The following is a 288358-nucleotide window of genomic DNA, read 5'->3' as shown; positions in this document are numbered from 1 at the left end:
ACATACATACAGTACATATACATGACACACACGTACATGGCACATACATACAGTACATGTACATGGCACACACATACATACAGTACATGTACATGGCACACACGTATATGACACACACACGTACATGGTACACACACGTACATGGCACACACGTACATGGCACACACATACATACAATACATGTACATGGAGCACACACATACATATAGTACATGTACATGGCACACACACGTACATGACACATACATACAGTACATGTACATGGCACACACACGTACATGGCACACACACGTACATGACACACATACATACAGTACATGTACATGGCACACGCGTACATGGCACATACATACAGTACATGTACATGGCACACATACATACAGTACATGTACATTGCACACACGTACATGACACACACACGTACATGGCCTACACGTACATTGCACACACATACATACAGTACATGGAGCACATACATACATACATTACATGTACATGGCACACACACGTACATGGCACACATGTACATGACACATACATACAGTGCATGCACATGGTGCACACACGTACATGGCACACATGTACATGACATATACATACAGTACATGTACATGGCACACACACGTACATGGCACACACACATACATACAGTACATGTACATGGCACACACATACATGGCACACATGTACATGGCACACACACGTACATGGCACACATGTACATGACACATACATACAGTGCATGCACATGGTGCACACACATACATGGCACACATGTACATGACATATACATACAGTACATGTACATGGCAGACACACGTACATGGCGCACATACATACATACAGTACATGTACATGGCACACACGTACATCGCACACATGTACATGGCACACACATGTATATGGCACACATGTACATGGCACATACATACAGTACATGTACATAGCACACACATACATACAGTACATGGAACACACACATATATGGAACACACGTAAATGGAACACACACGTAAATGGCACACACATGTACATACATGGCACACACTTAGGCTGGTTTCAGACTTGCATTCTTGGGTGCTGCAGATGGCAGCGTACTTCCTTCTTGTTTCCTCCGTGAAGCTCCGCCTACTGCCGGCTGCTTCCAGAGTTTCCCTGAGCACCTATCTTTAACATTGGGTACGCAGGGATATGTATTGTATGCGGATGTGTCCGTATGCAACGATTTGAGGTGTGCGGCACCCGCACAGAAACGCAACATTTTGGTGTGTTTCTCAGACGATATACACATACAATCATAGCATGCTGCAATTTCACTCGCACGTCAAATATGCCCGAGAAAAAAAATACGGTGATGTGAGCTTCCCCATAGATTAACACTGGTCCGAGTGCTATGTGATGTTTTCTCGCATAGCACGCGTCCGTATTCCACGCTAGCGTGACCCCGGCCTTAATTGCGGGTATTTAATTGCAGGTAATTTATTTAGTGTAGTATCTAAAAATGAGTGGAAAATTGCTGACATATTTTATTATTGTTTTTTCTGCTGATATACAGACTTATGGTTACTAGTAGTTTCTTGCGGAGTTCAATAATTCTCATTACTAACGTTCGTTTTTAGTAAAGTTTCTGAATTTAAGTGGAAAATTACTATAGTATTTATTTACTACAGCTGCTGATATATAGAATTACGGTTATTGGTAGTTAGCTGCGGGTGTTCCGTAATTGACTTTAGTTATGTTCGTTTTGTAGATTGTTTTAGTGTAGCTCCTGAATGTTAGTGGAAAATTACTGTAGTAATTATTTTACTACAGCTTCTTTTCTACTAGATAGAGTAATAGTGGCATTGCACATTTTATATTTCATTACATTTTCATATTCTCAGTTTTATTTTTTTACCTTTTCCTCTTTTTGTTCATCTATCCTTTTCTTCTTCTCTGTTCTAATCCAATAGATAACGTATGCATCAAACACACTAAATAAAACTTGGTGATGCAATGCATGTGGAAAATACTATTTACACAGTACTCCAGTGAAAAAGAAAATATATAAAATGGCCTGATCATCCCAAAGGCTGTATTCAGTCAAGGAGGTATACTCTTTTCTTGCGTTAGACACCAAGAGTGATGGAAAGTAAGCCACATTTCTCTATTTTCCCCCTCTTCTCCCTCCTCCAGTGAGAATGAACCCCACTCACTTGCCCCAGGGCTACAGATGAGACAATACCCATGCCCCTTGTAGATCCTAACCCCTGAAGATTATGAGTCTCAGATTCCTGATTTGCCAGATCAGGAATCCAATTTGACACTGCCGGCCTCACAGAAATTGACTATTTCAAAGTCTTTATTTTTGATCATCTCATTAATCTCATGGTGGCCCAGAAAAAATTATATGCTCAACAATTTCTTACCCAAAACTCCACTTCATCATTTTCTCATTGGGACTCCCGTAGATACAGTAGAAATGATGAGAGTTTGGGGTCTTGTGCTACACATGGGGATAGTGAAGAAGCCGAGACTTTGGCAGCATGAGAGTGCTGATGTTTTATATAACACTCCAGTTTTCCACATGGCGATGACCAGGGTCATATTTGCCACTCGGCACCCGAGGGCAGGTGCGTACGGCGACAGGTTGCGGGGGCAGAACCACAATGAAGGAAGATTAAAAAAAAATATTTATTATTTTCTTTTAATTTCCCTCTTTCTTTTACCTCTGCTGGACTGAGTCGGAAACCGCCATCTTTATTTTTGTGGAGGTGGGAGGTGGTGCATGGGCAGAGAATCACGATCAGTTCCCTGCCCAGACGGAAGAAGGTAAATGATAGAGGTGAAGAACCGGAGATGACGTGATGTCGTCATGCCCATGTGACTTATGAGCGGAGCCATGCAACAGCTTGCAAGTGAAGTGTTTTCCCAGGCAGAAAGCAGCAGAAGAGACTAGGCTCTAGTGACAGGTATTTAGGGAACAGGAGAACATGGGTGGGAGTGCATATGGTGGTGCAGGCTACCTGAGGGATACGAATAGGGGTAGAGGGTACATATGGGATGTAGGCTATATGTGGGGGTACAAGTGTGTGGTGCAGGATCTATATGGGGTACCTTTGGAAGGGTACATATGGGGGTGTACGCTATATGGGCAGCACAGTGGCTCAGTGCAACTTCTCATGAAAGAACCAAAAGAGTCTGCACCATTTGAACACCTGCAGTGCTGCCGTTCATATCCCTATGCGAGCTGCAGCCGGCAGACATCCTGAAGCCTTCGGGTGCTCATCCAGAGCCACAACAGTCCTCCAATATCAAATATAGACAAACGAATGGCACTCACCAGGCTAGTTTTTCAGACTTTATTGCAGCAACTTCTGCGGGAGAATGGGAACAGGGGTGCGTGAATGACGACGATCGTTTGCTTCAACTGCGCTTCAACGGGTCACACAAGCAAAGGGAAATGACGGGGGATTAAAAACCAGTGTGAAGGTAAGCTCCCCCTGATTTCCCTATTACACAAGACAAAACAATGAATTTCTCAAATAATCACACATTAAAAAGAGTATTATACACATTGTTAAAATTAAAAACAATAAGCCCAAGTAGAAACTCTTTTTCCAAAAACAGATCTTTGAGAATGACGGACATGTAATAATAATAATCTTCATTTTTATATAGCGCTAACATATTCCGCAGCGCTTTACAGTTTGCACACGTTATCGTCGCTGTCCCCGATGGGGCTCCCAATCTAGAATCCCTATGAGTATGTCTTTGGAATGTGGGAGGAAACCGGAGTGCCCAGAGGAAAGGAGGGATAGGACGCATCGCTGGACAGTTAAGTATAATTATAATGTTTATTATTAATTTTCTGCCTTTTTTAACAGCCCTAACTGGACCCGAACTCTAACATGGGTTTCCCATGGAAACCCCTGTTCGGGACCGTGTGTCGGTGCGGTACCGAACTTTACAGTTCGGGTTCGCCCATCCCTAGTTATCACTAATCCCAAGAACGGGACTTTGGAGAGCCCCATCTGAATGGAATGGTAGCTGGACTTGACAACCACAGCTCCACTTATTTTCTATTGGATTGCCAGAAATGGCCAAATAAATATAGCTCTCCTATAGAGAATGATTGGAGCGGCGTGGAAGTTCAGTAAGTGAACCAGTGCACGTGATATATGGAGCAGAAATAAGTCAAAAGTCTGTTTTTTTTATCTTATTGTAAAATTAGATTTGTGCCCTATGGCAGATATTCTTGGACACTTCCAGCCTTAGAGAATATTACTTTTTGAACTAAGGAGCCAACTATGATCGACAGTTTGGTAAAGTTTATTGAAACGCACAATGTGCATAAGTGAGATCACAGAGAAGGCAGAACCTGGAATGTCACATTTTAGGAAATGCATATGTGACGCCCAAGAGACCGGGGTACCCAGCACCGGACCAATGGGGTCTGTCTCTTGAGGGGGATGTCACGGGTGGCTTGACCCGGTGCTGTGGCCTCAGGCAATGCACAGTGTAAGGGGTATCGTGAGGGGACAGGCACTTACTTGATCAGCAGCAGGTTCTCCCAGCGGTGACGATCCCGATCCTGGATAGATGGTTATTGTCCAAATGAAAGACTGAGGCACTGAAACGTTTAACCAGTTTACTTCAACATAAAGGGATTTACAACCAGTCCTGTCACCGGAGTCTGTATGGGAACTCTGAGTTACTTTGACCCTGCCGGGGTCTTCGCCTCTTATTGTGCGCAATTTCTGTGTGGCCCTGCTGCTGTATGTGAACTGGCTGCCGGCCCAATCTGTCCCCTCCGGGTCCTGGTTTGACGGGCAACCCGAGTCCTTTTATCGGCTTACCCCCTCCGGGAGTACCGTTGAACTCTGTGTCTGTTGCTGCGTCCGGCCCTAGTGAAGCTGATATCACCTCACGTTTTTCCGGTTGCTGTATTATATATAATGAATACAGCCACGGATCCGGTATCCGTCTTTGCGCCTGTTCTGGGTAGTGATTAATGCTACCCGGTTCTCACAATGTCCCTTTTCTTTGTCCCTCTTCTCCTCAGGCCGGTGATTTGGGCCTGGTAACAGTCACAGGGCTGTTAGAAATTCAGCTGTATGACCTCTCACTATCAGCTCCTTAGCCCAACTGCCATTTCTTCTCTCAGACCAGAATGGATTAAGGGGAGTCTCTGGAGCTCCCCCTTCTGGCTGGAGGTGGTAGTGCAGTTTTGCTATTTTAGTATTTGTGTTTAGTGTCAGTAACTATTTTTGTGGCAAATACCCCTAGGGGTGCCACACATACAACTGACTGCAATATTACTTACTAACTTCTAGAAAAATAAATACACCATAGTGTAACACTCGTTCAATACTAATTGATACCTAATGAGTTCATTGGACCATGAGGGACCCACCCTAACACCATATAAAAATGTGCATAAATATCAATTTTCTTGTCATTCTTGTTGTTATCATTGCACATACAGGAGATATAACCAATACAGTTTTGTGATTAACCCATAAAATGTATACTCTTGTGACAAGTGATTGGCTTAGTGCGCAAATATAATGGGTTTGCCTACTGTTGGTGTAAAGTTGCTCTGTCAGTGGAAGGCTGGCAGCTCTTAATCAGGCTTCCAGGTTTCCACAGAGAGACTTTGCACAAGCCACTTATCTAGCAGATTCTAGTGGAAACTTACATTTACCTTTATTGATCTGGACGTATGAGGGGTGCTCAGGGCTGCATCCACGGAGTAGCTGTTGACTGGTGAAGCGGACTGGCAGAGAATAGTGAGAATGTCAGGTCAGAGCCAGGAGGTCAAAGTAATGAACAAAATTGAGAGACAGTTGGGCAGTTAATACACAAGCTCAGGTTAATAATAATAATAATATTTTTATTTATATAGCACCAACATATTATGCAGCGCTTTACAAGTTGCACACATTATCATCGCTGTCCCCTCTGGGGTTCACAATCTAAATTCCCTATCAGTATGTCTTTGGAATGTGGGAGGAAACCGGAGTACCCAGAGGAAACCCACACAAACATGGGGAGAACATACAAACTACCATACTTGCAGATGTTGTCCTGCAGTGCTAACCACTGAGCCACCATGCCGCCCATAGGTCAAGGCTGGGAATAAACAGGCTGAGGCAGAAGCAGACATGAGCCAAAGTAAGTACTGTAATTGGCAGCCAGAGACTACTTTGGATTTAAATAGGGAGAAGAATAGGAAGAAGCATACCCGCCTATGGGTCCAGGCAGAGATACAGTTACACTGATAATTATCCCTCTGCTGCAAAGCACAGATGAACTGGAGGAAGTACAGCAAGTTCTAGATAGGTTAAGCTCAAGCACCCTGCTGTTATCCAGCAGCATCCACAGTATCAGTGTGCGATACTGGACACCAAAGGCAGCGATAGAAAGAGCTTGTTCAGACACGGATGTTATAGTTGCATTTTTGTGACCTATTGTAACAAAACTTTGACCCTCCAGTTTACTCAGGTACTGTGGATGGCTGGCCCACCTGTGCACCAATGTCATGCCAGAGTTAATCAACTTTAGTGTTAGAAAATGGCATTAAGGCTAAGTGTACTCTACAGCTGTGCACTCAGGTGAAGGTATATGCCTGATTGCTTCAGGGCTTGCTGAGTGAGCCAGAAATCACAACTCAATGTAAGTCTGAGAGACAGAACAAAGCTCTCATAGACTTAGAGAAGAGACAGATGGCTATAAAACTCGGACAAGGATCGCAACATAATGCTCTCCCAACCCAAGCATGTCCGCTGCATAGAAATACATGCTGTAATGCTTGGGTCTCCCTTATACTGAGAGTTTGTGATCATTACCTTTGACTTCCATTCAGTCAGAAGTTGCGGTCACAAGATGTTGGATCGGAAGCAGAGCAGCACTGGGAATAGCTAAATAGTGAAAATAATAGTAGGGTCAGGAATCTTACATTAGTGGCAGTAGTGTAGTTACTGGGGGGCAGTCGCCTCAGGCTCCACGCTCTGAGGGGGCCCTCCCGGAGCTGCACTACTGTAGTTGTATCAGCGTGCACAGAGCGTCCATACAGTTACATTCTGTGGCAGAGCAGGGAGAATTGGTCTCCCTACTCTATGAGGTCCTTGAGCAGGTGGGGAAGCTCGATGCCAGCAGTGTACCCCCCACCCATCATCGCAAGAGCAACTGTATCAGCTGCATGCCGATACAGCTGACTGCATTAATGAGAGAGGGAGTGCTATGCTCCCTCTCCCATCATCCCCCTCTAAGGGTCTGATGTCACTGATGCAAACACTGACAGGAGATCATGATAACGTTACTACTCGGCGCTTGCTGTACAGAGTCTGCCTATGGTGGCTGCCTTATACTATACAGAGTCTACCTATGGGGGCTGCCTTATACTATACAGAGTCTGCCTATGGGGGCTCCCTTATACTATAGAGTCTGCCTATGGGTAGTACATTATACATTATACTATAGTGTCTGCCTATGGGGCTGCATTATACAATATAGAATCTGCCTATGAGGAATGCATTATACAACATAGAGTCTGCCTATACGGAGTACATTATACTAAATAGAGGCCTATGGGAATGCATTATACAATATAGAGTCTGCCTATGGGGAGTACATTATGCCTATAAGGAGTGCATTATACTATATGGAGACCTATGAGGAATGCATTATATTATATGGAGGCATATGGGGAGTGCATTATACTATATGGAGGCCTATGGGGAGTGCATTATACTATATTGAGGACTATCTGGTGCATTATACTATATGGTGGCTATCTAGGGGGCCATCATACAGTGTGGAGATTACAGTGAGGGGACCACCATACAGTGTTGGAGCCATCAAACAGTTTTGGGGGCTACTAAGGGGTCAGTATAGTGTGTGGGTGGTAATATACAGTAAGGGGGCATTGTACTGTGTATAAGAGAGCATCATACTGTGTATAGGGGAGCTGTACAGGGGCGGAGACTCAGGACATTATTAAATGTAAATTGGACACTTATTGTTATAGGGGAACTCAGGTTACTGTGACTATCAAAGGGGCTCACAGAGGGCATTATTACTTTCTAGGGGCAAAATGTGGTCACTGTTTTCTAGGGCACTTGCACCCGGCATTACTATATTATAGAGGGTTGCTTTAGAATTTAGATGGCACAGCGAACCACACAGCAGGAGCAGATTAATAGGGACACATATGGCAGCAGCAGCAGCAGCTCAGCAGGATAAGGAGTTTGTGCTGGTTGGGAATAGATGGAGACGATGCTGAAAATATGAGAAGTGAAATATGTCTTTGTTGTAATCTCTGCAGCCGAGTCCTGGCTGGTAGAAGTTGTCATGTCGGTCTGGGCCACATAGAAAAGATGTGAAAAGTGAACGATTCCATCAGAAAGAACATCCTCTGTAAGTCACCATCTGTATCTGTGCTGTGATCTCTTATATGTTCTGTAGGACTGGTATCTACCACTGACCATATAATGGTAATATCCATATTGCTCTTTATATAGAGATTATCTTAAGTAACAGTGCGGTCATCTGTTGAGGTTCTCCTCCACTATTAGGGTACGTCACCCAGTTATAATCAAGGTTACCTGGTTAGGGGCCCACTCAGAAGCTTTGCTCCCCCTGAACCAAAACCCTAGCTACGCCTCGGATTAGTGGCATCACTCCAACACTGCAATAATAAAAATGCTGGTGCGGCGATTTAACAAGAGATGTTTCTATAAGAGAAGACAAGAAAAAAGTGATGCAGACTGCAGTACTGTAGAGTTAAAAAATACTGTGACTGGAAAATAAAATCTGAGACCTTAGTATTATAACAGAATGATAAATATGATAAGTAAAATAAATACGGTGATGATTGATGTCTTTGGTACATAGTTCAGTGAATATTTGAACTGTGATATCCCAGGTTACTGAGTCGAGGATATTCTGAAATCCCTGAATTATGTGACTTATTTATTTGATATTGTAACTTGACAATTAGTTAATATGTGCACTAAAGCATGTACGTGGTAATATCGAAAGAATGTTACGCAACAGTCATCTGTTTTCAATTGTATCACTGTGTTCCTCAGAAACATCTCCAGCAAAGGAAAAAACATAATGTCTATTGCAGGCATGTGGCAATAAACACAGGAAATTAAAATCATACCTGACTTTAGTTTGTTCTTGGACTGGCACACGGTAAAGACGCAAATGACACATTCTTAACTACAAAGAATACCAAAGTCATCTTCTCCCCATATGGAATGGAATATTTCATGATATTCACGTATTTTTATCTTTAATGTCTGCGTACATCCACTATGATGCAGATGCACTTCAACCTCTAAATGAGTTTTAGTATGGTCATCTGAACACAGCCTTAGGGTATTTTTCCATGTTCAGGAAACGCTGCGTGTTTGACGCTGCGTAGAGCCGCAGCGTCAAACACGCATGGTCCAGATGATACAGTATGCTGGAGGTGATTTCATGAAATCCGGTCTCCACTATGTGGTAAAACATGCAGGCGGCAGACACGCATAAACTGACATGCGGCGCGTCTTTTCAGAACGCAGCATGTCTGTTTACAAAGCGGCGACGCTCCGTCGCGCCGTAAATTTACCATTAACTATCATTAGATGCGATAAAATCGCATCTAATGATTAGTCACATGCGTAGAAACTGCGTAACCACAGCTTACTACGCATGTCTGCCGGCTCACCTGTCCTGCCGCCGAAAGTCCCTCGTCCACTGCAGTTCTCGCGATAACTTATGTTATCGCGAAAACTGCTGTGCACGTGACCGGGAGTTATCTCCGGTCACTAGTGTGGTTCTCGCAAACAGCTGATCAGCTGTTTTTGAGAACGCTGTAGTGTAGGTGATCGCCGGAGAGTTATCTCTGGCGATCATCTACCGGCTCTGCTACATCTAGATGTCAGGCATCCAGATGTAGCAGAGCCGGATTCGTCTACACTGTGTGCACATAAAACACACAACATACACCATACAGCATGCAACATGCGACGACGTGCAACATGCGACATGCTACACGCGACAACATGCAACAACAAGCAACATGCGACAACATGCAATATGCGACAACATGCGACAACATGCGACTTGCAACATCTGACAACATTCGACATGCAACATGCGACAACATGCAACATGCGACAACATGCAACATGCGACTACATGCAACATGTGACGGCATGCGACAACATGCGGCATGCAATAACATGTGACATGCAACATGCAGCGACATGCAACATGCTACAACATGCAACATGCGACAACATGCGACATGCAACATGCGGCGACATGCGACGACATACACCATGCACCATACAACATGCAACATACACCATACAACACATACATACAGTACATACATACAGACATACAGCACATACAACATAGAGTACATACTCACCATCACTTGTCACTTTAATCCCCAAAGCCATTGTCACCTGTAAAAAATATTAAAATAATAAACAAACACTATACTTCCTGATCCACAAAAAGCCAATTAAAACGAGTGTCCCACGACGATCTCCCGTGGAGAGCAGCAGCATCAGCTGATGCGACCGCTCTCCAGGGGCTCCAGGAATACAATGAAGGACGGTATCCTTCCGCACTGTATTCCTCCACCACTGTAAAAAATAGTCCCTAGTCTCACTTGTCTTTATTTTGTTTTTTAAGTCTTTCACTAATCCAGGATTAATAATGGATAGGCGTCTTATTGACGCCTCTCCATTATTAACCCGGCTTAATGTCACCTTACAATAGCAAGGTGACATTAACCCCCTATTACCCCATATCCCACCGCTACACAGGAGTGGGAAGAGAGGGGCTAAGTGCCAGAATTGGTGCGCTGGTATTTATAGCCGGGGGGGCAATAACCATGGCCCCTCTCTAGGCTATGAATATCAGCCCGCAGCTGTCTGCGTAGCCTTTCTGGCTATAAAATATAAGGGGACCCCACGTCTTTTTTTGGGGGGTCCCCCCTATCTTTATAGCCAGTAAAGGCTATGCAGACAGCTGCGGGCTGATATTCATAGCCTAGAGAGGGGCCATGGTTATTGCCCCCTTCCCAGGCTACAAATATTGGCCCCCGGCTGTTGGCTTTCCCCCACTGGCGCAGAAAATTTCACGGGAGCCAACGCCATTTTTTTCCCATTTTTTTTTTATTAAACGTTCATTCATAAACATCGGCCTTGCTATTACATATCTACTAGATGGTGGCCCGATTTTAATGCATCGGGTAATCTAGAATATGTATGTAGTTTATTTACGAAGTGGTGTTTAAATCCCACTGCAATATCGCTGATTGGTCGCGGGCGGCTGGCGTGACCAATCAGCGAAGCGGGATTTCCGTTACAGACAAACAGACCCTTAGACGATTATATATATACACTAGATGGTGGCTCGATTCTAACGCATTGGTATTCTAGAATATGTATGTACGTACGTCCCTGTGAGTGGGGGTTAAATTCCGCGCCAATATCGCTGATTGGTTGCGGCCGGCCGCGTAGCATATAGCACAGCTACGTAGTATATAGCACAGCGATGTAGTATATAGCATAGCCCACGTAGTATATAACACAGCCACGTAGTATATAGCACAGCCAACACAATAGATAGCGCAGCCACTTAGAATATAGCAGCCACGTAGTATATAGCCAGCCATGTAGTATATAGCACAGCGATGTAGTATATAACACAGCCCACATAGTATATAACACAGCCCACGTAGTATATAACACAGCCCACGCAGTAGATAGCACAGCCACGTAGTATATAGCACAGCCACATAGTATATAGCACAGCAATGTAGTATATAACACAACCCACATAGTATATAGCACAGCCCATGCAGTATATAGCAGCCACATAGTATATAGCACAGCCATGTAGTATATAGCACAGCAATGTAGTATATAGCACAGCCCACGCAGTAGATAGCACAGTCCACGCAGTAGATAGCACAGCCCACGCAGTAGATAGCACAGCTCACGTAGTATATAGCACAGCCCACGTAGTATATAACACAGCCACGTAGTATATAGCACAGCCAATGCAGTAGATAGCACAGCCACGTAGTATATAGCAGCCACGTAGTAAATAACACAGACCACAAAAAGAATTAAAATAAAAAATAGTTATATACTCACCTTCCGTCGTCCACAGAAGCTGTCCCACTCCTCGCGATGCGGCCGGCAGCTTCCTTTCTCAGAGATGCATTGCGAAATTACCCAGATGACTTAGCGGCCTTTGCCAGAGACCGCTATGTCATCTGTGTAATTTCGCAATGCATCTCTGGGAACGGAAGCTGCCGAGAGCATCAGGAGGAGCAGGAAAGCTGTGGAGGCGACGGAAGGTCAGAATAGCATTATTTTTTATTTTTTTTATTACTTTTACCATTATTTATTTTTACTATTGATGCTGCATAGCCAGCATCAATAGTAAAAAAGTTGGTCCGGGATGGGGAGTAGGGAGGAGTCAATTCGCGGCCGGACTGCCGGCCACGACCAATCAGCGACCCGGGATTTCTGTTACAGACAGAAAGACAGACAGACAAACAGACGGAAGTACCCCTTAGATGATTATATAGATAGATGGATAATCTATCTATAGATATATTTATAGATAGATATATCTATAGATACATAGATATACTAAACATCGAGCTTGGTATTATCTATCTATCGTATCTATCTATTATCTATCTATCTATCATCTATCTATTATCTATCGATATATCTATCTAGCTATCTATAGATATATCTATTATATAGATATATAATTGTAGATAGATAATAGATACGATAGCTACGATAGATAGATTCCATATGTATCATCTATCTATTATCTATTATCTATCGATCTATCTGTTATCTATCATCTATCTGTCTGTGTGTGTAAACATTATTCTTCAATGGAGTATGTAAATGAAGAGGTTGGACAAGAAATTACATCACCCTTTTTTTCTTGGTATATCTTTATTGAGCTTACAAAAACACACACAAATCCACATGAAAAAAAAGCGTCAAAAAATGCATGAAAAACGCGTCAAAAACGCATTTAAAAAACGCATGAAAAACGCAGGTGACCTGCCAGTGACCCCAGGTGCAGATTTGGTGCAGATTTTACCTTCCTCAAATCCTGATCAAATCCTGATGCAATCCTGAACGTGGACACATACCCTAAAGGTGCAGTCAGCCGGCCGCATGGACGACAATCACAGCGCAGTGCGGCTCTCCTGACCCGAGCGTGATAGCTGCATCAAAATACATGCTGTCACGCGCGGGTAAGGAAAATCGCCAGCCAATTTGAGCATTACGATGCAGTCGCAGTCTGTGTTTTATGGCTGTCTGACTGCGCCCTAAACGTGATAAAAAAATGTGATGTAAACTGAAATGCTACCAATAAACATTTCAGCAAAAAATAAATCCCCACTCAGGTCCATCATCTGTCCACAGAAAAAAGGAGATTTCCACATTACTGGTAGCACAAAGGTCATATAACATGCAGTGAAATTTGAACTGGCAAAACCAAATGTCCCCATCCCTGCTGAGCCCCACAATGTGCCTAAACTGGAGTTAGCGTCCACATATTTGGCATTATTGAAGTAGGGAGAACCCACTTAACAATTTACGTGGTGCGTATCTCTAGAAGCACAAGCTGGGCACAATGTTTTGGCACCAACCTGGCATATTTGCAATTTTCATTCTGCAACATAAAGTGCTTTTTTTCTTCTAGAAATGTAATTAGATGAACTCATTGAGGGGTCACTGTTCTTTTTCAGCTGTTTTGGTATTTTAGAGGCTCTGCAAATAGCGCCCACAAACAGTTCTAGAAAATTCAGCATTCTAAAAGGAAAAAAGTGAGATGGCGCTCCTTCCTTCTGAGCTCTGCACAGTAGTTTCCAATGACATGTGGGGGATCGCTACATTTGGAAGGAATTGTGTAACAAATTTTGGAGTCCTAGCAAGTCTTAGAAAAGAAGGAGCACCATTTGGCTTTTGGAGTACAGATGTATGAATAGATTGTCGGCGTATTTGCAGGGACTCTGAGGTTCCAAATCAGCAAAAAGAAATCATACATATATGACCCCGCTATAAATGCTAATATGCTCATGAAGGAATTCATCTTGGGGTGTAGTGATTACTTTTGAATAAAAATAGAATGAACCTCTTCATTTTTCCTGAATAATTTTTGCTTAATTTGTATTAAAAAATTCCCAAGTTTGAGAGGTACATTGTGGAGGGTGGACAGAAGTCCACTGGGACTCCCACTAATCATGTGAAGAGAGCCGTGACATACCCCATCAGAAGCGAGCTAGCCACTGCTCCATTCATTCTCTATGAGACTGACAGAAAAAGCCAGGGGCTGTATTTAGCTATCTCTTTGGCCTCCTTGACATATCCATGTTTCAAGCACATCTGGCATCCGTTTTTTTTGTGGACTCCATGTACCCATTATGGTGCACATGGGCACATGTCTATGGTCCATGAAAACACGTACACCACACTGATGTCCGTGTTTAACATTGCAAAGTATAGGGGAAGCTATGTAATTTTTTTTCCACTATCCATACCAGAAAAACACTGTTGACACACTGAACCAAAACACTGACAGCACCGGTACCATTTGTGTGGCTTTTCACATACATGTTTTAATGCGGATGTGTGAAGGAGGCCTTCATATGCATGATCACCTATCTATTCCAAAAAGGCATTTTAGAGCAAAGTTCTAGGGATTGGTTTGGTTTCCAGTCTGATTCCACTGGCCAGAAAGCTGACGGACAAAGACAGAAAAGGGCCCCTTTGCAAGAACAATATATGGGCCCCCTTACATCTTGGGCCCTTGTGCAGCCACACGGGCTGCACCAATAATATGTCCACCACTCTATAAATGAATATATATATATATATATATATATATATATATATATATATATATATATATATATATGTACTCAGTGTCATTTTTGCTATAGGCCACAAGTCTGGAAACTACATAAGCAAAACTTCCCACATTTTCATCTACAGTATAGTAGAGCACAAGCGCTGGCAAATCCTTTCCTAAATGGCTGATACTGCCCAGTCTTTAGATTTTTTGGCATTTTGAATAATATAGTACTTCTATTTCCTCTTTGAAATCCTGGGTGTAATACTTAAAAATATTACTTGAAAGATATCTATTAAATAACTGAGAAATCTGGATCCAGATCACAAAAATATCTGCAGAAAAATATTTTGGAAAGAGATCAGTTTGATTGAGTCAAGTAAAACACATAATATGTATAGAGTGGTAAGATGAATAAATCCAGCTGCATAAAAGCTTCTACATATTTGAAATACCACCGCACTAGGAAAAACACAGTTGCTCATGCTGGGAATCAGTTTGGAAATCCTGCAACAACTACATTATTGGAGCTACGTTTTGGGAATGAAACACAAAAAGCAGGACAGTGACTACCACCTACAGTCATGAGAAAAACAAAGTACACCCTATGGATTCTATCATTTTATGTATCAGGACTAGTGATGAGCGAGTGTACTCATTGCTCGGGTGGTCTCCGAGTATTTATGACAGCTCGGAGATTTAGTTTTCCTTGCAGCAGCTGAATGATTTGCGACTACTAGACTGTTTGATTACATGTGGGAATTCCTTAGCAACCGGGCAATCCCCACATGTACTCAGTCTGGCTACTAGCTGTAAATCATTCAGCTGAGGTGATGAAAACTTAATCTCCGAACACTAACAAATAATCGGAGGTCACCCGAGCAACGAGTACACTCGCTCATCACTAATCAGGACATAATAAAAAAAATCTGGTTCTCAGAAAGTCTTGAAAATAGGTAAATACAACCTCGGATGAACAACAATATTTGACAAATTACACTGTCATTATTTTTTTTTTTAACAAAAACTAAAACTAGGTTAAAATGCAGAAGCAATGAGGAAAAAATTAAGTACACCTCATGAATCAGTAGCTTGTAGACCACTTTTAGCAGCAATAGCTTGAAGTAATCATTTTGTGTATGACAATATCAGTCTCTCACATCGTTCTGAAAGAATTTTTACCAACTCTTCTTTGCTTAGCTAAGGTCTTTGAGGTTTATGAGCATTGGTTTATCCACAGCTCTCTAACAATCCCACCACATTATTTCACTTGTGTTCAGGTCTAAAATTTGATTACGTCATCATTAGCAACACATTGAATTATTTTTCAGCCATTTTTATGTAAATTTGCTGGTGTGCTTCGGATCATTGTTGTGTTGCATGACCCAGTTTTGGACAATCTTCAGCTATTGGACAGATGGCCTTATATTTACCTCTAGAACACTTTGTTTTACAGAGGAGTTAATAGTCGCCTCAATGACTGCAAGGTGTCCATGACTGACGTCTGCGAAACAAGCCTAGATCATCCTCCACCACAATGCTGAGCAATTGGTATGAGGGGTTTGTGTGAATAGGCTGTGTTTGTGTATTTACATACTATGTCTTATTCAGGTACATACACTCCTGTAAAAGTGCTAAAAAAAAGCTAAAAAGAACATTTTTATGTAAATAACAGGTGCTGTTCATGTTTTCAGTATTTTGAGTGTTAGGGCGAGCAGAACGCACCTAGTATATATAGGTAGCTACAAGGTGCCTACGCAGCCCGGGGTCCACCGTGCAGGAACACCTGCTGCAAAGTAATGGCGGATAGACTGTAAGCTCACACGTGGGTTAAGCTTCACCCCGTGTGAACTGGAAGCGATCTCTGTTACCTCACAGAGACGTGCTGTACACAAACTATTACCAAACTGAGACCAGATGCAAAGCCAATGGCTAATTACCCCCACTGATGCTAGCTGCCTGCCTGAGTGTACAGCCCCAGAACTAAATAGACTCACACCACATATGATTGAGTGGTAGAGTATCCACTGGCATTAGCCAAACATATTTGATACTAGCACATGGCCGTGCGGCCATGCAAACCTAGTTGCAGCTCTTGAGAACCTTCCTGGAGGACCAATAGGAGCCGCTACAGGACCTGAGCATGTGACCCCCGACCTCCAATGAGAGGTCCTCCCATGGGAATGCTCAGTATGTGAAAAGCAGGACTTAGTCCCAGAAAAGCCTGCTCGCCGCTGACCTGTGCTGGCTACAGAAGCAGTGCCTGGAAAGGCAGCAGTAACTATCCACACAGTATCAGGCTGAGCCAGACACTGGGACCGATGTCTCCACTGAGTAGGCTCCACTGCAGCTGGAAGAGAATGGGAGACCGCAGCAGACATGGTTCGAGATTCCCTTTGTGCAGCGGTGGGAACTCGACACCTAACATTAAGCTTCTTTTAACCTCTTTAGGTTTCCAAAGATTCAAAGTGTTTAAACAAAGTGAATTGGTTATTTTTTTAGGTGGCTTTCAATTGGCAACCACCTAAAAATAGTCAAATCACTCGCCAGTTTATACAAGACAAGTAAAAAAAACACCAGTTGCCTAAGACATTGCAAAATGCATTCAGAAGATTAACAAAATGACGACAAAATAGACAGTTCAGGACAAAAGAGTCTAACGTATCCTTCAGTGTTTCACTCCTGAAAAACTTTGCAGATTTGCACTCTGCAAAAGATGTCATGCTTATATATCCTTTGGTTTTCACCAAGCATGGCACAAGCCATTATGGCCACACATTTCAATTTTAGTCTTCTCTGTCAAAAGAATATTGTTCAAAAACTCTTGAAGTTTGTTCAGATGCAATTCAGGAAACTGTAGTCATGATGCCATGTTCCTATCAGAAAAAAGAGTATTTCTCCTGGCAACCCTTGGAAACAAGACATACTTGTATAGTCTTTTTATTAATGAACTTGAATATTTAACATTTATCTTTTGAGTGTAGGTCAAATTATGCAATATTTCTGAGTATTGCACAATCTGATCTTGGGGTGAATTTGTTGACAATTTGACAAAGAATAAGGCTTACAGTTGTGTGAAAAAGAGTTTGCCCCCTTCCTGATTTCCTATTCTTTTGCACGTTTGTCACACTTAAATGTTTCAGATCACCAAACAAATTTAAATACTAAACAAAGATAGCACAAGTAAACAGAAAATGCAGTTTTTAAATTAATATCTTTTATTATTAAGGAAAAAAGAAATCCAAAGCTACAGAGCCCTGTATGAAAAAGTGATTGCCCCCTTAAAACATAAATTAACTGTGGTTTATCACATCATAGGGAAGCTGAGTTCAAATTCCATAGCCTCACACAGGCCTGAAAGCGTAATCAGGTCTCAGTCCAGGGTCAAAATTCCAAGGTCAGAGTGCATCAAGGCAGAAGGGGTAATACAAACAAGTAATCAAAAGGCAAATCCAAGGTGTGGCAACAAAAGATCAGAAGATCTGAGTTCAGAGCACATATGAAACACAAGACAGAGCTGAAAGCTATGACTGGCAGAGGTCTAGCACTGACAGCTTAGCTAAATAGCTGGGTAATCACTAAAAACATGGAACACCTGAAGGAAGATCAGCACCACCCAGTCTCAGATTGGACAGCTGAGCTGTCTGTCAAAATAACAACAGCTCAGCATGCCCCTGCACTAGATTGGATGACTGAACTGTCAATCAAAATATCAACAGTCCAGCACTCCCTTGCAATAGATACTGGATGACTGATTTGGCACTCATCAAAATGACAACTTAGCACAACCAATGTCAGAATTACGTTTTTTTGGTCGCTGCAACATTGCATTAAAATGCAGTAACAGGCTATCAAAAGATCATATCTCCACCAAAATGGTATCATTAAAAACATCAGCTCATCATGCAAAAATAAAGCCCTCACCCAGCCCCAGATTATGAAAAATGGAGACTCTACTGGTCTCGGAATATGGCAACTTTTCTTTTTACAAATTTTTGATTTTTTTCACCACTTAAATTAAAAAGAACCTAGACATGTTTGGTGTCTGTGAACTCGTAATGACCTGGAGAATCATAATAGCAGGTCAGTTTTAGCATTCATTGAACATGGTAACAAAAAATTCAAAATACATTTGTGGAATTGCACTTTTTTTGCAATTTCACCGCACTTGGATTTTTTTTCCCATTTTCTAGTGCATGATATGGAAAAAACAATGGTACCTTTCAAAACTGCAACTCGTCTCGCAAAAAACAAGCCTTCACATGGCCGTATTGACCAAAACATAAAAAAGTTATGGCTGTGGGAAGATGGGGAACCAAAATTGGAAGCGCAAAAGCGGAAATACCCTTTGTCCTTAAGGGGTTAATGGCTTCGAAGACACAAAACTGGGCCTTGGTATTGAATCTGAGACTAGGCTTGCAATTTGCATGTGGCTGTGGGCAGCAGAATGTCTCCTGTAGATCACCAACTTTTAGTGCTTCTTCCTGCTTGTCTGCAGCTTCTAGTGACTCGAGTTCTGTCAGCTACCTGTCTTCATGTCTGCTGGACCTCTTCTCTGAGTCCGCCTGCAGTTTTTAGGACATCTTCCTGGCTGTTTGCATCCGTGGTTGCTGACTCTCACGTTATTCCGAAGTGCTATCTGCTACCTACCTTTGGTTTCCTGCACCCCACTTGCTAACCTGTGATTTCCTGATGTCCTCCACCTGCCTGCGTTTCCCTGCACTGCACCTGCTTGCCTGCGGTTTCCTCACGTCCTCTGCCTGTCTGCGGTTTCCTGCACTCCACCTGCTTGTTGGTATTTTCCTGATATCCTCCGCCTGCCTGCATTTTCCAGCATTCCACCTGTCTACCTACGCTTTCCAGTCCCTATACTAACCAATCTGCGGCATCGATGCTCGTGACCCATGTGCCCACCTGGACCTTGAGCTTTTAGAATTATAATACACTTGAAGAACACACTTGTTGGTATAGTAGGCTTGATGCTTATCACAGTACACTTCCAATTCTGAGCATCACTTACCAGAAATCAAGGACAATGAAGTGATCTTTAAATCCACCATTAGCTAGGTTGCACTCAAAGTGTTGCTTTGTCCTATTCTTCATTCCCACTGTGGGTTTCTAAAAGACTGCCCCTACCAAAGCTTGTCTATCCAAAAAGCTCCTCTTTATGATCTCCATTCTATTCTCTTCTACCAGTATTGTGGCATAGCACTCATTGTCACAACATACACAAACACATTAACTTTGGGACCAGTCAAAGCCCCCACTGGCACTTTCTTCTTCAATTTGGTAGGCAGATAAAGATGTCTGTTAATGCCAACTGACTCTGGTTGTGAACGGCCATGCCACTTTCTTCAGCAGCTAGCCAGTCTCCCACACCCATGACAAAAAGATACACATACCAAATGGGGTCACAGCACAACACAGCATATCTTACAATATGATTACATAATTACAGAATGAAATGTTTTAAAAGTAGTAAAACACAGTAGGGGAAATGTGAGGTGCACCTCAAACCTTCCCCCACCCGTCTTAAAAACCTAACATTTTGATCTGCAAATAAAAAAATATACAAAAATCTGTATTCAGATATTCAGATTTTACCAGTGAATTGAGAGAGAAATATATTTCCAGAAAGAGAAAAATTCAGAATTCTCTAATAATATACTGTATACTACAAAATAGCTTATTTTCATTTGTACTATTGATTCCTTCATTAAAAATTAAAATGACGGTCACTTTTTAAACTACAGACCTGGATCTTTGAGATAGGACCCAAATATTTGCCAGAATGAAGCTGAAGAATTGAGCTTTATGTTACAATGTATAAGCAAAATACAACATACTACAATCTGCTAATTAATTTATAAATTAATTTCAGTTGTTATAACACCTGTATAAATGGTGAATCCTTTTAACAAAGGTTGGTATTAATGAAAGGACAAATAAGCAGAAGTCATATCTGTATCTGTAGCTGCATGGCATAGATGAGATGGATTTTCATTGTACTATCACTTCAAAGAGCTTGGGAGGTATGGCCATAAAATAAGAAAACTCAAGATAATTCCCAATAATTCGATTTATCTATCAAACTGAAACATCAATGAAATATACAATAATTTGTCAGCCCTTTTGTATCAAATTAACTTTGATGTCAAGATGCCCAAGCAACTTAAATGGCAGTTCTGAACAAGCATAAAATTGGCCATGCATGGTTTGATTGTCTGACAACTATTTCTCCCAACGCTTCCATGCAGATAGATGCTCGCTGAGTGTCAGTGAGTTTCCAATAGGGAGGGGAGAGTAGGATGCAGTGTAAGAAGGAGAACCAGGCCGCGGGTACCTGTCCCATGCCAGGTCCGGAACCGTCAGGGCTGTTTACTCTGGTGTCCGGGGGAAAGATTAAGGGACCAGACCAATCCTTGTAGGCGGAAGAAGGGGGTGTGGTTTAGGGTATACAGCCTCAGTACACGTGGACATGGAGATTTGGTGGGAACAGGCAGCACGCAGGAGGGAGAAGTGAGTGCTCTGATCCGCGAGTATCAGTATAGCGCAGGCCCACGCCCGAGCACAGCCGCTGACAGAGACTTTGAGGAGAGATGTGCAGTGTGCCCATTGGTCACCCTGAAGCAAGGTGCCAAAAGCTCTGGGCCCGTGAATACTGTGCGCACCGCATAAGAGAGACTGGGTGCAGGCCCGCCATCTGCACCTCGATTCCCCAGTGTATATTTGCCAGACTACGATGAGCTCAGACAGAACAGTGGCCCACGCATTCCTGGCCACATCAATCTATGAACTAAGGGCTCAGCGGAAGGTACCGGAGACCAACCGCTGCCACCAGAAGACGGATCATCGTTGCCTTCAGGACCTCATCGGACAAGCGCCGGTCCAGCCATTGTGGGCGCCATCATCATTAAACAGAACCTGTCATCAGGTTTAACCAATATAAAGTAGGGCCAGTACCTATAAGGCATCTTTTACAATATTCCAGTAAGCTGTATGTAAGTCCCTGTTTCCTTTTGCATAGCACAAAAAAATACCATTTTATATACCCCATATGATGCGGTCCAGTCCGAATGGTGTTGCTGGTCTTGATGCAGCGCCTACTGTGTGTGAGCTGCAGGCCGCACCAGACATCCTTCTCCTGCTGCTTGCCTTGCATTTTCTCCTGCACTGAAGACCGTAGCTACAGTTTGATGAGCAGGATTTTCATAGTTTAGTGTAGCCCACTGCATAGACTTCAGGCGGTCTGTGTTTTGTGTTATAAGCAAGAATTGCTAATAGAGTTATTCAGAAAAATGATTATATAGTCCGGTACTATAATAATTTTTTTGTGAAATTGCAGGTATGTTTTAAGATAGAAATACAAAATTAGCCAAATTTGAAAACCTTGAATGAGATTCAGGCAGACAGGCATATATACGGTAACTTTACCTGTACAATTATAGTCGCCTATACATTTTCTTATAACAGAAGAGTGAGTTAGAAAAACTAGACCTGAGAACTGGCAAAGAAGATGGGAATCTCATTGCAGAGATACCCTGCAATATATCTACTTGCCTGTGTTCCTATTACCTAATGACTCAAATTTTACCATTGTCCCGTACTGACACCTCCTGGTCTCCCATTTGTCTCTGTATTTCCTGTTCAGAAATTACATCCTGACTCAGACATGAAGCTGCTGCAGCCAATCACTGGCTGTAGCAGCAGGTCATCAGCCACTTTTCCTCCTTGCCTCCTGAACTCATTACTTATTCTTAGTTCACTGCTACAGTGTCTTCAGTCAGAAAGATTTATAGCTCAGGTCATAGATAGTAACAATAGAAGTCTATGAAGAGGGAAAAGGAAGAGAAGAGAAAGAGGCACAGAGACACTGCTGCAGCTTCTAGTAAGTTTTATATTACATCACAACCCTACACTAGATAGATAGGGGAGCAGGATCTACTGTTTTCTTAACGTGCTGTGTATGGAAGGCATCATAGAAACAGTGTAACAACAAGTCCTGACTCGTCCTAGAGCCTGTTGCTCACCTAGATTGACAGATCTCTCTCTATATACACATAAGGAGAGACTTGTCAATTTAGGGGAATGGGTTGAGGAGAAGCCGGTGATGACATTCCTTTGTGAATAGACATGCTACTCATCTCGTATGGTATGTTAAATTATTTTTTCTCTGAAATGTAAAACATGCATGCCTGTAATAAAAGGTCTCAATCTCATACTGCCTGTGGTTCAGACATTATGAATCAGCTGACTGGTAATATGGTGGCTCAGTGATTAGCAGTGTAGCTTTCAGAGCTGGAGTCCAGGGTTCAAATCCCACCAAGGACAACACCTGCAAGGAATTTATATGTTCTCCACATGTTTGTGTGGATTTCCTCTGGGTACTCCGATTTTCTCCCACACTATAAAGACATATTGATATGGAATTTAGATTGTGAGCCCCAATTGGGACAGTGATGATAATGTTCAAAAGCATGATTCATTTTTTTATTATGTCCTTGAATAATAAGTCCATCTCTGATAACCGAGCTTTCAACATTGGACGTCGTCCTCGGAGCGACCGTACCAGATGTTGAACAAATATTGTTCCTCCCACCGTGCAACAAAAAGAATAGCTAAAGAAAGGGAGAATTTCAACACTATTGGGGCAAATATAATATCAATAATTTTTAAACAAGTTTTTTGAGGCTTATCTAGCAAATAAATGTACCCAAGAATATGTAATACCCCATGCATGAGCAATATAATACCGATACATTTTGAACATGTTTTTGAGGGATATATACCAACAAAATGTACCCAAGAAGATGTAATACCCTATGCATAAGCCATGGGCTTCATGTCACCAGACAATACAAAGGTGACATTAACTCCACAAATATGAACCCCACTTACTACCGCCACAAGTGGGAAGAGATGGGCAAAGTGCCAGAATTGGCACATCTAATAGATTTGCTTTTTCCGGGCAGCTGCAGGCTGCTAGTTTTAGGCTGAGGGGACAATATCCTTGGCCCCTTACCGGCCTGAGAATACCAGCCCCCAGCGGTCTGCTTTACCTTGGCTGGTTGTACAAAAATGGGGGTGACTCCATGCTGTTTTCTTTTAAATAATTTTTTTAAATAAAATAGTATGGGGACCCATCTATTCTTGATAACCAACCTTGCTAAAGCTGACAGTTGAGGATTGCAGCCCACAGCTGTCTGTTTTCACTGGCTGTTTTTAAAAAAAACAATGGAACTCACACTGTTTCTTTCTTTTAAAAATAATTTAATTAGAGCGCAGGTGCCAGCTGATGAATACTCCCATCTTGCTGTTATTAGCGGCAGCAGGCGTAGGCTGATAGGATTAATATTCTGATCAGCTGATGCCAGTGACCTCTGATCGCAGCTACGGGCTCATGCTGTCATTTGACAGTGTGGGAACCGCGGCTGTTTGACCAGCAATATTGATTTCGCCTCCGATCAGATGCAGCGTTCGCTGTACTGTCATTCACATAACAGAGTGGCAAACAATGGATTTTCGGGCCTCCCATTCAAGTGAATCAGGTTCGGGTACTGTTTTGGTACCCGAATGCAAACTTTTTTTTAACTGTTCAGCTTAACCACCGCCAAACATCTGGTGGTCCACCCATCACTATCATGCACACATTGAGTATTTTTGACATGCACATTTGGTGCAGAAAATAATCTATCAATTCTGTTCTTGGATGGTAGAAAGGAACACCCTATCCCAATTTCAGCTTCTGAGAAAATGTCTTTTTTAGCACTTCATTAAAACTGACTTCCAGTTACAACATGGAGTCCGCTAAAGTGGTTAATGTACTATTTTAAAAAAATCTAATAATTTCTTTATAATTTCCCTGAAGAATTTCACACACTTGAATGTATTAATCCAGAACTTTTCTAATCAGTTTGGGTCAGACTGCAAGGACTTTCACTGATCCTTAGAATGAACTAGAGAAAAACTTAGAAGGGGTTGCTACAGTACTAAATTTGATTTGCAGCCCCTTCATTCACAGGATGTTAGCCCCCAAATGTCAGACCCCCACTGAACAGGTAGTGAAGGTATATACAAGAAACATAGCATTTGAACTATAGTTGAAACCAGAAGTTTACATACACTATATAAAAAGACACCTATGCATGCTTTTCTCAATATCTGACATGAATAAACCTTTCCCGTTTTAGGCCAACTTGGATTACCGTAACTATTAACATTTGCAAAATGCCAGAATAATGAGAGAGAATGTTTTATGGCATTTTTATTACTTCCTGCAAAGTCAAAGATTTACATACACTAAGATTACTGTGCCTTTAAACAATTCTGGAATGCCCATATGATGATGTCATGTGTTTGGAAGCTTCTGATTTTGGGGCAACATCTGAATTAATTAGAGACACACCTGTCGATGCATTTTAATGCACACCTGAAACACACTGCTTCTTTGTGTAGCATCATGGGAAAGTCTAAAGAAATCAGCCAAGATATCAGGAAGAGAATTGTGGACTTGCACAAGTCTGGCTCATCCTTGGGTACAATTTCAAGATACCTGAAGGTGCCTCGTTCATCTGTACAGTTGAACAAATACCTTAATTTTTGGAGACATGTCATATGGTCTCATGAAACAAAAATTGAACTTTTTGGGCATAATGAAGATCGTTACATTAGGAGGAAAAAGAGAGAAGTTTGGAAGCCTAAGAACACCATCCCAACTATGAAACATGGGGGTGGCAGCATCATGTTGTGGGGTTGTTTTCGCTGCAGGAGGGACTGGTGTATGTCACAAAATAGATGGCATCATAAGAAAAGAAGATTATGTGGCAATACTGAAGCAACATCTCAAGATATCAGCCAGGAAGCTAAATGGGTTTTCCAAATGGACAATGACCCCAAGCATACTGCCAAAATGGTAACAAAGAGGCTTAAGGATAAAAAAGTCAGTGTTTTGTATGGCCATCACAAAGCAACGCTGAGAAGGCAGGTGCGAGCAAGGTGACCTACAAAACTGGATCAGTTGCACCAGTTTTGTCAGGAGGAATGGGCCAAATTCCAACCAAATATTGTGAGAAGCTTGTGGAAAGATATCCCAAACATTTGACCCAAGTCATTCAGTTTAATGGCAATGGTACCAAATACTTATGAAATGTATGTAAACTTTTGACTTTGCAATAAGTAATAAAAGTGCCTTAAAACATTCTTTCTCTCATTATTCTGGCATTTGGCAAATATTAATAATTATGGTAATCCCAATTTATCTAAAACCGGAAAGGTTTATTCTGACCATGTCAGATATTGAGAAAAACATGCATATGTGCCTTTTTATATAGTGTATGTAAACTTCTGTTTTCAACTGTATATACAGTATTTAGACACAGTAGACAAAGTGTTGCAAAATTGACCAAGCATATGTGTGTTTTTTCATTTTCGAAAACTATATTAACGAGAGTTCAGTGGTTGCTGTCTTCCTTTCTATAGTAGATTTGCAATAGCAGTTTAAGAATGAATTCAAGATGTTCTCTACTCTACTTCTCTTTAACACAAACCAGGAGATGCTAGATTCAGCAACTGAGCTAAAAACAAGGCAAGATGAATAATTCTGTCATAACTACCTTTTGGCATTACAGAATGCTGTAGATAAGCCCCTGATGCCGGAGGTCTTAGCTCACCATCGATTTTGGGGGTGAGAGGTTCCCTTTAACTCTCAAAGATAGCGCTGTGGTAAATTTACTAATATAAATGATCTTTCTATGAGCTAACTAAGCACGGCACTTAAGGCTACTTTCACACATCAAGTTTTTTGCATCAGGCACAATCCGGCGAATGTTGGAAAAAGTGGATCAGGCGCAGATTGTGAAAAACTGATGCAATGGATCAATTTTTTCGATGGATCCGACTAGCATATATAGATTATTGGATAAAAAAAATTTGGAACATGCTCTGTTTAAAAAAACAGAATCTGGCTCCGGAATCCATCATTTTCCGGATCCGGCACCTTCCATCTCCCATAGACTTCCATTCTAGCAAACAGCTGGAAGCGCCGGAGACAAAAAACATTGCTATGGACATTTTTTCAAGAAACCAGAAACGGCAGATTTGCCGAATCCGGCGAAAACCGGACAAAACGCAAGGTCATCAGGTGCAATCCGGCACGAATACAAGTCTATGGGAAAAAAACGGATCCGGCGGCAACATTCGCTGGTTCCGTTTTTTTGAAAATTAGCTGGATTGAGCCTGACACAAAAAAACGGATGTGTGAAAGTAGCCTTACTGATATGCTGACCGACGCTACGCATAATTAAATTTGTATGCATGTTCACCTATACAGAAAACAATCCCCTGTGGGAAGTATTTGGATAATTGTGCATTGATGTCTGTCTTTTTGTTATATAAAAAAAATAATATTGTTGGCATCTTTTTGATAATTAAATAAAATGTTAACTTCTTTAAACCTATTACTCCCTTTTCTCTTGTTTCAAATGCCATGCTTTGGAGTGGTTTTATATATGTGACTGGTTAGCTCCCATCTGGTGCACGATTCCACTAATCAGTATGCTTCTGTTTTTTTTGTTTCCCGTGTAAATTTTGTAGTAGTGTTAATTCTTTGGAGTTGCTTAATGTGAAGGGAAATCTTAAGACATTTTGGCCAATTGTCTGCTTCAAAATTTCTGAGAAGTTTGGGGAAGGCCCTTTTCTCTTCTAGCAAAACTGAATTGACCCACAGGGCCCTGACCTCAACCTCCATAAAAAATCTATGCGATGAACTAGAATAGAGACTATATGCTAGGCCTTCTCATCCAACATCAGTGTTTGATCTATCAAATGCTATCCTGTATAAATGGGCAAATACAGGTCCTTCTCAAAAAATTAGCATATAGTGTTAAATTTCATTATTTACCATAATGTAATGATTACAATTAAACTTTCATATATTATAGATTCATTATCCACCAACTGAAATTTGTCAGGTCTTTTATTGTTTTAATACTGATGATTTTGGCATACAACTCCTGATAACCCAAAAAACCTGTCTCAATAAATTAGCATATTTCACCCATCCAATCAAATAAAAGTGTTTTTTAATAACAAACAAAAAAACCCAACAAATAATAATGTTCAGTTATGCACTCAATACTTGGTCGGGAATCCTTTGGCAGAAATGACTGCTTCAATGCGGCGTGGCATGGAGGCAATCAGCATGTGACACTGCTGAGATGTTATGGAGGCCCAGGATGCTTCAATAGCGGCCTTAAGCTCATCCAGAGTGTTGGGTCTTGCGTCTCTCAACTTTCTCTTCACAATATCCCACAGATTCTCTATGGGGTTCAGGTCAGGAGAGTTGGCAGGCCAATTGAGCACAGTAATACCATGGTCAGTAAACCATTTACCAGTGGTTTTGGCACTGTGAGCAGGTGCCAGGTCGTGCTGAAAAATGAAATCTTCATCTCCATAAAGCATTTCAGCCGATGGAAGCATGAAGTGCTCCAAAATCTCCTGATAGCTAGCTGCATTGACCCTGCCCTTGATGAAACACAGTGGACCAACACCAGCAGCTGACATGGCACCCCACACCATCACTGACTGTGGGTACTTGACACTGGACTTCAGGCATTTTGGCATTTCCTTCTCCCCAGTCTTCCTCCAGACTCTGGCACCTTGATTTCCGAATGACATGCAAAATTTGCTTTCATCAGAAAAAAGTACTTGGGACCACTTAGCAACAGTCCAGTGCTGCTTCTCTGTAGCTCAAAAGTGGCTTTACCTGGGGAATGCGGCACCTGTAGCCCATTTCCTGCACACGCCTGTGCACGGTGGCTCTGGATGTTTCCACACCAGACTCAGTCCACTGCTTCCTCAGGTTCCCCAAGGTCTGGAATCGGTCCTTCTCCACAATCTTCCTCAGGGTCCGGTCTCCTCTTCTCGTTGCACAGCGTTTTCTGCCACATTGTTTCCTTCCAACAGACTTACCATTGAGGTGCCTTGATAAAGCACTCTGGGAACAGCCTATTTGTTGAGAAATTTCTTTCTGGGTCTTACCCTCTTGCTTGAGAGTGTCAATGATGGCCTTCTTGACATCTGTCAGGTCGCTAGTCTTACCCATGATGGGGGTTTTGAGTAATGAACCAGGCAGGGAGTTTATAAAAGCCTCAGGTATCTTTTGCATGTGTTTAGAGTTAATTAGTTGATTCAGAAGATTGGGGTAATAGGTCGTTTAGAGCAGAGGTCCCCAACCGCCGGTCCGCGGACCAGGACCGGGCCGTTGAGGTTTTTCAGCCGGTCCGTGGCGCCGCTGACAGCTAGCTTCGCGGCCCTGCGCCTGGTCAGAGCACGCTCTGTGACAGCTCGCAGCTCCCGGCAGAGAACATTATGCAGGACGAGGGGGCAGCCCTCCTGCGCAGCATGGTGTGTTCCTGATGGGGTGGGGCGGCAGGCTCTCCTCACTGACACGCCCAGTGGTGTATCTAGGGGGGGGGCAGCCGGGGCATTTGCCCCGGGTGCAGCCGGCAGGGAGGGGCGCAGTCGGGCCGCCTCATTCGGCGGTCCGCAGTGTCTCCCCCCGGCGGCTGCATTCTGCCGTCCCCGGTCAGGGAGTCAGCTGTTCTCTGTGCCGACTGTCAAGCTGACAGCCGGCACAGAGAAGCTGCAGAGCGCCGGATCCCAATGTGTGCAGAGGTGGAGGGGAGCCCCTGCAGGGTGGCTGCGGCAGGCAGGGAGAAATCCCCGCAGCTCCGCTGCCCAGCGATCTGTCTTCCTGCTTCCTCTCACACAGACGCGCCGCTGGATGACTGGATGACGTCATCATTCAGCGGCCGGCTGTGTCAGAGGAAGGCAATGAGATGCTGTGGTAGAGTGCGAGGAGAGGTGAGAGGGGTGTGTGAATGTGTGTGTGTGAATGTGTGTGTGAATGTGTGTGTGTGAGAATGTGTGAATGTGTGTGTGTGTGAGAATGTGAATGTGTGTGTGTGAATGTGTGTGTGAGAATGTGTGTGTGTGTGTGTGAGAATGTGTGTGTGAGAATGTGTGTGTGTGTGAATGTGTGTGTGTGTGAATGTGTGTGTGAGAATGTGTGTGTGTGAATGTGTGAATCACATTCTCATTATAAATGTCATAATTACATGATAAGTATGCACTAAGCTCCACCCCTCCATAACTCCACCCCCATATGACCAGAGCCCCACCCCTGCCCCACCCCCACCCCACCGGGCCATGGAAAACTGGTCTTGCTTAAAGCCGGTCCCTGGGGCAAAAAAGGTTGGGGACCTCTGGTTTAGAGAACCTTTTCTTGATATGCTAATTTATTGAGACAGGTTTTTTGGGTTATCAGGAGTTGTATGCCAAAATCATCAGTATTAAAACAATAAAAGACCTGACAAATTTCAGTTGGTGGATAATGAATCTATAATATATGAAAGTTTAATTGTAATCATTACATTATGGTAAATAATGAAATTTAACACTATATGCAAATTTTTTGAGAAGGACCTGTATTCCTACACTCAGTCCAAAATCTTGTAGAATGTCTTCCCAGAAGAATGAACACTCTCTGAGCTGCATATTAATGCCTATGGATTTAGAATGGGATGTCATAAAAGTTCCTGTAAGCCTAACGTTGGTTTGTCCATTAAATTTGTCCAGAGAGTATTACAGTTTCAGCGTAAGTAGACTTCTTCCAAATATAATTTAATTTTCAATGTGCATCTGGAGAATCTGTTAAAATGCTACTTTGTGCATAATATATGTGAAATAACAAATGTGTTATCAACAGTAATCAAAGCAATTAGTTAACACTCATTAAGCAGGTGTAGCACTGAGGACTCTCAACACGGTAAAGTTTTTAATTAATTTTTTTGGAGAGCAAGTCCAGGTGTAGCAGCAATAAACTGATTTTAAATTCTGTTTGCAAATACAATTAGCAAATGTAATTTGATGCATTTTCTTTTATTGCCTCTTTTAAATCCTGCTTTACACATGTTTAAAGAAACGCAAAATGTAAATCCAGAATATCACGTTTTATTCTTTAAGTGATGGTGAATGCAGCATTTAAAATGAATTACTGGTTTATGAAGTTCTAATTGTAACATTTCATCTTTACAACCTCTGAAATACTAAAAAAATAACTAAAGGGAGCTTCCTTTTATATTGGAATTAACAAAAAGGTGCAATCTGACTAGTTGTCTGCTATAGGTGAAATGGAGTAATTTTAGTGTTTGAAGGAAATAACCTTGAAGATGCTAGGCTTTCCTTAAAGAGGTTTTCCGAGACTTAGTTGTACATCTATCTCAGCGATAGGTCATCAAAATGAGATTGGGGGTCTCCTCCATTCAGGTGAAATCTTCCCCAACAACAGCTGGATACAAGCGATGTACTGGAAGTAACAAAGCTACCCCATATATTAGTTAGTGGCCAAGTACTGTAGTTATTTCATATTCACCGGAAGAGGAGCTTAAAGGGAACCTGTCACCTGAATTTGGCGGGACTGGTTTTGGGTCATATGGGCGGAGTTTTCAGGTGTTTGATTCACCCTTTCCTTACCCGCTGGCTGCATGCTGGCTGCAATATTGGATTGAAGTTCATTCTCTGTCCTCCATAGTACACACCTGCACAAGGCAAGATTGCTTTGCACAGGCGTGTACTATGGAGGACAGAGAATGAACTTCAATCCAATATTGCAGCCAGCATGCAGCCAGCGGGTAAGGAAAGGGTGAATCAAACACCTGAAAACTCCGCCCATATGACCCAAAACCAGTCCCGCCAAATTCAGGTGACAGAGTCCCTTTAATAGAGGACCACTGCCAGAGTAGATATCAGATGATCAGCAGAAGTGTTGGGTGTTGGATTCGAAACATTAATGACATATCATGTGTCAAACTGATAGGTGTTGACCCAATGCACCATGGTCTTTACTTAACCCCTTAGCGACAAAGCCAATTTGTTACTTAATGACCAATCCAATTTTTACAATTCTGACCACTGTCAACTTATGAGGTTATAGTTCTAAAATGCTTCAATGGATCCCACTGATTCTGAGATTGTTTTTTCGTGACATTTTGTTCTTCATAATAGTGGTAAAATTTCTTCGATATGACTTGCATTTATTTCTGACAAAAACAGAAAATTGGCAAAAATTTTGAACATTTTGAAATTTTCAAACTTTTATTTTTTGTGCCTTTAAATCAGAGAGTGGTGTCACACAAAATAGTTAATAAATAGCATTTCCCACATGTCTACTTTACATCAGCACAATTTTGGAAACAAAATTTTGTTTTTGTTAGGACATTATAAAAGTTTAAAAGTTGACCAGAGATTTCTCATTTTTTCAACAAAATTTACAAAACCATTTTATTAGGGACCACTTCACATTTCAAGTAAGTTTGGGAGGTCAGTATAACAGAAAATACCCAAAAGTGACACCATTCTAAAAACAATTTCTTCTGAGTACGCCTATACCTCGTATGTGGGGGAAAGCCAATGTTTGGGTGCTTGGCAGGGCTTAAAAAGAGAGGGAGCACCGTTTGACTTTTTGAATGCAAAACTGGCTGGAACTAATTGTAGGCGCCATCTCATGTTTGGAAACCCCTGATGTACCTAATTAGTGGAAACCCCCCAATTCTAACTCCAACCCTAACACAGCCCTATCCCCAACCCTAACCCCAGCACAACCCTAATCCCAACCGTTACCCAACCCTAACCCTAGCTTTAACCCTAGCCCCAACTCTAACCCTAGCTCTAACCCCAACCCTAGCCCTAGCTCAAACCTAACCCTAACGGAAAAATGGAAATAAATACATTTATTTTTTGTATTATTTTTACCTAACTAAGGGGGTGAGATACAGGGGGGTTTGCTTTACTATTTTTTTTTTATTTTGATCACTGTGATAGGGTCTATAGGAGAAATCTATTGTTGCCTGGTGCCGGACGACAGATCTCGGCGGTCGCACTGCGCATGTGCCCGCCATTTTCTTCCCAGAATAAGACGCTGAGGGCCGGAAGACATTACCAGGGGATGCAGGAGGGTCCAAAGACACCAGAGGTACCAGGGGGTAGGAGGACCCCATTTCACGCTCCTCTTATGTGCTAGATCATATCAGAGGAGAGAGAAATAAATAGAAAATCAGACTTTTGTTTTTTCTGCGGTCGCAGTTTTTCTGTGAATAACAGTGATTGCAATACTGGGGTCGGTAAAAACTGACCCGAATCATGTTCTCCGGGGTCTCAGCTACCCCCGTAGCCAAGACCCCGGAGAATTTTCGATGCTAGGGGCGCTATAACCTTATTTCTCAGTGCCATTAAAAATGGCGCTGAGGAATAAGTACCCTTAGCTGCCGCCGTTAAAAGGTGTATCAGCGGTCATTAAGGGACTAACCTACATATAAAAACATTGATCATTATCAGTTGTTTAATATAATTGGTTACTTATACACTTGACTATAATCCAACAAAATCCCTGATTTTGTACAAGTGTACTTCAAATAATTTATGCTGTTTTGAAGGCAAAGGACGGTCACACCAAATATGGATTTAATTAAGATTTCTCTTTAGTTTCACTTTGCATTTTATTGATTGAGAAAAAAACTATTAACACTTCTATTTTTTAAAGCATTCTTACTGAGCAACACATTTTTCACACCTGTCCAAAACTTTTGCACAGTACTATTCTGTCACGATATGGTATGAAATATCATATAAGTAGCTCTCTTGCTCAAGGCTGTGGGCTAACAAGCCCCCCTTCCCTTTCACTCAGCCAAGAGCTGCTTTGCCAATGTACTGGGGGGAGTTTTATGGCCGAAAGGTATTTACGACCAGGTTAGAATCTTCCTCCAGCTGGAACTGGAAAATGGCTCCAAAATTCATGAAAGATTCTTTGTTTGGTTTTTGTACGATATTATGCACAATGTTTACGTTAAGAACACGAAAATATATATTCGTATTCCCACTCGGTGTATCTACCCATCCCTTGAAACTCGGGCTTCTAACTCCATCTGGTAAAGAAGTAGGGATTTCTCTGTAAATATGTATCCCAGATAGGACATATTTGATCTCATTAGAATGCTCACGTTAATCCGAGATGAATGATGGGTTTGTTATGACTCTGACATGTTTTGTAGTGAAGTTATAGAAATCAAAGAAAATAGTTTAAAGTTTACTCAGAATGTAGAGAGAGGAGGGTCTGGATAAGCCAGCCTTTCTGTGATGTCACAGCCTTAAAGTTTTAAGTTTGTGGCAGGCTTCCCCAGCTCAGACTTCTTCTTGACTTCTTGCCTTCTCCTGAAGCCAGCAGCACGTCCAATGAGCTGGGACGTATGGAAAAAACTCCACTAGCCTGGTTGCCTGCCATGCTTTGAACATGTGAGTGTTACATTTTCTCATTTAATCCCTGTTTATTTCATAATTACCCTTGTACATATTTGCAATTGTCTCATTTGTAACATCTTTATAAAATATTTTTGATAAAGCACTGCCTAATTTTTTATGGGATATACTATTATATGTTAGTTCATTCTCCATGCTCTAACAACCGTACCCTAAGTCTCTGGAAGAGAATTACGCTACTGTGTTGGGTTAGCTTCGGACCCGTTTAATCGAAGCTGGTGGCAGCGATAGTGTGCAGACTGTTGAGTGATGCTGTAGCGACTGCGGCGTTGATAATTATTGTTCCTGCCTGAGTGGGAGTAGTTATCGCGTCGCTGCAGCGTGCCCAATAGCTAGTACATAGCAGGCAGCCTTTCTGGCGACTAATTACCCAGGGTGCAGTACCTAATCTGACCTGAGAGTAAGGGGGGCGCCAGAGAGCTGCAGGTTTTAAGTGGAACTGTAAGTGGGATATACATAAATCCCTGCAGTTGGTGGTATATTGAAAGCAGTGGGATACCTAGAATAAGCCCCTGCTGTAAACTAAGAGGTCAATAGCCTTGTGTGTGTTTTCTCATCACATTGTTAGCAGTGGAGGGATAACTAAGATAAGCCCCCCTGCACATGTGATAGCCGTCTGTTGGCCTAAAGTCACCCCAACTTGTGACGTAGGGGTGACGGTCACGGTGTGAATCCTGACAAATTGGTTGCAGCAGTCAGGGGATTCCTGACATATTCATATAGAAAACACAGGATCACACTGTTCACAATAGATGATGGCCACAGCTCACCTTATCCCCTTCCTCCTATAACGACCTCTGCAGCGGGAATGCCTTTAAAAACTTTCCCATTGAAGTCAATGGCATCTATTCATCAAAGCTTTTACTCCAATATTCCAGAATAAAAAGCTTTAAAAACTAATTTTGGTGCAACTTGAAGTTGCGTTAATATTTTGTGAATTTTGAGGTTTTCACACCATTTTTGCCGATCTCCAACAAAATGGGTAGAGCTAGTGTGGGACAGGTGTGTGCTGACTGAATCCTGTCAAATTTCTGGTGAGTTGCAGCACAAATCGTACTCCAGCAGGGACTAAAGTAGGATTTGTCCAGAGGTGCATATGCTATTCATCCAACACTACTGATTCATGAAGGTGTGCACCCCTTTATGAATTTCAAATGTCTAAGGCTGGTTTCACACTTGCGTTTCAAAACGCATGCGTTTTTTAAAAAAAACGCATGGTGAAAAAACGCATGTAAACGTGTGCAAACGCTGCGTTTTTTAGACGCATGCGTTTTTGCATGTGGTGAAAAAAAACACGGCGTTTTGATGCGTTTACATGCATTTTTTAATGCGTTTGCGTTTTTTAAACGCATGCAGATAAATGTGTGACAGCTGCCAATCATCAAAATAAAGTAAAAAACCCACTATAAACAGAAAGAGCTGGGGTTAGGGTTAGGGGTAGGGATCCTAACCCTAACCCTAAAGGGATCCTAACCCTACCCCTAACCCTACCCCTAACCCTACCCTTAAAGGAATTAGGGTTAGGTGAAGGGTTAGGGGTAGGGTTAGGGGTAGGGTTAGGGGTAGAGTTAGGGGTAGGATCCCTTCATCAATTTTATGGTGTGGGGTGGTTTATCAGTGTGTTTTTTTGTTTTTTTTAAAAAACACATGCGTTTTTAACGCATGCAAACGCATGTGGTTAAAAACGCATGCATTTACATAGACAGCAATGCATTTTTTGCCACTAAAAATACTACATGTTGCATTTCTGCAACACAATGCATGCAGGAAAAAACGCATGCGTTGCAAAAACGCGTCAAAACGCATACAAAAAAAGCATGCGTTTTTAATGTTAAATATAGGGGGGAAAAACGCATGCGTTTTTTTGCGTTTTTTACTGCAAAACCCCCCAAAAAAACGCAAATGTGAAACCACCCTTACAAAAGCGCATCTCTTCATCAAGACCGACATGAACAACTCCTGTCTTGATGAATCAGGCCTAATGAGTCTGGGTTTTCCACTGACTACTTTAAATGCAGATTCTGCAAACATTAGAGTCAAGTGTAGCTTTAAACATTGTAGTTCCACTAGTAGGCAAGTGGTTCAAGAAAAACTTTGCAAAAATGACAACAGCCAATCAAATCTTAGTTTTTGTAGTTCTCTTGCGTGTGCCCAAATCAAGTACAAAACCTCCATTTATTCAATTGTCATCTGTCTTCCATAAACAGTAAAACTAAAATAAGTATCCTCTGTATAAATGTATTATTAACTGGATATGGTTCAGACAAAAGAATGGGAAAAATTTGCTGCTGAATGGGTTAAAAAAAGGGGGGAACATAAGTGACTTAATATTTTTAGTTCATCATGTAGATGAAGTGGCATGTTTAGCATTCTTTGTATGGTTACTTTGGGACGGATACTCGCAGGAAGCATTTTCCTGTTCTTCTTTTCAGCAGCTGCAGATAATGAGCCTTTGGTGTTTGGTGCCTTTCTGTCTTATCATATGTTCTCGTGAATAACACAGACACAACTGCAGGAGTTAGCGTGGCCATACTCGGTGGCAAGTAATATGAAGAAATATACAAGAAAAACGTATTTATTGGAAACGTACTGAACAACTTTCATCTAGAATTAAAAATATTTAAATATAAAAATATTAAAAATATATTTTACTGGTCATGATGGGGAAAATAAAAGCAATAAGAAGCTATAACGTAGTATGTCAGGTACTATGAAATTGCATTGCATTGAATAATAATAAGTAAGTTTCATAGCACTTTTTTCTTAGACTCAAGACCTTCTATCTTTTTGCCAAGATGTAGCATGTCAATTCTTTCAGCATTTTTCACCCATTCAAATGGTTAAAAAACACAAGTAAGAATGATGGAAAGGTGCAAGTAAAAAATATGCCAAAAATACATGAATTGTAAGCTGAGTTTTCATGCCAGCACTCTGCTTTTGGTGTAAAAAAAAAGCGCCACAAATTCACATGTGAATATACCCTTAGGCTTCTTATAATTCAGTAGATTCCTAGTTCCTAGACATTGTGTGATTTTGGGATAGCCTATAACAATTAGGCAAGTGATCACAGCAATCCATGTGTCCAAATGAAAGACACCAGCAATCCTCCAGAAAAAGAGTCACACTTTAGAGGGAATCTGTCAGCAGGATTTCTCCTCCTAAACTATTTAAATGTGCTTGCAGCTTTTTCAAAGACAAGTTTAGCAATACCTTTATATGCTCAGTCCGTTCTTTCATCATAATAAGCATTTCAATTGATATGCAATTTGTAGATCTGAAACCTCTGTCACTCCAGCTCTATTCCCTGCCCAGCGCCACCTCCTTCTGCTCGACTGACAGTGTCTATGCTGCGTGGCTTCAGAAAAAGGAGCCTCAGTAAAGTAGAAGGAGGCAGCACTGGGCGGGGAATAGAGCTGGAGTGACTGAGGCATCAGCTCTACAAATAGCTCTTCAGCCACATTTGCATATCAATTAAAATGCTGATTTCTCAGTAATAGAGGAATGGACTGCCCATGTAAACATATTGCCAGATTTGTCTTTGATAGGGCTACATGTGAATATACATTTGAGGATGAAATCCTTCTGGCAGATTCCTTTAAGAGCATCTCTCTGCTTTGGTGAGAAATCCCAGTTTTATTCAATATTCTACATGGTATATAAAAATAGTTGTTTCAATGAAATGGGAGGTCTTCCAGAACAATTCATTTATAGCTGCTTTCTGCTCTTGGATATTACTACTGATGCAACATTGCCTTCACTTTGCTGCTACCGTGGATTCTTAATTTTCTATATATTCCAGATAACTTACCATGCTGTCATGACTCAGTTGTCATGTGACCCAGGACCAGGGGCTCCTTCCCTGTCCCTAACACTAGAGGGCACCCTAGCCCACCCTATTATCTGGGATACTTCTGAAGGTTAAGATATCGGGGCTGCCACCCTTGCCTTATCTCCTGAATCAGCAATCATCTGTTCCTTTCCCCCACCCATAGAAGAGAGGAGCTGCTGTGCAACGCAGTACACCAGCCCGACGAACAAGGCAACACGAACAAGGGGTAACTGAATATACCAGGCATACGTATATTCACTCTAATTTAACCGAGGAATGCATCAGAGAATGGAGGATGGAGAAAAAACAAAATAAGTGAAGTGAAGGAAATTATCACACTTACAAACCCACACAACAGTCACAGATAACTCCTCCAAACTCCTTCTCATAACAAGCATCAAACACCTTTCCCCCAAGCCATGCAGCATAAGCTAGCTCTGACATGTGTTTCAATCAGGACCCAGGTTATATAGGGGATGGGAGCGGCTAACCAAGCTCAGCTGAGAGCTCAGACACCCAGAGCTTCCAACATGGCCGATTAACCCTTCTTCTGCCAAAAGAAATAAACCATTTAAAAAGGAGAAGTGCTTCTTTTCAGCACAGGAGTATGAGCAATCTGACGCTGCTGTCTCCTATCTCCTCTCTGTTGCAGTAACCCCGTGACACATGCCCGTTTGCTAACACCAGAGTTCCACCCACTGCTAATGGCAACACTTCATACAAAGATTTTGCTTTCCATATATTATCTATCTAAACTAAACTCACATTCTGCACTTGTTGAAATAAGGTCCCATTCCAACTACAGAATCATGAATATGCCCATGCATCTCAAGCATAGATTTGCAGTGATGTTTCAATCACTCGGTTCCCATTGTGTAAGAACTGGAATATATCAATAGATAGTCAAACAGATGGTATGCACATGCAGAAAATGAGGCATCATTATCCTCTCTCTTCCAACAGATGTAAATGATTTATGAACTGAGAACAAGAATCAAGATCACGAGGACACAAGTGATAACGGTTAACGTCTGCAGCATTCCTAGAAATCCATTGTAGTCAGTGTAGATCAATCAGAGGGAAAATGGTGACATTAGTGTTTGTCAGACAGGTACTTCATCATTTAGGCTATGTTCACATTGCGTTTAGTACATTCTGTTTAATGGATCCGTTAAACGCATGTACAGAAATGAGCCACATTTGGTGAAAATTTGGATTCATGTTAACGCTTGCGTTAACGCACTTGACTGCGTTATGGCATTTTGATGTCCGTTCGTGAAGCATCCATTTGTCTGCCTTCAGGCACTGTAAATAAAGTTTTTTGGTTTTTTTTGCTCTTTTGTCAGCGTCGGGTGTGGGTGCATACACATTCTCCATTTTGAAAGCATTGAGTGAACTTCTGCTAGCAAGATGTTTGTGTCTGAGCTTGTTAGATTTCGCTTGATACAGTTGCGACTTCGGCAGAGAAGGCGTATTTCCCAAAAGAGATATTGGATCCATGAAGTGAATTTTTTACGGAATACATATGGTGCCTGTCACACCCTGTATGTTCAGCTTCGGGATCATCCCTTTAAATTTCAACCTTATTTTTAGATGTCCATTGAGACCTTTGATGTTCTGCTCTCGCATGTGAAGGATGAGATTCATCATCAGCGCAGCTCTTTCTATGATAGTATTTGTGCGGAGCAACGTTTAGTGGTGACTCTGAGGTAATTATCCTTTTTTTAACTTTGTTCTATTTACAAAGACAGGATGTAATTTATCGTGGAGCATGTCTTATAATTATGTACACTTTGACAATTGTCCGATTCATCTTAACTTGCCTTTATTTTAGTTGTACTTTAAAATCTTAACAATATGTCCATAGTGCTAATTTTTTTTTTTTTTTTGTGATTGCCGACAGATATCTGGCTACCGGAGAATCTTTTGCATCACTGCATTTTCAATTTCGACTGGGGAAATCAAATATTTGCCAACTAGTTCGTGAAACTTGTGATGACATTTGGAACAACTTACAACCACTTGTGCTACCAACCCCGACAACAGAAATGCGGCTAGCAATTTCCAAACATTTTGAGGATGTGGCTAATTTCCCCAATTGTATTGGTGCCGTGGATGGCAAGCACATTCGGATTCAGAAACCAGTGCATAGTGGATCCCTATACTATAACTATAAGAAATACTTTTCCATTGTATTGATGGCTATTGCGGATGCTAGATACCATTTTGTTGCTGTGGATATTGGTGCATATGGACGGACGAACAATTCCAGAGTCTTCAAAGACTCCAACATGGGGAAATGTTTGTACAGCAACAACTTCAACATACCCTCAGCACGACCTCTTCCGGGGACCGAAGGCCCAAGTTTGCCCTATGTTTTAGTTGGGGATGAGGCGTTCCAACTCGGACGCAATCTCAAAAAACCATACTCAAGCCGTAGTCTGAACTACACAAGACGCATGTTTAATTATCGCTTGAGCCAGGCAAGACGTTATGTAGAATGTGCCTTTGGTATTTTGACCTTAAAATGGCGTATCTTACTAACTTGCATGCAACTGCAACCTGAAAATGTGGACCGTGTAGTGAAGGCATGCATCTGTCTGCACAATTTTGTTTCCAGACAGGAACCCCCATAGGGATTAACAAAAACATACACGATTAACTTGGGTACAAAAAAATTTTACACAAACATTTTAAACGCAGTAATCGCCAAAGTTTGGTGATTGTTTAAACATTAGTTACAGACTGTGATATTGCGCGGGCGTATTGTCTGTCCAACTGTATGCTGGACTGCTACATTGCCTTTGCATTTCCATACTCGGTTCACCCTGGCCTCTGTATTGTGGTTTGTATGACAGCATGTCCATGGTTCTTGGTCTCGAGGAAGTGGGTTCCTGAGGGTCCAAAAATTCCTCGACTAGGTCATTAAATCTTTGCCTAAACAATATATTTCTGTGCGGCGGTATGTTTTGGACTACAGGCACATATGACAAAAGCAGGAGCTTCCACTCATTGGCTGCATATACAGATTCACGGGATTGCAATTCCCTAATTTCCCGCCTAAGATCTCTGTGTTCACTGGGACACAGATCCTCTAACCGTTTGAGTCCATCAACAATTATGGCATCGACTTCATCTTTGGGAGATGATCGCTTGCGTCCGCGGTGTGCTTGCAAATGGACACTGACAACAGGAGCCACAGTACTAGTCACCATTGATCGTGGCTCGCTCAGGCCAGACACATCTTCAGTGCCCATCTGCTGACTTGTTTCCTGTTGAGATGGCTCCGGTTCCTCTGCCTCTCGAGGCGCAGAGGTACTGCGTATCGTTCTATATACAAAAATACAAAAAAAAATTATTTATTTAGAGATTTTAATTAAATACTTGTTCGTCTCTCTCACACCGAAGTTTTTTACTTACGAGCGCTGGGACAACGTTTTCTGTAGAAACAACAATTGCTCATAATGAACATAAGGGGTGACACGTTTGCCACCAGATCCACTGGGGTTGTTTTGGCTGCTGCGGAAATCCCGTACAAATCAATCTCTAATGGATCTCCTCCGGGTATGGACAGCATCGGCTTCAAAGAAAAAAAAAATTTTTTGACAGCTTGTAATCTTTACATTTTGCAAGTTAAGTTCAGCAATATACACTAATTTTTTTCTTAGAGGATGCAGACTTATCCAAATATCGTGGGTCCAACTGGCATATTATTTTCTCCCACAACTTCCAGTTTTTAATAATATCGTGGTGGGAGCTGTCACTTTGATCCCATATGGACGGATTCACTTCCACTAGTGTTATAAGTGTCTCGTTCTCTATGTCCAAGGGCTCTTCGTCAACCGCAATGTTCCTTCTTTTTTTGGCGGGCTGCTTGGACTATGTAAACACAAAACGTTATATTAAAATGTATACGTTCATTTTTGGTTGCATAACTTTGTCTCATCGCCAAAACTACATTTTATTTTTAAGGACAATTTATTCAAATTTTTTTCATTTTTAAAACACTTTTAACTTTTTATGAATTATATTGCAATGTTTAATCATTAATTTTTGTTGGTTCTCCTTGTAGGGTTTGGTTTATGTTATGATATGTATGTAGTTTTTTAACCAGGGTTTTAAACGTTGTTATATATATGTTTCTTGTGTTATGTTTGTTTTGTATGTTTGATTTTTTTATAAAAAAAAGGATACAACTAATTAGTATTTTTTTTTTGTCAAAAAGGAACATTTAGCGTGATATTTACCACTTCTAGATGAGGTGAAGACAGACGGCGAGGCTGATTTTTTTTTTTTCCTTTTTCAACCTACGGTGTAGTAAAAAAAAAAAATTACAATTCTTGTATCGATTAATTTATGTGTTAAAGACACAAAATGTGTGGCATGTACCTTTTTTGTCACTTTTGCCAGTTTTTTGGGGGGTGGCCTGGCAGGTTCGGGATCAGAAGATTCCTATTTGCAATAAAAACATGATTACACATGATTACCTCAATACACTGGAGTGACACACAACATTATTGTGGCTTTTTAAATCGAAAGCCTACCGATTGCGATGAGAAGGCTGCAGACATGCTGCTGCTGCTCGATCCCTCACTATCCGACATCTGTGTACAAACAAAATAATACATTTAGTACACATACATCCGACGGCCACTACACACTCAAATGATATATACAGAAAAATATAATACATAGAATTGTACTTACATTGCCTCTGATCACTCGCAAGACACACACACTGTGCTGCTGGCGTTTTCACAATATGTGTTGGCAGAGTATATGCTCCAAAATGGCTGCAATCATATTTCCTGTCACATGACCACATGGACCACCCTCAACGCAATCCAACGTATGGTTTCATTTGGACATTTTGCTTGATTTGCATCTGGCTGCGTCAGCAATAGACTTCAATGGCAGAATTAACGCTTCCGTTACTCTTGCGTTAGCTTGACCGGACCCGAAAACACTGCAGGCCGCGTTCGAAGGTACGTCATAACAAAAACGGAATGTGGCAAACGCATGCCAATTTTGACATGCGTCACAATGCGTCATACAAATGCAACTCTATGGGTGCGTTACAATGTCCGTTACATTGCGTTTTGCCTACTTAAAAACGTGTCCGTTAGATGGACTGCCCTAGCGCAATGTGAACCCAGCCTTACATTTGCCAAAAGCTAGATTAATTTTAGAATAATTTTATCACTAAATATCATGATATTATTTATATTTAATTATTTATATTTTTAATCATTTATTATTTTTATCTGAAGAACTAAAAAAGCATTTCAGCAACACAACCTTTTCCATGAATAAAACATGAATATAAATCCTTTTGGGGCCCATTTATCACTGCTATCCAATAATTTGACAATTAGAACTATGGGGGCATGATGGAGTCAGACGTTCCTTAGTCTTCAAGAACTGCAAGCCTTTTCATGGCTCTGGAGTGTATGACGAGTGGTGTGCACCTCTGTGTGCCATGCCAAAAATCTTACTCTAGTCAGGTACTGGAGTGAGATTTCTGGCACAAGGAGCACCACAGATCATCATGAATTAGACGAGCTGTGGCATTCTGCCCCCCGCTGCTGTTCCACCACAGCTTCTCCCATTTTGGAGGAGTTGGGAGGTACTGGCATGAAAATGTCAAAAGCCACAAAATTTGGGACTAACTCTGAGTTGCATTCAATACCAACCAAACCAAAAACAAAGAATTAAAGACACACTGTAGTGTCATTTTATGTGCGTTTTATCCCTACTCTTTTGAATGGGTGAAAAACGTTCCAAGAACACTAAATGAATTGACATGATGCAGAGAAGAAAAAAAAATGCTTTCGACAAGGAAAAAAGCAAGAGCAGGATATTTCTGAAATATCATTTACTTTGCTGGTACAAGCACTGCATTTTTCTATGGTACAATAAAAATGAGGTAAAAACACAATCTGTGATCAAGCCCTTGTTTGACTTATTTTGTGCCAAAATGTTGGTGCATTTTTGGAGCAAGGTGTTATATGTCAGACTTTGACCCTTTTGATTATACTACACCCTTTTGGGGAACCCAGACCCCCTTTTCCGACTAGGACAAAACTTGTCTTCAAAACATAAAAAATATGCAAGCCATGATGCACAGTTTTTCATGCAAATTGCAACTTAATTTGATTTTCTATTTGATTTGGCTTATTCATTTTGGTCATCGCAATATGATCACCAGTCTACCATCTTTAGCACCAATAAGTAAACATCTGCTTGAAAGTACTGTAAAGCCGAGGTTTTCAATCTGCGATTTTAGGTGTATATTTTGGCTGTATACTGTGGCTTGCAAAACTACAGTGCCTTGCGAAAGTATTCGGCTACCTGGAACTTTTCAACCTTTTCCCAGATATCATGCTTCAAACATAAAGATACCAAATGTAAATTTTTGGTGAAGAATCAACAAGTGGAACACAATTGTGAAATTGAATGAAATGTATTGGCTATTTTAAATTTTTGTGAAAATTCAAAAACTGAAAAGTGGGGCGTGCAATATTATTCGACCCTTTTAACTTAATACTTTGTTGCGCCACCTTTTCCTGTGATTACAGCTGCAAGTCACTTGGGGTATGTCTCTATCAGTTTTGTACATTGAGAGACTGAAATTCTTGCCCATTCTTCCTTGGCAAACAGCTCGAGCTCAGTGAGGTTTGATGGAGATCATTTGTGAACAGCAGTTTTCAGCTCTTTCCACAGATTCTCGATTGGATTGAGGTCTGGACTTTGACTCGGGCATTCTAACACCTGGATATGTTTATTTGTGAACCATTCCATTGTAGATTTTACTTTATGTTTGGGATCATTGTTTGTTGGAAGACAAATCTCCGTCCCAGTCTCAGGTCTCTTGCAGACTCCAACAGGTTTTCTACAAGAATGGTCCTGTATTTGGCTCCATCCATCTTCCCATCAATTTCAACCATCTTCCCTGTCCCTGCTGAAGAAAAGCAGGCCGAAACCATGATGCTGCCACCACCATGTTTGACAGTGGGGATGGTGTGTTCAGGGTGATGAGCTGTGTTGCCTTAACTCCACACATACTCTATCTTTTGGCATTGTTGCCAAAAAGTTCGATTTTGGTTTTATCTGACCAGAGCACCTTCTTCCACATGTTTGGTATGTCTCCCAGGTGGCTTGTTGCAAACTTTAAATAACACTATTTATGGATAGCTTTGAGAAATGGCTTTCTTCTTGCCACTCTTCTATAAAGGCCAGATTTGAGCAGTGTCCAACTGATTGTTGTCCTATGGACAAACTGTCCCACCTCAGCTGTAGATCTCTTCAGTTCATCCAGAGTGATCATGGGCCTCTTGGCTGCATCTCTGATCAGTCTTCTCCTTGTTTGAGATGAAAGTTTAGAGGGACGGCCGGGTCTTGGTAGATTTGCAGTGTTGTGATACTCCTTCCATTTCAATATGATCACTTGCACAGTGCTCCTTGGGATGCTTAAAGTTTTGGAAATCATTTTGTATCCAAATCCGGCTTTAAACTTCTCCACAACTGTATCACGGACCTGCCTGTTGTGTTCCTTGGTCTTCATGATGCTCTCTGTGCTTCAAACAGAACCCTGAGACTATCACAGAGCAGGTACATTTATACGGAGACTTGATTACACACAGGTGGATTGTACTGTATTTATCATCATTAGGCATTTAGGACAACATTGGATCATTCAGAGATCTACAATGAACTTCTGGAGTGAGTTTGCTGCACTGAAAGTAAAGGGGACGAATAATATTGCACGCCCCACTTTTCAGTTTTTGAATTTCAATAAAAATTTAAAATAACCAATAAATTTCGTTCAACTTCACAACTGTGTTCCACTTGTTGTTGATTCTTCACTAAAAATTTACATTTGGTATCTTTATGTTTGAAGCATGCTATATGGGAAAAGTTTGAAAAGTTCTAGGGGGCCGAAATCTTTCGCAAGGCACTGTAGTTACTCACTTGGTTTTTTACCTATTTTGTTACATTACAACTTGTGTTTAAATATTTTTTAGTCTGATTTGTGTGTGATGCATCAGCACTAAAGAGTCTAAGATGGTGGAGTGGAAAAATATAGGCATAAATTACATTTATGGGGATCAAATATTAAAAATTGGCATGTGTATATGTAGTCAACCCTTTTGAGATTAAGCCCCAAAATACTTCTGGCTCAAGCAATTACCTTCATAAGTTACATGCTTAGTGAAAGAAAGTCCAGCTGTGTACAATCTAAGTGTCATATGGTCTGTCAGTACATACACATCTTTTCTGAAAGGCCACAAAGGCCTCACCACCATTGAGCAAGAGGCACCACTAACCAAACAACACCATTAAGACCAAGGAGATCACCAAACAAGTCAGTGACAAAGTTGTTGAGAAGTACAAGTCAGGGTGGGGTTATACATTTTCCCCCCAATCTCTGATGATTCCTTGGAGTACCATCAAATCCATGGTACCACAACAAACCTGCTAAGAAAAGGCTGCCCACCAAAACTCTCAACCCGGACAAGGAGGGCATTAATCAGACAGGCAGTACAGAGCCCAAAATTAACCCTGAAGGAGATGCAAAGTTCCCAAGCAGAGACCGGAGTATTTATCCATAGGACCACAATAAGCCGTACACTCCATGTAGGTGTCCTTAATGGAAGACTAGACAGTAAAAAGCCTTTACTTACACACACAAATTGTAAGGCTTTTTTTAGTTTGCCAAAAGACATCTGGGGGTTTCCCAAAATGTATGGAAAAAGGTGCTGTGGTCAGATGAGACCACAATTGAACTGCTTGGCAAACAAAGTAAACGCTATGTTTAGTGCAAGACCAACACAGCTCATCACCCCAAGAACACCATTCGCACAGTGAAACATGGTGGTGGCAGCACCATACTATAAGGATGTTTTTCGGCAGAAGGGACAGGGAAAATGGTCTGAGTGAAGAGGAAGATGGATGGTGAGAAATACAGGGATATTCTTGAGCAAAATCTGGTTCAGTCTGTCAGTGTTTTGAGACTGGGATGGAGGTTCACCTTCCAACAAGGCAATTAACCAAATCATACTGCTAAAGCAACACTCGAGTGGTTTAAAGGGAACCGGTCACCCCGAAAATCGCGGGTGAGGTCAGCCCACCGGCATCAGGGGCTTATCTACAGCATTCTGTAATGCTGTAGATAAGCCCCCGATGTTACCTGGAAGAGGAGAAAAAGACGTTATATTATACTCACCGAGGGGCGGTCCCGCTGCTGGTCAGGTCGGATGGGTGTCTCTGGTCCGCTGCGGCGCCTCCCATCTTCATTACAAGACATCCTCTTCTGATCTTCAGCCACGGCTCTGGCGCAGGCATACTTTGCCCTGCCCTCTTGAGGGCAGAGGATAGTACTGCAGTGCGCAGGCGCCGCAAAGGTCAGAGGCCCGGCGCCTGCGCACTGCAGTACTTTGTCTGCCCTCAACAGGGCAGAGCAAAGTACGCCTGCGCCGGAGCCGTGGCTGAAGATCAGAAGAGGACGTCTTGTAATGAAGATGGGAAGCGCCGCAGCGGACCGGAGACGCCCATCCGACCTGACCAGCAGCGGGACCGCCCCTGGGTGAGCATAATCTAACATCTTTTTCTCCTCTTCCAGGTAACATCGGGGGCTTATCTACAGCATTACAGAATTAGAACACTGTGCACAGTTCTGGTCTCCGGTGTTTAAGAAAGACATAGCTCACATGGGTTTTTTTTGCCTTCCTCTGGATCAACATGTTAGGTTAGGCTATGGGTTGAACTAGATGGACATATAGTCTTCCTTCAACCTTAATAACTATGTAACTATGTAACTATGTTTTGGAGTGGCCTAATCCAAGCCCAGACCTTAATCAAATTGAGGATCTGTGGTCAGACTTGAAGATTGCTGTTCACCAGAGTTAACCATCTAACTTGAAGGAATTAGAACAGTTTTGCCTTGAGAAATTTGAGAGTCCTCAGTGGTTGACATTTTTTAATGGCTAGCTGAAAAGATGGTAATAAATAGCAAGCTTTCGACACTACTCAGGTCTCTTTATAAGATTCAATACTGTAGTAATCTAATATTGATTCACTAAGTGTTTATAAAATAAAAAATGAAAAAATTAGATGGATGGATTGAGCAGTTTGAACACTGTTGTCCTTAAACAATAGCTATATTCGATAGCGGATCTGTCAACAGAGTTTATAATACAAATTGCATACATTATTTGATGTATCTCTTAGACTTCATGAGATTAGTGTACTTACTTTGAAATTTTATGGCAGAATGGCAGTACAATCTTGATATTAATTGTTAAGGTGAATGAGAAAGCTCATGAGGCCAAGTATATTTAGTTTCTGCCCACCCAGCCTGACTGACAGCTGCAGTTTGTTCTGAGCAATGTGAGATCTCAGCAGCAGGAAAGAAGACAATGAGGAACTGTCAATTGGATAGTTGAGAGGAGATTGAGTTTAATACATTTCTACTATAGTTCATAACTGCATGTAATCTGATCTCCTGATCTACATGTCTTATACTGGTAATGCCCTCTTTCATTTACAATAAGCTCTACAAGCAGACTTTAGGGGAGATCTATGAACGCCCACAGATCTAACAGCCAATTTACATATTAAGAAAATATTAAGAAAATTTAGATTTTTCTGAAATAAGATATCACATAAAATATGTCAATGTATCATTTCATTCAATGTTCCATGACCTGCATGCCGATGTAGACGACTTAGGAGGGTTAACAGATTCCCTGTGAGACAAATATCTCTTTCAAAATGAGTACCTGGCATCTTAGTGACAAATATTAAAACCAACATAGAAACATAGCTGACATAATCCATAGTGTTTGAGTGTTAATTAGAGCTGATCTTCGATATCTCATCTTATGCTCTCTATTTAATAGCCGGTAAGCAATAGTCTGCAGTTCACACTTCAAGCAGGGGTTCAGGTAAGGAAAGAAAACTTGACAGACGCAACATATTTCCTAGTCAGTGTTTATCATATCCAGTCTACCCACAAAGAGCCGCACAATTGGAAGTCTGTGCTAAGAGGCCCAGATCTAGATGTAATGTAGGTCAGGGTTGACATATTTTAGCAGCGTTGTGTGGGAAAGCTTACACAGCATGATCTGCCTGCATGCATGCCTGGCCCTGCTGTCTGCTAGTTTTCTTTAATGTAACTGAAAATGCTGAGAGGGAAGTTGCTGCAAGAAAATGTTTATTTTTACTTCTCTCTTTAAAAAATATGACATATGAATAGGATTAAAGGAAAAGACATTTGATCCCCCACCTTTCCAGAGGTATGTTTTTTCTTTCACTGACAAAGACTTCTGTGACGTAATTTTACCCCCATTTGCTTCCTTTGTTAGAAATATATATATATATATATATATATATATATATATATACACATATACAGTATATATATATATATATATATATATATATATATATACACATATATATATATATATATATACTAGATGGTGGCCCAATTCTAACGCATCGGGCATTCTAGAATATCTATGTATGTATATAGCAGCCACATAGTATATAGCACAGGCCACCTAGTATATAGGAGTACTACGTGGCCTGTGCTATATACTATGTGGCTGCTATAGACATACATACATATTGTAGAGTACCCGATGCGTTAATACAGGCCACGCAGTAAATAACACAGCCCACGTAGTATATAACACAGCCCACGCAGTAAACACAGCCCACGTAGTATATAACACAGCCCACGCAATATATAGCAGCCACTCAGTATATAACACAGCTCACGTAGTATGTAACACAGGCCACGTAGTATATAACACAGGCCATGTAGTATATAACACAGGCCACATAATATATAGCACAGGCCACATAGTATCTAACACTGGCCACATAGTATATAGCACGCAGTATATAACACAGCCCACGTAGTATATTGCAGTGTGTGCACCATATCCCTGTTAAAAAAATAATTAAAATAAAAAAATAGTTATATACTCACCCGCCGGGGTCCAGCGAAACTGTGCCGATGCGCGCATGGCTGCCGCCATCTTTCGTTCCCAGGATGCATTGCGAAATTACCCAGATGACTTAGCGGTCTCGCGAGACCGCTAAGTCTTCTGGGTAATTTCGCAATGCATCTCTGGGAATGGAAGTTGGCGGCAGGCGCGAGCGCATCGTCGGACAACGGAAGGTGAGAATAGCAGGTTTTTGTTTTTTTATTATTTTTAACATTAGATCTTTTTACTATTGTTACTGCATAGGCAGCATCAATAGTAAAAAGTTGGGGACACACAGGGTTAATTGCGTTATTGGGGTGCGTTACCCGTGGCATAACGCGGTCCGTTAACGCTGGCATTAACCCTGTGTGAGCGGTGACTGGACGGGAGTATGGCGCGGGCGCCGCGGCACTGACTGGACGGAAGTAGGGAGGGACTATTTCTCGGCCGGACTGTGCCCATCGCTAATTGGTCGCGGCAGCCAGGACAGGCAGCTGGCGAGACCAATCAGCGACTTGGGATTTTCTTTACAGACAGACGGAAGTGACCCTTAAACAATTATATATTAGACTAGATGGTGGTCCGATTCTAACGCATCGGGCATTCTAGAATATGCATGTCCACGTAGTATATTGCACAGCCCACATAGTATATTGCACAGCCCATGTAGTATATTGCCCAACCACGTACTATATTGCCCAGCCACGTAGTATATTGCCCTGCCACGTAGTATATTGCCCAGTCACGTAGTACAGTATATTGCCCAGTCACGTAGTATATTGCCCAGTGACGTACTATATTCTTGCCCAGCCACGTAGTATATTGCCCAGCCACGTAGTGCATTGCACAGTGACGTAGTATATTGCCCAGCCACGTAGTATATTGCCCAGTCACGTAGTATATTGCCCAGTGACGTAGTATATTGCCCAGTCACGTAGTATATTGCCCAGTCACGTAGTATATTGCCCAGTCACGCAGTATACAGCACAGAGCCACGTAGTATATTGCACAGTGACGTAGTATACAGCACAGAGCCAAGCAGTATATTGCCCAGCCACGAAGTACAGGTCCTTCTCAAAAAATTAGCATATAGTGTTAAATTTCATTATTTACCATAATGTAATGATTACAATTAAACTTTCATATATTATAGATTCATTATCCACCAACTGAAATTTGTCAGGTCTTTTATTGTTTTAATACTGATGATTTTGGCATACAACTCCTGATAACCCAAAAAACCTGTCTCAATAAATTAGCATATCAAGAAAAGGTTCTCTAAACGACCTATTACCCTAATCTTCTGAATCAACTAATTAACTCTAAACACATGCAAAAGATACCTGAGGCTTTTATAAACTCCCTGCCTGGTTCATTACTCAAAACCCCCATCATGGGTAAGACTAGCGACCTGACAGATGTCAAGAAGGCCATCATTGACACCCTCAAGCAAGAGGGTAAGACCCAGAAAGAAATTTCTCAACAAATAGGCTGTTCCCAGAGTGCTGTATCAAGGCACCTCAATGGTAAGTCTGTTGGAAGGAAACAATGTGGCAGAAAACGCTGTACAACGAGAAGAGGAGACCGGACCCTGAGGAAGATTGTGGAGAAGGACCGATTCCAGACCTTGGGGAACCTGAGGAAGCAGTGGACTGAGTCTGGTGTGGAAACATCCAGAGCCACCGTGCACAGGCGTGTGCAGGAAATGGGCTACAGGTGCCGCATTCCCCAGGTAAAGCCACTTTTGAACCATAAACAGCGGCAGAGGTGCCTGACCTGGGCTACAGAGAAGCAGCACTGGACTGTTGCTAAGTGGTCCCAAGTACTTTTTTCTGATGAAAGCAAATTTTGCATGTCATTTGGAAATCAAGGTGCCAGAGTCTGGAGGAAGACTGGGGAGAAGGAAATGCCAAAATGCCTGAAGTCCAGTGTCAAGTACCCACAGTCAGTGATGGTGTGGGGTGCCATGTCAGCTGCTGGTGTTGGTCCACTGTGTTTCATCAAGGGCAGGGTCAATGCAGCTAGCTATCATGAGATTTTGGAGCACTTCATGCTTCCATCGGCTGAAATGCTTTATGGAGATGAAGATTTCATTTTTCAGCACGACCTGGCACCTGCTCACAGTGCCAAAACCACTGGTAAATGGTTTACTGACCATGGTATTACTGTGCTCAATTGGCCTGCCAACTCTCCTGACCTGAACCCCATAGAGAATCTGTGGGATATTGTGAAGAGAAAGTTGAGAGACGCAAGACCCAACACTCTGGATGAGCTTAAGGCCGCTATTGAAGCATCCTGGGCCTCCATAACATCTCAGCAGTGTCACAGGCTGATTGCCTCCATGCCACGCCGCATTGAAGCAGTCATTTCTGCCAAAGGATTCCCGACCAAGTATTGAGTGCATAACTGAACATTATTATTTGATGGTTTCTTTGTTTGTTATTAAAAACACTATTATTTGATTGGATGGGTGAAATATGCTAATTTATTGAGACAGGTTTTTTGGGTTATCAGGAGTTGTATGCCAAAATCATCAGTATTAAAACAATAAAAGACCTGACAAATTTCAGTTGGTGGATAATGAATCTATAATATATGAAAGTTTAATTGTAATCATTACATTATGGTAAATAATGAAATTTAACACTATATGCTAATTTTTTGAGAAGATGCATGTAAAGAAGCTGCGGAGACACCATCACATGTTTCTCGACGCAAGCAGTGAATAGCCAGGCCTTTCCCCGGGAAGGAACAACCACGGGAAGGGCAGCATCCTATGAAGGAAAGCCACCTATGCCAAGCATGGTATCCATCCACAGACAGCTGTTTCGGGGTTTTTGCCCCTCATCAGCTGTCTGTGGATGGATACCATGCTTGGCATAGGTGGCTTTCCTTCATAGGATGCTGCCCTTCCCGTGGTTGTTCCTTCCGGGGGAAAGGCCTGGCTATTCACTGCTTGCGTCGAGAAACATGTGATGGTGTCTCCGCAGCTTCTTTACATGCATCTGCATATTTCCCATAAGGGATGGGGGCAGTGTTCTGGAATCACTGCGTTGAGAAACACGTGATGGTGTCTCCGCAGTGTTGGATGTTTTGGTCTCCCCGAGGCCAATCATCTGTGCCTTTATAGCCTTTTTACTTGGCACTGCTCCTAATAGCCAGATTCCTACTCCACACTGATGAGGGGCAAAAACCCCGAAACAGCTGTCTGTGGATGGATTCCATGCTTGGCATAGGTGGCTTTCCTTCATAGGATGCTGCCCTTCCCGTGGTTGTTCCTTCCCGGGGAAAGGCCTGGCTATTCACTGCTTGCGTCGAGAAACATGTGATGGTGTCTCCGCAGCTTCTTTACATGCATCTGCATATTTCCCATAAGGGATGGGGGCAGTGTTCTGGAATCACTGCGTTGAGAAACACGTGATGGTGTCTCCGCAGTGTTGGATGTTTTGGTCTCCCCGAGGCCAATCATCTGTGCCTTTATAGCCTTTTTACTAGGCACTGCTCCTAATAGCCAGATTCCTACTCCACACTGATGAGGGGCAAAAACCCCGAAACAGCTGTCTGTGGATGGATACCATGCTTGGCATAGGTGGCTTTCCTTCATAGGATGCTGCCCTTCCCGTGGTTGTTCCTTCCCGGGGAAAGGCCTGGCTATTCACTGCTTGCGTCGAGAAACATGTGATGGTGTCTCCGCAGCTTCTTTACATGCATCTGCATATTTCCCATAAGGGATGGGGGCAGTGTTCTGGAATCACTGCGTTGAGAAACACGTGATGGTGTCTCCGCAGTGTTGGATGTTTTGGTCTCCCCGAGGCCAATCATCTGTGCCTTTATAGCCTTTTTACTAGGCACTGCTCCTAATAGCCGGATTCCTACTCCACACTGATGAGGGGCAAAAACCCCGAAACAGCTGTCTGTGGATGGATACCATGCTTGGCATAGGTGGCTTTCCTTCATAGGATGCTGCCCTTCCCGTGGTTGTTCCTTCCCGGGGAAAGGCCTGGCTATTCACTGCTTGCGTCGAGAAACATGTGATGGTGTCTCCGCAGCTTCTTTACATGCATCTGCATATTTCCCATAAGGGATGGGGGCAGTGTTCTGGAATCACTGCGTTGAGAAACACGTGATGGTGTCTCCGCAGTGTTGGATGTTTTGGTCTCCCCGAGGCCAATCATCTGTGCCTTTATAGCCTTTTTACTAGGCACTGCTCCTAATAGCCAGATTCCTACTCCACACTGATGAGGGGCATAAACCCCGAAACAGCTGTCTGTGGATGGATACCATGCTTGGCATAGGTGGCTTTCCTTCATAGGATGCTGCCCTTCCTGTGGTTGTTCCTTCCCGGGGAAAGGCCTGGCTATTCACTGCTTGCGTCGAGAAACATGTGATGGTGTCTCCGCAGCTTCTTTACATGCATCTGCATATTTCCCATAAGGGATGGGGGCAGTGTTCTGGAATCACTGCGTTGAGAAACACGTGATGGTGTCTCCGCAGTGTTGGATGTTTTGGTCTCCCCGAGGCCAATCATCTGTGCCTTTATAGCCTTTTTACTAGGCACTGCTCCTAATAGCCAGATTCCTACTCCACACTGATGAGGGGCAAAAACCCCGAAACAGCTGTCTGTGAATGGATACCATGCTTGGCATAGGTGGCTTTCCTTCATAGGATGCTGCCCTTCCCGTGGCTGTTCCTTCCCGGGGAAAGGCCTGGCTATTCACTGCTTGCGTCGAGAAACATGTGATGGTGTCTCCGCAGCTTCTTTACATGCATCTGCATATTTCCCATAAGGGATGGGGGCAGTGTTCTGGAATCACTGCGTTGAGAAACACGTGATGGTGTCTCCGCAGTGTTGGATGTTTTGGTCTCCCCGAGGCCAATCATCTGTGCCTTTATAGCCTTTTTACTAGGCACTGCTCCTAATAGCCAGATTCCTACTCCACACTGATGAGGGGCAAAAACCCCGAAACAGCTGTCTGTGGATGGATACCATGCTTGGCATAGGTGGCTTTCCTTCATAGGATGCTGCCCTTCCCGTGGTTGTTCCTTCCCGAGGAAAGGCCTGGCTATTCACTGCTTGCGTCGAGAAACATGTGATGGTGTCTCCGCAGCTTCTTTACATGCATCTGCATATTTCCCATAAGGGATGGGGGCAGTGTTCTGGAATCACTGCGTTGAGAAACACGTGATGGTGTCTCCGCAGTGTTGGATGTTTTGGTCTCCCCGAGGCCAATCATCTGTGCCTTTATAGCCTTTTTACTTGGCACTGCTCCTAATAGCCAGATTCCTACTCCACACTGATGAGGGGCAAAACCCCCGAAACAGCTGTCTGTGGATGGATACCATGCTTGGCATAGGTGGCTTTCCTTCATAGGATGCTGCCCTTCCCGTGGTTGTTCCTTCCCGGGGAAAGGCCTGGCTATTCACTGCTTGCGTCGAGAAACATGTGATGGTGTCTCCGCAGCTTCTTTACATGCATCTGCATATTTCCCATAAGGGATGGGGGCAGTGTTCTGCAATCACTGCGTTGAGAAACACGTGATGGTGTCTCCGCAGTGTTGGATGTTTTGGTCTCCCCGAGGCCAATCATCTGTGCCTTTATAGCCTTTTTACTAGGCACTGCTCCTAATAGCCAGATTCCTACTCCACACTGATGAGGGGCAAAAACCCCGAAACAGCTGTCTGTGGATGGATACCATGCTTGGCATAGGTGGCTTTCCTTCATAGGATGCTGCCCTTCCCGTGGTTGTTCCTTCCCGGGGAAAGGCCTGGCTATTCACTGCTTGCGTCGAGAAACATGTGATGGTGTCTCCGCAGCTTTTTTACATGCATCTGCATATTTCCCATAAGGGATGGGGGCAGTGTTCTGGAATCACTGCGTTGAGAAACACGTGATGGTGTCTCCGCAGTGTTGGATGTTTTGGTCTCCCCGAGGCCAATCATCTGTGCCTTTATAGCCTTTTTACTAGGCACTGCTCCTAATAGCCAGATTCCTACTCCACACTGATGAGGGGCAAAAACCCCGAAACAGCTGTCTGTGGATGGATACCATGCTTGGCATAGGTGGCTTTCCTTCATAGGATGCTGCCCTTCCCGTGGTTGTTCCTTCCCGGGGAAAGGCCTGGCTATTCACTGCTTGCGTCGAGAAACATGTGATGGTGTCTCCGCAGCTTCTTTACATGCATCTGCATATTTCCCATTAGGGATGGGGGCAGTGTTCTGGAATCACTGCGTTGAGAAACACGTGATGGTGTCTCCGCAGTGTTGGATGTTTTGGTCTCCCCGAGGCCAATCATCTGTGCCTTTATAGCCTTTTTACTAGGCACTGCTCCTAATAGCCAGATTCCTACTCCACACTGATGAGGGGCAAAAACCCCGAAACAGCTGTCTGTGGATGGATACCATGCTTGGCATAGGTGGCTTTCCTTCATAGGATGCTGCCCTTCCCGTGGTTGTTCCTTCCCGGGGAAAGGCCTGGCTATTCACTGCTTGCGTCGAGAAACATGTGATGGTGTCTCCGCAGCTTCTTTACATGCATCTGCATATTTCCCATAAGGGATGGGGGCAGTGTTCTGGAATCACTGCGTTGAGAAACACGTGATGGTGTCTCCGCAGTGTTGGATGTTTTGGTCTCCCCGAGGCCAATCATCTGTGCCTTTATAATTTTTTGAGAAGGACCTGTATATTGGCCAGTCACGTAGTATATTGTCCAGCTACGTAGTATATTGCCCAGTGACGTAGTATATTGCCCAGCCACATATGTCACAGGTTAAAAAATAAACATATACTCACCTTCTGAGGGAGCCCTTGTAGTCATGTCGCCTGTGTGCGGTGCACTCGGCAGCTTCTGGTCCCAGGGTTGGTAGCACAGGAGCCGTGATGAGGTCGCTGTCACATGACCGTGACGTCATGGCAGGTCCTTGTTGCATACCATCTTTGCCACTGGAACCTGCCGCTTGCATGGAGCGGTTACCGGAGCGTCGCGAGGAGCGGGAAAGGCGGCGGAAAGTGAGTATGTAATGATTTTTTTTTAAATTATTTTTAACATTAGATCCTTTTACTATTGACACTGCATAGGCAACATCAATAGTAAAAACTTGGTCACACAGGGTTAATAGCGGCGGTAACGGAGTGAGTTACCCGCGGCATAACGCGGTCCGTTACCGCTGGCATTAACCCTGTGTGAGCGGTGACTGCGGGGAGTATGGAGTGGGCGCCGGGCATTGACTGCAGGGGAGTAGGGAGGGACTAATTGGACTGTGGCCGTCGCTGATTGGTCGCGGCAGCCATGACAGGCAGCTGGCAAGACCAATCAGCGACTTGGATTCCATGACAGACAGAGGCCACGAGCAATGAATATCCGTGACAGAAGGACAGACAGACAGAAAGACGGAAGTGACCCTTAGACAATTATATAGTAGATATATATATACAGTGGGTCAAAAAACTATTTAGTCAGTCAGCAATAGTGCAAGTTCCACCACTTAAAAAGATGAGAGGCGTCTGTAATTTACATCATAGGTAGACCTCAACTATGGGAGACAAACTGAGAAAAAAAAATCCAGAAAATCACATTGTCTGTTTTTTTAACAATTTATTTGCATATTATGGTGGAAAATAAGTATTTGGTCAGAAACAAACAATCAAGATTTCTGGCTCTCACAGACCTGTAACTTCTTCTTTAAGAGTCTCCTCTTTCCTCCACTCATTACCTGTAGTAATGGCACCTGTTTAAACTTGTTATCAGTATAAAAAGACACCTGTGCACACCCTCAAACAGTCTGACTCCAAACTCCACTATGGTGAAGACCAAAGAGCTGTCAAAGGACACCAGAAACAAAATTGTAGCCCTGCACCAGGCTGGGAAGACTGAATCTGCAATAGCCAACCAGCTTGGAGTGAAGAAATCAACAGTGGGAGCAATAATTAGAAAATGGAAGACATACAAGACCACTGATAATCTCCCTCGATCTGGGGCTCCACGCAAAATCCCACACCGTGGGGTCAGAATGATCACAAGAACGGTGAGCAAAAATCCCAGAACCACGCGGGGGGACCTAGTGAATGAACTGCAGAGAGCTGGGACCAATGTAACAAGGCCTACCATAAGTAACACACTACGCCACCATGGACTCAGATCCTGCAGTGCCAGACGTGTCCCACTGCTTAAGCCAGTACATGTCCGGGCCCGTCTGAAGTTTGCTAGAGAGCATTTGGATGATCCAGAGGAGTTTTGGGAGAATGTCCTATGGTCTGATGAAACCAAACTGGAACTGTTTGGTAGAAACACAACTTGTCTCCAGATCTCAACCCTATAGAAAACCTTTGGAGGGAGTTGAAAGTCCGTGTTGCCAAGTGAAAAGCCAAAAACATCACTGCTCTAGAGGAGATCTGCATGGAGGAATGGGCCAACATACCAACAACAGTGTGTGGCAACCTTGTGAAGACTTACAGAAAACGTTTGACCTCTGTCATTGCCAACAAAGGATATATTACAAAGTATTGAGATGAAATTTTGTTTCTGACCAAATACTTATTTTCCACCATAATATGCAAATAAAATGTAAAAAAAACAGACAATGTGATTTTCTGGATTTTTTTTCTCAGTTTGTCTCCCATAGTTGAGGTCTACCTATGTTTTAAATTACAGACGCCTCTCATCTTTTTAAGTGGTGGAACTTGCACTATTGCTGACTGACTAAATACTTTTTTGCCCCACTGTATATATATATACAGCTCTGGCAAAAATTAAGAGACCACTGCAAAATTTTCAGTTTGTCTGATTTTTCTCTTTATAGGTATATTTTTGAGTAAAATGCAAATTGTTCTTTTATTCTATAAACTACTGACAACATGTCTCCGAAGTTCCAAGCAATACATTTTGTATTTATTTTCTGAAAATCAGAAATGGTCAAAATAGCATAAAAATGCATTTCTTGCAGACCTCAAATAATGCAAAAAAAAAAAAAGTTCATAATCATTTATAAACAATACTATTGTTTTAACTCAGGAAGAGTTCAAAAAATCAATATTTTGTGGAACAACCATGATTTTTAATCACAGCTTTCATGCGTCTTGGCATGCTTTCCACCAGTCTTTCAGCAAGGCTGGAATTGGGCAGGTTAATCTTTGTGACGGATGTATGAATCAAGCCACATACAAGGTTATCCTGGAAAAACATTTCATTCCTTCTGCTCAAGCATTGTTCCCCAACTCTGAGGACTGATATTTCAGCAGGACAATGCGCCATGCCACATCTAGGTCAATCAAGGTGTAGATGAAGGACCACCACATCAAATCCCTGTCATGGCCAGCCCAATCTCCAGACCTGAACCCCACTGAAAACCTCTGGAATGTAATCAAGAGAAAGATGGATACTTAAAAGCCATCAAGCAAAGAAGAACTGCTTAAATATTTGTATCAGGAGTGGCATTAGGTCACCCAAAAGCCGTGTGAAAGATTGGTGGAAAGCATGCCAAGATGCATGAAAGCTGTGATTAAAAATCATGGTTATTTCAGAAAATATTGATTTCTGAACTCTTCCTGAGCTAAAACATTAGTATTGCTGCTTCTAAATGATTATGAACTTGCTTTTTTTGCATTATTTGAGGTCTGCACGCAATGCATTTTTTTGTTATTTTGACCATTTCTGATTTTCAGAAAATACAAAATTTGTTGCTTGGAACTTCAGACATTTGTTGTTAGTAATTTATAGAATAAAAGAACAATTTACATTTTACAATATACCTATAAAGAGAAAAATCAGACAAACTGAAAGTTTTGCAGTGGTCTCTTCGTGTTTTCCAGAGCTGTATATATACACATTATATATATAAACTAGATGGTGGCCCGATTCTAACACATGGGGTATTCTAGAATATGCATGTCCCCGTAGTATATAGCACTGCCACGTAGTATATTGCCCAGCCACGTACTATATTGCCCAGCCACGTAGTATATTGCCCAGCCACGTACTATATTGCCCAACCACGCACTATATTGCCCAGCCACGTAGTATATTGCCCAGCCACGTAGTATACTGCCCAGCTACGTACTATATTGCCCAGCCACGTACTATACTGCCCAGCCACGTAGTATATTGCCCAGCCACGTACTATATTGCCCAGCCAAGTACTATATTGCCCAGTCACATAGTATATTGCCCAGTCACGTAGTATATTGCCCAGTTACATAGTATATTGCCCAGTCACATAGTATATTGCCCAGCCACATAGTATATAGCACAGCCCATGTAGTATATTGCACAGCCCACGTAGTATATTGCCCAGCCACGTTGCACAGCCCACTTAGTATATTGCACAGCCCATGTAGTATATTGCCCAGCCAACATAGTATATAGCAATGTAGGCATCATATCCCTGTTAAAAAAAAAAAGAATTAAAATAAAAAATAGTTATATACTCACCTTCCAGAGCCCCCGGATCCAAGCGAAGCAGTTACCGATGCTCCTCGCGCACTCCGGTCTCAAGAGTGCATTGTGGTCTCGCGAGATGATGACGTAGTAGTCTCGTGAGACCGCTACGTCATCATCTCGCGAGATCGGTTGCATGGAGTGGTCACCGGAGCGTCGCGAGTGGGAAAGGCCTGTTGTGGATCCGAGGGGCTGACGGACGGTGAGTATATAATGATTTTTTTTTTAAATTATTTTTAACATTAGATCTTTTTACTATTGATGCCGCATAGGCAGCATCAATAGTAAAAAAGTTGGTCACGCAGGGTAAATAGCAGCGCTAACCGAGTGCGTTACACCGCGGCGTAGCGTGGTTGGTTAACACTGCCATTAACCCCGTGTGAGCACTGACTGGAGGGAAGTATGGAGCGGCATTGACTGCGGGGAGGAAGGAGCGGCCATGTTGCCGCCGGACTGTGCCCGTCGCTGATTGGTCGTGGCTGTTTTGCCGCGACCAATCAGCAACTTGGATTTCCATGACAGACAGAGGCTGCGACCAATGAATATCCATGACAGACAGAAGGACAGACAGACAGAAAGACGGAAGTGACCCTTAGACAATTATATAGTAGATATACATATATATATTAGATTGTGGCCCGATTCTAACGCATCGGGTATTCTAGAATATGCATGTCCCCGTAGTATATGGACAATGATCATTCCAGAATTCGCGGCAGACTGTGCCCGTCGCTGATTGGTCGAGGCAACCTTTATGACATCATCGTCACCATGGCAACCATTATGACATCTACGTCGATACTGTGCCCGTTGCTGATTGGTCGAGGCATGGCGGCCTCGACCAATCAGAGACACGGGATTTCTACGTCAATACTGTGCCCGTCGCTGATTGGTCGATTCCTGGCAGCCTCGACCAATCAGAGACGCAGGATTTCCAGGACAGACAGACAGAAAGACAGACAGACAGAAAGACAGACGGAAAAATCCTTAGACAATTATATATATAGACTAGATCGTGGCCCGATTCTAACGCATCGGGTATTCTAGAATATATGCATGTCCCCGTAGTATATGGACAATGATGATTCCAGAATTCGCGGCAGACTGTGCCCGTCGCTGATTGGTCAAGGCAACCTTTATGACATCATCGTTGCCATGGCAACCATTATGACATTTACGTCGATACTGTGCCCGTCGCTGAGTCAGAAACGTGAGATGTCTACGTCCTTTATGACATCATCATCGCTGTGCCCGTTGCTGATTGGTCGAGGCCTGGCGGCCTTGACCAATCAGAGACGCAGGATTTCCAGGACAGACAGACAAACAGAAAGACAGACAGACGGAAAAACCCTTAGACAATTATATATATAGATACAGTCATCTATATATATAATTGTCTAAGGGTTTTTCCGTCTGTCTGTCTTTCTTTCTGTCTGTCTTTCTGTCCTGGAAATCCCGCGTCTCTGATTGGTCGAGGCCGCCAGGCCTCGACCAATCAGCGATGGGCACAGCGAAGATGATGTCATAAAGGACGTAGACATCCCGCGTCTGATTGGTCGAGGCCGCCAGGCCTCGACCAATCAGTAACGGGCACAGCGACGATGATGTCATAATGGTTGCCATGGCGACAATGATGTCATAAAGGTTGCCTCGACCAATCAGCGATGGGCACAGCGACGATGATGTCATAATGGTTGCCATGGTGACGATGATGTCATAAATGTTGCCCAGACCAATCAGCGACGGGCACAGTCTGCCGCGAATTCTGGAATCATCATTGTCCATATACTACGGGAACATGCATATTCTAGAATACCCGATGCGTTAGAATCGGGCCACAATCAGCGGTGATGCCCTGTAGACAGATCAACCAGGAAGAGGAAGAGCTGCTCTACTGATGATGAGCAGCTGAATATCTGGCAGGAACGGTCAATTACCACTCAGTGCCAATGCTGAATAGAATAGGAAACTATCTACCAGTTACTTTTTAACTCTCTACAGTTTCTGCAGCATTAATACCACAATATCCAGATTCATGGTGTGACCCAACTAAATGTCAAGTCACTGCGTACTCCTCCATAAACATCTACATGAATACATGAGAAACAATGAGTGTCCCCTTGATAAAGCTAAGCTGGGAAGCGGCGAAACGCGCGTCGGGGACGTACAGAGTGCGGTGCTGCTTGCGGTGAGGATTATTTTCATTTCTTCCTTTGTCTCATCTCCCTTTCCTCCCTTAGCATTGCCCACCGGACACAGCCTCATGGGTTAACAGTGCATTTGCACATAGGGATTCACAGTGTCTTTAGAGGGCAATGTCTTACTGACTTTATGGGATTTATGGTATAGCTAGAGGGAGGTTCTGGCTATTTTTGGAGGGAGACAGGTATTTCCTCACCACTAGTTACCCATATGGCAGGGATATGATGTTATACTTGTAGTCCTGTAGCACTTGCCATATTTTTTGGTGTCTATTTTTCACATTCGTCTATATTGTCTGTATGTTTTTATGTCTTGGGACATGTTTATTGTTTGTATTGGTGTTTAATTAAGACTGTTTTGTACTTTTTAAATCAAACTCCTTTTGTTTCTCATGTATTCAAGTTTATGCAGCAGTTGGGACACTGTGCATATTACAATTGCGGGATAAAGCTGATGCTTTAAAGGAATTGTCCAGTGATAGAAAAGCATGACTGTTTTATTTCAGGAACAGCGCCACCTTTAACTTCTGGTTTTGTCTGGTTTTTACAAATTAGCCCCACTGCTGTGAATGGAGCTTGTTGCAATACCTGCACAGAATCTATGGTCAGGGGTGATGCAAAGATTCTAGACACCCTGTGCCAGATGCAGCAAAGCAGACCCAGAACATAACATAGCCTCCTCCATGTTTCACAGTAGGGACAGTGTTCCTTTCTTGATATGCTTCATTTTTCCTTCTGTGAACATAGAGCTGATGTGCCTTGCCAAAAACTTCCATTTTTGTCTCATCTGTCCATAGGACATTCTCTCAGAAGCTTTGTGGCTTGTCAACATGTAGTTTGGCAAATTCCAGTCTGGCTTTTTTTTGTTTTTTTTTCAAGAATGGTGTACTCTTTGGTCGTCTCCCATGAAGTCCACTTTGGCTCATACAATAACGGATGGTGCGATCTGACACTGATGTTCCTTGAGCTTGAAGTTCACCTTTAATCTGATTGGAAGTTTTTCTGGTACCTTTTGTTACCATTCGTATTATCCGTCTCTTTGATTTATCATCAATTTTCCTACTGCGGCCACTACCAGGGAGGTTGTCTACAGTCCCTTGGATCTTACATTTCTGAATATTATGTGCCACTGTAGTCACATGAACATCAATCTGTTTGGAGATGGTCTTATAACTTTTACATTTAACGTGTTTGTTTATAATTTTCTTTCTAATCTCCTGAGACAACTCTTACCTTCACTTCCACTGGTCCATGGTATAGATTGTGGCCCGATTCTAATGCATCGGGTATTCTAGAATATGCATGTCCCCGTAGTATATGGACAATGATCATTCCAGAATTCGCGGCAGACTGTGCCCGTCGCTGATTGGTCGAGGCAACCTTTATGACATCATCGTCGCCATGGCAACCATTATGACATCTACGTTGATACTGTGCCCGTCGCTGAATCAGAAACGTGGGATTTCTATGTCCTTTATGACATCATCGTCGCTGTGCCCGTTGCTGATTGGTCGAGGCCTAGTGGCCTCGACCAATCAGAGACGCGGGATGTCTACGTCCTTTATGACATCATCGTCGCTGTGCCGGTCGCTGATTGGTCGAGGCCTGGCGGCCTTGACCAATCAGAGACGCGGGATTTCTACGTCGATGCTGTGCCGGTCTCTGATTGGTCGAGGCCTGGCGGCCTCGACCAATCAGAGACGCAGGATTTCCAGGACAGACAGACAGACAGAAAGACAGACAGACGGTCACTATCTTATACTTGTGCCAAAACCAAGGCACGCCCCTTGTGGTGATCTCACTAGGAGGCTGAATACTTCCCTTTTCCAAAGTTATCCATCTCTAGACATATCTCGCCATATGAACCTCGTAGAAGAATAACACAATTATTATGCTCACCATGACATTGGGGTTAATTTAAGTATAAACACGAGTTAGACATATGACCTGCTTAAGCAGCAATCCGTTTCTCCATCCATGCTAGGCACTATGCTTAGAAAACACACCGGTGTGTAGCCCTATTGTCGCACATCCCAAATATATAGCATTCATATCTCTGTCACCACCTCAGGTCGAATTATTCATCATGGATAATTCTCACACAACTTAGAAGATGCATGCCTGCAAATAAAAACATTCCTGAGGGAGGGGGGAAAGAGTGGCTTAGAATTTCACTGTGCTGACATGCAGAGTAAAGAGGGAAAGGTAAGAGAGCCCACAGAGTGTGTCTGCCATAGAGCTTTGTTTTTGTGTCAGCGATAGGCCGTCTGCTAAGGAAGACCCAACATTGGCACTTCAGTAATATGGCCGCCATCACTATCAGAAGCGGCACACTGAGCCTGCAGCCTGGGAACATCGCATCGCCGTCAGCTCGGCCAGTCTAGGTGCTGTGGCCGGACATCCTCGTCTTCCCTCTCTTTGGCAATATCACTTCTGCAGTACAATACAGTCATCTATATATATAATTGTCTAAGGGTTTTTCCGTCTGTCTGTCTTTCTGTCTGTCTGTCTTGGAAATCCCGCGTCTCTGATTGGTCGAGGCCGCGGGTTGATTGGTTGATTCAGCAACGGGCACAGTATCGACGTAGATGTCATAATGGTTGCCATGGCGATGATGATGTCATAAAGGTTGCCTCGACCAATCAGCGACGGGCACAATCTGCCGCGAATTCTGGAATCATCATTGTCCATATACTACGGGCACATGCATATTCTAGAATACCCGATGCGTTAGAATCGGGCCACAATCTAGTGATATATATATACACAGTATATACACACACACACGGTCATGACCAAAAGTGTTGGCATCAATGAAATTGTTCCAAAAAATGAAACATTTCTCCCAATTACAAGTTTTGTTATACGCACGTTTATTTCCTTTGTGTGCATTGGAACAACACAAGAAACTGATAAAAACAAATTGGATGTACTTTCACACAAAATCCCCAAAATAGGCTGGACATAATTGTTGGCACCCTCAACTTAATATTTCATTCCACACCCTTAGGAAGCAATTGATTGCAGTTATTTATCCCAATACCCATGAAAAAGCTTCTTACGTCTCAAATGGAATTTTGGACCACTCTTCTTTAACAAACTGCTCCAGGTCTCTCATATTTGAAGGGTGAATCATCCCAACAGTAAGATCTCTCCACAGGTGTTCAATGGGATTTATATCCATACTCATTGCTGACAAGAGGGCTTTTTTCATCAATTTCTGGGTGCTTCTTGAAGTATGTTTGGGGTCATTGTACTGCTGCGAGACCCATGACCTAGGACACACACCCAGCTTTCTGACACCACATTGTGACCCAAAATTCTTTGGTAATCTTCAGATTTCATGATGCCTTGCACACAGTCAACACATCCAGTGCTAGAGGCAGCAAAACAATTTGAATACAACTTTGAACCTCCAACATATTTGACTGTAGTACTGGTTTCTTTCTTTGCAGGCCTCATTCCGTTTTCAGCCAACAATAGAATGATGTGCTTTACCAAAAAGCTCTTTCTTGGTCTCATCTGTCCAGAATATGCTTTCCCAGAATGATTTTGGCTTACTGACGTACATTTTGGCGTTTTTATGTCTGTGTCAGCAGTGGGACCATCTGTCATAGCGTTTTGTTTACTTCAAATGTCGACAGTTAGTGCTGACACTAATGCACCCTAAGCCTGCAGGACAGCTTAGGTTTCTTTGGAGCTTGATTGTGGCTGTTTATCCACCATGCAGACTAACCTCCGTTGCAACCTTTCATTAATCTTTCACTGCCTTCCACATCCAGGGAGATTAGCTACAGTGCCATGGGTTGTATACTTCATGATTATGTTATGGACCGTGAACAAAGGAACATCAAGATCTCTTAAGATGGACTTATGAGATTCTTTATATTTTTCAACAATTTTGGTTCTCAAGTCCTCAGATAGTTCTCTTCTCTGATTTATGTTCTCCATGCTTAGTGTGGCACACACAAACATGCAAAGCTAAGATTGAGTCAACTTCTCCCTTTTTAGATGGTTTTAGTTGTAATTTTCATATTGCCCACAGCAGTTACTTGCCACAGGTGAGCTTGAACGAGCATCACATGCTTCACACAAAGTTTTTTACCCACAATCTTGGAAAGATCTTGACAATTTTGTCCGGTCCATTTTTGGGGATTTACTGTCAAATTATGTCCAATTTGCCGTTTTTTCTCGTTTTTTTATTTGTTCCAATACTCGCAAAGGAAAGAAACATGTGTATAACAAACATGTAATTGCAATAATTTTCTGGCAGAAAGTGACCAACACTTTCGGCCATTATGTGTGTATATATATATATATATATATACAGTATATATATATATATATATATATATATATATATATATATGTGTGTGTATAGTGTCCGTGTTTGTGTATGTATATTACATTTACAAAGGGCGAAGTAAATGTTGCACACGTCACTCATTTTCTAAGCAAATATATTTCTAAAGATGCTATTGACATGATATTCTCATCAGATGTCAGTAACAATCCATCCAGGCAAAAATATCAAACCATAAATGTCCATAAGTTATGTGTAATAATGAGAAATGACACAGGGAAAAAGTATTGAACACGCTTACTGAAATTTATTTAATACTTGGTATAAAGCCTTTGTTTGTGGGGACAGCTTCAAGATGACTCCGGTATGGAGAAACTAGTAGCATGCATTGCTCACGTGTGATTTTGGTCCATTCTTCCACACAAACACTCTTCAAATCCTGCAGGTTCAGTGAACTCCTTTTATAAATGCTGAGCTTTAGTTCCTTCCATACATTTTCTATTTGTTTCATGTCAGGTGATTGGCAGGGCCATTCTAGGAGCTTTATTTTCTTTCTCTGAAACCAATTGAGTGTTTCCTTGGCTGTGTGTTTGGGATCATTGTCGTCCGGAAATGTCCACCCTCACTACATCTAGAGAAGATAGCGGCCAGTCCTAAGAGTAGTGCACATCCAGCATGTATTACTCCCACACAAGAAAAGTCAGGTTACAGTTTGTATTTACTTATTGGAGCTTGAAAATTATTGAAGTTATATAGATTGAAGCCTAAAACTTAGTTGAAAATTGTCACCACTAACACATGTTAAAAAATTTTTCAACATCAAAGTTCTATTCCATAGCATTTAAAATGTAGCAAACAATGTCATAGTTGCAACTTTTCATTGTTGGAGATGTTTTGTGCATATTATTGTCTAAACGTGATTTACTGCGTGAAACATAAGTCAGACAAAGGGAACTTGGAACTTTTGAACTCTTTAAGATGAAATCACTATGAGGAATTGGTATGATAAAGGAGTGGATTGTTTATTGGAAACTAGAAATAGGATTAATTTTTTTCCAGAGATTGTAGAGGACCGTGGGAGTTGAAGGATAGCATAGAAACATATCTTGTTCAGTTGAGTAAAACATCAGGAATGTGTGAAACCTGCCCAGAAGATAACTTGTGCAAACGCTAGTATGAGAGGAGAATATATAGCTGAAAATATTCTTGGTGGGGCGAATATCAGATAAATATTTACGTGGGCTGATGATTACGGTATGCAGGAACTTGATGCCTAAAAACATGTCAATGCTATTTGTCAAAGAGTCAGTTATGGTGATATAAAAAATGGCGTTAAAAATAGGAACATCAAGTAAGGTCCAGTTCTGTGGAAGAACCAGATTTCTAAACACAGAGGCATGGGAGAATGACCAGACTTGCTTTAACAGACAAAAGTGTATCTGACACAAATGAGAGGTAAAACCAGAATATGTAGAGGAGCATCTTTGAATGGACAGAACATGAATACTTGAATTAAGTCATATCTCATTTTGCTTCACTCCTGGAAACTAAGAAAGCAAAACTGAAGCAATAAGAATGATCAGCAGTGAAGTTCAGATGAAGATTGAAAAATGTTATTCTGATGAACCGTTACTTAGCCATAAAGACAGTATGGAACCACAATAATAGATTGATCCCTAATATCTCATGTTAATACTTAAGGTTCCTGGTATAAAATGTTACAGTATTTGGAATGTTGCCTTGCCACCTTAATATTAGAGATGAGCAAATAATTTCAAGTGGAATTGAATTCTATGAATTTTACAATATTTCGCTTTCAACAAAATGTAGATTTTTTTAAATTTGCTTCCGCTCTGAGTTAACTACATTTTTCTGGAACATAATGGGCCATCAAAACGTTAAAAGAATTTAAAAAAAATTGGTATGCACACCACCACCTGTTCTATGCTCACTGAATCTTCTACTCCATCACCGCTCGTGACACTCACATTGGACTAGATTTCATGGCGTCCAGGAGAGTTCTGCACAGTAGCGCGAGAAGTCACGGTGCATGTCGTGACATCATGACTCTACTAACCTCCTGTGCTTGTGCACAGAACCATCCGAGGCTCCATGACTCATGGAAGTATGGCATAGTGCAGGGGGACCGTAGATTCCAACGTGAGCTACAGGGAATCAGAAGAAATGTTGGTGAATAGTGGATGGAGAGGTGAGTGGAGGGTGAATATAGCGATTTTTCTATTTATTACATATTACACTTTTATTGATACCATTTTGGGATAGATGTGATGTTTTGATCACTTGTTACAGCATTTTTGTGGAACTGCAGGGAACATGAAAACAATTGGGTTACCGTATATACTCGAGTATAAGCCGAGATTTTCAGCCCAAATTTTTGGGCTGAAAGTGCCCCTCTCGGCTTATACTGGAGTCACGGTCTGTGGCAGGGTCGGCGGGTGAGGGGGAGAGGGCGCTGAGGCATACTTACCTAGTCCCGGCGCTCCCCCTGCCCGTCACACTGTCTTCGGGTGCCGCAGCTCTTCCCCTGTACAGCGGTCACGTGGGACCGCTCATTAAACTTATGAATATGGACTCCATAGGGGTGGAGCCGCATATTCATTTCTCTAATCAGCGGTGACCGCTGATAGAGGAAGAAGCTGCGGCACCCGAAGACAGTGTGACGGGAAGGGGGAGCGTCAGGAGCGCCGGGACTAGGTAAGTATGTCATATTTACCTGTCCATGATCCACACGCCGGGCGTCGCTCCATCTTCCCGGCGTCTCTCCGCACTGACTGTGCAGGTCAGAGGGCGTGATGACGCATATAGTGTGCGCGGCGCCCTCTGCCTGAACAGTCAGTGCGGAGAGAAGCCGGAACCGGACGCTGGGAGCTGCAAGCAAGAAAGGCGAGTATGTGGTTTTTTTTTTTTTTTTATTGCAGCAGCAGCAGCAGCGTTATATATCGCACAGATTTATAATGAGCATCTATGGGGCCAAACTGAACTGTGCAGAGCATATAGGGCACAACTTTATAAGGAGCATCTATGGGGCCAAACTGAACGGTGCAGAGCATATAGGGCACAGATTTATGTGGAGCATCTATGGGGCCAAACTGAACGGTGCAGAGCATATATGGGCACAGCTTTATAATGAGCATCTATGGGGCCAAACTGAACGGTGCAGAGCATATATGGCACAGATTTATAAGGAGCATCTATGGGGCCAAACTGAACGGTGCAGAGCATATAGGGCACAGCTTTATAAGGAGCATCTATAGGGCCATAATGAACGGTGCAGAGCATTGTACAGTGGGGCAAAAAAGTATTTAGTCAGTCAGCAATAGTGCAAGTTCCACCACTTAAAAAGATGAGGCGTATGTAATTTACATCATAGGTAGACCTCAACTATGGGAGACAAACTGAGAAAAAAAAATCCAGAAAATCACATTGTCTGTTTTTTTATCATTTTTTTTGCATCATTTTGATGTCACCGCATCTACGTTCTGTGTGTGCTAAGTCTATCTATTTAACCTACATACGTAGGATGATATGCGTAAAATACGCTGCCACACCCTGCCTACGGATGACAAACGGATCAATATTTTGGAAACATTTCTGCGTATTACGCATGTAAAATACGGACCATATTTCCCTAAACTGGGTGTGACTCCGGCCTTAACAACCTCACTGACAGCATGCCAAGGCGTGTAAATGCGTGCATTTCTGCACTTTGCACTCATACTCGATAATTGCTAAATCGAGATGTTATGAAAATATTGTTTACATTTATTTATTAATTTTGTTTTATATACAGTACAGACCAAAAGTTTGGAAACACCTTCTCATTTAAAGATTTTTCTGTATTTTCATGATTATGAAAATTGTACATTTACTCTGGAGGCATCAAAACTATGAATTAACACATGTGGAATTATATACTTAACAAAAAGTGTGAAACAACTGAAATTATGTCTAATATTCTAGGTTCTTCAAAGTAGCCACCTTTTGCTTTGATGACTGTTTTGCACACTCTTGGCATTCTCTTGATGAGCTTCAAGAGGTAAGTGCTTCTGAATAGACTGTTAGAATTTGTATTATGGCAAGAAAAAAGCAGCTAAGTAAAGAAAAACGAGTGGCCATCATTACTTTAAGAAATGAAGTTCAGCCAGTCCGAAAAATTGGGAAAACTATGAAAGTGTCCCCAAGTGCAGTGGCAAAAACCATCAAGCACTACAAAGAAACTGGCTCACATAAGGACCGCCCCTGGAAAGGAAGACCATGAGTCACCTCTGCTTCTGAGGATTGCAGGTTAACAGCAGCTCAGATTAGAGACCAGGTCAATGCCACACACAGTTCTAGCAGCAGACACATCTCTACAACAACTGTTAAGAGGAGACTTTGTGCAGCAGGCCTTCGTGGTAAAATAGCTGCTAGGAAACCACTGCTAAGGACAGGCAACAAGCAGAAGAGACTTGTTTGGGCTAAAGAACACAAGGAATGGACATTAGACCAGTGGAAATCTGTACTTTGGTCTGATGAGTCCAAATTTGAGATCTTTGGTTCCAACCATTGTGTCTTTGTGCGACGCCGAAAAGGTGAACGGATGGACTCTACATGCCTGGTTCCCACCGTGAAGCATGGAGCAGGAGGTGTGATGGTGTGGGGGTGCTTTGCTGGTGAAACTGTTGGGGATTTATTCAAAATTAAAGGTATACTGAACCAGCATGGCTACCACAGCATCTTGCAGCGGCATACTATTCCATCCGGTTTGCGTTTAGTTGGGCCATCATTTATTTTTCAACATGACAATGACCCCAAACACACCTCCAGGCTGTGTAAGGGCTATTTGACCAAGGAGAGTGATGGGGTGCTACGCCAGATGACCTGGCCTCCACAGTCACCAGACCTGAACCCAATCGAGATGGTTAGGGGTGAGCTGGACCGCAGAGTGAAGGCAAAAGGGCCAACAAGTGCAAAGCATCTCTGGGAACTCCTTCAAGATTGTTGGAAGACCATGTCCGGTGACTACCTCTTGAAGATCATCAAGAGAATGCCAAGAGTATGCAAAGCAGTCATCAAAGCAAAAGGTGCCTACTTTGAAGAAGTGTGAATGTACAATTTTCATAGTCATGAAAATACAGAAATTTTTTTAAATGAGAAGGTGTGTCCAAACTTTTGGTTTGTACTGTATATGTACTTTGCTACATAAATAAAGGGAACAGTTAACACAATGTTAAGTCATTCACAGTTCTGTGAAATCAACCTGTCCAGTTATGAAGCAGAATCAATTTCTCCTGCTGTTGTGCAAATGGAACAGACAACAGGTAGATATCATAGGCAATTAGCAAGACAACCCCTATAATTGAGTGGTTCTGCAGGGGGTCATCACAGACCATTTCTCTGTTCTCATCCTTTTTGGCTGTTTTGGTCACTTTTGCATTTTGTCATTGCTCTCACCCCTAGATGTACTGTACAGCAGCATGAGGCCTACAACCCACAGAAGTTGCTCAGGTAGTTCAGCTCATCCAGAATGGTACATCAATGCGAGCTGTGGAAAGAAGGGTAGCTGTGTCTGTCAGCACAGTGTCCAGAGCATGGAGTAGATACCAGGAGACAGGCCAGTACATGGGAACTGTAGGAGGGCAACAACCCAGCAGCAGAGCCCCTACCTCTTTTTTGTGCAAGAAGGAGCAGGAGGAGCAATGCTAAAGCCCTGCAAAATGACCTCTAGCAGGTCACAAATATCCATGTGTCAGCTTAATTTGTAAGAAACAGACTACATGAAGGTTGTAAGAGGGCCCTACTTCCATAAGTGGGTGTTGTGCCTACAGCCCAATACCATACAGGGCGACTGACATTTGAAGAAAACACCAACATCTTCACGGATGAGAGCAAGTTTACACTGAGCACGTGACAGTTTGGAGACACTATAAAGAATGTTCTCCTGCCTATAACATCCTCCGCATGACCAGTTTGGTGGTGGGCCAATAATGGAATGGGGAGGCATTTCTTTGGAGGGCCGCACAGCCCTCCATGTGCTAGCCAGAGGTACCCTGACTGCCTTTAGGTACTGGGATGAGATCCTCAGCGCCATTGTGAGACCATATGCACGTGCAGTGGGCCCTGGGTTCCTTCTGATGCATGACAATGCTAGGCTTCATGTGACTGAAATGTGTCAGAAGTTCCTGCATGATGAAGGCATTGATGCTATGAACTGACCTGTCCATTCCCCAGACCTGATTCCAATTTAGCACATCTTGGACATCATGTCTCAGTCCATCCACCAGTGTCACGTTGCACCATAGACTGTCCAGGAGTTCAATGATGCTTTAATCCAGGTCTGGGAGGAGATCCCTCAGGAGAACATCTGCCGCCTCATTAGGAGCATGCCCAGGCATTGTAGGAAGGGCATACAGGCATGTGGAGGCCACACACACTACTGAGCATCATATCCTTGTCTTGAGGCATTTTCACTGAAGTTGGATAAGCCTGTAATTTGATTTTCCACTTTGATTTTGAGTAGTAATTCAAATCTAGACCGTCATGGAATATTAAATTTGATTTACATTGATTATTTTTATGATTTCTTGTTTTCAATGCATTCCATTATGTAATATACAGTATGTACTGAATAAACATTTGAAACTGGAATATTTAATTCAGTGATATCTAGGATGTGGTATTTTAGTGTTCCCTTTATTTTTTGAGCAGTGCAATGTATACATAAATACACAAACATATACATACACTATGCGTCAGCACACTAAGATTAATGCATATATGAACTCCACTATTGCTAATATAAGTAAAAAATGTGAGGCATTTCGTTAACATGTCTTGATCAAAAAGCGTAAAGCCATCCAAATGCAACAAGGTGACTTCATTTTGGATGGCTTCTGTCCTACTTTCCCATGTGCCCCATTAGCTAGCAATTTTTATCAAAAATCATAAATAATCATGCTAGAATGTAAAATCAAAGAACAAAAGATACATCTAAAATCACATCATTATTTGGTGTGATCAATTCTTTGACTTCAAAACATCAATTCTTCTAAGTACGCCTACACACAATTTTTGAAGTAACTTGGCAGGGAAGTTGTTCCAAACATCTTGGAAACCTAACCACAGATTTCTGTGGATATAGGCTTGTAAAAATCCTTCTGTCTCTTTATGTAATGCCAGAGAGGCTTGATGATCAGGGCTCTGAGGGAATCATATTTCTTGTTCTTTACTCTAAATTTCTTTAAATACATTTATCCAAAAATAAATTAGATAGTGATGTAAAGTTATTTCTGTTTCCTATTCAGTATTTACATGACTTTGTATTCCACTTACTAAAAGCTGCTTTTTGTGCATGTTGTCCCATGTGTTTCAATGTCTCTTCAGTACTACACCTCTCCTATCCCAATTCACATGCTATTGAGGGCTTGGATTCTCTCTTGCTCTTTGCGCTTGATGCCTTCATCATTACCTCTTGATGCATTCATCACTACCACTAACTCTGTGCATTTGACCAGCTCATTGAAAGCAGTGTGTCACTGGAGGGAAAAAAAGAACAAGGAGGCAGCAAACCATTAGATCCTGTGAAATCTGGTTTAGGAAGACACACTGCAAGATGCAGTAATGCCCCATATACAGGATTGACTTCACGAGTGGGGGACAGATTAGCAGGTACTGTGGAAGTAGTGTAACTATGTCATTTATATTTTTATAAAAATTATGACGGTCTTTGCCAGGATGAAACCTTTACTATTTGGTTAACATAGTTGAACCTTCATTTGTTTTTATACTTTCAATCTCTTAGCACTCCACACAGTGTGCTTGATTCTAACACCAAATGATGTAGCCAAGAAGTTTTCTCATTATGTAATGGGGAAAATATAAATTGGCAGCGTTGAGAACAATATAAACAATACAAATTGGAAGAATAGAAGGAAAAAAACAGAAGTAAAGAGAACATTTTATGTTTCTGTCAAGGACAAGAGCCCTATTTTTTTTTAACAGATCACAATTTCCATGATGGAATTGCATAATGAGGTCTGTAGGTAATTATTAGTATTAAGGTAAAACAGAACACAATAAACAAAAATTTAAACCTAAAACCATCACCCTTTACATTTCTCTGGTGTGAAGCCTTAATGTTCTCAGTAATTATTTGGTGTTGATTTCTGAAACCCTGACCCTAAGGAGCACTTCATTCCTTATATTGCAAGTTAATACGTATACAATAATAAACCCCCCCACACATATTTAATAACCGCTGCACATTGCATACCGGCACTAACAAGATACAACCTTCTATAGTATTGTACGGTAAAATGGCATTTGGCATAGTCTCTCTAAAGGCTATAAAAGTTAGTAATTCATAGACAGCTGCCCACTATTTCTTGTTGTGACAGATAGGTCCCTTAATTAAAGGCTTGTCATTCCTCATATTAAATTCAGTTTTGCATCTTCATGCCAAACAATGCTAGTCACATGTCTCTCATGCACGAAGATGAGCAACATACCCCCTTCCACTAATATACCTATCACCTAGAATTTTGACAATTCTATTATTTTCTCTTATCAACTTTTGGGTAACGTAGTCCAATAGGTATATTAATTTATTACAAACATCCTTCAGTGGAAACAGACGTCTTACACTATAAAATGCACATATTTGACTTGCGTGACAAGCACACATAATAAATGAAACATATTAAGATTTCAAAGGACCATGAAGAGTTCATCTGGAGTCTGGACCTTCTCTTAGGGTGTTATCAGAAATTAAGCACATAGTTCTTCCTTTGTTTTTCTTTGTAAAATAGATCGAAATAAGAGAATATCTGGCAATAAATATCTAAAGGTGAATATAAAACATGGAGGAATGTTTCACTATGAGTTCACATCCACTTTAAGACAACTCTTTCTGCATATACTGCTAGGGAAAATACAGTGCCTTGAAAAAGTATTCATACTCCGGGAACTTTTCTAATTTTTTTCACATTACACTCACAAACTTACAATGGGAAAAATAAGTATATGATTGTTAGGTGTCGAGTTCCCGCCGCTGCACAGGGAAAATCTTGAACCATGTCTGCTGCAGTCTCCCATTCTACATAAGCCACAGTGGATCCTGCTCAGCGGAGACGTCGGTCCCAGCATCTCGCTCAGTCTGATACTGTGCAATGGGTTACTGCTGCCTTTCCAGGCTCTGCTTTTTTTTTAACCAATTAACTATTTATTAAGAAGAAAAAGGCAATTAACATGTCAATTGCTTTTGTGGCCAGCACTGTTCAGCGGCGAGCAGGCTTTTCTGGGACTAAGTCCTGCTTTGCACACACTGAGCATGCCCACGGAACGACCTCTCATTGGAGGTCGGGGGTCACATGCTCAGGCCCTGTAGCAGCTCCCATTGGTTCTCCAGGAAGGTCCTGAAGAGCTGCAACTATAAAACGTTTACATGGCCGCACGGCCATGCGCTAGTATTAACCTTAGTTATGAGCTTTGCTACCTTGTGGTCATGGCTGTATGTGGTCAGGGTTGGCTGAAATAAGCCCCTAGAATACCGGCACCTCTGGTGAGGAGTTTTGTGTGTGTGAATTCAGGGCTGGCGTATAGCCACTAGAATTCCGGCTCCACCGGAGAGGAGTTGTTGTGTGCTATGCTGACTGCATGACCACAGTTTGCTTTCGGCTCTATTAGGTTGCTGTGATCCTCTGTGAGGTTAACAGGGCACAGAATTTTCCTACCTTGCGATTCTGTGAAGTAACAGACTTCGCTTATATTGCCATATAGTGCCGCCTTTTGCTAGCAGCAGGTTTCTCTCCTGTGGACCCCGGGTTGCGAACGCATCCATTATTACATATACCGTATATACTCGAGTATAAGCCAACCCGAGTATAAGCTGACCCCCCTAATTTTGCCACAAAAAACTGGGAAAACTTAATGACTCGAGTATAAGCCTAGGATGGGAAATGCAGCAGCTACCGGTAAATGTCAAAAGTAAAAATAGATATCAATAAAAGTAAAATTAATTGAGACATCAGTAGGTTAAGTGTTTTTGAATATCCATATTGAATCAGGAGCCCCATATAATGCTCCATACAGTTTATGATGGGCCCCATAAGATGCTCCATATTAAAATATGCCCCATATAATCCTGCATAAAGGTTAATAATGGCCCCATAAGATGCTCCATAGACACATTTGCCCAATATAATGCTGCACAAATGTTGATTATTGCCCCATAAGATGCTCCATAAAGATATTTGCCACATATAGTGCTGCACAAACCTTGATTATGGCCCTATAAGATGCTCCATACAGACACTTGCCCCATATACCGTACTGCTCCACAAACGTTAATTTTGGTCCCATACAGACACTTGCCCCATATAGTGCTGCACAAACGTTATGGCCCCATATAGTGCTGCACAAATGTTATGGCCCCATATAGTGCTGCACAAACGTTATGGCCCCATATAGTGCTGCACAAACGTTATGGTCCCTTATATTGCTTCACAAACGTTATGGCCCCTTATATTGCTGCACAAACGTTATGGCCCAATATAGTGCTGCACAAACGTTATGGCCCCATATAGTGCTGCACAAATGTTATGGCCCCATATAGTGCTGCACAAATGTTATGGCCCCATATAGTGCTGCACAAATGTTATAGCCCCATATAGTGCTGCACAAACGTTATGGCCCCATAGATGCTGCATACAGACACTTGCCCCATTTGCTGCGATAAAAAAAAAATCACATACTCACCTCTCTGTCGCTCGCTCAGGCCCCGGCACTTTCAATAGTTACCTGCTCCTTGTTCCGATGCAGCTCCATCTTCCGGTGCAGCTCCATCTTCCACCCTGACGTTCAGCAGAGGGCACGCACTAACTACGTCACCGCACCCTCTGACCTGAGCGTCACTGCTGAAGACAGAGCGACGCCCGGAACGTAGGACAGGTGACTATCGCGCAGCGCTCTCCCTCCCCATATACTCACCTGGTCCTGGCGTGGTGCAGTCCCTGGCTTCCGCGATGACGCAGCTTCATCCTGTACTGAGCGGTCACCGTTACTGCTCATTACAGTAATGACAGAGGCGTAGCTAGGGGTTCAGCTCAGGGGGGGCGAGACATCTGAGTGGTCCCCTAACCCCTGATTACAACTACGGTGTGGCACTGTGATTGTGTGTATAAGAACCTCAGCCAATGATCCTCCTGTAACTAAAAAAAATCTCCACAAAGACCAACACTGATATTACCGTCATATTGTGACCATACAGTGGTAGATACCAGTCCAACATAGATCACTGCACAGTTACAGATGGTGACTTACCACTGATGTTCTTTCTGATGGAGTCGTCACTTTTCCTGTCTTTTCCATCTGGCCCAGACTGACATGACAACTTCTTCCAGCCACGACTCGGCTGCAGATATTACAATAAAGACACATTTCACTTCTCATATTCCAGCCCCATCACCATCTATTCCCAACCTGCACAAACTCCTCATCCTGCTGATACCCCAATACTGAACCGCTGCTGCTGTATGTGACCTTATTACTGCCCCTGATACCCCAATACTGAGCCGCTGATGACGTATGTGTCCCTATTACTGCACCTGATACCCCAATACTGAGCCGCTGCTGCCGTATGTGACCCTATTACTGCCCCTGATACCCCAATAGTGAGCCGCTGCTGCCGTATGTATCCCTATTACTGCCCCTGATACCCCAATACTGAGCCTCTGCTGCCGTATGTGACCCTATTACTGCATCTGATACCCCAATACTGAGCCTCTGTTGCCGTATGTGTCCCTATTACTGCACCTGATACCCCAATACTGAGCCTCTGTTGCCGTATGTGTCCCTATTACTGCACCTGATACCCCAATACTGAGCCGCTGCTGCCGTATGTGTCCCTATTACTGCACCTGATACCCCAATAGTGAGCCACTGCTGCCGTATGTGTCCCTATTACTGCCCCTGATATCCCAATACTGAGCCGCTGCTGCCGTATGTGTCCTTATTACTGCACCTGATACCCCAATAGTGAGCCACTGCTGCCGTATGTGTCCCTATTACTGCCCCTGATATCCCAATACTGAGCCACTGCTGCCGTATGTGTCCCTATTACTGCACCTGATACCCCAATACTGAGCCTCTGTTGCCGTATGTGTCCCTATTACTGCACCTGATACCCCAATACTGAGCCGCTGCTGCCGTATGTGTCCCTATTACTGCACCTGATACCCCAATACTGAGCCACTGCTGCTCTATGTGTCCCTATTACTGCACCTGATACCCCAATACTAAGCCTCTGCTGCCGTATGTGACCCTACTACTGCCCCTGATACCACAATACTGAGCCGCTGCTGCTGTATGTGTCCCTATTACTGCCCCTGATACCCCAATAGTGAGCCACTGCTGCCGTATGTGTCCCTATTACTGCACCTGATACCCCAATACTGAGCCTCTGCTGCCGTATGTGACCCTATTACTGCACCTGATACCCCAATACTGAGCCTCTGCTGCCATGTGTCCCTATTACTGCACCTGATACCCCAATACTGAGCCGCCGCTGCCGTATGTGACCCTATTATTGTACCTGATACCCCAATACTGAGCCGCTGCTGCCGTATGTGACCCTATTATTGCACCTGATACACGAATACTGAGCCGCTGTTACCGTATGTGACCCTATTATTGCACCCGATACCCCAATACTGAGCCGCTGTTGCTGTATGTGTCCCTATTACTGCATCTGCTGTGTGGTACAAAAGCATTGTTCCTCATACTGCTTCACATACTAGTAATGCCACCATTGTGCTCTTACATAGTAAAATGTCTATGTGCCTTCACAGTAGCCCCAAACTCTTTACAGCCCCCACACTGGTCCCAACACTGTATAGTGACCCCCACAGTAGCTCCCACACTGTATATACACCCCTACACTGTATGATGGCCCAACAGCAGCCTCCAAACTGTATAACAGCCCTTGCATTATCTCCCACACTGTATAATGACCCCCACAGTAGCTCCCACACTGTATAATGGAACTTGCAATAGCTCCCACTCCTTAGAATCTGGTCACTGCATGTCCCTGTGAGTGGGCTGCTACTTGTACAGCCCTGATATACCGTACTTAACAAAGAGCTAAATAGAAGATGTAGCAATATGTTATATGTTCATGTGGCCTCTAGGGGTCTCACTACTTTAATGTGTGTTCTATATTCTTTGTTTGGAACTTGTTGGATGTTGTTGCACTAGGAATTCATGTAATGGAGGTTGAGACATGATGTGAATAAAGAGCCTGGAGATACTCACAGAGTGTGATTTATGAGAGGATTCATCAAACAGAACATGGTGGCAGCCGGGCACAGAACCTGCAAATTCTTAGAGCTTATATGAGGCTGGAACTGCACAGATCACTGCAACTGTAAGTACAGATTCCCTGACAGTACAGAAAAATGGAGACTGGTCTGAAGCCCCCTCAGAGACTGGATGTCACTTCATGTAATCTGTCCCAGACTTGGAGACATTGGAAGGAAGAGTTTACACTGTATGTGGATCTGACTGTGGGCCCCACTGATGACAAACGGAAAGTAAAGCTGTTTTATTACCTAATTGGGGAAAATGGCAGATAATTAGCCCACACCTTGCTCCCAGACACAGACAACCTCCTCCTAGCAGACATTGTGCAGGCATTTGATAAACACTGTGACCCAAAGAAGAATGAGACAGTGGAAAGATATGTTTTTCACAAGACATCAGGAGGATGGTGAAAATGTGGACAGATATCGGACAGAGCTGAGGAGACTTGCAGAAACAAGGACAAGAATGGTGTGTGGCATAAAGGACAGTCATCTCAAAGAAAGATTACTGAGAGAGGAAGGCATGACTTTAGAGAAATGTATGCAAATCTGCAGGGCTGCTGAGCTCACAAAGCACAGCCTGAAGATGATGGCAGGCACCAGTGAGAATGATGACAAGGTACATGCAGTATCTATGAAAGGAAAGACAGGACCAGACTACCCTATAAACACTGTCCACTGCAAGTATTGTGGGAAAAGACATAAGAGAGACAAAACCAAGTGTCCAGCATATGGGGAAACCTGCAGGTCATGTGGCAAGAAGAATCATTCCTCTGCTGTCTGCAGGCAAGGAAGAGGCAAACAGTACAGACAGCTCCACACTGTGACACCAGACACTGACAGTGCAGAGGACATTACATGGCTACAAATGCAGTCTACAACAGAGAAAGTCAATGTAGTCGGGCAGTCAGTAGTGAAGGATGCCAAGCAGCTTTATGCAACATTCTTGTTGGATGAGAAGCCCATTAGATTTCAGCTGGATTGTGGAGCAAGCTGCAATGTAATTTCATTTGATCTGCTAAACAAACAGGTTTCTATTGAGCCAACTGACAAGGTACTGGTGATGTACAACAAAAGTGTTCTGAAACCAATGGGGACATGTAAGCTAAAAATACGAAACCCATGTAACAGAAAGAGTTATAGAGTTGAATTTACCGTGTTACGGGGTGGTAACCATGTACCATTACTGGGAGTAAAAGCAGTTCAGGCAATGGACTTAATAAAAGTACAGTCTCAGAACATTATGTCTGTTGAAGTTGCCCAGGATATAAAAAATCAAAAACTAAATGGAGAGCACAACTTGGACATGCAGAAAATAAAAGCAGAGTATGCTGATGTATTTACATACATAGTTATTAAGGTTGAAGGAAGAATATATGTCCATCTAGTTCAACCCATAGCCAAACCTAACATGCCCTAACATGTTGATCCAGAGGAAGGCAAAAAAACCCCATGTGGCAAAGAGTAAGCTCCACATTGGGGGAAAAAATTCCTTCCCGACTCCACATACGGCAATCAGACTAGTTCCCTGGATCAACGCCCTATCAAGGAATCTAGTGTATATACCCTGTAACATTATACTTTTCCAGAAAGGTATCCAGTCCCCTCTTAAATTTAAGTAATGAATCACTCATTACAACATCATACGGCAGAGAGTTCCATAGTCTCACTGCTCTTACAGTAAAGAATCCACGTCTGTTATTATGCTTAAACCTTTTTTCCTCCAACCGCAGAGGATGCCCCCTTGTCCCTGTTTCAGGTCTATGATTAAAAAGATCATCAGAAAGGTCTTTGTACTGTCCCCTCATATATTTATACATTAAAATAAGATCACCCCTTAGTCTTCGTTTTTCCAAACTAAATAGCCCCAAGTGTAATAACCTATCTTGGTATTGCAGACCCCCCAGTCCTCTAATAACCTTGGTCGCTCTTCTCTGCACCCGCTCCAGTTCAGCTGTCTTTCTTAAACACCGGAGACCAGAACTGTGCACAGTATTCTAAGTGTGGTCGAACTAGTGACTTGTATAGAGGTAAAATTATATTCTCCTCATGAGCATCTATGCCTCTTTTAATGCATCCCATTATTTTATTTGCCTTTGTAGCCGCTGCCTGACACTGGCCACTGAATTTAAGTTTGTCATCCACCCATACACCCAGGTCTTTTTCATTGACGGTTTTGCCCAGAGTTTTAGAATTAAGCACATAATTATACATCTTATTACTTCTACCCAAGTGCATGACCTTACATTTATCCCCATTAAAGCTCATTTGCCATTTATCAGCCCAAGCTTCTAGTTTACATAAATCATCCTGTAATATAAAATTGTCCTCCTCTGTATTGATTACCCTGCAGAGTTTAGTGTCATCTGCAAATATTGAAATTCTACTCTGAATGCCCCCTACAAGGTCATTAATAAATATGTTAAAAAGAAGAGGGCCCAATACTGACCCCTGTGGTACCCCACTGCTAACCGCTACCCAGTCCGAGTGTGCTCCATTAATAACCACCCTTTGTTTCCTATCCCTGAGCCAGCTCTCAACCCACTTGCACATATTTTCCCCTATCCCCATTATTCTCATTTTATGTATCAACCTTTTGTGTGGCACCGTATCAAAAGCTTTTGAAAAGTCCATATACACTACATCCACTGGGTTCCCTTGGTCCAATCCGGAACTTACCTCTTCATAGAAACTGATCAAATTAGTCTGACATGAACGGTCCCTAGTAAACCCGTGCTGATACTGGGTCATGAGGTTATTTGAAGGTGATGGATGCTTTGAAGGTAAATATAGGCTAGAAATTGACAACACAGTGCAGCCCACCAGATTACCTACAAGAAGAGTGCCTGTAGCTTTAATGCAACCGCTGAAAGTAGAACTGCAAGATCTACAGAGAAGAGGCATGATAGCACCAGTCCATAAGAGCACAGATTGGATCAGCAGTTTGGTCATAGTGCAGAAACCATCGGGCAAGTTAAGAATATGTATTGATCCTAAGCCACTCAACAAGGCGCTGAAACGAAATCATTACCCAATGTCAACATTAGATGATGTTCTACCAGATTTATCAAAGGCTAAAATATTTTCTGTATGTGATGTAAAAAATGGATTCTGGCATGTGGCCCTGACTGAAGATTCAAGTTTATTGACAACATTTTCTTCACCATTTGGACGCTTTAAATGGCTGAAAATGCCCATGGGACTAAAACCTGCTCCAGAGATATTCCAGCAGAAATTGATGCAGGCTTTGGAAGGACTTACTGGAGTGAAGACAATAGCGGATGATATCCTAGTAGTGGGAGAAGGTGAAAATATGGAATCTGCAATCAAGGATCACGATCAGAAGATGATACAATTTTTGGACAGATGCAGAGAAAAAAACATAAAGCTGAATTTGGACAAATTCAAATTGAAAATGACAGAAGTGGCCTATATTGGTCATCGACTGACTTCAACTGGGGTCAAAGTGGATCCTGAAAAGGTGAGAGCAATACAAGATTTGCCTACCCCTACTGATGTTTCTGGAGTACAACGATTTTTGGGCATGGTGAATTATCTCTCAAAATTTTGCAGACATCTGTCAGACATGTGTGAGCCACTGAGACAGCTAACCCACAAAGATGTGTGCTGGGAATGGACAGAAAGCCAGGAGACTGCTTTCCGAGCAGTAAAGAATGCCATTGCAGATACAGCAACCCTAAAGTATTTCGATCCAGATCGAGAAGTGGTGGTACAATGTGATGCTTCGGAAAAAGGCCTTGGAGCCACATTAATGCAGAACAAACAGCCAATTACATTTGCAAGCAGAGCCCTTACAACAACAGAGCAGGGATATGCTCAGATTGAGAAGGAACTACTGGCTGTGGTATTTGGGATGGAGAAGTTTCACCAGTACACCTATGGTCGACGGGTAACAGTGCAGTCGGATCACAAACCATTGGAGAGCATTACAAGGAAACCATTACTAAATGCCCCAAAGAGACTACAGCGCATGCTGTTGCGACTTCAGAAATATGATGTTGACATCGGGTACTGTCCAGGAAGAGACTTACTGATTGCAGATACGCTAAGCAGAGCTTACCTTCCTATCACAAATGATGAGGAGGAAGACATTGAAACCATCAATATGTGCAACTACCTTGCAGTGTCAAAAGAAAAGGTCAAGCAAATCCAGACTTTTACAGAGAAGGATAAAAGTCTCCAGAGTTTAAAGACTGTCATCTTGCAGGGCTGGCCAAAATACAAGCAGCATGCTCCGAGGGAAGTCTCACCATTCTTCCACATAAGAGATGAATTGTCAGTGCAGCAAGGAATCTTAAAGGAGACAGGGCTGTTATACCTGAAGTTTTCAGAAGAGGCATATTGAAGACATTGCACTCTTCTCACTTAGGCATGGAAGGATGCCTACGTCGTGCACGAGAATCAGTTAATTGGCCAGGAATGAATGACCACATAAAAAATTACATAGCACAATGTGAAATATGTGCATCCTGCAATGATAAGCAACCAAAGGAGACATTGCAACCTCATGAAATTCCACATAGGCCTTGGTCAAAAATAGGAACCGACTTGTTCACATGGAATGACAAAGAATACCTGATTACAGTGGACTATTTCTCTAACTTCTGGGAGGTTGATTTGGTGCAGGACACAAGGGCGAGAACAGTGATTAAAAAACTCAAGGCCCATTTTGCCAGGTGTGGCATTCCAGATATCGTTTTCTCTGACAATGCGGCACAGTTTACGTCGGAAGAATTCAAAACTTTCAGTAAGAAATGGGAATTTGAACACCAGACGTCTTCTCCAAGATATCCTCAGAGTAATGGGAAAGCAGAGTCAGCAGTAAAAACGGCCAAAAGACTCATGCAGAAAGCAAACCAGGTGGGTGCTGATGTATATCTGTCTATACTGGATCATAGAAACACACCCACCCAAGGCCTAGACAGCAGTCCGGCACAGAGGCTCATGAGTAGGCGTACAAAGACACTAGTACCAACTGCGTGTCTTCTGTTAGAGCCAAAGCTGCTGGGAAACATCGAAGCTAAATTACAGAAGAATCAAGCTAGGCAAGCTTTCTATTACAATAAATCTGCAAAGGATCTGCCTGAGCTCCAGAGAAATGACAACATTCGGCTGCAGCCAAGCACCACATTTGACAAACACTGGCCAAAGGCAAAGGTTGTCCAGAAACTGGGACCTCGATCTTACGAAATTCTAAAAGACGACGGAAGAAGACTAAGGAGGAATCGAAGATATTTGAGGAAAACGCAAGAAAGAGATGATTCATGGCCTTTTTAACAGTATCCAGACACCCAAGACAACGAGGCAGCAAGTACAAGTCAGTCACCAACAGTGACAGCTGACCATCAGGGTGAGGACTCTGGCCAGAGACAGACAATATCAGAAGAACTACCAGATGTACCAGATGTAGAAAGTGACACATCTTATATTACCAGAGCTGGCAGAATTAGCAAAAAGCCGGCGCACCTCAAAGATTATATCTAACTTACTAGGTTAATTTCTAACTTTGTCATAGTATACATTAGTTTAGTATCTTTTATTGTTCCTCTAGTTAAAAGAGAAAGGATGTAGCAATATGTTATATGTTCATGTGGCCTCTAGGGGTCTCACTACTTTAATGTGTGTCCTATATTCTTTGTTTGGAACTTGTTGGATGTTGTTGCACTAGGAATTCATGTAATGGAGGTTGAGACATGATGTGAATAAAGAGCCTGGAGATACTCACAGAGTGTGATTTATGAGAGGATTCATCAAACAGAACAGAAGAAAATAGAAACAGCCAGTGGGTGTGTATAGAGGCCAGTGTATGGGTATAGCTCCCTGAATATATCCAGGTAACCCTAAAAAAATACTTTTGTCTGGACAAGACTCCAAAGAGGAAAAAGGAAAAGAGGCAACCAGAAGAAAGGGGAAGGTAGAATATTACCAATCTAAAGAAGAAAGTACACCCCCTGGCTCGTCTGCTCCTCTCTTTTTCCCTTCTCCCCCTTTGGGGTCTTGTTGTCTAGACTGAGTATATGTTCAGGGGCCCGCAACCATATGTGATTTTCTATACACACTTACTTGTGATGCTTTTTTCTTCTGGCTGGCTATTTATCATACTGTATAAACTCACCCATAACTTTTTTTTAATAAAAATTTTTTTTAATGGGGTTTTGTGTTTACAACCTTGGATTTACTGATATGAGATCATACAGACACTGGACTGAGATCCTGATCCCGGCTATAGGACTGCATTACATTATATATATATATATATATATATATATATATATATATACATATATCTTCTATAGCAGGGGTCAGGATCCTACCAGTCCAATGTCTGTATGATCTCATATAAGTAAGGCTACTTTCACACTAGCGTCGGTACGGGCCCGTCGCAGTGCGTTGGGCTGCCGTACCATTGCATGCTGTGAAGTAAAAGCACAACGGGGGCAGTGAATGCAGTTTTACAATGCATCCACTGCCGCAAGCAACGTTTTTTTGTCCCGACGAACTGCAAAAACACGTCGCATCCGTTGCACGACGGATGTAACGTGTGGCAATCCGTCGCTAATGAAAGTCTATGGAGAAAAAATGCATCCTGCAGGCAACTTTGCAGGATGCGTTTTTTCTTCAAAACGACGCATTGTGACGTGCGTCGAACGACGCTAGTGTGAAAGTAGCCTAAATGAAAGGTATATATACTGACAAGACTGGTCAGTAATGTGCACTGATAGACGTGACCCCGGCTGCAGGACCCCACAGAGAAGGATATGTTTCTTTCCTATATATAAAAAGGAGACGTGTGTGTGTGTGTGTGTGTGTGTGTGTGTGTGTGTATATATATATATATATATAGGAAAGAGACCTATATCCTCATCTGTGGGGTCCTGCAGCCGGGGTCACGTCTATCAGTGCACATTACTGACCAGTCTTATCTATCTGAGGAACCATTAGATTTATATCAGCTGCTCTGAAGTTTTTTACAGATCGGGTGATGCTTGGGCGATTTGCACTCAAAGTGACCATAATCTACAGTGTCTCAGAGAGTGCAGATACAGCATGTGGCTGGGTCTGATCTGGAGAGAAGCAGCGTCCTGTCACCTCCTCCCTGCACAGTGCAGACACCTCCAGCTGTACAGGCAGAAGTGTGAGCTGTTACTTACAGCACTGTGTTCCCTGTCCTGCTCCTCTCTGGAGGGAAGACCCCGCGCCATGGTCCTGATTTCTCTGCCACAGACACGTTCACTGAGTGTGCAATGTGGGCGTGTCTGCTGGATACAGGTACAGTGTCAGCACTGGGGGGGAGGGGGCATAGCTTCACTGCCTTTCTCCAGCCCCTGCCCGAGGTAGAGCAGGGAGATCTGCTCTACCACGGAGCCAATTAAGTGTAGTGTAGCTCCGGGTGGGCCCCTGTGAGCTGTGGGCCTGGGGCGGCCGCACTCTCTGCCCCCCTGGTAGCTACGCTACTGAGTAATGAATATGCGGCTCCACCTCTATGGGAGATGGAGCCGCATATTCATTACTGTAATGAGCGGTACCATGTGACCGCTCAGTACAGGAAGAATCTGCTGTTGCCGGCGCCGGGGAAGCCAGGGACCTGCAGGGACCACGCCAGGAGCAGGTAAGTATAACTACACAGCCCCCGCTCCCCCTCACCTGCCGACCCCTGGGTATGACTCGAGTATAAGCCTAGAGGGGGACTTTCAGCCCAAAAAAGTGGGCTGAAAATCTCAGCTTATAATCGAGTATATACAGTATATATACTCGGAGCGTTCTGTCAACCGTAACAGTGATACACTGCCGATTTTGCAAGTTTTCCCACCTACAAAGAATGGAAAGGTCTGTAATTTTTATTATAGGTACTGTATACTTCAACTGTGAGAAACAGAATCTAAAAATAAAAACCGGAAAATCACATTGTACGGTATTTTTACATAGTTAAACTGCATTTTATAGGAGGAAATAAGTATTTGATACAATAGAAAAACAATTTAATATTTGGTACAGAAACCTTTGTTTGCAATTACAGAGGTCAGACGTTTCCTGCAGTTCTTGACCAAGTTTGTGCACACTACAGTACGGATTATGGCCCACGTCTCCATACAGATCTTCTCCAGATCTTTCAGGTTTTGGGGCTGTCGCTGGGCAACATGGAGTTTCAGCTCCCTCAAAAGACTTTCTATTGGGTTTATGTCTGGAGACTGGCTAGGCCACTCCAGGACATTGAAATGCTCCTTAGTTTTGCTGTGTGTTTCGGGTCATTGTGATGCTGGAAGACCCAGCCACAACCCATCTTCAATGCTCTGACTGATGGAAGGAGGATGTTAGCCAAAATCTTGCAATATATAACTCCACCCATCCTCCATTCAAAACGGTGCAGTCGTCCTGTCCCCTTTGCAGAAAATCACCCACAAAGTATGATGTTTCCCTCAACATGCTCCACAGTTGGGACAGTGTTCTTGGTGTTGTACTCATCCTTCTTCTTCCTCCAGGCACGGTAAGTGGAGGTGATACCAAAAAGTTATATTTTGAGCTCATCTAACCACAACCTTCTCCATGCTTCCTCTGGATCATCCAGATGGCCATTGTTGAACGTCAAACGGTCCTGGACATGTGCTTGCATGAGCAGAGGGACCTTGTGTGCCCTGCAGGATTTTAATCCATGACTGCGTAGTGTGTTACTAGCGGGAATGTTTCAGACTGTGGTCCTAGACCTCTTCAGGTCATTGACCAGGTGCTCCTGGGTAAGTTCTGGACTGATTCTTGACCTTTCTCAGAATCATCTTTATCCCACGAGTCATCTTCTGTTTCGTCCATCTCCTAATAATTGTGCTAACAGTTGTTGCCTTCTCACCAAGCTGCTTGCCTATTGTCCTGTAGCCCAGCCAAGCCTTGTGCAGGTCTACAATTTTGTCCCTGGTGTCCTTACACAGCTTTTTGGTTTTGGCCATGGTGGAGAGGATGGAGTGTGATACGAGTAACTTATTTCATTTATTTCATGCAATAAAATGCAAATTAATTATGTAAAAATCATACAATGTGGTTTTCTGGATTTTTTTTTAAAGATTCTGTCTCTCACAGTTGAAATGTACCTAAAATAAAAATTACATACCTCTCCATTCTTTGTAAGTGAGAAAACTTGCAAAATTGGAAGAGTATCAAATATTTTTTTTCCCACTGTATGTAGCCTTTGACCATTGTATATAATTTGAAAAAGTTTGTTGCACACATCAGAAAAATATCAGCGTATGCTAGGGAAAGATATGAAAACATTGTGTAGAACAAAAACAGGAAACAACAGTGGGAAAAATCACACAAGAACAAAGCTTTTTGGTATAATTTGTATGTGGTCTCAAGCCTCCACTGGGATGCTACACTGAATTCTATGGTATTATACGTACAATTCCTGGCCCTCGTTTAGTTGCAGGTATCTATTCCATATTATTAGAAGACATACCCAGCAGTATGTTTTCTGTTAAGAAAATGACATTTTTAGTAGATGACTATTCATAGTACAGTGATTTCTTTAATTTTAAGAAAAAGTCGATGTTAAACATTGAATTTCCTCACGTAGAAAATCCGTTTTAATGTTTAATGTGCTTATGTCAGTTGCAAATAGAGCAATCCAACATTTTAATATTAGCAGTAAACCACTATAATAAATTCATGCTTTGCGGTAGCAGGAGAAAATAACTTGAAATTACTTATCCAGGTGTATATTGTATATCGGTGCCACACTAAATTTCTTATAGCTAAAAACTAAAAATATCTCTGCATACTGTCCACTTCAATACATATTGTGAGAAAGGTATGCACTTAGCATGGATTCTACAGCACTTTTTTATCCACAAAAAATAGATCCAATTTCAATGAATTTGTACAATACAAAAATGAGGATAATTGTGAGTAGAATAGCTGGACAAGTTGGAGCCATCATAGTCTGATGGCAAGGAAGATAAGTATAGGAGCACATCTACTGTAGTTTGAGAGGTTGTATAAGCGAATCTAATGCTATGTTTACTCCAGATGAAAAAGAAAACAAAAATAATACAGAAGATGTGCAGAGATGCTTAAAGATTAATACATAATAAAGGTAAAGTTTTAGAAATTCTCTCTCCTGAAATCCATTTTGAATCATACAATAGGATGTTTGTGAGCAGAAAATAGGCATCCAAGGACAGACTTTCCAAAAGCCACCCTGCAAAGCAGATACCAAGATCTAACTAGTGTTCACCTTTCTCACCTTACAGAGATCTGGTCTTTTCTGCAGCCCCTCCATGGCATGTCTGGAAGCTGCGGGTCAGTGGAGCAAGTCTAGGAAATGATACGTACAAGCTGGGTCAGGATCAGAGGGGCCAATTACAAAATCAAAGACATAAATGTGGTTAGGACAGAGCTGGATTCAAGTCCAGGAGGTCAGGCAGTAATGTATGGCAGAGAGTGGTCTGGAAATCCGCTGGGTCAATTCCAGAAGGGCATCCATGGGATAAACAGGAACAAAGCCTGGTCAATAATAGGAATCAATCCAATATATGGTATAGGATATACAATAACTGGAAATGACAGATGGCTGATGGTGATTAAAGAGTTTGTTCGACCCCAAATCCCCCCCCAAAAAAATTTTTTTAAACGAATTTGTGCTGTTTTGTAATATACAATACCCCTTATACATCTTGTTCTTTTATTTCTACCTTTCGTTCCTCCTTAATTTCCCTTCATTCCCTGCACTTAGTTTGTTTACCTGCTGCTCTCCAGACCAGGCAGCTGCCTGTGTTTTTTTTTTAACCTCATAGCCAGAGGTTGCACCATCCAGCTTAAAGGGAACTTGTCACCTGTTTTGGCCACCACATTTCATTGTATAATGCAGTAGATAAGCCCCCGATCTGACCTGCATGTGAAGAAAAATAAGTTTTATTATACTCACCCGGGGGGGCGGTCCCATCCGATGGATGTTGCAGGTCCTTGTCTGGCGCCTCCCAACGTCTTGCAACGCTGTTCTCCTGCTTGCTTCATCGCTCCCGGCATCGCGCTCCTGTGCAGGTGTACTTATATGCCCTGTCAAGGGCAGAGCAAAGTACTGCAGTTCACAGGCACTTGGCCTCTCTGACCTTTCCCGACGCCTGCGCACTGCAGTACTTTGCTCTGCCCTCAACAGGGCAGATAAGTACGCCTGTGCAGGAGCGCGATGCCGGGGAGCAATGAAGCAACAGGAGGGCGGCATCGCAAGAAGATGGGAGGTGCCAGACCCGGACCTGCGACACCCATAGGACCGGACCGCCCCCGGGTGAGTATAATAAAACTTATTTTTCTTCACTTGCAGGTTGGATCGGGGGCTTATCTACAGTATTATAGAATGCTGCAGATAACCCCTGGTAGGCAGTGACCGCATCCTATAGCAGCCAAAACAGCTGACAGGTTCACTTTAACCCCTTCACAACCTTGGACATACTCAGTACGTCTTGGTCGGCTGGTACCTGTTCATACGCATTTGCTGCTAGGTGTCATATCCCGGCACTTTAACCCCTTCACCCCGAAGCCTGTTTTCACCTAAGTGACAGAGCCAATTTTTACAATTCTGACCACTGTCACTTTATGAGGTAATAACTCTGAAACGCTTCAACGGATCCTGGCGATTCTGACATTGTTTTCTCGTGACATATTGTACTTCATGATAGTGGTAAAATTTATTTGATATTACCTTCGTTTATTTGTGAAAAAAACAGAAATTTGGCGAAAATTTTGAAAATTTTGCAATTTTCAAACTTTGAATTTTTATACCCTTGCATTAGAGACTCATATCGCACAAATTAGTTAATAAATAACATTTCCCACATGTCTACTTTACATCAGCAACATTTTGGTACCAATTTTTTTTTTCCTTAGGGAGTTATAAGGGTTAAAAGTTAAACAGCGATTTCTCATTTTTTCAACAACTTTTATAAAACCATTTTTTGTAGGGACCACATCATATTTGAAGTCACTTTGAGAGGCTTATAGGATTTAAAATACCCAAAAGTGACACCATTCTAAAAACTACACCCCCCGAGGTACTCAAAACCACATTCAAGAAGTTTATTAACCCTTCAGGTGCTTCACAGGAATTAACGGAATGTGGAAGGAAAAAAATAACATTTAACTTTTTTTCCACATAATGATCTTTTAGCAACATTTTTTTTATTTTCACAAGGGTAAAAGAAGAAAATGGACCACGAAAGTTGTTGTGCAATTCCTTCTGAATACACAGATACCCCATATGTGGGAGAAAACCACTGTCTGGGCGCACGACAGGGCTCGGAAGGGAAGGAGCGCCGTTTGACTATTTCAAGCCAAAATTGGCTGGAATTGAGATCGGACACCATGTCCCGTTTGGAGAGCCCCTGATGTACCTAAACAGTGGAAAACTGCCACAAGTGACCCCATTTTGGAAACTAGACCCTTCAAGGAACTTACCTAGCTATGTGGTGAGCACATTGAACTCCCAGGTGCTTCACAGAAGTTTAGAACGTAGAGGTGTGAAAATAAAAATTCACATTTTTTCCCCAAAAATGATCTTTTAACAACAATTTTTTTATCTTCACAAGTGTAAAAGGAGAAAATGGACCACTAAAGTTGTTGACCAATTTATCCTGAATACACTGATACCCCATATGTGGGGGAAAACCACTGTTTGGGCACACGGCAGGGCTCGGAAGGGAAGGAGCGCCATTTGACTTTTACAAACCAAAATTTGCTGGAATTGAGATCGGACACCATGTCCCGTTTGGAGAGCCCCTGATGTGCCTAAACAGTGGAAAACTGCCACAAGTGACCCCATTTTGGAAACTAGACCCTTCAAGGAACTTATCTAGCTATGTGGTGAGCACTTTGAACCCCCAGGTGCTTCACAGAAGTTTAGAACGTAGAGGCGTGAAAATAAAAATTCACATTTTTTCCCCAAAAATGATCTTTTAACAACAATTTTTTTATCTTCACAAGTGTAAAAGGAGAAAATGGACCACTAAAGTTGTTGACCAATTTATCCTGAATACACTGATACCCAATATGTGGGGGAAAACCACTGTTTGGGCACACGGCAGGGCTCGGAAGGGAAGGAGCGCCTTTTGACTTTTACAAACCAAAATTGGCTAGAATTGAGATCGGACACCATGTCCCGTTTGGAGAGCCCCTGATGTGCCTAAACAGTGGAAAACCGCCACAAGTGACCCCATTTTGGAAACTAGACCCTTCAAGGAACTTATCTAGCTATGTGGTGAGCACTTTGAACCCCCAGGTGCTTCACAGAAGTTTAGAACGTAGAGGCGTGAAAATAAAAAATTACATTTTTTCCCCAAAAATGATCTTTTAGCAACAATTTATTTTATCTACACAAGTGTAAAAGGAGAAAATGGACCACTAAAGTTGTTGACCAATTTATCCTGAATACACTGATACCCCATATGTGGGGGAAAACCACTGTTTGGGCACACGGCAGGGCTCGGAAGGGAAGGAGCGCCATTTGACTTTTACAAACCAAAATTGGCTGGAATTGAGATCGGACACCATGTCCCGTTTGGAGAGCCCCTGATGTGCCTAAACAGTGGAAAACCGCCACAAGTGACCCCATTTTGGAAACTAGACCCTTCAGGGAACTTATCTAGCTATGTGATGAGCACCGTGAACCTCCAAGTGCCTCACCAAAAATTATAACGATGAGTCGTAAAAAAAAAATAGAACACATTTTTTCCACAAAAATGATCTCTAGCAAGGTTTTTTTTGTTTTCCCAAGGGTTATAGGACAAAATAGAAAGAAAAAAATGTTGTGCAATTTTTCACGAGTACGCCGATACCCCATATGTGGGGAAAAACCACTGTTTGTGCGCATGGCAGAGCTCGGAAGGGAAGGAGCACCATTTGGAATGCAGACTTAGATGGATTGGTCTGCAGGCGTCATGTTGCATTTGCAGAGCCCCTGATGTACCTAAACAGTGGAAATCCTCCACAAGTGACCCCATTTTGAAAACTGGACCTCCCAAGGAATTTATTTAGATATGTGGTGAGCACCGTAAACCTCCAAGTGCCTCACTCCACAAGTGACCCCATTTTGAAAACTGGACCTCCCAAGGAATTTATTTAGATATGTGGTGAGCACCGTAAACCTCCAAGTGCCTCACTCCACAAGTGACACCATTTTGAAAACTGGACCTCCCAAGGAATTTATTTAGATATGTGGTGAGCACCGTAAACCTCCAAGTGCCTCACTCCACAAGTGACACCATTTTGAAAACTGGACCTCCCAAGGAATTTATTTAGATATGTGGTGAGCACCGTAAACCTCCAAGTGCCTCACTCCACAAGTGACACCATTTTGAAAACTGGACCTCCCAAGGAATTTATTTAGATATGTGGTGAGCACCGTAAACCTCCAAGTGCCTCACTCCACAAGTGACACCATTTTGAAAACTGGACCTCCCAAGGAATTTATTTAGATATGTGGTGAGCACCGTAAACCTCCAAGTGCCTCACTCCACAAGTGACACCATTTTGAAACCTGGACCTCCCAAGGAATTTATTTAGATATGTGGTGAGCACCGTAAACCTCCAAGTGCCTCACTCCACAAGTGACACCATTTTGAAAACTGGACCTCCCAAGGAATTTATTTAGATATGTGGTGAGCACCGTAAACCTCCAAGTGCCTCACTCCACAAGTGACCCCATTTTGAAAACTGGACCTCCCAAGGAATTTATTTAGATATGTGGTGAGCACCGTAAACCTCCAAGTGCCTCACTCCACAAGTGACACCATTTTGAAAACTGGACCTCCCAAGGAATTTATTTAGATATGTGGTGAGCACCGTAAACCTCCAAGTGCCTCACTCCACAAGTGACCCCATGTTGGAAACTACACAGTGTGTTGTGTCAACAGGGTATAAACTAATTTTTATTAATTTGTGGACGTGTGGTATGCTTTGAAGCAATCCTTAATGCAAAGGCCAGGTTTCTCAGGGCAGGTTTCACAATGGTAAATTGTGTCCTTTCGGATTCCCCTCTTGGAACATACTCTGCACCGTTTTTGTGATTGTCCTGTCCTCGCTGTTTGGGGAACCTGTCCTGGGAAATGTTGACCTTGGACAATACGGGCACTATCAGATTCAGAAGTACTGGGACCCTCACCTCCCTGAGTGCCAAACATTAGGGCCTTGATGACTACCTCCTGAAACTGAAGGAAGGTCCCCGTATTGCCTGCAGATCGGGACAGCACAAAAGCATTGTACAGTGCCATCTGTACAATGTGCACGGCCAATTTTTTGTACCATACGTAAGCTTTTCGCATGGCACTGTATGGTTGGAGGACCTGATCTGAGAGATCCACACCCCCCATGTACCGATTGTAATCCAGGATACAATCTGGCTTTGGGACTTGTGTTGTGGTCCCACGAACAGTGACAAGGGTGCTGTTGTCACGGTGTATGGTGGTCAGGATAAGGACATCTGTTATGTAGGCAATCCAGTGACACAGTGTGCCAGCAATCAGAGCACATACAGTGATCTGACAATAACCCAAAAACAATAGAACGAGCTCTGAGACGTGGAATCTCTGTAGACCGCAATACCTGAACCTATTCTAAACACAACTAAAGGCAGCTGTGGATTGCGCCTGACACTACCTATGCAACTCGGCACAGCCTGAGGAGCTGACTAGCCTGAAGATAGAAAAACAAGCCTGACTTGCCTCAGAGAAATACCCCAAAGGAAAAGGCAGCCCCCCACATATAATGACTGTTAGCAAGATGAAAAGACAAACGTAGGGATGAAATAGATTCAGCAAAGTGAGGCCCGATATTCTAGATAGAGCGAGGATAGCAAAGAGAACTTTGCAGTCTACAAAAAACCCTAAAGCAAAAAACCACGCAAAGGGGCAAAAAGACCCACCGTGCCGAACTAACGGCACGGCGGTACACCCTTTGCGTCTCAGAGCTTCCAGCAAAACGAATTGACAAGCTGGACAGAAAAAGTAGCAACAAAAGCAAAGAAGCACTTATTTAAGCAGAGCAGCAGGCCACAGGAAAGATCCAGAAGCTCAGATCCAACACTGGAACATTGACAAGGAGCAAGGAAGACAGAATCAGGCGGAGTTAAATAACAAAGCAGCCAACGAGCTCACCAGAACACCTGAGGGAGGAAGCTCAGAAGCTGCAGTACCACTTGTGACCACAGGAGTGAATTCAGCCACAGAATTCACAACAGACATCCCATTTGTCCTTATACTTGACCACCAGCATGTTGTCGCTGCATTTGGCTCTGCTTTCCCCTTTTCTCAGCGTTTGCCCAATTAGCGGCTTAGGGAGGCCTCGCTGATTTTTTCGCACGGTGCCACATGCAGCTGTACCTCTGGCAGAGAGGGCCTTGAAGAGTGGGATGCTGGTGTAAAAGTTGTCAATATAAAGGTGATAACCCTTATCCAGCAGTGGGTGCAGCAATTCCCACACAATTTTCCCACTCACCCCCAGGATGGGGGGGGCATTCAGGGGGGTTAATCTGGGTGTCCTTACCCTCGTAGACCCTAAATCTGTGGGTGTACCCTGAGGTACTCTCGCACAGTTTGTACAGCTTTATTCCATACCTGGACCTCTTACTGGGAAGGTACTGTCGGAATTTTAGCCTCCCTTTGAAATGAATGAGAGATTCATCAATAACGATGTCCCTCTGGGGTGTGTACGCCTCAGCAAATTTTCTGCTGAAGTGTTCAACCACTGGACGAATTTTATATAGACGATCAAAGTTTGGATCGTCTCGGGGAGGACACTGCGCATTATCACTGAAATGCAAAAATTTTTGGATCGCTTCAAATCGTGTCCTTTTCATGGCCATGCGGAATACCGGTGTACTGTAGAGAATGTCAGTACTCCAGTATTGCCGAAGCTTTGGCTTTTTCATTAGGCCCATATGCAGCACAATTCCCCAAAATATCATCTCTGCTGCATTTACGGGGGTCCATTGTTGTGAATTCTGTGGCTGAATTCACTCCTGTGGTCACAAGTGGTATTGCAGCCTCTGGGCTTCCTCCCTCAGGTGTTTTGGTGAGCTCGTTGGCTGCCTTGTTATTTAACTCCACCTGAGTCTGTCTTCCTTGCTCCTTGTCAATGTTCCAGTGTTGGATCTGAGCTACTGTATCTTTCCTGTGGCCTGCTGCTCTGCTAGATAAGTGTTACTTTGTTTTTGTTTCCGTTTTTTCTGTCCAGCTGTGCTATTCTCTTTTGCTGGAAGCTCTGAGACGCAAAGGGTGCACCGCCGTGCCGTTAGTTCGGCACGGTGGGTCTTTTTGCCCCCCTTTGCGTGGTTCTGCTTTAGGGTTTTTTGTAGACTGCATAGTTCTCTTTGCTATCCTCGCTCTGTCTAGAATATCGGGCCTCACTTTGCTGAATCTATTTCATTCCTACGTTTTGTCTTTTCATCTTGCTAACAGTCATTATATGTGGGGGGCTGCCTATTCCTTTGGGGTATTTCTCTGAGGCAAGTCAGGCTTGTATTTCTATCTTCAGGCTAGTCAGCTCCTCAGGCAGTGCCGAGTTGCATAGGTAGTGTTAGGCGCAATCCACTGCTGCTTTTAGTTGTGTGAGGATAGGTTCAGGTATTGCAGTCTGCAGAGATTCCACGTCTCAGAGCTTGTTCTATTGTTTTTGGGTTATTGCCATATCACTGTATGTGCGCTGATTACTGCACACTGTGTTGCCTGATAGCACAGCATAACAGTACAAGGAGCCAAAACCAATGATTCTCAATAGAGGGAAAAAAGAAGTCCTGACATCATTTTTTTTTCCTCAGCTCTGTCTTCAGTTTTTTTTTTTTTTTTTTCCCCTAGACATTAGAGTGCTTCAGGACACAGCTGTGGACATGGATATTCAGGCTCTGTGCTCCTCAATGGATAATCTCGTTATAAATGTACAAAAGATTCAAGATACAATTGATCAGAAATCTATGCTAGAACCAAGAATTCCTATTCCTGATTTGTTTTTTGGTGACAGAACTAAGTTCCTGAGCTTCAAAAATAATTGTAAGCTATTTCTGGCCTTGAAACCTCATTCTTCTGGTAATCCTATTCAACAGGTTTTGATTATTATTTCTTTTTTGCGCGGCGACCCACAGGACTGGGCGTTTTCTCTTGCGCCAGGAGACCCTGCATTGAGTAATGTTGATGCGTTTTTCCAGGCGCTTGGATTGCTTTACGATGAGCCTAATTCAGTGGATCAGGCTGAGAAAAATTTGCTGGCTTTATGCCAGGGTCAGGATGATGTAGAAGTATATTGTCAGAAATTTAGGAAGTGGTCAGTACTCACTCAGTGGAATGAATCTGCGCTGGCAGCTTTGTTCAGAAAGGGTCTCTCTGAGGCTCTTAAGGATGTCATGGTGGGATTTCCTATGCCTGCTGGTTTGAATGAGTCTATGTCCTTGGCCATTCAGATCGGTCGTCGCTTGCGCGAGCGTAAATCTGTGCACCATCTGGCGGTATTGTCTGAGAGTAAACCTGAGCCTATGCAGTGCGACAGGACTATGACTAAAGTTGAACGGCAAGAACACAGACGTCTGAACAGGCTGTGTTTCTACTGTGGTGATTCCACTCATGCTATTTCTAATTGTCCTAAGCGCACTAGGCGGTTCGATAGCTCTGCCGTCATTGGTACTGTACAGTCCAAATTCCTTCTGTCCATTACCTTGATATGCTCTTTGTCATCGTATTCTGTCATGGCGTTTGTGGATTCAGGCGCTGCCCTGAATCTGATGGATTTGGATTATGCTAAACGTTGTGGATTTTTCTTGGAGCCTTTGCGGTGTCCTATTCCGTTGAGAGGAATTGATGCTACAAGAATAAGCCTCAGTACTGGGCCCAGCTGACCATGTGCATGGCTCCTGCACATCAGGAAGTTATTCGCTTTCTGGTACTGCATAATCTGCATGATGTGGTCGTGTTGGGGTTGCCATGGCTACAAACCCATAATCCAGTATTAGATTGGAACTCTATGTCGGTAACCAGCTGGGGTTGTCAGGGGGTACATGGTGATGTTCCATTTTTGTCTATTTCGTCATCCATTCCTTCTGACATCCCAGAGTTCTTGTCTGACTTTCAGGATGTATTTGAAGAGCCCAAGTCTGATGCCCTACCTCCGCATAGGAATTGTGATTGTGCTATCAATTTGATTCCTGGTAGTAAATTCCCTAAGGGTCGTTTATTTAATTTGTCCGTGCCTGAACACACCGCTATGCGCAGTTATGTGAAAGAATCCCTGGAGAAGGGACATATTCGCCCATCGTCATCACCATTGGGAGCAGGGTTCTTTTTTGTAGCCAAAAAGGATGGTTCGCTAAGACTGTGTATTGATTACCGCCTTCTTAATAAGATCACTGTTAAGTTTCAGTATCCCTTGCCATTGATATCTGACTTGTTTGCTCGGATTAAGGGGGCTAGTTGGTTTACTAAGATTGATCTTCGTGGTGCGTATAATCTGGTGAGAATCAGGCAGGGAGATGAATGGAAAACGGCATTTAATACACCCGAGGGTCATTTTGAGTATCTGGTGATGCCGTTCGGACTTGCCAATGCTCCATCTGTTTTTCAGTCTTTTATGCATGACATTTTCCGTGAGTATCTGGATAAATTCCTGATTGTTTACTTGGATGACATTTTGATCTTCTCTGATGATTGGGAGTCTCATGTGAAGCAAGTCAGAATGGTTTTCCAGGTACTGCGTGCTAATTCCTTGTTCGTGAAGGGATCAAAGTGTCTCTTCGGTGTGCAGAAAGTTTCATTTTTGGGGTTCATCTTTTCCCCTTCTACTATCGAGATGGATCCGGTTAAGGTCCAGGCCATCCAGGATTGGACTCAGCCGACATCTCTGAAAAGTCTGCAGAAATTCCTGGGCTTTGCTAATTTTTATCGTCGCTTCATCTGTAATTTTTCTAGCATTGCCAGACCATTCACCGATTTGACCAAGAAGGGTGCTGATTTGGTTAATTGGTCTTCTGCTGCCGTGGAAGCTTTTCTGGAGTTGAAGCGTCGTTTTTGCTGTGCCCCTGTGTTGTGTCAACCAGATGTTTCTCTTCCGTTCCAGGTCGAGGTTGATGCTTCTGAGATTGGAGCAGGGGCTGTTTTGTCGCAGAGAGGTTCTGGTTGCTCAGTGTTGAAACCATGTGCTTTCTTTTCCAGGAAATTTTCTGCTGCTGAGCGTAATTATGATGTGGGCAACCGAGAGTTGCTGGCCATGAAGTGGGCATTCGAGGAGTGGCGTCATTGGCTTGAGGGAGCTAAGCATCGCGTGGTGGTATTGACTGATCATAAAAATCTTACTTATCTCGAGTCTGCCAAGCGCTTGAATCCTAGACAGGCCCGTTGGTCGTTATTTTTTGCTCGTTTTGATTTTGTGATTTCGTACCTTCCGGGCTCTAAAAATGTGAAGGCGGATGCTCTGTCTAGGAGTTTTGTGCCCGACTCTCCGGGGTTATCTGAGCCGGCGAGTATCCTCAAGGAGTCATTGTGACTGCCATCTCTCCTGATTTGCGGAGAGTGTTGCAGAAATTTCAGGCTAATAAACCTGATCGTTGTCCGGCCGAGAAACTGTTCGTCCCTGATAGATGGACTAGTAAAGTTATCTCTGAACTTCATTGTTCGGTGCTGGCTGGTCATCCAGGAATCTTTGGTACCAGAGAGTTAGTGGCTAGATCCTTCTGGTGGCCATCTCTGTCACGGGATGTGCGTGCTTTTGTGCAGTCCTGTGGGATTTGTGCTAGGGCTAAGCCCTGCTGTTCACGTGCCAGTGGGTTGCTTTTGCCCTTGCCGGTCCCGAAGAGGCCTTGGACACATATTTCGATGGATTTCATTTCTGACCTTCCCGTTTCTCAAAAGATGTCGGTCATTTGGGTGGTCTGTGATCGCTTTTCTAAAATGGTCCATCTGGTGCCCTTGGTTAAATTGCCTTCCTCCTCTGATTTGGTGCCTTTGTTCTTCCAGCATGTGGTTCGTTTGCATGGCATTCCTGAGAATATTGTTTCGGACAGAGGTTCCCAGTTTGTCTCGAGGTTCTGGCGAGCCTTTTGTGGTAGGATGGGCATTGACCTATCTTTTTCCTCGGCCTTCCATCCTCAGACTAATGGCCAGACCGAACGAACCAATCAGACCTTGGAAACATATCTGAGATGTTTTGTTTCTGCTGACCAGGATGATTGGGTGTCATTTTTGCCGTTGGCTGAGTTCGCCCTTAATAATCGGGCCAGCTCGGCTACCTTGGTCTCTCCATTTTTCTGCAATTCTGGGTTCCATCCTCGTTTCTCTTCAGGACAGGTTGAGTCTTCGGACTGTCCTGGTGTGGATTCTGTGGTGGACAGGTTGCAGCAGATCTGGACTCAGGTGGTGGACAATTTGACCTTGTCCCAGGAGAAGGCTCAGCTTTTCGCTAATCGTAGACGCCATGTGGGTCCCCGACTTCGTGTTGGGGATCTGGTTTGGTTATCTTCTCGTCATATTCCTATGAAGGTTTCCTCTCCTAAATTTAAACCTCGTTTTATTGGTCCGTATAGGATTTCTGAGATTCTCAATCCAGTGTCTTTTCGTCTGACCCTCCCAGACTCCTTTTCCATACATAATGTATTCCATAGGTCGTTGTTGAGAAGATACGTGGCACCTATGGTTCCATCTGTGGAGCCTCCTGCCCCTGTTTTGGTGGAGGGGGAATTGGAGTATATTGTGGAGAAAATTTTGGATTCTCGTGTCTCTAGACGGAAACTCCAGTATCTGGTCAAATGGAAGGGTTATGCTCAGGAGGATAATTTCTGGGTTTTTGCCTCTGATGTCCATACCCCAGATCTTGTTCGTGCCTTTCATGTGGCTCATCCTGGTCGGCCTGGGGGTTCTGGTGAGGGTTCAGTGACCCCTCCTCAAGGGGGGGGGTACTGTTGTGAATTCTGTGGCTGAATTCACTCCTGTGGTCACAAGTGGTATTGCAGCCTCTGGGCTTCCTCCCTCAGGTGTTTTGGTGAGCTCGTTGGCTGCCTTGTTATTTAACTCCACCTGAGTCTGTCTTCCTTGCTCCTTGTCAATGTTCCAGTGTTGGATCTGAGCTACTGTATCTTTCCTGTGGCCTGCTGCTCTGCTAGATAAGTGTTACTTTGTTTTTGTTTCCGTTTTTTCTGTCCAGCTGTGCTATTCTCTTTTGCTGGAAGCTCTGAGACGCAAAGGGTGCACCGCCGTGCCGTTAGTTCGGCACGGTGGGTCTTTTTGCCCCCCTTTGCGTGGTTCTGCTTTAGGGTTTTTTGTAGACTGCATAGTTCTCTTTGCTATCCTCGCTCTGTCTAGAATATCGGGCCTCACTTTGCTGAATCTATTTCATTCCTACGTTTTGTCTTTTCATCTTGCTAACAGTCATTATATGTGGGGGGCTGCCTATTCCTTTGGGGTATTTCTCTGAGGCAAGTCAGGCTTGTATTTCTATCTTCAGGCTAGTCAGCTCCTCAGGCAGTGCCGAATTGCATAGGTAGTGTTAGGCGCAATCCACTGCTGCTTTTAGTTGTGTGAGGATAGGTTCAGGTATTGCAGTCTGCAGAGATTCCACGTCTCAGAGCTTGTTCTATTGTTTTTGGGTTATTGCCATATCACTGTATGTGCGCTGATTACTGCACACTGTGTTGCCTGATAGCACAGCATAACAGTCCATCTAGCATAAGATGACGTGGGATTTTGGGTAAAAAATTGTTGGGCATACAGGTTCGTCTGGGCCACCATAATATTTATTATTTCCTCACTGAAAAAGAATTTGAAGAAGTCAATTTCAGTGAGGCCAGTCGTGTCAAACTGGATTCCTGAGCTGCTGCTGAAATCCAGAATGACGGGCTGAAAATTTTCCGGGGGTGCAATCCATACGGGATCGATTGCTGCAGGAGTTGCCTGGGTCCTACGGCGCCTTGTTAGGGGTCTTTCCTCACCAGATGAGGAGGAGGAGGAGGAGGAGGAATAGAGGAATGTGGGGTCTTCCTCACTGGCTGAATCCGTGTCGGACGCAAGGATGGCGTAAGCCTCCTCTGGTGAATAGTGCCTTGTTGACGAATGGGCCATTTTTTTTTCCCCAAACCCTGGGTATGTGTGTGTAAGTGGTGCTTTTACACGTGTAATGTGTGGGGCTTGTGTATAGGGTACTCTTTATTAAAACCAATCAGAGAGAAAAAACAAGTAGTGAGAAAAAATGTAGAAGAAACAAGAAAAAAAGATGAAAAGAAAAATCAATGTAAAAAAATAAGTTTGTATAAAAAAAAAGTATAAATTTACCCTACGCAACTAAATATTTTTTTTACAAAAGAAAAGCGAACGCCACTAACAGTGTGACGTACGCTCCCCTAATGCACTAGAGATTATCCGGCGATAGCAGATTTTTTTTATGCACAAGACGCTACCTCCCTACCTATAAAACTCAGTACGATTTTTTTTTTTTCTAAAAGATGATCGGTCGTCACTAACGCTGTGACGCTGGCTACACTAACACGCTACCACTAAACTACTCTGTACAATTTTTTTTTTCTCTAAAAAAAAAAAGACCGGTCGTCACGAACGCTGTGACACCAGCTAATCTACGTCTAAGACTACACTGTACTAACTACTATTATATTTTTGTAAAAGAAAAAAAAAATCGGACGTTGCTTAGACTGCGAAGTCCGTTACACTAACTAGCTAAAAAATAAAAGTCCTGTAGCGCAGTCTCTGATCAGCAGCGATACTGATCAAAGAGCTGCGGACACAGGAAGAGCACGAATGCTCTGCGCGGGACGCCGCGCACAGGAAAAAAAGCGCAAAAAAGTGCGCAAAAAATTGAATTGGAGGGGGGTACTTGAACAGGGATGGAGGGACGTCCCCAAACACTGACGCCGGCTACGCTACCTTGTTACGTCTAAAACTACACTGTACTAACTACAATTTTTTTTCTAAAAAAAAAAAAAACAGACGTCGCTTAGACTGCAATGTCCGCTACACTAACTAAAAAAAAAAGTCCTGTGGCGCAGTCTCTGATCAGCAGCGATACTGATCAGAGCGCTGCAGACACAGGAAGAGCACGAATGCTCTGCGCGGGACGCCGCACACAGGAAAAAAAGCGCAAAAAAGTGCGCAAAAAATTGAATTGGAGGAAGGTACTTGAACAGGGATGGAGGGACGTCACCAAACACTGACGCCGGCTACGCTACCTTGTTACGCCTAAAACTACACTGTACTAACTACAATTTTTTTTCTAAAAAAAAAAAACACGTCGCTTAGACTGCAATGTCCGCTACACTAACTAAAAAAAAAAAGTCCTGTGGCGCAGTCTCTGATCAGCAGCGATACTGATCAGAGCGCTGCAGACACAGGAAGAGCACGAATGCTCTGCGCGGGACGCCGCGCACAGGAAAAAAAGCGCAAAAAAGTGCGCAAAAAATTTAATTGGAGGGGGGTACTTGAACAGGGATGGAGGGACGTCACCAAACACTGACGCCGGCTACGCTACCTTGTTATGTCTAAAACTACACTGTACTAACTACAATTTTTTTTCTAAAAAAAAAAAAAAAAACGGACGTCGCTTAGACTGCAATGTCCGCTACACTAACTAAAAAAAAAAGTCCTGTGGCGCAGTCTCTGATCAGCAGCGATACTGATCAGAGCGCTGCGGACACAGGAAGAGCACGAATGCTCTGCGCGGGATGCCGCGCACAGGAAAAAAAGCGCAAAAAAGTGCGCAAAAAATTTCAATTGGAGGGTGGGGGAGGGAGGGGGTACTGGAACAGGGATGGGGGATGGGAAAGGGGTGGGGGAGGTGCTGCTGCTGCTGTGATCACAGGAGTCACACAGCAGGCAGATGGCAGCAGAGAGCACACAGCACGGAGCACAAGCTGGATCAGGAGAACAAGCTGGAGGCAGGAGATCGCAGGGAGGATCGCACTGGCCACCAATGGATTCCTTCACTAAGGTGACACAGAGGGGCTTAGACCACCGCTCTGCACGCCAAATCTGAGGGAAAGATGGCGTGCAGGGCGGTGATCGGTATTTTAAATTAACCCCTTTGGCGCTGATTGGCTGAACAATAGCTTCTAGCCAATCAGCGCCATAGGGGTTAATCAGGTGAGGTGACGTGTGAATCACCCCACCTACTGTGACGGCTGTGATTGGTGCGACGTCACACAGCATCAATCACAGCCTGTCACATGCTTTTTTTTTTTAAACTTTATTGTCACATCGCTGTGATTGGCTGGTCAGAATTGACCAGCCAATCACAGCGATCGCTGATGCGGGGGGGCGGTGCAGACACCTGGGACTGCGTGCAGGGATTGTCTGCTGTCAGGAACAGCAGACACCGGAACCCGATCACCGCGCGATGCCGCGCGGTGACCGGAAAATGGCGGCGCCGTACTAGTACTGCGGCTGGCACTAATGCAGTGCCGGCAGCGCAGTACTAGTACGGCGCATGGCGCGAAGGGGTTAACCCACTAATAACTGCGATCGCAGCATTTAGCACGCATGCAGAAGGCGGGATATAAACCTTCAAAATATCCACTTGGCTAAGTGTAGCATACTTCAAAGCCATAGTATAAAAGACAGACCAAATTAAGGATATCTAGGTAACCACATCCAAGAAGTGATAAGTAGTAAATACACATACATACTACTGTTCCATCTTTTTCACATTGACCTTTTAGCTCCTTTCTCCCTCACCTTATTATTTGTCATTATATGTAATTTACAGATGTGCTCAAAAGTTTACATACCCCAGCAGAATTTTTGCTTTCTTGGCCATTTTTCAGAGAATATAAATGATATGACTGATAACACCAACACTTTTTCTCCACTCATGGTTAGGCTACTTTCACACCAGCGTCGGACTCGGCCCGTCGCAGTGCGTCGGGCCGAGGTTCCGACGCTAGCAGTGAATGCGCCGCACAACGGAGGCAGCGGATGCATTTTTCCTGCGCATCCGCTGCCCCATTGTAAGGTGCGGGGAGGTGGGGGCGGAGTTCCGGCCACGCATGCGCGGTCGGAAAAAGCGGTCTGTCGGCAGCAAAAAACGTTACATGTAACGTTTTTTGCTCCCGGTGGTCCGCCACAACACGGCGCAACCGTCGCACGACGGTTGCGACGTGTGTCAATACGTCGCAAATGTTAATCTATGGGGCAAAAACGCATCCTGCAAACAACTTTGCAGGATGCGTTTTTTCCCATAAACGACGCATTGCGACGTATTGCAAAAAACGCTAGTGTGAAAGTAGCCTTAGTGGTTGGGTGAAGCCATTTATTGTCAAGCTACTGTTTTATCTTTGTAAATCATAATGACAACCCAAAACATCCAAATGACATTGAACAAAAGTTCACATACCCTGGTGATTTTGGCCTGATAACATGCACAGAAGTTGACACAAATGGGTTTGAATGGCTGCTAAAGGTAACATCCTCACCTGTGACCTGTTTGCTTGTAATCAGTGTATGTGCATAGAAGCTGAGTGAGTTTCTGGGATCCAGACAGACTCTTGCATCTTTCATCCAGCTACTGACATTTCTGGATTGTGAGTCTGTCAACGGGTCTATGGCAAAAGGTAGTTGAACTGTATAAAACAGGAAAGGGATACAAAAAGATATCCAAGGAATAGATCATGCAAGTGAGCATCATTCAAACTGTGATTAACAAATGGAAAATCAGGGGTCCTGTAAAAATAAAACCACGGTCAGGTAGACAAACAATACGTCATCCACAACTGCCAGGAAAATTGTTCGGGATGCAAAGAAAAACCAACAAATAACATCAGCTGAAATACAGAACTCTCTGAAAAACTAACGGTGAGGCACTTGAAGAAAAATGGGCTGCATGGTTGAGTCGCCAGAAAAAAGCCATTACTGCGCAAATGTCACAAAGAATCTAGCCTACAATATGCAAAAACAGCACAGAGACAAGCCTCAAAACTTCTGCAACAAGGTAATTTGGAGTGATGAGACCAAAATTTAACTTTTTGGCCATAACCAAAACGTTACATTTGGAGAGAAGTCAACAAGGTCTATGATGTTTTGGGTTGTCATTATGACTTAAAAAGAGAAGACACAGTAGTTTGACAATAAATGGCTTCACCCAACCACTAACCATGAGTGGAGAAAAAGTTTAGGTGTTACCATTCATATTCTCTGAAAAAAGGCCAAGAAAGCAAAAATTCTGCTGGGGTGTGTAAACTTCTGAGCACAACTGTATGTTTAATAAAATGTAATATTTTTTGCCAAACCCCTGATGCTGGATTTTGATTTTAGTTTCACAATGTGGGTATTTACTACTTATCACTTCTTGGATCTGGTTACTTGGAGATCCTTATTTTGGTCTGTCTTATGCAGAGGGAGGGAGCCCCCTCTACACTCCAATCCGGCACTTCCGCGATTACATCATGGGGGTCATTGCCATGGTGACCCTATGTCATCATGGCGACATCTGGGTAACCAGGCTATGGTAAGCCCCTCAGACCATGTGCAGAGCAGGGGCTTGTGTCAGTGTAGAACTGACAGCTATAATCTATTGCAATGCTCCTACATTGCAATGGATTATAACAATGATCAGGCTGCTGAAACTGAAAGTCCCATAGTGGGACAAAGTAAAAAAATTAAAGAAATGTAACATTTAAAAAACTATTTAAATGGGGTATCACTGTAATCATACTGGCCCGAAGAATAAAGCTGCCTTATCAATTCTACTACACACAGGGAACGACATTTAAAAAAACAAACAAAAAAAAAAAAAACCTGAATTACTGTTTTTTTTTCCATTCTGCCTCCCAAAAATCAGAGTAGAAAGTGAACACAAAAGTTGTGACCAAAAATAGTATCATGACTCTGTCAGCAGAAATATGGAAAAATTATAGCACCCAAAATCTCAAAATATGGTGATGCAAATACTAGTTTTTGCAGTAAAAAGTGTTTTTTAGTGTGTGACAAAAAAAGATATAAATCAAGTATCGCTGAAATCGCACCGAAAAAATAGTATAAAGTCGTTTACTCACTTATACCGCACGAGGAGCGGCATAAAAAAGAAAAAAAATGAATTTTTCACCTGCTGTTGATTTTTTCATTCTGCCTCCAAAAGATTGCAGTAAGGCTCCGCTCACATTTATCCTGCGCTCCAGTGGAAGATTCCCTATAATGAGGCAGATGGAGTCACTGTGGACACTGTCTGGCCTGTGATTCGGCGGTGTCTTTCTTTTTAAAGGTACCTTCACACTCAGCGACGCTGCAGCGGTACCGACAACGATGTCGATCGCTGCAGCGTCGCTGTTTGGTCGCTGGAGAGCTGTCACACAGACAGCTCTCAAGCGACCAACGATCCCGAAGTCCCCGAGTAACCAGGGTAAACATCGGGTTACTAAGCGCAGGGCTGCGCTTAGTAACCCGATGTTTACCCTGGTTACCATCGTAAAAGTAAAAAAACCAAACACTACATACTTACCTTCCACTGTCTGTCCCCCCGGCGTTCTGCTTTCCTGCACTGACTGGGAGCACAGCGGCCGGAAAGCAGAGCGGTGACGTCACCGCTGTGCTTTCCAGCTGGCCGGCGCTCACAGCCAGTGCAGAGAAGCACAGCGCCGGGGACAAACAACGGAAGGTAAGTATGTAGTGTTTGTTTTTTTTAACTTTTACGCTGGTAACCAGGGTAAACATCGGGTTACTAAGCGCGGCCCTGCGCTTAGTAACCCGATGTTTACCCTGGTTACCAGTGAAGACATCACTGAATCGGCGTCACACACGCCGATTCAGCGATGTCTGCAGGGAGTCCAGCGACGAAATAAAGTTCTGGACTTTCTGCAGCGACCAACGACATCACAGCAGGATCCTGATCGCTGCTGCGTGTCAAACTGAACAATATCGCTAGCCAGGACGCTGCAACGTCACGGATCGCTAGCGATATCGTTCAGTGTGACGGTACCTTAAGTGTGCATAAAAGTGCTGTCCGCCACAGTTCTGTGCATTCTGAAAAGAAGGAAACCACTGAACAAAGGCTAGATGGAGCCCAGAGTAACTCAGCTGTCTCAGTATATGTGAATGTCACTTGGAGATTTAGATGGAAACACCAAACTATGTGCTCAGCGTAGAGTGCCAGATAAATGTGATCACCAATGTTATGTAAAATGTTCCCAATAAAAGCTTCAACTCAATCCACAAAAAATAGAAAGTCACCACTGAGGTCCGTCATCTGTCAATGGGATCTTCCACGTTACTGGCAGTACAAAGGCTGTGGAAAAGCGATATGGCTGCTTGCACCCCAAAAGAAGTCCAGCAGATTCTGGGCTCCAAAATCAAAATGCCCCCCTCCTTTCTGAGCCCCAATGTGCCTAAACCACATTTAGCGTCCACATGTTGGCAATTCTGTAATGATGAGAGCCCACCTAATTTTCAGGAGTCTCCAGAAGCGTGAGCTGGGCACAATGTACAACGTACTGGTGACTACAATGAACTGGTCACTACAACTTACTGGGCACTACAATGGCAATTTACTCAGTAACATCCACTGCTTCTTGTTTCTGTAAAACACCCATGGAGTTAAAAATAGAATTATTCTTACCGTTAATTCGGTTTCTAGGAACCTTCCACGACGGCATATGGAGGTTGTCTCTTTGCCCTAATGGGGAACAGGAAACAGAGAGGTTTAAAAGGACCTCCCACCTGCCAGTGACTTACAACTGAAACCATAGCACCGGTTTACCTTCTGAATCCCAGAACTAGTCCAGGAATATGTATCGGGTGGGAAATTAGTGCCATCGTGGAAGGTTCCTAGAAACCGAATTAACGGTAAGAATAATTCTATTTTCTCTAGTCACCTTCCACGACGGCATATGGAGGAATACCAACTAATTTGGCACTAGGGAGGGACAACGGCCTGCAGAACTTTACGGCCAAAGACTAAGTCCTTATTGGACAATACATCTAATCTGTAATGTTTAGAGAAAGTATGAAGTGAAGACCACGTTGCTGCCCTGCAGATCTGCTCTGGGGATGCACCTGCTCTTTCTGCCCAGGAGACTGACGTAGATCTTGTTGAATGGGCCTTGATCCCTACTGGAGGTATTTTGTTTTGAGCAAGGTAGGCTTCCGTTATAGCCTTTTTGATCCATGTAGCAATGGTACTTTTAGCTACTTTTTTACCCTTATTTTGCCCAGAGGGATGGACAAAGAGGTTATGATCGATTCTGAAAGCACGGGTCTGATCTAAGTATTGCAGCACAATACGTCGGACGTCCAGAGTGTTGAATCTTCTTTCTTCCGAATTTGCAGGATTATGGCAAAAGGTTGGTAGAACAATCTCTTGGGAACGATGAAAATCAGAGACTACCTTCGGAAGAAAAGAAGGATCTAGACGAAGTACTATTGAGTCATCTCTCACTAGAAGATACGGCTCTCTTATAGATAAGGCTTGTAGTTCACCCACTCTTCTAGCCGAAGTTATGGCTACCAAAAACACAGTTTTATAGGCAAGATTTTGAAGAGAGCAGGAGGACAAAGGTTCAAAAGGCGGGCCTGTAAGACCTTGAAGCACCACATTAAGATCCCATGGGGGAACTATTATCTGTTTTCTAGGATTCATCCTAGTTGCTGATGTTAAGAATCTTTTGATCCAGCGATGACCTGCTAGATCTTGATCAAAAAAGGAGCTAAGTGCCGAGACCTGGACTTTGAGAGTACTGGGCCTAAGACCCATTTCTAAGCCTTTTTGTAAAAAATCTAAGATGTTAGGTATATTAGGCTTGAGAGGGTCTGGAAGGTTAGGTAAACAAAAAGACGAAAACTTTTTCCATATTTTGTTGTATATGGCGTTGGTTACTGGCTTTCTCGACTTTTGGAGAGTAGCTATGACGGGGTCCGATAGACCTTTTGCTTTCAACACGTGGGCTTCAGTAACCACGCTGCTAAGTTCCATTTCTGAGGGTCTGCGTGGAGAATAGGACCCTGAGAGGAGAGATTGTTCTTTTGAGGTAATATTACCGGTCCATCCACTTGTAGTTGGATGACCAAGTTGAACCAACTTCTCTTGGGCCAAAAAGGAGCTATCAAGATAGTCGGAGTCCCTTCTGATCGTATCTTCCTTAGAACCTTTGCCAGGATTGGGATTGGCGGAAATGCGTAGGCAAGCTGGAAGTGCCAATCTTGGACTAGGGCATCCAGACCTCTGGGATTGCCTCTTGGGTTCAAGGAAAAGAAGGTTTTGACTTTTGCGTTCTGGTGAGAGGCAAAGAGGTCGACCTCTGGAAGACCGCACTTTTGAACTAGCATATTGAACGTCTGAAGATCCAGGCTCCATTCGCCAGGATGAATGTCCTGGCGACTCAGGTAATCTGCTTGAATATTTGCAGTCCCTTTTAGGTGAATTGCTGTCAGGGACAGCAAGTGTTTTTCGGCCCAATAAAAAATTCGAGCGGAGATCTTTTTCAGACTGAGGATTTTTGTACTGCCCTGGTGCTTGATATGAGCCACCGTGGTCATATTGTCTGAATAGATCTGGACATGTTGACCAGAAATCTGACGGCTTGCTGCCAACAGGGCCTCTTCCACAGCTTTGAGTTCTCTGAAATTTGACGATTTGTTGCTGATTGACTGGTTCCAAAGACCTTGGTAAGGAACATGATTTATTATGGCTCCCCAGCCCCTCCTGCTGGCATCTGTCTTGATTGTGACTAGCGGAAGCTGAATCCAACTTACACCTTTCAGGAGGTTTGTGGAATTCATCCACCATGTTAAGGATGCTTTCACTCGACCGGGTGTGTGAATCCTTTTTATTAGAGTGCCAGGACGACCATCCCATCTGTCTAGAATGTGGGTTTGAAGAATTCTCGAGTGAGCTTGAGCCCAAGTCACTGATTGTATGCAGGCTGTCATGGAGCCTAAGAGAGACATTCCCTCCCGAAGAGTAGGAAATCTCGTCTCCTTGAATCTTCTGACTTTTGCTACTAATGGTAGCCTGTGATCGTCTGGGAGAAAGGACATCTGTTTTGCTGAGTCCAGAACCACACCCAAGAACTTTCTGGTTTTTGAGGGTTGAAGCTGTGATTTCTTCATATTTGGAATCCAACCCAGAGACTTCAATATCTCCAAAGTGGTTGACACATGGGACATCAGGGTCATCTCGGTGGGGGCTACTATCAGGAGATCGTCCAGGTAGGGCACTATGCAGACACCTTGACTCCGGATAAATGACACTGCTTCTGCCATGATTTTGGAGAATACTCTTGGTGCTGAGGAAATGCCGAAGGGAAGGACTCCAAACTGATAGTGCTCCACACGATGACTCCCCTGTATCGCAAACCTGAGGTATTTTCTGTGTCTCGGGTGGATAGGGATGTGAAAATATGCATCCTTTAGGTCGATGGTTGCCATAAAGGAGTGATGTCCTATCAGAGGAATTGCAGATCTTACAGACTCCATCTTGAACTTGCGAAATTTCACATGTTGGTTTAGACCTTTTAGGTTTATAATAATTCTTACATCCCCTGAGGGTTTGGGTACTAAGAACAGCCGGGAATAATGTCCTTTTCCCTGTTCCAAAAGTGGAACTGGGGAGATCACATTTGATTTCATAAGATCCCTGAGACCTAACGTCAATAAACTGTGATCTCTTGAAGTCGGAAGGGTAGTAATTTTTAGACCCTGAGGGGGGGAAGAAATTAACTCTATTAATAGGCCCTACTTGATGACATTGAGGACCCAGTGGGAACTGGTGATATTTTCCCACTGACCCACATATTTTGAGAGTCTCCCCCCTACCGGGTCGGAGTCATTGCTTGTCCTGTTGCTGCTGCTGCTGGGGGACAAAAATATTTTTCCCTCTACCTTTTGCGTAACTCCACCTGCCGGTTTTGCCTTTCCCTCTTTGAGGGGGCTGAGACTGTGGGGCACGAAAAAACCGTTTTCTCGGTTGTTTTTGCTCCGGGAGTGCCTTTTTCTTGTCAGTAGCCTTGTCAAGAATATCGTCTAAGGCCGGACCGAAAACATAATCTCCCTTAAAGGGTATAGCACACAACTTGGCCTTTGAGGTGATATCCCCGCTCCATATTTTAAGCCAGAGGGCTCTTCTAGCAGAGTTGGAGAGTACGAGAGATCTGGCAGCCACTCTAACAGATTCTAGAGAAGCGTCAGCCAGAAACCCAGAGGCTCTATGCAGGATGGGAAGTGAATCTAATAACTCACCTCTCGGGGTACCCTGAGATATATGAGACTCTAATTTCTCCAACCAGCAGGAGAGGGCCCTGGCAACACAAGTGGAAGCGACATTGGCCTTAAGGATAGACGTAGAAGTTTCCCAAGATTTCTTTAGGAGACTTTCAATCTTTCTGTCCATAGGATCCTTTAATTGTGAAGAATCCTCAAAAGGGAGTGCTGTTCTTTTGGCGACTCTAGCCACCTGCACATCAACCTTTGGAATGTCCAATTTGATTACTTCACCCTCTAGAGGAAATCTATGCTTCATTTCTGCAGGGGTAGTGAGGCGTTTCTCAGGCTTTTCCCATTCCTGATTAATCATACTAACGATGTTAGCGTGCACCGGGAACCCCACTCTCTTCTCCGATCTGAGTCCACCAAACATCTGATCCTGTACGGACTGTGGTTCATATTCCTCTTCTAGGCCCATAGTATTACGGACAGCAGATACTAAATCCTCAATATAATCTGAGGAAAAGAGGTATTTCCTGACCTCAGCTTTAGGTGATACAGGATCTTCCCAGCCCACAGATGAAGTATGGGAGAGGTCTGAATCAGAGTCCGATTCGACCACCTGAATTTTTCTCTTTTTAGCTGGGGAATGTGGTGGCGGCGGTGGAGGAGTAGTAAAAGCTGCTAACGAAGATTGCACCTCCTGTTTTACTAAGGAGCGAATTTCATCCAGCAGAGATGGTTGCTCAGCTTTTACAATCTTGTCAGTACATGGCTGGCAGAGTCTTTTGTCCCAGTTAAGAGGGAATTTAGTAGAACAGACTGGGCACTTCTTTTTAATAGCGGCTTTAGGGGCAGACTTCTCTCCCTGAAATGACAAGGGAGAGGGGAGTGAGGACATTAAACCCCCTATAGGTACTACCTCCCGGATCCTATCCCTGCAAAACACTTACTGTAGCAGGGTTAGCGCTGGGCTCCGCAGATGCAGGGCACAAGGAACCATCCATACTGGGAAAAATAGTCTTACCTCAGTGGTGGTTCAGCAGGGTTTAAGAACGCTGTCCGCACCTGCCTCCAGCAATCAACAGTTCCCCCTCCCCCTCCGGGATCCATGTGAGGGGACGCCATCAGTCCGACACGCCGGCCGGCGAACCCGGAAGAAGCGGCTTCCAGGAGAACGAAGGACCGGAAGTGACGCGCGAGACCGCCGACGTCACATCCGGAACGCCGAGCCGGCAATGGAGGGGGAGAACGCCGAGCAGCTCATGGAGGAGCCCGGCGAGGGATCCCAGGCCTGCTTTGCCCTCGTGGGGGCGCGGGAAGGCCGGGAGGGGGTCCCTGAGGCACCTGCATAGCAGGACGACGGGAGCAGCAGGGGAGGAGGCGAAGCGCGACCATCAGCTGCCCGGCTACAACAGGCAGAGCCTGCACAAAGGTACCGCAGTCGCCGGCCACAACAGCACCTGGAGACCTCTCCCTGTCCCATGGGGAACAGGAAAGACACTGGCAGGTGGGAGGTCCTTTTAAACCTCTGTGTTTCCTGTTCCCCATTAGGGCAAAGAGACAACCTCCATATGCCGTCGTGGAAGGTGACTAGAGAAATCATCACTTCATCTGTAGATAAATTCCCAAAGACGTATATTTTCCAAAATGGGATAACTTGGGGGGGGGATTCTGCTCTTCTAGCATTTAGGGGCTCTGTATATGGAGTCTGCAAACTATTCTAGGATACACTTAGCATTCATGTTCCTTCAGAGTCTCACAGTATGGCTAAGTAATAATGTACAGCTACATATGGGATATTTCTACATTCAGCAGAAATTGTGGGACAAATTTTGGTATCATTTTTACCCATTTCTCCTACTGAAAATGTAAAATCTTCGGCTAAAACAACATTTTTGTAGTGAAAATGTAATTATTTTTTCTTCACAGCCCAATCAATGGTATAAAATTCTGTGACACACCTGTGGTGTTAATATGATTAGTGATGAGTCAATATACTCATTACTCGAGATTTCTCGAGCGTGCTCGGGTGTCCTCCGAGTATTTTTTAGTGCTCGGAGTTTTAGTTTTTAGCGCCGCAGCTGAATGATTTACATCTGTTAGCCAGCACAAGCACATGGAGGTTGCCTGGTTGCTAGGGAATGCCCACATTAACTTATGCTGGCTAACAGATGTAAATCATTCAGCTTCGGCACTAAAAACTAAAACTCCGAGCACTAAAAAAATACTCGGAGGACCCCCGAGCGTGCTCGAGAAATCACTAAATATGATCACTGCACCCCCTAGATTAATTTATCAAGAGGTGTAGTTTCTAAAATGGTGTCACTTATGAGGAATTCTACTGTTCTGGCACCTCTGGGGTCATGGCACCCGCAAACCATAACAGTAAAATTTGCACTATAATATGGCGCTCCTTCCCTTCTGAGCTTTGCACTGTGCCTGAAAAGTATTTCTCATTTACATGTAGGGTATTGGCGCACTCAGAAGAAAATTTTAAGACAAACAGGTTCAGTTTTTCCTATTAGCCCTTAGAAAATTGGAAAACTTGGGGCTAAAACAACATTTTAGTGGTAAAAATGTAATTATTCTTTCTTCACCGGCCAATATTATAAAACTTTTTGAGATATGTGGTTTCAATATGATCACTGCACCCCTAAAATGAATTCATTGGGGAGTGCAGTTTGTAAAATGGGGTCATATATGGGAAGGGGGGGTTCTGCTGTTCTGGCACATCAGGGGCTCTGCCAATGTGATATGGCACCTTCAAACCATTCCAGCAAAATCTAAACTCCAATATGGTGCTTTTTCCCTTCTTAGCTTTGCACTGTGCCTCAAAAGTAGTTTTCGACCATATATGGGGTAACAGCATACTCAGGAGAAATTGCAAACAAATTTTGGGGTCAATTTTCACCTGCAATCCTTCTGAAAATGAAAAAAATGGGGCTAAAACAACAGTTTTGTGGTAACATTTTTTTATTTTCACAGATCAATGTTGTAAAATCTGTGAAGCACCTGGGGGTTCAAAGGGCTCACCACACACATCTAGATACATACCTTAAGGGGTTTAGTTTACAAAATGGAGTCACTTGTGGGGGTTTCCACTGTTTAGGCACATCAGGGGCTCTCTAAACAGGACATGGCTAATGTTTTCAGCAAATTTTGCATTCAAAGTCAAATGGTGCTCCATCCCTTTCGAGCTCTGCTGTGCGCCCACACACGAGTTTTCCCCCCAAAATGATGTGCTTACGTACTGAGAAGAAATTTCACAAAAATTTGTAAGGTGCAATTCCTCCTGTTACCCTTGTCAAAAATTTGATTTTTTTTAATTTTCACAGCTCAAAGTTATAAACTTCTGTGAAGAACCTGGGGGTTCAAGGTGCTCACCACACACATCTAGATACATACCTTAGGAGTCTATTTTCCAAAATGGGGTCATTTCTGGGGGGTTGCCACTGTTTAGGTATATCAAGGGCTCTCTCCCAAACAGTAATTTTATCCCACATATGGGGTATTAGCATGCAAATGAGAAATTGCACAACAAATTTTGTGTCCCATTCTTTCCTGTTACCCTTGTGAAAATAAAAAATTTGGGTCCATAATAAAAAATTTGGTGAAAAAAAGTTAAATGTTGATTTTTTCATTCCACATTCCATTAATTCCTGTGAAGCACCTGAAGGGTTATATACACTTCTTGAAAGTGCTTTTGAGGACTTTGAGGGGTGCAGTTTTTAGAATGGTGTAACTTTTTGGTATTTTTTGTCATAATTGCCCCCCCTAACTAACTTCAAATGTTATGTGGTCCCTTAAAAATTGGTTTTGTAAATTTTTGTTAGAAAAATGAGAAATCGCCGGTCAACTTTTAAATCGTATAACTTCCTAACAAAATAATTATGTTTAAAAAATTGTGCTGTAAAGTAGACATGTGGGAAATTTTATTTATTAACTATTTTGTGTGACATAATTCTCTGATTTAAGGGCATAAAAATTAAAAGAAGGGAAAATTGCAAAATTTTTTACATTTTTGCCAAATTTCATTTTTGTTCACAAATAAACGCAAGTCATATTGAAAACATTTTACCACTATCATGAAGTACAGTATGTAACAATCTTAGAATCAGCGGGATCTGTTGAAGTGTTCCAGAGTTATTACCACATAAACTAACACTGGTCAGATTTGTAAAATTTGGCCTTGTCAAGGTGAAAACAGGCTGGAGGGTGAAGGAGATAAGTGTCCAGCACTGCCCTCTGCCCGCTTTGAGAATTCACAAGTCTGCAATTACATAGAGTGACTGCAAATTTGAGCCCCAAGCCTGGAAACCCCTTTAAGATTTATGCTTAGGCTACATGATGTTTTGGTCGTAACATACAGGTGCTTCTCACAAAATTAGAATATCATCAAAAAGTTCATTTATTTCAGTTCTTCAATACAAAAAGTGAAACTCAAAATATAAAAGTTAAAATCGCCCCCTTTTTGCCCCATTCAAAATAAAACAATAAAAAAAAATCAAACCTTCACATATTTGGTATCGCCAAGTTCAGAATCGCCCGAGCTATCAATAAAAAAAGGATTAACCTCATCGCTAAACGGCATAGCAATAAAAAATAGTCAAAATGCCAGAATTACTTTTTTTGGCTGCCACGACATTGCATTAAAATGCAATAACAGGCTATCTGCACCAAAATGGTATAATTAAAAACGTCAGCTCGTGACGCAAAAAATAAGCCCTCACCCAACCAGAGATCACAGAAAATGGAGACGCTACAGGTATCTGAAATTTTTTTTAGCAAAGTTTGGAATTTTTTTTTCATCACTTAGATAAAAAATAACCTAGATATGTTTGGTGTCTATGAACTCGAAATGACCTGGAGAATCATAATGGCAGGACAGTTTTAGCATTTAGTGCACCTAGCAAAAAAGCCAAAACAAAAAACAAGTGTGGGATTTCATTTTTTACAATTTCACCACAGTTGGAATTTTTTTCCTGTTTTCTAGTACACGACATGGTAAAACCAATGGTGTCGTTCAAAAGTACAACTCATCCCGCAAAAAATAAGCCTTCACATGGCCATATTAATGGAAAAATATAAAAGTTATGGCCCTGCAAGGAGGGGAGCGAAAAACGAAAATGCAAAAACGAAAAAGGGCTGCGTCTTGAAGGGGTTAAACAACACTTTTTATGGACATCTTTGAGAAATGGCTTTCTTCTTGCCACTCTTCCATAAAGGCCAGATTTTTGCAGCGCACGACTTATTGTTGTCCTATTGACAGACTGTCCTACCTCAGCTGTAGATCTCTGCAGTTCATCCAGAGTAACCATGGGCCTCTTGGCTGCATCTCTGATCAGTCTTATCCTTGTTTGAGATGAAAGTTTTGAGGGACGGCCGGGTCTTGGTAGATTTGCAGTGGTATGATACTCCTTCCCTTTCAATATGATCGCTTGCAAAGTGCTCCTTGGGATGTTTAAAGTTTTGGAAATCATTTTGTATCCAAATCCGGCTTTAAACTTCTCCACAACAGTATCACGGACCTACCTGTTGTGTTCCTTGGTCTTCATGATGCTCTCTGTGCTTCAAACAGAACCGAGACTATCACAGAGCAGGTGCATTTATACGGAGACTTGATTACACACAGGTGGATTATATTTATTATCATTAGGTATTTAGGACAACATTGGATCATTCAGAGATCAACAATGAACTTCTGGAGTGAGTTTGCCGCACAGAAAGTAAAGGAAGTAAAGGGGCCGAATAAAATTGTACGCCCCACTTTTCAGGTTTTGAATTTCCACAAAAATTTAAAATAACCAATACATTTCGTTCACCTTCACAATTGTGTTCCACTTGTTGATTCTTCACCAAAAATTTACACTTGGTATTTTTATGTTTGAAGCATATGTGGGAAAAGGTTGAAAGGTTCCAGGGGGCCGAATACTTTCGCAAGGCACTGTATTTTTAGGCTGGGGAGGGCTAATATCCATGGTCCCTTCCCAGTCTGAGAATATCAGACCCCAGCTGTCTGATTTAGCATGGCTGGTTGTCAAAAATGGGGGGACTCCACACCGTTTTTTAAAATTATTTAAATAATTAAAAAATATCGCGTCGGGGCCCCTCTATATAACCAGCTAATATAAAGCTGACAACTTGGGGTTGCAGCCTGCAGCTGTACCTGTTATCAAAAATAGAGGGGAACCCATGCCATTTTTTAAATTTTATTTATTGCACAGGCGCCAGCTGATGAATAGTCTCATCATTGTACGCCTGCTCTCACTGCTATCAGCGAGAGCAGGTGTAGGATGATGAGAGTAGTACTCAACAGACGCCTGTGACCTGCAATAATCTTTTTACCTCCAGTCGGAGCTGCTGGCTCACAAGCTGTTATCTAACAGCATTGGAACCGCAGTGCTCTGACCAGAGGTATGATTTTACCGTCAATAAGAGCCGCTGGTGTTTCCCATGCTGTCACATAGATGACAATGGGAAACAACGGATATTCGGGCCCTCCATTCATCTGAATGGGATCCGGGTTCAGGTTCGAGTTCAGGTGTTTGTCTGAATCCACCGGACCTACGAGTTTGCTCATCTCTACTGGTTGTACCACATATCTCTTAAAAAATAATTACCCATGCATCCCTTGCTTTAATATCTAGTTCAGCAAAAAAATGGAGAATCCCCAGCACTTTTCCTAATATTTAAAAAAAAGGTTCTAATTCCAAACAATGTTGAAACGTGCACATTTATTTCATAAATAGAAAAAAAATTGAATAAAACATATGTGATATGTATGTAAGAACTAATGCACTTTCAGTCCTGGTCCAGGCTCTTCATCAGGTCTAAGACACAACCTATCTATTAATTAATAATAAACTGAAAGGATCACAAATAACTCAATAAATCCATTTTTCATTTTAAAAAGTAACCCAAAGAAAAATGCTGTCTTGTCACTCCTTGAGCTTCCCACCCGTCTTCTGATGCTAATCACTTGAGGAATGTAGGGGAATTTTTATATAATAACAACATACTTGAAAACAAAGCGCATCCATGTGGTCATAACTCAGTTATAACAACCATCTGTATTCCCAAAAAACAGACAAAGAAGATTTTATCATCACCACAGGAATTCTAGGTGGAGGCTAAGATATTGTTTCCTGTTTTCACTGCTCAGCATTGCAAATTGTTCCTATGTTATACAGCACATTAAGTACCAAAAAAGCCATAGAGACCATAAAAATGAAAACGCCATAGATGCAGAGCCATAAACATTTCATCAGATCTGTTAAAGAAAAATGTGTGCGACAAATTATCGGAGCACATTAATAGCGAGGAAGGCAAAATTAAACCCCTAGGAGGCAGTGGACAATTTGCCAGCTATGACATCTTGTATTAATATGCCGTATAAAGGCTAGAGGAACTAACAGTGGTGGTCACTCACTCAGAGCATTTCCAAGATATGCAAGTCTTTATTTATAAATATTGATGAACGCAATATAATGCTTTGTTTTATATGCAGCAATGAAGTTGATAGGGATTTGAACAGAGTATGGCTAAAACAGGTGATCACCCACTCAAGGTACCCACAACTAGACAGAGCAGAGAAATGCTGCAAAACACCATCTGATGCCACCATGTATTACATTGGTCACCCATTCGTACACACGAGAAAGTCATATGGAGAGACCCCCAGCAACAACTGGATTCCAGCTCTGGGGAAATTAAAATTGCACAATTAGTGGTTGGTAGTGGATTAGATTTAATGATGTTGGAACAAAATTACTCAAGGGGAGAATGGAGACATGGCTGGACTACAGCTATTACGGCACTGTTACTGTCATTCTGTAATTTACAGGGCCATAGTCTGTTCAAGATTGACCCTACAAAGAAATAAGCGAGCAAGAGGGGTTTGCCGATATTCATATTGTTCCCTTTGGGTTCGGTCACACGAGTATATAACATGGCCAAGTGCTATGTGATGTTTTATTGTATAGCCCTCGGACCAGAGTTATTCTAAGGGCCAGCTCAGATCTGGGATTATTTTCGCATGCCAATTCCACATGAGAGAACAATTGCAGAATGCTGTGACTGCATACGAGAATTGGATCACTCGCACCCATACAAGTCTATGGATTTGTGTGAAACATCGGAATACTCTTGGATTATAGCGAATGCCGGCAATGGAGAAATTACTTTCTCTGTCTCCTCCACTCATGTGAGCGAATCAGGGTACAGTGCATTGACAGAGTTTGAGCCGAGTGTCATTTGGATAATAGACCTTGAATCTCTAACGCGAGAGAACATACGGCGGTGTGACCCCGGCCTAAAACCAATCCTGTGTGATAATATGTGTAAGGCCAATTAACATGTAGAGGCCCTGGCCCTGTGTATGGAGATAAGTGAATGGAGGACAAAATCTGCAAGGAGTTTATATGTTCTTCCCATGTTTGCGTGGTTTGAATCTAGGGTCTCCAGTTTCCTCTCACACTACAAATATATACTGATAGGGAATTCAGATTGTGATCTCCATTGGGGACAGTGATAATAATAATATCTGTAAATCGTTTCAGAATTAATGGTGCTATGTAGTGAGCAAAAAAAAAAAAAAATTAAAATACTGATAGGGGTTTGTTATAAGTCTCAATATACAGTGGCATGTAAAAGTTTGAGCACCCATGGTCAAAATTACTGTTATTGTGAACAGGTAAGATGAGATGACCTCTAAAAGGCCGAAAGTTAAAGATGACATTTCCTTTGTATTTTAGGATATATATATATATATATATATATATTATATATATATATATCTATATATTATATATATCTATCTATCTATATATATATAGATATCTATATATATCTATAGATATCTATATATATCCATATCTATCTATCTATATATATATATAGATATCTGTATATATAGATATATATATATATATATATATATATATATATATATATATATATATATATATATATAATACCAAAGCGTTTTCAAGTTGCTCTTTTCTCAGTTCGAAATGTATTTAACCCTTTTATCCCCAAGCCTGTTTTCACCTTCATGACTAAACCAAAGTTTACAATTCTGATTAGTGTCATTTTAAGAGGCAATAACTCTGGAACACTTCAATGGATCCCACTGATTGAGAGTTTTTTCATGACATATTGGACTTCATGATTGTAGTAAAATGTGTTCCATATGACTTGCGTTTATTTGTGAAAAAATAAAAAATGTTGAAAATGTTGCAATTTTCAAACTTAAAATTTTTACGCCCTTGAAAAGCAGCGTTATGTCACATAAGATAGTTAATAAATAACATTCAATCGATACTGACAAATTAATTGTATCAGCTTCTATGAGGAGGTAAGATCCAGACTGGACCAGGGTAAAGCTTCCAGACTCACTACAGGAATTCAACTGGTGTTTACCATGCAAGGAAAACCCCTTAGCTGAAAGACTGGAAAACCCAAGTCCATAATGTGATAGGGAAAACCAAAATGGGAAAATGGAAAACACCTGGAGAGGAGCAAACCAAGAAAGAAAGAACAAAGACCATTGAAACCATCAACATTTGGGCGGGGGCAAAAAGGCAATATCTCAGCAAATAGAAGAACTGAACATGCAGCAACAGCTCATCGGATCGAATCCCCAAACTGAGCCATGACATTTTCAAAGGCATTTGAACCAAAGCCACCAAGAGAATGGCACTAACAATGGGATAGACATAATACACTGTACAGAATTATTAAGCAAGTTGTATTTTGGAGGATTATTTGTATTATTGATCAACAACTATGTTCTCAATCAACCCCAAAGACGCACAAATATCAACGCTTAATATTTTTGGAAGTTGGAGTGGGTTTTTTTTAGATTTTGCTATCTTAGGAGGATATCTGTTTGTGCAGGTAACTATTACTGTGCAGAATTATTAGGCAACTTAATAAAAAGCAAATATATTCCCATCTCACTTGTTTATTTTCACCAGGTAAACCAATATAACTGCACAAAATTTAGAACTATACGTTTCTGACATGCAAAAACAAAACCCCAAAAAATTAGTGACCAATATAGCCACCTTTCGTTATGATGACACTCAACAGCCTTCCATCCATAGATTGTCAGTTGCTTGATCTGTTTACGATCAACATTGCGTGAAGCAGCCACCACAGCCTCCCAGACACTATTCCGAGAGGTGTACCGTTTTCCCTCCCTGTAGATCTCACATTTTATGAGGGACCACAGGTTCTCTATGGGGTTCAGATCAGGTGAACAAGGGGGCCATGTCACTATTTTTTCTTCTTTGAGACCTTTACTGGCCAGCCACGCTGTGGAGTAGTTGGAGGCATGTGATGGAGCATTGTCCTGCATGAAAATCATGTTTTTCTTGAACGATACCGACTTCTTCCTGTACCACTGCTTGAAGAAGATGTATTCCAGAAACTGGCAGTAGGTCTGTGAGTTGAGCTTCACTCCATCCTCAAAAAACAAAAAGATAGTCAGCTCACCTGAATATTGGCTATTCCACACCTGTTCCTGCATGGAAAAGTTGAGCACTCAGTCCACAGAAAAATCGATGAATCCAGCAGGAATGTAGTAAAATCAGTAAATGTATTTCTTCATTTTTTTAAAAAGGAAAGGGTTGTATCCTATGGTATACCACTTGTAAATAAGTTATAATTTCTTACAGCAATATGCACACAAGGCAGCGTTCTTCCAACACGTTTCGACTAACGTCTTAATCATGGTTCATCCTCAACCCGAAAATGTCCCACAAGCTCATCTTTGATGATTCCAGCCCATACCAGTACCCGACCTCCACTTTGCTGGAGTCTGAGTGGAGCTTTCTGCCCTTTACTGATCCAGCCTCTGGCCCATCAAGAGTCACTCATTTAGTCAGTCCATAAAACCTTTGAAAAGTCAGTCTTAAGATATTTCTTGGCCCAGTCTTGACGTTTTATCTTATGTTTCTTGTTCAAAGGTGGTCATTTTTCAGCCTTCCTTACCTTAGCCATGTCCCTGAGTATCGCACACCTTGTGCTTTTTGTTACTCCAGTAACGTTGCAGCTCTGAAATATGGCAAAACTGGTGGCAAATGGCCTTATGGCAGCGTCACGCTTGATTTTCCTCAATTTATGGGCAGTTATTTTGCGCCTTTTTTGCCCAACGCTTCTTGCGACCCTGTTGGATATTTTCCATGAAACGCTTGATTGTTCGGTGATCACGCTTCAAAAGTTTGGCAATTTCAAGACTGCTGCAAGACATCTCACAATTTTGGACTTTTCAGAGCCCGTCAAATCTCTCTTCTGACCCATTTTGCCAAAGGAAAGGAAGTTGCCTCAAATCACGCACACCTTATATAGGGTTTTGATTTCATTAGACAACACCCCTCCTCATTACAGAGGTGCACGTCACCTGAATTACTTAATTGGCAGTTCACTCTCAAGCCTGAACAGATTGTAGGACAACATGTATAAAAAGTATCATGTGATCAAAATACAACTTGCCTAATAATTCTGCACACAGTGTATGTGTAATTGGGTGAACAACTGTCTCATTGATATGAAACACAGAGTGGTTATTAATGGAACACACTTGGATTAGATCACGGTTAACACTAAATTATCACAGGGGTCAATACTGGGATCTCTTCGTTTTTAAAGGGAACCTGTCACCCCCCTCTGGTGTTTTAAAACTAAAAGCCACCTTGTGCAGCACTAATGCTGCATTCTGTGAAGGTGGCTCTTCTTTTTGTGGTCCCTTCCAACGCAGCAATATTAATTTTTATAATTTTGGCGCCATACCTTTAGTCTGTCTGGGGGGCGTCTCTTTTCCCCAGACACAACCGCCTCCCAGCCATCAGTCAGCCCCTCCGTGCGCAGCCCTTCGACTCACATCCCCTGATGGAGTCATCTCACGCCTGCGTGTACCCGAGGCCTGAGATCCCGCCCCGCAGTGTGAATACATCAGAACACACTGATGTTATGAGTATTAGATTGAATCATTGAATATTGATTGGGGGAACTAGTCTGATTGCCATATGTGGATTCTGGACGTAATTTTTCCACTAATATTTGGCAATTTACCAGGCTGAAGGGGTTTTTGCCACCCTGTAGATTAACATGTTAGGTTATAGGTTGAACTTGAATACACTTGTCTTTTCAACCTTAAAACTGAAAGAAAATCAACTGCGTATCTAATCCATGTAAAAATAACCCTCACATATTGCACAGCATGCTGAATACTTCAGATTTGATTATTTTCTTTAAATCGACACACTCAAAAAAAGCAGACCACGGCGATTGAAGTTAAATTGCAATTAGTCCTGGTTTACAAAAGTCCTTACTCTTTCATGTTGTTGATAAAATTCTTTTAAAAAATAGATGTGTTACTTGTTTCTTTTTATCAACTAACAAAATGCAAACAAAAGAGAAATCTAAATCAATATTTGGCATGACCGCCACTTGTGTTGTGAATTCTGCTTTTGGGTTCCCTCCAGTGGTTGTAGGTGGGAATGCAGTTGTCCCTGAGTTGCAGTCCTGGCCAGGTGTATCTGCTGATTGCAGTTCTGACTGGGATATTTAGGTGTGCAGGATTCATTAGTCCTTGCCAGTTGTCCATGGTTCTGAGAGGTTTTTGGATCTTTGTCTGGTTCCTCCAGCCTTGCTGCCATTTCAGCAAAGATAAGTGTCTGGTTTTTGTTTCTGTGGCACACATGCTGTGTGCTTAATAATTCTGTGCTATTCATTTGTTTTCTCTTGTCCAGCTTAGATTGAGTCAGTGTTTTTCTCTGTCTTGCTGGATTCTCTGGAGTTGCAGATATACGCTCCACATCTTTAGTTAGATGGTGGAGTTTTTTTTGTATTTTCTGCTGTGGATATTTTTTGGAAGGGTTTTAATACTGACCGCTTAGTATTCTATCCTATCCTTTCCTATTTTAGCTAGAGTGGCCTCTTTTGCTAAATCCTGTTTCCTGCCTGCGTGTGTCTTTCCTCTACTACTCACAGTCAGTATTTGTGGGGGGCTGCCTATCCTTTGGGGTTCTGCTCTGAGGCAAGGTAGTATTCCTATTTTCATCTATAGGGGTATTTAGTCCTCTGGCTGTGTCGAGGTGTCTAGGATTTGTTAGGCACACCCCACGGCTACTTCTAGTTGCGGTGATAAGTTCAGGATTTGCGGTCAGTATAGTTTCCACCAACTCCATAGAAAGTTCCATGCGGCTCCAAGCTCACCGGATCATAACACACTTGCCTTCAAAACAGCATTAAGGCATCATTTCTTCTAGGTACACCTGCACACAGTTTTGTAATCTATTCTAGACTTGTGCAAATCCTTCTTTTCAGTAATCCCACACAGACTCAATAATGTTGAGATCAGGGCTCTGTGGGAGCCATGTCATCACTTACATGAGTCCTTATTATTGTTTACACTGAAGATAGTTCAGATTGGCAATTCTCCCCAGATGTACAGCCTATCAGACTTTCTCTGATGGTAATGCATGATGGATCAGGATACCATTAATTCTGACCAAACTCTTAACTGCATTTGCTGAACTGCAGCTCCAAGCTTCTAAGGAACCTCCACTATGCTTCACTGTTGCCTGCAGACACTCATTATTGTACCTTTATTCAGCCCTTTGACAAAAATATTTCACATTTTAAGCCACCAGTCCAGAGCACCAGATGTAATTTTTCTGTATCTCAGATCTTGTGCTTTTGTGGATAGTTGTGTCACTTGGCCTTGTTCTCATGTTAAGGGTATGATGATTTTTGGCAGCAATTAATCCATGAATACCATCAATGAATACTACTGTGGCCAGACCTTAACAGTACATAGATACAGGATCCTACTGGTTGCTGCCAGTTCGGAGCTGATGACACTGCTGAACATCTTCCAATTTCAAAAGGAAGTAAATAAGATATGTCTTTCATCTGCTGCTCTAAGTTTCCTTGGCTGACCACTGCATCTTTGTACGTTAAAGTTGGCAATTTCTTGATACAGACAGATACTAATCAATCCTGCAGTACCATCAGGGAGGTATCCGTCTGGCTCCAAATTTATTTTGCAGCAGGGCAATTACCCCCAAACACAGCAGAGGTCATTAAAAACCATCTCCAGCGTAAATAAGAACAAGGAGTCCAGGAAGTAATGCAACTATGTAACTGCAATACGAAGAAAATCCTGTAGACATGGTGTGTTGGGAGGCAATGAGGACATGAGTTTGGGAAACACAGTGTTGGGGGAAAAGAAAAAATGGATTTCAGCAAAAACATTTTTGTTCTATCAGGGCCACAAACAGAGCCAGATAGACGCCATTAATTATAATTGAAAAAAAATTAAAAAAATAAAAATAGCACAGCATGTTGTCTTTTTTTTTCCAGTGAAACTGATGGAACTTGAGAGGCTCTGATGTACGTGTGAACCCAGCCTAAATGTGATTGATCAAAGCTTTTACTGAAGTTTCAGCTTAGATAGGATCAAATAAATATAAGAGGGTGCCAAAGTAAAACGTCCTGATAAAATGGCAAAGTGTAACACTAATCCGCAACAGATATAACGGACAACCAGAACAAAAAAAAAGTGTGCCGTTTGTTTGTAACACTCAAATGAAAATCTGATTTAAAAAAAAACATTGTTAGAAATGTAACCTGCAGTGTAGGTTCACATGTATTTTTTGTAAAACAGGATTATCACAGTGTGCCCCTAGCTTGTAAATAGGGGCAGAAAAATACCTTACAGTATTTGCCAAAGCCATCAATGTCGGCAGGCTTTTGCTGTTGTTTTTAAGAAAAGCGCAACCACAGTGGGATAAAAGCAAAACATGTAGATGTAGGGATCAAAACTTTACACTTCAAGGAATGTTATGTAGCAGCAGTACATCTCAGTTTTCCAGTTTGGCAGATCTAAAAAGTACACGTTTAAAAAGTTCAGGTTTTAGATGCGCTTAAAAGAAGCCAACGTAAACATCTTTTTTATGCGTTCAATAGAACAAAATATCAAAAATGCAAACATACAATATTTATTTACATTTCGATCAATGTGTAAAAACTCGTAGAAAGATGCAAAACATGGCAAAAAAACATACTAAAGTAATTATATGAAAAATTAATGTCACCATTAACTTAAAAAAAAAGACTGATATTAGTCTCAGGTAAAAGGGAAAAAATATCATTAACATGGACAACTCCCCCCACATTAACCTATAGTGAGAATAAAGAAACAAGACCCATCATAGAGCAGAACAGCTTAATAAATGGAGATGGTGAGGGCAGACAAAGGGCAATATAGTGCGCTCACCTTGGATGGATGTGCAAATACTAGACATAACACTGTTACAAATCTCTAGGTGGAAGTAATCGGCTGCAGTTCGCCCCAAGTGATGGTCCCGTTCAGGACCACCATGAATCAGAAAAAAACTGTTTAATAAACTGAGATAAAAAGGGATTAATAAAAGTGCTGCTGAGTAAAATAGACAGACAGGTAAAATTTACATAAAAATATATTAAAAGGATAAGGACTACGTGTTTCAAAATCAGATGGATGTGTTCCTCAGGCCAGGCATGTAAAAAACACTCAGCTGTAATTAGTTTCAGGTAATCTGGAAACAAAATCCCTAAAATTAAAGTGAATGGCCCTTCCTGCACGACAGGTTCACCTACAATGTTATTGCTGGTGGATGTCATTGCTTAGGAATCCTTATCCCTCCATTGTCATCAAATAGCGAACAGCACAGCACCCCCATCTGGTATCTTATACTTAGTTATGACCATCAATGTTTGTTTCAAGGGAACCTGTCACCCCCAAAATCGAGGGTGAGGTAAGCCCACCAGCATCAGGGGCTTATCTACAGCATTCTGGAATGCTATAGATAAGCCCCCGATGTATCCTAAAAGATGAGAAAAAGAGGCTATATTATACTCACCCAGGGGCGTTCCCTCTGCAGTCCCGTCCGATGGGTGTCGCGGTCCGGCGCCTCCTATCTTCATCAGATGACGTCCTCTTCTGGTCTTCATGCTGCGGCTCCGGCGTACTTTATCTGCCCTGTTGAGGGCAGAGCAAAGTACTGCAGTGCGCAGGCGCCGGCCTCTCTGACCTTTCCCGTGATGTGAAGACCAGAAGAGGACGTCATCCTAAGAAGATGGGAGGCCTCGGACCGGACCGCGACGCCCATCCGATTGGACCGCCCATGTGAGTATGATCTAACCTCTTTTTCTCATCTTTTATGATACATCGGGGGCTTATCTAAAGCATTCCAAAATGCTGTAGATAAGCCCCTGATGCCGGTGGGCTTAGCTCACTGTCGATTTTGGGGTGACAGGTTCCCTTTAATAGATATCAGCCAATATTTACTTCAAATGATTAATCGGTAGTGGACATGAACCCCTTGATCCACAGATTTATGATGGCCTATCATAACTTTTTCAACAAAAAAATATTGAGGCTTATATGCACAGTACAAATAAGAAAAATGTTTGTTTTTAATCCTTGAGTGACCGAACCAATATTAACCTAAAAGACCAGGCCAAAATATTCTAAATCTGACCAGTGTCGCTTTATATGGTAGTAACTGTGCCAAGCTTCAACATATCCAAGTGATTCCTAGATTGTTTTTTCGTGTTACATTGTACTTTATGTTAATTATTATTATTTATTTATATAGCACCATTGATTCCATGGTGCTTTACATGAGAAGCGGTTACATACAAATTAAGTGTATAGATTGAGAAGACTAGGGGTCCTAGAACAGAGCCTTGGGGGACTCCAAAAGAGATAGGGTGGGATGAGGAGGTAGTGTGGAAGTGGGAGACGCTGAATGTGCAGTTGGAAAGGTATGAGGAGATCCAGGAGAGGGCGAGGTCTTTGATGCCAAAGGAGAGAATCTGTAGTAGGAGGCAGTGGTCAACTGTGTCGAAAGCAGAGGACAGGTCTAGAAGGAGGAGTACAGAGTATTGTCCGTTAGCTTTGGCCGTAAGTAGGTCGTTAGTAATTTTGGTCAGGGCTGTCTCAGTTGAGTGATGGGGGCAGAAACTAGATGGTCAAAGAGCAAGCTAGACGATAGGAGGAAAGTTCAGCGTGGACGTGCTGCTCCAGGAGTTTGGAAGCAAATGGGAACAGCGATATTGGGCGATAGCTGGACATAGCAGTTGGATCGAGGGTTGGCTTTTTAAGGATAGTCGTGTTTGTGGCATGTTTGAAAGCAGAAGAGGTGTCAGAAGTTAGTGAAAGGTTGAAGAGGTGGGTTAGGGATGGGAGAAGAGTGGCGGTGAGGGTGGGGAGGAGGTGGGACGGGATGGGGTCGAGCGCACAGGTGGTGAGGTGCGATTTGGAGAGGAGACAGTTAAGCCCCCTTCAGTGATGTTGGATAGGGAGGTTATGTGGTTTGGGTTTTGGTCTGGTGTACTAAAAGGTTGTGGTGGTTGAACAATGAAGACTTGCCTTGTTTAGTCAATCTTATTTTTAAGGTGTGTGGCAAAGTCCTCAGCAGAGATGAGGTAGGTTGGAGGGGACAGTGGGTGGCAGAGGAGGGAGTTAAAGGTTTTTAATAACGGTTTGAGGTTGTATGATAGGGAAGATACGAGGGTTGTGAAGTATGCCTGTTTAGCAGAGGTGAGAGCAGATTTAAAAGCTAGTGTTGACTGTTTGAATGCAGTGAAGTTGTCTTGCGAATGTATTTTCTTCCTATGCAGCTCTGCAACCCTGGACACTTGCCAGAGCTTTTTAGTGGTGTTATTGTGCCAGGGTTGTCTATTGATACGTCACACTCTGCCATGAACGAGAGGGGCAACAGTGTCAATAGCTGATGTGAAAGAGGCACTGTAGAAAGCACTGTGTGCATCATGGAGTGAGGATATGGATGCCAGTGGTAGGATACAGTCAGAGAATGTGTGGCCGTCTAGGTGTGCAAGGTTTCTGCGGGGGTGCGCATGTTGCTGGACATGGGTGACGGGTGGGGAGGACAGGGATGAGAAAGTGAGCAGATGGTGGTCGGATAGAGGGAGAGGGGAGGTGGTGAAGTTAGAGAGCAGAGACAGATGAAGACCAGGTCTAGTGTATGTCCGTCTGTGTGGGTGGCTGCGGAGGATGTGGGGATGTTGAAGTCACCCATGATGATGGAGGGAATGTCAGCAGAGAGAAAGTGAAGAAGCCAGGTGGAGATTTGGTCAATAAAGGCAATGGCCATTTGGTCAATAAAGGCAGTGGCCGGGCCCGGAAGTATATGATGGTCACTTGGAGGGAGAGTAGATCCGGACAGAGTGGACTTCAAAAGAGGGGAGGATACGGGAGGGTAGAGGTGGGATTGGGTTTAAGTGCAGTTTGAAGAAAGGAGAAGACCCACACCTCCACCATGTCTGTTGCCGGGGCGAGGCGTGTGGGTGAAGTGGAGGCCGCCGTAACATAGCGCAGAAGGGGAGGCGGTGTCAGAGGGTGTTAGCCATGTTTCTGTGAGGCCAAGGAAGGCAAGATTGTGAGAGAGAAAAAGGTCATGAATCACATGAAGCTTATTGCAGATTGAACGGGCATTCCATAGTGCTTCAGAGAGAGGGAGCAGGGGGGTGGACGTCAGGGGCACGGGTTTTAAGTTGGAAAGATTGCGGTAGTTCATATTAGATAGGGAGAGGTAGGAGGGGGTAGTAATGGGAGGTGTGAGCTGTGGGAGTCCAGGGTTTGGAGATATGTCACCAGCAGTGAGGAGAAGCAGAGAAAGGGAGAGCAGGTGGGAGAAGGAGAGTGGGTGGCTTGTTTTGTTTTATTAGGACAGATTTGAGGTTGAGCTGAGAGGAGGACAGGTGGGTGGGTAAGAGGGAAAGGGAGATGATTATTTGGTTAGAGGGTGCTGGGGTTTGTGGATAGCGAAGGAGAGAGAATTAGTGGAGCAAACACTGTAAGGGCATATGTAAACATGGTGAAGGAGTAAGATGGGTTAATACAAAAGCTAGATCCAAGTAATAAGAAGTACTTACTCAGCAGACATACCCAAAAGAGACAGATACATAGTGTGGAGTCCTGACTCTTGCCGTGACTAACTGCCGTTGAAATAACTGCACTTCACAATACTTAGCTGCCGTGATACTTTGCTGCCGGGAGACGCGTGCCTGACCCCAGCATGGATGTCCAGCAGTAAGTATTGAATACAATGCAACAAATGAATTTAGCAAACATTCAGCAGGCACATTAAAGGAATTGTTGAAGGATGATAGGCAGCAGATGACAGCAAGTAGAGATTGTACCATTAAAGGAATTGTTACAGGATGATAGGCAGCAGATGGCAGCAAGCAGAGATTGTACCTGTGTTAAGACAGGAGATGGATGTTAATTCCCGGCCGTTGAAATAACTGCACTTCACAATACTTAGCTGCCGTGATACATTGCTGCTGGAATACGCGTGCCCCCTAGAATGCTACTAAATATATAGGACTAAGTAGAGGATCAGGTGAGAGGGATTGAAAGTTAACTTATTTCAGTTCTTCAATACAAAAAGTCAAGCTCATACTATATAGAGTCATTATAAATAGTGATCTATTTCAAGTGTTTATTTCTGTTCATGTTGAGGATTATGGCTTACAGCCAATGAAAACCCAAAAGTCATCATCTCTGTAAAATAGAACACTTTATAACAACAGCTTGAAAAAATGATTTTAAAATCTGAAATGTTGGCCTACTGAAATGTATGTTCAGTAAATGCACTCTATACTTGGTCGGGGCTCCTTTTGCATCAATGTGGTGTGGCATGGAGGTGATCAGCCTGTGATACTGCTGAGGTGTTATGGAAGCCCAGGCTGCTTTGAAAGCAACCATCAGCTCATCTGCTTTGTTGGGTCTGGTGTCTCATCTTCCTCTTGACAATACCTCATAGATTCTCTATGGGGTTAAGGTCAGGCAAGTTTGCTGGACAATCAAGCAAAGTGATACTGTTCTTTTTAAACCAGGTATTGGTACACACACAGGCAGTGTAGAGTTACCAAGTCCTGCGGGAGAGTGAACTTTCCATTTCCAAAAAGCTTTCCGGCAGAGGGAAGCATGACGTGTCCTAAAATTTCCTGGTAGACGGCTGCCCTGACTTTGGTCTTGATAACACACAGTGGACCTACACCAGGAGATGACATGGCTTCCCAAACCATCACCGATTGTGGAAACTTCACACTAGACCTCAAGCAACTTGGATTGTGGGCCTCTCCACTCTTCCTCCAGATTCTGGGACCTTGATTTCCAAATAAATTGTGGTGATGATTGTGGAGCCTACTAAAACAGAGCAAGGGACCATTTTAAATGCCTAGGAAACCTTTGCAGGTGTTTTTATTACTCTGATTTACTAATATTACTACTTTGGGGTTTTCATTGGCTATAAGCCATAATCATCAACATTAATACAAATAAACACTTGAAATAGTTCACTCTGTTTGGGATGAATCCACATGCCTACAATCTAATTGAAAACTGCCTTCTTCAGCGACCATTCCCCTTGTCTCAACCGATTGCGGCTTAAAAAGTCTGCCTTCAGGTTATCTGTGCCTCTGATATGCAGGGCCGATAATGAGAGGAAATGGTGTTCTGACAGACATAGAATCCTCTCTGCATCAATGTTCAAGAGCAAGTGCCCCACTGATGATTTACATAGGCCACTGTCGACTGGTTGTCCGACAGGACTCTCACATATTTCACTGCAGATGTGGTAGTAACCCAGAGTCTTTTCTACCACCAGCAGTTCCCATTCGTTTGACAACAGATCTCTTTCTTCTTGAGTCCAGGGATTCTGGAGCCACAAAGTAGAGGTGCTCCCCACCCCCAGGGACTGGCATCTGTAGTTACTATTTTGGAGGCTTTGTATACCCAGGGAACTCCTCTTGGGGCCGACTCGATCCGCAACTACCATCTGAGAGACCTGAGTACTAAGTCTGGGAGGGTAAGTTTAGGGACGTGGTAGTATGCATCCTGTAGGTCTAGGACCACCATGTAACACTGTGGGAAGAGGAGTTTCACCGCCGATCTTACAGTCTCCATCTTGAATGATGGAATTATCAGATAATTGTTGAGGCCCTTTAGATTTATAATGGTCCTCCAGGAGCGGTTTGGCTTTTTTTATGAGAAATTGGGTGGAATAATATCCCTTCTTTCCTCCACCGGAACTTCCTTCAACACGTGTTTTTCCAGCAGCGACACCACCTCTTCTTCCAGGCTCTGCTGTTTTTCCTGAGAAGGCTGTACCAGAATCTGTTTGTATCTCTGTGGCAGCCACTCACGGAATCTCAGTTTCAGACCTGATCCTATGATCTGCTGAATCCAGCTACTGACCGATATCCTCTCCCAGGCGAGGAGGAAGTGAGAGAACCTCCCTCTTACCTGGGAGGAGCAGTCACTAGGGGGATTTTTAGTGTCTCTGGAGGGCTTACCAAAGTAAAAGCCTCTCCCTCCCTGAATCGTTTGTCAGTTCTGTCTCTGTCTCGATCTCTGTACTGCTGTCTTCTGGATCCGCGACCCCTCCGAAAGAAGCATCGAAAGAATGGAAATGGCTGCTTTGGAAACCCTTTCTTCTTATCTCCGGCTTTTTCTAGCAGTTCATCTAGTGCTGGCCCAAATAAAAAGTTTCCTTCACATGGCAGGGAGCAGAGTTTTACCTTTGCAAGCATATCCCCAGGCTAGCATTTCAGTCATACTGCTCTTTGTCCCACACTGGCCAGTGCTGCTGATCTGGCCGCCAGTCTTGCGGAATCTGCTGAGGCATCTGCTAAAAATACAGCTGCTGCTTTGATGGCAGGCATCGTCTCCAAGATGGCTTCTCTGGGGACTCGTTCCAGCTGATCTTCTAGATTGTCCACCCAAACCTTCAGAGATCTAGTCACACAGGTGGCCGCAATGTCTGGTCTTAATGCCCCCGCCGAGGACTCCCAAGTCACCTTGAGAAAATTTTCCGTCTTCCTATCCAATGGCTCCTTCAAGGACCCCGAGTCTTCAAACGGGAGGAAAGACTTCCTAGAGACTTTAGAGATTGCCACATCAAGTCTCGGTGCCTTATCCCAGGATGAAGAAGCTTTTTCATCAAATGGGTATTTCTTTTTCAAAGAACTAACTGTCTTTGTTCTCTTCCCCAGCTTCTCTCATTGTCTTTTAATGAGGCCCTGCAACTGCTCATTAATGCGGAAGGCTCTACGTTTTCTTTGTAAGCCGTCAAACATGAGCTCCTGGGCCGACTTCTTAAGGTACCGTCACACTAAGCGACGCTGCAGCGATACCGACAACAATCCGGATCGCTGCAGCGTCGCTGTTTGGTCGCTGGAGAGCTGTCACACAGACAGCTCTCCAGCGACCAACTATGCCGGTAACCAGGGTAAACATCGGGTTACTAAGCGCAGGGCCGGAAAGCACAGCGGTGACGTCACCGCTCTGCTTTCCGGCCGCTGTGCTTACACAGGGCAGAGAAGCAGAGCGCCGAGGGACAGACAGCGGAAGGTAAGTATGTAGTGTCTGTTTTTTTTACTTTTACGCTGGTAACCAGGGTAAACATCGGGTTACTAAGCGCGGCCCTGCGCTTAGTAACCCGATGTTTACCCTGGTTACCAGCGAAGACATCGCTGAATCGGCGTCACACACGCCGATTCAGGGATGTCAGCAGGAAGTCCAGCGACGAAATAAAGTGGACTTTCTGCAGCGACCAACGACATCACAGCAGGATTCTGATCGCTGCTGTGTGTCAAACTGAACGATATCGCTAGCCAGGACGCTGCAACGTCACGGATCGCTAGCGATATCGTTCAGTGTGACGGTACCTTTAGCTTTTTCCTCTACCAGTTCCAAAGTAGAACGGACCGCTTATATTAGTTTGTCCGTTGTCTCTACCAGGAACATAACCTCTTCTCCAGGACTGCTGTCAGAATATTGTGATTGATCTGAGTCTTCCGGCTTTGAACCTGTGGAGTCTTCTTGTGATATCAAAGAGGGACTGGACCCATCTCTTCTCTTACTGTCTGTATCCATTTTATCAGAGATTTTAAGCTTTTAGAAAAGGTGGGAGTCTCCTCTGCAATAGTCCTAGCAATACAGTCCTGACATAGCTTTTGATGCCAGGGGGCCTCTAACCGTCGTCTGCATAGAGGACACTCTATATTTTTAAGCTTGACTTTACTCTTCTTAGGGACCCCTATTCTTCACCCCACCTATGTACAGAAAAAACAGAGAAAGGATAGGAGACATGAGGGACAAAGAAAACAAACATTAGGGTACTGTACTTTCTTGGCGCTAACTCACCACTCGGACTTTTCAAATGGGTACTGGATCCGTAGTTCGCATGGTCTTCTCAATGTCTCCTTCAGAGACTATGGACCCCTCCTTCCTGGAATCCTGGAGATCCACCCGCATGCTGTCCGAGCAACCCCCATTGCTGCTGCGGCATGGCTGTCTCTTTTCCTGTGAGCGTGACGTGTTACTGGCTCCTGCTGCTAGTTAGGCTGCAAGTTCTCAGGTGACAAACTTCCATGGTTGCCACCGACTGCTGCTCCTTTAAATACTTTTAGGCCTTATTAACTTAAAAAGGGTGCCACCCCTTCCTTGTACACACCTGTCTCATTATTCCCAGTGAGTCTTTTCTTCCAGTGCTTTGATTGCACCATCTGTTTCCTCCATCTTTTTTTTTTTTAGCGCTGCTCATTGCCTAGGGGTATGTGCACGCGCACTCCCTCTGACATATGCTGGATTTACTTTTGCTGCACATTGCTGTATCTACTTCCGGTGCACGCTGGGGTAACTTCCGGTATACGCTTCTGGCCGGCGTTCTTTGCCATCCACGTGCTGCCACCATGACATCCTACCTGGATCAGGACCGGAGCACTGAAGGCAGGAGCAGACCTTACCCAGCACCTTTCAGGTACGTCAGGGAGGGCCCAGCGGAACGTGATCCTGCCGCTACCATACAGCCTGCAGGTCATAACATCAGGGAGCTTATTCATCTTCATCGTCTCACAGGCTGCATCAGGGAGGGAACAGTAAATGTGCCCTCCGAGGCTTGCTATAACGTCCGGGCACCGATGTGCCTCGTGGGCTGCATGGCCACCATGTGCAACAGGGAGGGCACAGTAATGTGGTCTCCAAGGCTTCTCTTCCCTCCAGGACAACAATGTGTGGGTTGCATACATCAGGGAGGGTACACCAAACATGGCCTCCGAGGTACCTATCTTCTCCCGGGCTGTGGCCATGCTTCGCTCAGGGAGGGCATGGTGAGACATAGCCTCCGAGGCGACTACCGATACCTAGCAACAGATGCAGCAGCATGGCTACCAAACACCATCCGACCCAGGTACGGGCATCCTCTTCCAAGGATCTTCATCTTGAGGATTTCCCATCAAGGACAGGAAACCAACTGATGCGGAGAGAGGAGCTGCCCTTTTTATCTGGAAGGTTTCCTGTCCTTGAAGGGCAGATCCCCTCTCTCGTGGTGCTGTCCTGGGTGATGGAAAAAAGCCTTTTTATATGATTTTACAACTTTGTCAGAATTCTTTTAATCTATACTTTAATTTATGTTGTTTTAGCACTTGGTAGGTTAATTGTTGTGGTGTAGCTATATTAAGATGATCTTCATTTCCCTTTATTTGCCTTTCCTCCCTTACCCCTTTCCTCTTTTCCTTTGCTTGGTTACCTTCTTTTACTGACCCTCTATACTGTAAAAATCCTCTAATAAAAAGAATTTTGAGAGAGAAAATGGACTCAAAATGAACTCCAAGACCAACTTTCAGTTTTTAGAAGACACTTTCTTCAAGCAGCAGTTCATGAAAAAGTCTGCATATTTCAAGAAAACCAAGACTTGTATGCAAGATAAAGCTCCATCACATACAAAATACTCCACTCATTGGCACGCCAGTCAAAGTCCTAAAGATGAAAAAATGATGATACAGTCCCTTCCTCACCTGATCTAAACCATATTGGTGCTGCCCAAATAGTTGATCACCAGATTAACCCCCTTTACCACTTTGGGTTTTTCCATTTCTAAGTTTTCGTTTTTTGCTCCCCTTCTTCCCAGAGCTATAACTTGTATTTTTCCATCAATATTGCCATGTGAGGGCTTGTTTTTTTTGCAGAACGAGTTGTACTTTCGAAAGACACCATTGGTTTTACCATATAGTGTACTGGAAAACAGGAAAAAAAAAATCAAACTGCAGCGAAATTGCAAAAAAAGTGCAATTCCAGTTTAGTTTTTTTTACCATATTCACTAAATACTAAACTGACCTACCATTATGGTTCTCCAGGTCATTACGAGTTCATAGATACCAAACATGTCTAGATTCTTTTTTTATATAAGTGGTGGGAAAAAAAAGGTGTCATTTTCCGAGACTTTAGCGTCTCCATTTTTTGTCATCTCGGGTTGGGTGAGGGCTTATTTTCTGCGTGCCGAGCTGACGTTTTTATTGATACCATATTTGGTTGGATAAGATCTTTTGATCGCTCGTTATTGCATTTTGATACAATGTTGTGGCAACAAAAAAAAGGTTTTAAAAATATTTAAAAAAAATAGACCAAAAGTTCAAATCAACCCCCTTTTGCCTCATTCAAAATAAAGCAATTATAAAAAAAATACACATTTTTGGTATCGCTGCATTCAGAATCACCTGATCTATCAATATATAAAAATAATTAATCTGATCGGTAAATGACGTAACGTGAAAAAAAAAAAAATGAATTACAGTTTTTTCTTACTAGCTTCAATAGTCTCCATGGGCGACTAGAGGCTGCAATCATCCGATGGCCTGTGCTACATAGAACAGGGCTTCGGCCCTGCTAAGTGTAATGGAAATGCTCATGCTCATCCTGTGGCCGGCGCATCTGGCAGTAACAACCACAGGGGTCTCCTGCAGACCAAGAATTGTCATGCCAACTCATTGGTGACAAGCGGACATGTGACACTGGTACCGATGGGCAGAGCCAATGACACGCTTTCCAGCACGATGTTAAATTCCGCTGTCAGAGATTGACAGTGGCATTTAACCAGAGCCCTGATTATTGGTATGAGGACATCGAAAGCGTCCCTACAGAAAGCACGTGGTGCCACCTTCCCATATGTATAGTATACTTACATCCATGGGTTGCCATCCATTCAGTATTCTCTCAAGCAGCAATCGCATCAACCTATCGCATCCATCTTTAAAACCCCTCTAATAGTATCATCCCATCTCCAACTTACCTTAGCACCCCCTGCCAGTATAAGCACATCCAGAAGTGCTCATCTGTGCAGGTCAATGCACAAAATTCACCATTTGGAGACCTTTTGTTCAGAGCAATTTGCTAGGACTTCATACTAATACACCAAGTTGGTAGACAGCCGTGAGGCAACACATCATGGGCCAGTGGGCCGCAGGTTGGAGCACAGTTCTAGACAGTTGTGGACAGCAGGGAATAAATGACCATTGTTTTTTCATTAGCACTACAGATGTCTTTTAGTGTCATATTAGCTTATTTTCAACCTTTTAAAAACTAGAAAACATTATCTATGAAAAAAGATATAAAACACAGAATGCAAGCATCCAAAAAATAAAAATACTAAAACAAACAGAATATTATATTGCACTTGCAGATTTAACCAGCTAAGTACAAGTACTCCATCATTCATAAAATATTTATTTGACAGAACATCTAACACGAGACCATAACATTAAACTTCAGCAATTTATTACAGTGTTAAAATAGTTCATTTTTATTCAGCCAAAAATCTAAACACAAAAAAAATATGCAGTGATCACATTAGAATTAGATCCCCCCCAGCGACACAATGAACAAGAACCAGTAACACTACTCTGAAACGCCTGTGATTGGTAATGAGTCCATTCATTCTAAACATGATCATAAACAATCTATCCTACACAGAGGAACATAAGGGAATGATTTGTATGGGATGCATTATAGAATAATAGAAATTATGCACTGTAAGAGGATACAAAACATAGCAACACTGGAAATTTAACAAAGTCTTTTTTTTTTTTTGTTTATTTTTTGTTAACCCTTTCTCTGAACATGGCAGCAGCCAAGACACAGTAACATGCCTTATTGTGACACGTTGCAGCCAGCTAGGAGCTTGTTCTTTTAGCAATGTTAAGTAAAGAGCAACATTCACATCTGAAATCCACACAAAATCCCAGCATTTCCTTCACTTAGATTGATTTCTGTTTGGTAAACATTTCTCAGCTTGGGAAGAAAAAAAAACGACAAAGGAATGCTATTTAAAAGAAGGCAAGTTTGGTACTTTTATACTGATGTCACCAATATTAATGTTTCTTGGGATCTCTGGAAGGTTCATATTCTTTACGGCAGACACCGCCCGTGCTGGAGCGCCTGCTAATCCGGCCTATGTGCAGAGTGGAAGAAACAGAAAAAACTAGATTAATATTTTTTTTTTGACTTCGCTTCAGTCTGAATTGTTGTGTGGAGTCACCTGGATTGCATCAAATGGCTTCATATGAATTAGGATTAGACATGGCACAAAGACAAAACCGCATGAAATGTCAATCTGAACATTAACGTGATTATGAGAAGGATTATGAGGTGCTCGGATGTTAATGCTTTTATCTTCCTACAAGGGGATGCTAACTTGTGCCCCAAACTGATCTGACCAGCTTTTCTCGAGATAATTCTTTTATAGTACCAGTAAAGAAGGCAAACAAGTCTGTAACTTCTATTCTCCTTTATGTTATTACATACTTTTCCTGCAGCTAAGGAGAAAAAAAACAGAACAGTGGTAACACGTGAATATATCAACAATAGTCTACTCAGACTGATACACGTAACAATTCTTGGCTTTTTTTAGTAGTAAATACACCTGAAATACATAGATACCGGGCACCATCATGAGTACACTGCAGGAAGCAAACCCATACAATGAGCTAAAGCCAGAATCGTTTCATAAGGTTATCATTTAAGTATGTTAACACTTTAGTGTACAGTTTACCTGTAATGTTTCTGCAAGGAAAGCGCCTATGATATAAATAAAATACAATAATCCAAATAAATATAAAAAAAAATCCTTCCCATGAAGCTATAAAGTTGGCAAGTAGACAAAGCCCACAAGGCTTATCTATGCTGACATGATCACAGATACTCATAGTCAGTACAATAATAATTCACTACAATATTATATAGATAATGAAATGATACCTTGGTATCTGCTATATCCGATGTCTTATTCCAGAGTAATCTACACTTTTTCTTAATATGTACATTAACAGTTAAGATCTACGGGCCGGACAAAGATTTTCCTGAGTGTGATAAGTGTAATATATATATATATATATATTCTTGTCATTAAGTGTATATGGTGCATTATTTTTAGAATTTAGGTGGTGGAACACTCAAACAGCTAAAAATGTCTAATATTTAACGGAAATCTGTCAGTAGGATCAACCCTACTCAGCCGTGTATATGGGTATGCATGTTAGATTTGAACAAAATGATACCTTGATACCTGCAATTCGATGTCTTATTCCAGAGAAATCCAGGTTTTTCTTATATCTAAATGATCTGTTCAGGTCTATGACTGACAGTCTGCTCTCCTGATCTACATGTCTCACACTGGTAACTCTCACTTCATTTAAAATAATCTGTGGAGACAAATTCTCAGGAAAATCTTTGTCCGGTCCGTAGATCTTAACTGTTAATTTACATATTAAGAAAAAGTGTAGATTGCTCTGGAATAAGACATCGGATATAGCAGATACCAAGGTATCATTTTATTCAACTGATCCAACTGACAGATTCAATTTAAAAGGTAAAGTATAGTTTATTATAATACTTAAAGGGGTTGTCCACTAACCCCTAGGACAACCCCTTCTTGATAAAAAATTTTGGTCCCCATAAAATATTAAAGCATATATTCACCTCCTGTGCTGGCACTGTCTCCGCCGTATCAGCACTCGCTCTCTCCGAGGCTTTCGTGAGGTGTTACACCACTATCGCCACTGTCCCCACCGCCTGTTGAATTGAGCATGAAGAGGAAGTCAGAAAACAGATGCAGCCCCGATTTCCTCTTCATGTTCGATTTGTCAGCAGACAGAGTCCCAGCACAGGAGGGGAGTATATGCTTTATTATTTAATTGGGGTCAAGCGAAGGATATGACAAGAAGTTGTCCAAGTAATGGACAACTTCTTTAAGTCCCCAATACGTATTAGACTAAAGTTGGTTGAACCGGTCAATATCAGAAGGATTTACAACATTCTAATGTATATGGAGGCCTACTGATACTCCCCCAAACAAATTATGTTGTAAAAGAGAAGGACTGCTAGGTTGGCCTTCCACCAGCCGATCATTTTGTTCAGGACAGAGATAAGCCACTGACTAACGAGTCTGGTAGCGGCTCTCTCATAGTGTACACAAGAGCGCCTGGCAGTGCTGAATGTACCTGTGTTGTGGTGAGTCAGGGGAGATAGCCATTACGGACAGGTACTTAATGTGCAAGTCTAAAACCCGCCATGCATAGGAGATATCAGTCGGCTGGCACTCCCATACACAGGAGTGGTCATTCTTCAGAAAGCTCCTCAGACAGGTCTTTCAGCGCTTCTAATAAAGAACTGAGTGGCTTATCACAGAGAGAACAAAGGAATCAGAAGTCCAAAATCAGACATGCCGGATCCTCATATCCTCCAATAATCATTTGGTTGGAACTCCCATACATACTACACAGATGGCCGAACCCATCAATAATAGTGGGTTTAGATGACATTAGTCAAATCTGTATGGGGAGTCTGCTGAAGTCAAGAAATTGTGATTGTGTAGCAGTGCACATGAATAAAATCTGGAATTGGGTAAATCCTTGGGGGAGGGGACATCATTCTAAAATCTTTACATTTCTGTCCATTTATGTCCCATTAATGGTGAGTATCCAATAATGAAAAACGTTGGTATGCTTATAGAATATATTTATATGATTATTCATTACACACAAAACCACAGTGAATTTAACAGAAGATATTTTTTGTTCTGGTGAAACAAGTGAAAATATTCCTTCATCAATTAGCCAAAAATAAAAAATATAATTTTCTCAATTGCCCTTTTACAAGTCAGACTAAGGAACAGGTCAATAAGGGTTTGACAAAACGAGATAGACAATCAGTACAAACGATCTAGTTCTAATGGGCTGATGCCTAGATGAAATGGGGATGGGAATGGGTTCAGATAAATAAGCACGATAAGCTAGCTAAATGACTCAAAAAATGAAAATTTGAGAAAGAAAACAAAATGAAGTCGGCAAGTAACTCGTATATAAAAATGAGGCCAAACTAATAGGAGACTGGTACAGACATTTGTTTTGTATTTTATGCTATGAAATAAGAATAGTAATGTACGGAAATGATAATATACTGCATTAAATTCGTATGCCAGATCCACAAAAACGTAAAAAAATAAAAAAATAAAACAGACTACAAAAGTAAAATCTCAATAAAAAAGATCATGTTTAGCTCATGGTATTTTAAGCATGCTGAATGCATACAATAAGTATACAGTTCTTATACGTTTAGTACACTATAGTTTTTGTAATGGCCTCAACTAAAAATCAGGTTGTGATTTGGCTATGAATGAAGCTCACTAACCGCACTGATCCTCATAAATGCCTGATGTGACTGCGGTACCATTTTTTGGCTAAAGCAAATCTAAGGCCTCATTCAATTTGGCATTTTGCCACCATACTTAAAAGGACACCCTTCATGTTCAAAATGCAATATAATTTATCGTCAGGAGGAAGAGCTAATTAGGCTGATAAACAGTTCTGTTGTAAGGGTGTGACAGGGGCCGTTATATGCCTCTCCCTCTCTAAACAGTGTTTGTACCAAGTGTATGGTTTTATTATATTTGTGACTGTATTAATGTAAGAATCTGCAATAGTTTCATAGGCAATAATGTACGAAGTTAATGTAATGTATTGTGATTAATGTATAATGTTATTCATGTATAGAGCTAAGTTTAGAGAATACAAAGCATAGCATAGGACTTGAGGATTAAGTTGGAAAGGGAGAAGATTTAGTTGGGGGGCACATTATATAGAAAGTTCAGTGCAAATTGTTAGAAAGTAGTGACTGAAGTTAAATAGGTGAAAGGTGAAGTTTGCCCAGGTACCGACTGTGGAGGCAGACAGGAAAAGGAGACAGCTGGAGATTGGTCCAGCCCAAAGTGGGAGAGGTTAGAGCCAGTAGAAGGAAACCACTTCCTGGTTTAGTCAGTTAGTGAGAGTTCATTGGTGACAGCTGCTAGGGCGACATCAAAATGCAGTGGGCTGAAGCAAGGCGTGGGAAAAGACGCTCTGGTGGTAGGAGCTCGCTTAAAACTCCTTATGGACATTCCTGCAACGTCCGGAGCCTAATGCTTGAGCCGGGGGCTATGGAGAGCACAGACAACCCTTCTGTACAGTGGAAGATGGCTGTGGAACCGTGCAGGGGAAGCATTGCGGATCTTGGGCATACTGCGGAGCCAGATTGGGAAACCCTGGGGCTGGCAGGAGGATCAAGAGTAGAGGTAATCCGTCCTGAACGCGAGAACAGGACTGAGATGATGTGTGTGGAGGAAGCAAGAGACAGAGGGTGCTGTGCCTGATACTGCATGTTAAAGACGGCTGTACTTGAACTGTTCAGTAAAGACAAACTTGCTAAAACGAACTGGGGGTCCCCTATTGAATGCGCAGCTGTTCCTGGATCCGGGATCGTGGAGACAGTGAAGGCCTGCGGCCAAAACGGGAATGAAGTGCACTGCACTTACAGCACACAAATTGGGACACCATTTATTTGTGGGGTGCCAAGGTGTGGGAGAACAGCTCCTCGCTCATGACTACCGCCCTGCGCACCTTACACTGTAGGAAAAACAAAGTTGTACAACTTTACAGTAATTGATGTAAAGCTCATTTTGGGGTGCCTCACTCAATATTTAACCATAATGCTTGCATGAGTGCACATACAAAGATATTATAATTTAGTAGACCCAGCGAATAGACCTACAGCAGCATAGGGACTAGTAGAAGTGTAAATGGTACGGGTGTAACATCCACAGAAATAGTTAAAAGATGGGTAAAGTACATCCCACTGAATGAGGCCTTATTTTGGTTTATAATTTTTTTTTTTTTTTTTAAAGTTAATGAAAGGACACAGCACATACGTGCCATCATCCTAATTTCTAAAGTTGTACATTTTATGGTATAATCTACACAACTGCTCTACTTTGACATTTTTTTTCGTATGAGATAGAAACATACATTTAAAGCCATTGACAAATAAGTCTAAATCAATTATGCTAGAAGGGTGAGAATTTGCATAATGTTTTTGCTTAAACAATGTAAGATGGCCGCCGGACAGGTCCTCGAGGGGAGATATGTATCATCAAGGTTGATGTGAGCTTGGAAAGCATATATAGTGCTGAGAGAGTTATTAGAACATTCCAGGGCTGGGTTTTACGAGCAATCAAAAGAGATGAGTGGGAATGAATGCTCACATACCCCCACCCCAGGGGGGTACTTTGGCAGATAGAAAGGAGACCAAGTGTCTCATTCAGTGTCTGGGCCTGGAGATGTGTGGATCTCCTGTGTGTTGGTCTGTGCTAAGGCCTAAAGAACCGGACACTATCCTGAGCAGTAGAAACCCACAATATTGTATGGACTTTTTAATTTGTGTTTTCACTTGGTGCCAGAAAAGGCTATCTTTTGTTTGCTGATGCTTAAGCAGGTTTATGACGTTTTAATAAAATCTGCCTGGACATTTTAATGAAATCGCTTTCTGTGCCCACCTCAACCGCAGCTGAGCAAGTACAGCCTCTAGAACAAAAATAACTAACTTAAATCATACCTGTTGTTTCCGTTGACTTTTCAGAATAAGTTGTGGTGAACGTACATGAAGAACTTTATTTCTGGCTATTGTATGACTTCTGCTGAATGTTTTACCCTCTGCAGGATCTAATTTTCAGTTGTCTCTAGCCTAGTAAGTGGAAACTAGTTACTATTATCTCTAGTAAACACTGCACACAGACTAGTTCTCTGGAACTAGTTTCTGTTCTATGGTCTCGTGTTCAGCAAAAGCATCAGGAATAAGACCATCATACCGCAGTATTAAGCAGTGTAGTTGTGAATCCAGCTCTTGGGTGAGATAAGCACTTACTAGACAGCTACAGCACCGTGTCCCTCTCCACACTGCTCTTCAATAGGCAGCTGTAATCTTGTCCCTCAATGAGCTAGCAGTCCATCTGGTTTTGAAGAAGGATTTTAGCGTTTTATCAGAGTGATGAGAGACAAAAATGGGGAGTGTAAGGATTGGCTCCAAAGTAGATAGAGAAGCCTATTTCGCCAATAAGATACAATACAAAGTTTCTTGTATTCAATTATTCTATTAATTTATGCAGTTTGTTGAAATGATAGTGACTATTTAGGGTACTCCTGTCACCCAGAACATAGCATATAGAAAGAAAAGCATATCAATTGATCTACTCATATTACCATAATGGCATTGTATGGGTAATCTGATTTGAATTATGTGAAACCATTTCTGATATTGAACATATAAACATTCAGGGTAATATTGATTGATAGCAATGAGAATGAAACCTATATTTAGTGGTCATAGTTTGGATAACGAAATTAGTTTTTTTTACCATAGTGTAAGCACTGCTGTGCAAAAACTATTTGTAGGACATGTGATATATCCTGTAAGTGTCTGAAAGTGTTGGCACCCTTGAAATTGTTCCAGAAAATGAAGTATTTCTCCCAGAAAAGCATTGCAATTACACATGTTTTGTTATAAAACATGTTTATTTCCTTTGTCTGTACTGGAACCACAGAAAAACAGAAAACAAGGCAAATTGGACATAATTTCACACAAACTCCCCCAAAATGGGCTGGGCAAAATTGTTGGCACCCTCAACTTATTTATTTAAAAGGGTGTGCAACTAAACATCAACTGCAATCAATTATTTCCTATAACCATAGACAAACATCTTGCACTTAACTGGGATTTTGGGTCACTCTTCTTTTGAAAACTGCTCCAGGTGTCTTATATTTGAAGGGCGCCTTCTCCCAACAGCAACTTTAACCCCTTACTGCCATCGGATGCACTATTACGCCGATGGCAGTATCCCCTGCTTTGATGTGGGCTCCGACGGTTAGCCCACCTCAAAGACCGGACATGTCAGCTGTTTTGAACAGCTGACATGTACTAGCAATAACCGCGGGTGGAATCGCGATCCACCCGCAGCTATTAACTAGTTAAATGCCGCTGTCAAACGCTGACAGCAGCATTTAACATGCACTTCCGGCCATCAGGCCAGAAATGCAAACACTGGTGAACTGTGTCACGTGATCGCGGGTCACCGATGTGTTGGCATGACAACCAGAGGTCTCCTTGAGACCTCTATGGTTGTTGATGCCGGATTGCTGTGAGCGTCACCCTGTGGTCGACGCTCATATCAAGTCTGCAATTTAGCTACATAGAGGCGATATGAGCATCGCTTGGACGTAGCTGAGCCGATCAAGTTGTGGCAGCTTCTAGCCCCCATGTAGGCTATTGAAGCATGGCAAAAGTAAAAAAAAAAATGTTTTTAAAAATATGAAAAAGCCCAAAAAAATATAAAAGTTCAAATCGCCCCCCTTTTGGCCCATTCAAAATAAAACAGACATATTTGGTATCGCCACGTTCAGAATCGCCCAACCAATAAAAAAAATGGATTAACCTGATCGCTAAACGGTGTAGCGAGAAAAAAAAAAAAGTCAAAATGCCAGAATTACGTTTTTTTTGATCGTCGCAAAATTGCATTAAAATGCAATAACGGGCGATCAAAAGATCGTATCTGCACAAAAATGGTATCATTAAAAATGTCAGCTTGGCACACAAAAAATAAGCCCTTGCCCAACCAAAGATAACGAAAAATGGAAACGCTACAGGTCTCAGGAGATGGCGCAATTTTTATTTATTTTTTTTTAGCAAACTTTGGAATTTTTTTTTTAACACTTAGATAAAAAATAACATAGACATGTTTGGTGTCCATGAACTTGTAATGACTTGCAGAATCATAGTGGCAGGTCAGTTTTAGCATTTAGTGAACCTAGTAAAAAAGCCAAAACAAAAAACAAGTGTAAGATTGCACTTTTTTTGCAATTTCACCGCACTTGGAATTTTTTTCCCCGTTTTCTGTTACACGACATGGTAAAACCAATGGTATCGTTGAAAAGTACAACTCGCTCTGTAAAAAATAAGCCCTCAAATGGCCATATTGACATAAAAATAAAAAAAAGTTATGGCTCTGGGAAGGAGGGGAGCGAAAAACGAAAAAGCAAAACCGAAAAAAGCTCCGGCTATGAAGGGGTTAAGATCTCTCCACAGGTGTTCAATGGGATTTAGATAAAGACTCATTGCTGGTCACTTCAGAACTTTCCAGCGCTTTGTTTCCAACCATTTCTGGGTGTTTCTTGAAGTATGTTTGGGGTCATTGTTCTGCTGGAAGACCCATGACCTAGGGCGGATGCCCAGCTTTCTGAAACTGGTCCGTACATTGCGACCCAAAATCTTTTGGTATTCTTCAGATTTTATGATGCTTTGCACAAAGTCAAGGCACCCAGTGGCAGAGGCAGTAAAACAACCTCAAAACATATTTGAACCTCCACCATATTTGACTTTAGGTATGGTGTTCTTTTCTTTGTAGGCCTCATTCCATTTTCAGTAAAAAGTAGAATGATGTGCTTTAACAAAAAGCTCCTTCATGGTCTCATCTGTCCACAAGACCCTTTCATTGAATGATTTTGGCTTACTCACATACATTTTGGCATATTTGAAGGGTGCCTTCTCCCAAAAGCAATTTTAAGATCTCTCCACAGGTTTTCAATGGGATTTAGATCCAACTCATTACTGGCCACTTAAGAACTCTCCGGTGCTTATTTTCATCCATTTCTGGGTGGTTCTTTAAGTATGTTTGGGGTCATTGTCTAGTTTTTTTAGGTCTCTGTGTCAGCAGTGGGGTCCTCCTGGGTAGCCTGCCATAGTGTTTCATTTCATTCAAATGTCGACGGATAGTTTGCGGTGACACTGAAGCAACCGGAGCCTGCAGAACAACTTAAAATTTCTTTGGAACTTGATTGGGACTGCTTATCCACCATCTGGACTATATTGCGTTTCAACTTCATCAATTTTTAACTGCCATCCACATCCTGGGAGATTAGCTACAAAGTCATGGGCTTTAAACTTCTTGATTATGTTGCACACCGTGGACAAAGGAACATCAAGATCTCTGGAGATGGACTTGTAACCTAGAAATTGTTCATATTTTTCAACAATTTTGGTTCTCAAGTCCTCGGTTCTCTTCTTTCTGTTCTCCATGCTTAGTGTGGCACAAAATGCAAAGATTGAGTCAACTTCTCCCTTTTATCTGATTTCAGGTGTGATTTTCATATAGCCCATATCTGTTACTTGTTACAGGCGAGTTTGAAAGAGCATAACATGCTTGAAACAAAGTTGTTTACCCACAAATTTGGAAAGATGCCAACAAATTGGTCTGGCCAATTTTTGAGGTTGTGTGAAATTATGTCCAATTAGCCTCTTTTTCTCATTTTGTTGTGTTGTTCAAATACGGTACACACAAAGGAAATAAACATTCGTATAACAAAACTTGGATAATTGAAATTATTTTATGGGAGAAATACTTCATTTTCTGGAAACACTTCAAGGGTGTAAAGGCTTTTGGCCATGACTGTATATGGGATCATGGATTTGTATACTATAGTATATATGTGACCATTGATTTGCTGAGTCACTTTGCATGAAATGCTTAATGGGGTTTTCCAACCAAAGATATGCTAAGAGTGTCTTATCGGTAGGAATCCAACCTAAAAACACACAAGGTATTGTGGTCTCTTCACCTTTCTTTTTTTGTCTTTTAGACACAGTGTCTGGATGGTAGATGTATTGTGTCAAACTTTGGCTCTGGTCCTATAAGGTGCAAGTCTCATCTCAAGACAAAACATCTAACCCTTTTGCCAGTGCCTGTGGACCAGGACAGTCAAAGGGCTGGAAACAATGGAGTATATACCATGCAGCTGTCCTCCCGCTTGGCATCTTGATTACAATGTCATCTGCATCCTCAGGATGCACATTCAGTTTAATACAATTGTGAAGCGGGGAGCCATCAGATCCCTTTTCCAGCAAAGAGCATGGGCATCCGAGTCAGTGCAGCAGGCACAATGGCGTCATTAGATGGGCAGGGCCTCAGTCCACACACTGCAGGGAACAATTAAGTGCACCAGGCGACTAATATGAGGCTATATATCAGTCGGTACTTGTGGGTGGAAACTGTGGAGCAACCTACTATGTATGAGGGGGCTGCGTGTTGGGGTGGAACTCTTGGTCCAACATACTGTGTGGGGAGTGGGCCATGAGAACATCACAGTTTGTGTGTGGTGTGTGGGAAAAATGTGGAGGCATGATGTGGAGGCATGATGTGGAGGCATGATACGGTCTGTGGCAGAGCTGTTTTTGGGAACTCTTTGGGGGCATCATTCTGTGTACAGTATTGCAAGTCTGCTAGATGTCTCATTAGTAGACAGTGTGATCAAAAGCTTGCTGAAGTGGAGTTCAGAAATGAGAATTCTATCATTGGACTGTTTTTTTAAGCTATCCACACATTATATTTTAGGGACATTTTTGTAGTGAAGAATTCATTTTTATTGATGGAAAAGACCACATAGTAAATCATTTTAATATTGACATCTTAGAAATAAAATCTACTGAAAACTGACAATATTAATTACACACAAAATAAGTAGTGAACAAAAGATGAAAAGGCATTATACTTTGCAATATGTAATTAAACATAAGTTCTTACAAAAAAAAATCAGCAGAAATATTGGCTGTGTGGCTGGCAGTTTTAGAAGTTTAGGGTCACACTAGCATGTCTGGCCTAAGTATAAGGTCATTGACATCATTTTGTTTTGCCTTTCTCAGCGTGTCAGATATATTTTGGCAGAAGTACCTTTGTCTACCTGTCCTGTCTGGGAGATTGAAAGATAAAACTCTGCAAGAGAGAAGAATGGAAGAAACTAAAAAAGTTTAAATGAACAACTCCTTCCCTGGGGTCATCTAAGAACAAATCCATGATAGAAGTAGGAAAAAGTAAAATCATCTAAACACAGAAGAGGCAGCCATTTTTGTTCCTAAACGTACACCTATACCTATGGGAACGCAACCTATTGCTTCACTTCAAATCAATATATCCATCCCCAAGGAGCCAATACTGATTGAGTCATCAAAATGGCTGCCATCATGAGTATAGATGAAGGGCAATATGACATATACGGTAACTAAAATACTATCACCAAAAGGATACAGAAGGGAAAGTATTGAAAACATACGGTATACAAAATGAAACAACAGGATAAGCCACGAAGAGAAATCTTTACATCTTGCTTGCATACAATTGACTTTGAGAATAGTAAAAAGATGCCAACACAAGGAAGGATCTACTAATTCATTCATAAAATGATTAAAGTGCTCCAACTGAATGATCTTGGTCTAAAAAAAATGTGAAATAAGCCTCTAACATTATCAAAAGAATGACAACTCAAGTGTTAATTTGATTGGTTCTGTCAAAATGTTTTTCGCCCATCTCATGTCACACTGCCAACTTGGATTTCACACTGGCTCCCATTTTAAGGAAGAAAAATGTTTACAGAGTACTCAATCTGTTGGTAATGCTCACACAGATTTCTGATGGTGAGAATAGCATATTGGAAGCATATTATCATTGATCTTTATTTAGATGTGTGTGTCAGATGCGCTCTTCCCAACAGAACTCTATAGGCAGTGACAGAGGTACCAAATATGAACATGCAGTAAATTAATCCTCAGAAACATCAAATTACTTGTAGGGTACAGTTTTACCAATTACTAAATGTTTAATATGCCCCTCCCCTCCCCCCCACCAAGAAAAGTTTGGCATCACCAGTGTCAATATCAGACAAATATAAAAAGAAAAAGCAGCCAGAAGAAGAGGACCACCATATAATACTGGAAAACTGATTTTCACATTTCCAATTACAACTAATAGGACCTGTGTTGGACAGAATTCCAGATTCATTAGGTACCTCAGTAACAAAATATGGATTTTTGTGTACTCACAAATCCTTTTCTCCGAGCCATTCATTGGGGGACACAGACCGTTGGGTGTATGCTGCTGCCAATAGGAGGCTGACACTAAGTGATACAAAAAAAGTTAGCTCCTCCCTTGCAGTATATACCCTCCTGCTGGCTCTCAGCTAACCAGTTCGGTGCAAAAGCAGTAGGAGAGCAATAACAATATATGAGCGTATAGCATGTCATATTCTAAAAAACAAGCATAAGCTAATAACAGGGTGGGAGCTGTGTCCCCCAATGAATGGCTCGGAGAAAAGGATTTTACGGTGAGTACACAAAAATCCCTATTTCTCCTTCGCCTCATTGGGGGACACAGACCGTGGGACGTCCCAAAGCAGTCCCTGGGTGGGGACAACAATAGATCAGGACCTGTGTAACCGCTACTTACAAGTGCACCACCGCGGCCTGCAGAGTCCGCCTGCCCAGACTCACATCTGTGGAAGTGTGGGAATTATAGTGCTTCAAGAATGCATGCGGACTGGACGAATTCGCAAGCTTGCAGGCGTGCCTTGCTGACGCCTGGTGCCTAGAACCCTTGATAGACAGGGAGATAGGCTGACATCTAGCACGGAAGGACTCCTGGATGGTGAAAAGAATTCACCATGTTATCATGGTCGATGAAACGGCTAAACCCTTCCTGAAAATGTCAGGAAGCCTTCCTCTACCGTCAGGAAGCCCAAATAAAATGTCCAACCTTCAGAATGACGCTGTCCTCAAGACGTACCTACTCAGAGCACTCACTTCGTCCAGAATATGGGGGATCTTATTCCATTTTGTGGACTGGAGCCAAAAGAGATGAGGGAAGAACTATGCCCTCATAACAGTGGTAATACAGTACCACCTTGGTAACAAGGGATGGAGATGGCCTGAGGACAACCTTGCCTCGAAGGTAATAAGGGAAAAAAGTCTGAAAGAGCAGAGAAGCTAGCTCCGAAGACTCGTCAGAGTGAGAATATCGCAGAGGAGAACGGGACGACTTTCCCTGATAGTAAAGTCTGCCCGGATGAAAAAGGAGCCTACTGTAAGGCTCCTAGGAATAATAAGGTCCCAATGATCTAACGGTATGCGATAGGGAAGAACTACGTGTGAAAACTCCCTGTGAGAAAGTCCCTACTTGCAGTTGTGCTGCGATAAGGCGTGAAGATACTAGCTCCGCAAACAAAAAACGGACGTGGTCAGTGCGGATCTCTGAGGATCACTGGGGCCCCTTTCTGCTTCCGAAAGGCTTTCGAAAGCAGTGGAAGGGGAGTTATGGAAACTGGTACCACGGCAGAACCAGAGCATGGAGAGCGATGGCTCTTGGATCTCGAGGCCGAACCACGAACTCGAGTACATTGGCCTTCAGTCTGGATGTCATCCCACCTACAACTGGAGAGCTCCAGTAAGGACAGATCTGATGGAAGACTTCGGGGTGAAGTTCCCACTGACTTGAGGCGGAACCCTGACGGCTGAATTTGTTTGCCGTTCAGAGTTCTACTTCTGGGATATATACTGCCGAGATCACCGAATAATAGACTTCGGACCATCAGAGAAAGTGAGGTACCTCGGTCATGGCGCCTGATCGTGGGTACCTGCTAGATGACTGACGTAAGGCACCGCCGTGGCATTATCCAATTGAATTCGGATAGGGTGACCCGCCAGAAGGCAGTGGACCTGATGTAAGACTACCGTTCGGATCTCCAGAACAATGATGGGGAGAAGAAGACTGGCATTGGTAGTTACTAATAACCATTGAACCGGGAGAAAGGCCCTGGATAAAGAAGGAGCTCAGAGACTATTGTCTGAAAGTCTATTTGACTTGCTGAAAACGAGCGGAGCGAAGGAAACCGCTTCCATTGTCGTCACCATTTTTCCTCAGAACTCTCTTAGCAAATCGAATGAAATGAGGGGGTGAGTAATCAAGTCCTCAGAACTCTCCTTGCGCGAGCTCCCTGTTGAAGGGCCATGATCTTGTCTCAAGGAAGAATTACCATCCTTCTAGAAGTGTGCAGGATCATCCTCAAAAAGGATATCTGCTGGGCTGGAAATGAGAACTTGTCTAAGTGTAGCTGCCAGCCCAGGAGAGAAGGTATCGCAAGAGATATAGACGACTCAGCGTAGTCCTGGAAGGGCGGCTAGGCAGACCAAACAGGGCAGGACGAGCACGCCTCTAGAGAGCAAGAGAAACATGACATCTGCCATGACCCGAGCGAACACTCTGGGTGCGGAAGCAAGGCCGAAGGACAAGGTTGTGACTTGAAAATGCTGTTGACGAATGGAAAGGCGAAGGAATTTTTGCAGAGGGCAAGCAACCCGAATGTCGATGGATGCCGGAAACTGCACCTTTTTCTGTTGAAGTAATGGCTGAGCGGAGGAACTCCATCCAAAGAAGGAGGACCATGTCAAAGGTTGTTAGAAGTTTGAGGTCCAGGGTCGATCTTACTTTTCGTTCCCCTGTTTGGAACCAAGATCCCTTAGATCTAGACTGTGCTGGACAATCCTTATACAATCCTTTGTCAGTCTCCCCTCAAAGGATTTGATTGGCCAGTTGTTGCTGGTGTGAATCAAGGTAGTTAAGGTCTCCAGCCAGGAGACCATTGCTCTAGCAATCCATGCGGCCGCTAGGGAGGATAGAGCGCTGGACTCGAAGCCGCAAGAAGGGACGAACCAGATTTGCTATCTGACAGTCCGTGGTATTTTTAATTGATGACCCATCAGGTAGGGATACTGGTAGGTATACCACAGGAGATTCTACCCGGTTAATCTGCCCCATGGCAGAATGTGCGGCTGCATCCAGCAGGTCATAGTCTCTTGCCATCTCCTCTTTTCACGGTGCAGAGATAAAAATTAGGAACCCTCGATCCATCAACCTCATAACAGGGAAGTGGAGAGGAATTGTCCGCCTTCTTGCATCATCCACTAAATAGTGGTGATGCAGAGGGGGGAGCTCGTACGCCAAAAAGGGTGCCTCTATATGTCCACAGAGTACAGGTCTCCAGGTGGACAGGACAGGTTGTCTGGCGTTAGGCCTGGATGCAGAAGAGGAAACATGGAGACGACACTCCGTGTGCTCGTCTGTTGATGGTGTGGGGAGATTGGTGCCCTTTAAAGGACCCGTCGCCCTTAAAAAACAGGCCAGGCATGGCATCCCACGTAGAGGCTTCTGTCCAGTGAATCGCTTATCCGAATTGAATGGCAAATGCTCTCGAGGGAGTTTAGTCTCTGAAGCTCTGGCAAGCTCAGGCAATATCCAATCCATATTCAGAGCCTTGTTGTCATCAAATCATTGGTGAGGGAGCAGGAAACGAAAAACTTCCGTTTTCTAGATGCCTGTATGTTTCTAGACGCCTGCACGTTTCTAGAATACTTGCGGCCCCTGCTAGCCGACGGCTCCCATGTAGGATAGGGACCATGTATATTGGTCCTGCGAGCACTCCTGGGGGACTTTAACTACCCGGATATTAACTGGGAAACAGAAACCTGTGAAACCCATAAAGGCAACAGGTTTCTGCTAATAACCAAGAAAAATTATCTTTCACAATTGGTGCAGAATCCAACCAGAGGAGCAGCACTTTTAGACCTAATACTATCTAATAGACCTGACAGAATAACAAATCTGCAGGTGGTCGGGCATCTAGGAAATAGCGACCACAATATTGTACAGTTTCACCTGTCTTTCACTAGGGGGACTTGTCAGGGAGTCACAAAAACACTGAACTTTAGGAAGGCAAAGTTTGACCAGCTTAGAGATGCCCTTAATCTGGTAGACTGGCACAATATCCTCAGAACTAATAATACAGATAATAAATGGGAAATGTTTAAGAACATCCTAAATAGGCAGTGTAAGCGGTTTATACCTTGTGGGAATAAAAGGACTAGAAATAGGAAAAACCCAATGTGGCTAAACAAAGAAGTAAGACAGGCAATTAACAGTAAAAAGAAAGCATTTGCACTACTAAAGCAGGATGGCACCATTGAAGCTCTAAAAAACTATAGGGAGAAAAATACTTTATCTAAAAAACTAATTAAAGCTGCCAAAAAGGAAACAGAGAAGCACATTGCTAAGGAGAGTAAAACTAATCCCAAACTGTTCTTCAACTATATCAATAGTAAAAGAATAAAAACTGAAAATGTAGGCCCCTTAAAAAATAGTGAGGAAAGAATGGTTGTAGATGACGAGGAAAAAGCTAACATATTAAACACCTTCTTCTCCACGGTATTCACGGTGGAAAATGAAATGCTAGGTGAAATCCCAAGAAACAATGAAAACCCTATATTAAGGGTCACCAATCTAACCCAAGAAGAGGTGCGAAACCGGCTAAATAAGATTAAAATAGATAAATCTCCGGGTCCGGATGGCATACACCCACGAGTACTAAGAGAACTAAGTAATGTAATAGATAAACCATTATTTCTTATTTTTAGGGACTCTATAGCGACAGGGTCTGTTCCGCAGGATTGGCGCATAGCAAATGTGGTGCCAATATTCAAAAAGGGCTCTAAAAGTGAACCTGGAAATTATAGGCCAGTAAGTCTAACCTCTATTGTTGGTAAAATATTTGAAGGGTTTCTGAGGGATGTTATTCTGGATTATCTCAATGAGAATAACTCTTTAACTCCATATCAGCATGGGTTTATGAGAAATCGCTCCTGTCAAACCAATCTAATCAGTTTTTATGAAGAGGTAAGCTATAGGCTGGACCACGGTGAGTCATTGGACGTGGTATATCTCGATTTTTCCAAAGCGTTTGATACCGTGCCGCACAAGAGGTTGGTACACAAAATGAGAATGCTTGGTCTGGGGGAAATTGTGTGTAAATGGGTTAGTAACTGGCTTAGTGATAGAAAGCAGAGGGTGGTTATAAATGGTATAGTATCTAACTGGGTCGCTGTGACCAGTGGGGTACCGCAGGGGTCAGTATTGGGACCTGTTCTCTTCAACATATTCATTAATGATCTGGTAGAAGGTTTACACAGTAAAATATCGATATTTGCAGATGATACAAAACTATGTAAAGCAGTTAATACAAGAGAAGATAGTATTCTGCTACAGATGGATCTGGATAAGTTGGAAACTTGGGCTGAAAGGTGGCAGATGAGGTTTAACAATGATAAATGTAAGGCTATACACATGGGAAGAAGGAATCAATGTCACCATTACACACTGAATGGGAAACCACTGGGTAAATCTGACAGGGAGAAGGATTTGGGGATCCTAGTTAATGATAAACTTACCTGGAGCAGCCAGTGCCAGGCAGCAGCTGCCAAGGCAAACAGGATCATGGGGTGCATTAAAAGAGGTCTGGATACACATGATGAGAGCATTATACTGCCTCTGTACAAATCCCTAGTTAGACCGCACATGGAGTACTGTGTCCAGTTTTGGGCACCGGTGCTCAGGAAGGATATAATGGAACTAGAGAGAGTACAAAGGAGGGCAACAAAATTAATAAAGGGGATGGGAGAACTACAATACCCAGATAGATTAGCGAAATTAGGATTATTTAGTCTAGAAAAAAGACGACTGAGGGGCGATCTAATAACCATGTATAAGTATATAAGGGGACAATACAAATATCTCGCTGAGGATCTGTTTATACCAAGGAAGGTGACGGGCACAAGGGGGCATTCTTTGCATCTGGAGGAGAGAAGGTTTTTCCACCAACATAGAAGAGGATTCTTTACCGTTAGGGCAGTGAGAATCTGGAATTGCTTGCCTGAGGAGGTGGTGATGGCGAACTCAGTCGAGGGGTTCAAGAGAGGCCTGGATGTCTTCCTGGAGCAGAACAATATTGTATCATACAATTAGGTTCTGTAGAAGGACGTAGATCTGGGGATTTATTATGATGGAATATAGGCTGAACTGGATGGACAAATGTCTTTTTTCGGCCTTACTAACTATGTTACTATGTTACTCCAAACACAGAGGGGACACAGAGGGATTCAATCTCTTGGTCAGAGAACCATGGATTGGTCAGTGAAGAAGTCCACTGAGGGGAACTAGAGTATAATGCTGGGGTCGGCGGCGGAGGGCTCCTCGGACTGATCAAGCGCCTTTAAGACCAGGAAATATTGGTCATGCACCTTTAAGACCAGAGAATACTGGTCATGCACCTTTAAGACCAGAGAATACTGGTCATGCACCTTTAAGACCAGGGAATACTGGTCATGCTCCTTTAAGACCAGGGAATACTGGTCATGCACCTTTAAGACCAGGGAATACTGGTCATGCGCCTTTAAGACCAGGGAATACTGGTCATGCGCCTTTAAGACCAGGGAATACTGGTCATGCACCTTTAAGACCAGAGAATACTGGTCATGCGCCTTTAAGACCAGGGAATACTGGCCATACGCCTTTAAGACCAGAGAATACTGGTCATACGCCTTTAAAACCAGAGAATACTGGTCATGCTCCTTTAAGACCAGGAAATACTGGTCATGCGCCTTTAAGACCAGAGAATACTGGTCATGCTCCTTTAAGACCAGGGAATACTGGTCATGCACCTTTAAGACCAGGGAATACTGGTCATGCGCCTTTAAGACCAGGGAATACTAGTCATGTGCCTTTAAGACCAGATACTTCCTTACCCGGGTACTGATGTAGAGTCGATGTGCCCCTATAATGCAAAAATACTGTCACCCCAGTGTGAGCTGGCCGGGTGGACCAAGATGGCCACCGGGAGCTGCAGAGTTGATAAAATCTCGCAGAGAGCGAGAAGCGCCAATTTGGGGGGCGGAGCCACAGACACGATGTTGAATAGGCCTAAGCCGGGGCCTAAATTTCTGTAGCCGGCGGGCGACACCAGCGGGGCGTTCCAGGCAAGACTTCCAGGATGCGGCCTACAAATCGGCCGAAGCCGGGGAATAAATTTTTGCAGCCATCCAGAGCGTTACCTCAGAGAGGTGGGCCACAGGGAAGTGGCTGAGGCTGCCTGTCAGCATGTGAATATCCCACTGAAGATGGATCCACTCACCATTGGTGCGCGTCCCGGCATGGAGCCGCCGCGGATGTGGGTTTCAGCGCCGTTCTGTGCAGCGTGGACGGTGCAGGGATAAGCCTCAATCCATCATTCCTTTGTTAGGGAGGTGGAGAGGAACCGTCCGCCTCCTTGTGCCATCCGCTTTCACAGTGGTGGGACAGTGGGGGCTGCTCGGACGCCATAGAGAGGGGCCTCTGTACAGCCACGGAGTTCAGTCCGGGTGGACAGGGCCAGTTGTCCGGCATTAGGCCTGGCTCCAGGAGAGGATACATGGAGGCGACACTCCATGTGGTCGCCTGCTGCTGCTGTGGGGAGATCGGGACCATGAAAGGAACCGTCGCCCCTGAAGTGAGCTCAGGCATGGCTTCCCACGTCGCAGGAGAGGGTACGGGGAGGAGTACTCGCCGTGCTCGCCTGTTGATGGTTCGGGGGAGATCGGAACCTTGAAAGGAACCGTCGCCCCCTTCACTCCGTTAATTAAAAAATAAAAATTTACAGAAAAGTAAACAATAAAATAAAAACGTTGGGGTCTGAAACAGACCCATGTGCCTCCTACAGACACTAAGCAAGAACTGGTTAGCTGAGAGCCAGCATTGGGGTGTATACTGCAGGGGAGGAGATCACTTTTTTGTATCACTTAGTGTCAGCCTCCTATTGGCAGCAGCATACACCCACGGTCTGTGTCCCCCAATGAGGCGAAGGAGAAAACTCCTGATATGTGCCGAATCTCTCCTTTGTCACATTAAACATTTTGGTTGGAGAACCAGACAATGACATCATTAGAGATAAACTATCACATAGTTTATTACAATTATGATGCACAATACAAAATTATTATATTGTGGTACCACAATAGAAACAAAAAATCTATGCAAAAACCTTTATGCCCAAAATAGACAAAAGTATTCTAAGAGCCCTACAAACAGGGATGAATCTACATGTGCATACTATAAGGAATGAGCAGGACAGCCAGTGGGAATACATTTCTCTGGACTGCTATACAGTATGACAGATTTAAAAGGTCAATTTAAGCACAGAGAGAAAAATCTCAGAATTCAAGTGGATAAGAATGTTCAAGTCTTTGTTTCATGACCCACTTCACACCTCCACCAGACTGACTCCAGATCACCAAACTCCTACCCCTTCACTCTCACCACCTCTCTATTTGTAGCACAGCCTTTAATTATATAACCTTGACTTCTTTATAGGAGGTATCACCCCATGAACAAATCTCCTGCTGTAACATCTCTTAAATGTTGTGATGAAATGTTGTGCTCTACTAGTCATTCATTTGTAAACTGGCCTCAAGAAGGAGCTTCTGTGCTCAAAGCTTGCAAACATTTTTCTGGTTAGCCCCAAAAATATCACTTTTCGAAAACTTGTCTTTTTGGCAAAAACGTATTTCCATAGATAACAATTATCAACTGATGAATTAAGTATATCTGTAGATTTCTCTATTTCAAGTTAGACATGAGACTCTCAAAGATGATTCTATCACCACTGAACATTTGTAGGCAACAATCTAAATTTGAGGTCACAGACATCACAGAAAACATTACTTGATGTGATCACCTCAGCAAGTACAGTCGTGGACAAAACTTTTGAGATGGAAACAAATTTTGGTTTTTACAAAGTTTACTGCTTCAGTGGTTTTTTAGATTTCTTATTAGTCAGATGTTTGTATGGTTCTATGGCCACTGCTCTGGAATGCACTACCCAGGACAATTTGATTAATTCCCAGTACGCTCAGTTTTAAACATGCCCTAAAATTGCACTTCTAAAGACAGTGTTATTGCCTCACTTATGTAAATATTTCAGTTCTGCCCTTCCAAAATCTTACAAATATGGTCCTTTGCAGCATCTATTCACACACCCTCCATGCACTTAATAGCTCTCTGTGTCTGTCCTTGTACACATAATGACTGGTGACGGCTTCACGTAGCGATGCATGCATACCCTATTTGTTATATTGATGGACTGTACAATATAAGCACTTTTTACCCTTTACCTTTCGTATCTGCCCTATTTTGTCATAGATTGTAGCTTGTACACAGGCAGCAGAGTCACAGGGGGTGTTTGGTGGTTCGGAGATGATCTGACCCAGACTGGTGCACAGGTTTGGTGGTGCTCAGCGGTGCGAGGGGCTATGGCAACATTTTGTGAAAGCTCGGAGCCCCTGCACATCCAATGCTGCGAAGCGGTTGTTTCCGGGAAATCTCATCCCAGTCTTGTGCTGCTGGGCGAGGATCTCGCTCCCATATCAGCCTGGTGCGGCAGTTTCGGCGGTGCTCAGTGGTGCGGGGGCTACGGCAACATTTTTTGAAAGCCCAAAGCCCCTGCACTTCTACTGCCTCGATGCCGTGGTCTCCGGGAAAATGTCCGCCCAAGGCGGCGCATGCACTGACTGAGATCTCGAGAGATGAGTTCTCTAAGCTGAGATCTCAATCTGCGCACGTGCCATTTTCCCCGAGGCCACAGCATTGAGGCAATAGAAGTGCAGGGGCTTTGGGCTTTCAGAAAATGTCGCCGGAGCTCCCTGCACCACCAAGCACCGACGAACCTGCAGCACCAGGCTGGGAGCGAGATCATCGCCCTGCAGCGTCGGACCACCGGAAGAATCGCCTGACTCCTGCTGCCACCACGCTAACTGCAAGTACATTCCGACTATAAGACGCACCCCCATCTTCCCCCCAAATTATGGGGGAGAAAAAGTGTGTATTATAGTCTGAAAAATATGGTAAGTTTGTAACTTTCTTGACAAATACCTCAAGTTTATACAAAGACTCAAGATTTACAGAGTAGACACCTATTTTTCAAGAGTTCTGCAATTTACCTTAACATGCTGGATATCAGCTTCTCGAACAAATCCAACTCCGTCACAATTTGGCCCAGAAGCTGAAATCCAGCGTGGCAAAGTGACTTGTACAAGTCTTCAGAAAATTAGGCTCAAAGCTGTAAAGATTGAATCTTTGCATACACTTGATTTGTCAAGAAAAAGCTACAAACTTATGAAATGCTTATAACTGTACTTTGGTAACCATAGAAACATTTGCACTAAAACACACTAAAATCTCGGATGCAGCAAACTTTGGGAAAAAGAAACCAGTCTTAAAAAGTTTGACCACGACTATATTTTCACAATTTGCCGCGATTATTTGACTGTATGTACATGCATATTTATATACACAATCATACTATATATATGTACACATACTACATACTGCACATGTACACACACAGATACATGGATACTTAACAGGTCCTGGTGCTTCACTTGTGCTGCAGACATCTTCCTGCCCTGGCTCTGACTTCTGCTGTACAGGGAGATGCACCCCCCACTCTCAACTTAACCTGACACTTGCATGGAGAGAGTGGGGGATATAGGGGGTTTGGGAAAGAGGATCAAGGACTGCAGAGGATGCACAGAGTAATTCACTGTAAGGAATGCTGTACACTGTCTGTGCACTTCATAAAGGGGCTGCAGATGCAGGGGCCCCCTTTGTGGGTGGCAGGAGCTGGGGGTGGGCCCACCGGAGGATTCTCTGGTGTCCCGATGCCCCAGTCCGACCCTGGTGTTGCTTATTTCAACAACTAAAGCAAATCTCAGAAGTAATGGCACTAGGGACAGAAGACATACACCGAGGACTAAATGTTGAGGGTATTTTTTTTTTTTAGTACAGAAGGACCATTGTCATGCCTAAAAATATGAAGAACAGTAAAAGAAGGGAATCCTTAGGTCTTTCGCAGAGTGGCTACAAAGAGTTTCTTGCACTGTAGGACCTCTCTCATCTCGCATTACAAGGTTGACTCCATAATTTTAATGAGTTTTGTGTGGCTTCTCTTTGGACATGGTAAGGGGGAAAGTGAGCACATCAAACCAGAAGTCTCCATGTATCAATATAATTTCAGACTGTGGAGAAGCTGAGAGTACATTTCCAAAGAGTGAGACATTCCCCCACTATCTACGGCGCTTTATTATAACTATCCAAATGTTTGAAAATATTCTGAAACACTCATGTACAGATGAAAAATATCTTATTACATTGCACTTTTATAAGTTTTGTTTAGATAGAACTCTTTAATAGTCCTTTGATTTTTATAACACTATATGCCTGAAATATATACAGTATGAAAGGGATTTAGAGAGGTAACCTAAGCCTCATTAATAAAGCGAATCTGTCAGCAGGATTTTGTTATGTAATCTAAGAGCAGCATAATATAGGGACTCAGACGATGATTCCAGCAATGTGTCACTTACTAGGCTGTGTTGCGGTTTCAATGAAATCAGTGTTTTATCAGCAGAACATTATCACTGCCGCACTAACCCCGCCCTGACCACGGATTGGCAGATTTCTAATTGCAGTTTGCATAAGTAGAAAGTCAATCAGTGGTGTGTGTGTGTGTGTGTGTGTGTGTGTGTGTGTGTGTGTGTGTGGGTGGGTGTGGGGGTGGGGCTGATTATACAGGACTCAGCATTCCGAGCCCTGCTAGATCTGCAGCAGAAAAAACGGATTGTATAAAAATAACAGCAAGCAAACCAGCAAGTGACAAAGAGCTGGAATTAGGGGCACTGTCTCTACATTATGCTGCTCTCAGATATTTCAATATCCGTATTGACACACCCGATTCATTTTCTAGAAAACTATATTTTTAAATATATATGGATTTAAAAGCTAGCTAAAGACTTTTTAGTTCTTTTTGATTATACTTTCTCAAATAACGACTTCCTTAAGGAGCACATAGATCAGCACAGATGATAATGAATAAGCTGGTTTTATTTCATGCAATGAAGAATTAGCGTTATAAAAGCTAAACTAAAATACCACGCTAACACCATACGATAAAATTAACACATACGTATTCAATACTTTTGTATTACAACAGTATAGTACTTATTATGTTCACAGTAATGATTGTTTGTTCTGCCATCTCTATTCTTAGAGGTGTTAATGTGAACTTCAAAATGTGGTGAGTGAAGCTGTAGAATACATGCAGTATCAGCACAGAATACTATACATTATCACACCTGTGTAATTAAACATTTTAATACATAAACAATGAGGTGCCTATATACAACCAAAAAAGAAAAGCGGTCAGCTAGAGCAAGACACTTATTTTAGGAGCAGAAACCTAGGAGTGTGGCTGTTTTAAGCAATATCATGCATATAATTCCCTCAATTCAACCACTACATGTGTCCATAATGCAAGAAACCGGTGTGACTGGATCCTAAATTATCTATATACATAATTGTCTAAGGCGTACTTCCGTCTGTCTGTCTTTCTGTCCTGTCACGGTTATTCGTTCGCTGATTGGTCTCGGCAGCTGCCTGTCATGGCTGCCGCGACCAATCAGCGACGGCCACAGTCAGATTAGTCCCTCCCCTACTCCCCTGCACTCACTGCCCGGCGCCCGCTCCGTAATCCCCTCCGCTCACACAGGGTTAATGGCAGCGGTAACGGCCCGTGGTGTAACGCACTCCGTTACCGCTGCTATTAACCCTGTGTGTCCCCAACTATTTACTATTGATGCTGCCTATGCAGCATCAATAGTAAAAATATGTCATGTTAAAAATAATAATAATTAAAAAAAAAAACTTGCTATACTCACCCTCCGCCGCCTTTCTCGCTCCTCGGGATGCTCCCGGGACCGCTCCATTGCAAGCGGCAGCCTCCGCTCCCGTCTCAGGGATCGTGTGCGACAAGGACTTGCCGTGACGTCACGGTCATGTGACCGCGACGTCATCATAGGTCCTGCTCACACCAGCCCTGGGACTGGAAGCTGCCGCTTGCAATGGAGCGATCCCGGGAGCATCCCGAGGAGCGAGAAAGGCGGCGGAGGGTAAGTATAGGAGGACTTCAACGGGCTATAGGTGAGTATATGTTTTTCCGTTTTTTAAGTCTCTATGCTACGTGGCTCTGTGCTGGGCAATATACTACGTGACTGGGCAGTATACTACGTGGCTCTGCTATATACTATGTGGCTGGGCAATATACCGTACTACGTGGGCTGTGCTATATACTATGTGGCTGGGCAATACGTGACTGGGCAATATACTACGTGGCTGGGCAATATACTATGTGAATGGGCAATATACTACGTCGCTGGCCAATATACTACGTGGCTGGGCAATATACTACGTGACTGGCCAATATACTACATTGCTGGGCAATTATCTACGTAGCTGGGCAATATACTACATGACTGGACAATATACTAAGTGACTGGGCAATATACTACTTGACTGGGCAATATACTACGTCGCTGGGCAATATACTACGTGGCTGGGCAATATACTACGTGAATGGGCAATATACTACGTCGCTGGCCAATATACTATGTGGCTGGGCAATATACTACGTGACTGGCCAATATACTACATTGCTGGGCAATTATCTACGTAGCTGGGCAATATACTACATGACTGGACAATATACTAAGTGACTGGGCAATATACTACTTGACTGGGCAATATACTACGTCGCTGGGCAATATACTACGTGGCTGGGCAATATACTACGTGACTGGGCAATATACTACGTCGCTGGGCAATATACTACGTGGCTGGGCAATATACTACGTGGCTGGGCAATATACTACGTGGATATGCATATTCTAGAATACCCGATGCGTTAGAATCGGGCCACCATCTAGTCAAATCATAAATATGATCCATTATAGTTTAAACACTGCATATGTCCCAGTCACATAAACCAGTTGCGGGTACATTGACATGTCAAGTATATAGCACACTACTCTCAGTACTAATCAGAGTTTACCTCTAATTTGTACTCCGATACAATCCAGACATATTGCGTGGTGTGCTCCCTGCCCCACACATATTACCTGCTCCGTGTCTTCTCCCAAAGTGCTCAGCCAAAGTGGCGTGCTGTATCCGCCCGCCCCGATGCGCGTTTCACGTGATGCTTCTTCCTGGGGGTGTGAAGCCACGGGACGCACGCCGGCATCTTATTTTTCTTAGCTATGATTCTTCCGTATAAGCCATTGTAGGCAAGCTACACATTAAGAATATTTCTGATTACGTACAGACCTCCTTGAAAAAGGCAATGTATGCCGAAACGTTGGAATTTTGATGTCTGTTATATTTTTCTGCTGGCGGTCTACCAATAAATCAATTTCCATTGAGAGCAAGAAGTTGTGGACTTGTTGAGTGCCAAAGGTTATCCTTTCTATATATTTTGGACTTTTTTCCTTTGAGCACCACATATTTTGAAGAGTGCACCACTTTTGACAAGACTAGAGTATATACAGTGCTTGTGAGTGATGGGAGGAATGAGGTGTACTGTACATACCTATAGCTAAGGCTAGGTTCACATTGTGTTAGTGCAATCCGTTTAGCGGATACGCTAACGGATTGCGCTAACGCAATGTCCAAAAAGGGATTGCGTTTGGCACTGATCTGCACTAGCGAAGAACGGACCCTGAACGCTGCAATCAATATCACTATTACACACTGAACGGGAAACCACTGGGTAAATCTGACAGGGAGGACTTGGGGATCCTAGTTAATGATAAACTTACCTGGAGCAGCCAGTGCCAGGCAGCAGCTGCCAAGGCAAACAGGATCATGGGGTGCATTAAAAGAGGTCTGGATACACATGATGAGAGCATTATACTGCCTCTGTACAAATCCCTAGTTAGACAGCACATGGAGTACTGTGTCCAGTTTTGGGCACCGGTGCTCAGGAAGGATATAATGGAACTATAGAGAGTACAAAGGAGGGCAACAAAATTAATAAAGGGGATGGGAGAACTACAATACCCAGATAGATTAGCGAAATTAGGATTATTTAGTCTAGAAAAAAGACGACTGAGGGGCGATCTAATAACCATGTATAAGTATATAAGGGGACAATACAAATATCTCGCTGAGGATCTGTTTATACCAAGGAAGGTGACGGGCACAAGGGGGCATTCTTTGCGTCTGGAGGAGAGAAGGTTTTTCCACCAACATAGAAGAGGATTCTTTACTGTTAGGGCAGTGAGAATCTGGAATTGCTTGCCTGAGGAGGTGGTGATGGCGAACTCAGTCGAGGGGTTCAAGAGAGGCCTGGATGTCTTCCTGGAGCAGAACAATATTGTATCATATAATTATTAGGTTCTGTAGAAGGACGTAGATCTGGGGATTTGTTATGATGGAATATAGGCTGAACTGGATGGACAAATGTCTTTTTTCGGCCTTACTAACTATGTTACTATATTACTATGTCCGTTCGAAACTAACGGCACATCGCTGACGCATGCCAAAAAAGGCATACGTTAGCGATGCGTTAACGATCCTTTAGCACATTGCAGTCAATGGGTGAGCTAACGGATCTGTTACATAGCGTTAATTGCGCCAATTTCTCCATGTAACGGATTCCGTTAGCGGACACCCACTAATGCAATGTGAACCTAGCCTAAGCGGAGAAGGGCCATATTACAGAGCCGTCATTATTGAATTCCTTGTGACACTTCTTCACTCCACTCAATCCTCCTCCTCAGTGATGCGCAGTAAATAACTACTCCTCTTGGAACGCACTTGTTACCGCCCCCTCCTTGTGGAACACACGCTGCATAAGCATTTTTCATTCTACGTATACCATGCGCGTCACTTCCGGTACGCACCCCGGCTTTGCGCGCACTCTGCTATATAACTCTGGCACTCCGGACTTGTGACTACCGATACCAGACTTGCGGTGGATACTGCATATCCCTCCTTCTCTCCAGCTTGGTAAGTGCCTGTTACATGAGCGCTCAGATGCCACGCATACCAAGTCTATGGCACCGTCATAACAGCATTGATATTTCTCTATAGATCGGCCGGTTTTAGCCCTCTATATACAGGATCTCCTGTTCATCCCCAATTTTTTGGTATGTCTATTTTACACTCCCTAGTCACTGTGCTATCTCACGGGCGTGTGTATATATATATATATATATATATATATATATATATATATATATATATATATATATATATATATATATATAATCTTCTTTTCCTCACTGCAGATGCAATATCTTGTTCTCTTAAGGGTTCATACCAGATACACTTCTCCACTTAGCTATAGGTATGTACCCCTCATTCATCCCGTCACTCACAAGCACTTTGTACACTCTAGTCTTGTTCTAATATCTGGTCCGTGTATCCACCAATATTATATACTATACTTTCCTTATACCCGGCCTGGGTATCTTTCATATAACACATACGAGCTATGTTTTTGGATGGTCACCCCGGGATTCCATTTGTTTAAATATTTACGACCATATGTATTTAGCTGTATATACTTTATTTTGGTTTATTTTTCCTTTATATTATGTCTATACACTTTATTTGTCTGTTCCCAGAGCACACTGATGAAGTTCCTTGCAGACTGAAACGTTTGTGAACATTGTGAATACTGTATGTATTATTAAACACTTCGTTGCTTCAGACTCGCTAGAGTATGCCAAGTATATCCCATATCAATGATACAAAACACACCAGCAAGTCCACCTCTGAATGGCTTAAGAAAAACAAAATTAAGACTTTGGAGTGGCCTAGTCAAAGTACTAACCATAATCCGATTGAGATGCCGAGACATGACCTTAAAAAAGCGGTTCATGCTCTGAAAAACCCTTCAATGTGGCTGAATTACAACAATTCTGCAGAGATGACTGGGCCAAAGTTCCTCCAGAGCTTTGTAAAAGACTCATTGTCAGTTATCGCAAACACTCGATTGCAAGTGTTGGTGCTAAGGATAGGCCATCAGGAAGGGGGCAACCATTTTCACACCACTGTAGACAACATTCTAGGATGCTTCCATATGAGGGCTTACCAATGCTTGCCCTACTTTATACTTATATGTAAAACACCTGGTGACAGTTTCCCCCCCTTGGAACTATGGAGTCCAAGTCAAAACCAGAAAAACAACTCCATAGCATTATCACTCCTCCGTCAAACTTTACTGTTGGCACTGTGCAGATGAAAACCCATGCCTTGAAGCGCCTGTTGCGCAGTTTTTTGAGCTGATGGAAAAGGGTGTCTGTCAGCCCAAACTTACAGTATAAACTAGCTCACAGCCTTAACTTCTTAAATAAAATAAAACACTGAAGCGGTGATCACCGCTTCTGTTCTGCAGAAACTGAAGTTTAATAAAATATGCTAATTTGGATGCTGAGTGCACCCCATGTCCTATGATGCTCCTGATTCAATATGATGCACATGCCTCTAAATGAAACAATTGCATCTGACATGTGGCATGCACCTCAGGGCAACTTGTCAAAAATCTCTCTTGTGTCACTGGATTAACATTTCTGGGGTAAAGTATGCCACAGCTTGTCATGAATTAGAAGAACTGTGGCCTCATACCCCCATCGCAACCCCGCTCCCTTTTCATAGTGATTTACACCAACATAATAGAATAATCACTGTAATGAATTGGGGTTTTTGCATGGCTCAGTGCACAGTTCCACCCACTGGCTTTGCATGATTCCTCTCCCTCGCAGGTGACTGACAGTGTTGGCTTACCTCAGCCTTTACTGTAGACCTTAGTTGCACCAGGAAATCCAGTGCCGTCAGTGCCTAGTGAGGGAGGCAGGAAAACCAGTGGGAGTAGGCAGCGAGGGATCAGTGCACTGCGCCTTGTGGCATTACCAACTAATTAGTTTTATTTAACGTCTGCAGAACAGAATGACAATAAGAGATTAGGACATTAAAGGTGCGATTTTTATAGGGGCTATGTACTTAATATATATTTTCATGATGGGCTGATGAACTCCCTTTTAAGCCAGAGGACATTTAGAACCCTGCAGTTATTGAGTCAAAGCCCTTCGGGACTGACTGACAGCCGGCCCTAATGCCGAGCGTGCTGTCAGTCAGTGCCAGGTGTGCGGTTACAGTCGCCGCTCTCTATATGCAGAGCAGTGACTGAACCCACGACATCCACATGACTAAACGTCGAACACTGCCGAGGAGAATAAAGTTCATTTCCTCTTGACAGCAGTGCTCGAAGTGCCGGCACCAAGCAGGTTCAGAATGCTATTAACCAGCAGATTAACCCAATATCTGTAGATTATTAGCATTTTTTTTCTAGTGACAGGTTACTTTTAAGGCATATATTTCCATATAGTTTATCTGCTTTGACTACAGTATACAGAAGCCATGACACCAATGTTAACAGTCAGGTAGAACTCCTTCTATAATGAACAGGCAGAGACATCTGCTCTGCCTGTAATACCCTCTTTGCTTAGGATGAATGCATTTGAGCTTCAAAAATCAGAAAAAAAAGGGGCTATGATCGGAATTATTAGAAATAAAGCAACATACAATCCAGTGGAAAATCTGGATATATGAGGCATCAATATGAAATCAATGTTAAAAAAAAAAAAAAAAAAGTTTTTAGAACAGGCATCCCAGAAAGGAACAGACAAGTTTTAAGCCAGTGGAAATCGTTAAAGCATTTAGTCTATGACCATGTATTTTCAATCACAGGGATTACTTTTGACATTTAGGATTTCTAATGTCACACTGATTCTTATTTACTACCACCATAGAAAATACATTTACTGGTCTTTCCAACACTTTTATCTATCCATTAAGACTTCACACTACGTATTCTTGCCCTAAAATGGTACAATTTTCTCTTGGCAGCCAGACAAGGTGACATGATTAATTCATAAGAAAGGTGAAAATGAAGAAGCGCCAGTCTCTAAAACTTCAGGACTTTGAGATCAAGGCTCAGAGCTTTCACTATAACTGCAATGAAAAAAAAAAAAATAAAAACCTACTTTTTACATCAACAGAGACTACAACCAAAACTAATATACGAAGTTGGGTCTTGTGCAGGAGGTACACAATCTTTGTTTCAATCAATGCCATCTCAAGTTTCTTTCTTTAGGGGTATTGCGGTCGTAACCAGTTGTTAATGTTGGGCGAATGTATTTGAAAGGAATTGCAGTTTTGTTTCAGAATGTTTGTAATTTGCTTTGCACAAATTCATTATGATGGCAGCCGCTGGCCGTCATTTTACTGAACTCTAGGGAGTCAGCAAAACTTTACAAAAAAAGAAAAATCACCGACCAGCCAGATCTACGGCACACTCCCCCAAAATGGTCCTCGTGGCCTCTTCTTACCACCACCGCACACTGAAACCCAATGCCTCTTCAAGCTAGGCTGGGACAATGCGCATTGTAAGATTACGGAAACATATTTACCACGTCGTGCAAGCTTCCGAACCGCATTCTAGGCTGGAATTCCGGCAGTGTCAAGGCCCTGGGTTTCAGCTGGTGGCAGTGAGAAGACGTGACGAGCATCATACAGGGAACAATAAGCAGCGAAGCGGAGAATTAATTGTTTTTACCAGACCACAGAACATTTTAAGGGACATTCAATTCGCAAAGCATACATTCACTTCAAATTACATTTCCAGATAAAATCCGGCGGATTGTGCAAATTCGAATCTCATCAGATCCATTCAACACCTATAATCCATATCCAAAGAATATACAGTAACTATGAGATCAGTTGGATACAGCTAATGAGACCATACCAATTATTGCCATTGGTGAGCACATGAGCACTACCACGAATTTAGTGAAAAATTACATCAGTGATTATCGCATGTTTGGGGGGTCTCAGAAGTCAAATCACCTATTCTGTGAATTCTACCTCTCTGCCCTTCAGCATCATTATTAATGTAGACTGTGACTATGACATGTATACAAGTGTATAACTCTTCTGTATATCACTGGTAATATTTCTTCGTCCAATCACTCAAGTAAATTTTCTCAGGTCACCAAAGCCAATGAGCATCATACTTAGGCAGGGGTCACACTAAACGTATGGAAAATCGGTCTAAGTCTCCCTGCTGAGAGTCGCACCAGTGTTCTCCATATGGTCATCCGTTTGCAATGTGTTTGCAATGCGAATTTTTCCCACCCATGTATCCGTATGACATCCATATGGCTTTACATTTATCACTGATATTCCCATTGAATTAAATGGCTCAATGGGCTGAAATGAGGAAAATGTATGCATATTTGTCGCAAGCTACATGGATGGTCCGTTTGACGTCGAGTTTTTGTCACACCCATAGGCTTCCATTGGCGAGTCTCGAACAATATACGCTTATAATTGAAGCATGCTGCGATTTTACACGCACGTCGAATACGCCAGAGAAAAAGAGATACGGTGATGTGAGCTGCCCTATAGATTAACACTGGTCTGAGTGCTATGTGATGTTTTCTAGCATAGCACTCGCCCGTATTCTACGGTAGTGATACCGGCCTTAACAGAAAACTGGTAATCTAAATAACCACATCAGCAAGAAGAAAAGTGACAAGTCAACTAAGCAAGAAGAAAAGTGACAAGTCAACTAAAATGAAAATGTGCTGGCTTATGGGCATTTTGGTGTTCCATAAAATGTATGTAATGTAAAACCATTAGCTGAAGAGCACCCATCTTTTGGTTTTAAAGGGAATGTCACCTCATTTTGCCACCATAAACTGCGGCCACCGCCATTAGGGGCTTATCTACAGCATTCTGTAATGCTGTAGATAAGCCCCCGATGTAACCTGAGGGCAGAGTAAAGTACTGCAGTGCGCAGGCGCCAGGAACGCTCAGAGAGGCCCTGTGCACTGCAGTACTTTACACTGCCCTCAACAGGGCAAATCAGTATGCCTGCGTAGGAGCCGCAACAGAAGCAAAAAGGATGAAGACATCGTATGAAGATGGGAGGCGCCGGACCCGGACCTGCGATGCCCATCGGACCCGAACAGAACTGCCTCTGGGTGAGTATAATCTAACTTGTTTTTCTCATCTTTCAGGTTACATCGGAGGCTTATCTACAGCATTAGAGAAAGTTGTAGATAAGCCCCTAATGGTGGTGGACGCAGTTTATAACGGCAAAATGAGGTGACAGATTCCCTTTAAATATAGTTTGCATGACCCTTCATGTAATGCTCAAACAGCAAATGCATGTAATAATGGGCAAAGTGAGGCTTTGTAAAAGCGATAACATTAGCAAACTGTAACGATGGTGTCACATTCCCTTGGAAGATCTGGAGTTAGACTGTCAAGTTGGGTAATGAATTGCAGGTCTTCTTTAGAGATGGTGTAATTTGTGTCTCATTAAATGTATTTAGTTTCTTCTGGTGCTGAGGAGGTTAACGACCCTTTCTATTCTGGTCAGAAACAAGCAGCTTCATCTCAGCAGCTTCTGATCTGGTCATTACCTCTTCCTATATAAACTGGTCAGATTTTGTCCTTGCAGGAAAAGACTTGTCTTCCTGTGCTATGTACTAAAGCTAAGTGGTTGGAGTAGAGTTGTAGAAGTGTTCTGTGGTTTTCTGTAGTATGTGTGCGTTTATCTTCTGGCCCCTGTTCCCATTTAGTTTATTCCTCCCTGTTCCTATACTCCTCCCTATTGTTGGTTAGTGCTTTTGTGTGATGGAGGTTTTCTGTTATCCCTGTTCTTTCTTTGTGTCTTGTTTACATTACATTTCTGTCCCATGCCTCATGAGATGTGGGAGGGAACAGATCAGGATTTAGCAGGAGCATAGTAAGGTCAGAGACTCGGGCCTCTCTACCTTCAAGAGTACCCCCCGGTATCGGGATAATTAGGGTCCCAGTTCCAGGGACTGCTTGAGGCCCCCTTTCCTTACCAAAGACCGTCACAGCCTGACACAAACACTGTACACTGTTTGTGGACCCAGTAGCAGAAGTTGTACCTGCAGATGTCTAGAACAATTAGAAGCCACGTGTCATTACATTATTAAGTCACGTAACTTCTACACAGTGCAAGTCTGAAAGTTGACCAGATCTTGGTCTCTAGGCTCTGGTTCGGGAACTGGTTGATTCTCTTCCGATGTTTGTCAACACGGGGAAAATATTCCAGTGGCAATATGTAACTGGAGCAGTGTGAGAAGGGGGCTGACTGACTGCTCATCTCCATAATTAAGCCAGACCCCTTCTCTGGCCATACAACCGCTGTGACAAAATAAAATGGCTGGCCTAGTTAATGTAATAAACCAATCAATACATGCAGAAAAAAAAAAAAAAAGACCCAACAATTCTCCATTAACAGAAAAGTACAAACTTTCATGGCTCACAAAAATGACAATGATGGCTATTCAAAACAAAAATTAAAAAAAGTTATGGGCCTCAAGGCACAACACAGCAATCCTTAGCGGGTTTCCCAAGTTTTTATTTTTAAATTACTGGGCTGTATCTTAAAAAGAAGAATGATAACGACGACTAAGCAAAGGAAGTTCCTATTCCTGCTCCATTCTTTTTCTTAACTTCATGCAATAAGTTCTGGGACTGAAATAATTTGGTGTTAATTAATAATAAATAATATTTACATAGCGCCAACATATCCCGCAGCGCTTTACAGTTTTGCACACATTATCATCACTATGCCCATGGGGGCTCATAATCTAAATTCCCTATCAGTATGTCTTTGGAATGTGGGAGGAAACCTGAGAACCCGGAGGAAACCCACGCAAACACGAGAACATACAAACATTTATATACCTTAAAATTTTCATATGACTGTATCAGGGGGTCCACACTGGGTATGGATTTATTAAAGCAGTGAACCATAACAAAATGTGGCTTCTGCTGTGGGATATTCGGCGGTCATGTAGCAACCTGGCTATAAAGGATTCCATACTATACAACACCGGAGACACCTGAACCTTTCCCAAAGATAACAGCTTACTGCAGGGGGCAGGGGTGAGGGTGGTCCAAACCAATAGCCTGAGGGAAGGAGGTTGTTCTAGATGATAATGATGTTGATGTAATATTTTGTGGGATCTGATGAAACAACATGGCTTTAGAAGTACAGCAACAGTGTAGATGTGAGTTCTTACCTCAGATTTTTCCAATTTTGTCTGAGCGTCAATCTGAGTTACGATTTCATTCATATTGGTTTCTAGAACCATACCGCCCATCACCATTTCTGCAAGGATGTTGTGTACCTAACAGAAAAAAAGCCATTAAACATCCACTTATTGTACTTTGCACAGAAAACTTTTGGTAGGAACATAATACGTCTTCTCCATCTTTACTATACTATTTGTAGTATTTCGCAGTACTGTGCAAACGTTTAAGGCAGGTGTGGAAAAAATGAATTCAAAATCTGAAGTATTAGTTTATTTTTATCAAGTAACAAAATGAAAAGTGGAAGAACATAAGAAGAAATCTAAATTAACTCAATATGTAGTGTGGCCACACTTTGCCTTCAAAACAGCATCAGTTCTTCTAGGTACACCGGCACACAGTTTTTGAAGGATTGAAGATTATTCCAAACATCTTGGGGAACTAAACACAGATCTTCTATGGATGTAGACTTGTGAAAATCCTTCTGAGTCTTCATGAGAAAATGGAGTTATTGATTTGGTCAGGATTAATAGTGGCCTTATTGCTAAGAAATACAATACTTATACATCACACAATACCACTACGGAGGTATCCCAAACATGCAGCCAATGTCATTAAGATGTACCTTCAGCATAAAGAAGAACAAAGATCAACAAGGAGTCCTGGAAGTGATCATATCGCCTCAGAGTCTGTGAGGAAATACCTGAGAACCAGAAGATTTGCAAACGCCTATATCCATAGAAGATCTGTGGTTACTTCTCCAAGATGCATGCAACAACCTCCCTGCCAAGTTCCTTCACAAACTCTATACATATACAGGCTGGGCTTGTAGGCATTCGTAAATTTTAGCATATATTGCAATACTAGAGTATTAATAAAAACAATCGCGGATCAAGTTCCTGATATTAAAAAAAAAAAAAAAAAAAACAACTTTTAAGCTGTATGCACACGCTGCAGATTTTTTGCGTTCATTGGGGGACACAGGAACCATGGGTGTATGCTGCTGCCACTAGGAGGCTGACACTATGCACAAAAAAAGTTAGCTCCTCCTCTGCAGAGTACACCCCATCGACTGGCATTATGCTCTTCAGTTAGTGAGAAAGCAGTAGGAGAAAAAAAAACCAATAAAGGTTGAAAGAACATAACCACAAATATGAGAACTGTAAACATAAGAACAGTCATAGAACAACAGAAACTGAATAATATGGGAGGGTGTTGTGTCCCCCAATGAAGGCTCCGAGAAACAGATTTTACGGTAAGCAACCAAAAATCCTGTTTTCTCCATCGCCTTATTGAGGGACACGGGAACCATGGGACGTCCCAAAGTTGTACATGGGGAGGAAAAAAACAGACTTCCATCAGGTCAGAGGACTCACCACTGCCACCTGCAAGATCCTCCTGCCTAGGCGGACGTCCGCCGAAGCGTAGGTATGGACCTTGTAAAATTTGGCGAACGTGTGGATGGAAGACCAGGTTGCCGCTTTGCAGAGCTGCAGGGCGGAAGCCCTATGGTGCACCGCCCAGGAGGTGCTGACTGCCCGGGTAGAGCGAGCCTTAACCCCAGGAGGGAGCACTCTGTTCTTGACCCAGTAAGCCTCCAAAATTGCCGTTCTGATCCAATTCGTCTTCCGGAAAGAGGCCGTTCGAGCCAGGTAGATCCTCACTGCCCTGACAAGGCCCAGCTTGTTCAACGATCACTCCAGAGGATGAGTCGGAGCTGGACAAAAGGAAGGTAGGAAGATGTCCTCGTTGAGGTGGAAAGTGGAAACCACCTTAGGAAGGAAGGAAGGCGGAGGTCTCAGGACCACCTTGTCCTGGTGGAAAACCAAGAAAGGAGGTCAACAAGGAAGGGCCGCTAACTCCGAAATGCACCGGATAGAGGTGATGGCCACAAGAAAAGCTACTTTACAAGATAGAACTGACAGGGAAACCTCCCTGAGAGGCTCAAAGAGGAACCCCTCAGAACCTCCAGAACAAGATTAAGATCCCATGCATTCACAGGAGCCCTGTAAAGAGGGACAGCATGGGCTACTCCCTGAAGAAAGGTCTTGACCTGCGGCCGAGAAGATAACGTCTTCTGGAAGAGGATAGAGAGAGCAGAAACCTGGCCCTTTTAGGGAGCTGAGGGCAAGGCCTGCATCCAGTCCTGCCTGAAGGAAGGCCAAGATGGAAGGAAGGGAAAAGGACACAGGTGAAATGCGGTTGGACTCGCACCAATGGAAATAAGCCTTCCAGGTATAGATCCTGGAAGACGAAGGCTTCCTAGCCTGAATCATAGTGTGAATCACCCGATCTGAAAGGCCGGACGCTCTTAGAACTGCGGTCTCAACAGCCACGCCGTCAAACTGAGTGACCGAGAATTTGGGTGGCAGATCGGACCGAGACAGCAGATCAGGTCTGTCTGGAAGCTGCCAAGGGGCATCCGCGAGAAGATTGACGATCTCCCCAAACCAAGATCTCCTGGGCCAATCCGGGGCGATCAGAATGACCGGCACCCCTTCCGCCTTGATCTTTTTCAACAGCTTGGGAAGCAAGGGCAGGGGTGGAAACAGATAGGGGTGCACAAACTGCGACCAAGAAATGGCCAGAGCGGCGATAGGATTGCGGGGCCTGGAGACGAACCGTTCTTTTTCTGGGACGGGAACGATTACCCCGAATTTGAGGAGAGAAGCGATGGCTGCAAAGAAACCCGGAACTTGAGCGGGGTCTCTTGGAGGTCGGGATTAGAAAAAAACGATCCGGGGGCCGAGAAATGAACTCTATTTTGTATCCCGAGCATACAACTTCCCTGACCCATGCGTCCTCTACTGAGGAGATCAAGACGTCTCTGACGAAGAGGAGACGGGCGCCCAGCCAGGGAAGTGGGCTGGGGTCTTGTTGCGAGTCTTGCTGTGGTGGACCTTCCGGTCCTAGACCTGGAGGATCTACCTTGGGAGTAGCGGGAACGCCAGGAAGGAGTGGGTCTAAAGGATACCTTCTTCTCTTGACGTGCCTGTGGCCTCTGCTGTTGGGAAAAGGAATCTGACGCCGTGAAACAACGAAAGGGCCAAAATTGGCGTCTAGGAGGAGGACGGCGAGGTTTAGACTGGAGAAGAAGGGAACTTGTGCCCCCGGTGACGTCCTTAATGATTTGGTCCAGCTTAGAACCAAATAGACGTGAACCCTGAAAAGGCAGGCTGTAAGAGACTTCTTAGAAGACAAATCCGCCTGCCAGGCCTTGAGCCAAACGGTCCGACGGATGGCAACAGCATTACTGGACGCCTGAGCCGCACAAGACACGGCATCTAGGGAAGCGGAGACCAAGTATTCACCCGCATGAGAAATCTGGTTGGCAAGCTCCACCAGCTGTCCAGGTGGGGCCCCGTCCAGGATGTCCCGAAGGAGTTGTCTGGCCTATTTGGATATGGATTTTGAAACCCAAGTGGAAGCAAAGTCCGGGCAAAGTGTAGACACAGCCGCTTCGAAGGCTGACTTCGCAAAGGATTCTATGACTATCGTCAGAAACTTTCAAAGATGCTCCGCCGGATAGCGGAAAGACCGTGTTAGTGGACAGCCTGGAAACTGGAGGATCCACTGAGGGAGAAACAGTCCAATTAGCGGTGAGCTCCAGAGAAAAGGAATATAAAACGCCAAGGAGCTTTCCTCTCTGAAAGCGTCTGGTCGGATTCTCTCTTTCTCTGGTAAGGATCTCCTTGAATTCAGGGTGAGGAGCGAAAAACTTGGAAGGTGGTTTAGACAGTCTGAACGAAACCACCTGATCTGCGGGTTCCGTAGAGGAATCTTTGATGCCACAGGTCTGATTTATCGCTCCAAAGAGGTTCTGAACCATATCCCTCAAGTTAGAGATTTGGTTCGGATCCAGCTCCGAAATATCCTCAGAAGGCGCATCTGAGAATGCCTCGCCTGACTCAGGGGAGGAGGACCGGGGGAGGAAGCCGACCGCAGAGAAGGTCCGTGGGGCGATGTGGAACGAGAAGAGGACTCAGACCGGCATTCCTGTCTGGATCTTTTGCGGCCTATATTGGAAGTCTCGGACGGAGCTTCCTGCGACCCGCTGGCTACTGTGGAAGTCTGCAGGGGCAGCCGATCAAGCTGGGACACCCGTGTGAGATCCACTACCGATTGTGACACAGAGGAGGCCCAGCCTGGGGAAGGGACTTCGCTCTCAGGCAGAACAGCAGGGGGGTCCTGGGCGGTGGGCATAATGGGGTCAGTTACAAGACGAACACGCAAAGTGTTTGACTTAGGCTATGTGCACACGATGCGGATTCGCAGCGTTTTTTGCAGTGCAGAAACGCTGCAGATCCGCAATTGATTTACAGTACAATGTAAATCAATGAGAAAAAAAAAATGCTGTGCACACTTTGCGGAAAATCCGCTGCCTAAACGCTGCGGTTTAAAAGAAGTAGCATGTCACTTTTTTGTGAATCTCCAGCATTTTTGGACCCATTCCATTATAGAAAACCGCAGGGGTAAAAAAACGCAGCAAATCCGCAAGAAAACCGCAGGAACAGCGCACAAAAAACGCTGCGGAACCGTACAAAAAATACGACAAATCCGCAGGTGCGTTTTCTGCCAGGAGAGGCAGAATCCGCACCAGAAATTCCTAAGGCTAATCCGCAACGTGTGCACATAGCCTAAGGCAGAGGAAGTAGAGCAAGAAGTAGGAAAGCAAGAGCGACCTCCCTTAGAATTAGACATGACGAACGGGTTCCTGACGAATGCCAGAAGGTTAGGGGACAGGAGGACAGAGGAGAGTGTCAGTCTGCAGTGCAGAGCTACTCACGGCAGACGAAGCGGTTCCAGATGGAAGAAGCTGCCCAGCTTGTAGATGATCCCCCAGGGAAAATAACCCTTCAGGCAGGAAGGTAATGCGACTCCTGCAGCGATCCAGTGAAGGGGACCTGGGCCACGTTGTCGTCCAGGGAGCAGGTGAAGATGGCAGCTGTAGGTGAGAACACCAGACTGTGCGCTGAAAAGGGGCGGAGAGGGGCGTGAGTGGCACCAAAAAACACTCTGCAGTGACACGGAGAGGGGCGGAGCTAGCCGCGCGGGTTGGGAGCACCAAGATGGCACCGGTGGGTGGAGCTCACCAGGGGAATGATGGTCGGGTGGGAGAAAAGTCCGCCCGAGGAAACAGGAAGTTGGTGGAGTCACGGCGCCGGAAGTAGGCCCTGGGAGAAGCAGGAGACTAAATTAGAGGCCAGCGACCACCGGAGAGGGCCGCAGCGTCGGAGAATGTGCGGTCACTGGAAAAATGGTAAGGCTGCCGCGCCAAGGACAGAAAAGTGCGCAGCCGCAGGAAAAGCGGCGCGGCTGCCTGTAGGGTCGCCGCGCCGGCTGAGAGAAAAGGTGCGGCCGCAGGGAAAACCGTGCGGCTGGCTATAAGGCAACCGCGCAGGAAACAGTGCAGACCGCCAGGAGGAGTATCGCGGACGCCTGCAAAGGTCATCACGTGAACGGAGCTATGACCCCCGCCCTCTCCCACGGACAAGAAATGAGGGGAACATGCCGACCAGGCCAAAGGCAGCCTGGAACTCTGTGAACCTCAGCGAATGAAGTGGAAATCCCAAGGGACCCCCTATGACTACCCCGGATTTGAGGAGGGATACAGAGGTATCTAAGGGTAGGGGTGGGAATACTCACATAAGACATCCCATGCGGTCTGTTACTAACCTCAAAACCGGGGTAGGTATCAGGCGTCCAGGGAGCTGGTGATGGGCGTCCTCGTCTCCTCCGACTGACAGGCTCTGGTGGGCGAGTGGGTGGGGGACGGAGCTAGGACCGGACTTCTAAGCATGCTTGTGTGCTAGGATCTTGGTCCTGCTGTCGGATCTATGAGGAAATGGGGTGGCAGTACACGCCGTACTCATAGTCCGTAATGTGGGATTACAGTTGTGACTATTCACACTGTATCCCTCCGGAAAAACCTGCAAGAAAACGACGCACATTGAGGTAGATATGGGTCTAATAAAAGACCCGTGTCCACCTCCTACTGACACTAAGCTAAACTGAAGGGTATAATGCCAGTCGGTTGGGGTGTACACTGCAGAGGAGGAGCTAACTTTTTTGTGCATAGTGTCAGCCTCCTAGTGGCAGCAGCATACAGCCATGGTTCCTTTGTCCCCCAATGAGGCGATAGAGAAAAGATAGCAGCAAAACCAAATATGTGGAGTCCACAAAATTTCAATAAACAGAAAAAAAATAATTTATCTTATATGGTGAATATCATAAACCATTTGGTTTCTGCACCTCTTAAAAAAAATGTAATAAAAAGCAATCAAAACATTGCTTGTACCTCAAAATGATATTAATGAATTGCTTGGGATGTCATCGAGGTCACCAAACTTCAGGTGCCCGGCTGGGAACGCACTCAGTGACTGGCGGTAACCTCGATGATGTCACTGCTAGTCACTGATGCTGTGCTTGCAGCAGATCATTCAATGGTGGTTCTCAGCCTGGACGATCGCATCTCGGCACCGTCCAGGATAAAAACTGTTTATCGCCAGACATGGATTACGGCATGGGACAGAACCACAGACAGGTGAGAGATATGGTTGTTTTTTATTTTTGTTTTATTACAGGAGACTATAGCTCCAATGGAATGGGCAGTGAAGGGAGTATGGTTTAATTTGGAATCATTAAATGAATGTGTCATTCTTTCAAATAAAAGACTCGTCTGTGTGTTCATTTACAATATAACTATAGAATTAGTAATGGATAGGTGCCTTGTAGACGCCTCTCCATTACTAAGCCGTGGGCTTGATATCACCAGACAATACAAAGGTGACATTAACCCCACAAATATGAACCCCACTTGCCACCACTACAGGGCAAGTGGGAATAGCCAGGCAAAAGGGCCAGAATTGGCACATCTAATAGATGAGCCTTTTCTGGGCGGTTGTGGGCTGCTATTTTTAGGCTGGGAAAGGGCCAATATCAATGGCACTTTACCAGTCTGAGAATACAAGCTCTCAGCTGTCTGCTTTAGCAAGGCTGGCTGTCAAAAATGGGGAGTATAAATAATTTTTTTAAAAAGCACGGGGACCCCATGATTCTTGATAACCAACCTTGCTAACACTGACAGCTGAGGGTTGCAGCCTCCAGCTGTCAGTTTTGCCTGGCTGGTTATCAAAAATACAAAAGAACAGACACCTTTTTATTTTTTTATTTAGATTGCCGGCTGATGAATAGTCCAATCAGCCACTCCTGCGCTCACTTATTGGCGTCAGCAGGCATAGGCTGATGGGAGCAGTAGTCCCATCAGCCCACGCCAGTGACCAAAGGTAAAATTTATACCTCCGATCACAGCTGCAGGCTCACACTGTCATTTGACAGTGTGGGAACCATGGATGTCTTACCTGCCGTAATGATTTTATCGGTGATCAGAAGCAATGTATGCTGTGCTGTCATGCACATGACAGAGCGACAAACACCCGGAGTTCAGGGGGCCGAACCCGAACAGTAACACGGTCTTCCTGGTGACGTCCGTGTTTGGTGTCCATGCCTGAACAGAAGGTGTTTGGTATGGACGCCGAACTTTACTGTTGAGGGTCGCCAATTTCTAGCCCTGACACAGTTTTCTTTTTTTTCTTTTTTTTTCTTGAAAGATATAAAAGTACTTATGTTTGGAATCACCTTAATTGTACTAACCTAAAGAACCATATTTTCAGGTCACTTAACGCACAACAAATGCTGAAAAATGAAATACAAAATCCATGACTGAACTACATTTACAATTTGTTTCCCTTTTTCAGTACCATTGTATTGTAAAATTAAAGGTGTAATTCAAAACCAAAGCTTGTCCCCTCAAGTGTTATCACACTTGGAAGAAATAAAAAATCTAGTGCAAAAAATAAGCTTGGAAACGGCTGGGAGGTGTGAAATATTAGGCTGGAACCAATTGATTAATATCACCCCTATACACAAAAAGGGAAAAATTTGTGGTGAAAATCTGCCACAGAAATGGACATGCTGCAGATTTCACGGCAGATGAACCTGATGTGAATGAGCCTAAAAGAAATGAACGTGCGAGAAATGAGCCGAGTCTGCAGTTTATGTATGTGATCTGACACATGGTGGATGTGTTATTAATATAGAATACTTATCACATACATTATCTTGCCAGTTGGCTTCCTCTCATAGTGACAAAGGAAAGCGTGATAATGAATATGTTGTAATATCACTTTAACGTGCAGTTGTTTACTCCAGAAAGGATATAAATATTTCGTTTTCCGAGGCCGGAATTGTCACCAGTGTCCCGCCCCATAAGTAGAATGCATGTAAAATGTTTGAGTTCATTGTGGAAAAACAAATTAAAGATTCAAGAGCAGAACAAAGGAAGAGAACAATATTATACTTCATTCCTGCACATCCAAGTGAGATACAGCCATCTGGCATCTGTTCATTTACATTCAACTACTGGCTCCACCGAAGACTGGAGGAAAGTTTCACTAGAACGCGAGAATCTCACATCTGTGCCACAGGAGACGGCGCGAGCGAAAGGAAAGTTAAGCGGAAATGAGGGAAAGTTTTGATCACTCTGACATTTTTAAAGGAACAACTAAGTGTTTCTTTTCTGGAAGAAACATGTGGAGTCCCATTTCCTAAAATATTCAGATGTAGAACAAAACCTTGATCAATGGATATCAGCTGCTGTACCCAAGAGGACAGATGGAGCGCTGCTACTGAGAAATCACTTGATTATTTTTTCAAGTTTTTGAAAACCCTGATTAAAGCGAAGTGTCATCAGAAAATGACCATTGTTTAAAAAGGATTTGATCTTATTAAGTATATTTTCTTAATTTTTTTCACATATCTGTATCTATACCCAAAAAATTGAAATATTGCAAGTTTCACGCTGATTAACAGGTCAAATATTAGGGTCAATTTTCCTGATCTGTAAAAATGACTTTTCCTCAGTTGCATTATCATTAAAGACAGTATTACAATGGAAGATGACACCTCCATGTAAACAAGGGCTGTGGAGTCGGATGATGTGTCCATTTGGTGGAGTCAGAGTCAGTATAAAATGGACCTTCTCCGACTCCTAAAATATATAATACATTGGGTACAGTAGTACAATGCAGGATGTGCTGTAAATGTTTTCATAAGAATTTGGGAAAGTTCTGAAATGTCCTATAAATGTCTGTTCTGTTCCTGATCTAAAGATCACGGCTATTAGTGGAGATGAATCTGTGCTGCACTTTATGCACATGCTCAGTGGTGATCAGGGCTGGAGAGTCAGGAGTCAGGGACATTGAGGAGTCGGAAGTTTGGATTACATACTCCACAGACCTGTATCCTACAGGATCCATGATTTACAATAGGTGATTGTCACAGCTTACTTCCTCCTCCTCCCTTCATAATGACCAGTTGAAACTCTTCACCAGAGGCCCCAACCTGTGGCTCAGGAGCCACATGTGGCTCGCAGGCCTATGATTTGTGGCTTGCAGCTGTCTGCCAGCTTTGTGAATTAGCTCAAATCTAGCAAACAACTACGAAAAGCAGGTCTCCAGATGATGATTGCCGTGAGTAGCCCCAATCAGAAGAGCAGATCTGTATGCACAAACTGGCCTGAGGGAGTTAGAGAAATTAAATATGGTAAGTTGGAGATAGGATAATAATAATAATCTTTATTTATATAGCGCCAACATATTCCGCAGCGCTTTACAGTTAAACAGTTTCAAACACAACAGTCATAGGTAACAATGTTAACAATACAGCAATAAAGCAAAATAAGACAAAACAAGACAACCCTGCTCGTGAGAGCTTACAATCTACAATGAGGTGGGGGAGATACAAAGTACAGGTGTGTATTTACAATGATGTATTTACAATGATGGTCCAGCCATCTTCATGGAGTGGGGGGTAGATGGAGATACTGAATGGGCTACACACACACACACACAAACATAAAATGAGTTTGATTAGGGAACGTGATAGGCCGCTCTGAACAAATGAGTTTTGAGGGAGCGCCTAAAACTATGCAAGTTGCGGATGGTCCTAATATCTTGGGGTAGAGCATTCCAGAGGATTGGTGCAGCACAGGAGAAGTCTTGTAGTCGGGAGTGGGAGGTACGGATTAGTGCAGAGGTTAGTCGAAAGTCGTTTGCAGAGCGCAGTGGTCGGCTAGGCCGATAGACAGAAACGAGGGAGGAGATGTAAGGGGGTGCCGCACTGTGGAGAGCTTTGTGGGTGAGAACAAGTACTTTGAATTGTATCCTGTAATGAATGGGCAGCCAGTGTAACGACTGGCGAAGAGTGGACACGTCCGAGTAACGATTAGCCAGATGGACAACCCTGGCTGCCGCATTAAGGATAGACTGGAGAGGGGAAAGTCGCGTGAGGGGGAGGCCAATTAATAGAGCGTTACAGTAGTCCAGACGGGAGTGGATTAGGGCTACAGTGAGAGTTTTTGTTGTCTCCATGGTGAGAAAAGGGCGGATTCTAGAGATGTTCTTTAGGTGTAAGCGGCACGAGCGGGCAAGAGATTGTATGTGGGAGGTGAAGGAGAGATCAGAGTCAAACATAACACCCAGACAGCGTGCCTGCTGCCGGGGTGTTATTATGGTGCCACCCACGGAGAGGGAAATGTCAGATTTAGGGAGGTTAGTAGAAGGCGGGAGCAGAATTAGTTCAGTTTTGGAGAGGTTGAGTTTCAGATAGAGAGCGGACATGATGTCAGAGACTGAGGACAGACAGTCAGTGGCGTTCTGTAGTACAGCAGGAGTAAGGTCAGGGGATGACGTGTATAGTTGTGTGTCATCAGCGTAAAGATGGTACTGAAAGCCAAATCTGCTGATGGTCTGTCCAATTGGGGCTGTGTAGAGGGAGAAGAGAAGGGGGCCAAGGACTGAGCCCTGAGGTACCCCGACAGCGAGAGGAAGAGGAGATGAAGTGGAGCCAGAGAACAGAACATTGAAGGAGCGGTCAGAAAGATAGGAGGAGAACCAGGAGAGAGCAGTGTCCTTAATGCCTAGTGACTGGAGCCTACAGAGTAAGAGAGGGTGGTCAACAGTGTCGAAAGATGCAGAAAGATCGAGAAGAATGAGCAGAGAGTGGTCACCATTACGTTTTGCTGTCAGAAGGTCATTGGTCACCTTGATGAGTGCAGTTTCTGTCGAATGTAGGGGGCGGAACCCGGACTGTGAAGGGTCTAGGAGGGAATGAGTGGAGAGGTAACGGGTAAGGCGGGAGTAGACTAGGCACTCCAGGAGTTTTGAGATGAAGGGGAGATTGGAGACCGGTCTGTAGTTGTTTGTGCAGGATGGGTCAAGGGTGGGTTTTTTTAGTAATGGAGTAATGATAGAGTGTTTGAAGGAGGAGGGAAAAATACAAGAGGAAAGGGAGAGATTAAAAATTGTAGTTAGGTGAGTTGTGACGGCTGGAGAGAGAGACTGGAGGAGGTGTGAGGGAATGGGGTCGGTGGTGCATGTAGTCGGGCGAGAAGAGGAGAGGAGCCTGGAGACTACTTCTTCTGTGATGGGATCGAATGTGGAGAGTGAGCCAGAGGAGATGCAGGGAGCAATGGGAGTCATTGCACTTGGTGTCTGGGAGCGGATTTCCTGACGAATATTGTCTATTTTCTCTATAAAGTGGGAGGCCAGGTCATCAGCACAAATGTCTGTGATATGGTCTTGTGCTTTTGGCCTGAGGAGGGAGTGAAAGGTGTTAAAAAGTTTCTTGGGGTTGTTGGCTAGTGAGGTGATAAGGGTGGTGTAGTAGGTCTGTTTGGCGAGGTGAAGGGCAGAATTAAAGGTCCTTAACATAAATTTGAAGTGTATGAAGTCTTCTGGTGTGCGAGTTTTCCTCCATAAGCGTTCAGCACACCTAGAGCATCGCTGGAGAAATCGGGTTTGCGATGTGAGCCAGGGCTGTTTCACTCTGTGTTTGGAGGTTCTGAGGGTGAGGGGAGCTACTTGGTCTAGGGTGCTTCTAAGAGTGTCATTGAAGTGATGTACCGCCAGATCAGGACAGGAAAAAGAAGAGATTGGGGACAATGATGAGTGTAAGGAGTTTGAAAGTGTATGAGGGTTAATGGCTTGTAGATTTCTGAATGTGTGGTAGGTAGGAGAGTGCTGTGGTGGGCGAGGAATTGTGAGTGTGAAGGAGAGAATGTTGTGGTCAGAGAGGGGAAGCGGTGAGTTATCTAGGTAGGAGGTTGAGCAGAGCCGGGCGAAAACCAGGTCCAGGGTGTTACCGTCTTTGTGTGTTTCAGAGGTTGAGAGCTGTGAGAGGCCTAGGGAAGTGGTTAGTGATAGAAGCTGGGATGCAGATGTGGAAGAGGGGCTGTTAATGGGGATATTGAAGTCTCCCAGGATAAGGGTTGGGAGTTCTGAGGACATGAAGTGCGGCAGCCAGGCAGAGAAGTGGTCCAGGAAGTGGGTGGGTGAGCCTGAGGGCGGTATATGACTGCTACTCTGAGGGAGAGGGGACGGAAGAGCCTGATGGTGTGGACCTCAAAAGAAGGGAATGAAAGTGAAGGAACTGGGGGTATAACCTGGAACGTGCATTGGGGGGACAAGAGTATGCCAACTCCACCACCAGGTCTGTTTGTGGGTCTTGGGGAATGGGAGAATTGTAAGCCACCATGGGAAAGCAGGAGAGACAGTGTCAGAGTCCTGGATCCAGGATGATATGACCTGACTGAGGAGGTGCTTGAAGCAGGATGTGACAGTGATGTGGGAGTGCTTCATGTGAGGACAAGGCCTGGGTGTAAGGTGGGGACCCCTGGATCTAGGTATACTGCTCAATGTGATTTGTGCGGGAAGGTTCAGGCTGTCATTATAACAGTTATAAGGGCTCTGGTGGCCGCTACTTTTAGGGGTGTTGGAGCAGGATGTCACTATTCTGAAGTACCAGAGGGTGGTCTGGATGGGGCTCTCTGGTAAGAAAAGTTGGGGGCCACTGCTCAATACAAACAACCAGGGTCTGCGTCAGAATTATTCTACTAATGTCCACGTGAAGAACAGGAAGTAAGAGTTTAATATTAGTTGCCAGTATAAAACTTGCAAGTTTTTTGTTTTTTTTTTTATTTTCAATGTAGATATTAATACTATTTTTGTTTTAGATTTTTGCACAAAAAAAAAAAAAACACATATGAGATAAAAATATGGTTCAATAGGGCCTGAGCTGTGCTTTACATCAGTACCTTTCATATCCCGATTCCCCACCTTTGCTGAGAAAATACCTTAGTAATCTCTCCATTTTCGCATGTCAATCACCCTGGTCCGGTCCGATGTTCGGGGCCTAATCGCCTATTCTCCCTACCTCCAGCTTTGCTCTACGAATCTTCTTTCCTGTGTTGGCGCAGTTTCCTGTGTTGGCGCATTCAAGTGGTGTCTCGCACGTGCGCAGTATGTTTTGCCCAACAGTGGGCAAAGCATTCAACTTATTATTGCGCATGCGCTGGCATTTTCCTTGACGTTCTGTGCCCCAGAAGTCTTTCTATGCTTCCGGGGCACAGAGCATAGGGTCAAAAGCCGATGTATGCGCAATAATGATTTCATGCTTTGCCCACAGTTGGTCAAAGCATAATGCACACGCGTGAGACACTAATTCAATGTGCAAAACCGCAGAAACTGACTGCAATCTGTGCTATTCACAGATCTAGTTACGTCTGACACACCAAGGAGCGGGTGGAGAGACCGCGATTAGGCCCCGCCCATCGGACCGGGGTGATTGACATACGAAAACGGAGATATTACTAAGGTATTTTCGCAGCAAAGGTGGGGAATTGGGGGATATGGAAGGTACTGATGTAAAGCTTAGCTCAGGCCCTATTGAACCATATGTTTATCTCAGATCGAAAAAAACGGGGTGACCGGTTCCCTTTAAGCATAGAAATCGGATATAAATAGATCATTTACTGATGACATTTCTTTTAAAAGGGAACGTTTTGCAGGTTTTTGCATCAGTGCATGCACAGTGAATGCCCGATGACGCAGCGAGATCAGGACTATGCATCTGTGCGAGTGATGACACCTCTGAAAAAACGACTGGTGCGATGAGTTATTGCGCAAGTTTCCGACAAGGTGACGCAGGTCACCCAGACAAGAGAGACGTGTCAGTCAAAAACAATTGGATAAGGAATTGCTTTGGAACAGAAACAAGGATGACAAAAATAAGGTATGCATTTAATCTGAATTACATTGGCCTAACAGATGAGTATATACAGTTGTGGCCAAAAGTATTGACACCCCTGCAATTCTGTCAGATAATACTCAGTTTCTTCCTGAAAATGATTGCAAACACAAATTCTTTGGTATGATCTTCATTTAATTTGTCTCAAATGAAAAAACACAAAAGAGAATGAAGCAAAAACATTGATCATTTCACACAAAACTCCAAAAATAGGCCAGACAAAAGTATTGGCACCCTCAGCCTAATACTTAGTTGCACAACCTTTAGCCAAAATAACTGCGATTAACCGCTTCCGGTAACCATCAATGAGTTTCTTACAATGCTCTGCTGGAATTTTAGGCCATTCTTCTTTGGCAAACTGCTCCAGGTCCCTGATATTTGAAGGGTGCCTTCTCCAAACTGCCATTATTAGATCTCTACACAGGTGTTCTATGGGATTCAGGTCTGGACTCCTTGCTGGCCAGCTTAGAAGTCTCCAGTGCTTTCTCTCAAACCATTTTCTAGTGCTTTTTGAAGTGTGTTTTGGGTCATTGTCCTGCTGGAAGACCCATGACCTCTGAGGGAGACCCAGCTTTCTTACACTGGGCCCTACATTATGCTGCAAAATTTGTTAGTAGTCTTCAGACTTCATAATGCCATGCACACGGTCAAGCAGTCCAGTGCCAGAGGCAGCAAAGCAACCCCAAAACATCAGGGAACCTCCGCCATGTTTGACTGTAGGGACTGTGTTCTTTTCTTTGAATGCCTCTTTTTCTCCTGTAAACTCTATGTTGATGCCTTTGCCCAAAAAAACTCTACTTTTGTCTCATCTGACCAGAGAACATTCTTCCAAAACGTTTTAGGCTTTTTCAGGTAAGTTTTGGCAAACTCCAGCCTGGCTTTTTTATGTCTCGGGGTAAGAAGTGGGGTCTTCCTGGGTCCCCTACCATACAGTCCCTTTTCATTCAGACGCTGACGGATAGTACGGGTTGACACTGTTGTACCCTCGGACTGCAGGACAGCTTGAACTTGTTTAGATGTTAGTTGAGGTTCTTTATCCAACATTCGCACAATCTTGCGTTGAAATCTCTTGTCAATTTTTCTTTTCTGTCCACATCTAGGGAGGTTAGCCACAGTACCATGGGCTTTAAACTTCTTGATGACACGGTGCACGGTAGACACAGGAACATTCAGATCTTTGGAGATGGACTTGTAGCCTTGAGATTGCTCATGCTTCCTCACAATTTGGTTTCTCAAGTCCTCAGACAGTTCTTTGGTCTTCTTTCTTTTCTCCATACTCAATGTGGTACACACAAGGACACAGGACAAAGGTTGAGTCAACTTTAATCCATGTCAACTGGCTGCAAAAGTGTGATTTAGTTATTGCCAACACCTGTTAGGTGCCACAGGTAAGTTAGAGGTGCTGTTAAATACACGAATTAGAGAAGCATCACATGATTTTTCGAACAGTGCCAATACTTTTGTCCACCCCCTTTTTTATGTTTGGTGTGGAATTATATCCAATTTGGCTTTAGGACAATTCTTTTTGTGTTTTTTCATTTAAGACAAATTAAATGAAGATAATAAAATTTGTGTTTGCAATCATTTTCAGGAAGAAACTGAGTATTAGCTGACAGAATTGCAGGGGTGTCAATACTTTTGGCCACAACTGTAGAACGAAAACTTGGTGAAAGGTCCATTTCAGCAAACGCAGAGGAGCAACACGGAGCAGTGAGGACCGATTTATGCATCCATTCAGCTAACTGTAGTCTATGAGCTCTTGGAAAATGTTGACATTTTTATGCACAGATTTTTTTTTAATACACAGATTATCTCCACCGTATGCAAGGAAAGCTTTATCCGTAGATGGAATGAAGACCGGAAAATTTCAATTTCAATTAAAAGCCTTGTATGTGAGGCATACTGGCAAGCATCACATTTATTAAAAGGTTTGTATGCCATATGTAACCCATTTGAATATTCACTCTTAAGGGGGACCGTCCTTTACCAGTCAGAGCCCATCGAAGAGAACCAATCTCTCCTATTAAATTCAGTGGTTGATGTGCAATCATTCATTTCTGTGAATATGTACTGTATTTTCCGGCATATAAGGTGACTTTTTAACCCCTGAAAATCATCTCAAAAGTCGGGGGGTCGTCTTAAACGCCGGGTACGGCGTGTGCAGGGAGCGATCCTGGATGGTTCCCAGGGTCTGGAGGAAAGGAGACTCTCCTTCAGGCCCTGGGATCCATATTCATGTAAAAAAAAAAAAAAAATGAATAAAAATAAAAAATATGGATATACTTGCCCTCCGATGGCTCCCAGCTCTCAGCGGTGTAAGCGGCGGCCTCCGTTCCTAAGGATGCATTGAGCGTAGGACCTGCGATGACGTCTTGGTCATCGCAGGTCCTTCCCTCAATGCTTCCTTAGAAACGGAGGCCGCTGCTTGCACCGCTGAGAGCCGGGGCCGTCGGAGGGTTAGTATATCCATATTTTTTATTTTTATACTTTTTTTTTTTTTTTTTACATGAACATGGATCCCAGGGCCTGAAGGAGAGTCTCCTCTCCTCCAGACCCTGGGAACCATCCGCACTGCACACGCCGTATAAGACGACTGGGCGTATAAAATGACCCCTGTCATACGGCGAGTATATCCCAAACTCCATATTTTATATGGAAAGGTTGGGAGTCGTCTTATCGCCCAGTCGTCTTATACACCTGAAAATACGGTACATTCACTGGTGGTGAGCAAGTACATCTGATCGGGATCTGCTCAAACCAGACATCTCCTCTTAATGTGGATCTCCCCAATGTAAGTTTTATGTTGAAAAGTAGAAAAACTCAGAGAGTGAAGTTCGGACAGAAATGTTGTCAGCACTGATCTACATGTAGTATTACAGTACCTCCATGATATATTTCCCATAGTGCAATAATTAAAAGTAACACTCATACAATGTTCAATCCAAAGAAGACTCAGATTTTGTAAAAAAAGAAATACCTTATCAACGTGGAAAATTAAATCCAATTCACAGACGTTTTCAAAGCACTTGTCCAACGTTTCCACAAATACCTGCAAAATAAAGATGTGCGCTCTGGTGAGACAACGATGAAACCATGAACACAGGATTGGCCGATTTTGGATTTAATATTCTGATAATTCCATTTTATAGTGAATACTTATAGTCTCCTCATTTCCAAAAATCTATAGCTACACATACTCCTTTTGTATACACTGAATCATCTATGTAGCATAATAATGTGCCGAACTCCAAGGACTTACTGGTAGGGAATCTAGATTGTGAGTCCCAATGGGGACAGTGCCGATATTGTCTGTAAAGCACTGTGGAATTAATGGCGCTCTTATTAGGGAGTAAAATAAATACAAATAAAAAAACAAAAACCGAAGATCGATGATTCCAATGTACCATGCTTGCATAAAAATTTTTAAAAAAACTTCACAGAAATCTGATTTTAGAAATTTTAAATGACAAAGAACCCTGAAGAATTTTACTGTATGTTTTCACTGTGGTTTCATTGTCCATTTTTCAAGCAGAAGATTCTTCAGGAAGCTGTCCTAGTCTCTGGTGATTTTTGGGGCTTTGTAATCCTGATCTGGTTTTTTACCTTTAACTATTTTTGGATATTTCCTAAAACATTTGGACCCTTTTTCTGCATTGGCATTTTTTGGTTAACATTCTTCTGGTGTTTTTTTAGGCGTCTTTATTGACACTTTTTGAAATCTATTAAACAATTAATAAAATGTTCATGTTTGTTTAGTATAGCGGAAAATGCCTAAAGAATGGTCAGCTCACTTAATTTAATCACTTGGTGTCTTCAAAAGCATGAAACGTGTAAGAGAAGCCTGAACATATGCACAAAGTGATTTTTCCTTTGAAACAACTAGGACGATTCTTTAAAGCATTATTTATTGAGTTTTTACAAGACAACACTCCAAAAACATGCATTGTGAACATAGCTTTAGGGTATGTGCACACGTCAGGATTTCTAGCAGAAATTTCCTGACAAAAAACGGACATTTCTGCCAGAAATCCGCATGCGTTTTTTTGTGTGGTTTTTTTGCGCTTTTGATGCTTTTTTCGCTTTTTTTTGCGTTTTTTCCCAATGCATTATATAGCGGGAAAAGCGCGAAAAAGCCGCAAAATTAATGAACATGCTGCTTTTTTTTACCGCGATTCATTTGTTTTGCGGAAAAAAAACGCATCATGTGCACAAAAATTGCAGAATGCATTCTAAATGATAGGATGCATATGTATGCGGTTTTTTATGCGTCTTTATAGCGTTTTTATCGCGAAAAAACAAATAAATACCCTCAGAGTGCAGAAAAATGGGCCTGAATACAACACCATGAAAAGTGTGAAAAAATATGCAATGTCCTTGAAATATGGAGTTTTAAGAAATATTCCAGCAGTTGCTTCTATGGAACAGCAATGGTGTAAAATCTACAAAACCCATACTATTCCACACACGAGAACTGTTGGTGTAATAAGAAAATTTGTCTCCGCTGCTAATATTTGGGGAAACAGCCACTTGTGCCAACAAACTAATAAATAAGGAGCATCAAGTTGTCAGCATTGTATGTCTGCTGAGCATCATTAAATGAGGACCTTCCACCAGTTTTAGCATGTTACACTGACCACAACATACAAAATGCTCAGGAGGAAAAATGGCGCAAGAATAGGGTCTTATCCAGTAATCAAAGATGGTATCGGAATATGCTGACCTGAAAGGTTGTATGACTGCTGCAGATCCACAAGTGATTTCACCAAAGTAACAAAAAAATGGAACGTTTGCAGTCTATGTCCGCGCTGCCAGCTGATGATGAAACATCACACGCCAGAAATAATATAAAATAACAGTTTTCATTTTTATTTTCTACGCATTTCAAAGTTTAAGGCACTCCTTCAGGAAACAAAAACCATATCAAATGTATATGTTTTTTGTTTCCTGAAGAAGTGGGTTACACTGAAATCTAGAAGAACCCTTATTTTATATTACCTCTGGCGCTTTACGTTTCGTCATCAACTGGCATCACGGATACAGACCACAGACTTTTCATTCAGAGCTGAATAAAATGACTATTTTTTGAATTCTCATCTCTGTTGTGAACATATTAGTTCATTATGTTTATGTTATAACTTATAAAAAGCCCAACATGGCTTCACCAAGTTTCTGGGAGTGTGTACTTCTTTCCCTGTATGATGTTGGCCAATCCAAAGTAAGCTGTGTCATGCAGGGGAAAAAAAAAAGTATGTATCCCAGAAAGTCAGGAGAACAGGTTTCTCCTGTGAGATGTACCGATAAGACAGCCCTGTTCTCAGCCCTAATCTCTGCACCCACTGTGCAGAGTAAATCATTCCAGTACTCACAGAATATTTCATTTCAACTTCCAAAATTCTAGGCATACACAAATCTGCAGTCAGGTCCATAAATTTTGGACAAGTTTACCAAGCATGAAGTAGACATTTTACATACATGTACACACATACGCTAATGAATGAAATTGCTTGGTTACATTGGATCCAAGAGACCTGGGAAAGAGTGACAGAAATGCATTAGCTATTACAAAGTTAATGGTCTTATTTTAGGAATAAATATACAGTACTTAATAAAGAGATTTACTAGGGAAGGGATTGATATACTGCCATCTAGATCACACTAAGCAAACAAAGACCATTGACTGTTGCAGCGTCTTCGCGTCTTCAAAATGACCAAATATCTCTAAATGAAGCTAGCTACATGCTAAAAAGGAACTGGCTACTGTCAGGTTTACCAAATATTTGTGAAGTGAAAAATATAATTCAACAATTTCTTAAAGAGAATATGGCAGCAGGTTTTTGCTATGTAAACTGAGAGCAGCATGATGTAGAGGCTGAGTCTCTGATTCCAGTGATGTGTTATTTACTAGGCTGTGTGTTGCAGTTTCAATAACATTAGTGTTTTTTTCAGCAGGAGATTAGGTCTACAAGACTAGGTGTCTTGTGCCTCTTAGTCAACTGCTTTGTCCAGCACGCCCCCACCACGGATTGGTAGCTTACTGTGTATACTGTACATCGACAGCTGCTAATCAGTTATTAATAGGGCTTAGAAGTATAATCCATTCCCAGTATTACACAAGCATCAGGACAATTTATAAATGAAGTAGTGGGATAATTTAACAAGAAATAACTTTTAGCTGTTTTTACCTCTCTGGAGAACGTAGACATAGCTCTCCTGTCACTTCACTTAATAGAGCTGCCCTTTATATTATTCTCATTTTACGACTTCAGTTAATGCTATGGGTACATAATGGTGTCTTTTTGCGACTGGGCTTTGTTCCCAGACTTAATCATGAACATCAGAATGAAAACATCCATTGTTCAGACCATCAGAGGCTTTGTGCACAATAAAAATAATGGTTGTATTACAAATTAACATTTTTTGTTTATTTCCCTAACTAAACCATTGTTTAGGGAGGAAAAATAACGAGCCCACTTGGAGCTTTCATCTGCCCCGCACATCTCTGGGATGAATACAATCTAAAAAGGAGCAGTATCAAGGAGACACATTGTATTTTTTGGTGGAGAAATGTCAATTGCAAATCAGCAAATGCTACTGTATACTACTACTAGCCAGTCACAGGCTGGACTTCATAATTTTCAATATTTTGATAATGACAAAGGTCAGGTTCCAGTGGGTGCACCGAATATTGACGCCTGAGCAAAAAACATGTCACCAGCAATTTAGTAAAAAAAAAAAAAAACACACTTAGAGAAAATCCAGTAGCCTTTTATTCTCAAATTATTAAAGGCCCCGTCACACATAGCGACGCTTAAGCGATCCCGACAACGATACGACCTGTCAGGGATCGTTGCTGCGTCGCTATGTGGTCGCTGGTGAGATGTCACACAGTGCGATCTCCCCAACGACGCAGCATCGATGCGGTGAACTGTAGCGACCTGTACAACGATGCTATTTCATGACGATTCAATGGGACGTCCTGTCAACGAGGTCGTTGGTAAGGTGTCAAACACAGCGATGTGTGTTACCCAGCGGGACCTCAACGATCAAAAAATGGTCCAGGCCATTCCGACACGACCAGCGATCTCACAGCAGGGGCCTGATCGCTGATACGTGTCACACATAGCGAGATCGCTACTGAGATCGCTGTTGCGTCACAAAACTTGTGACTCAGCAGCGATCTCGCTATGTGAGACGGGGGCTTAAGGTTGAAGAAACATGAGTCCACCACCATAATCCTGAGACCAAACAAGAGTCCATGCAATGAACGTCCAAGAGAAAAAAAACTCTAGTAATTTCATGTCCAGCAGTCAGCTGGAAAGATCAAAGCAACAGTTTTTGCTACACAAGACAATTACTGGAAACACCTATGTGAGGCAATCAGAGATAAATGCCATGGGAAGTTGTAGCCATCAGGTGTGTTAAGCCCCCGTCTCACATAGCGAGATCGCTAGCGAGATCGCTGCTGAGTCACAAGTTTTGTGACGCAACAGCGATCTCAGTAGCGATCTCGCCATGTGTGACACGTAGCAGCGATCAGGCCCCTGCTGTGAGATCGCTGGTCGTGTCGGAATGGCCTGGACCATTTTTTGATCGTTGAGGTCCCGCTGGGTAGCACACATCGCTGTGTTTGACACCTTACCAACGACCTCGTTGACAGGACGTCCCATTGAATCATCATGAAATAGCATCGTTGTACAGGTCGCTACAGTTCGCCGCATCGCTGCTGCGTCGTTGGGGAGATCGCACTGTGTGACATCTCACCAGCGACCACATAGCGACGCAGCAACGATCCCTGACAGGTCGTATCGTTGTCGGGATCGCTTAAGCATCGCTATGTGTGACGGGGCCTTTACTGCTTCATGACAATGCGCCAGCTCACAAGTCTCGCAAATCAAAAGCTGCCATCAGGAAATACGGCTAACGGAGTTTAACTGTCCACCCTAGAGTCCAGTCCTGGCACCCAGTGATTACTTTCTATTTCGGAACCTGAAGAAATATCTGCATGGGCATTGATTGCCGGATGATAATGCAGTTAAAGAGGCAAAAACAGGGTTCTTGCAGCAGCAAGAAGTCTCCTCCTGTTCTGTGTGCAAAAATGGAATAAGTGTGTTGACGTAAGAAGGGATTACATCGAAAAGTAGCAAGTTAAATTCTCAGGAAATGTTTTCATATTTAGGTAAAATTATTGAACACACCCCTTGTACTATTTAATTCCACATAATCAGCCATCAACTCTACATTTAAAGGGAATCTGTCACCCCATTTTTTGACTATAAGCTAAGGCCACAGGCATTCTGTAATGCTGCAGATAAGTCCCCGATGTATCCTGAAAGATAAGAACAACAAGTTAGATTATACTCGCCCTGGGGCGGTCCCGATGCGGTCCGGTCGGCGTCGCGGTCCGGTAGGCCTCGCGGTCCAGCGCCTCCTATCTTCATGCGATGTCGTCCTCTTTGCTACCTGTCGCGGCTCCTGCACAGGCGTACTTTATCTGCCTTGTTGAGGGCAGAGCAAAGTACTGCAGTGCGCAGGCGCCAGGAAAGGTCAGAGAGGCCCAGCTCCTGCGCACTGCAGTACTTTGCTCTGCCCTCAACAAGGCAGATAAAGTACGCCTGCGCCGGAGCCGCGACAGGAAGCAAAGAAGAGAACGTCATCGCATGAAGATGGGAGGCGCCGGACCCGGACCACGACGCCCATCAGACCTGACCGCCCCGGACCGCCCCTGGATGAGTATAATCTAACTTGTTTTCTTATCTTTTAGGAAACATCGGGGACTTATCTACAGCATTACAGGACGAAAAATGGGGTGACAGATTCCCTTTAATGCCTCAATCAAAAACTAAAATGGAGTATTTTGCAGATTATAAGACATCCCAAATTTTGGGGAGGAAAATTCTAAAAAAAAAATTTTTTTAATAAAATGGTGCGTGCTATAATCTGCTTTTGTGGTAATTTACCTGAGGGTCAGTGGTGGTGGAGCAGGGTCCCAGGTGGCAGGGTTGCTGCTGGCGAAGGTAGGAGATGCTGCAAGCTCCTGGCTGGTAGGATGGTGTGTTCAGCAGCGGCATGAGTTGGGACATGGCTGCAGGCCATGTATGACGAGGTGTTCAGTGGTGCGGGGGGCTCCACCGAAATTTTGTGACAGCCATGAGCCTCGCATTTTCCATACTTTCGAATGCGCTGGTCTGCGGTAAAATGGTCGCTGAAGGCGGCACATGTGCAATTCAGATCTCGAGAGCAGAGATATCGGGTCCGAAATCTAAATTTGTGCATGTATTGCATCTGGCGGCCGTTTTCCCCAGAGTCCACCGCTAAGAAGAATATGGAAAGTGCAGGGCTCTGGGCTTCCACAAAATGTTGATGGAACACCTCATTGTACCAGACTGGGGCCCACAGCCATCGCCTGACTCCTGCCTCTGCCAAAGCTTCCGTCAGCTGCGACCTCACTCCACGGCAGACGGTAAGCTCCACCGCAGCTACAATTCAAATTATAAGACATACCCCCATTTTCCCAAAAAATTTTGGGGAAAAAAAGTGTCTCTTATAATCCAAAAAATAATGTAGTTATCCGGTTCTGAAAACCATGACTTCACGGAATCAGTTACCATCTCGCTTGTTATACATTTTTGACCTCTCATTGCTTTTTGAGTTTCAGAAAAAGATAATCAGATGAGGACAAATCAGGAGAATGTGGCAGATGATTGACAACTTCAAAGCCAATTTCACCGAGTTTCTGCAAAACAATACGAGACTTGTGGGAGGCGCATTATCCTGTGAAAACAAGAAACTTGAAAGTTTCTGTGTAAGTACTAATCTTTACCTGACATGGTTAATTTCTCTTAACCACAAATTCTAAATGACATAACCTTTGCTGCTAAAACTTAGCACGCATGCTTGTCAAAGTTAATACTCGTTTCTATAACAATGAGATTTATTTTTCTTTGCTAGAAATATTTGGAGGTCAACAATTTATCAATATCTCATCGTATAGAGTAACTGCTCAGACTGAAATGTAAAAAGGATGGAGGAGTGAGTGGAAAAACGTTCCTCAGCAATAAACAGACTGATGAGCGGGAATCCATCAAATGCTCTGTACCTGTACAAGGATTATTGAACAACCATGTCTCCAGAAACAGCAGATCTGGCCATACGCTTTCGTTAACTCCCCATTATAACAACTTTGTGACTAAAAGAAACGGCAGATTGCAACCCCCTTAGATGTTTCCCGAGTCCCACACTTGTGGCTGGCGCATAGATATTCCCTTCTCAGTCAAGAAAAAAAGCTCAAAAGAATTGTTATAGCATGTGGTCCTTAGAGAGGTTGTACATTACTCAGACAAGCCTTTTCAATTACCATATTCTCCCATACAAAATATAAACAGTACATACCTCCGATTCCAGCACAATTCCAGCTACGTGGGCATTGGAGGTCATGTGAACCCTGCAGCCAATTAGTGGCCACTAATAGGCCTCTTCATTTTTACTTCCTTCAGACGAAACAAACATCCGGAGGAGGTCGGAGAGCACTAGCGGTTCTGACTTCCTTTGGATGTCAGTTTGTCTGAATGAAGTGGCTGTGAACTGGCCCACTAGCGGCTGCTATTGTCTGCAGGGATCATGTAACAGGATAATGTCACCCAACTACTGGGTTTCCTGGGGCTGATATCACTGGAACAACATCAGAGTTAAGTATAGGCAGTTCTTATTTTACATGTGAAAATCTAGTAATTGAGCAGGGGTTGTCTGAGTAGTGGACAACCTCTTTAAAAAAAAAAAAAAAAAGTAAAGCATATTATACTAACAAATCCACTAATATTCGCACAAAACAGGCAGCAACCGATTTCAACTTCTGAAAGTTTACTAAAAGATACGGCCAATAAAAAAAAAATATTAAAACATTATGCCTGATTGTAGTTAAAGCACAACCCTTTTTTTAGTCTAAGTGCCAAATTTTTAATCACTCCCGAAGGCCACATATAATTTGAAGGGGTATTCTGATGCGATGAATATTGACAGTACTATATAGTTCAAATTGGATCTCCAGAAAGAACGGAGCCAAGATGTCCATGCAATAAGAGTAGCTTCCCCAAAGAATATCAACACAGAAGAGTCAGAAACAGCTAGAGGGCGCACAGAATGGTATCAGAGCTGTATGTAGCCCTCAGGCCACAGGTTGTGCACCTCTTATAGCTACAGGATGTACTTAAAGTTACTTTACCAAATCAGCATGGATCAGTTTATTCTTTCTTTCAGAATATGATTACTTTAGTAAGATGGAAAAAATTAGTGTTTACTTGGAAACGCTTTAAAAAATAAAAAAAAAGTTACCAGAGGAAAATTAGTGATCAATCAATTCCACACAGAGCAATACTGGAATATCAATTACCCACGAGAATGTAAAATATTTCAGTTTGTTGAAATCGTAAAATGCAATCCAAATTTAATTCACTACAGATGTAAAAAAGGACAATGCACAACATACAAGTCAGGCATAGAAAATTAAGGTTCAAGGGTGCTCAGGAATGCAGAGTATCGCGGGTGCTCGAGTCACATGCTCGAGTCCCCATGGCCACATTTTGCGGTTGTTAGTCACAAAACATTAAGGGATTGCCTGATAAATCTGGGAAGTTCCCGCATGTTTTGTGGCTAAACAGAACCAAAATATGTGGCCGTGGGGACTCAAACATGCCACTTGAGCACCCCGATACTCGGTGCATACCCGAGCACCCTAGGCAAACTCGAGTACCCACCACTACTTATCAGCCATGTGAATAGGATTATATGCAGTAGTGTAAACAGTACTCATTGCCGTCAGCATGTTACCGTCAGACTATATGTGACACTACAAGGGATTTTCAAAGGAATTTACTGGAGGACTTATTAACTAAAGAGGGAGGAGGATAAATCGTTCCCCTCCTCCTATCTACACACTCTGGTTTGTCATCGGTCAGTGTGACACAGGCGAAATGCAGGGATGAGTAAAGGTACTCCCAGACAAGAATGGGTGACATGCACCAGTATTAAACATTGTTTTTACACACACTGCACTAACACATAAAATACTGGGCAAAGGTTTTAGCAAAATAAGAATGCTTTCAAAAGTAGAAATGTTAATAGTTTCATTTTATCAATTAAAGTGAATGAATAAGAGAAACCTAAATGAAAAAGGGAATTATTTGGAGTAACCACCCTACGATGTCAATACAGCACTAAAGCATCAGTTCTTCTATGTACACCAGCACACAGTTTTTGAAGAAACTCTGCAGAAAGTCTGTTCCAAAAATGATGGCGAACTAACCACAGGTCTGTGGATATACGGTAGGTTTGTGTGAAACTTTCTGCCTTTTCATGTAATCACAGACAAACTATGTTGAGATCATTGCTTTGTGGTGGCCATATCATCACATCCAGGACTTCCTGTTGTTCTTTCAGGTCACAGGTCATACACCATAGCCAGGCTGAGCAGAACATCTAAACACAAGTTAATTATGCGACATCAGCAAGGTCTCTTCCAAACAAAGATTTAAAAGCAGTCTGAAGACTGTAGACACAGTGGTCGACCAAAGAAATCTAGTGGAGCACATAAAAGCTTACTTCCCTATGACTTTGGAAGGTGTCCAACAGTGCCATCAGCTCAGAACAGCCAGCTACTAGAGTGACCCAGATGCACCCCTCTGCTGTTCAAAGAGGTCTGGCCAAAAGAGGTCAATAGAAAAATAGCAGCATGTGCTCTGGACTAACGAGCTGAAATTTTAAATATTTGGCTGTAACAGAACGCAGTTTATTCACCAAAGGGCTGCAGATCAGGAGAATAATGAGCATCTGCAAGCAACAATGAAGCACGGTGGAGATTCCTTGCAAGTTTAGGGCTGCGAGATCAGCAAATGGGAGTTGGAGATTTCATCATACCGTGTATAAGTCGACCCCAGTAAGCTGAGGCACCTAATTTTGCCTAGAAAAACTGAGAAAATGTATTGGCTTGAGTATAAGTCGGGTATGCATTGTCCACTAATGCCTATTCTGATATGCATTGTTCTTCATCCCCATCCTTGTCGGCATGGCTCCTCATTCCCATTCTTGTCTGCATGGCTCCTCATTCCCATCCTTGTATGCATGACTCCTTATTCCTTATTCCCATGCTTGAATGCATGACTCCTCATTTCCATCCTTGTATGTACAGCCCCGATGAGAGAAAAAAAAAAAAAAAACTACTTACCTACCCAGCGTGCCCTTGCAGCATTTCATTCCGGTGCCAGCAGCTTCAGTAGACGAGCGATCAAGTGTCCCAGCTCATTATGGTAATGAATATTCATTACCTTAGTGAGCGGGGGGACACGTGATCACCCGAGGTGCCTCAGCTTACTGGGGATTTTTTTTATACCGGAGGCCAGCGGCTGCATAAGTAACTGCGCGCGCCATAAGAGAAATGAATATTCATTGCCAGTGCAGCGAATATCTTTTATCTTTTGCATCGGGCACAGGCTTTAGCTGCAGCTGCCGGCTCCTGCCTCCTGTGACCAGCTGCTCAGCTACTCACCCTCCCCCACCGTAAACTGGGACAATGACTCGTGTATAAGCCGAGGGAGGCAATTTCAGCACAAAATAATGTGCTGAAAAACTCGGCTTATACATGAGTATATATGGTAATAAATGGTGTCCTCAATGCTGAGAAGTACAAGAGGATACTTATCCATTATGCAATACCATCAGGTACGCATCCAGTTGGGACTAAATTTGTCAAGTGATAGAAGGATTTGTACAAATCTGCATTCACAGAATATCTGTGATTAGTTCTCCCTACCAGAGTTCCGATCAAAAACTGAGTGCAAGTACACCTAGAAGAATTGTTACTTTGATACTATTTTAAAATTAAAAGGTTAGTCACCCCAAATATCGATTTGATTTAGATTTCTCTTTTGTACTTTGCAATTTGTAAACTGATAAAAAAATTAAAACATTTGTTTTTTTTCAAAGCATTCTTACTTTACAAAAGTTATAGCGAATGCTGAAAGGTAGTGTAGGTGACAAAGGCATAAATAAAAACATTATTAGAAGCTGGATAAAAGGCTCTCATGACATTACGGGCTAAATATGATTAAAAGAATTTCTTTACTGATCAGCCTTTGCAAAGCTATGACTCTTTGTAATATACCATACTTATTTACATTTTATTGCTGGCTTCGCTATCAAAAACCATGCTGAAAGTGCTGTAATAACTGACTAGTAAGTACTCCTTTCAAAGCTGTTTTGAAGTGCTCATCTAGCAAGAATCCATACACAAACATTATTAACATTAGCTTTTTACTTATCTAGTTACAGAAGGGTTTTTGCTCATTTTGTGTCTTGTAGGCTTTCTATGGCCTATGTGAACGTGCGTTTATGTTCTGCATGTATACCCACTTAACCCCTTCATGACCGGGGGATTTTTCATTTTTCCGTGTTCGTTTTTCACTCCCCTCCTTCCCAAAGCCATAACTTTTTTATTTTTCCGTCAATTTGGCCAGGTGAGGGCTTATTTTTTTGCGGGACGAGTTGTACTTTTGAACGACATCATTGGTTTTAGCATGTCGTGTACTAGAAAACGGGAAAAAAATTCCAAGTGCGGTGAAATTGCAAAAAAAGTGCAATCCCACATTGGTTTTTTGTTTGGCTTTTTTGCTAGGTTCACTAAATGCTAAAAATGACCTGCTATTATGATTCTCCAGGTCAGTACGAGTTCATAGACACCTAACATGACTAGATTATTTTTTATCTAAGTGGTGAAAAAAAATTCCAAACTTTGCTAAAAAAAAAAAAAAAAAAAAAATTGCGCCATTTTCCGATACTCATAGCGTCTCCATTTTTCATGATCTGGGGTCGGTTGAGGGCTTATTTTTTTCATGCCGAGATGACGTTTTTAATGATAGCATTTCGGTGCAGATACGTTCTTTTGATCACCCGTTATTGCATATTAATGCAATGTCGCGGCGACCACCAAAAAAACGTAATTCTGGCGTTTCAAATTTTTTTCACGCTACGCTGTTTAGCGATCAGGTTAATACTTTTTTTTAATTGATAGAATTGATAGATCGGGCGATTCTGAGCGCGGCGATACCAAATATGCGTAGATTTGATATTTTTTTTATTGATTTATTTTGATTGGGGCGAAAGGGGGGTGATTTAAACTTTTATGTTTTTTTATTTTTTTCACATTTTTTTAAACTTTTTTTTGTTTACTTTTGCCATGCTTCTAGAAGCTGGCACAGCACGATCGGCTCTGCTACATAGCAGCGATCTGCTGATCGCTGCTATGTAGCAGAAATGGAGGTGTGCTGTGAGCGCCGACCACAGGGTGGCGCTCACAGCCACCACTCATCAGTAACCATAGAGGTCTCTGGGACCTCTCTGGTTACAATATACAAGCATCGCCGACCCCCGATCATGTGACGGGGTCGGCGATGACGTCATTTCCGGCCGCCCAGCCGGAAGCGGTAGTTAAATGCCGCTGTCTGCGTTTGACAGCGGCATTTAACTAGTTAATAGGTGCGCACAGATCGCGATTCTGCCCGCGCCTATTACGGGCACATGTAAGCTGTTCAAGACAGCTGACATGTCCCGGCTTGGATGCAGGCTCACCGCGGAGGCCTGCATCAAAGCAGGGGAGCCGGCATCGGACGGTATAGTACGTCCGATGCCGGTAAGGGGTTAAACCAAGCTAAATTTTTGTGTTTTTTCTTTGAATTTTTTCATTCTGTGCAAGACGGCCTGTGGCCTCCCTCTCCTGAACTGGAAATTACACTTAAAGGCTTCCCCAGACTCTAGTCCACAGGTCGGGAACCGGTCGTTTTGTCTGCCCTTATTCACACACACCGAGATCAACTCTGACATATGGTAAGGTTTTTAACCCCTTCATGACCCAGCCTATTTTGACCTTAAAGACCTTGCCGTTTTTTGCAATTCTGACCAGTGTCCCTTTATGAGGTAATAACTCAGGAACGCTTCAACGGATCCTAGCGGTTCTGAGATTGTTTTTTCGTGACATATTGGGCTTCATGTTAGTGGTAAATTTAGGTCAATAAATTCTGCGTTTATTTGTGATAAAAACGGAAATTTGGCGAAAATTTTGAAAATTTCGTAATTTTCACATTTTGAATTTTTATTCTGTTAAACCAGAGAGTTATGTGACACAAAATAGTTAATAAATAACATTTCCCACATGTATACTTTACATCAGCACAATTTTGGAAACAAAATTTTTTTTTGCTAGGAAGTTATAAGGGTTAAAATTTGACCAGCGATTTCTCATTTTTACAACGAAATTTACAAAACCATTTTTTTTAGGGACCACCTCACATTTGAAGTCAGTTTGAGGGGTCTATATGGCTGAAAATACCCAAAAGTGACACCATTCTAAAAAATGCACCCCTCAAGGTACTCAAAACCACATTCAAGAAGTTTATTAACCCTTCAGGTACTTCACAGCAGCAGAAGCAACATGGAAGGAAAAAATGAACATTTAACTTTTTAGTCACAAAAATTATCTTTTAGCAACAATTTTTTTATTTTCCCAATGGTAAAAGGAGAAACTGAACCACGAAAGTTGTTGTCCAATTTGTCCTGAGTACGCTGATACCTCATATGTGGGGGTAAACCACTGTTTGGGCGCACGGCAGGGCTTGGAAGGGAAGGAGCGCCATTTGACTTTTTGAATCAAAAATTGGCTCCACTCTTTAGCGGACACCATGTCACGTTTGGAGAGCCCCCGTGTGCCTAAAAATTGGAGCTCCCCCACAAGTGACCCCATTTTGGAAACTAGACGCCCCAAGGAACTTATCTAGATGCATAGTGAGCACTTCGAACCCCCAGGTGCTTCACAAATTGATCCGTAAAAATGAAAAAGTACTTTTTTTTCACAAAAAAATTCTTTTCGCCTCAATTTTTTCATTTTCACATGGGCAATAGGATAAAATGGATCATAAAATTTGTTGGGCAATTTCTCCCGAGTACGCCGATACCTCATATGTGGGGGTAAACCACTGTTTGGGCACACGGCAGGGCTCGGAAGGGAAGGCGCGCCATTTGACTTTTTGAATGGAAAATTAGCTCCAATTGTTAGCGGACACCATGTCGCGTTTGGAGAGCCCCTGTGTGCCTAAACATTGGAGCTCCCCCACAAGTGACCCAATTTTGGAAACTAGACCCCCCAAGGAACTTATCTAGATGCATATTGAGCACTTTAAACCCCCAGGTGCTTCACAGAAGTTTATAACGCAGAGCCATGAAAAAAATATATATATATTTTCTCAAAAATGATCTTTTAGCCTGCAATTTTTTTTTTCCCAAGGGTAACAGGAGAAATTTGACCCCAAAAGTTGTTGACCAGTTTCTCCTGAGTACGCTGATACCCCATATGTGGGGGTAAACCACTGTTTGGGCACATGCCGGGGCTCGGAAGTGAAGTAGTGACGTTTTGAAATGCAGACTTTGATGGAATGCTCTGTGGGCGTCACGTTGCGTTTGCAGAGCCCCTGATGTGGCTAAACAGTAGAAACCCCCCACAAGTGACCACATTTTGGAAACTAGACCCCGAAAGGAACTTATCTAGATGTGTGGTGAGGACTTTGAACCCCCAAGTGCTTCACATAAGTTTATAACGCAGAGCCATGAAAATAAAAAATAAAAATTATTTTCTCAAAAATGATCTTTTAGCCTGCAATTTTTTATTTTCCCAAGGGTTACAGGAGAAATTGGACCCCAAAAGTTGTTGTCCAGTTTCTCCTGAGTACGCTGATACCCCATGTGTGGGGGTAAACCACTGTTTGGGCACACGTCGGGGCTCAGAAGGGAAGTAGTGACTTTTGAAATGCAGACTTTGATGGAATGGTCTGCGGGCGTCACGTTGCGTTTGCAGAGCCCCTGGTGTGCCTAAACAGTAGAAACCCCCCACAAGTGACCCCATTTTAGAAACTAGACCCCCCAAGGAACTTATCTAGATATGTCGTGAGCACTTTGAACCCCCAAGTGCTTCACAGACGTTTACAACGCAGAGCCGTGAAAATAAAAAATCATTTTTCTTTCCTCAAAAATGTTTTAGCAAGCATTTTTTTATTTTCACAAGGGTAACAGGAGAAATTGGACCCCAGTAATTGTTGCGCAGTTTATCCTGAGTATGCTGGTACCCCATATGTGGGGGTAAACCACTGTTTGAGCACACGTCGGGGCTCTGAATTGAGGGAGCACCATTTGACTTTTTGAATACAAGATTGGCTGGAATCAATGGTGGCGCCATGTTGCGTTTGGAGACCCCTGATGTGCCTAAACAGTGGAAACCCCTCAATTCTAACTCCAACACTAACCCTCCCACCCCCGTAACCCTAATCCCAACTGTAGCCATAACCCTAATCACAACCCTAACCCCAACCCTAACCCTAAGGCTATGTGCCCACGTTGCGGATTCGTGTGAGATTTTTCAGCATCATTTTTGAAAAATCCGCGGGTAAAAGGCACTGCGTTTTACCTGCGGATTTTCCGCGGATTTCCAGTGTTTTTTGTGCGGATTTCATCTGCGGATTCCGCACGGTATTTTCCGCACAGCGGATTTGGTTATCCATAGGTTTACTTGGTACTGTAAACCTGATGGAACACTGCTGCGAATCCGCAGCGGCCAATCCGCTGCGGATCCGCAGCCAAATCCGCACCGTGTGCACATGGCCTAATTCTAAAGGTATGTGCACACGCTGCGGAAAACGCTGCGGATCCGCAGCAGTTTCCCATGAGTTTACAGTTCAATGTAAACCTATGGGAAACAAAAATCGCTGTACACATGCTGCAGAAAAACTGCACGGAAACGCAGCGGTTTACATTCCTCAGCATGTCTCTTCTTTCTGCGGATTCCGCAGCGGTTTTACAACTGCTCCAATAGAAAACCGCAGTTGTAAAACCGCAGTGAAATGCGCAGAAAAAACATGGTAAATCCGCCATAAATCCGCAGCGGTTTAGCACTGCGGATTTATCAAATCCGCAGCGGAAAAATCCGCAGAGGACCAGAATACGTGTGCACATACCAAAACCCTAACCCTAGCTCTAGCCCTAACCCTATTCTAACATTAGTGGGGAAAAAAAAATTCTATATTTTTTTATTGTCCCTACCTATGGGGGTGACAAAGGGGGGGGGTCATTTATCATTTTTTTATTTTGATCACTGGGATAGATTATATCTCAGTGATCAAAATGCACTTTGAACGAATCTGCCGGCCAGCAGATTCAGCGGGCGCACTGCGCATGCGCCCGCCATTTTGGAAGATGGCGGCGCCCAGGGAGAAGACGGACGGACCCCGGCAGGATCGGTAAGTATGATGGGGTGGGGGGGGAGCACGGGGGGAGGGATCGGAGCATGGGGGGGTGGATCGGAACGCGGGAGGGGTGATCGGAGCGCGGGGGGTGATCGGAGCGCGGGGGGGTGATTGGAGCACGGGGGTGAGCGGACAAGAGCACGGGGGGGAGCGGAGCACAGGACGGAGGGGAGCGAGGCAGTGTACCGGGCAGATCGGTGGGCTGGGGGGGCGATCGGTGGGGTGGGGGCACATTAGTATTTCCATCCATGGCCGATGATATTGCAGCATCGGCCATGGCTGGATTGTAATATTTCACCCGTTATAATAGGTGAAATATTACAAATCGCTCTGATTGGCAGTTTCACTTTCAACAGCCAATCAGAGCGATCGTAGCCACGGGGGGGGGGGGGGGGGTGAAGCCACCCCCCCTGGGCTAAACTACCACTCCCCCTGTCCCTGCAGATCGGGTGAAATGGGAGTTAACCCTTTCACCCGATCTGCAGGGACGCGATCTTTCCATGATGCCACATAGGCGTCATGGGTCGGATTGGCACCGACTTTCATGACGCCTACGTGGCGTCATGAGTCGGGAAGGGGTTAATATTAGACAGTGTAGGACCATCCCGGGCAGGGTCACCTTGTCGATGGTGGGATGGCTCTTATGCTATTTTTGATCAAAAACAGTATTACTAAGAACCTTGTGTTATTTAAATGCACTTTTACTTTTTATTATTATACATTTTTAGAGCGCCATTTATTCCATGGCACTTTACATGTGAACGGGGAAAATATAGACAAGTACACTAAACATGAGTAAAACAAAGCACACACAAGTACAGGAGGAGAGAGGACCCTACCCGCGAGGGCTCACAGTCTACAGGGGATGGGTGAGGATACACTAGGAGAGGGCAGAGCTGGTCATGCAGCGGTTCAGCAGACAGAGGATCACTGCAGGTTGTAGGCTTTCCAGAAGAGGTGGGTCTTCAGGTTCCTTTTCAAGGTTTCCATGGTAGACGAGAGCGTGATGCGTTGGGGTAGAGTTTCAGAGTATGGGGGAAGCACGGGAGAAGTCTTGTAAGCGGTTGTGGAATTTTAGGGTTCCCGTTATTTTTTTTAGCAGTGTATATATAACAGTGCTCCTCCTTGCACAAAGGCTGCTGCTGGGTTGTTGCCCTCCTACCGCCCCTTCCACATCTCTTGGTGTACTGGCCTATCTCCTGGTAGCGCCTCAAGCCTCTGGACACTACGCTGACAGACACAGCAAACCTTCTTGCCACAGCTCGCATTGATGTGCCATCCTGGATGAGCTGCACTACCTCAGCCACTTGTGAGCATTGTAGAGTCCGTCTCCTGCCACCACGAGTGTGAAAGCACAACCAACATTCAAAAGTAACCAAAACATCAGCCAGAAAGCATTGGTACCAAGATGTGGTCTGTGGTCCCCGCCTGCAGAACCACGCCTTTATTGAGTGTATCTTAATGATTGCCAATAATTTCCATCTGGTGTCTATTCCATTTGCACAACAGCATGTGAAATGGACTGTCAAGTGTTGCTTCCTAAGTGAACAGTTTGATTTCACAGAAGTTTGATTTACATGGAGTTATATTCTGTTGTTTAAGTGTCACCTTTATTTTTTGGAGAGATATATATTTTAGTTACTCCATAAGGTCCTTACAGAAAGCATTTTAATGTATCTAATAAAGAGTCCATTGTCTGGTAAAGGTACTTATTGACCTGCAAACGTGTAAATATAGTGGGTGCATTTGGGCTCTGAGAATAGGGGCACCCAAAAGGTCTTGTAGACATATAAGAGGAGACAAATGCTACTAAAGACTCTTCATAGTTGGAAGTCCTGTTAGAGATTTTGTATTTTGACCCCCAAGACAAATTCTGTGACTGCTCTTAGCGTCAGTAGATCTGGGAACCTGTGTGCACAATTTATTTTCCTACAAGCGGTGAATACTTCCTATGTTGTGACGCACCGAAGGACAAGTTTCTGATTACTACCAATGGCTCAAACAGCAGCATTTACCAGACAGGTTTACTGAAATTTTAGATGGATATCTAAGATAAGGATTGAAAATTGCTATTCAGTATTAAACTGGTTACAAGAAAAATGCGAGGAATTTCATCATATTGTGACAGTCTCCATTAATGGAAAGTGTTATTTTAAGATGAAAACCACTTTGGGAAATCTGTATACATTTATCAAGACTCACATTAGTGATGGCAGCGACTATATTTTGGAAATGGAGTTGAATGTCAGACTTAATGACGCTCAGCTGCTGCTAAGCAAAATGGAGGTCCTTAATAATAATCTTTATTTTTATATAGTGCTAACATATTCCGCAGTGCTTTATAATTTGCACACACTATCATCACTGTCCCTGAGGGGGCTCAAAATCTACATCCGCGCAGTGAAGAGGAATGTCCAGGCGTATTGACGGTATAGAAGATGGTTTATTCTCAACGCGTTTCAAAGTCACTAGGACTTCTTCCTCAGGAGATGTTTTAACCCCTTCATGACCCAGCCTATTTTGACCTTAAAGACTTTGCCGTTTTTTGCAATTCTGACCAGTGTCCCTTTATGAGGTAATAACTCAGGAACGCTTCAACGGATCCTAGCGGTTCTGAGATTGTTTTTTCGTGACATATTGGGCTTCATGTTAGTGGTAAATTTAGGTCAATAAATTCTGCGTTTATTTGTGATAAAAACGGAAATTTGGCGAAAATTTTGAAAATTTCGCAATTTTCACATTTTGAATTTTTATTCTGTTAAACCAGAGAGATATGTGACACAAAATAGTTAATAAATAACATTTCCCACATGTATACTTTACATCAGCACAATTTTGGAAACAAAATTTTTTTTTGCTAGGAAGTTATAAGGGTTAAAATTTGACCAGCGATTTCTCATTTTTACAACGAAATTTACAAAACCATTTTTTTTTAGGGACCACCTCACATTTGAAGTCAGTTTGAGGGGTCTATATGGCTGAAAATACCCAAAAGTGACACCATTCTAAAAACTGCACCCCTCAAGGTACTCAAAACCACATTCAAGAAGTTTATTAACCCTTCAGGTGCTTCACAGCAGCAGAAGCAACATGGAAGTAAAAAATGAACATTTAACTTTTTAGTCACAAAAATTATCTTTTAGCAACAATTTTTTTATTTTCCCAATGGTAAAAGGAGAAACTGAACCACGTAAGTTGTTGTCCAATTTGTCCTGAGTACGCTGATACCTCATATGTGGGGGTAAACCACTGTTTGGGCTCACTGCAGGGCTTGGAAGGGAAGGAGCGCCATTTGACTTTTTGAATCAAAAATTGGCTCCACTCTTTAGCGGACACCATGTCACGTTTGGAGAGCCCCCGTGTGCCTAAAAATTGGAGCTCCCCCACAAGTGACCCCATTTTGGAAACTAGACCCCCCCAAGGAACTTATTTAGATGCCTAGTGAGCACTTTAAACCCCCTGGTGCTTCACAAATTGATCCGTAAAAATGAAAAAGTACTTTTTTTTTCACAAAAAAATTCTTTTCGCCTCAATTTTTTCATTATCACATGGGCAATAGGATAAAATGGATCATAAAATTTGTTGGGCAATTTCTCCTGAGTACACCGATACCTCATATGTGGGGGTAAACCACTGTTTGGGCACTCGGCAGGGCTCGGAAGGGAAGGCGCGCCATTTGACTTTTTGAATGGAAAATTAGCTCCAATTGTTAGCGGACACCATGTCGCGTTTGGAGAGCCCCTGTGTGCCTAAACATTGGGGCTCCCCCACAAGTGACCCCATTTTGGAAACTAGACCCCCCAAGGAACTTATCTAGATGCATATTGAGCACTTTAAACCCCCAGGTGCTTCACAGAAGTTTATAACGCAGAGCCATGAAAATAAAAAAAAAAATTATTTTCTCAAAAATGATCTTTTAGCCTGCAATTTTTTATTTTCCCAAGGGTATCAGGAGAAATTTGACCCCAATATTTGTTGTCCAGTTTCTCCTGAGTACGGTGATACCCCATATGTGGGGGTAAACTACTGTTTGGGCACATGCCGGGGCTCGGAATTGAAGTAGTGACGTTTTGAAATGCAGACTTTGATGGAATGCTCTGCGGGCGTCACGTTGCGTTTGCAGAGCCCCTGATGTGGCTAAACAGTAGAAACCCCCCACAAGTGACCCCATTTTGGAAACTAGACCCCGAAAGGAACTTATCTAGATGTGTGGTGAGCACTTTGAACCCCCAAGTGCTTCATAGAAGTATATAATGCAGAGCCGTGAAAATAATAAATACGTTTTCTTTCCTCAAAAATAATTATTTAGCCCAGAATTTTTTATCTTCCCAAGGGTAACAGGAGAAATTGGACCCCAGTAATTGTTGCGCAGTTTATCCTGAGTATGCTGGTACCCCATATGTGGGGGTAAACCACTGTTTGGGCACACGTCGGGGCTCGGAACTGAGGGAGCACCATTTGACTTTTTGAATACGAGATTGGCTGGAATCAATGGTGGCGCCATGTTGCGTTTGGAGACCCCTGATGTGCCTAAACAGTGGTAACCCCTCAATTCTACCTCCAACACTAACCCCAACACACCCCTAACCCTAATCCCAACTGTAGCCATAACCCTAATCACAACCCTAACCCCAACACACCCCTAACCACAACCCTAACCCCAACACACCCCGAACCCTAACCACAACCCTTATTCCAACTGTAGCCATAACCCTAATCACAGCCCTAACCACAGCACACCCCTAACCACAACCCTAATTCCAACCCTAACCCTAAGGTTATGTGCCCACGTTGCGGATTCGTGTGAGATTTTTCAGCATCATTTTTTAAAAGATTTTCCGCAGATTTCCAGTGTTTTTTGCGCGGATTTCACCTGCGGATTCCTATTGAGGAACAGGTGTAAAACGCTGCGGAATCCGCACAAAGAATTGACATGCTGCGGAAAATACAACGCAGCATTTCCGCGTGGTATTTTCCGCACCATGGGCACAGCCGATTTGGTTTCCATATGTTTACATGGTACTGTACACCTGATGGAACACTGCTGCGAATCCGCAGCGGCCAATCCACTGCGGATCCGCAGCCAAATCCGCACCATGTGCACATGGCCTAATTCTAAAGGTATGTGCACACGCTGCGGAAAACGCTGCGGATCCGCAGCAGTTTCCCATGAGTTTACAGTTCAATGTAAACCTATGGGAAACAAAAATCGCTGTACACACGCTGCGGAAAAACTGCACGGAAACGCAGCGGTTTACATTCCGCAGCATGTCACTTCTTTGTGCGGATTCCGCAGCGGTTTTACAACTGCTCAAATAGAAAATCGCAGTTGTAAAACCGCAGTGAAATGCGCAGAAAAAACGCGGTAAATCCGCCATAAATCCGCAGCGGTTTAGCACTGCGGATTTATCAAATCCGCAGCGGAAAAATCCGCAGAGGACCAGAATACGTGTGCACATACCGAAACCCTAACCCTACCCCTAACCCTAACCCTATTCTAACATTAGTGGAAAAAAAAAAATTCTTTATTTTTTTTTATTGTCCCTACCTATGGGGGTGACAAAGGGGGGGGGGGTCATTTATTATTTTTTTTATTTTGATCACGGAGATAGATTATATCTCAGTGATCAAAATGCACTTTGGAACGAATCTGCTGGCCGGCAGATTCGGCGGGCGCACTGCGCATGCGCCCGCCATTTTGGAAGATGGCGGCGCCCGGGGAGAAGACGGACGGACCCCGGCAGGATCGGGGTGGAACGGAGCACGGGGGGGTAGAACGCAGCACAGGGAGGGTGGAACGGAGCACGGGGGGGGGGGGGGGGTGGAACGGAGCACGGGGGGGGGGGGGTGGATCGGAGTGCAGGGGGGGTGATCGGAGTACGGGGGGGTGATTGAAGCACGGGGGGAGCGGACAAGAGCACGGGGGGGAGCGGAGCACAGGACAGGACAGAGGGGAGCCGGAGCAGTGTACCGGGCAGATCGGGGGGCTGGGGGGGCGATCGGTGGGGTGGGGGCACATTAGTGTTTCCAGCCATGGCCGATGATATTGCAGCATCGGCCATGGCTGGATTGTAATATTTCACCCGTTATAATAGGTGAAATATTACAAATCGCTCTGATTGGCTGTTGAAAGTGAAACTGCCAATCAGAGCGATCGTAGCCACAGGGGGGTGAAGCCACCCCCCCTTGGCAAAACTACCACTCCCCCTGTCCCTGCAGATCGGGTGAAATGGGAGTTAACCCTTTCACCCGGCCTGCAGGGACGCGATCTTTCCATGACGCCACATAGGCGTCATGGGTCGGATTGGCACCGACTTTCATGACGCCTACGTGGCGTCAAAGGTCGGGAAGGGGTTAAAAACAAAACTCCTAGATTGAATATGGAGCCGCAGTCTCAAAATGGTGATTTCAGCACTCCTGTGGAAGGTGCCCAAGTAGGATCCTATCTCATTCTTAGTTGTCTGGAAAAGCAGCACCACTCCAGACAGTGTGAAGCGGCAAGGATGAAGGGCAGCTATGTGGGCCAGAAGAGGACAGGAAATTTGGTAATTGGCGACAGTAAGTATTTTATTACACTTACAAAGCATCACATACAAAATTAGGAAGGACTGTGGAGGAAAAATAGGGATTTTTGTGTACTCACCGTAAAATCCTTTTCTCCGAGCCATTCACTGGGGGACACAGACCGTGGGTGTATGCTGCTGCCAATAGGAGGCTGACACTAAGTGGTACAAAAAAAGTTAGCTCCTCCCCTGCAGTATACACCCTCCTGCTGGCTCTCAGCTAACCAGTTCGGTGCAAAAGCAGGAGATCAATAACAATATATGAGCGTATAGCATGTCATTTTCTAAAAAACAAGCATAAGCTAATAACAGGGTGGGAGCTGTCCCCCAACGAATGGCTCGGAGAAAAGGATTTTACGGTGAGTACACAAAAATCCCTATTTCTCCTTCGCCTCATTGGGGGACACAGACCGTGGGACGTCCCAAAGCAGTCCCTGGGTGGGGACAACAATAGATCAGGACCTGTGTAACCGCTACTTACAAGTGCGCCACCGCGGCCTGCAGAGTCCGCCTGCCCAGACTCACATCTGTGAAAGTGTGGGAATTATAGTGCTTCAAGAATGCATGCGGACTGGACGAATCCGCAAGCTTGCAGGCGTGCCTTGCTGACGCCTGGTGCCTAGAACCCTTGATAGACAGGGAGATAGGCTGACATCTAGCACGGAAGGACTCCTGAATGGTGAAAAGAATTCACCATGTTATCATGGTCGATGAAACAGCTAAACCCTTCCTGAAAATGTCAGAAAGCCTTGCTCTACCATCAGGAAGCCCAAATAAAACGTCCAACCTTCAGAAGGACGCCGTCCTCAAGACGTACCTACGCAGAGCACTCACTTCATCCAGAATATGGGGGATCTTATTCCATTTTGTGGACTGGAACCAAAAGAGATGAGGGAAGAACTATGCCCTCATAACAGTGGTAATACAGTACCACCTTGGTAACAAGGGATGGGGATGGCCTGAGGACAACCTTGCCTCGAAGGTAATAAGGGAAAAAAGTCTGAAAGAGCAGAGAAGCTAGCTTCGAAGACTCGTCAGAGTGAGAATATCGCAGAGGAGAACGGGACGACTTACCCTGATAGTAAAGTCTGCCCGGATGAAAAAGGAGCCTACTGTAAGGCTCCTAGGAATAATAAGATCCCAATGATCTAACGGTATGCGATAGGGAAGAACAACGTGTGAAAACTCCCTGTGAGAAAGTCCCTACTTGCAGTTGTGCTGCGATAAGGCGTGAAGATACTAGCTCCGCAAACAAAAAACGGACGTGGTCAGTGCGGATCTCTGAGGATCACTGGGGCCCCTTTCTGCTTCCCGAAAGGCTTTCGGAAGCAGTGGAAGGGGAGTTATGGAAACTGGTACCACGGCAGAACCAGAGCATGGAGAGCGATGGCTCTTGGATCTCGAGGCCGAACCACGAACTCGAGTACATTGGCCTTCAGTCTGGATGTCATCCCACCTACAACTGGAGAGCTCCAGTAAGGACAGATCTGATGGAAGACTTCGGGGTGAAGTTCCCACTGACTTGAGGCGGAACCCTGACGGGTGAATTTGTTTGCCGTTCAGAGTTCTACTTCTGGGATATATACTGCCGAGATCACCGAATAATAGACTTCGGCCCATCAGAGAAAGTGAGGTACCTCGGTCATGGTGCCTGACCGTGGGTACCTGCTAGATGACTGACGTAAGGCACCGCCGTGGCATTATCCAATTGAATTCGGATAGGGTGACCCGCCAGAAGGCAGTGGACCTGCTGTAAGACTACCGTTCGGATCTCCAGAACAATGATGGGGAGAAGAAGACTGGCATTGGTAGTTACTAATAACCATTGAACCGGGAGAAAGGCCCTGGATGAAGGAGCTCAGAGACTATTGTCTGAAAGTCTGTTTGACTTGCTGAAAACGAGCGGAGCGAAGGAAACCGCTTCCATTGTCGTCACCATTTTTCCTCAGAACTCTCTTAGCAAATCGAATGAAATGAGGGGGTGAGTAATCAAGTCCTCAGAACTCTCCTTGCGCGAGCTCCCTGTTGAAGGGCCATGACCTTGTCTCGAGGAAGAATTACCATCCTTCTAGAAGTGTGCAGGATCATCCTCAAAAAGGATATCTGCTGGGCTGGAAATGAGGAGAACTTGTCAAAGTGTAGCTGCCAGCGCAGGAGAGAAGGTATCGCAAGAGATATAGACTACTCAGCGTAGTCCTGGAAGGGCGGCTAGACAGACCAAACAGGGCAGGACGAGCACGCCTCTAGAGTGCAAGACAAACATGACATCCGCTATGACCCGAGCGAACACTCTGGGCGCGGAAGCAAGGCCGAAGGACAAGGTTGTGACTTGAAAATGCTGTTGACAAATGGAAAGGCGAAGGAATTTTTGCAGAGGGCAAGCAACCCGAATGTCGATGGATGCCGGAAACTGCAACCTTTTTCTGTTGAAGTAATGGCTGAGCGGAGGAACTCCATCCAAAGAAGGAGGACCGTGTCAAAGGTTGTTAGAAGTTTGAGGTCCAGGGTCGATCTTACTTTTCGTTCCCCTGTTTGGAACCAAGATCCCTTAGATCTAGACTGTGCTGGACAATCCTTATACAATCCTTTGTCAGACTCCCGCTCAAAGGATTTGATTGGCCAGTTGTTGCTGGTGTGAATCAAGGTAGTTAAGGTCTCCAGCCAGGAGACCATTGCTCTAGCAATCCATGCGGCCGCTAGTGAGGATAGAGCGCTGGACCCGAAGCCGCAAGACGGAACGAACCAGATTTGCTATCTGACAGTCCGTGGTATTTTTAATTGATGACCCATCAGGTAGGGATACTGGTAGGTATACCACAGGAGATTCTACCCGGTTAATCTGCCCCATGGCAGAATGTGCGGCTGCATCCAGCAGGTCATAGTCTCTTGCCATCTCCTCTTTTCACGGTGCAGAGATAAAAATTAGGAACCCTCGATCCATCAACCTCATAACAGGGAAGTGGAGAGGAATTGTCCGCCTTCTTGCATCATCCACTAAATAGTGGTGATGCAGAGGGGGGGAGCTCGTACGCCAAAAAGGGTGCCTCTATATGTCCACAGAGTACAGGTCTCCAGGTGGACAGGACAGGTTGTCTGGCGTTAGGCCTGGATGCAGAAGAGGAAACATGGAGACGACACTCCGTGTGCTCGTCTGTTGATAGTGTGGGGAGATCGGTGCCCTTTAAAGGACCCGTCGCCCTTAAAAAACAGGCCAGGCATGGCATCCCACGTAGAGGCTTCTGTCCAGTGAATCGCTTATCCGAATTGAATGGCAAATGCTCTCGAGGGAGTTTAGTCTCTGAAGCTCTGGCAAGCTCAGGCAATATCCAATCCATATGCAGAGCCTTGTTGTCATCAAATCATTGGTGAGGGAGCAGGAAACGAAAAACTTCCGTTTTCTAGATGCCTGTATGTTTCTAGACGCCTGCACGTTTCTAGAATACTTGCGGCCCCTGCTAGCCGACGGCTCCCATGTAGGATAGGGACCATGTATATTGGTCCTGCGAGCACTCCAAACACAGAGGGTACACAGAGGGATTCGATCTCTTGGTCAGAGAACCATGGATTGGTCAGTGAAGAAGTCCACTGAGGGGAACTAGAGGATAAAGCTGGGGTCGGCGGCGGAGGGCTCCTCGGACTGATCAAGCGCCTTTAAGACCAGGGAATACTGGTCATACGCCTTTAAGAACAGAGAATACTGGTCATGCGCCTTTAAGACCAGGGAATACTGGTCATGCGCCTTTAAGACGAGGGAATACTGGCTATGCGCCTTTAAGACCGGGGAATACTGGTCATGCACCTTTAAGACCAGAGAATACTGGTCATGCACCTTTAAGACCAGAGAATACTGGTCGTGCACCTTTAAGACCAGAGAATACTGGTTGTGCACCTTTAAGACCAGAGAATACTGGTCGTGCGCCTTTAAGACCAGGGAATACTGGTCATGCGCCTTTAAGACCAGAGAATACTGGTCATGCACCTTTAAGACCAGGGAATACTGGTCATGCGCCTTTAAGACTGGGAATACTGGCCATATGTCTTTAAGACCAGGGAATACTGGTCATGTGCTTTTAAGACCAGGAAATACTGGTCATGCGCCTTTAAGACCAGGTACTTCCTTACCCGGGTACTGATGTAGAGTCGATGTGCCCCTTTAATGCAAAAATACTGTCACCCCAGTGTGAGCTGGCCGGGTGGACCAAGATGGCCACCGGGAGTTGCAGAGTTGATAAAATCTCGCAGAGTGCGAGAAGCGCCAATTTGGGGGGCGGAGCCACAGACACGATGTTGAATAGATCAAAGAATCCAAAAAAGATGCAGTCACTGAATCCAATAAAAGTATCTTTATTACAAACCACTAAAATAACATACAATAAGGCCAGACAAATAGCGAGAATGGGGCCAGCAGATGGTATGACAAATGCCGCAGGCAACATGAAAAAGCAGTCGCCCAAGGTATGGTGACCCCGGCAAAAACTCCAGGACCAGCCAGCTGGTGTAACAAAGCACATATCACTCCACAAATCTACCACCCAGTATCATAAGGTATCAGCAGTGCTGTCGCATAAAGTTACATAGTAACCCAGATAATATACATAGGTGGGGTAGGAGACATGTGAACACCAGAGTTACTGTGCATATTACCTGCTGTGGAGGGTCCGGACCAGTGCAGGGGACACGGGACACCCCAAAAAGTCCATATAGTCCATGCTTGGTAGGTGTATGCTAATCCATATATACCATTACGTTTAAATTTGCATCACGTTTTTACACCACCAATGTTGCTCATTAGAATATTCCTGTATACGATGTTGAATAGGCCTAAGCCGGGGCCTAAATTTCTGTAGCTGGCGGATGTCACCAGTGGGTCGTTCCAGGCAAGACTTCCAGGATGCGGCATACAAATCGGCCGAAGCCGGGGACTAAATTTTTGCAGCTATCCAGAGCGTTACCTCAGAGAGGTGGGCTACAGGGAAGTGGCTGAGGCTGCCTGTCAGCATGTGGATATCCCTCTGAAGATGGATCCACTCACCATTGATGCGCGTCCCGGCATGGAGCCGCCGCGGATGTGGGTTTCAGCGCTGTTTTGTGCAGCGTGGACGGTGCAGGGATAAGCCTCCATCCATCATCCGTTTGTTAGGGAGGTGGAGAGGACCCGTCCGCCTCCTTGTGCCATCAGCTTTCACAGTGGTGGGACAGTGGGGGCTGCTCGGACGCCATAGAGAGCGGCCTCTGTACAGCCACGGAGTTCAGTCCGGGTGGACAGGGCCAGTTGTCCGGCATTAGGCCTGGCTCCAGGAGAGGATACATGGAGGCGACACACCATGAAAGGAACCGTCGCCCCTGAAGTGAGCTCAGGCATGGCTTCCCACGTCGCAGGAGAGGGTACGGGGAGGTATACTCGCCGTGCTCGCCTGTTGATGGTTCGGGGGAGATCGGAACCTTGAAAGGAACCGTCGCCCCCTTCACTCCGTTAATTAAAAAAATAAAAATTTACAGAAAAGTAAACAATAAAATAAAAACGTTGGGGTCTGAAACAGACCCATGTGCCTCCTACAGACACTAAGCAAGAACTGGTTAGCTGAGAGCCAGCAGGAGGGTGTATACTGCAGGGGAGGAGAGAACTTTTTTTTGTATCACTTAGTGTCAGCCTCCTATTGGCAGCAGCATACACCCACGGTCTGTGTCCCCCAATGAGGCGAAGGAGAAAGTAACCCAAAACATTTTTTAATTGCAATAGTTTGGACATCTTAGCACTGCCATTGTCCTGTTGCACCTAATTTTTGGAAAAGCAGTTTAACTACGAGGTAGTCAGAAATTCATCACATCTATGGCTCAAATTCCTGCTCTGTCTCTCTACTATATCTTAGGCTATGTGCACATGTCAGGATTTCTGGCAGAAATTTTCCTGACAAAAACCTGACATTTCTGCCAGAAATCTGCATGTGTTTTTTTGCGCGTTTTTGATGCATTTTTTGATGCGTGTTTTGTTGCTTTTTTTTCCAAATGTATAGAATAGCGGGAAAAACGCAAAATTAATAAACATGCTGCTTTTTTCTTTAACCGCAACGCGTTTTTCGCGGAAAAAATGCATCATGTGCACAAAAATTGCAGAATGCATTCTAAATGATAGGATGCATATGTCTGCAGTTTCTAATGCGGTATTGTCGCGTTTTTATCATGAAAAAAACGCGAAAAAACCTGAACGTGTGCACATACCCTTACACTGCAGTTTATTTTTATTCACAGTTTGCTTACAAGTGGGCAAAAAAGCTCTGACAGGAGTCCCAATAGTGGCCAGTTTTTAATTTAATTCCTTCTGCTCCCAAGTGTTGTTTTTGTTTTTTGCTTTTTTTTAAATCCGCCACATGGTTCCTGAAATATGGGCTTTCATTTCATGTCCATTTGCCACGTTTACCAGGGGTGGCATGAATTTCTGGAGATGTGTCTTTAGGCTGTGCTACATTATTGAAAGGCCCATATCTCTGACACTGTATGGTGGATTTGACCCTTCACCCCAAAGTCTGTTTCATGTTTCTGACCAGGGCAAATTTTACAATTCCGACCAGTGTCACTTTATGAGGTAGTAACTCTGGAACGCGTCAACGGATCCAGCTGTGTTTTCACGGCACATTGTATTTTATGTTAGTGGTAAACTTATATTGATTTTTTTTGGTTTTATCTGTGAAAACATCGTTATTTTGTGCCCTTACACCATAGAGTTATATCACACAAAATAGTTACGGTAATAAATAACATTTCCCATATGTCTACACAGCATCATTTTATAAACGTAATTTTTTAATTTTTTAGGGTTAAAAGTTGATCATCAATTTCTCATTTTTTCAAACAGAATTTACCAAACCAATTTTTTAAGGGGCCACATCAAATCTGAAGTGATTCTGAGGGGCCCATATGATAAAAAATACCCAAAAATGACACCATTCTAAAAAAAACTGCACCTCTCAAGGTCCTGAAAAGATTATTAACCCTTCAGGTGATACACAGAGTTGAAGCAATAAATTAAAATTTTACTATTTCTCCGCAAAAATGTTGCTTTAGCTCAAAAGTTTGCATTTTCACAACGGTAGCAGGAGAAATTGGGCAACATATTTTGGGGTCCATTTTTTTCCTGAGTACACCAATACCATCCACCGTGTTCTTCTGTTATCGGCACCATCACAGTCGGTCTCCAGCAGTTTGTGACCTTCCGAATCGCTCCAGTGTTTGCTGGGCGGATCGGAAGTCACAACTCAATATATATGTATGAGCAAGAACGAGGCCAGAACGGGGCTCTCAGACTACACAGAGCTTGTGACGTTACCTTTAACTTCCAATCAGTCAGAAGCTGCGGTCACAAGATGGCGGCATGGGACCAGAGTGGCGCCAACAAGAGCAGAAGACGGCGTGATGGCGAGTATAATATTGGGTGCAGGGAAATCACATTAGTTGCTCCACTCCAGTGCAGAAATAATAAAATACACTGGAGTAGTGCTTTAAGGTAAGGAGAAAATGGCAATAATGTAAAAATAAAAAATCCCTAGAAAGAAAATAATTGTCATAGATTTGCCACATGCACTGAGGCATAATAGTCAAAGCAAAGTTCAACCCAAAAGGGGGCTTCCAACAATTAACACTGATAGAATATTAACTTACAACACCAAAAATGCCTGAATTGTAAGGTGCGGTTGTAACCCCTGGGGAGGGCCCTGTACCTAAGGATGGAGTTGGCTAAACAGTTTTCTGGGTAGAGACTTGGTCAAACATTCAGTGTTAATTAAGCAAGGGAAAGAGAGCTCACCAGCTAAGTTGGTCCACTACCACATATGTAAAGACTGCTTGGCCATGTAGGCGAATCAGTTGAGAAAAGAAAAAAAAAAAAAAAAAAGATTTATAATTCCCTTTAAAATTTTATTTATAATGTCCATAAATACATGGACATAGCAGGAACCCAGTAATGCATTGACATGTTTCGATCTTAGTCATAACATGACTGACCCTGTAAGTAGCAACTCGTCACCACATTATTTGCTCCCTGCTACATCCATGTTTTTATGGAATTATCAATAAAATTAAAGGGGGAATCAGGGACTTTCAAAAAAAACAAACAAACAAAAAAATTATCTAAACACTAGTAGGCAGGTAATTGCAACTTAGGGTACCGTCACACAGTGGCATTTTGATCGCTACGACGGCACGATCCGTGACGCTCCAGCATCGTAACAATGCGTTCTGTGCGCATTTACTAGGCTTCTCCGAACTGGTCCCCGCGGCAGGGTAAGATGTAGGATCCAGCATAACAGGCTTCTGGCGCCATCTACTGTTCACATCATGGAAGCCGACCGATATTTCCATCTATTCACCCCGATAACTGGGCCGACAGGGTAACAAAGCTGTTCTCAGTCTCAATTATTGCCAATCACAAATCAATGTTTCCGCTGTGCAAACTTGCTGCAAATGATGATGTTCCTGATGCTGCATTCGCGGAGGTAAGAGGGCAGATAACGGACACTTAGCGACAGCTGCAGACCCTAATGATAGGATCATTTTCTACGACTTACTGACCGGTGATGGCGACTGACCCCAAAGATTATTAGAAAGAAAGGGCAACAATACAAAGGCCTACTTGGTCCTATGTTCCTACACTACACCAAAACCAGTGTCTCTGGGTCAAGAACTTACCACAACTCATTCGTCTTGGGGTTCAGTAGTGGTTCCAGATTTTGGACCTAGGTAAACGTTAAAGAAAACATTTAAAAGAAATGTGTAAGCAGGGTTTTGATATGTAACCTGACAGCAGCATGAGGTAGGGGAAGAGATCCTGATTCCAGCAATTTGTCACTTAGGTTTACTGGGTGCAGCAGTTATGATAGAATCCCAGTTTTGTTTGCAGATCTAGCAGAGCTGAGCTGTGGATAACCCCGTTCACACCACAGCTTTCTGTGTACAATGTATAGTGGCAGAGAGCTGCTAATCAGTGCTAGGGGTGTGGGTGGACTAGGAGGCATGAGGCCAGTTGTCCTGTAGTGATAATCTCCTACTGATAAAACACTGATTGTATTGAAATAACAAAACATGGCCCAGTATGTGACACATCCATGCACTCAGGGACTATGCTGCTATATTATGGTGCTCTCAGATTAAATAGCAAAAACCTTCCGACAGATTCCCTTTAATATAAACTGAATACTTCCTCAAATTGCAGCTGCTAATCTGATTCTAATTATGATAATTTTCCTTTCAGCCAACTGGGCGTAGAGCATTTGCTTTTTCTACTTTGACGCTGCCAATCAAAGCACAGCCATGCCCACACAGAGTTTCTGTGGCACAAGAAAAAAAAAAATCAGCATTATTAGTGGGGGGAGGGAGGGGGGTTGGGGCAATAAGTTCATAATGGATGGGCACAGAGGAAAAAGAAAACCCGTTTCGGAATTACTGGAGCAGCAGCCATTAAAGGAAGTGCACAGGTTACATAAAAAAAAATCAAGTGAAAGCTTCTCTTCAACAGGTATTGGATATTTTCAGATTTGCAATAGGCCAAAACTTGGGGAGGAAAAATGGAGACTTAGGCCCGAATCATTAAGAATGGCATTTTGTGCTCTGGTCTTCATGAAAAGTGCACTGGAGATGGAATTCATTAGGAGCCGTGCGCCAAGAGGTCACTATGGCCCGATTCATCATTGCCTTTGCACCTGTGTTGTGTCTTCCTTTGGGGCTTATTTGTTTGCTTGTTTGTTTTTTTTTTGTTTTTGTTTTTTTAAGTCGCAAAATTTGGCAGAACTCCACTCAAGTCACAATTTTTGCAACTTTTGGTGGCAAATGTCACAAAAAAAAAGTTCAAGTTAGGAAGAAGACTGATTTTTTTACCAAATTCACGAACAGCGAGTGCCATTTTGATTAATTTGGCATCAAAAACAGCAACTAATACCACAAGACAAAAAAGATAGAAAAAAAACGCAGATGATGAATAGGGGCCTATATATTTCACAGCAGGGTAAAGATACTCCTCCAGACATTTCTGAGCATTTTTAACCAATGAGGAGTACGTTGGCGTGGTTTGGGATGTGGCTCTGCATGCGTTGTTAGTATACAGGTTTGCTGAGGTTCTGGGATGTGCTGATCCTTCAAGAAGAAAAGATTGGCCATTGCAAAGAAAAAAGGGAGCACACCACACCGGTAATAGCGCACACGCATGGGAGAGACCTTTCAGCCACCCGGAGTGGCGCTGCACTAATCTCGTCTCTTCCTATAGTCTACGGACGGATCTTTATAAACGACTTTCTCTAAGTATTTCAGAATAAAAAAAAAGCACCTGGCTGCAATTCATACAGGCATTTTCCTGTGATAATCGAGCTCTCGGTACATGCTTGAGATCTGCAGCTTCACGTAGAAAATCCCCACAACTCTAGGGCTTTGACAAGTAACGTTTTGCAGCATTTCAGAAATCTCATTTATTTTGCTGTTACTGTGAAACAAATGAGGTATATTCTCATTCATATTGTACTTTTAAACTTTTAGTACCTTTGGGTCAATTCTTTCAGCAGTTTTTGTACTGCAGTTTTTCCCCATTAAATATAAATATTGCTGAAATGAATAGTACATGATACAGAATAGCTTTATAAGAATTAGCTCGTATGTTTCACGTTTCTTTGCCGTGCAGATGGGGAGATAAAGATTGTCTGCACAATGTAAATGTAACGAACTCCATGGCAGCATTTGTCTGCTTAGTTATAAAAGTTACAAAATGCTCAGAAGCGATGCTGACAATTGTGACAACTGTGCTTTTTATTACTGCTCCCGCTTATAACGGACGCAGGACTAGAATCCCGGCCATCATGACTAATAGAAATGTGGAAGCGGCACTGCCAATTCAATGAAAAGAAAGCAGAGGAGTGTTGAATATTTGATGTCTTTTCTGGAGGTGGGTCTAATTATCCCTTTATTGTCCGGGACGAACACTGATGAGCTATCCATGGAACAGGATGTGAATATGAGACTTGTGGGGGCCGACATCCGGCACCCCCGATGATCAGCAGACATCTACCCTGGCAGGGCGGATGCAAACAGTGTATGGAGCTGATTAACGTGGATCCATATAACGCAGAGTGGCCGCTGCCAGGCCCTGCATTTAGTCTCCCACGCCAGCGTCGGTGGTCAGCCTATCCTGAGAATGCGACATCAATATCTTCCTGGAGAACATAAATAAATGGATTGATTCCATCTTACAACCTCTGGTGATGGGACTGCCTTCCTTTCTTAAGGACACGACTCAGCTACTCCGGATGGTTGATGGGCTCTCTTTGGACCCCGATACCCTCCTGGTGGCGGCTGATGTCGAGTCCTTATATACTAGTATCCGTCACTGTGACGGATTAAGGGCTGTCAAGTTCTTCTTGGATTCGTCTGACTACTCCTCCGACTTCAGGGCGCTGGTTCTTGAGATGTTAGAATTTACTCGGACACATAACTTTTTTACGTTTAAGGGGTCCCTCTACCTGCAGCTCCAGGGCACTGCTATGGGGGCGGCCTTTGCCCCCTCCTATGCAAATTTGTTCCTGGGGCTGTGGGAGAGGGACCTCTTCCTGTCGGATGGACGGCCGTCGTCGGTGGACTGTGTCCTTTCATGGACACGGTACATCGACAACGTCTTCCTTATCTGGCAGGGTACCTCTGGCTCTTGAGCAATTTTTTGAGGGTGTCAGCTGCAATGATCTGAACATACGGCTTACGGTTAAACATCACCCGGATGAAATGGAATTCTTGGATGTTGTTCTTCGGAGAGATATGGGAGATAATATCAGCACCAATATCTACCGTAAGCCCACTTCCTCCAATATGTTACTACATGCCTCCTCCTCACACCCGCCCCACATGATTCGGTCTGTGCCCGTGGGGCAGTTTTTGCGTCTACGGCGCATCTGCTCTATGCAGGCCCTATTTGAGGTAGAAGCCGACAAACTCAAGCGAAGATTTATTGAGAGGAGCTATAGCCATCAAGCCATAAAGAGGGCCTATCATAGGGCGAAATGGTCTGATAGAAATACACTGCTATATCAGAATACTACCGATACTAAAGAATTAGGAGTGGTGAGATTCATCACCGACTTTAATACATGCTCAGCATCTATGCGGACCACACTCGAGAAGGCATGGCCAATCCTCATGACCGATTCGACGATAGCCAAAATTCTACCCTCAAGTCCTGCCATCACATTTAGGCGTTCTAAGAATTTACGCGATCACCTGGTAAATAGTCATTATAAAAAGGGACCCCAATAGGACCTTTTTGAACGATGTTCCCCTCAGGGGGGGATGTAGGCCCTGTGGTCGCTGTGTCGCCTGTGCTAATATTGACCGGTGTGATTCGTTTTCGGATGCCTCCGGTCTTAAGAACTTTAAAATTAAGAAGTCAATCACATGTACTACCACCAGTGTGATTTATTATGCCACGTGTCCATGCTCCCTGATCTATGTTGGCCTAACTACACGCCAATTGAAGATCAGGGTCAGGGAGCATGTGCGTGGCATCCAGGCGGCCGGCGACCAGGGGGATGCAGCCCTCCTAAAAACATTACCTAGACACTTTAAGCTCCATCATGAGTGTAACAGCAAATTATTGCGTGTTAGGGGTATTGACACCATTGATCTGGGAATACGTGGAGGGAATATCTCACAGCGGTTGGCTCAACTTGAGTCCCGTTGGATCTGGACTTTGGGCACCGTTCATCCACATGGATTGAACGAGAATTTAAGCTTCTCACCCTTTTTGTGATCACCGCCCGCTGCACACTTTGTATTATACATCTTCACGCTTCACCGGGTGTGTTGTGTGTTTTTAACTCTCAATGACTTTTCATTGTGCTTTTATTAATTACTCTTTTCATATTTTAGGTTTAGTGTTAGATGTCCTTGTTTTATATATCGCTCTTTTTGCGGATGTGTGGATGGAGCTACCCTGCGACGCTTGTGTGTACTACTCAGCTGGCTGGCGGATATGACATCGGATATTGGTGATCGGAAGAAATATTTGATTGACATCGGATGGCCAACATTATTGAACTCTTCAAGTTGGGGCGGACATAACATGTGGAAACATTTTATATCCTCTACTATATCATGGAATGTTTCCTCCCCAATCACTAATTTTCCTGTGGCAGTGTCATCCTCCTTGATTCCTATCTGCGTCTGAAGACACCTATGACATCAGTCTGAAGCACCATTGTCGGTGATACGATCTCTTTCCGGCATTTATATGATCTCAAGTGATGTCATTTATTTATGTACTTTGTATCCTTCCAAGCCAGTGCTACATCAATGTAGATAGGTTTGTATCTTTATGTACTGTGTCAACTATTGCCTTTTTGGGTATCGGCTCACACATGGAGTCCGAGTGAGGCCGTTTTCCTTATATATTTGTTATCTTTCTAAGCCAGTGCTACATTAATGTAGCTATATTTGTATCTCTATGTTCTGTGTCAGCTATTGCCTTTTTGGGTATCGGCTCTCATATGGAATCCGAGTGTGGCCGTCTTCCTTATGTGTATTAGTATGGCACAGACATTGTTAAATTTTAACATCCATATACCTGTTTGTTGTATTGTTCTTTTTGTCTGTGGTTAGCGATTTCATTGTTTGTTTATGTTAATATATAGATACCATCTCCTACTCCCCGCTGCACATTCCCAGCGTTAATATGGCGGCTGTGGTCACAGATTTGATTTGCGCAAGCGCGCCTCTATCTCCGCCCTGCTGGGAGTCTGCTCTGCGACGTGTCCACTGTCTGGCTACACAGGGCCCTGTGATGGTCTGGCGGGTGGTGCGTTGCGGGGCGGGCCCCCTTCAGCATGGCTCTGGTGACCGCTGCCTTTATTTCTCTAATATGATACGCTGCAATGTTGCGGTGGGGACGTTGTATTGAAGTCCCCATGGTTACAGAATTCTACTTCCGGTTCGCGTAATAGTACTTCCGGGATGGGATGGTATATAACCACATGCTAGGCATCTTCTCACCAAGCCCCCTGAAGAAGGTGTGCGACCGAAACGCGCGTCGGGGTGGGCACACGGACTCTGGGAAGGTCAGCACACTGCCCTCCATATAGAGGTAAGATCCGCTTTATATATCTGTCGGTATATTAGCGTTGTGGCTTGGTTGCCTTACTATAAGCTGGGCTCTAGTTAAATTAATTATTTAAGGTATTAATCCTTTGACACTATGTCTATCTATCTCCGCTAGAGATTGGCACCGCCACGTATACCAATCTGGATGTGTATTTATGCTGTGGTCTGTTTCAGCTCCTTTGTGAGCTGTTAGTATATATTTATATGCAGGTGCTTTCCTTCCCCAACTCCGTGTGCCTGTGGTGGTTCATACACCGGTGAGGCATTTGTGCACACCATGTGGTACTCTGTCCCATCTGTTCTGTTTTGTCCATTAATATTGTTCTTAAGTTTAATAAAGACTTCTTTATATATATTTCTATACATGGACTTTGTGGTCGTTTTTTTGGTTCTTGTGGACCATGTTTTGTTCTATCAATATCAAAGTCCTGGACAATCCTTTTAGCGGCTATATTATTCCTACACAAATGCTGTTGCGTAAAGTCGCACTTATACTACTCCCACCGGGGAGGATACCGGACTTTTCAGGGCATCATGGTGGCATATCACATTCTGCAGCATTGTGTAGCAACTAATGAAGTCCAAATACAATACGATCCTTGTAAAAAATAAATAAATAAATCACTGAACTGGAAACGACTCCCTGTACAACAGCTTTATCATTATATGCTTATTTTGCTGGCACCCATTATAATGCAAATTTTATTACAGGGACTGTCACACACAAAAAGTACTCATAATTACAGATAGATTTATACTCCCCTACCAACAGCCTCGTGGATCCAGTGCAGACTGCTCCGGAGGTCTGCGCCGGCTCCGGTAGTGATGGCTGCTCCAAGAGACATCTGACAACGTGCTCCTCCGGAGCGGCCAGCGCTGGATTCACGGGGCTGTTGGTAGGCAAGTACGCGTCTGTATTTTATTTTACATAGCATCCATGCCTTCAAAGAAAATAAAATTCTGTATCGGACAACCCCTTTAACTATTCTATTAGAAAAGCAATAAACCCAAGATATCACAGACACCATAATGCCGACTGCCAGCAGAGGTAAGCTAATCATCCTTCACATGGCTAACGCTGCTTGAAGGCCCCGGCATACACCGTACAATGAGTGAGAATACATAACCATCTAGGTCAGTCCTACATGAATATTTCATGTCCGTCTTCTATAATTCCATGAATATTTTAGCCCTGCCGTCGCAAGTAAAATGATATGACAACCGGGGATCAATAACCGGCTTCTGAATGGCATTTACACAACATAATTACCTTCAAAAGTAACTGAGGCATTCTCAGACAGAGCTGAATTAACTTTCTTCAGAGTTAAACTCCCCTCTGCAGTCCGTTAGGACACATGTACATACGATTTGTAATGTAGGAATATTAGATTAGGTCTTAAAGAGAGATTATGGCTTCTGGAAATGGAGGTTATTTGTATATTGAATAATATAGCATTCTCCTATACTCTGCATGGATTACTTAATATCCAAGAGCTCTGCTTGCTGTCATCCCATAAGACAATTGGCATCTTCACTTCCATGCGATAAACATTAGTCCTGTTCACATAAGTATACACTACACAGAATAGACTGGTCATCCAAAATAAAGTGAATACTCCAAGAAAAAAAAGTCCACCAAGAATTGCAATTTTCTCCAGCCTCCACACAAGAAGTGTGAAAAAGCAAATCCTAGCATGAATAAATCAAGCAAGAAAAAAAAAGTAGTGGTTTGCAAAATGAGGTGCAGAGAGAAAAAACCTTCTGAATGTCAAAACTGGTTGATGTTCCAATTATACCAAAATTTACCATTCAAACTTGCTCAGGTTGACCTACGTTTGGGTGGATTGGTGACGCGTCTAAATAGGATATGACTGAAAAGGGGACTGGCTTAAAAATGGAAAAATTGTTAAAAAAAATAAAATCAGCGTTCTGTTTGACAATGACTATTCATCACCTAAATAATTCAGCATTCTGGCTGCAATGACCACAAGGCTGTTGAACAATGGCTTCCATAGTTTCCAATGTGAATTCTCACTAATTATATGTTTTTATGCGGTTTCTTGTTTTTAAAGACAGACAATATTTGGCAACACGGTGGAATTTAGATTGCGAGTCCCATTGGGGACAGTGCCGAAAAAGTCTGGAAAGCTCTGTGAAATTAATGGCGCTACATAAAAGACTAAAAAATAAAATTAAAGAGGACCTATCATGATATTCAGATTTAAAAAAAAAAAAAAAAATCAGTAAAAAGGGTCAGAGGGGTAGGTTAAAACAGTTTTTTTTTTTTTTTTTCTTCTTCATTTCTCAACAACATTGCGGCATTTTTTATCCCTGTAGGATATTGACCAATCATAAGAAGGCAGTCTTATACATGGGAAAATAAAGCAAACACAGCCAAATATCGTAGTTACTCACCGATAACGGTATTTCTCTGATCCCATGACGGCACCACGGAGAGAGAGGGATCCGCCCTCAGGGACAGGAAACCCACAGGTTAAAAAGGCGGGACCTCTCCTCCACCTCAGTTTGTTTTATAGATCCTTGACAGGACTTCATCTGTAACTTAAGTAGTTATTTACACACACAGAAAGTCTTTCAAGTCATCGTTTATCATCATTATATTGTTATTAAAATTTTTTTTTTTTTTTTCTTTTCCCCACCGCGTGGCTAAGCATTAATGGCTAACTAGAAGTGTGCACACCCATATGTGAAGGGAGGGAATATACGGGTGCCGTCATGGGATCAGAGAAATACCGTTATCGGTGAGTAACTACGATATTCTCTTACTCCCATGACGGCACCACGGAGTGAATTTCATAGGATGTGAGTTTTAGGGTGGGATTACTGCCTCCAGAACCCTTCCCCCGAAGGTTAAGTCTGAAGAGGAAGATAGGTCAAGCTGGTAGTGCTTAAAGAAAGTAGAGGAAGAGGACCAAGTGGCTGCTCTACATATCTGGTCAAGTGATGCTCCAGCTCGCTCTGCCCAAGAGGTCGCCACCAATCTTGTTGAATGAGCCTTAATTCCTTCTGGAGTGGCTTCCTTGGATGAGGCGTATGACAGGGCAATGGCGTCCCATATCCATCTTGCCAACGTGGCTGTTGATGCTTTGTGTCCTTTGTTTGGCCCCTGAAAATAGACAAACAGAGACCTCCCTTTCCTACACTCCCTCATGGCTGATATATATATTGGGTGAGACATCTCTTCACATCCAGTGTGTGCAAGGTTTTTCCCCTTTTTATTTTTTTGGGGTTTGGACAAAACCATGGTAAGGATATCTCCTGGGATCTATGGAAGCGTGATGCCACTTTAGGAAGGGAGGATGGATCAGTTTTAAAGACTACACGGTCCTTTTATATCTGGTTTAGAGGCAGATAAGCTGATAGAGCCTGTAAGTCACTGATCCTGCAAGCCGAGGTTAGTGCTACCAGAAGGAAGGTTTTCAGGGAAACTATTTTTAAGGAAGCCTGATAAGGGTTCAAAAGGCGCTTTGGTTAGTGCAGAAGGTACTACGTTCAGATCCCAGGAAGCGTAGTATGATGTACCACTGGCCTAGATCTAGTTAAAGCTTTATCGAACCTTTTAATCTAGTGTTCCCTTCCCAGTCACAGTTATAAAGGGCGCCCAATGCTGCGACTTGAACTTTTAGAGTTCTCGTTGCCAAGCCTTTCGCTAATCCTTTTTGGAGGAATTCTAGTATTTCCTGAACTGGGGTCTCTCCCGATAAGCTGATACCTGAATTAGAGAGGAATCTTTTCCAGACTTTGCCATACGCACTGTTAGTTACTCGGTTCCTACTGGTTAACAGAGTTCAGACTAAATTTGGAGAAAACCCTTCCTGGTCAAAAGTTCCCTCTCAAATTCCAGGCTGCCATATGCAAGTTTTTTTTTTTTTTTTTTTTTTACTTGTGGATGGTTTATTGGCCCCTGGCGCAGAAGATTCAGGGAGGACCCAAGGGTCTGTCCCCGACATTAGGCGTAGCCTTGGGAACCGCGTTCTTTTTGGCCAAAAAAGGGGCTATCATGATCATCTTTGCTCTGTCGTCCTGGAATTTCCCCAGGACTAATGGAATCAATGCTATCGGGGAAAGGCGTATGTTATTTGGAAATTACAGGGAATTAGAAAGGCGTCTACGGTCTCTGGATTCCCCCGTGGATTTATTGGACAGAATTTCTCTGTTTTCTGGTGTTGACTGCTCTCGAATAGATCTATATCCGGGGTCCCCCAACGGTCCACTATGTGATTGAATATTTGCTGGTTTCATTCCCTGTTTTAGCTGTGTTCTGCTAAGAAATCTGCTGTCTGATTTTCTGACCCTTTGATAAGTAGGGCTGTTAGGGGGGATAGGTTGGATTCTGCTTGAAAAAGAATGGATTTCGTTACTTCCATCAGGGATTGGGACCTCGTACCCCCCTGGTGATTCAAATACGCCACTACCGTCCTGTTGTCTGTCAGTACCCTTACGTGATGGGAACGGAGGGGAACTGAGAAATGGTCTAGCGCGTATTTACTGCCAAAAAACTCTTTCATGTTTGAAGTGAAGAGCTTTCCCCCTCTGACCATGGCCCCTGGGCAATTTGATCTTTTAAGTGAGCTCCCCAACCCCATGGAATTTTTTGAAACTTGTTGATCAGCGGCTTCGCCCCTAGCGTTCTTTTTCTTCCGCTTTCATATTGTAGCATACGGCGCAAAGCGGCATCCAGATTCCCAGAGGTGCCCTGCGCCGACCCGGAAATGACCACCGCACATGCGCCGCCAGCCCCACGCCGTGCTCCTGTCGGCTCCCAGGAGGGACGGAAGCCTTGCAGCAGCCGCCGCTGCTGTCTCCTGTTGGCGCTTCCTGCTGGTGACCGCCGCCACCTCCTCCCGGGGCCCTAAGCCGGCGGTAACATACCAGGTAGCCGCCGCTACCTATTACCAGCTGCTGCTGCTGAAGGAAAGAGGCAGACTGGTGTCCTCTTCACTGCCTCTTCCCTGCACATTCGTACAAGGCCCGCCGACCCCGGATTGTGCCTTCAGGGAGAACCTCCACCTACGACCGCGGCAGGGCCCCCCGCTGCCTGAATTCGGCCAGATGGTCCCCGGTATCCCGCGACGTCAGGTAACTGTGGGTTCCCCGTCAGGGACAGGAAACCGAACTGAGGTGGAGGAGAGGTCCCGCCTTTTTAACCTGTGGGTTTCCTGTCCCTGAGGGCGGATCCCTCTCTCTCCGTGGTGCCGTCATGGGAGTAAGAGAAAAAGGCAAGAACAGTAATTTTCAGTGTGATCAGCAATACTGACTTATCTAACCTTATCACACAGATCTCCTCACTGGTGCTTACTGTCATTAAAGTGCAGGAGAGGGGGAGAGCGGTATTGTAATGGCATGACAGCACCAAGCACCAGGAGAAGAGAGCAGTGATGAAGATGAGCGCCCGAGCTGAGTTTATCACTTGCAAGACTCTATATGGATAAACTCTGGATATATCATTTGACTGGGGGCATCATTCTCCTATACCTGGAATAGCTCCAGAGCGTTGCACGTAATAACATTACGAAGAGAGAAAATGCGGCACTCACCCAGGCAGATTGCGAATCAAAGTCCTTTATTCATCGTAGCGAAACAATGGACATAGTAAGGAGAGGCGGCTGGGAGAGATCGGCGGTGCGGGGAGAAGAAACAGGACTACGGCCGTTTCGCGCTTGTGCGCTTCCACGGGCCCTGGACTCATGGAAGCGCAAAAGCGCGAAACGGCCGTAGTCCTGTTTCTTCTCCCCGCACCGCCGATCTCTCCCAGCCGCCTCTCCTTACTATGTCCATTGTTTCGCTACGATGAATAAAGGACTTTGATTTGCAATCTGCCTGGGTGAGTGCCGCATTTTCTCTCTTCTTTTTGGATATTTGTCTACTGCTTTTTATGCTGAGCACCACCTGAATATTCTAGATTGAACACGTGCTACAGGAGTCTTTGAGTGGAATCCTCAGGCTGCGGCTTCACCACCCGCTGCGATAACACCTAGTGCCGTTCATACTTTGTGCTTTTAATAACATTAAGGCACAGTTCTCCTCCTCTTCCCCGGCGCTGTAATGTCTAGAGATTCAGCCTTTAACAATTGTGATCTGACCACACTGCCCTATGTGACGTCTAGACAAGTAAACCCAATCAGGATGATGGACAGAAGTTTGATCATGTAGGGGTTATGCTAAGAACACTCTCCTGCAGGCTTGGCTTTTCTGAGTGTTGCATGGTCAATGATTATATACAATGGCTACCCATGAAGCCACCCAAAAAAAGCCAATTGGTTTCAACGAGACACTATCTTAGGAGAAATGTCTTTTCACACTAACTATCGGCGTTGGTTACATTTGTGTCATGTTATTGATGAGCTACCAATGTCTGATGACACCATCTTTACATTTGGGGTAGATTTTGAGTCTGGTGATTTCATGTAGTAACTACAGTTCTCATCCCTGGCTGTAGACATCTCCTCCGTAACTCCTTTACGCTGGTCGGTAAACCTGATAGTTTCCAGCTTCTCATTACCTTGTGATGATAAATGTAACGCACTACTCACCTGTATAAGATCTAGAATTCCAAGCTCGCTCTCCGAGGAGTCCACACAGAAGACGAAGTATAACGTTGCATAGTGTCGATATATGAGCTTATTGTCAGATCCGCCTATTAACCTGCAAACACATTTCACATTAGTCAATAACGAAACGTCGGCTTTACATGACAATAACTATGAAGATGATAGATTACCATGACTTCTATTGTTGTTCCAGGATTCCTATTACTTTCCTGACTACCTTATAATGTCTGAAAACCAGAATGCACCCGGCTTAGATATAAAGAGCAGCCGACGTCCCATAGTCCCATGCTCTACATCAGGGGTCCCCAACTCCAGGGCTCGAGGGCCGCCAACAGTGCAGGTTTTCAGGATTTCTTTAGTATTGCATCGGTGGTAATGTGATCATCTGCACAGGTGATGATTCCAACCCCTGTGCAATACTAAGGAAATCCTGAAAACCTGCACTGTTGGCGGCCCTCGGGGCCTGGAGTTGGGGACCACTGCTCTACATAGCCCATGTCTCGTTACATGTCCATCAACATTATCAGATTTCCTTAAACATGGGTCCAGCAAGATGTTTTCTGCAGATGAGCCCTAAATCAGTTTGTATTGAAAAACTGACAACCTGAAAGACAAAAACAATGGAGTAGATATCCAAAGTGCATATGTGGCCACAGGTCAAGCCAATATGACATAAAGAAAAATAGTAGACACATTGTGTGACTGTACTAGCCGGATGATAAACCTCACTTATAAAACCACAAAGGTATGACCACAGAGTTTTTGGCATGGGTCCTCTTGAAAGGGAAGAAAAAAGATAAATGAATCGCTTGAAAGGCCTTTCCTTTTCATTTTTATTTTACATCCTCAAAAATCTCTATGTGCACATACCGGCTGTGACCCCTGCTGTAATGTCTGTACACTCTTTTCCTTCCCCCCCTGCCCAGGAGCTGTGGTATGATCAGACCATGTCCCTGTACGATCAGAAGCGGCCATTACACAGTACACAGCAGGGGCACATTTATAAGATTATCTCAGCACAGGGACATTTTTTTTAAAACCAATCCAATTGTGGAAGTTATTATTCCAAGATCGACAGATTAAAATGTACTTCATTTGTGGGAAAACCCCTTTAATTGTAGCAAAAAGGCCACATCTAGCAGGAGTACCAACTCCAAAGGGCCATAAGAACATCAATTAGCAAGTTCCCTTGGATATGCAGGCAGATTTCAGCAGAATCATTAACAGTCAGACCTTGCGGAGGAATTTACGGTTTTACTTGTGATGATGCTGCATGTCCCAACATGGAGGATCACAGGAAACGTGTGACATAAAATACACAGAAAACATGCAGTACAATATTAACAATGGCCAACAATTTACACAGCGCCATCTGCTTAACAGAGTCCCACGGCATAAGCCTGTAGCTGTTATGTACTCCCAACAGCAATACCCAACACAGTCCAAGGTCAAAAGAGACCTTATTTAGCCACGGACAACACAAAAGTTAAATCGGGCCTTAGACACATGTGAAGGTTTGGTAGCTTTTTCTCGTTGCTCAGACTTTTGCCAAATTTTGGGAAAATATAATTAAAAGTAAACATATTTTTTTTTGTTATTCAAGGCCACAAAACTGTCACACGTAAAAGTAACCATTCAATTTTGTAAGTTGGACACAATGAGAAAATATTTTTGGCATCTAGATCAGCATTTTCCAATGTGGGTGCTACATAAACCTGCAGTACGGATGGACCATAACAATAATGTCACAGGGATAAGGCCGCAGCGGGCACATCAACTCTGCGGACAACACTATCTGCACATATGTGGAGCAAGAGGAGCTCTGTCTTGTGTATTATCTCCATAATGATAAAGATCACCAGTATCAACCAGCACATGACCAGTATCAAAAGTTGGGATGTAAGAGGTCACCGTGCAGAAAGCCTCCTCTTCCTCCGATAAGAGGCAGCGCTGTCTAGAGCTACTTAGATTACCATGCGAGTCTCCGGATGGGACCTGACTGATCTGATGTGACCTGACTGATCTGATGTGACCTGACTGATCTGACGTGACCTGACTGATCTGACGTGACCTGACTGATCTGACGTGACCTGACTGATCTGACGTGACCTGACTGATCTGACGTGACCTGACTGATCTGACGTGACCTGACGTGACCTGACTGATCTGACGTGACCTGACTGATCTGACGTGACCTGACTGATCTGACGTGACCTGACTGATCTGACGTGACCTGACTGATCTGACGTGACCTGACTGATCTGACGTGACCTGACTGATCTGACGTGACCTGACTGATCTGACGTGACCTGACTGATCTGACGTGACCTGACTGATCTGACGTGACCTGACTGATCTGACGTGACCTGACTGATCTGACCTGACTGATCTGATGTGACCTGACTGATCTGATGTGACCTGACTGATCTGATGTGACCTGACTGATCTGATGTGACCTGCAGTTCTCTGGACTCACCTTCTGTCAACAGCATGAGGATATGTGCTACCTAACTATCAGCTAGCAGAACGGGGTGATGGCAGGATGGAGTGAAAGGACAGTCCCATCATTGGTAAGGACAGGGAGTATCTGATTTGAATTTGATGGGGTTTCTAAAATCTTAAATTAAAAATAAAAATTTTAGTTAGGACTTAAATTCTTTGTCTCTCCATTGTTTTCACCCTGGTGGTCTCTGCAAGGACTGGAAGTGATGACGTCAAATCCATTAGTCACCTGTAGTCAATTACTGTCCTCTGCGGTCAGATGGTTGATGGGCAGCACAAAATAACTTCCGGTCCTGTGGATGCTCAACAGCTCAGCAGAGAATCAGACTGTGCACAGGGTCTTCTCCTACCTGTGTACGATTTTTGGCCCCTCTGCCTGCCTCTGGACTGTGAATAAGGTCAAGTTCACACGTTCAGTATTTGGTCAGTATTTTCCATCAGAATTTATAAGCCAAAACTAGGAGTGGGTGATGAATACAGAAGTGGTGACGTGTTTCTATTATTATTTTCCCCCCGATTGTTCCTCTCCTGGTTTTGGTTTACAAATACTGATACAAAATACTGACCAAATACTGACCGTATGAATGTGGTCTTACCTGCCTCCTCCATATGAAATCTCAGCAGTCACTTGAGATTCACAGACCGGAGGCAGGTGGAGGGGGCATCACAGACAGGGAGGAGAAGGCCAAGTGCGGTCCCTGTGCGCCGAAATCTAATTAGCAGGAAACTTCAAATTGTGATTAAAGAGGAACAAAATTGTGCCGACAGGTTCAGTTTAAAATCTGTTTAAAGCAAAGACAGATTTCCCATTACAGAGATAGGGGAAGTTGGCTGGTGCTTTTAAAATTCTATGGAGAAAGGAGTGCGGGAGGGAGAAGCTAGAGGCACACAGACATTCTGCTGTAAGTTCTCCTGAAAGGACAGTTACGGTTCTCCATAGAACTTTAGAAGCACCAACTGTCTGCCAACTCACTAATGGGAAATTCTGTACTCAATTAAAATGCAAATTGCCTCTTCTGAGAAAAAGAGGACTTAAACTCTATAGCGCCACCTGTTGGAAGTAGCGATCCTACAAGTCACAATCAACCCTTTAAACAAGTCGAGCAATATGACTTAGGATAAAAGCCAAATCAGTATCTCAATTCGCAGACACGGTGTTAGAGACAATTTGCATATTATATTTCCCAGAGGAGCATTGCATGGCGAATAAGTCTCCTTACCTTGACAAGCCAGAGATGGTATGTCACTCTCCACAAGGAGAAACGATACCCCTTAGACCCCAGTCCAGAGCCTCTCACCTAGCCAAATCAGTTCTCATGCTTCGCACTGACGAGGGCCAACAGCCCGAAACACTGTGTCTGCGAATTGAGATACTGATTTGGCTTTTATCCCAAGTCATATTGCACGACTCGTTTAAAGAGTTGATTGTGACTTGTAGGATCGCTACTTCCAACAGGTGGCGCTACAGAATTTAAGTCCTCTTTTTCTCAGAAGTGGCAATTTGCATATTATATTTCCCAGAGGAGCATTGCACGGCGAATAACCCTCCTTACCTTGACAAGCCAGAGCTGGTATGTCATTCTCCATAAGGAGAAACGGTACTCGCTTAAATACAGATTTGACCCATGAACTGAGAATTTTGAGAATGACTGATCAGAAGGAAAAAGAAGCAGATTTCTCGGATAAGATATACTACAAAGTTTCTTATTTTCATGTGTGCTATTAATTTTTGGGGAAAAAAAAATAAAATAAACAATGGTTACTTTTCAGGCTTCAGTGACCGCTCTGGGAGGGAAAAGGTTAACTGCAGATGAGAAAAAAAAAGCCCGAGAGAGTTACAGGCCAAGACACAGCAGATTTTCTGGAGATGTGAGTTGTGTGCGCCACGCTATAAAGTGTTCAATACCGCCGCTGTAGAGGAAATGCCTGGTGGTCCGCCGACTGGAAGACGGACCCACATTGCTAATGAAGCAAAACCTAAAAAAAAATTAGGCTGTCAAATACTAGTAATCCATAGAAAATAAGACGGGATCAGCTGTCTAATGGAAAGATACAATGAACAGGCCTAAAAAAAAAATATATAATAATGAAGACTACATCGTGTCTACCAACTCAAGAACTGGAATTTATGGGGAATTCCTTGTGTATTTTAGAAGGCATAGTTATGTAAATCTTACCCCTGACAATTATTTATATACTTACAATCCTCCTTCTAAGAAGTTGCAGACATTCTCGTCTCTTTTGGACACTAAGTGGAATGTTTCTCGGATTATCTGCTGTTGTATATCTTCACTCTGGAAATTAAAAAAAAAATGAATATAAATGAACTGTGCTGCCTGAAAACTGGGTCAGAGGAAGAAAGCAGCAGAGTGAACATGGCAGCCAGTCACGTAATCATGGCGGTGACAAATGGAGAGTTCTGTTACCAGCAAAAACAGTAAGACTATATTCACATGCAGCGTGTTTTTTGTGCAAATTAAAAGCTGCTTTTTAGGCCGGGTGCCCACGGTCCAGATGTAGCAGGGCATGTTCGCTGAGTCCAAAGTGCTGTTGTCTATTGAACTATGCGGATTTACCGTATCCAATACATTGTATGGGTGAAATTTCTCTTGCGGAGATTATCGTCTTGGCAAGACACATTGACCTGTTGCGGTCTGGAGAGACGCGCCACATGTCCGTCTCCACAAGTGATCCGCAGGCGTCTGTGCATGCACAGTGGACATAGGATTTCTTGAAATTTCATCCACTATGTTCTCTAAATACACAGCCTCAAACCTGCAGAAATTCTGGATTGTGTGCACATACCCTTACAGTACCAATAAGCATTTACATGTACTATTAATATTTATCAATTCACTTACAGCAGGGTATATGCTTTTTTCTAGTGTTTTTTTGTGAAATGGCCATAGTGTGAACATGCTCTTACACATTGCCCGTATACCAACATATGTTCCGCCTCATTTCTTTGGTTTTGTGGTAATTTCTTCTACTTTCTGCAAACTGGGGCCCCTGCCCTGCTCTGGCCTTACTCATACCGACGTCAGCTGACACAAGCTATGGTGTTAATACTATACATAGGACCTTCCCGGCTAGGTACACCTTGTCGCGGTGGGATGGCTTTTAGATCAAAGTAGTGTACACCATGGTATTTACATGCACTATTACTAAATGCTCATTCTGGTTGTTGCTTGGGTTTTGTCTGTGAAATGGCCACAGTGTGAACGTGCTCTTAGGAACTGCATGTATCCCAATGTATGCTCTGGCTTATTTCTTTGGTTTTGCCGAATAGGAGAACTGCAGCAATTTCTTTCAGCATTTTTTCACCCATAGAAAGTAATGAAAAAGTTGCAAATCAATGCAAAAAATGCTTTTGAAGCGTTTTTGATGAATAAAACTTACCTTTATTAAAGGGAACCTGTCACCCTGGGGAAGAAAAGAGCGATGTCACCACGCCCACCTGACCAGACCAGGCGAAAACGGCGACTTTGGTAAAGTATTTCGCAGCATAGGTGGGGAATCAGGGTACACTACATACACTATTGTAACGCACAGCGCAGGCCCTATTTAACAGTATTTTTATCTCAATCTGAAAAAATGGGGTGACAGGTTCCCTTTAAACATGTATTGTGGACAGAGCACATATGTAACCCCCACACAAAAACACAACGTAAACAAACATGACAAAAACCGCAGTGTTTTTACTGGCAAGAGAGCAGGCTTTGGCTGCTAAAAAAAAAAATAAAAAAAAAATAATCGCAGCAAAAATTGCTGTATATGAACATAGGCTAAATGAGTTTTTATTATTTCAGAGAAGACTGAGAAACAAATATGGTATATTCTGACAAGATACAAAATGATGTGCAGGTACAGGCAATTAAAGTGGATGTCTAGTAGTAGCCTAACAACCGCTGACAGCTGCCCCCGGGGAGTAGGTCCCGCCAGCCCCATGTGCATTCACCAGCAGCATTGTGAAGCAGTATGTAAGAACAGATCCAGGCATCTTATCAGGCTGATGATCTAGATTCCACTCCTCCACAACATCATATTGCCAGTCAGGTACAGGAATCCATCTTTTATCATGTATATCACATTGGTTAGTACAATCTTTTATGGCAGGCTCAGATGCTGAAAGCGCAAGACGCACTTACACCATAACAGAAAGAAGAAAAAAAAAAAAGACTTGGCACTAGCCTGGATCTAGCCTGGATCCCATTGATGTCTATTATCCAATGACGATTTCATTCTCTGTGGTCAGGTTGCGCTACCTTATACAGGTCCTTCTCAAAAAATTAGCATATAGTGTTAAATTTCATTATTTACCATAATGTAATGATTACAATTAAACTTTCATATATTATAGATTCATTATCCACCAACTGAAATTTGTCAGGTCTTTTATTGTTTTAATACTGATGATTTTGGCATACAACTCCTGATAACCCAAAAAACCTGTCTCAATAAATTAGCATATTTCACCCATCCAATCAAATAAAAGTGTTTTTTAATAACAAACAAAAAAACCATCAAATAATAATGTTCAGTTATGCACTCAATACTTGGTCGGGAATCCTTTGGCAGAAATGACTGCTTCAATGCGGCGTGGCATGGAGGCAATCAGCCTGTGACACTGCTGAGATGTTATGGAGGCCCAGGATGCTTCAATAGCGGCCTTAAGCTCATCCAGAGTGTTGGGTCTTGCGTCTCTCAACTTTCTCTTCACAATATCCCACAGATTCTCTATGGGGTTCAGGTCAGGAGAGTTGGCAGGCCAATTGAGCACAGTAATACCATGGTCAGTAAACCATTTACCAGTGGTTTTGGCACTGTGAGCAGGTGCCAGGTCGTGCTGAAAAATGAAATCTTCATCTCCATAAAGCATTTCAGCCGATGGAAGCATGAAGTGCTCCAAAATCTCCTGATAGCTAGCTGCATTGACCCTGCCCTTGATGAAACACAGTGGACCAACACCAGCAGCTGACATGGCACCCCACACCATCACTGACTGTCGGTACTTGACACTGGACTTCAGGCATTTTGGCATTTCCTTCTCCCCAGTCTTCCTCCAGACTCTGGCACCTTGATTTCCGAATGACATGCAAAATTTGCTTTCATCAGAAAAAAGTACTTGGGACCACTTAGCAACAGTCCAGTGCTGCTTCTCTGTAGCCCAGGTCAGGCGCCTCTGCCGCTGTTTATGGTTCAAAAGTGGCTTTACCTGGGGAATGCGGCACCTGTAGCCCATTTCCTGCACACGCCTGTGCACGGTGGCTCTGGATGTTTCCACACCAGACTCAGTCCACTGCTTCCTCAGGTTCCCCAAGGTCTGGAATCGGTCCTTCTCCACAATCTTCCTCAGGGTCCGGTCTCCTCTTCTCGTTGTACAGCGTTTTCTGCCACATTGTTTCCTTCCAACAGACTTACCATTGAGGTGCCTTGATACAGCACTCTGGGAACAGCCTATTTGTTGAGAAATTTCTTTCTGGGTCTTACCCTCTTGCTTGAGGGTGTCAATGATGGCCTTCTTGACATCTGTCAGGTCGCTAGTCTTACCCATGATGGGGGTTTTGAGTAATGAACCAGGCAGGGAGTTTATAAAAGCCTCAGGTATCTTTTGCATGTGTTTAGAGTTAATTAGTTGATTCAGAAGATTAGGGTAATAGGTCGTTTAGAGAACCTTTTCTTGATATGCTAATTTATTGAGACAGGTTTTTTGGGTTATCAGGAGTTGTATGCCAAAATCATCAGTATTAAAACAATAAAAGACCTGACAAATTTCAGTTGGTGGATAATGAATCTATAATATATGAAAGTTTAATTGTAATCATTACATTATGGTAAATAATGAAATTTAACACTATATGCTAATTTTTTGAGAAGGACCTGTACCATGAGAAGGTGCTGAGCCGTTGAGAAAGTATTCAGAAGACGGATATCGAGGGTGAAGAATTTCCAGCGGCAATATGGCGAAAACGCTTCATTACATCATATTAAAATCCAGGTTACAGACATTTTTTCTCCTTTCCTGTAACCTGGTTTTTAATAAGAAATAACAAAGAAGAGCTTTCACCATATTTGGGGAGTGCCGCTAGCAATTCTTCATCCTCGGTATGAATGCACTTACACTCTAAGGCCATGTTCACACGTAGCGCAAATGTTGCATTTTTTTGTGCAGGAAATCATTTGGGTTTAACAGCTCAAGCAAAGGAGTGTTCAGGAAAAATAATGCCCACTGTGGATTTACAGACGCTGGTGAACACTCCATTTTTTTTTTTTATACCTGCAGGATTTTATGAAAAGCCAAAAAAAAAAAAAATGCCCTTAGGCTAGGTTCACATTGCGTTAGGGCAATCCGTTAGCGCAATCCGCTAGCGCTGTGCGCTTAACGCAATGTTTCTTTTTGGTCCGCGTTCGCTGTCCCCGCTAGCGCAGATCCTCGATCTGCGCTAGTGAGGACCGGACCTCGGACGCGCAACAAAAAGAAACGAACGGCAACAAAAGAACGGCACATCGCTAGCGTGTGCCGAAAATGGCACGTACTAGCGATGCGCCACAGGCAGAAATAACATTGCTGTCAATGGGTGCGCCAACGGACCCGTTGCACGGCGTTAATTGCGACCTTTTTGCCGTGCAACGCTGTCCCTTAGCGTTAACACATTAACGCAATGTGAACCTAGCCTTACATTTTAAAGTGTAGAATTAAAGCATTTCCATACAAAGTAAAAAAAAAAAAAGCCACTTCAACCAAAAACACACATCAAATAAAGGTGAAAATGCAATCAGAGAAGATTCTTATTTTGTTGTGGACACTTGGAAAAAACGTGCAGATAACAAGAATATCCCATAAAAAACAATATACGGAATGTCAAAAAGACCTTGGGTTAAAGCCATGGTCATAAAATGTGTTTGTATTGCATTTTTTTTGTAATGTAACTATAAGGCCCTGTACACACACTCAGTATTTGATGAGTTTTTTACCTCAGTATTTGCAAATGGTCTCTTCAGAGAGGAAGAGGACCAGAGCTCTAGTGCCACCTATTGGAAGTAGCAATCCTAAAATGAAACGATACTTCTTGATTACATCAGTATCTGTAAGCCAAAACCAGAAGTGGAACAATTAGAGGAAAAGTATAGTAGAAACATATGCACCACTTCTGCATTTAGCACCCACTCCTGGTTTTGGGTTACAAATAATGAGGTAAAAAAAACAACTCACCAAATACTCAATGTGTGCACGTGACGCAACAGCTTCCACTTTTCAGAAAATTCTTTCTCCAAGACTTTGGATTTTCTGAGGGGAGAGGAGTCACGCACCGTCAATAGAGCAGAGCAGAAAAGAAGTTGCTGCTGTGTCAACGTGACATCAGTGGAAGCTGCTGAATGATCGGCAGGAGCGGTCTGTGAGCACTCTGTCAGCAGAGCCACAACAGGCGGAGCGTTAACTGCAGACCTGTAGCTTTTAGTGATGTGTCGTTCGCCAACGACCCGACACAAAGAGCCGGCTCCCTGCTGTGAATGATGGGAGCTGGAACGCCAGCAACAGCCACTGAATAGATCTTTTACGCCCAGTGAGAGCCAATGTTAAAAATAATTTAAAAAATAAAAAATTGTGATATTCTCACCTTCCGGCATCCCCGCTCCTCGTGATGCTCCCATTCCCAGTAATGCCTCGCGGCAATGACCCCAGATGACGTAGCATCATGCGAGACCGCTACGTCATCACAGGTCACTGCCGCGAGGCATTACTGGGAACAAGAGCATCACAAGGAGCGAAAAGGCTGCGGGGGCCGCCAGAAGGTGAAAATATCACGATCATTTTAATTTTTTTTTTTTTTTTTTTTTTACACAGGTACAGTGGGGCAAAAAAGTATTTAGTCAGTCAGCAATAGTGCAAGTTCCACCACTTAAAAAGATGAGAGGCGTCTGTAATTTACATCATAGGTAGACCTCAACTATGGGAGACAAACTGAGAAAAAAAAATCCAGAAAATCACATTGTCTGTTTTTTTATCATTTTTTTTGCATATTATGGTGGAAAATAAGTATTTGGTCAGAAACAAACAATCAAGATTTCTGGCTCTCACAGACCTGTAACTTCTTCTTTAAGAGTCTCCTCTTTCCTCCACTCATTACCTGTAGTAATGGCACCTGTTTAAACTTGTTATCAGTATAAAAAGACACATGTGCACACCCTCAAACAGTCTGACTCCAAACTCCACTATGGTGAAGACCAAAGAGCTGTCAAAGGACACCAGAAACAAAATTGTAGCCCTGCACCAGGCTGGGAAGACTGAATCTGCAATAGCCAACCAGCTTGGAGTGAAGAAATCAACAGTGGGAGCAATAATTAGAAAATGGAAGACATACAAGACCACTGATAATCTCCCTCGATCTGGGGCTCCACACAAAATCCCACCCCGTGGGGTCAGAATGATCACAAAAACGGTGAGCAAAAATCCCAGAACCACGCGGGGGGACCTAGTGAATTAACTGCAGAGCGCTGGGACCAATGTAACAAGGCCTAGCATATGTAACACACTACGCCACCATGGACTCAGATCCTGCAGTGCCAGACGTGTCCCACTGCTTAAGCCAGTACATGTCCGGGCCCGTCTGAAGTTTGCTAGAGAGCATTTGGATGATCCAGAGGAGTTTTGGGAGAATGTCCTATGGTCTGATGAAACCAAACTGGAACTGTTTGGTAGAAACACAACTTGTCGTGTTTGGAGGAAAAAGAATACTGAGTTGCATCCATCAAACACCATACCTACTGTAAAGCATGGTGGTGGAAACATCATGCTTTGGGGCTGTTTCTCTGCAAAGGGGCCAGGACGACTGATCAGGGTACATGAAAGAATGAATGGGGCCATGTATCGTGAGATTTTGAGTGCAAACCTCCTTCCATCAGCAAGGGCATGAAGATGTAACGTGGCTGGGTCTTTCAACATAACAATGATCCAAAGCACACTGCCAGGGCAACGAAGGAGTGGCTTCGTAAGAAGCATTTCAAGGTCCTGGAGTTGCCTAGCCAGTCTCCAGGTCTCAACCCTATAGAAAACCTTTGGAGGGAGTTGAAAGTCCGTGTTGCCAAGCGAAAAGCCAAAAACATCACTGCTCTAGAGGAGATCTGCATGGAGGAATGGGCCAACATACCAACAACAGTGTTGTGGCAACCTTGTGAAGACTTACAGAAAACGTTTGATCTCTGTCATTGCCAACAAAGGATATATTACAAAGTACTGAGATGAAATTTTGTTTCTGACCAAATACTTATTTTCCACCATAATATGCAAATAAATTGTTAAAAAAACAGACAATGTGATTTTCTGGTTTTTGTTTTCTCAGTTTGTCTCCCATAGTTGAGGTCTACCTATGATGTAAATTACAGACGCCTCTCATCTTTTTAAGTGGTGGAACTTGCACTATTGCTGACTGACTAAATACTTTTTTGCCCCACTGTATATGGTTCCCAGTGACTGAAGGATAGTCTCCTCTCCTCCACCCTGGGTACCAACCGCACATGATTCGCGTACTTCCCGCATGGTGGGCATAGCCCTATGCAGAAAGTAAGCGGATCAAAGCAGTCCTATGTGTGCGAAATCCCCGCGATTCCGAACAAAGAATGAACATGCTGCCTTTTTTCCGGAATGCGATTCCGCCACAGAAAAAAATGCAACATGTGCACAAAAAATGCGGAATGCATTAAAAATGATGGGATGCTTATGCAAGCGGTTTTTTTAGCATTTTTTGGGAGGAAAATGGCCGAAAAACGCTAAAAAACTCTAAAAATCCTGAAAGTGTGTACTGTTATGAACAGGTAATTCAGAACCACAATGGACCTTGAAGTTCAGAGCACACTAAGTGACCTGACATTTACCAAAAACATATGACGAGCTCTGAGACGTGGAAACTCTGCTGACCGCAATCCCTAATCCTATCACACCACACTAGAGGTAGCCGTGGATTGCGCCCAACGCGCCCTATGCAACTCGGCACAGCCTGAGAAACTAACTAGCCCTGAAGATAGAAAAATAAGCCTACCTTGCCTCAGAGAAATTCCCCAAAGGAAAAGGCAGCCCCCCACATATAATGACTGTGATTTAAGATGAAATACAAACACAGAGATGAAATAGATTTAGCAAAGTGAGGCCCGACTAACTGAATAGACCGAGGATAGGAAAGATAGCTTTGCGGTCAACACAAAAACCTACAAACAACCACGCAGAGGGGCAAAAAGACCCTCCGCACCGACTAACGGTACGGAGGTGCTCCCTCTGCGTCTCAGAGCTTCCAGCAAGCAAGAAAAACCAATATAGCAAGCTGGACAGAAAATATAGCAAACAAAAATAACATAAGCAGAACTTAGCTTATGCAGGATAGACAGGCCACAGGAACGATCCAGGAGGAAGCAAGACCAATACTAGAACATTGACTGGAGGCCAGGATCAAAGCACCAGGTGGAGTTAAATAGAGCAGCACCTAACGACTTAACCTCATCACCTGAGGAAGGAAACTCAGAAGCCGCAGTACCACTCACGACCACAGGAGGGAGCTTGGCCACAGAATTCACAACAGTGCACATAGCCTTACACTTTTCAATAATGACCACAAGGAGGTGATGGTGGAAAACACAGGAGGGAAGAATGGCATGGACGGACGTGTTACACCGAGGACGTCCTACTACAGGACCACACTGGGATCAGTGAGCAGGATGGAAAGACATTGTGTCACAATGTTAGTAAAGGTGACGGCATGGCGAGGGGCCGGATGTTATACACCTGTGGTAATGGGGCGGAATGAGAAACTTCATTCAATGAATAAGAAGTGCCCCAAATACTACTGTCCATTTGTAGTGCCATACAGCAAATATCTAATATTATACACCAAGTATACCACTATACACCAAGTACTGAGTGCATTTACTGAACATACTCTTCATTAGGCCAACATTTCGGATTTTATTTCATTGGCTGTAAGCCATAATGACCAACATTAACCCCTTCATGACCCAGCCTATTTTGACCTTAAAGACCTTGCCGTTTTTTGCAATTCTGACCAGTGTCCCTTTATGAGGTAATAACTCAGGAACGCTTCAACAGATTCTAGCGGTTCTGAGATTGTTTTTTCGTGACATATTGGGCTTCATGTTAGTGGTAAATTTAGGTCAATAAATTCTGCGTTTATTTGTGATAAAAATGGAAATTTCGCAATTTTCACATTTTGAATTTTTATTCTGTTAAACCAGAGAGATATGTGACACAAAATAGTTAATAAATAACATTTCCCACATGTTTACTTTACATCAGCACAATTTTGGAAACAATTTTTTTTTTTGTTAGGAAGTTATAAGGGTTAAAATTTGACCAGCGATTTGTCATTTTTACAACGAAATTTACAAAACCATTTTTTTTAGGGACCACCTCACATTTGAAGTCAGTTTGAGGGGTCTATATGGCTGAAAATACCCAAAAGTGACACCATTCTAAAAACTGCACCCCTCAAGGTACTCAAAACCACATTCAAGAAGTTTATTAACCCTTCAGGTGCTTCACAGCAGCAGAAGCAACATGGAAGGAAAAATGAACATTTAACTTTTTAGTCACAAAAATGATCTTTTAGCAACAATTTTTTTATTTTCCCAATGGTAAAAGGAGAAACTGAACCACGAAAGTTGTTGTCCAATTTGTCCTGAGTACGCTGATACCTCATATGTGGGGGTAAACCACTGTTTGGGCGCACGGCAGGGCTTGGAAGGGAAGGAGCGCCATTTGACTTTTTGAATCAAAAATTGGCTCCACTCTTTAGCGGACACCATGTCAAGTTTGGAGAGCACCCGTGTGCCTAAAAATTGGAGCTCCCCCACAAGTGACCCCATTTTGGAAACTAGACGCCCCAAGGAACTTATCTAGATGCATAGTGAGCACTTTGAACCCCCAGGTGCTTCACAAATTGATCCGTAAAAATGAAAAAGTACTTTTTTTTCACAAAAAAATTCTTTTAGCCTCAATTTTTTCATTTTCACATGGGCAACAGGATAAAATGGATCCTAAAATGTGTTGGGCAATTTCTCCTGAGTACACCAATACCTCACATGTGGGGGTAAACCACTGTTTGGGCACTCGGCAGGGCTCGGAAGGGAAGGCGCGCCATTTGACTTTTTGAATGGAAAATTAGCTCCAATTGTTAGCGGACACCATGTCGCGTTTGGAGAGCCCCTGTGTGCCTAAACATTGGAGCTCCCCCACAAGTGACCCCATTTTGGAAACTAGACCCCCCAAGGAACTTATCTAGATACATATTGAGCACTTTAAACCCCCAGGTGCTTTACATAAGTTTATAGCGCAGAGCCATGAAAATAAAAAATAATTTTTTCTTTCCTCAAAAATGATTTTTTAGCCTGGAATTTCCTATTTTGCCAAGGATAATAGGAGAAATTGGACCCCAAATATTGTTGTCCAGCTTGTCCTGAGTACGCTGATACCCCATATGTGGGGGTAAACCACTGTTTGGGCACACGGCAGGGCTCGGAAGGGATGGCACGCCATTTGGCTTTTTAAATGGAAATTAGCTCCAATCATTAGCGGACACCAAGTCACGTTTGGAGAGCCCCTGTGTGCCTAAACATTGGAGATCCCCCAGAAATGACCCCATTTTGGAAACTAGACCCCGAAAGGAACTAATCTAGATGTGTGGTGAGGACTTTGAACCCCCAAGTGCTTCACAGAAGTTTATAACGCAGAGCCATGAAAATAAAATAAAAAAATTATTTTCTCAAAAATGATATATTAGCCTGCAATTTTTTATTTTCCCAAGGGTAACAGGAGAAATTTGACCCCAAAAGTTGTTGTCCAGTTTCTCCTGAGTACGCTGATACCCCATGTGTGGGGGTAAACCACTGTTTGGGCACACGTCGGGGCTCAGAAGGGAAGTAGTGACTTTTGAAATGCAGACTTTGATGGAATGGTCTGCGGGCGTCACATTGCGTTTGCAGAGCCCCTGGTGTGCCTAAACAGTAGAAACCCCCCACAAGTGACCACATTTTAGAAACTAGACCCCCCCAAGGAACTTATCTAGATATGTGGTGAGCACTTTGAACCCCCAAGTGCTTCACAGACGTTTACAACGCAGAGCCGTGAAAATAAAAACTCATTTTTCTTTCCTCAAAAATGATGTTTTAGCAAGCATATTTTTAGATTCACAAGGGTAACAGGAGAAATTGGACCCCAGTAAATTGTTGCGCAGTTTATCCTGAGTACACTGATACCCCATATGTGGGGGTAAACCACTGTTTGGGCACACGTCGGGGCTCGGAAGTGAGGGAGCACCATTTGACTTTTTGAATACGAGATTGGCTGGAATCAATGGTGGCGCCATGTTGCGTTTGGAGACCCCTGATGTGCCTAAACAGTGGTAACCCCTCAATTCTACCTCCAACACTAACCCCAACACACCCCTAACCCTAATCCCAACTGTAGCCATAACCCTAATCACACCCCTAACCACAACCCTAATTCCAACCCTAACCCTAAGGCTATGTGCCCACGTTGCGGATTCGTGTGAGATATTTCCGCACCATTTTTGAAAAATCCGCGGGTAAAAGGCACTGCGTTTTACCTGCGGATTTACTGCGGATTTCACCTGCGGATTCCTATTGAGGAACAGGTGTAAAACGCCGCGGAATCCGCACAAAGAATTGACATGCTGCGGAAAATACAACGCAGCGTTTCCGCGCGGTATTTTCTGCACCATGGGCACAGCGGATTTGGATTTTCATATGTTTACATGGTACTGTAAACCTGATGGAATACTGCTGCCAATCCGCAGCGGCCAATCCGCAGCCAAATCCACACCGTGTGCACATAGCCTAATTCTAAAGGTATGTGCACACTGCGGAAAATGCTGCAGATCCGCAGCAGTTTCCCATGAGTTTACAGTTCAATGTAGACCTATGGGAAACAAAAATCGCTGTACACATGCTGCGGAAAAACTGCACGGAAGCGCAGCGGTTTACATTCCGCAGCATGTCACTTCTTTGTGCGGATTCCGCAGCGGTTTTACAACTGCTCAAATAGAAAATTGCAATTGTAAAACCGCAGTGAAATGCGCAGAAAAAAACGCGGTAAATCCGCCATAAATCCGCAGCGGTTTAGCACTGCGGATTTATCAAATCCGCAGCGGAAAAATCCGCAGAGGACCAGAATACGTGTGCACATACCGAAACCCTAACCCTAACCCTAACCTTAACCCTACCCCTAACCCTACCCCTAACCCTAGCCCTAACCCTAACCCTACCCTTAACCCTAACCCTAACCCTACCCTTAACCCTAACCCTACCCCTAACCCTATTCTAACATTAGTGGGGGAAAAAAAAATTCTTTATTTTTTTATTGTCCCTACCTATGGGGGTGACAAAGGGGGGGGGGTCATTTATTATTTTATTTTGATCACTGAGATATAATCTATCTCAGTGATCAAAATGCACTTTGGAACGAATCTGCCGGCCGGCAGATTCGGCGGGCGCACTGCGCATGCGCCCGCCATTTTGGAAGATGGCGGCGCCCAGGGAGAAGACGGACGGGACCCCGGCAGGATCGGTAAGTATGATGGGGTGGGGGGGGGACCACGGGGGGGGGATCGGAGCGCGGCAGGCGTGGAATCGGAGCGCGGCAGGCGTGGAACGGAGCACGGGGGGCGTGGAACGGAGCACGGGGGGGCTGGAACGGAGCACGGGGGGGTGGATCGGAATGCAGGGGGGGTGATTGGAGCACGGGGGGGTGATTGGAGCACGGGGGGGGGAGCGGAGCACTGGATGGAGGGGAGCCGGAGCAGTGTACCGGCCAGATCGGGGGGCAGGGGGGGCGATCGGTGGGGTGGGGGCACATTAGTATTTCCAGCCATGGCCGATGATATTGCAGCATCGGCTATGGCTGGATTGTAATATTTAAACCGTTATAATAGGTGAAATATTACAAATCGCTCTGATTGGCAGTTTCACTTTCAACAGCCAATCAGAGCAATCGTAGCCACGAGGGGGTGAAGCCACCCCCCCCTGGGCTAAACTACCACTCCCCCTGTCCCTGCAGATCGGGTGAAATGGGAGTTAACCCTTTCACCGGATCTGCAGGGACGCGATCTTTCCATGACGCCACATAGGCGTCATGGGTCGGATTGGCACCGACTTTCATGACGCCTACGTGGCGTCAAAGGTCGGGAAGGGGTTAACAAATAAACACTTGAAATAGAGTCATTACAGAGTGATCTATCTAATATATGAGTTTCACTAATTGTATTGAAGAACCGAAATAAATTAACTTTTTGATGATATTCTAATTTTGTGAGAAGCACTTTTATGTGTCCATTAGAATTGGTGCAGATTTCAGGGAAGAATCTGCACCAATAGACAATGTAAAATCTGACACGAGAAAGAAACATTCATTGTGGAGAGAGAAAGTGGGACGTGGTCATGATGTCCGCCACCACTCCAAATGACCAAGTCCACCCTGTAGTTCTGGGGAATGTGCACCTATTATCCTGTTACCAGATATGCCGGCCCACATCTTGTAACTTGGACATGTGCACACGACATCTTTTAATCTCAGGCAAACCCGACAAGTTTTTCCAGCAGAAGACACTTCAGAATACTTTGGCCATTTATTCTGAAGTGTCTCCTATGCTGCTTTTTCTTCAGTCATTTCCCTGGAGGTTTTTATAACGGTTTTTACCGCTGTCGGTTATTTGGAGGACTTTACCATGGTTACTGCGACATCTATTTTACCGTCATTTTCCGGCTTTTTTTTTTTTTTTCCCATTGAATAATGAAGAAACCACTAGCTATTTCTTTAAACAAAAATGATAGCGGAAGGCTTCAACAGACAAACGACAGGAGAATTAACAGCGATTTCAGAAACCTGAGGTGATTAAAAAACATTTGAAAGCCTGAACAATAGTACACCAAGTTACTGCTCCGAAAACTAAGCAAAAACCTCTGTGTGCACATAGGCTAAAGGAGAAAAAAGAAAAAAAAAGTGTGTTTATTATGGAACTAAGGCAAATTCAGCTCCTAATGTACAAGTATGTGTGGGCCTTGCCTTTAATACCTTACTGATAAGACCCCTTACATTTTAGTGACGCTTCTCTATAGTTATACAAGGCAACCTTTCATTCGTATACCATGGATAGGAGAGTAAATAAGGCACAATCGCTGCTCTTCACTGATCAAGAGACGACAGATTCATCATGTGCTTAGTGAGTCGCCATTGTTAGGGGGCATTCACGGCCCCCTCCTTATGTAACGCAGCCTTTGTTGCTGGCCAGCCCTCACTAAAATCACATTACATGGGGTCATGTGAGAGACAGCAGGCAGGCCGAGGCCCCTCGTTGTCATCCAGATACACAAATGAGTCAATGTCACATTACTGGTGAAAATGTTCTGTGAATGCATAGAAATGCATTGATGTGTCACGGCAGAAAACGAGAGCAAGCAGCGCTTCCCTGGAGGAGACAACATGAAGCAAGAAGTATTAATAACTTGGGAGAAAATCCTCTATTATAGGGGTTTTCTAGTTCCTTTTCCTTAGGCTGTAGCTTATTTAACAACAACAAAAAAATGAAACTCCACTTTACTCACCCTCCCCGGGTCCAGTGCTGAGTGTCTGCCGCTTCTCCCAGTGCCTATTATTATCAGCAGAACTGCCGTCAAGTCGACAGCACTGCAGCCAATCAGTAAACTCATCGATTCTGCAACAGTAGACGGCACAAGCCACTTAACTTACTGATTGTCTGCAGCACTGTAGACATGACATCAGCACTGCAGACAATAACAGACACAGGGAGCAGTAGTGGAGACTCGGTGCTGGACCAGGGGAGGGTGACTGAAGAACAGTTTGTGATATGGGAGCATTAAAAAAAAAACAGAAGAGCTTTTGGATATCTCTAGAGTTTTGTTATGTGGATTTTGAGGTGGATCTGCTTCATAATTTGCAAGAAAGTTTTCGAAGAGTGCTTGAAGCAGTCTGTTTAGTATATTTCAGAATGAAAACCCCACAATAACCCCTTAACGACCGCTGATACGCATTAAAACGGTGGTCATTAAAGGGCCTTATTGCCTCTGCTGCGGCCTCAATTCCCATAGGTGCCAGCTATACACGACAGCTGACACCCTGTGTCATCGGCCCTGATATGTTTTGAAGCGGATACAGGCCAATTAACCCCTTAAATACCGCTGTTAATCGCGACAGAGGTATTTAGTCAGTCGCAAGGGGGAAACAAGACCCCCTTTGTAACCATAGGACCCCCGCGATGATAATCGTGAGTGACGATGGTTACCATAGTACCATGAGGTCACGTGATGACCCCAGGTTACGGTGGCCTGTGAGCTCCAGCTATACGCCAGGACACACAGGCTGTGTCAGTGAGACACTGACAGGCTGATGCATTGCAGTGTACGAGACGAAAAATCAAAATTAAAATTAGACATGTCCCAAGGTGGGACTAAGTAGCAGTGTGAAAAAATTTAAATAAAATATGTAAAAAAAATTAAAAAATATAAAAATCACGAAAAGCTGTTTTGCCACTCACAACACAGTGTAAAACGCTGTCAAACTGGTACGGTACCTTACTTATTCCGTATATCAAACGCCAGGAAAAAGAAACACGCCAAAAATTTCATTTTTTCATCATACAGACACAAAAAAGTTAATAAAAATAAAAAAAAGATCAAAAAGTCGTATGCGAAAAAAAGATGGTATAAATCAAAAAAACAAGCCTTAATATTGCTCATTCAGAAAAAAAAATTAAAAGGTTACAGCTCTCAGAATAGGACAATGTAAAAAAAAATTATTTTTGTAAAATATGGTTTTACTCTGTAAAAGTAGCAAAGCATAAAAAAACAATATATGGTAAATCAGGTATCGCTGTAATCATATCGTCCTGATGAACAAATCGGCCTTATCACTTTTACTGCATGGTGAACGGCATAAAAAATAAAAAAAAATTAAAATGAAAAATCTGAATAAAAAAAAAGAATCAAAAACTGTCATATACCCAATAAAAATAATAAAGGTTACAAAAAATACTTTTTATAAAAAAAAACATTTTCACTGTGTGATATTAGCAAAGCATTAAAAAAACCTAAACAAATCTGGTATCGCTGTAATTGCACCGACCCGAAGAATAAATCCGCCCGATCACTTATACCGCATAAAAATAAAAAGAACTATTCTTATACTGCTGTACATTTGTTCATTCTACCTCCCAAAAATCTAAATAAGGCTCGGCTCACATTTATCCTGCGCTCACCACTGAGCGCTTACGTCGTGGCTTAAGTGTAAATTCCACAAAAGACAAAACCCCAGATGGATTCACTCACTTATGAGATAGGTAGAGTCACTTTGGACTGGTCTCTGTTCCTGCGGTGTCCCATCATTTTAGGCATCTTTTAAGCGCACAAGTGTGGGCGAACACAGATCTGTGCACACCTAAAAAGATGGATACTATCTATGCCAAACGAAGTGTCTCCATCTGCCTCATGGTGGGTGGTCCCGTTGGGCGTTTCATCTGACTCGCGTTTTTGTGGGATTAACACGGAAATTCAGACATTAGTGCTCAGCATAGAAAACAAGAATGTGATTCCAGCCTTATACTGAAAGCGATCGAAAGAAATTACTATGAACCCCAAAATGTTACCAATAAAAACTAATAATTTATCCTGCACAAAACCAGCCCCCACTCAGGTCCGTCATCTGTCACTGGAACTATAGAGGGTTCTTCTGTTACTGGTAGAACAAAGACTCTGGAAAAGTGACCTGGCTCCTGCCCCTTCAAATAAAATCCAGTGAATTCTGCACTCCAAATCCAAATGCCCTCCTTCTTCTGAGCCCCACTGTGCATAAACCGCAGTGAGCAGCCACATGTTTGGCATTATTGTAATGGAGAGAAGGCACTTAATTTACAGCTGCGTATCGCCAGAGGCACAAGCTGGGCACAATGTATGGGGGCACAATGTATGGACACTAGACTGACAGATCTGCAATTCTCCAGAAAAAAAGCCTGGTGTGGATGTTACAAAATAATCACTGCAGCCGTAGATGAATACATTGAGAGGTGAAGCTTCTACAATCGGGTCACTTTTGGAGTTCTTCTGCTGTTCTGGCACCTACGGGGCTCCACAAATGTCACCCGTAAACTATTCTAGCAAAATCTGTGCTCCAATAGCCTAACAGTAATTTCTGATGACATATGGGGCATCACCGCATTTAGGAGAAGTTGTGTAAAAAAATTATGGGGCCTAGTTTCACCTATTAACCCTTGTGTACCTGACAAATATGCAGCAAATATAAAAATTACATTCTTACCATGAACATGTCATATTTCCACGTCTCAATGATATAAAATTATGTGATAAAATTCTGTGAGGAACCTATGGGTTCCAAATACTCACTACATCCCTAGATGAAATCCTTAGGCAGTGAAGTTTCCAATATGGGGCCACCTGGGGGGTTCTGGCACCTCAGTGGTCCGGCTAATGGAGCCCACAATCTACTCAAATGATATCTGCATTCTAAAAGCCAAGTAGCGCTCCCTCCCATCCGATCCCTGCCGTGTGCTCAAACAATAGTGTACAACCACATGTGTGGTACTGCTGCATTCAGGAGAAATTGCACAACACATTGGGGTCCAATTTTTCCCATTAACACTGGTGTAAATTATAAATTCGGTGCCAAAACAGTATTTTAGTGGAAAAAAAATATTTTTTTGTTCTCGCATATGAAACGTTTTAAAAATTTGTGAATTACATGTAGGTTAAAAAATGATCGGTACACCCCTATAAGAATTACTTGAGGGGTCGTTTCCAAAATAGGGTCACTTTTGGGGGGTTTCCACTGTTTAAGCACTGCAGGGACTCTCCAAACGCAACATGGCGTCCGCCCTCGATTCCAACAGTTTTTGTGTTCAAAATGTCAAACAGTGCTCCTTACCTTCCGAGCCCTGCGCCAAAGAGTAGTTTTCCCCCCACATATGGGTTATTGACGCACTCCTGAGAAATTGCACAACAAATTTTGGAGGTCCATTTTCTCCTGTTACCAATGTGAAAATAAAAAATTTGGAGCCAAAAGTACATTTTTATGGGGAAAATGTGATTTTTTTTTTATTATTTTCACGAGAGTGAATGGAGCAGGCTCAGGGATGGAGCTTACACCATAGCCAGACAATGCCAGCTGTGTAATACATCTGGCATCTGCCTCTTATAGCCCTCATCGCTGCCGTTAAAAGGGAACTTATCTCATATGGGACAAACCTGGTGACAAGACCATGAGCTGATATACAGCATTCTAATAAATGGTCTTTTTCTTGTCTTTCAGGTCGGATTGGGCGCACATATACAGCATTATACATTGCTGTATATCAGCCCTGAAAGGTGGTGGCTGTATCTCATATCGGCCAAACCTGGTGACAGGTTCCCTTTAACCATTTAAATGCCAGTGCCAATCATTGACGGTGGCTATTAAATGGAATGGTTGCCGATGCTACATGGCACCCTTCATCCCCTGTACACCTGCAACAAGTGAATAGCCCCCATGGATTTTCATGGCATGGCAGCCTACTGGAGGCCCCCATTACAACCATCTTGGTCCTCTTATGAAGATCGGCCTATGGCTCGTTTTCATAGAATGTAGTTTTCACTACACAGAACAAGAGATTACCAATCACAAGTTCAAGACACTGAAAAAAAAAAAGAAAAATACATAAATAAAGCATATTTGGCATTGCTGTGTCTGTAAAGGTCTGATAAATGTATAACGTTATTCGAATCATACGCTAAATGCCGAAATGAAGAAACAATTGAAACGTCACAAAAAATAAAAAGGAGCGGGGAAGGCGTGATAAGGACCCCAAATGGTGTCGATAAAACCATCAGCTCGATACAAAATACAGGTCCTCGCTCCGCACCATCCACAAATATTCAGAATGTTTTTAACCACTAGAATGTAAATATCCCTGATCGGGTCACCAAGCCTGAGCCTCCTACTCCAGGTCCGCTTCACCCCACACCGGCCGCCAATCAGAACCCAACATCCACTAGTGGAATTATTCTCCCCCATTATATGGTAAAGTGGATGGAGGCACTGATGACTACAGCTGCCCCACAGAAGCACAACAACTGGGTCTTGGGGGGCATGAAAGCACAAGAACACAAGATCGCCCGGACCCGACTAATGCAGGCTGCTGGGACCTGTGGTCCCCACACCAGTACAGAGCCCGGCAGGTGCCGGTGACGTCACTCACGTAGTGCTGGTAGAACTTGCACAGCCGGGGCTTGCCGTGGTTATTGAAGATGAGGATGGCTTTAATCATGATGGCGCCGGAATGTGACGTGTCCGCAGCAGACGCGCAGGCGGCCGGGATGTCGCCGCAGGACGGGTCCTAGATCTCCGGATCGCCGCCCGCTTCTCCAGCGCTCCACGTTACAATTCACGAACCCGTTCCAGACATCTACACCAGCCACTTCCCGGGACACGTCACTCTAGTCATGTGACTGCGAGGCTAGCCAATCAGCGTGTTACTGGCACTTTGGGCAGAGCAGCATGGCCGCATCAGCTTTATGACGTCGAGAGAGCGACAGCCTTGGAAGTCGAACCGGCGATGTGATAATGATGAGCGGCCGGCTTGTGGGGTTACTGTGAGGGGTCCTGCTCCAGCCCACACAGTACTGAGGGGATTGGAGATGGCTGCTGAAGCTTTCTACTGTAGTAGCCCAGCAGGACCGATAGCCGCCATGGAGACGGAATATGAGTAAGGCCGTGTGCACATGGGGGTTTTCAAGCAGAAACCTCTTCAGGGACCGCTCCGTTATTGGAAGGTGTTTGGGGTGGTCATTACTTTGGGTTCCTTCAGAATCCGCTTATACGCGCTTTTTCTTTCTCAAGGTGTTTTAGAAAACCAAAGAAAAAAACTATACTGCGAGCTTTTACGCTGCTTTTGATGAGGATCTGAGCCAACCTGTTGCTGCAAAAAAGCCTAAACTCAGTAAATGTAGCTTTCCACCATGTACACACTGAGGAGGTTTTTAGGATTTTTTGGAACAGAAACTGAACAAAAATAATCCAAATCCTCAAATATTTGGAGATTCTGCTTTGAAAACTTTGCAAAAAGACTGTGTGCACATACCCTTACAAGGATTAGATTAAGGCCGGTTTCACAAGTCCTGATATTTCCAGTACCGGTAAACACGGTACCGGAGATATGTGTCCGTGTGATACATCCGTGTGGCAACCGGGTGCTGCCTCAGGACCCCACAGACAGCCGCCGGGAAGCGCTGTTCCCCTGCGTGTTGTGCTGAATCCGGATGTCGTCTGTTCTCCCCTCCTCGGCCAGCGAGCAGGGGAGAAAGAATGAAAGAATAAGCCGACATGGGGGCCCCCCTATATTTTACAACCAACCTGGCAAAACTCACGCTGCTCTTTACCTTTTTCTTGGTGGCAGTCCCGTGCTGTGTGATGTGGGCGTGGCGCTGACCCACTCACATGACCTGGACCTGTTCACTGGGGCTGAGGCTTGAGGCGCAGCGAGGAAATCTGCCTTCGTTCCACACATGCGCACTGATCAATTTCACTTTATCACGTGATCGGATGTAATCATTATTTACACCGGACTGAGATCCCTATTTAGCCACGCCCCCTGAGGAAGCGGTAACACACGAACGCGAAACGCGCGTTGGGGTACGTGACCAGGATCCAGACGGGACACTTTGAGACATGTGGGTAATTAGCCCCCTTACTTAATCTCACATGTTGCAGTCTGTTTATTTATGATGTATGGCGATCTTGCTAGCATAGCTTGTGCAATTGTACCATTTGCTTTAATTGCTATGCATCGGACTTACTAGCATTCATGTGTAGGTAATAAATACTTTGTCATGGTACTAAACTTACTATTGTCCCACCTCGTGAACCTGGATCATTGGGTGTATCCATGGATATAGTCACAATGTATTTCTTATAAACTGTTATTCACTATATACTATATGGATGTTTTTAGGTGAAAGTGATATGAATTTTCAATAAATGTGATTCTTTGTTACTTTTTGGCCAGTTTTGACTCCTGTTTCTCCGGTGTAACAAATATATCTATACCTGTCCGGCGTACAGTCAGTTCCACGCAGTAATCCATATCTAGGGGCATTTAGTTTACAACCGGGAGCGCTGCTAATGCGACCGCTCCCGGCTGTAAACTGCTGGTGAATGAATGAATGAAACGCTGGGAGTGAAGCTTCAGTGACTAGCGGTGACATCACCGAAGCTGCGCTCCCTGGCGGCCTGAACTAAAATGAACTCTTCAGCGTGGGAAAATGCCATGAATTTCCTGAATCTGCGCATTCCTTGACCGCGACACCACAAAAACACTAGTGCATGCCCTTATCATCTCCCGCCTTGACTACAGCAACCTCCTACTCTCTGGACTCCCCTCTGGCACCACTCCCATCCATCCTACACTCTGCTGCCCGACTAATCTACCTGTCTCCCCGCTATTCCCCAGCCTCTCCCAAGCCCTTCACTGGTGTCCTATAGTCCAGAGACTCCAGTTCAAAACCCTCACAATGACATACAAAGATATCCACAACCTGTCTCCTCCATACATCTGTGACATGGTCTCCCGGCACCTAACTATACTCAACCTCCGATCCTCTCAAAACCTCCTTCTCTACTCCCCTCTCATCTTCTTCCCACAACCGCATCCAAGACTTCTCCCGTGCTTCCCCCATACTCTGGAACTCTACCCCAACACATAAAACTCTCGCCTACCATAGAAACCTTCAAAAAGAACCTGAAGACTCACCTCTTCCGACAAGCCTACAGCCTGCAGTGTTCCTCAATCTACTGAACCGCCGCACAACCAGCTCTACCCTCACCTAGTGTATCCTCACCCATCCCCTGTAGACTGTGAGCCTTCGCAGGCAGGGTCCTCCCTCCTTTTGTACCTGTGTGCCTTGTTTTTTGCTCATGTTTAACCCCTTACCGGCATCGGACGTACTATACCGTCCGATGCCGGCTCCCCTGCTTTGATGCAGGGCTCCGCGGTGAGCCCGCACCAAAGCCGGGACATGTCAGCTGTTTTGAACAGCTGACATGTGCCCGTAATAGGCGCGGGCAGAATCGCGATCTGCCCGCACCTATTAACTAGTTAAATGCCGCTGTCAAACGCAGACAGCGGCATTTAACTACCGCTTCCGGCCGGGCGGCCGGAAATGACGTCATCGCCGACCCCCGTCACATGATCGGAGGTCGGCGATGCTTGTGAATGGTAACCATAGAGGTCCTTGAGACCTCTATGGTTACTGATTGCCCGTCGCTGTGAGCGCCACCCTGTGGTCGGCGCTCACAGCACACGTGCAATTCTGCTACATAGCAGCGATCAGCAGATCGCTGCTATGTAGCAGAGCCGATCGGGTTGTGCCTGCTTCTAGCCTCTCATGGAGGCTATTGAAGCATGGCAAAAGTAAAAAAAAAAAGTTTAAAAAAATGTGAAAAAAATAAAAAAAAACATAAAAGTTTAAATCACCCCCCTTTCGCCCCAATCAAAATAAATCAATAAAAAAAATATCAAATCTACGCATATTTGGTATCGCCGCGCTCAGAATCGCCCGATCTATCAAATAAAAAAAGTATTAACCTGATCGCTAAACAGCGTAGCGGGAAAAAAACTCGAAACGCCAGAATTACGTTTTTTTGGTCGCCGCGACATTGCATTAAAATGCAATAACGGGCGATCAAAAGAAAGTATCTGCACCGAAATGCTATCATTAAAAACGTCATCTCGGCACGCAAAAAATAAGCCCTCAACCGACCCCAGATCATGAAAAATGGAGACGCTACGAGTATCGGAAAATGGCGCAATTTTTTTTTTTTTTTTTTTTAGCAAAGTTTGGAATTTTTTTTCACCACTTAGATAAAAAATAACCTAGTCATGTTTGGTGTCTATGAACTCGTAATGACCTGGAGAATCATAATGGCAGGTCATTTTTAGCATTTAGTGAACCTAGCAAAAAAAGCCAAACAAAAAACCAATGTGGGATTGCACTTTTTTTGCAATTTCACCGCACTTGGAATTTTTTTCCCGTTTTCTAGTACACGACATGCTAAAACCAATGATGTCGTTCAAAAGTACAACTCGTCCCGCAAAAAATAAGCCCTCACATGGCCAAATTGACGGAAAAATAAAAAAGTTATGGCTCTGGGAAGGAGGGGAGCGAAAAACGAACACGGAAAAACGAAAAATCCCCCGGTCATGAAGGGGTTAATGTATTTGTCTATATTTGCCCCATATTCACATATAAAGCACCATGGAATAAATGGCGCTATAAAAATGTATAATAATATAAAATTAAAAGACTTTTTTTCTTACTGTGTGGTGTGTTTGATTAACCCTTTAACAACTATAGGATTAGTAATGGATAGGTGTCTTATTGACACCTCTCCATTACTAAGCCGTCTTAATGTCACCTTACAATAGGAAGTAGAATAATAGGAAGCAAAAAAGCGCAAATAGGGTCTTATTCCATGGATTACTCCAATCAATGTCAGAGAACTGCTCACCTGATGGTGCAGAGTAAGAGCATGTAGATGTCAGCTGCTGCAGATCCACAGGTTGGCAAGCTGACTTCTCAGAGACATGTCCCTGTGGTAATGTCCTGAAGAAGAAGCCATAGGTTTTGAAACGCATTGAATAAATCGCCAAAGTGTATTACAACTATATCTGGATTTGTTCTATCACAGCAGCGCGGATATCACCCACTCATATTTATTATAACGTCTACAATAGGAAGGTGACATTAACCCCTCATTACCCCACCTGCCACAATTACAGGGCAAGTGGGAAGATCCGAGCAAAGCTTCAGAATTGGCGCATCTAATAGATGCAACTTTTCTGGGCAGCTGCGGGCTGCTTTTTTAGGCTGGGAGGGCCCATATCCATGGCCCCTTACCAGCCTGAGAATAGCAGTCCGCACCTGTGAGTTTTGCCGGGTTGGTTGTAAAATATAAGGGGGACCTCATTAGTTTTTTCTTCCATTCATTGTCCCATGCTGCTTGCCGCACAGCAGGGGAGAATCTATGAAAGCCAGGTTCAGCACCACACGCAGAGGAACAACAGCTAACATTAGCGCTGCTTCCCCCGCGGCTGTCCATGTGCACGGAGGACAATGTACACTGTTCTCCATGTGCGGGACGTTGGCGGGCCATGTGTCCGGGTAAAAGCGGACATGTCTGCATGTTTTGCACATGGACACAGTCCATCAAAACACTGACATCTGCATAGACCCATTCACTTGAATGGGTCTAAGTGTGTCAGTGTCTCCGGTATGTGAGAAAACTGTCACTACACGTACCGGAGGCACTGACGTGTGAAACCGGCCTAAGGGTGTGCTTTCTTAGCTCACACACTGGTGTCAGAGCTTGGGCACAGTAACCTGCATAGGAATTAGGTGGCGATACCAGACACGAACCATGGAAAAAAGTGGGGGTTTTGGTTAAAAATAAAAGAAAAAATACTACTCAATTTGACATTTGGTTTGGAGAGACCGTATATTTTGGGAGATAAAACTGATAGGCAAAAAGCCATGAGAGGCGACACACCAGAACAGAAAGAAACCTGTCAATCCAGGGCACCGGGCAGGGAGAAGCCATGGGGGACCCGCCTGTCCAATTAGTCTCCAGAGCGGCCCGGTCCCCAGAGGCTTTCAAAGTCTGCTTTTCTCTGAAACGCCGCAGTGTTCGAGTCAAACATGCATGGCTGAGTTCATACCACCAGTGTATGATACATGCTGCCTGTGGATTGGGCAGCATGTATCAGCTGTCAGGGTCACTTTTTAATCTGTATTCACAATGCTGCACACAGACTCATAGTTTCATTATTCCACACAGACTCTTATACATACAGAGACTAATTGTCTTCTATTCTCATCCATTTAGCGGATCAGACTTGGCCACGAAAGTCTATGGGGATCCATGTAAAACAGATGACTGACTTCACTGCAGTTCCATCCTAGTTTTATCCGTTTTAACTAATACATTCTTAAAATGAACCTGTCACGTGAAAAAAAACTGCAGATATGGGGTTAACAACCTGTACGTTAAGGCTATGTGCACACGTTCAGGTTTTTTCGCGTGTTTTTTGCGGTAAAAAAGCTAAAAAAAACGCATCGCGGTAAAAAAATGAGCATGTTCATTATTTTTGCGGATTTTCTGCGTTTTTCCTGCAATTCTATGCATTTGGGAAAAAACGCGTCAAAATCGCGGTAAAAATGCATGCGGATTTCTGGCAGAAATGTCCGGTTTTTGTCAGTCTGGCCGGCATCGGCAATGAGACCCCCGGTGCCAGGAAGAATGTTCAGGTTTCAGTCACAAAGGCGTCGTCGGCGAGGTTTCAGTCGCCACTCTGTGCATATAGAGGTGTGTCTGTAACGGACTGACAGCCTGCCCTAATGATGAGCTGCTGTCAGTCAGAGCCCGGGGCGCCGATACAGACGCACCTCTCTGTACACAGAGCGGTGACTGAAACCATGCTGGTGTCTCCCCGTGACTGAAATCTGGTTTAACATGCTAAAATTAGTATAAGATCCTTATAATGCAGTTGTCCCCAATTTTTTGGGCATTGAAAGCCAGATTCAGCTCAGAGATGGTCGTGAATCACATCCAGCACCTCTAGTCCCCCCCTCTCCCCATAGTGAGACCAACTTTACCCCCATTCACTATTCTTGCATCAAACACACCACACTTTTCCATCAAACTTCGAACACCTCCTCTGACTGGCATCGTTCCTACCTCCAGCTTATCATATTTATATGCCGGTGTATGCTCATCCATCTGTTCTTCTGTGCAGGGTTACTGACAAAAGTCATCATTGTGACCCCATGAGCCACATGTGGCTCCCAAGACACAGGTTGGGGGGATCCCTGTTCTAATGGGGAATCATACTTTCAAGTAACTTTGCACAATAAACTTTTCTGTGAGTGGAGAATGAATTACAGTATGTCTGATCATTATATGACTTGTATTCTGAATTTTCAACAGTTTTCCCCTCTGTATGAGCTTTCTCTAATTTGCAATCTTCTGAGAGCTTGAAAAAGGAGCTGAGCCGCAGTGATCTTTGCCATGCAGCGCAGCGCACAGAGAGGAATTCCTGCTCTTCCTTCATTTTTTAGCTCACATAGACAAAGTGCAGCAACATGGAGGAGATTATACAGCTGAGCTGAGTTTACTGGATGCTGTGGTTCCCTCAGCCTGTTTCTTCTCCCTTCTCCTCCATAGAGTATAAGTGAGCCTGCACTCTGTCTTGCTTCAGCAAAACAGATCTATGGTGTTTTTTCCAAGTGGATGACAAGTTCAGGGGAAGAAGGGTCTGTGCGGAACAAAACTGATTTCTCTAATAAGATGCAATACAAAGTTTCTTATAGTCATCTGTACCAGCGATGCTGGGGCCGAGGTGGCGTACAGGGTGAGCATTGCATAGTTTTTTAATCGTTTTTTCACTTTCCTTGCCTTTTGAGAATAAATGAAGTACACTTGTCAGTGCCTATAATTATGGTGCACACTAAATCTCTGAACAATGTTACACTGGATGGGAGAATACATTCAGGCCGGCTTAACACATCTGTTAATAATGGTCCATGTTAGGATCGGAAGATCCGGCCTGACTGGAAGCTCTCCCAACCTGTGCTGTTTCATATATGCCTATGAAGCAGTTATCCCAGGGACACTCGGTGGTTGGTCCGAGTATTCCAATATGAGAACAGTCAATGTTTCACAGATGTGTGAAACTTTCAATTTGGTAGAGCACTTTGTGTCAGGTTAGGCTACTTTCACACTAGCGTCCGATTCGGCCCGTCGGGCCGAGATTCCGACGCTAGCGTTGGATGTGCTGCACAACGGGTGCAGTGGATGCATTTCTCCGGCGCATCCGCTACCCCATTATGAGGTGCGGGGAGGTGGGGGCGGAGTTCTGGCCGCGCATATGCGGTCGGAAAAAGCGGTCCGTCAGCTGCAAAAAACGTTACATTTAACGTTTTTTGCTCCCGGCGGTCCGCCACAACACGGTGCAACCGTCGCAAGACGGTTGCGACGTGTGTCAATACGACGCAATGCGTCGGTAATGTAACTCTATGGGGCAAAAACGCATCCTGCAAACAACTTTGCAGGATGCGTTTTTTCCCCTAAACGACGCATTGCGACGTATTAAAAAAAACGCCAGTGTGAAAGTAGCCTTACAAAGGGACATAGGCTGAATAATAGGACAATACACATCTTTTGTTGGTCAACCATGCTAGGCATAAACCCACAGTAGGGTTTTTACATAGTACATGGTGTAAAAAATATATATATATATTAGTCTGTCAAGTCCTTCACTCATCCGAAAGGCAGTCTATATTTTCAATGAGCAGGTCACAATGCTCCACACCCCAGAACGGAGAACCAGAAAAATGTTATTACTTATGTGGAAAGAAGTTTGAGAAGGGCATTGTAATTTTTGCCATAGCCAGTCACTCGCCAGTTCATAGGGTGAAATCGATGTTACATTGCAACTTTAATTTACAGATTTAACCCTGATAGAGTTGTATATTTTATGCCAAGATATGTGATCAGAAAAGCCTTTAAAAAAATACTAAAAGCTTTTCCCAATGACACATAACTTTCCAGGATACATACAAACCAAGACGTGTGGTCCTGGTGTGCCCAGTCTGTTGAATATGTGTGGCGCCCCAGGGTCCTGGTCGTCACAGTAGCATTGCTTTCCTCACAGGGAGAGTGATGTTACGCTTGAAGGCAAGAAGGGATAACTGTAACCAGCTACCGCAAACATGCAACACATTCACACTCCAGGCCACCAGGGGGAGCTTTTGATCCTACTTGCTAGGTGACTCCCCATCTATATATAACTGGTAGTCTGTAGGAAAAGTTAGTCAGTTCCAGGAAGGTCCAGTCAGGAGACGGACTGGATCAGTCTGAGACAGCAGAAGGTTTTACGGAGCTGTAGAGTCGCAGTGCTCCAGCTCCTGGAAAGAGACATACAGAGAGCCGAATACATTGCAGAGAGCAAAGCACAGGAGAGAATACCAGGGGGAGACCATCCCCGAGCAGGCTGCCTCCTTCTGAGGTGCAGAGACTGGTAGCCGGAACACCGAGGGTCTAAAGACCTTTAGGGCTTACATCAGAGACCGGCTGGACAGCTGAACTCTACGTTACCTGTCCTACCTAACACCCAGGAGGCATGGTGGCACCCCTCAGAGGCCGGGGTGTGCTAGAGTCCCTATAAACAGCCTCAAGCCACCAGTCATACGGGTTATGTCCTATCCTACCCGGGGGACAGAGAGAAAGATAGCATCTGTCTTCAGTAAACCAAGGTAAAGAGACTGCAAACCTTGTGTCCTCATTCTTTACTGCACTCCTCACCATCTTCTATTTACACATCGGGAGCCCTGGGGATATACTTTCACCTGTGGGAAGTTATACCATCTAGCTGCCATAACATCACCCCAGAGGACCCCTTGAAGCAGCGTCGGTCCCCACTGACCGAATACCACAGGTGGCATTACGAACACAAACTTTATTCCCTTTATAGACCTTCCCCTTTTACATGGGCGCCCAGGGCCATGGACCAGGTCGCAGCCACCGTGACATCCCCGTGAAACGCAGGACCTGGTACCGAGTACCCCACGGCCCTGGCTGGCGACTCATATGTTGTTGTCCCTTGTCCTTGTGCAGCTAGTCCTGAACCCAATGTTCCTGTTCCTAGTCCAGCCAGTGCCTGCACATGTGTTCTGTGTCTCTGGACTGCTACAACCTGAATATGCAGGGGTCAGCAGCTGCAGTACTGGGGACTGCCTATAGTGGTACCTGCTGGCTGTCTGCAGCCAAGCCTGACTCCACCATCAGAAGCTCCAGTGAACATCTGACAGCAGCTTAGCTACACCCCTCCTAGGCAAGTCCGGCACAGTGGGTCCACAAACCATGTGCACCACCTGCGTGCGTAGCAGAAATAAAAAAACAGTCGGCAGCTTCCTCCGCTGTATGCTTAATATCAGTGGTGCATAATATGTGGCTGTGACTCACCGGCACCTGCACAGTAATAACGTGAAGCCTATGCATATGGAAGGGCCGAACACTGAAGAAGAACGCCGAGAGATGGAATGTGCAGGTTCGAGATATCTGGACAAGCACAGGGACAGAGTGATGCTGTGGGAGATGATTCATAGAATAATGAAGTGCAGAGGCAGGGTTATCTTCTGGGCAATGGCCTCCCCATAGCCTAATTTACATTACTGGATAAAAGCGAATTTCTCAACAAGACATCTGATATGAGACACACAGGTAGGACTTTTTTTCAGCTTGCTGTAACCTGCATTCCCATATTAATAGGTGATATAGCTCAAATGCGGTGACAGATTCCCTTTTATGTCTGCATAACAATATTCTAAGCTATCGATAAACATTACTACTCAAAGTTTGGACACCCCTGTTCATGCAATGATTGTCCTTGTTCTTATTGGAATGTGCACATTGTAGGTTTAGACTAAAGGCAGCAAAACCACAAAGGCAACTTCATCAGGTAGTCACCTGGAATGGCTTCCATCAGTCTTGAATGCATCCCCAGAAGCTTTACCTTCGCTGTGGTCTAACTCATCCCTAACCAACTCAATTGGATTGACATAGGGCATGGGTGGCCAATTAATTTTCCGAGGGGCCACATGAGAGACCGTGACTGTTATGGAGGGCCGAACCTATAGGCTGAAATTAATTCTGCTCAATACTAATATCAATATATAATAATTGTTATGTTATTAATAATTATATTAATTGTATCACTTAATATTGAGCAGAAATAAGTATGCTGACATCCCCCTATATATCGTTTGAACCCAAGTACAGCCCATTCTGTATATCGTATGAGCGCCCCATGGCCCCTTATATACTGTAAGAGCCCCACACAGCCTCCCCCATATGTGGCATGAGCCCCACACAGCCTCCCCCATATGTGGCATGAGTCCCACACAGCCTCCCCCATATGTGGCATGAGCTATAAACAGCCTCCCTATACACAGCATGAGCCTCACACAGCTTTCCCATATACAGCATGAGCCCCACACAGCCTCCCCATATACAGCATGAGCCCCACACAGCCTCCCCCATATGTGGCATGAGTCCCACACAGCCTCCCCCATATGTGGCATGAGCTATAAACAGCCTCCCTATACACAGCATGAGCCTCACACAGCCTTCCCATATACAGCATGAGCCCCACACAGCCTCCCCATATACAGCATGAGCCCCACACAGCCTCCTTATATACAGCATAAGCCCCACACAGCCTCCCCATATACTGCATGAGACCCCCATAGCCGCCCTAAGTGCAGCATGTTACCCCCATAGCCTCCCCATATGCAGAATGTCACCCCCATAGCCTCCACATGTGCAGCATTTCACCCCCATAGCCTCCCCATGTGCAGCATATCATCCCCATGTGCAGCATGACACCTCCATAGCCTCCTCATATGCTGCATGTCACCCCCATAGCCTCCCCATGTGCTGCATGACACTCTATAGCCTCCCCATGTGCAGCATGACACCTCCATAGCCTCCCCATATGCTGCATGTCACCCCCATAGCCTCCCCATGTGCTGTATGTCACCCCCATAGCCTCCCCATGTGCTGCATGACACTCCATAGCCTCCTCATGTGCAGCATGGCACCCCAATAGCTTCCCCATGTCCTGCATGACACCCCCATAGCCTCCCCATGTGCTGCATGTCACCCCCATAGCCTCCCCATGTGCTGCATGTCACCCCATAGCCTCCCTATGTGCTGCATAACTCCCCTATACCCTCCCCATGTGCTGCATGACACCCCATAGCCTCCCTATGGGCTGCATGACACCCCATAACCTCCCCATATGCTGCATGACACTCCATAGCCTCCCCATATGCTGCATGTCACCCCCATAGCCTCCCCATGTGCTGCATGACACTCCATAGCCTCCCCATGTGCTGTATGTCACCCCCATAGCCTCCCCATGTGCTGCATGACACTCCATAGCCTCCCCATGTGCTGTATGTCACCCCCATAGCCTCCCCATGTGCTGCATGACACTCCATAGCCTCCCCATGTGCTGCATGTCACCCCCATAGCCTCCCCATGTGCTGCATGACACTCCATAGCCTCCCCATGTGCTGTATGTCACCCCCATAGCCTCCCCATGTGCTGCATGACACTCCATAGCCTCCCCATGTGCTGTATGTCACCCCCATAGCCTCCCCATGTGCTGCATGACACTCCATAGCCTCCCCATGTGCTGCATGTCACCCCCATAGCCTCCCCATGTGCTGCATGACACCCCATAACCTCCCCATATGCTGCATGTCACCCCCATAGCCTCCCCATGTGCTGCATGACACTCCATAGCCTCCCCATGTGCTGTATGTCACCCCCATAGCCTCCCTATGTGCTGCAAGTCACACTGGATTTAGTGGAGGAGGCAAATGTTTAGTCACTTTTCAGTGCCAGGGATTTTTTCATGCCACTGTTCTTACATTATACTTGTAGTAAGTTGCATTTGTATGAATGTGGAACAATGTAATGCTTGAATTGTCCACTAGATGTCACAAGAACCAAGAAGAAAGGTTCACGTGAGATCAAATTGAAGACCTGTGTTGCAGTCAGTTGAGGCAGAATTCTCGCTGATGCATTACAAATTATGTATAAACTACTTCTTGGGTGCAGTTAATTAGTTCTCTTTCCTTTTTCAATAGCGAATGGTTGTCTGTAGAGTTGAGCGACTTTTACTTTTATAGGATCGAGTCGGGTTTTGCGAAACCCGACTTTGTTAAAAGTCGGGTCGGGTGAAATCGGCCGATTATTTCGAAAAGTCGGGGCCGACCGAAACACGAAACCCAATGCAAGTCAATGGGGAATCAAAGTCGGCAGTGAGTGGAGGACAGAAAAACACCTACAGTGCCCATTTTAATGCCAAAAACATCAATTCTTATTTCTTAAGCTTGTCAATCTTAATTTACTTTAGAATAATAGTTAGGCATTGAAAACAGGGGGTCATTTGGCTAAAGTTGTGGGGGGGTAGGGCTGGCTCAAGATTTTAGTGGGCCCAGGAAACACGGAATACGTCACAGCGGTGGAGCAGGGAGAGGTAAGTATTTCAACTTTGCAAGTGCTGTGATCCTGAGCAAGCAGGGGGGGCCCACTTGTTGGCACTGGCACAGGACCCCTCATAGTACGGCGGTGTGTGTTAGGGGTCAAGTTCCCGCTTCTGCACAGGGGGAATCTCGAGCCACCTCCGCTGCGGTCTCCCATTCTTGTCCAGCCGCAGTGGAGTCTGCTCAGCAAGGACGTCGGTCCCAGCGTCTTGCTCATTCTCACTCTGTTCTGAGAGTTACTGCTGCTTCTCCAGTCTCTGCTATTAAAGTCTGTGCTGGTCAGCAGCGAGCGGACTTCTCTGGGACTAAGTCCTTGTCTGCACGTACTGAGCATGCCCAGCATAAGGTCTCCCGTTGGAGATCGAGGGTCATGTGCTCAGGCTCTGCAGCACATTCCATTGGTCCTCTTGGCAGGTCCTAGAAGGGCAAAAGTGCTGTGGCCATTTCCTGTGCTGCTGCTATATAAACTGCACGGCCATGCGCTAGTATTGTCAAACAATTGCTAATGTGTGTATGTTGTGAGTGCAAGTCGTCCTTGGATACCCCTACCCTATAGTATGACTGTTCGCGGAAGGTGTATGGCTGCTACCTAGCGCCCGACTTATCCTACAGCACTAGTCACATATTATAGCGTCCAGTTGCTGTGACCGCCAGTACGGCGCCGTGCACTTCCTCTGTGCTTTCCTTACCCAAGCCTGGGTGGTTAGTGGCGTTCGTCAGTGCGGCACTGCATGCTCTTCTGTTTCATTTCACACCCAGTTGCGGTGTTGCGCCAGCAAGGGTCTAATCGGACTTCAATCCCAGTTGGGGTTGAGTTCGCTGACTACTTGCTCGCGCTTTAGGTGCGGTACCGCGGTCCTGTGCCTTAACAGGATTGCTTCTTTCACGCTGGGTGAGGTTAACCCACGCGTGTATACTCTAGTGTACCGCCATATAGTCTGCTAATTGCTAGCAGCAGGTTTTCACCTGCACGGTGGACCCCGGACTGCGAACGCATCTATACCATCTGTCTTGGTGCGTTCCGCCAGTCCTAACAGAATACTAGCGCCAGGGTCTGGCTAGTAAAATGGCGGACGACCAGCGTTTACAGCGGTACATCCAGCAGCTGGAGGGAAGGTTAGCGGCTCTTGAGCGTTCAACCTCAGCTGTGGATGTTACTGCTGTCGCTGTTCAGGCTGCAAGTGTGGCTGCAGCTACCTTGTCCACTGCCGCTCCTGTACCGACGCTATCTCGCTTCCCGCTACCAGAGAAATTTTCTGGTGACAGTAAGTCCTGTAGGGGTTTCGTGAGTCAGTGCTCAATACATCTCGAGCTTCTGGCCTCTCATTTCCCTACAGAGCGGGCTAAGGTGGGCTTTATAATTTCCTTATTGTCGGACAGGGCGTTGCAGTGGGCTACGCCGCTGTGGGAGCGTGGCGATCATGTGGTGCAGAGTGCTCCGTTATTCCTGAGCACTCTGAAACAGGTCTTTCTAGGACCTCGTGTCACCCATGACACGGCGCTCCAACTGTTGGCACTGACTCAGGGCTCGTCCTTGGTCAGCCTTTTTGGAGTGGTCGAATAAAGCCCTTATCCCTATATTTTGGAGGGGGCTGGCTGACCACGTTAAGGATGCTCTGGCCACTAGGGAGATTCCCGCCACACTGGAGGAGTTAATAGCAGTATCTACTCGCATTGACCTCCGTTTTCACGAGCGGAGGTTAGAGCGAGCCCAGTGTAGGCAGAGGTTTCGGCTGGCTCCCACCTTCGCCAAACCTTTGGAATTTCCAGTCCAGGCTCCTGAGTTCCAGGAACCTAAGGTGGTGTCACGAGCGGAATCTAAGTCTCAGACTGCTCGTGCACTCCAGGGTTGCCATGTTTGCCAACAGTCAGGACATCTTGCCACCAGATGTCATCAGCGGTCGAGGAAACGTCAGCGTCTAGTGGTAGTAGGTGGAGGTGCACTAGACACTGCGACGTTTGCCTCCAAATTGTCCTTTAAGGGGACAATTACCTTTGGCTCATCCTCCCACTCGGTAGACCTCTGCGTGGATTCTGGGGCGGAGGGCAATTTTATGTCTTCTGCCTTCGCCCAATGTCACGCAATACCCCTGGTTATGCTATCTCAACCAGTAACGGTACGAGTGGTGAATGGGTCGACACTCCCCGCACAGATAACACATCAGACCATCCCTGTTACTCTGTCCCTGTCGCCATCCCATCAGGAGATTATTTCTCTGCTCGTCATTCCTGAGGGTATTGATGAGGTCCTGTTGGGGATACCTTGGCTACGGTACCACTCTCCTCACATCGAGTGGTCCTCAGGCAGAATTCTGGGATGGGGTGAATCATGTGGGGGTAGGTGTCACCGAGAGTGCGTTCAGGTTGCTATTACTGAGGTACCCGCAGATCTATCCTCTCTCCCCAAGCAATATTGGTCTTACGCAGACGTGTTCTCCAAGAAGGCGGCGGAGACCCTTCCGCCCCATCGCCCCTATGACTGTCCTATCGATCTCTTGCCTGGTGCGGAGCCTCCCCGGGGTCGAGTTTATCCGTTATCTCTCCCGGAGACGGAGGCCATGTCTCAGTACATTCAAGAGAATCTGGCAAGAGGGTTTATCAGGAAGTCAGTGTCACCTGCTGGGGCAGGGTTCTTCTTCGTGCAGAAGAAGAATGGGGAGCTACGTCCATGCATAGACTACAGGGGTCTTAACGCTATCACCGTTAAGAACAAGTATCCTTTGCCCTTGATATCTGAGCTCTTCGATAGGCTTCGGGGAGCAAGGGTATTTACTAAATTAGATCTGCGGGGTGCTTACAACCTGATTCGCATCCGTGAGGGGGACGAATGGAAAACGGCGTTTAACACCAGAGATGGGCACTATGAGTATCTGGTGATGCCCTTCGGGCTCTGTAATGCCCCAGCCGTTTTTCAAGACTTTGTCAACGACATCTTCCGGGATATGCTTTCCACCTCAGTTGTAGTCTATCTGGATGATATTCTCATCTTTTCTCCAGATATTGACTCCCACCGGAGAGATGTTGGCAGAGTCTTCGACCTCCTACGGGCAAACTCTCTTTATGCTAAGTTAGAGAAGTGTATGTTTGAGCAGGAGTCTTTGCCGTTCCTGGGCTATATCATCTCCGCCCAGGGATTGGCTATGGATCCTGCCAAACTACAGGCTGTGATGGACTGGCAAGAGCCCCATTCTCTTAAAGCGGTGCAGCGCTTTATGGGGTTCATTAACTATTACCGCCAGTTCATTCCCCACTTCTCAACTCTGGTAGCTCCCTTGGTAGCCCTCACCAAGAAGGGAACGAATCCTAAATTGTGGTCGGAAGAGGTCTCCAAGGCCTTCACTTCTATTAAATCCCACTTTGCTAGCGCTCCCATCTTACATCGTCCCGATGTGCATAAGCCATTCCTAATGGAGGTGGATGCCTCGTCCGTTGGTGCTGGAGCAGTCCTCTACCAGAAGGATGCTCAAGGTCGGAAGCATCCATGCTTCTTCTTCTCTAAGACTTTCTCGCCAGCGGAGAGAAACTACTCCATCGGGGATAGGGAGCTGCTAGCAATGAAGTTGGCCTTTTCAGAGTGGAGACATCTTCTGGAAGGTGCGCGGTTTCCCTTCCAGGTTTACACTGACCACAAAAATTTGGTCTACTTACAGACAGCCCAGCGGCTAAATTCTCGCCAAGCCAGATGGTCCTTGTTCTTTTCCCGGTTCCACTTTTCTCTTCATTTTCTCGCCGGGGAGAAGAATATTCGTGCTGATGCTCTCTCTCGCTCCCTTATGTCAACTGAAGAGGAGGAAGAGGAGCCTCGGCTTATTGTTCCCTCTGAGAGCCTGAGAACCGTAGCACCGGTTTCGCTTGAGTCTGTGCCTCCGGGCAAGACTTTTGTGCCCATTAATTTGCGACCGGAGGTTCTCTCTTGGGCTCATTCGTCCAGAGTGGGTGGACACTTTGGAACAAAGAGGACATCTGAGCTACTGGCGAGGACGTACTGGTGGCCGCATATGGTCCGGGATGTCAGGGATTATATTCTGGCGTGTGTCTCCTGCGCCAAAAATAAATCTCCGCGTCAAAGGCCAGCTGGGTTGCTCTATCCCTTGCCGGTGGCAGATAGGCCCTGGGAGATGGTCGGGATGGACTTTGTCGTGGGTTTGCCCAAGTCTCGCGGCTTGGCTGCGTTGTTCATTAAGCACATCTTCCGCCTACATGGTATGCCTGACAAAATTGTCAGTGACCGGGGTCCCCAGTTTGCGTCTCGGTTCTGGAGAGAGCTGTGTCATCTTCTCAGTATTGAGTTGAATCTCTCTTCCGCTTATCATCCCGAGACGAATGGGTTGGTAGAGAGGGCCAACCAGACCTTGGTCACATACCTGCGACATTTTGTTTCAGCCAGGCAGGATGACTGGGCATCCTTGCTATCATGGGCAGAGTTTGCGCTGAACAACGCCGTAGCCGACTCCACTGGACAAACCCCATTCCTCCTCAACTATGGTCAGCATCCACGGGTACCTGTGCCTATGCCCGTGTCTTCCGCAGACTCCAGGGTGGCAGACTGGGCTGTGGAGGCACGGGATATTTGGGACCGCACTCAGGATGCCATTCGGGCCTCTAAGGAGAGAATGAGGTCCTCCGCCGATGCTCATCGGCGCCCCGCCCCGTCCTTTGCTCCTGGCGACTTGGTGTGGCTCTCCGCCCGTAACATCAGGCTGCGAGTTGAGTCCACTAAATTTGCTCCTCGCTACTTGGGTCCCTTCAAGGTCCTCGAACAGGTTAATCCTGTGGTCTACCGTCTGGCCCTTCCTCCGCGCCTTGGTATCACCGACACCTTTCATGTGTCCCTCCTTAAGCCCGTATACATGTCTCGGTTTTCTGAGTCATCTGCCGGGACATCGGGTTCGTCTACGGACGATTTCGAGGTGAACGCTATCTTGGGGTGCAAGGTGGTACGTGGCAAAAAAATTTTTTGGGTGGACTGGAAGGGTTACGGCCCTGAGGATAGGTCCTGGGAGCCTGCTGAGCACATTCGGGCTCCGCAGTTCATTGCTGCCTTCGAACGTAGCGAGGCCCAAGGAGGGGGGGTAATGTTAGGGGTCGAGTTCCCGCTTCTGCACAGGGGGAATCTCGAGCCACCTCCGCTGCGGTCTCCCATTCTTGTCCAGCCGCAGTGGAGTCTGCTCAGCAAGGACGTCGGTCCCAGCGTCTTGCGCATTCTCACTCTGTTCTGAGAGTTACTGCTGCTTCTCCAGTCTCTGCTATTAAAGTCTGTGCTGGTCAGCAGCGAGCGGACTTCTCTGGGAATAAGTCCTTGTCTGCACGTACTGAGCATGCCCAGCGTAAGGTCTCCCGTTGGATATCGAGGGTCATGTGCTCAGGCTCTGCAGCACATTCCATTGGTCCTCTTGGCAGGTCCTAGAAGGGCAAAAGTGCTGTGGCCATTTCCTGTGCTGCTGCTATATAAACTGCGCATGACCGCACGGCCATGCGCTAGTATTGTCAAACAATTGCTAATGTGTGTATGTTGTGAGTGCAAGTCGTCCTTGGATACCCCTACCCTATAGTATGACTGTTCGCGGAAGGTGTATGGCTGCTACCTAGCGCCCGACTTATCCTACAGCACTAGTCACATATTATAGCGTCCAGTTGCTGTGACCGCCAGTACGGCGCCGTGCACTTCCTCTGTGCTTTCCTTACCCAAGCCTGGGTGGTTAGTGGCGTTCGTCAGTGCGGCACTGCATGCTCTTCTGTTTCATTTCACACCCAGTTGCGGTGTTGCGCCAGCAAGGGTCTAATCGGACTTCAATCCCAGTTGGGGTTGAGTTCGCTGACTACTTGCTCGCGCTTTAGGTGCGGTACCGCGGTCCTGTGCCTTAACAGGATTGCTTCTTTCACGCTGGGTGAGGTTAACCCACGCGTGTATACTCTAGTGTACCGCCATATAGTCTGCTAATTGCTAGCAGCAGGTTTTCACCTGCACGGTGGACCCCGGACTGCGAACGCATCTATACCATCTGTCTTGGTGCGTTCCGCCAGTCCTAACAGTGTGTTTGACGGCGAGTGGCGCCTCCCACTGCCAGAGACACTTTTGCGTACTATGAGGGGCCCTGTGCCAGTGACGTCACCAACGAGTATGCCCCCCCCCCCACCTGATGAAGGAACCTGCACTTTCATCTGCACCTTCCTCTTTGTCCCCGTGTAAGGTGGTATAGTATGCGGGAAGGGGACCCTGACTTTCAGCAGGGTCAGATTCTGGCTGTGTAGAGTGCAAGGGAAATGTAGTGGTCTGGGTCAATGTACCAGCAGACTCATCTAGCAGTGGCTGGGCATTGGGCAGGATGAGGAGGAAACACAGATATAGGCCCAAATAATAAAGTAGGCTAAAAGCAGTTCAAAATTGGTAACAGGACTAAACAGGCGGCCTAGCTTTGTTCAGTGGAGGACAACTGTAATGAGTGGCGCAGACACAGTTAGTAGGCCCAAAATAAAAAAGTAGGCTAAATGCAGTTCAAAATTGGTAACAGGACAAAACAGGCGGCTAAGCTTTGTTCAGTGGAGGACAACTGTAATGAGTGGCGCAGACATAGTTAGTAGGCCCAAAATAAAAAAAGTAGGCTAAAAGCAGTTCAAAATTGGTAACAGGACTAAACAGGCGGCTTAGCTTTGTTCAGTGGAGGACAACTGTAATGAGTGGCGCAGACACAGTTAGTAGGCCCAAAATAAAAAAGTAGGCTAAATGCAGTTCAAAATTGGTAACAGGACTAAACAGGCGGCATAGCTTTTTTCAGTGGAGGACAACTGTAATTAGTGGCGCAGACACAGTTAGTAGGCCCAAAATAAAAAAGTAGGCTAAATGCAGTTCAAAATTGGTAACAGGACTAAACAGGCGGCTTAGCTTTGTTCAGTGGAGGACAACTGTAATGAGTGGCGCAGACACAGTTAGTAGGCCCAAAATAAAAAAGTAGGCTAAAAGCAGTTCAAAATTGGGAACAGGACTAAACAGGAGGCTTAGCTTTGTTCAGTGGAGGACAACTGTAATTAGTGGCGCAGACACGGTTAGTAGGCCCAAAATAAAAAAGTAGGCTAAAAGCAGTTCAAAATTGGTAACAGGACTAAACAGGCGGCATAGCTTTGTTCTGTGGAGGACAGTTGTAATGAGTGGCGCAGACACAGGTAGTAGGCCCAAATACAAAAGTAGGCTAAAAGCAGTTCAAAATTGGTAACAGGACTAAACAGTCGGCATAGCTAGGTACTGGGGTGGGCTCCTCTGCTGAGTAGCAGACAGTGGTAGTAGGCGCAAAGTATTAACTGGTCTAAATGGAGGCCAGGGCCCTTGTATATTTTAACTATCATCTATCATTTCAACAAATTTGTATTGGCAGTGCCATTGAAGGGTTTAACAGCACAGACTACACAGTGGTGGAGCAGGGAGAGGTAAGTATTGCAAGTGGTAGAGCACAGTTCGAGCTGGAGGGAACACTCTCTCGTGGGCGGCGGTATTGGCACAGGGCCCCTAATCTTACGACGGTGTGTCTGACGTTGGTTGTGCACCACCACCGTCAGAGACACTTCATTGTACTATGAGTTACCCTGTGCCAGTGCCGTCGCCCAAGAGTGGGCACACCAACCTGTCCAGGCAAACGGCACTCGCACGGGTGCTTGCACCAAGTGGTGACCCCGGCCCTGTGGGGGGAGTCAGGACATTTAGGGAGGTATAAAAATGGCCTATGGTGGACATTCAGCAGCTGCAAATGGCGGAATTGGAGAAGTCAGTAAGAGGAGGACAAAAGCAAGACATTTTTCAGGCAAGCTACGTGTCAGCAGGAGAAGGTGGGGCAAAATAATATGAAATCCATGATTGGTTCATTTTAATGAAGGTTAGATCATCAACATTCTGGGTAGCCAGACGTGTCCTTTTTTCAGTCAGTATTTAACTAGCAGCACTGAAGACTCTTTCTGATAGTACACTAGCAGCAGGGCAAGCGAGCTTCTGTAATGCAACACAATGTAAGTGGCAGAAAGTGGCTGGCTGACATACACCAAACTAACAGGACTGCAGTATATCCACTTTGTGAGAATTTGAATCTCACTTTTTTGAACCAAAACTCAGGCCCAGTGCATAAAACAACACAATGTAAGTGGCAGAAAGTGGCTGGAAGATATATGAAAAAATACAAGGACTGTAGTACAATTTCAATCTCCCTACAATGATCTCAGGACAAGTATGGCAGCAATAAAAAGGACTGCTGCACACAAAAGTGTGGACAAATAAACAAGATAACTGTGCAGAAAGGAAGGAGCAACAGGATTTTTGCTTTTAAAAAAGCAGTTGGTTTGCACAGCGGCGTGCAAACAGCAATGCAGCTATCAAGGAGCCTTATAAGGCAGCCTAATATAGAATAGCTAGGAGGATACCCCTGAATAAAACTTAACTTTTAATGATGATGACATAAAACAATAACTCAACCGATGCAAACCCAGAAAAAAAACAAAGTACTCGTGTGAACCAGTGCTCAAGAAATAAAATTGGTTGGATCTCACCAATGGTAGCAGAGCGGAGTGCCTCTCCAATAATAGCAGACGTATGATCACCATAGATAGCCTCCCAGTGTCTTTAACTGGAGGTCTGTAGTCCACATGTAGGGATAGGGGCTGGGTATTGGGCAATATCTCTCTTCCCTGTAAAACCTGTTCAAGCTTCTGTCCTGACAAGGACAGGCCCCGAGTGGTCCCAAGTATGGTTAAATGAAGAATATTAAAATACTTTTTTCCTAATGTGTGCGTGTTTTATTAACCCTTTCTTACTATTGGATTAATAATGGAGAGGCGTCTTATTGACGCCTATTATTATGACCCCATATCCCACCGCTACACGGGAGTGGGAAGAGAGGGGCTAAGTGCCGGAATTGGCACATCTTACAGATGCACCATTTCTGGGGCGGCTGCGGACTGGTATTTGGCTGGATATTGCTGAAAATTTCCAACAAATTTGTCAGTTTCCCAATTGCTTGGGTTCAGTGGACGGGAAACATATCCGCATCGTCAAACCTGCTGCATCTAGCTCAGGATATTTTAACTACAAGAAATATTTCTCCATTGGGCTCATGGCCATTGCAGACGCAGAATACAAGTTTATAACGGTCGATATTGGCCCTATGGCGCTCAAATGATTTGCACGTTTTTAAAAGTGTCTGCAATAGGGCATCATCTCTATGGAAACACCTTCCAATTTCCACCCCCAAGACCGCTGCCTGAAACCTCTGGGCCACCAATGCCATTTGTATGTGTTGGAGATGAAGCGTTCCAACTCTCGGAACATCTGCTGAAGCTATACTCAAGTAGTGGATTGACGCCAACTAAAAGAGTTTTTAATTACCGCCTAACACGAGCACGAGGAATGGTGGAGTGCGCTTTGGGATTCTAACACCCAAATGGCGAGTTCTGTTGACCACTATAAACCTGAAGACTGACACTGTTGACAAGGTGGTGAAAGCTTGTGTGGTCCTGCACAATTTCGTAATATGCAAGGAACAGATTGCTATTGATGACCACTCTGAAGAAACCACCTTGAATGATTATCATAACATTACTTTTAGAAGTTCTGTGTCAGTTTCCAGAATGAGGGACAAATTTGCTGAATACTTTATTTCACCTCAAGGAAGAGTTTGCTGTGGATCGGCGGGTCCACGAAGCTGACAAGCGTCTGGCTGTAACTCGGCGGGTCCACGAAGTCTGCAGTGGAGCCATGCAGAGCCTTGTGGAAAGGAGCTGCAGTTGCAGCAAGAGGTTCCGCAGAAGCCGGAGCGGCAGTGGCAGCAGCAGCGGCTTGTGATCGGCAGCCGGAGGTGCCAGTGGTCTGTGACTGCAGCAGGAGCTGTGGTAGCGCCAGCAGGAGCTGGTGTTGTGTCGTAAGGACATTGGTCCAGATCGTGCAGACACTTAAAGGGCCAGAGACATTTTTTTTTTTACTGTACTGTGCGAACTGGTGCCTGAGAGTACCATGGGGAGTCCATGGGGTGTACCCCAGGGAAGGGGTGGTGTCCCTAAAAGGGGTGGTGACGCAAACAGGGATGGTTTCCCAAAAAGGGGTGGAGTCCCAAAAGGGGTGGTAACCCAAACAAGGATGGTGTCCCAAAAAGGAGTGTAGTCCCAAAAGGGGGCGGTAACCCAAACAGGGATGGTTGCCCAAAAAGGGGTGGAGTCCCAAAAGGGGATGGAGCGTCCCTAAGGGGTGCCACATATGAACTGTTTCCAGGGGCATGTGAATTATGTGTGTCCAGCCTGCTATGTGAACTATCCACCCAGTGAGAGTTTACGGGGGTGTGCCCTGCGGATACTTGAGAACGAAATGTGCGGACTGGTCGATTCTGGGAGCCCGGTGACTCTAGTGAGGGTTGCACACGAGGGATTTGAAATACCCAATAGGAGGGTCAGGGTCACCTGCATCCATGGGCGAACTAAGGACTCTCCAGTGGCCAGGGTGGTCCTCGAGACGGTCAGGGACAATGCAATCCATGAAGTCGCTGTAGTCTCAAACTTAACCTGTCCGGTGATAATAGGCCGGGACTCTGGGCTGGTTCCAGACTTGTGGGAGAAGGGAGCTTCTCTACAGCAGGAGAATGGAGGGCTCTCGGCTGATGGGGTTGCATACCTAAAAGCATTAATACCTTCCAAAACTGACGGGTCAGACTTCGGGTTGACCAGTGGGAAGGGTGCGTCTGCCCAACTTATAGACATGATGTCACCTGACGTGTGCCACAATATGACTGGTAGTGGTGTGGTAGATAAAATGAGTGGAGCCGAGACCCGGTTAGAGAATGACTTGAGGGTTCACCATACTGTGGGGTGTGACACAGACTCCGGGGGTGACTGTGACATGTCATTGCCAGTAGCAACCACTAGGGCTGAGTATAATGGTGTGCTGACAGAAGCACTGACACAGTGGAACGACAGTGCTCCACAAGGTGAAGTCAGGGTGACGGTGGTAGCCATACCAGAACGTATGACCAGACGGAAGTATGGGTCTGACTAACTCTGGGACTTGGCAGAAGTGACCGTGGAAGACGGGGAAGCTCCAGGAATGGGGTCCGACACAATTAGAAATGGGGACCACTGGTTCCAGGGTGGCCGATCAGGTGGTGGTGACTCCCATTCAGACAGTGACGAAAGCGGAAAAGAGTGCAGTAACGCTGACTCAGGTACAAGTGGCAAGTCATCCTCGCGCTGCTGGAGGCGAAAAAGAGGCAAAGGGGCTATACAAATTGCGCGCTCTGAGAAGATTGATGCAGAGGAGCTGGGGTACTCAGATATCCAAGAGAATGCTGAACCTGTTGATGAAGAAATAGGTAAAACTCTGAAGCGGCAGAGTGTGGGTGGGCACGTTTGCCCATTTGAAAATATATTTAACCCCTTTCTGCCAGCTGACGGAATAGTACGTCAGCTGGCAGATCCCCTGCTTTGAGGTGGGCTCCGGCGGTGAGCCCACCTCAAAGCCGCGACATGTCAGCTGTTTTGTACAGCTGACATGTGCGCGCAATGAGCGCGAGCGGAATCGCGATCCGCCCGCGCCCATTAACTAGTTAAATGCCGCCGTCAAGCGCTGACAGCGGCGTTTAACTAGCGCTCGCACTGCTGACCCCAGTCACATGATCGGGGGTCAGCAGTGCATCGCCATAACAACCAGAGATCTCCTTGAGACCTCTATGGTTGTTGATGGCCGATTGCTTTGAGCGCCACCCTGTGGTCGGCGTTCAAAGCAACCCTGCATTTCTGCTACATAGAGGTGATCTGTACTTCACCTCTATGTAGCAGAGCCGATCGAGTTATGCATGCTTCTAGCCTCCCATGGAGGCTATTGAAGCATGCCAAAATTAAAAAAAAAAGTGATTAAAAATATAAAAAAAATAAAAAATATATAAAAGTTCAAATCACCACCCTTTCGCCCCAATCAAAATAAAACAATTAGAAAAAAATCAAACATACACATATTTGGTATCGCCGCGTTCAGAATCGCCCGATCTATCAATAAAAACAAAGGATTAACTGGACCGCTAAATGACGTAGCGAGAAAAAAAATCAAAACGCCAAAATTACGTTTTTTTGGTCGCCGCGACATTGCATTAAAATGCAATAACGGGCGATCAAAAGAACGTATCTACACCAAAATGGTATCATTAAAAACGCCAGCTCGGCACGCAAAAAATAAGCCCTCCCGTGACCCCAGATCACGAAAATTGGAGACGCTACGGGTATCGGAAAATCGCGCATTTTTGTTTTATTTTTTTTTAGCAAAATTTGGAATTTTTTTTCACCACTTAGATAAAAAATAACCTAGACATGTTTGGTGTCTATGAACTCATAATGACCTGGAGAATCATAATGGCAGGTTAGTTTTAGCATTTAGTGAACCTAGCAAAAAAGCCAAACAAAAAACAAGTGTGAGATTGCACTTTTTTTGCAATTTCATCACACTTGGAATTTTTTTCCCGTTTTCTGTTACATAGCTTGGTAAAATCAATGGTATCGTTCAAAAGTACATCTCGTCCCGCAAAAAATAAACCCTCACATGGCCATATTGACGGAAAAACAAAAAAGTTATGGCTCTGGGAAGGAGGGGAGCAAAAAACGAAAATGAAAAAGCGGAAAAAGCTCTGGGGGTGAAGGGGTTAAAGAAGTGATGGTGCAACATGTGCTAGCCAAAAGAGAACAGGATCACAAAATAGAGCTGATTAAAGAGACAGTGAAAGACCATGTTGACCGAGAAAGGGTCCTGAGTCAAACGGCAGAACACAGGGTGGATGAGCTGGAGAAGGAAGTCTCTGAGCTCAGAGGTCACCTGTCCACATGGCAAAGTGTGTAAAAGGCCCTAATGGAAGATGTGGAAGTGCTCAGAGAAGCATTAAAAGGTCCTCTACCAGAGGAGAAGATGGTGGTCGCAGACTTACAGCAGCAGTACCAGAGTGGTAATGAGGCGGAGCTGCCAATGCCCATCTTGGCGAAGGCTCGTGCAGAAGAGTTGGCACTAAAAGCAGAACAAGACAGTTATCCGGTCGTGACAGATGTCTTGATGGAAATGTCCAAGGCAAAACGGGAGCCGTCCGTCCATGAAGAGAATGAGACTTCGCTCTTCAAGTGTGTAATACAGGTACCCGAAGAGGTGCAAGATGCCTGTCCCAGTGAGGGTGTGCATGAGGCCTTTAAAAAGGCAGTAGAAGCATGTAGTGTGTGTGGGCACCAGAGAAGAAACCGTTGGTGATACTGTCGACAAAGGAAGTCACAGTGAAGCGGGTGGCTATCCTGAGGGATATGCACCTACAATACCTCCACACGAAACGGATGATCCTGTTAAGGAATGAGGAAGCCGCTCGACGTCTAGAGCATGTGCAGCGCCCCAGAGATCTGGTCGTTGCAGTAATGTCGCTCTGCCACTAAGGGGAGTGATGGTACGTCTGATGGCACTAAAGGAGTTCTACTGACCAGGTATCACCAAGCACACACTACACTTCACACTCCGGCCACTAGGGGGAGCAAAAGGCTTATTTATTGGGCCACTTCTCACATTGGTAAAACTAGGGGTCGGACAGGAAGTTAGGCAGAACGACGCCTGGGAGAGCTCCAGAGAGGACCTGTTAAGATCTGGTGGTTTAGGAACAACATGAGACAAGCTCTGAAGGAGGTGGTATCTGTACTGACCGCAAACCCTGAACCTAGCAGCGCAACTAAAAATAGCCGTGGGGGGTACCTGACGCTCCCTAGACCCCTCGGCACAACCTAAGATCTAACTTCCCCTAAAGATGGAAACAGGAAACCTATCTTGCCTCAGAGAAAATCCCCAAAGGAAAGATAGCCCCCCACAAATATTGACGGTGAGAGGAGGGGAAAATAACATACGCAGAAATGAAATCAGATTTTAGCATAGGAGGCCAGTCTAGCTTGATAGATAGGACAGGAAAGGATACTGTGCGGTCAGTATAAAAACTACAAAACAATCCACACAGAGTTTACAAAATCTCCACACCTGACTAAAGGTGTGGAGGGTAAATCTGCTCCCCAGAGCTTCCAGGTAACAGAAAAAAATCCATACTGACAAGCTAGACAAATATAGAATGCACAGAACAATAAGTCCACAACATGTGGTGTTGTGAATTCTGTTGTCGAGCTCCCTCCTGTGGTCGTGAATGGTACTTCGGTGAGTTCTGTCCGTGGGCTCCCTCTGGTGGCTGTGAATGGAGCTGCTGCTTCTGAGGTTCCTTACAAAGGTGACGGGGTTGATCCTTTGGTTTGCTGCTCTATTTAACTCCACTTAGATCGATACTCCATGCCAGCTGTCAATGTTTCTGCATTGCTTCAGTTCGCTCTTGGATCTTTCTGAGACCTGTCTCTTCCTGCAAGAAGCTAAGTCCCCGTTTGTTATTTTCTGTTCATGGTTTTCTAGTCCAGCTTGCTTTCATTATTTTGTCTTGCTAGCTGGAAGCTCTGGGATGCAGGGTGGCGCCTCCGCACCGTGAGTCGGTGCGGGGGTCTTTTTGCACACTCTGCATGGTCTTTTGTAGTTTTTGTACTGACCGCAAAGATACCTTTCCTATCCTCTGTCTATTTAGTTAGTCTGGCCTCCCTGTGCTAAAACCTGTTTTCATTTCTGTGTTTGTGACTTTCATCTTAACTCAAAGTTAATATATGTGGGGGGCTGCCTTTTCCTTTGGGGAATTTCTCTGAGGCAAGGTAGGCTTACTTTCTATCTCTAGGGCTAGCTAGTTCTTAGGCTGTGACGAGGCGCCTAGGGAGCGTCAGGAGCGCTCCACGGCTATTTCTAGTGTGTGTGACAGGATTAGGGATTGCTGTCAGCAGAGCTCCCACATCCCAGAGCTTGTCCTGTTTGAGGTTTAACTATCAGGTCTTTCCTGGTGCTCCTAACCACCAGGTCATAACAGTACAGCTGGCCCAAAGTATTAATGCATCTCAATAGAGGGATAAGAGAAGCTCTGAGACCATTTTTTTTTCTTTGCACTGTGTTTTGTCTTTCTTTTCCCGTAGACCTTTGGGTGGTTCAGGACACAGGTGTAGAGATGGACATTCAAGGTCTGTCCTCTTGTGTGGATCATCTCACTGCAAGGGTACAAAACATTCAAGATTTTGTGGTTCAGAATCCTATGTTAGAGCCTAGAATTCCTATTCCTGATTTATTTTCTGGGAATAGAGCTAAGTTTCTGAATTTCAAAAATAATTGTAAACTGTTTCTGGCTTTGAAACCCCGCTCCTCTGGTGACCCCGCTCAACAAGTAAAAATCATTATTTCTTTGTTGCGTGGTGACCCTCAAGACTGGGCATTTTCCCTTGCGCCAGGAGATCCTGCATTGCGTGATGTTGATGCGTTTTTTCTGGCACTTGGATTGCTTTATCATGAACCAAATTCGGTGGATCAGGCAGAGAAAATCTTGCTGGCATTGTGTCAGGGTCAGGATGAAGCGGAGGTGTACTGTAAG

The 288358-nt window shown here is 43.9% G+C and overlaps 1 protein-coding gene across 1 annotated transcript; it reads right to left on the bottom strand.

Annotated features, from left to right (window-relative positions):
• Positions 1–140154: 140154 nt before the first annotated feature.
• On the bottom strand, positions 140155–260213 carry AP3S1 (adaptor related protein complex 3 subunit sigma 1). The gene is made up of 6 exons (XM_069753178.1): positions 259979–260213; positions 240900–240991; positions 236178–236289; positions 192589–192660; positions 175457–175564; positions 140155–140849 (listed from the first exon to the last, which is right to left on the bottom strand). Exons 1-6 carry the CDS (start codon positions 260045–260047, stop codon positions 140721–140723), a joined length of 582 nt encoding a protein of 193 aa, XP_069609279.1. The 5' UTR covers positions 260048–260213; the 3' UTR covers positions 140155–140720.
• Positions 260214–288358: the final 28145 nt, after the last annotated feature.

Source organism: Ranitomeya imitator, chromosome 1 (assembly GCF_032444005.1).
Source record: "Ranitomeya imitator isolate aRanImi1 chromosome 1, aRanImi1.pri, whole genome shotgun sequence".
NCBI classification, from domain to species: Eukaryota; Metazoa; Chordata; class Amphibia; order Anura; family Dendrobatidae; genus Ranitomeya; species Ranitomeya imitator.
Note: the sequence above shows the minus strand (reverse complement) of the source record. Positions and strands in the feature narration are given on the sequence as shown.

Bases quoted from the DNA above. Each gene is read 5' to 3' on its own strand.
- AP3S1 (XM_069753178.1), bottom strand. From the start codon at position 260,047: ATGATTAAAGCCATCCTCATCTTCAATAACCACGGCAAGCCCCGGCTG. The intron at 175,565-192,588 runs GTATTTCTTTTT...TTTTTCTGTTAG, and splicing joins TAATTTTCCACGTTGATAAG to GTACACAACATCCTTGCAGA. The intron at 140,850-175,456 runs GTAAGAACTCAC...CTCTGCACATAG, and splicing joins CAAAATTGGAAAAATCTGAG to GCCGGATTAGCAGGCGCTCC.